Consider the following 208,311-nt stretch of genomic DNA (forward strand, 5'->3'; position numbering starts at 1 on the left):
ACTTGGTTCTCCTGGGTCTCCAGAGGCCCAGGGGAACTCCTGGAGAAGCTGAACACATTTGCTCTTGTCTGGAGGAGAGATGAAGCCATTTTGGCATTTAGTGGCAAGCACCACAAATGCAACTTCAAATCAACATAAAATTCTTATCATGGTTCACAGATGGATATTATTAGCAATGCTCTATTATATAGTTAAGAATAATTTTTTCTGATGGAGCTTAGCGTTGAAATCAGAGTGTTAACCTGAAGTGCAGCCAACTTAAAAAGGGTTCAGTCTTCTTAAAAGCATTACCAGTAATCCTAGGCCTTACTCTAAACAAGCCGATTTGACTTTCAGGCAATCCGTGATACTTGCTTAAGCAAGTCTATAGCAAACAATCACATGGCCGAAAAACACATGGGGCAAGGTCTGGGTCTTATAAACCAAATACCAACAGATGATGATGTTAGAATTTGGTGGATTGTGTGGATTTCCTAAGTTCTAGGCCCATCTCATAGAGGAAAAAGATAGGAGTTATGAAATGAATCATTCGAGATGTTCTGTGAGGTTTCACTGCTGTTCTAACATGGTGAAACCCCAGGAGGGATGGGGGCTCTCAGAAAAGATCCAGAAATTGAGAGGCGGGCCTTGGATGGACTCAAGAGAGACCTCAAGCCAAGCCCTGTGCCATCAGCACCCAGTGCTCTGCAGGGAAGTGGATATCAGTTCTGGATCCCTCAGATCCAGCCAGCTGAGCGCGGGAAAGGAATCCAGGTGAGGGGAGGGCTTCTTTCTGGCATTAGATGGTGTGGGCATGTAAGTGGGCAGGACAGTGTGACTCCTAGAACACATGATCTATCCCAAGTTGATCGTCTCAAAGTGGGATCCCAGAGCTGCCCAGATCAGAACCACAGTCTACATTCCACTCCAGACCTCACAAATCCAATTTCTGTGAGGTAATTCTAAGCACATTCAGTTTATAGAACCAGCAATCTGAAGCCATGATATTCTCTTACGTCTAGACTTCCATGTCAGTTCCTTGAAACGTGTAGCCTTTCTTAGCTGCCCTTGGATCTCGGTGGCAGTGGTCATCAGCAAAATTCCCCCAGGGGTGTCCTTCCAGCACAAAGAATGGAGATTCCAGGTTTTCCTTTTTGTTAAGGAAGCGGGTATTTTTAACAAGACAGCTATCAGGTAGGAGGGGCAATGTGCTAACCCAAACACAACAGAGAGGGAGAATCAATATGAAGAGCTTCAGACAGAAGGTATGGAAGTGACCTTTCCTAGAGGTCTTTAAAAGACAAGTTGCTATCTCCATCAGCACTCAGGAGGTTTTAGTGTCAGTCCCTGTGGCTCCAAGTCCCAAGATGCTCTGCGCCCTGTAAGAGAAATGGCCAGCTTGCTCATGCTCCTTTTCCAGCATGACTCACTCTGACCACATCTCACCCCAAACGATAAAGTGGCCAGGTCTCTCCACCACCAGATATGTCTTGGGTGGCTTAACTTAATATAGCCATTAGTGGTGAGTGGTCTCCTGTTTTCAGTCACCGCCACATTGGCCCGTTTTTACCTCCAGTTAATATCACATCAGTCCTTTATTCTGCACTACTTCTGTCTTTTTTTAAATCCCCACAAATTATCCTAATGTTAGTATTAACATCAGCTAGGCTCCGTGCAAAGGGCAGTTCAGCTTAACTGACCACATTGAAACTATGCCAGTGCCGCTGTGTCACTATCTATTCCATTAGCTTTGACATCACACTAAAGTAGGACACCATGTTCCAAACAGAAACTGAAACAGGGACGGAGGAGCTTTGCTGGTTAAGTGTGGAAAGAGGGTTAGAAGCCGGGCACTAGGGTTCTGAAACTTTTCAGTAAGATACAGACTAAAATGAACCTAGCAAACTCACAAGATTCAAAGTAGGGTATGAGCAGAACATTTTTTTTTTTTTCTTAAAAAGGGACACCATTCTTTAATGGATTCATCTTTTCTAATTCTTTGTCCTCATCTCCCTGGTACGATGTACAAAAATGACAAGCAACAATCCAATGATGTTTTCTGAAATGTTTTCAGTAAATGGCCTGAGCCAGAGTCTGAAGGTAACATCATAAACTTTTGTTTGGGAAATTAAAGTTAAAATCTGATGAAAAACAGAAAATCAGGTTTCAGATAGAGGCAACTGGCAAGGTGACAAGCTTGTCGAGGGCAGGGATCATCTTTCTTATTTTGGTATGCACATCCGTGGTATGGTGCTTCTGTCGGAGGCAGGAACACAACCCCAGTTCTGCTCTCAGGACAGACCAAGCACACCAAATGTACAAAGCACAGGGAAATTAGAGTAGAAAATGCTGTCTAAGCCTGCCAACATGCCAAGTCTTTATGAACTACCTGAAATGTGCTTCTCATACTGACATTTTCTACATCAAGCATCTGATTAAATATATTACTACCAGTATTTTCTTTTGTCTGGTCATCTGTTAATTTAATAGAGCAGATGTTACTTCAAACACAGGGGGAAAAAAGTTTGGAATTGGTCTGGGTCATTTCCAGAGCCCAGCTGGATGTTGCAGCCAGGCACACACCTGGCAGAGATGCTAGGGGAGCTTTGTTTGTACCAGCCTGACAGTCTGTTAGTCAAAGACCTCTGCTCACTGGGTCGAGACACAGCTTACCCTGGGCTCTAACATTCAATCCTTGTGTGACCCTGAATGGACAAGTCACTGCTTCCCAGGTCTACAACCTCAGCTGTAAAGAAACTTGAACTAAAGGGTATTCTCGGGTATCTATAAAGGGACGGGGAGGCAACACTAAATCAAAATTTGAAAACATGTGTGGAAGATGTTCTCTAATACCACCATATGATAATACTCCGGGGGTAACCTTAACCAACATTAATTAGGCAAATGAAAGAAATACAGAATATGAATACTGAAATGGGAAGGCAAAATAATCATTACTTGTAAATGATGTATATCTGGGAGATCCAAAAGAAGCAACTGAAAATTTTCATTTATCAAGAAAAGGCAAATCCATTAAAATGCCTATGTAAAAATATTAACATTTAGAAGCATATGTGATGGAAAAAAAAAAACCTCCTATCCACAATATAAACAAAGAATGTAATAATAAAAGGAAGATATCTGTAAGAACTTCATTTAAAAAAAAAAAAAGGCTTGAAAAAAGTCTCTAAGAGATGTAAGACTTTCTTATTTTGGTATGCACATCCGTGGTATGGTGCTTCTGTCGGAGGGACTATCTTTCCTTCGGATAAAAAGGCTCAGATTTATAAAGGCAGTCTCCCTAACTTAATCTATTAAACTCAATGATAAACAAAATCATCTTTCAACAAAACAGGACATCAAAATTCTTCTGGGAAAAAAAAACCACACACAAATAAAATAATTATATCCCCTCTGCCAAAGAAGGCAAATGAAGACATATTAGCACCACTAGCATTAATACTTAACATTTAGCAAGCATCTCACTGCTATGTGTCAGGGATTTTGAGTAAGTATCTTGATTCTCTCATTTGCTCATCACAGTCCAAGTTAAGTATTATCATCCCAATTTACAGAAACTAAAGCTTGGATAGAAAAGTAACTTGCCCAAGGCCACAGAGCTAGTAAATTATAGAGCCTTGACAATAATCCCCAGAGCTCCATCACTCAGCCAGATCAACAGAACAGAAAACAAAACAAAACAAAAAAACCCAAAACAAAAACAAAACCAAAACAGAAAAAGATCCACTTACACTATGGAAATCTGGTTTATGACTGAACTCAGTGGAAAAGAATTAAGGAAGTCTTTGGCTAGCTGGATCCTTACATGAAAATAAATTCCAAAAAGATAAAAAATGAAATAAATTCCAGGTAGATAAAAATTTTTATCTAAATTTTTATCTAAAGCCAAAGAAGAGGAAGAAGAGGGAAAAAACAAGGGAGAAGAGACATGGGAGAAGCCATAAAAGCATTAGAAGAAAACAATGGCAAAAGATTTATGATTTTGGGGTGGAGACAAGATACAAAACTGACTCCATTTTTAAAAATTATGATAAATTTGGCTACATAAAAATGTAAACTAATATAAAACTACTATATTCAAAGTCAAAAAATAAACTAAAGCTGTGACTTATGACAGAAAATTTCCTTAAACTTCCAAAGAATTTCTAACTAGTAAGAAAAAGACCACAAATCAAAAAAAAGAAATACAAATGTGTCAGTAAATATATGAAACTGTTGAGCACCTAGGTGGCTCAGTCAGTTGGGCATCTGTCTTGGGCTCGGGCCATGATCCCAGATCCCAGACCCGGCCCACATCAGGCTCCCAGTAGGGAGCCTGCTTCTTCTTCCCCTCCTCCGCTCTTGTACCAGCAGCTTACACTCACTCTAATAAATAAAATCTTTTTTTTAAAAAAAGTGTCAACCTCATTCGGAATAAAAGAACACTAATAAAAACCATGAAATGCTGTTTTTCATTAAGCACCTTGGCAAAAACTATGTGATTAGGTAAAATCTGATGTCAGTAATAGCGTAGGTAGATGGAAGACAAATTTAATGACTTCTATCAAAATTTTAAATACTCAGCCACCAAACCATAAATTCCAGGAATGAATTTGTTCTAGGAATATAGAATATAAGGATGTTCACTGAAGCATTATTTGGAATATCAATAAAATGAAAACCTAGAAGTCCATGACAAGGTCTGGTTAAATAAATGCTAAGCCCACTCAGAATTAAATCTATTTAAAGAAAAAACCAGGGCACCTGGATGGCTCAGTCATGAAGTGTTTGCCTTCGGCTGAGCCCCCCCATCCAGCTCCTGGCTCAGCAGGAAGCCTGCTTCTCCCTCTACCATTCCCCCTGCTTGTGTTCCTTCTCTTGTTGTCTCTCTCTCTCTGTCAAATAAATGATTTTTTAAAAAGTAAAGAAAAGAAGAAACAACCATCCCCATACGAAGAAGTCCAAGATATATTAAATGAAAAACACAAGATGCAGAAGAGAGTAGGAAAAAGCCCATTTGCATTTTTAATAAATGAAGAGAAAAAATACATATATGCACAGAAAAATTCTGGGAAGCTATTTAAAAAATCTAGTAAACAGTGACTGCCCTCTTAGGAGTCTAAATGGGAGGCAGGTAGAGATGGAGAAGGCACTGGAGTTTTTTGTTTTTTACTATCTGAATTTTTCTTTACTAACTGAATTCTTCCCTAGGCACATATAACTTTGACAACTCTTTTTTAAATGCACTCAACAAAAGATCATCTCCACTAAGACACACTGAACAATAAAGACACAAACTTCAAGGCAGGTTTTTTTTTTTTTTCAAACATTTACTGAACACAAACACCATTTTTTTTTCCTTTTACACAGCAATATTGTTAAGCTTCAAATTAGCTGGGCTATTAGGACTATCAATTGCCACGAAATTAAAAATGATTCTACATGTCAAACTCAAATAAAAAATGTCATGCAATATATAAATCACTAACAGACCTCTGGCGCAGTCAGCAAGTTTACTATGTTTATTAAAGTCACGTAAATGGTTTGACAAAAGTGCACAATAGAATGACATCACTGGTTTGTTATAAATCACAGGGAATTACTAGAATACAACAATGTTGTTTTTCTACACAGAGGATTACAGGATGGGGTGAATATTATAGAGGATAGGATCTTTTCAACACATTAGGGCCAGTCGGATTTTACTCCCCAACTATGTAACTCTGAAAAGACTGGTTAGCAAAGCTGAGGGGTTTTCCTCATCTTTTCTCCTCTACCAATTACTAATAAGCCACAACCAAAAAAGCCATGCACAAATTTTACAACACCTGATAAAAAAAGATACAAAACCTTGTTTACTTCATCACTTGGCAAAGCTTGCATCTTCACTCCTTCATTTTTCTGATTAGGCCACTGATCACATGACTCACCCCTAAATGAAAAGCTGTTAATAATTTAGCAATAGTCACCCCTGCACACACATCAAGATACGCTCCCCATAACCATCAAGTCGATGTCCCTTCCCTGCACATTAACACAAATGAACACACCACAAACCTAGGACTAGAGACCACATTTACTTTACAGTTTTAAAAATGAATACATCTATCATCACTATCAGTTTGTTTAGGTCAGATCCCCTATTTGGGAGAGGGGATGCTGTACATACAGCCCAGCCCATCTGAGAATTTGGGCAAATCTGCCAGAAATGTAGGAGAAAGCCCTGCGATGTGCCATACATAACCAGGAGCTTTCTACCTTCCAGGGAGGGTATCCAGAGCAGAGCTGTGCATTTTCAGAGTAGGAATAAACACGCAGCTTAACATCTTATGGACTAGTAACTTTTCTTAAGAGCAAAAGGCCGAGTTTTGTTTTCTTTAATCCATTTTAATGTTACAGCATAGTCAGTGAGGAAAACAGAATAGTCATCTGTACCTAGATATATCTGGCTAGCCTAAAAAGGAACATTTAAGATTTTTACAGAAAATCTACCATAAAAACAAGTCCTTTAATATACTCTTATCCATCTACTCACTAGTTCAATCACTGGTTGCTTCTAAACCCAGCAAACTGTAACCCGAGGTCCAACAACTCACGCCTCACCCCGCCCCATTCCAAAAAAGAAATGCTTCCGCGTGAATAATCCAAAATGGTCTTATCCATAAAGCAGCTGCCTCAAACTGCAGTGGAGACTGGTGACAGGGTGCTGTTGTTCCCTTGGGATTTGAATTTTTTAAAAACACTTGCCAAATGCACACTTCAAACAGTGCTATCATACCTAAGTTTCTCAATGATTATCAGTTATTAGTCAACTATAGTATAATGAAACAAAAACCTTCCCAGAAACAAGTCAGACCAAAGCTTGCTTTTTGGTTGGTTTGTTTTCAGTTCCCACAGCAAAGAACCTTAAGGTAGTTGGATTGTGGCCTGCTAGAGCCATGCACTAGGTAAACTGAAAAAAGCTATGTTGTGTCAGAGTTCTTACATCAAAGATTTCCCCCTTCTTGATCAATTGTGGGGATGGCTTTGTTGCCTATTCCTTGAGTTAAACAGTTACCTAAGTTCAAGAGTTCAATTTCACCAACTCCACTGAAGGTGTAAAACCCACCCAAGTCTCACATGGTTTGCCCAGGGCGTCATTCACCTGGGCCTCTAGCTCAGCCAAATTTGCAGGACATTTACTGAGCAAGACAAAGAAGTTTTGAATGAATTTGCAGTATCCTCAATGAGGACTTAAAATCCGAAGCATATTTCTACCAATAATAAACTGGAAATGACAAAAGTGGCTGGAAATGGAGCCTAGAGTTCTCAATGAGCAGAGATACAGATTATCTTTCTTACCGATTTATTTTCCTTAAAACACACACACGCACACAGACACAAAACAAAAAAACCCTTAAGCTTGGGAAGGATTTGGCTAAATAGATTTAAAATAATTCTACCAAAAGAAATAAAAAACAGGCATGTAGATCACTTGTTTCAAGAATGGTTTTATACAGATGTTTCACAATACATACTTGGACTTATTTTACAAGACAAACTTAGATCCTTAGCAATAGAGTGAACAATGTACTATTATACTATAGTAAAAAAATGTGTTACCATTAGCAGAGTTCATAGTTTATTCCACGGTCTTCAAATTCTTTCTCCAACTCTGTCAGCATTTCAATCAGCAGTTTTATTTTCTCCAGCATTCATCCCTTCTCAAAAACACTGTCATTAAATTTTGATGTCTGAATATGTACATATAATCATTATCCTCATTTTATAAATAAGCAATACCTAAAGTAGCGCTGGTCCTGGATAGCCAAAGGGATGAAATGGTTTCTAAAACATGCAACATTATCTGATATTTTAAGTTTTGGTGTTTAAAAATCATACACATTAATAATGGAACCAACTGAATACCAAGTATCAGAGCCACTCCTCAGGCTATCAAAGCAGGCCCTGAAGTCTGAAAAACACAAGGTCTGATCTAAGCTGTGGAAAAGGCAGGATTCACTCACCTTCAGGCCATGCATTTTCTCTTTCAGGCCATGAGAGTTGCCAAGAGCAAGGTACAGTATTTCCTTGATTCATACCAGAGGAGCAAGGCCTGTAATTTTCAAATTAGGGCTCAAATACCTCCCTTTAAACCATCCTAAAAACCCTCCTTGTAAAAACCTCAGGTTAGGAAAAGAAAAATACATTACCATGACAGAATTTACTATCAAAACATTCCCAGCTGAAGCAAGAAGAACATGAAGAGTAACTACAGTAGCTGGAAAAGTATCTTGCACTCCTGGGGGGACAAGTTTTTAAGCTTCCCACCTGCCATTTCCTCCCACCCTTCAAACTATTTCATTTCATGGGGTATCTATTTTATTTAAGGCCCTAGGTGCTACTTTTGGCTTGGTCATTATATTTCCTACTGATCCAACTGCGATCCTTCTCTTCTACTTCACAAAACAATATGCATACATAAAATGACCACTGAAATCATAAATGTTGGGGAGGGCTGTTTGTTTTTTTAGTTTATATCTGATGGTACTACACAATCATAATGCTTTTCATTAAAGAAAAAAAAGCTGCAGGTCTTCACTTACAGTACCATGCACTATGAGTAGCTAAGGCATTCATTTGGCACTAGAGAGAAAAATACAGATATAGCTAATTTTACTTTATCATTTTTAACATCAATAGGTGTGTACCCTTTACTTGAATTTCTGTGATGCTTAAAAGATAATCACAGAATACTTTCAGTCTGACAGTTAAAATGCTGCCATTTAAACAGAACAGAAAAAACACAGAGACCTCTGCATAGCCTATCAGAATCCGTGACATTTTGCGGTTGAAAAACTTGCAGCTCTCACAGAAACACCTTTCAAAAGAGCATTGCAAATTATTCTTATCATCAAAACCATTTAATTTCCTATACCACACTAGCGATTTTCCTACTAGTTATAAGGGACAAAGTAGAGAAAATGAAAAAAAAAAATCACAAATATCTTGGGTTCCTTTTCATCTGTCATAAACACCTTATGGGGGGGGGCACACAAACAATGCCCTCTGGAAAAGCAGTTTCCAAATTTTAAGAGACCACACAGGAGGAAAGGGAGAAAGGGACAAAAACCGAATGTGTAACTATATTATAACAATTTGTTTCATAAGAAAACATAGCATTCATAATTTTTACATGTCTGTGAGCTGAGTCAAATGCAGACTGCTGCAATTTAGAGAAATTACATTAAAACAGAGACTTCAAAGAATTTTAGAATTTAAGCCTAAAGGCAAGTAGTCCATCAGTATTCTCTGAAACATTGCTTTAAGATTATTACTTTGTATATACCACTCAGCATAATGCAACAGTTTCAATGGATTGAAATTTTAAATGTGTAACTATTATTAAATTAGCACATTTTCAGATTAAGCTGCAGCTATATTTTTTGAAATCCTCCTGATGTTATAATGTGTTGTATCACTCCACATAAATATTGGAAGAGCGAAGACTACCTACAGCAGTTTGGCATGTGCAGAACACCTATGTATCCCGTTACTCTTAATGGTCCTTTTCAGTTGTTTTTCTTCATGAGATCCTCAAAACTGCTGCAAGGATAACACGCTGACACAGGCTTAACAGAAATACTTTTGTAGGCAGTTTTTTAAAACATTATCAACTTCAAATCATAAATGTCCCTTGTAACATAAACAAAATATTTTATACTCATTCCTTAAAAAAAAAAATACAAATGTCGAATCATTATGTTGTATACCTGAAACTAAATATCTCAATTATACTTCAATAAGAAAAAGACACAAACGAAGAAAAAAGAAAAGTTAAGTGACCAATATTCAGATACCTTATAGTTACACCTAAACAATGTGGCTTTGTTTAAAGTGTATTTGAAATCAATAACCGTTATGAGGCAGAAAGACCAAATACAGAACTAAGGAAGGATGGAGAGGGAGGAAGGGTAGTGGAAAGAAAAGTAGAATTTATGAACACATAATTCTATTGTCTGTGATTAAAGTCCTTTACTTTTTAGCACCACATTAAACGATTTTACATATCCAGTCACTTAATGAAATCCAACAAACTCTTCAAGAGTTCTGGGGATCTGGTCTTGGTAGTTAATGTCATTAGCCCGAACTGCTCGGGCAGCCAGGCACTTGAGACTCATCTTCATTTGAGTTTTAAGTAGTATTTCAGATACCCCAGTGGTACTTTTGTCTAGCGGAGTCTTATTCTGTTTATTTGTCATGTCAGTGTGAGCGCCAGCTTCAACCAGGCTAATGATGATAGAGTGCAAGGTTAAAAAATCACTGATGGGCCTGTTGTACTGAACGATAATGTGGAGGGCACTGTTCCCCTCATTGTCTACAGCATTCACCTCAGCACCACAGTCCAGCAGCAGCTTTGTGACGAGTGCATTGGGAAAGCTGCAGACATCATTGGTGTGGAAATCATCAACCGGGGTATTCGAGTTGACGGCTAGATGCAACAAGGTGAAACCTTCCCGAGTTCTGGGATCAAGGTGAATCAGGTTGTAGATCTGCTTATTAATTTTGCACTGATCTTCTTCACTGCACTGTGTTTTGGTGGAGATGCATACTAAATACAGAAAAGTATAGAGATTACATTCATAATTGTCCATAGCATTGTGGACATCAGCATCTGGAATATTTTTTACTCTGTTCATACTCTGCTCTATTTCCAAAACACTGCATCTCAAAACACATTCTATGTCTGGGGCCTTCACAGTTTCATTCAAATGTATCATCTGTGAAAAAACTTGAGCAAATCGAAGAAGATCCTTGTGGGTATTCCTGTTCCCTTTCTGTCTCAGGTGCAGGGCATGCAGCCACAACTTGATACACTGTTCGAATTCCATGTTATCTGCATAAACAGCTCCCCTGTAAATGATGGGATGGGAAACATCAATATTGTCAGCACCTAAAATCCGTTCCCGAACTATAAGGCCTTCCATATGAAGAGCATCTCTGTCTTGCCGAATGGATTCCAGTTCCTGAGGATTTCTACATTCAGTTCTATTCCCGTAAGCGTGGATCGGTGGGAGAACCTCTTTCTCCAGAATGTTATCACCATCCTGAAACCTCTCCAGCATGGCTAAATATAAATAGTGGTACGTCTTCATGATGTCATAGTTCTCACGGTCATTTGCAAAGGAGGCACCCAAGAGTTCCAAAGCTTCAATCCGACTTCTTCGGTCACAATCAGCATGAGAGAGCAACAGTTCGACGACATCAGCTTTACAGCTTTCGGCAGCTACTTTTAAGGGTGTCATCCCGTGGCCGTTCACTACTATAGCAGCACGCCATTTTATCAGCTCCTTCACGATATCTATGTGCCCGGCTTCAGCTGCGAAGTGCAGCGCTGTGGCTCCACAATGTGCTTTAGCGTTGGGATCAGCACGCTGCTCTAAAAGGTACCTGACCACGTCCGTGTGTCCCTTATATGCTGCAATCATCAGGCAGGTGTTGTCGTACTTGTTGGCGATGCTGATGTTGGCATTATTTTCAACCAAGTATTTCACAATGTCCAGTCTGCCATCAAAGCACGCTGCCCGCAGCGGGGTCGAGTTAGTCACTGTGGTGTGGTTCACGTTGGCTCCATGGCTGACTAGAAGTTTAACAACTTCAAAATGTCCGGCTCCTGCTGCACACCAAAGATGGCTGACTAGAAGTTTAACAACTTCAAAATGTCCGGCTCCTGCTGCACACCAAAGAGCGGTGGCACCGTCAATGACATACCTATTCGTGAAAAGAGCAAAGGGTCAGAAAACACAGGCCACACACGTTCTAACGTAAGTGTAAAGAATGGATTCGTTTGCACTGACTGAAACCTCAATCTGTGGAACATGAATACAACATTAGTTTGGGTGAAAACAAAATCAGGTAACTTAAGTAAAGCACTCTACACTGTACTTCTTCTAGCAGAAGCTCAACAAACCTTAACTATTACTGTTACTGCTAAAATATATAATTCTAAAAAAAAAAAATCACAAACTTTCTACTAGCAAAAGTAAATACATTTCAGAAAACACAGAAGAAATGCAAGGAGGTTCATAACTTCTTTACCACCAAGTTCTTGCACTGGCTATTAAGGAAAAACCTGTTACTCCTTCCCAGTATCCCCCAGGTACCACAGTTTCTCTCAATAGGTCAGTAAGAAAGCTACCCAGTCCCTATAGTAACACTGTGTTAGAAACTGCTTTAGGGAAAAAAATATTTAAGCAGATAATTGCCCCTAAGATTATCTAAGCTAATCAAATATACTTCTACTATAGCAATGAGAATGCAAAAAAAATCCCTGTTCCATGTAATACAGAACAATCACATAAACATGGTGCTGAGCAAAAGAAGTCAACCGAACACAGTACATATTACATTACTACATTTATATACCTATCTGTGGTACTGAAATCAAAACACTGTTTATTTTAGGGGAGCAGATAGTGGGAGGAAGCACAAAGGGAACTTTAGTAAACAAATACATTCACTTTGTGAAACTTATAAATGCTTTCAATTAGTGCATTTTTCTCTATCCATTCTACTCCAATTTAAAGGTCTTAAAAATACGTGTGTGTGTGTGTGTGTGTGTGTGTGTGTGTGCATGTATTATGGGTATGTTCCTCAACTAAACCACTGGGGGAAATGCTAACAGCAAGAAACAATCAGCACTTTCCTAAAACTAGTGGGCCTCTTCCCTGACATTCCGCCCATATCTGCACTTTGTGGCTTCACAGTCACCACCTATTGTCTGATACATGCTAGGTTCTTATAATAGAATCAGACACTTGCTAGGAGGCCAATCTTTCCCATCTTTCTACCTTCCATTTTCCCCAAGCTCAATTTTTCAACTGTTTATCCTGTTACTGACCATCAGACCTAAAAAGTAGACTTTTGCCGCACATACTTAGATATACTGTACTTGAACCACTAAAATAAGTATATTTGCAAGTGTTAAGAGAAAAGGTCAAGCAAAAGCAGTATTTACTAGCACTATTAAGTATTTATACCAAAAACCGCACTGCTGAGCTTCTCACTATACAACCTAATGTTTTAACACAGGTCAAACTATATCGCCCATCAAGTGAAAGAGTATATCTAATCCCCTGGTAAAATATAAATATCATAGCTTAACCCCAACTAACAACATTCCCAAAACACCACTTGTCTGTTGTTTCTGCTGAAAACAAAAGACCCAGTTAATTCTTCAATTTCAAATAATGGCACCAAATGACCACAAAAGCCTGCTCACTAACAAGTACCTACGGAGGGAGTTACCTAGGGGAGAGGGTGCAGGACTAACTAGGAAGAGTCTTAAAGCTATCAGAAATGTCCTAAATCTTGATCTGGGTTGTGGCTACATGGGTGGATATTTAGGGAAATTTCTCATCAAACTGCACACTATGCACAGAAATTAGGGAAGTAGCATAGATCTTTATGAAAAGCAAAACCATGAGAGTTTCTAAAAAAAAAAAAAAAAAAAGTAGACTATCTTCATGACTTTGGAGTTAATGACTATTTCTTAAACGGAATGCAAAAAAAGCACTAATCATAGAAAAAAACATTTACTGGACTTCGTTAAAATTAAGAGCTTCAATTCATCAAGATATTAAGAAGGAAGTAAATATGCAATCCACTCACTGGGAGAAGACATTTACATTAAATGTATTTGACAAATCAGTAAGAAAAAAGCAAACAACCCAAATTAAAAAACGGGCAAAAAAGACTAATAAACAAATGTATTTCACAAAAGATATTCAAGTGCCATAAACATATGAAAAGATGTTCAAGATAACTTCCGGAAAGGGAAATGCAAGTTAAAATCACGAGTTACCAATACACAAGCACTAGAATAACTAAAATTAGTAAGACTGACATGACAATACTAAGTGCTGGCCAGGATGTGAAGCAACTCAAACTCACTGCTGGTAGGAATGTAATTTGTTTGAACCACTTTCGGGAAAACTGTTTAGCAGTAACTATTCAAGTTAAACATACAGCAACCCCATGACCCAGCAATTCCACTCTCCGGCATATACTGACAAGAAGTGAACGCAAACACCCACCAGTGAAGACGTACACATAAAAAAGCAGTTTTTTTCCCATAACAGTCAAACACTGGAAACAAATAAATACCTGTGTACAGGATAAGTAAGTTGCTGTATATTCATACAATGGAACGCCACAAAGCATAAAAAAAAAACTACTGATATATGCAACTGCACAGATGAATCTCACGTGTTAAGCAAAAAAAAAAGCCAGAAAGAGAAGAGCATATTGTATGATTCCCTTTATAGAAGTTCAAGTATAGGCAATCTATGGTGACAGAGTCAGAGTACTCTACTTCTGAGAAGGGAAAGGAGAGGAACTGATTGAGGAGAGTAAGAGAAACTCTGAGTGACAAAAACTTTCTGAATATTGATCTAGAAGGTGTTTACATAGCTAAACATATTAAAATTTTATCACATGGTACACTTAAAATGTATGCACCTTACTAGATGTTACACCTTAAATAAAAAGTTATAATTAAAAACAAAAATGAGACATAATTAAAGAATAACAGTTTAAAGGAACACAAATAGCTAATAAGTATCTTCAATGTCCCAAGCACTCATTGTATTAAGGGATCAATATGCAATATATCTCATTTAATCCTCATAATAACCTCCTCCCCAAAACCCTGAGATAGATACTATTATTATGCTCATTTTACAGATACATAACTAAAAGTTTACATGAGATTAAAACACAAAAGTACTCTAGTACATAGTACTCGATGTATTAAGGAAACATAATACATGTCATTGTTCAGTTTCAATATAAAAGGCCTTTTTTCCAAAATATAAAAAGCATTTTTTCAAACTAATTAACAGTAATCTATCAAAAATAGTTAATATGTAGTTACACTTACATGGTTAAATGTTTCTTTGCACTTAAAAAATATGAAATTATTATATACATGAACCCAAACTACGTAAAACTTGAAAATGTTACATTAAAACAGGAATTCACATATATTATTTTTAACTCTCACAATAACCATAAAAGATAAATATGATCCCCATTTTAAAGATGAAAAAAGAGCAAAAAGTGATTAAAATATTTTTCTCACCTCAAATGTCCCAGAATTAATGACGTAGGAGTAAAAATTAAATTATAAATATATATTTCACTTGGTTTTTGTAACAGTTTAATACTTTTTGTGGTGTAGCCTAATGGTTTCCATTTTTCCATAGAGTGATGTAACAGAAGCCTCAAGAAAATTTCAATTATCTATTTTTATTGAGGCAATTAAAATTTTTAAGTAGTTTAGGATAAAAATATTCACTGCAGAATATATTAGAAAAAGACTAGTCCTTCAGAAACATTAGCCTGAGCAAATTTTGAATTTTTACAGCTCAACAAAAACTTTAAACAGATTAAAGGGAATCATAAGCCTAAAATCTATGACAGTCCTTTGTCCATAGGCTTCAGCTAAAATAATGAGCACAGACTTCCTCAAAACAACATACCACATTTATAACAGAAAATAAAAATATGATAAATTAATGCAGTATGTACTTAGTCCCTAAGGGAGAAGTACTATAAAACAAAGTTCTTTCTAGACTCACTCCAAAATTGCAATCCAAACTCTCTATAATGTATTTCATTTCAAAAAATCAAGAAACCAGGGAGTGCCTGGGTGGCTCAGTCAGTTAAGAATCTGACTTTTTTTTTTTTTTTTTTATTAAAGAGATTTGAGATAGAGCAAGAGAGTGAGAGAACGAGCAGGGGAGGGGCTGGGCAGAGGGAGAGGGCTCTCCATTGAGCAGAGAGCCTGATGCAGGGCTCCATCTCAGGGTGGTGAAATTGAGCCCTGCATGTGGCTCCAGGCTCAGGGCAGGGTCTGCTTGTGATTCTCTGTCTCCCCATCTCCCTTTGCCCTTACCCCACACACGCAAGCACAAGCTCCTGCGCACTCTCTCTAAACAAGTAAAATCTTTAAACCAACCAACAAACAAAAAAATCAAGAAAGCAGGACATCTGTCTGGCTCAGTAGGTGGAGTGTGTGTATCTTGATCTCAGGGTTGTGAGTTCGAGTCCCACATTGGGGGGTAGAGACTACATTAAAAAATAATAAAATAAATAAAATAAAAATAAACTATAATCTGATATTCACCTTTTTAAACAAAATGTCCACATCATATGATGGAAACATTTTACAATAAAAGAACATTTCTGGCACCTGGGTGGCTCAGTGGGTTAAGCCCCTGCCTCGGGCTCAGGTCATGATCCCAGGGTCCTGGGATCGGGGCTCTCTGCTCAGCAGGGAGCTGCTTCCCCCGCGCTCTCTCTCTGCCTGCCTCTCTGCCTTACTTGTGATCTCTGTCAAATAAATAAATAAAATCTTTAAAAAAAAAAAAAAAAGATAACATTTCTGATCACAAAACTAAGCTGAAACTATTTCCTGGTCCAATTTAAAATAAAAATGTCTGATCAAGTATTTGAAATGGAAATAAAAATTCATTAAATGTAAATGATCAACACTTTTTTTAAACCAAAGTCCTTAAAATTGTTTATTAGACCAAACATAGTTTCTTTGAAATATATACTGCATAGCAATGAGTTTTAAATGAAACCAAATGATGATGTGGCCCTCAAGCCTATCCTCTACCTGAACATTAAAAGTATTAGTACTAGAGCCAACTTTAAGAGAGAACTCAACAAAAAGCCTCAGAACTCCCAGAGGTCCTGTTCTCCTTCCCATCCCTGTCAGCAAACTTCTTTTAGGACAAAGGTTCCCCAACAAACTCTGGTACAGAGCTGGCAGGCCCTAGGAACTCGGGCCAGCACTCTAGTCCTTGGTCACAGGACACCTCGCCTTCGTTCTGTTCCATTTCTTTAACATTCTTAAGTTTCCCATTCTCCAACTAAAGGTTCTTTCATTTCTACTCAAGTAATTTTTCTTGCCCACTCGTCTGTCAATAGTAGTCTTCACATATTAAGCCATAAGTAAAATGATCTCAAACATTACTTTTAAAAATATGAACAAGGGCTCAAATATCACCATGGGGCTTGACCTAGGTAGGCAGTCCCTTCCTTCCTGAGAATCTGTAACGAATCCACTTGAGTTTCTTTTCTTTTTTTTTTTTTTTAAAGATTTTATTTATTTGACAGAGAGAGATCACAAGGAGGCAGAGAGGCAGACAGAGAGAGGAGGAAGCAGGCTCCCTGCTGAGCAGAGAGCCCGACGCAGGCCTCGATCCCAGACCCTGAGATCATGACCAGAGCCGAAGGCAGCGGCCCAACCCACTGAGCCACCCAGGCGCCCTCCACTTGAGTTTCTTAAGATAGTATAGAAATTTTTAGGCAGAACATAGACTTTCACAAAATTTTAAATAAGCTATTTATTTTAATGTCTCTTTCTCTCTCACACACAAAACAGACTATATCAAACCTATATACAAGTAACTGTTGCTTAGGATGGAACTAAGAAGTGAAACCTTTTTTTAAATATTAGGCAAATAAAAGGATAAGAAACAATTTTGACATAAAAATTGTGAAGATGGTACACAAGTGACTAAAAACTAGGAAACACTAATCTACATCAGCACACACAGAGAACCTGTTAGTCCCCACCTGGTCATGGTTCTCAAGAGCGGATGGAATCTAAAGGGGGATTAAAAAAAAATTAAAATATATAAAATAAAAATAAAAAAAATAAAGGGGGATTTTGCTAAATAAGTCTCAAAAAGCCAGCTCCTAAGGGGTGAGTGGGCATATTGTTAACACCTCATTCAGACTATTTTCACAATGTCTGGAATGAGTGCAAAGTGAAATCATGACATTTGCCATCTAGTTCTGAAATGCCAAAATGACTGGAATAAACTGAAAAGTAATAGTGTGGTTTGAATGGGCATAAAGGTGGCCATGAACTTCAATTCTCGCTTGTTAACTAATTGGCAAACTCCTCAAAAAAGCAGAAACCTTACATTTTTTCTGTATCCTCCACAGAAGGTGTAATAGGGCTAGACCCATCACAGGCATTTAATAAATAAAATTCTCCATTACTCTTACACAGCAGCTAATAAATTCATAATTGTAATAATCCATAACAAAAAAAGATGCTCAGCCAAAATCGTGAATGACTGAACCTTTGCAATTGCAGTCTCCCCATGGAACTCCTGATATTTTATACAATGATCATCAAAATCTGGCTTACACCTCTCTCCAGCCACCCACAATCTCTTTCTTAATTTCCCCAGCTTGAATCCTTTCCTACAACCACACTCAAACACTTGTCACCCCAAGTTCACCATGCTGTTGCCCCTCTCCTTCACTTCCTTTAAGACCCAAACTCAAGCATGGGAAAGGGGGAGCCTTCCCTGTTTCCCCCAGGCAAGGCTGAGCACTTCCCATTCCCATATCCCTCACTAGTCCAACAGACTTCTAAAATTCTAAATGGCATGGCATCTGTAATTACTCACTTACATCTCTATTTCTCTTGTCTCCCCCGCTAAAACGTCTTCTCCACACTGGGAACAGTATGTTACTCACCTCTGCATACCCAATCCCTACCACACAGCCCAGCACAACAGCAGGAGTTCAGTAAGTGTTTGCCTCCTGAACCCTTTAATTTCACTGCCCAGTGCAGAACGCAGGCTGTATTTCTAATCATTTCCATTAATTTCAGGTTCTTTTAATTCCATCTCAAAAAACCTTTCTGTCTGATGGTAAAAAAGACAGTAATAAGCAAAACCTTTCCAATGCTTTAGGAAACTAATTTTTTTCCCCACCACTATCCTCCCCTCATCCAAAAAGGCCTCAGCAAGCTCCTTAGCAGCGATGTTTCTAGCAGCTGTTACTGAGACTCGTATCTCAGTGAATCCATGTGCCTATACAACTGGAATGCTGCTGAAATTCAGGGGTCATTCTGTCTCACTCCCTGTCTGGGTATAGGAAAGGCTGTGGAAATGCAGGGAGTTCCAGAACGGACACAAAAGCCAGTAAGGGAAAGCAAACATGAATCAGGTTGCCATCTTTAATCAAGAGGAAAAAGACCATCTCCTTGATATCTAGGGAGGTGGTACCAGAGATTAACCACCAACTTGGGCTATCATTTCATTAAAATGTAATGCTCTAAAATATTTTCCTTTCATCTAAAAATATCTTCCTCTCGTTGTTTTATTATTTAAACCTAAAAAAGAACCAAAATTCAACAATGCTCTATTAATTTTCAAGAAGTGCTTTTCCAATGAGGTTTATAACCAAGCAGTTTTCAATCACCAAAACTAAAGATACATATCTTTATGCTTGGACCCCATCTACCTCAAACAGAAGAAAATGCTAGAATAGCTTATGTACTGGCGTAAAAGTCAAGAAAAACAAATGCAATCGATGAAGTTTGTAAAGTGAAGAACACTTTATAATAATCCAGCACAGCAAAGAAGATGTCAAACCTGATAGTTTTTTTTAAACATTTTCATGCCTACACAATATATACAATTAAACCTAAAAGACAAATTTTAACTATGACAATATGAATTTTTGAACTTCCTACCTCAAATGACATAAACCATCAAGTTTCCTCACAATATCACAAGATAACATGTATTAACAATGCCATTACCTCCTATACCAGGCCCAGGGCCATTTTTGCAGCCAACCTATCAACCCCGAGCTATGTGCAAGTGTCAGAATCAGGTCTAGGGATGTCTGGCTGCCTGACAATCCCTCAAAGAGACTGGAGTTCTAGGGGCTTATTTTGACATTAAGGCCCCCGCAACCTGTCTGAAGGGACCACTCAGTTGGAGGAGTAAAAACTGGGTGACTAAATTACTCATCAAACAGAGGTCTTCGATGTTAATTGCTAACCGCGTTAATTTCTGATCTCGCTTACAACCCCAATACCGATAAAGGTGAAACCTGGGAAGGAGCACCTCCTTCGTAACACGGACTCTCCAGTGAAGAAGAATACCCATTAGGTATCTAGACATAGGGTGTGGCTATTTACCCACATAGGGAATAAGGGGTAGGGGCTGATGAGGATGGGCAGCAGACCACGGGACGAAGCAGTAGCACTGGAAGACGAAGCGGGCATTCATGCGGCAGGAGGATGCACAAAAGGGAAGAAGTGGTACCTCTATGGGGAGAGAGTGAAGGAGGGAAGGACCAGTGAGGTGGTGGATCCGCGCTCATGGGAGGGGGCTTGGGATGTACCTACCCGTCGAAGCGGACGGTGCCAGTCTGCTGAGTCTGCACCCGGTAATGTTCTAACAGCAAACGCACCACCTTGGCGTGCCCATTGCGGGCTGCGATGATGAGGGGCGTGGAGCGCTGCCCTCCCTGCTGGCTGACATAGCCCAGCAGATAGCGGATGTCGCTTTCAGACCGGTTGAGAAGCAAGGCGGCCAGGGTCAGCACCTTGCCCTCGCTGGCCGCCTTGTATACATAGCCAGCCAGGCCCTCCATGGCCGCCGCCAACTCCAACACCCGTTTGGTCGCCACCGCTGCTGCTGCCTTGCGCCCCCGGAGGCCGCGTTCGCCAGCGCTTCCAACCTGGGCCCTCACAGCCCATTCAACAGGGCGCCGTCGCCGCCGCCGCGCCCAGGCAGCAGCGCGGCCCGGGGAGGGCGGAGACGCAGAGGTGGCCGAATGCCGCAGGGGGCACGTCCGCGACCCGACCCGGGCAGGGAGGACAGCGGTCAGGGCCGCCCCCGAGGCCCCATGCGCCGGCCCTGGGCCGAGGCGATCTCCATGGCGGCCGCCGCCCGGGGCCTCAGGCCGGACCCCCTCCTTCCTGCGGGCTGCGACAGGCGCGTGCCCGAGCTACGGGTCGCCGGCGAGGTCCCAAGAGGACCGCACGCGCCCCGGATGGCGAATGCTGGGCGCGTCTCCCCCGTCCCCGGCGGCCCGGCCTAGGGCCCGAAACTGCCTCGGCCTCCGCCTCCGCCGTGCGTCCTCCCCCGCTGGAGGAAACACGCAGATCCTCGCCCACCAGAGCTCAGAAGCGCCAGACGCTAACGATGGCTTCGCAGCTCCACGCTTGGGGGCCTCCGGAGCGAGACGGAACGCTTCCGCGGCGGCAGCCTCCGAACTCTGGGCGGGCAGGAAGGCGCGCCTCCGCAGACTGGGCCGGGAGGGGGAGGGTGCGAGCGGGAGGAACGGTTAAGCCGGGTGTCTCCTCCAAAGCTGCCCGGCCGGCAAACGAGGGCATGGTGAAGAAAGGTTCTACTGCGCGAAGTTAGCCTACCCCCTTTTCGGGCCTGAATGTCCTCATTGCCCTTGACGCCTGGACCGTCCTCCTCGGCCCACATGGCCTGGGGGCTCCTTAGCTTGGGAGGGGGCCACAGTCGGGGACCTGAGGCGATACCACAGGTGGGCCGGGGATCTCGCCCCATTTTACCATAGACGGTGCGGGACTCCTCTGTGCCCTGCCTGGGGACCCAGGGAGGGGGGTTGCACGCACCCGACAGGGTCCATTTTAAGAAAAGGGCGGTGTCTCTGAGCCCCCAGGATGTAGGAGGACTTGGGGGCTGGCACCAGGCGCGGAGAAGGGATTGGAATTCGGGCCTATCCTCCCTGGAGAGGGGGGGATCAAGTGTGTGAGAAGGGGTGAGGGGAGCTTCTCCCGCCCTGGAAAGGGGCGCGGTGTCTGAAAGGAAGGCGAGGTCTGTGTTCAGACAGACCAGGACTCTGATCCCCAGCCTGACAGAACCTCCCTTTTCTCACAGACTTCTCAAGATGATTCAGGTTCGAAGAGCTCATTTATCTAACGAACACTAGAGATCTACTACGTGCCAGGCTCTGCTTGGCCCCAGAGATTGGGTGATAGACAAGACGGACACGACGCCTTCCCTTCCGGGGCTTGTGTTGTGAGGAAAACAGTAAACAAGTGAGCAAATGATAGACGAGCCCGGTTGAGTTCGTACCATTACCATTTGCTGTGAGGCCAATAGAGGGACGGTGGGTGGGTTCGCTAATTAGAGTGGGCAGGTAAGAAGAGCAAAGGGTATTCTGGGCAAGGGGGAGAGCCAGTACGAAAGCCCTAAGGAGGGCACAGTCTTGGCGGGCTCGGAAACCGAGATCAGTGTGGCTGCCGCAGAATGGGCCGTAGAAGGAAGGATGGGAGGCAAAGTCAGCAGGGCGCAGGTCACCCTCCCGCCCAGTAACCCTTGGTGAAGTGCTTAACTTCTACTCTTAAGTGTGATGGGGGCGTTTGAAGAGTTTTCGACAAGGAAGTGACAAGATAACAATTTACATTTTTAAAAATATCGCTCTGGCTGCTATGTGGAGAAGAGACTAGGAGGCAAGTGTAGAAGCAGGAAGGCTATTTAGGAAGAAAGGTCTTGGACTGGGATGGCAGAAGGCAGGGGTGATGAAGCTCCTGGGACAGTCACAAAATGTGCAAGCTCAATAGGGAAGTTTTCCTCTCTCCCACGTAACCCCAAAGGACAGTATCTACCACAAAGAAAGAACAAATATGCGTATTTGGCCCCAAGAGACCAGGCTGGGCTCAACAAGTTGACATAAATTATTTCATTTGACACCCACCCCACCCCACCCCACCCCACCCCCAACCCTAGTTGGTGAAGGCCTCCCCTTCGTTAACAGAGCTATTGGTGGGGTTTGGCCACTTCTCAAAAAAAACTGTCCTTTTATTGGGCAGCACGACTTCACCTCTTGGCAGATCCCTACACAAACATTGTTTTCCCCCCTGAAGATATTAAACAAAAACAATGTTGAAAATGGGGGCTGAAGATGAAGTTCTGTTGATGGAAAAGAGGGGAAGGCTGGTAAGTTTCATTCTGGGGCTCTCAGAATTGGCAAAATATCCAGTTCCTGACAGGCTTTTTGGCCTCTGGGGACTTCGCAGGGACACATTTAGATGTGTGACCAGGGCCTCCCTTCTAAATGGTTTCCTCCCCTAGCTCTGTAGAGCAACCAGGCTCCCCATCCCTTCTCACCTCTGTGCCCAGCCTGTTGTCCTGTGTCTTTTTTTTTTTTTTCCCCCACCTAACTTTTTGAAGAAGGTGATCCAGACACAGGCTCTTTCTTCCCTTCAGTTTGTTTTCTGAGGGAGACCTGATTCAGCCAGCTACTCATTGTTGAGTAAGAGACTTCCTTCTTCCTCCTCTCACTCTTGCAAGATAAACTAGGGTTCACGCTAACATTGACACCTCAATTTGGTGGTGTAAGTGGGTGGTTGCTGGGAGGGGTGACTGGACCAAGAGTCATTCATGTGAGAGAGGGGCTCGAAACTTGCACTGCGTGACCTCCTCCCCCAGATAAGAATATGCTTCTGCTCCAGCAGTCCGAGGTCAGGAGTCTTAGGCTGCTCTTTTCTTCTATATTTATCATAGTTGCCTACTATAGGGTTCTGGGCTCCCTTGGTTACTCAGTAGCCATTGGCCAACCAGACTTATCTGGTTGCCTCTATTTACCTGGGCTTGGAAGATGACATTTCTGTGGTCAGGTTGTGCAAATCTGGAGAGAGGATGTGTAAACAGGACATAGCTCCTTTCCCAAAGGCCAGAGCCCAGAAATAGCTCCTTGTGCTCCTGACCTATCCCCCACACCTGTGACAAGAGGCTACTGCGCAACTGAACAATAGGAAGATAGAAGTGCAACTAGTAATATCCCGATGGAGGTCAATTTGCTGGTGACAATAAACTGCAACCTTCCACCTGGACCAAAGACAGGACTGACCTCCAGCACTTCAACTCGTGGGGATTGGGAGGAGGCCTACGAACAGGATGAACTATACCTTCCTTCCATGGAACAGTCCTTTCCCCCAAGCCAGGCTGTCCTGGCCTGATAGCTCTGAGTCAGTGGAGTTTCTCAGATTTTGTATTAAGGATGATCCTTGGCACTGAATCCATCTGGGTTGGACTCCTTGCTCCATGGGCTAGCTGTGGCCTCAGACAAGTTTCTACGATGGAGCTAAGAAATACTTTCCTTTCAGGGCTGGCGTGATGGCAACATGCAAGTTCCTTCACCCAGCTTGGCCCTGCAAAGGAGTATGGGTAAGTACACATTTGCATTCATTTCACTTTTCCTAGTCCCCACCCAACAGTCATCCTCCAATCCTGCCATTAATCTGTTCAAGAAAAGACTTCTCATCCTCTGCATTTTCCCTGCAGGAGTGTGTCTGCTTGTGAGAATGGAAAGTAAATCCACAGTATGCAAAGGGGTGAGGAAGCTAATTAACAGAGGTTCAGAAATGCCAACAGAACTTCAGAAACCACCGCTGACCCTTCTGTATTAGCCCAGAGGACTGGTGGCCCATTGGCCTTTATCTCCTCGTCCTTCCACTCCTTACCTTTCCCTGAACAGCAGAGCCAATGATTCTCAGAAACAAAACCTAAGGTGGGAAAGGGGGGAGCCCGTCCGTGTTCATCTGTAATCCAGTTCATTCCCAGCGGATTTCGATTTACCAGGAGCAGATTGCAGTAATCGTATATGTCTGCTTTCCTTCTAACCCCAGTCCTCCCTGAATCAGGACACCAGTCAGGCTTCCTGGGACAATAATAACAAATAGCAATGGCTAGCTCTTATCCAGTGCTTCCTGTGTGCCATGCATCAGAGTAAACACTTGAAACAAATGAGCATGTCAGTTTTGCATGAGCCTCTGAAGACTCACTATTTTTGTTCCCATTCTTCAGATGAGGAAACTGAGATACAGATGTTGTGTAGCTTGGCAGTGACCTCCTAATCAGAATGTCATAGAATGGCAGGATTTGAACTCAGGCTGTCTCACCCCCATCCTTGGCCCTGCTACCAGCCTTCTGTGCCTTCATTTATCCCCCTCTGAGTGGTCCCACCACCAGCTTGCTCTCTGCAGGTCCCCAAGGCTCTCTCTGGTCCTGATCACCACTTCACCTGGACCAGCATGCCCATGGGCTAATCTGATCAGCCATCCTGAGCTAATGGGGGAGAACTAGAGGGAACCTTCTCCACCACCACCCCATAACGCTCCCCCACCCTTGGACATTTTTCATTCCTACTTAGCATGGGTCCAAGTCCGAAGCAAAGCCATCTCATCCTAGAGATAGTCCTTGGTCTTGCCCTGGGCTTTATACCACTTTGGGGTTTGGGGGAGTTTTTTTGTCTTTTTTTTTTTTTAAGATTTTATCTATTTATGAGAGAGAGAGAGAGAGAGGAGTGAGTGACAGAACATGAGCAGAGGGAGGCAGAGGGAGAAGCAGATTCCCCGCTAAGCAGGGCTCCATCCCAGGACCCCAGGATCATGACCTGAGCTGAAGGCAGACGCTTAACCGACTGAGCCACCACCCAGGCATCCTTTTATATGACTTTATAACTCTCTCGGGACTCTTCTTTCTAATAAGAAGCTGTGTCTATACAGCTCTTTGTAATCTACAAAGAACTTTCTGATCTACCTGATCCACCTCCTAGGCTCCTTAACCACCTTCCGTGATCAGGGCGGCCCAGAGCATAGTAGTTTAGTGGCTGAGCTCTGGAACTCACAGCCAGCATCCCAGCTCTGCCACTTGCTAGCTGTGGGAGGTGGGATGAGCTGCATATTAACTTCTCCATATCTGTTTCCTCATCTGCGAAATGGGCATAATAACAGGGCCTCTCCTGTCTGGCTGTTGTGAGGGTTGAAGGATATAAACACACTCACACAGGGCCTGGGAACCCAATAACTGTTGCCTATTGTTCTTTCAGTGGTTCTTCCTCCAAACTCTATGGGAATAAACAAAGCAAGTCGGTTCTTGTCCTCAGTAAAAAAATGAGTTGAAACCAGATAATCTCTCCGCTCCGATTCTACATGAATCACATTTATTTATGGACACATCCTAGCTCTTCTATACTGTAACAACTTTGCCAAGGCCCAGCCTTTCCTGGAGGGCCTTGTGTACCATGGGCTGTGCTTCAGGTCAATGTTAGCACATAACGACAGTCCCCGCCTCATCCAGGCATGGGGACACACGGATGAGAAGTTCCTGAATAGCATTTAGCGTCATGCCTGGCACTAAGTGAGCTGCTAATAAACCATAGTTATTGTTGTTGACTCATCTTACAGTGAGGCTTCCAAACGTGGTTGTTAAATGCAAACTCTAGAGCCACACTGCTTGGGTTCATCCTGGTACTGACCCTCTGAGGCCTTGGGCAAGTGAATCAACCCACCCAGCTGCAGTTTCCCCATATCTAAGATGGACATGATGATAACAGCAAGTGCCCAGTAAGGTGGCTGCGTAGATCAAATGAGTTAATAATAAGAAAGGCCCCTAGATCTGTGCCTGTTGTGTGCCTGGTGCATGTGAGTGCTTTTGTCATCATTTACAGATGTTGAGACCCAGGCTCTTAGACAGTGATGGTTCCAAGCAGCAGTGGAGTTGGGATCCAAATCTAACCAAGTCTGCCTAATTCCAGAGCCTCAATCCTAGTATTAGGATAGGTTGCTGCCCCCAGAGGACCTATATATATTTCCTTAACAGTGGAGATGTCAGGAGCACTAGACAGTGAATTGGCACCAGAAGCTCGGGGTAAGGGAGACCACAAGATGCTCTCAAATCCTCCCACAGAAAAAGCAGATTTTTCCTCACCTGCATCCAGCCAAATGGCTTCAGCATTCCTTTGGGGCCACAGCCCAGAAGCCTATAACCATGGCGCCACCCACACCTGCCCTCTAGCCTGGAATCTGCAGCAAAACCCTCATTATGCACTTTGATGTCACACTCAAAACTGAGCCCCGGCTCTTCAAGCCAGACAGGCCCCAGCCTTGGGGCTTTTTCCATTTCTGAGGCATGAATGAGCCCAGGAGACAAGACCAGACAGCCTCCTTCAGAGGAAGGAGGCCTGGATGGTGCATAGAGGAGAAAAACAAACAGGAGTGAGAGACAGGCAGCAGGGGGAGGGAAGCTGGAGGAATCAGAGGGAGCCAGCCTGCTGCAGAGCCGCACAAAACATAGCCCGCCCACTGACCAATTTTTCTTCCTTGCAGTCAAATTTATTGATTTAAACGTGAATCCAACTGTGCTTCTCGATTTCCAGAAAAACACTAATATCATTACACATTTATGTAGCACAATATGATTGTCAAAGCACTTCCACGCAAATAACCTTAATTTTGAGTTGCTTTTTAAAATAATTTGCTTCTCAAGAAGCCTGGGTGGCTCAGATGGTTAAGCGCCTGCCTTTGACTCAGATCATGATCTCCAAGTCCTGGGATCAAGCCCCACATGAAGCCCACATGGAGTCCCCAAAACAGGCTCCCAGCTCTGTGGGGAGTCTTCTTCCCCCTTCTCCCCAACTTGTGCACACATGCTCTCTCTCTCAGATGAAGAAATAAAATCTTAAAAAATAACAAAATAAACTAAAAAAATAAAATTATTTGCTTCTTTTATTACAAAGCATCATATACTTATTGAGAAATACAAGGTCAAATTTATTAACGTGAATTTAAAAATTTCTAATATATATATATGTATCATACCACTAGCAATAACATTTTCAGACAATTTCCAACTAGTTTTTTTTCTAAGCCTATATACATGCATATAATTGGAGGCACCTCACAGAGTTTTGCATTTTTTTCCACCAACAGAAAATCACCGACATTTCTTTTTTTAAGATTTTATTTATTTGACAGAGAGAAAAAGCACAAGAAGGGAGAGAGGCAGGCAGAGGGAGCCTGATGTGAGTCTCCATCCCAGGACCCCAGGATCATGACCCAAGTGGAACGCAGACATTACCCAATGGAGCCACCTAGGCACGCCAAATCATGGGCATCTTTTTTTTTTTTTTCTTTTTTAAGATTTTATTTATTTATTTGACAGACAGCGATCACAAGTAGGCAGAGAGAGAGAGAGAGAGAGGGAAGCAGGCTCCCTGCTGAGAGGAGAGCCCGATGCGGGGCTCGATCCCAGGACCCTGAGATCATGACCTATCATGGGCATCTTTTAATGTCACAAAATATTCTGCTCTGATGACTCATAATGACAGCATTTATCAGTATAGATGTGCCACAATTTCTTTTCTTTTCTTTTTTTTTTCTAATGTGCCACAATTTCTGCAATTACTGGACATTCAAGGTGTTTACAAAACTGCAACAATTATAAATAATACTGCCACGAACATCTTTTCCATTGCATTTTTGTCTGTACATCTGATTACATCTAGTAATAATTAATTTCTAGTAATGGATTTGCTTGCTCAAAGGATTTAAATGTTTTTGAGCACATAGAACCAAAGATAATCTCCAGAAACATATTTAGTTTACACTCCCACAGGCAACGTGTGAGAGTACATCTCTCAGTCTTGTTTTGAGCCAGTTAGACACTGAGTTAGGTGACAAGTTTCTCACATTACAGTTGAGGAAAACTGGATGAAATGTTTAAGTAACTAGTGGGGCCTTCATGTAGCTGAGACCCAAATTCTGGTCTCCTGGATTTGGCACCAGGGCCCTTCCCACTCTGCCTTCTTGACAAGGAGAGCTCTGAACAAGTTTTCCTGAGTAATGGAGTTATATAACAGTTTATTTTCTCATCAATAATGAAAATATTTTTTTTAAATCTTCCATTTCTTGGAGCGCCTGGGTGGCTCAGTGGGTTAAGCCTCTGCCTTCACCTCGGGCCATGATCTCAGGGCCCTGGGATGGAGCTCCACATCGGGCTCTCTGCTCGGCAGGGAGCCTGCTTCCTCCTCTCTCTGCCTGCTGCTCTGCCTACTTGTGATCTCTCTCTCTGTCAAATAAATAAATAAAATATTAAAAAAAAAAAAAGGAAAAAATAAAATAAAATCTTCCATTTCTTGACCTTATTTGTGCCCCGGACTCCTTTGGCAATCTGGTTAAGCCTACCAACCCCTTCTCCGAATAATGCATTTATATGCATATGTTAACTAAAATAACAAAGGAAACCAATGATCTTAAAATATAAAAGCGCAATGATGAAGGCACATGAGTGGCTCAGTCAGTTAAGCGTCTGCCTTTGGCTCAGGTCGTGATCCCAGAGTCTTGGGATCAGCCTCACATCATTCACTGGGCTTCCTGCTCAGTGGGAAGTCAGCTTCTCCTCCTCCCCTCTCCACTCCTGTGCATGCTCCTTCTCTCTCTCACTTGCAAAAGTAAATAAGTAAAATCTTAAAAAAAAAAAAGTGATGATATGATAAAGTATCTGCTCCTTTAAAAAGACATTAAGAGCAACGTCTAGTACTACATGTTGGAGAGGCAGTCCACATGGGTCCTGATTGTCCCTGTACACTTTTGCTGAGTGTGCCAGACTGCACGGCTTCTCCATTGCTTGAAACTGAGCAGCATCAGTAGCTAAACACATAGGCAACCAGACTAGCTTATATGCTGCTTGCCTACATTTGTTGCTTGCTCAGAAAGTACACCAGCCCTGAGCCCTAAATTCCTGTCTTCTAACAAAATCTGCTACCTGTGTCCTTGTGATCTGCCCCACCCCTCACCCACCATCCCTGTGGAAATAGAAATCAGGGAAACCGCACAAATACATTGATACTCTGGCTACCCCTTTTTGCTGTGAATAATAAAGTCTGTCATCTCGGACTCAGGAGTTCTGTGTCTTCTCTCATGATCCATGAAACTGGCAAGCTGACTTGTTAGCTTGCAGGTTGGGTAAAATCTCAAAGCCTTCACAGCTCTGACCTTGCATTAATTTTAAAATAGTGGTGAGCATAAATGATATTTTGAGATAGATATGATAGATCTAATATAGATTGAAAATACCTGTAATTTTTATTGGTGACCAGTGGTCATAATTTTTACGTGTGACATGGTTACAGTCACTGTGGTTTTGCTTATATTCCTAGTTGAAGGAATGTTCAATTTCAGTTATAAGTTTAGGAAAACAAATATCAGGTTTTTTTCTCATTTGAATTCACAGATCTTGTCCGCTCTCAACTCCCCAAAAGAACACCCGCAAAACCTGTTAATCAAGCAACATAATTCTATTAGATATTTACTGCAGCAAGGGAGAATAACACCTTGATAGAGATTGGTAGTGTCTCAGAAAGGAGATTTCAGGAAAGGACATATATAGGATTTGGGGGTCTGGGCTCAAGTGGTTTAAACTGGTTTTCCAAAGCAAGAAATTGATGGGGATTGGGCACAGTCTGGGAAAAGTAAGACAGTTTAGGATTCATAGACTCAGAGAAGCAAGGGTCCTGAAACAAGTCTTGATAAATAAACTTTGTCATAATGGTTAGTTCTTTGCCTCTGTGTGTGGTCAGTGGTCTTGATAGGAAAGCAGTCATCTGGGGGTATAGCTCAGGGGTAGAGCATTTGACTGCAGGAAAGCAGTCATCTGTCATGTCCAGATGAGCAAACTATTTTCCCAGATAAATTAATTTCTTGAGCTAGCAATTAATCTATTTATCTTCCTAGGCAAGAATTTTCTGGAACAGTTGTGTCATGTTGATATGGGTGGTGTCAGTTCTTACTCAACAAGACCAGCTTCTTAGCCCAAAATCCCCTTTCTCAAAAAAATGGAGGCCTGCCTACTTTTGCCTACTTTTGCCATCTATCCCTTCCATACTGTGAGTTTACCAGGGGTAAAGGCTAAATCTTCTCCTCCCAGATGTTGGGTTAGTTTGTTTTCTACATATTTATATTCAAAATGTATAATATATGCTATTTGTAATATTTGCCTTTGTTGATATTGCCTGCTTTAAAAAAAAACAAACCTTAATATTATGTCATAATTTCCCATCATATTACACAATCTTTTTTTTTTTAAAGATTTTATTTATTTATTTTGCAGAGAGAGAAATAGTGAGAGAGGGAGCACAAGCAGGGGGAGAGGGAGAGGGGAAACAGGCTCCTCACCAAGCAGGGAGCCCGACGTGGGGCTTGATCCTAGGACCCTGGGATCATGAAATGAGCCGAAGGCAGATGCTTAACAACTAAGCCATTCAGGCAACCCCATATTACACAATCTTTATAAAAACCATTCCATTGGATTTGTTATAGAATATTGGGTTGTCGAAAAAATATCCTTCACTAGATTCCAAGAAGTAGAATTACTAAGATAAAATGTAGAAAACTGTTTAGAAACTTGATCAACAGTTACCAATTGCTTTCTTAAGTAATTTTACCAATTTACATACCTTCTAGCCCAAAGTGAGGGCCCTGTTTTACCAAACTCTTCATAACACTGGATATTAATATTTTTATTTGCGAACTTGATAGTATAACTAATATCTCATTAGTATATGGATATATATTTGCTTGAGTCCTAAAAATGTTGGATTTTTTCACATGTTTGTTTCCTATTTTATTTACTTTTTGAAATTATGCATTGTTTTCCTTTCTTTTTGAAATTGGAACTCAGATGCCGAGAATTCATAAATAACACTCCTTGGTCCATAATTTATTGTTGTCACAGGTTGGTACAAAAGCTCTCTCAAAATTTTTCCTTTTTTCTTCCCTGATATATATATATATATATATATATATATATATATGCAAAAGAAACTATACAAAAGAGTAACTACTGTGTGAGTCCATTATGTGAAGTTCAAAAGAAAATAAAACTTATCTTTGATGATAGATCTTAGAAGAGAGGTTACCTTTTGTAGGGGTTATTTATTGTCTGGCAGAAGACAGGAAGTTTCTAGCATTTTACAAATGTTTTATTCTTGACTTGGATGATGATTACATGGAGACACTCATTTCTAAAATCGGTTGAGTTTAATGTTTATGTGCTTTACTGAAGTGTTTACCCGAAAAGCTGCAATAAAAGATCTTTTTTCATTCATGGGAAATATTTACTTGGTGAGGAGGTACTGAGTTACTTGCTTTTTCATATATATGTAATACTTGAATAATTTTTCTTTTTCTTTTTAAATTTTTTATTTATTTGACAGAGAGAGACATAGCGAAGAGAGGAAACATAAGCAGCGGGGACAAGAGGGAGAAGCAGGCTTCCCGCGGAGCTGGGAGCCTGATGCAGGGCTTGATCCCAGGACCCTGGGATCATGGCCTGAGCCGAAGGCAATCCCTTAACAACTGAGCCACCCAGGTGTCTCCAACTTTTTTTTAATACCCTCCTATTGGGGCACCTGGCTGGCTCAACTGGTAGAGCGTGTAACTCTTGATTTCCAGGTTGTGAGTTCCAGCTCCATGTTGGGCAGAGAAATTAGTTAAAAACAAAAACAAAAAACCTTCTATTGACCCTCCTAGCTATTCTTTTTCCTTTTTGCTCCTTTTTTTACATTAAAATTGCTACAAAGAGTTATTTGTACCTATTATTCCTAATTACTCTCTTTTCATTCTCTTTTCAAATAAACTCTTTTGTTTGGAAAAATTCCAGCATGAACAAAAGTACAGAGAATTGTAGGGTATGCATCACACAGATTCAGCAGTCATCAGCTCATAGACAGTCTTGGTTCATCCGCACTCCATCCCACACACACTCCCACTGTGTTATTCTGAAGCAAATCTCTGACGTCGTATCATTTTATCAATAATTATTTTAGTAGATCTTTAAAAGATAAGATTTTTTTAACCTATCCATGATGCCACAAAGCTACAAAAAATATCCTAATATCTAAAATGTTATGATAAAAGAGCATAATACCATAGTACCTTCAAATTGACAATGATTCCTTAATATAATTAAATATCAAATTGGGGTTCAAATTCCCAATCGTCTTACAAATAATAACACATATTTTTTGTTTGAATCAGAATATAAAGAGGCCCATATGTTACATTTGGCTGCTATGAACCTTAAATTTACTTTTTTTTAAGATTGTATTTATTTATTTGAGAGAAAGAGCACAAGCAGCAGGAGCAGAAGGCCAAGCGAGAGAGAGAAACAGACTCCCCACTGAGTAAGGAGCCCAAACACGAGACTTGATCCCAGGACTCTGGGATCATGACCTGAGTCCAAGACAGCCACCTAACTGACTGAGCCACCCAGGCACCCCACCTTGAATTTATTTTAATTTAAAGATTCCTCCTCCCTCCTCCTTTTTTTTTTTTCCCTTTTAATTTATTTATTGAAGAAACTAGGTCACTTGAGTTTCCTACAGTCTGGATTTTGCTGATCCTATCCCCTTGATATATTGCTCAATGTGTTCTTACCCTGATTTTTTCTGTAACTTAGTAGTTGGCAGTTAACCCTGGTGACTTGATCAGATTCAAGTTTGGATGTCAGGGAAGTATAGTTCAGAGACAGCGTAATGATCTCCTGTCGGGGGTCACAGGATATCTAGCTGTCTCTTTCTTACTTTGTCTCTCTTTTGTGATCATTGGTGATCACTGTCCACCGCTCTTTTCAGTGGTTCCATCATTCCTTCTCCACTTAACAACGAGAATATTTTTATAAAGAGAAAATTCCTCCCATCAACTATCTGGCTATCCTGATATACGATATAAAGTGTTGACGTAGCAAAGACAGGTCACGCTCGACTCCTGCCTTTTGTTTTCATTTGCTTGTTTTCAAACCAGTAAATTATTTCCCGAGCACCCTCCAGAAGTGAACTTTGAAAATTTGGGAGTATTTTGGTATCCTTCCAGACTCGTGGGTCTCAACATATTGTACATGTTTCCACTCATGCTTACTGACAGAAATTCTATTTCTAATCTACGGTATTGTCAAAGATCGTTGACTGAAAACATACGGCGTTAGGTTGTTATAAAATCGTTTAACCTCTATGGACAGCAGATTGGCAATCTTGAACAAATTATAAAGTGTACATTCCCTTTGACCCATTTACCTTTAAGAATGTATCCTACAGATACACTCACATGTGTGCAAAGTGGTTGTATACAAAGATAATAATTGCAATCTTGATTATTTTAGCCAAAAATTGGAAAGAGGTATTTGTAAACCCCTGTTCATAGCAGTGTTATTCAATAGCCAAAAGGGGGAAGTAACACAAATCTTCCTTGATGGGTGAATGGATAAAGAACATGGTATACACATACAGTGGAAAATTAGTCAGTCTTAACAAGGAAGGACATTCTGACCCATGCCACGACATGCATGATCCTTAAGAACATTATACTAACTGAATTAAACTATAGCAAAAAGAAAAATGTTACAGAGTTTCAATCAAGCTCATAGAAACAGAAAGCAGAATGGTGGTTGCCAGGACTAGTGGGAGAAAGAAATGGAAGAAGGTGAGAAGAAATGGAAGAAGGGCGAAAGAAATGGAAGGTTGGTGTTTCATGGGTATAGAGTTCCGGTTTTGCACGGTGAAAAATTCTGGAGACTGGTTGCACCTTGCTCATTTGGGCAGCATATACACTAAAATCTGAGACTGGTCACACAGCAATATGAATCTACTTAATGTGACTGAGCCGCACAGTTGAAATGGTGAAGGTGGTACATCTTATGTGGCATGTATTATATACCACAATTACAAATTAAAAATTTTTCAACCGTTTGAAAATGTCAGGAACAACTTGAGATTTTCATTATTAGCATGAATTTTTACCATTCTCTGTAATGTGTAATGCCAGTTTTAAATGCAGATATCACTAGTATTTAGCCACAGGCGGAATCATAGAAATTCCACAATTTTCGTGGTTTGGCCTGTCTCCAGGGAGTGCCTAGAGCTGCGGAGAAGAGACAAACACAAGAAAGATTGAGGATGGTTGGAAGGAGGAAGACCCGCCCATCTCTCCCCAAGCTCAAAGCCCGACCAGGGCACGCTTTCTTTTTCAGCTCAGACGGGCGTGTTGGTGGGTTGTGGCTCCTTCCAGCCGCTGACGCCGGTGCCGCGCCCTGGCCGAGTTGGGAGACAGTCCGGCCAGGTCTCTTACCTTCCCAAGGGCCCACTGCCCCCACCAGGCAGACAGGCAACTCCCAGCGCGACCGTCACCTCCGCGAGGCGCCACTCAACGCTCCGCCTCTGGATCTGAATAGGCGAGAGCAGCGCCAAGAACGATGACTACCGCAGCACCCGATCCTGACCATCCCCACGAGGTCCCCCAGGACCCTACCCCGGGCGGAAGGTGGAGACCTTAGCCATGAGGTTGGCTCCGGAGGCAGGGATCGCAAGCATCCTGAGTAGTAACATCCAGAGCAGTGCTGTCCAATGGAATTAATAATATGAATCACATATGTAAGCCATGCAGTATGTAATTTTAAAATTTCTAGTAATTTTTAAATTTCTAAGAAAGTGAAAAGAAACAGATGACATTAATTTTAATAGTATATTTTATTTAACTTAACGTATCTAAAATAGTATCATTTCAATAGGTAATTAATACAAATAATTATTAACATTTACTTTTTTTTTTTTCATACTAAGTCTTCAAAATCCAAGATGTGTTTAACACTTAGGGCACATCTCACTGCAAGCGCTCAGTGCCACATGCGGCTTAGTGGCTAATGTATTGGGCCAGCGAGGCAGGTTTAGAGAATGAAGAGAGAAGTGCGTGACTGGGGTCCTGTTGCCACTTGCTGTCCTAACACTGGCTGCTGAAACAAGTCTCTGCCAACCTCAGACAAGCACATCACATGAAAAAGCTATTGGGCATCATGATTTCTGTGAGTAATTTTGATGACTATTGTTTCGCTATTTTAACGATTGTTACCAAGATTTAAATATTCCTGTATATATGATTACCAGGTCATGCAGATGTTTATTTTTTTTTTTTAAGATTTTATTTATTTATTTTACAGAGAGAGATCACAAGTAGACAGAGAGGCAGGCAGAGAGAGCGAGGGAAGCAGGCTCCCTGCTGAGCAGAGACCCCCCCCCCCCATGCGGGACTCAATCTCAGGACCCCGAGATCATGACCTGAGCCGAAGGCAGCGAAGGCAGCGGCTTAACCCACTGAGCCACCCAGGCGCCCCCATGCAGATGTTTATTGAAGCATAGTTCTAATGCTAGTGCTGGAAAACAATAGACCCAGATACATAACCACAGAAGAGGACGTGTCAGTTGCCACGAGGGAGACCAAGTAATAAACCTCATGCCCCATGCTGTTCTTTTAGGAACCACCACCTTAAGAAACACAGAAAAACTGAGAAATAAAAATCAACATTCCATCAGATACACTTTTAAGTTTGCAAAATGGTTCCATAGCCAGGCCAAAAGAAAGGCAAAAAAAAACAAAAAACAAAAAACAAAGCCTGGCCCGCTGGCTTCGAAATCCTAGCCAGAGTAAGGCACATCCGAGCTGCCCCACTGCGCGTGTGAACACTCAGAATTCCCCCGCGGGCTCCTGGCCATTAGAACGCAGCCATTACGCAGCATCTCCCCTCTTACCAGCCTTTTCCTTTTAGGAATGACTTTACTGACGGACTAGCCTGTCATGTAGTGGTGAAGGAGGGTAACTACAGGCTGCTCTATAAAAAGCTTAATGCCTAGTGTCTGATACATCAAAAGAATAAATGCGCATAAAAAAAACTCCCGGAAACCCACCACTCAATTTAAGAACTACGAAATTACCTTTTGGTGCCTTCAACCGTGCGCCTTGTTTCTATCTTGTCCTGCCTCCTCACCAGAGGGAACAGTAGGTTGAATTTTATGGTGCCCTTTAAAAAAAAAAATTTTTTTTTTAATATGTAGCTTTATCATATGCGTAATCAACCTCAAACAAAATATTGTTTAGTTTACTTGCTGGAGCTTTACAATAAGTGTGGTATCATGATAGTGCCGTTTTCTACAACCTAGCTTTTTCAGGTTTATAAAACATTTATCTGGAAAATATTTGTTTTATTTTATATTTGAAAATATAAATGTTCTAATTATATTCGACCAGGTTATGTGTGTAGCGGTAGTACATTCACTAGCTGAGTGTGTAGGCTTTTTATTTATACATTCTTCTCTCAATGGACATTCGGTAGCCTCCAATTTTTTGCTATTTTGCTGTTGTAAACAGTCCTGCGACGAATATTCTTATGCATGCACAAGGATTTCTCCATAATCTATTCTAGTTCAGTTTTAAGAAATATTGCAAAGTGTCTTTCAGTTAAATCAATTCATGATTCTAATAATTTCAATGATCTGATTTGTAGATTCGTTTATTGTTTTCTATATACACAGTTACAGTAGCTGCAGCCGGTAACAGTATTGTTTCCTTCTTTCTCCTTCTGTCTGTGCTAAGCTTGCCCTATGGAGCAGACACCTTTATCTTGTTCTTCTCTTAAAGGAATAGCGACTTTCAATGATTCGCCGTTAAGAATGTTGACTACTGAAGGCTTTTTTAAAAAAGATAACCCTTTAATGTTAGGAAGTTTCATTTTTATTCCTGCTTTACTAAGGGCTTTTTTCATGATTGGATATTGACTTTTACTGAGTGCCTTTACTACTTCTGTTGAGATAATCATATAACTTCTCCTTTAACCCGCTTATGTGAAGAGTTAACGTTACTGGGTTTTATGTTGAATCATCCTAGTTTTTCTGGAATAAATCCAGCTTAGTCATGATAAATTGTCTTTATCATACACTGTTGGCCTTTTTGCTAATATTTTGTTTATAGCATTTCCATCTATGTTCATGAGGGATTCTGGTCTGTTACTTTCTCACAGAGTCTTGGCTCATTCTATTTCAAGGTTGTACTAATCTCATATGAGTTGGGGAGTATTGCTTCTTTTGATATTCTATATAAGAGTTGGTATAAAATTAGAATAGAGGTGTTTGGGTGGCTCAGTTGGTTCAGTGTTAAGTATCCGACTCTTGATTTTGACTCAGGTCATGGTCTCAAGGCTGTGGGATCCAGCCCTGCTCCCAGCTTCACGCTCAGCAGGAGGTCTGCTTGAGAGTTTTCCCTCCACTCTCCCCTACCCCGCATACACTCTAGCTCACTCTCTCTCCCTGAAATAAATAAATCTTAAAAATAAAGTAAAATAAAATAAAATTAATTTATCCTATGAAAACCTGCTAGGAATTGCCTAAAAACCAGTGAAGCTTAATTTTTTTTAAGCTACTGATTCAATTTCTGTAATACTATTGAAAACTCGGGCTTTTTTGTTATCACTTTGACAAACTATATTTTTCTAGAAACGTTTCCCTTTCTAATAAGTTTTTAAATTCACTGATGTAATGTTATCTGTGGTATGTTGACCCTATCTTTTTAATCCCTTCAGTATTTGCAGCTTTCTTCTCTTCTTTATCTCTATTATTCATGCATGCTATTACCCTCTTTCTTAATGACTCTTACCAGAGGGTATATTTTTATCTGGTGGCAGCTTGTTGGTCATCTCTATTGCACATTTGTTGCCCATGGCATTAGTTTATGCTCTCATCTTTACCTCTTCCTTATTCTCTGAGTTTCTGGTGGGGTTTTCTTCCCTTTTTTCTTCTTTCCTTTCCCTCCACTCTGCTTTCCTCTAGCTCACTAATTTTCAGTCTTTTTTTTTCCTAGTATAAGCATCTAAAGCTATAAATTTCCCTATAATTACCATTTTTGCTGCATCCACTAGTTTTGTTATGTAGAAATCTTATCACATCATGTAACAGTTTTATACAGTGTTCAGTTTTTATTATGAGTTCTTACTTGACTCATAAATTATTTAGAAGTGCACTTTCTAATTAATTTCCAAAACTTGGGGAGGGTGTCATTTTTCTTTCTGTTTCAGATTTCTAATTTAATTGCACAACTTAGATCTATGGTCATAGGTCATAAAAAGTGGTTTATGTAAACCATATTATTTGAAATGTATTGAAACTAGCTTTATGACCTTTTATATGGTCAATTTTTAGAAATGTTCATGTGTACTTGAAAATAATGTCTATTCCTTGATGAATGGATGGAGAATAATTTGTAAACATCCAGTAAATCAGGCTGGTTGGCTCTATTATTTAAAATCTTTCTTGAGGCACCTGGGTGGCTCAGTGGGTTAAAGCCTCTGCCTTCAGCTCAGGTCATGATCCCAGGGTTCTGAGATCGAGCCCCGCATTGGGTTCTCTGCTCAGCAGGGAGCCTGCTGCCCCCACTCCCTGCCTGCTTCCCTGCCTACTTGTGATCTCTCTTTCTGTCAAATAAATAAATAAGACCTTTTAAAAAAATAAAAAATAAATCTTTCTTAACCTACCAATAATTGAAAGCATTGTACTGATAAAATATACACCCCCTATATTGGATTAGTCTATTTTTTTCTATAGTTCTATAAATTTTTATTTTATATGTTTGAATGCTATTTCAGAAGGTACCTGCAACTTTAGAACTATGGTATCTTCTTGATGAATTAAGCCTTTTATCATGATAATGATAAGAGCCCTAATAATACTTTTTGCTTTGTAGTGTAGTTTGTCTCATATCTATATAATTACACCAGCTCTCTTTTAGTTAGCATGTCGCTGGTATATCTTTTTTCATCATTTTATTTTCATCCTTTCCGTATCCTTTTATTTTAGGTGTGTCTCAGGCTTTTGTCTATTTATTTATTTATTCATTTATTTTTCTTTTCATGAGCTCTATGCCCAATGTGGGGCTTGAAATAATTACCCTGAGATCAAGAGTTGCATGCTCCACTGACTGATCCAGACAGGTGCGCCAATCCAGATGCTTTTTAAAAGAAAATAATTTCAACTCTGAGCACTCCCATAAAGTCAGTGGAGTATTTTTGACGCTGCTGCTGGCAAGAGAAAAAAAAAAAACTGAGAAAGAAGTGATTCAAACTCGTGGCTGTTTCCCAGAGACCTTGGGGGATCTGACAAAGGCTTTAATTACCAAAAAAATATATCCTCAAATCATGTTGGGTACAGTTTCAGGTGGTTCAAAGACCCCTGATGCCCATTTGCCCACCCTAGCTAGCCATGGGGAGTAAGAATGTGACCAAAGAGAAATAAGGTCTCATTTAATATCTCAGCCCAACTTTTATAAAGAAGACAAAGCCACTGGGATTTTTTCCCCAATGCTTTTCTAAAGACAAATAAAATCATCTCTTATTAAATGTTCACTGTTCACCATTTTTAGCATATTAGCTTTAAATTATATCAAAGATCTAGTCAGGTTTTCCATGTTGCATAAAAAAAATGTGCAGGGTGATAGGCCCCTTTGTGTAATTAATGCCTACACTGTCTTTATGCTTATTTCGCAAAGACTGAGCATAGTTTCACTAATAAGTTATTATAAGAGTTTCTACTTGTAATAACTTTGCTTATATAAATGAGATTTTTGTCACTTCATTTATGCCAAAACCTTAACCAGGAACAAGCTCCCAACTCAAATAATTCCCTTATGGGGAAAACAGTTTTATGCGATGGTCAGCTTTTTAGGAATGCCCCAAGTGAAAAGCTGGATTGTCTTGTTTCATGCACATTAGTCTTGCCCCCACTCCCATCCCCTGGCTACCTTTCAGGGCCCCCAGGAAAGAAATGGCATAGCAGAAAGACCTGAGAGTCCACTCTGACTTCTGCCAGGAAGCCTCAGGCAGATTAATTTCCATCTCCAAATTTTCATTTAATCATCTGTCCAGGAACAATGACAATATCCACAGAGTGCTTGGGCAAGGACAGTAAGGTTGCAAGAAATATTGACTCCCTGCACACTATCCTGGTGTGGCTTAACAAATGTTTATTGACTGTAACTGAGAACTGGTTCTGGTTAATTGTCTAGCTAGGAAAAGGGATCTGGCTTTGTCTGCTGGGTCCATTTAGAATTATGTCTTGCCTATTGTTCAATGGGGGATCCTGTAGCCAAACAAATGAATAGTTAATTGAAAGCCAGGCAACTAGGGCTTTTTGCTTTGGGTGGAAACTTAATTCCCAGACAATCCGTACATTATGTATAAACTGCCTTGACCCGCTTCTGTGCTTGGCACTCAGGCCAGTGCCCAGCACAGCAAAATCATAGAAGGGTAGGGGGGACGAGGGTGAGGGTAGGGGTCAGTGACCCAGTTTAGAGCTTCCCTCTCACTATGTAGGGATGAAGAAACTCCCAGCCATCGGGGATGAACACAAACTTGATTCATCATGAGGATATGCGATGGTCACCTCTGCTACAGTCGGGAAGGTAATCTTGCTGATCTACTGCCAGGCAGAGTGCAGCTACTTCCAGAAACGCTGTGTGGTTTCTAATAAGGTGAAATATACACTCACTCTATGACCCAGCAATCCCATTTACCCAAGAGGTACTTATCTAAGAGAAATGAACATTTGTCCACACAAGGACTTGTAGGTGAATGTTCTAGCAGCTTTATCATAATAGCCCCAAACTGGAAACAGCTCAGATGTCCTTCAACTGGAGCATGAATTACAAATGGGTTCATCTAAGCAGAATTCTGCTCTGTAATAAAAAGAACTGGACTCTTGATATATACAACAACACGAATGCCTCTCAAAAGTGTCATACTGAGTGAAAGAATCCAGTTGGAAAAAGCTAGATGATTTGTATTTATATGGAATTTAAGAAAAAGCAAAACTACAGTGGTGTGAAGAAGTTCAGCAGTTGGGCTGGGGAAAGTGGGAGGGAGTGACTAAAAGGGGCACAGGGGAATTTTCTGAGGTGATATGATTATTCTGTAACATGACTGTGGTGGTGCTTACTTGAAAATAGACATTTCTCCTGTCTTATTGAATTGTGCTTAAAATTAAAGAATTTCATTGTGTATAAATCATACCTCAATGAAGCTGACTTTTTTTTTTTTAATTATGTAACTTGCAGCTGTCATGTTTGTCTCTCAGTAAAACCTAAGACTCACGAAGCTTACTGGAGTTTGATCTCAGACTCATTTTTCAAGCAGGTCAATGGGCCTCCAAAGAATTCCCTAGGACCTCGTTCTGACCCTGTGGCAGCAAAGGCTGCTGCAGGCTTCTAGAACCAAGCTTACATGGTGTTTTCTGCTTCAGAAGTCCACAGGTTTAAAGCCCAGAAAGGAATTTGGGTCATTCCTATGATGTGGAACCACCTGGTGTGGCTCAAGGGGACCCCAAAGTCCTTCAGATGACCCCTGGGGGATGGGGCTGAAGGAGAGAGATTGAATTCTCAAGCAGATTCCCCGCTAAGTGGGGAGCTCGATACGGGCCTTGATCTCACAACCCTGAGATGATGACTTGAGCTGAAATCAAGTCAGGCTTCACCGACTGAGCCATGGAGGCGCCGCTGATCTAGTCAGCGCTTCCTGCGGAGTAAGCATCACCTTCCCAGAGCTTCCCACCCAGAAGACATATTTCTTGCCACCAGGATGATGATCACGACTTGTCAATCTTCTACCGCCTTCGTGGAGCCTCCCAAGGACCTTGCAAGGCAGCTGTTCTCATTGTCCCCGTTTTGTAGGTGGAAGAAACCAAGACTCAGAGAGCTTGGGTCGCTGTTGCAGGATCACACAGCCCTGAATCAACCCAGAAGAGCCAGATCCTGCCCAAGTCTTGTCTCTTCAAAGCCCTCACTTTCGGCAGCAAGCTGTCCACCCGCTAAAGGGCTCTCCTACTTTTAAAGGATCAGGCCTCTGGAGATACTTTAAGAAGCTAAGTTTTTCTGAAGACTAACAGCTCTGGGTCTCTGCCACACTCCTATAGGTGGTTACATTTCAGAGTCCTACAACACAGAGTTCAGGATAATAATTCTTAAACCGCTTTTAGAAGCAGGTATTATTACTCATTGCTGGCTATGGCTGTGGGAAAGACTCCCTCAGGCCTGCATGGCCCATCCCATTGGTTCATGTGGGGGATTCTGAACTCCACGGGGCCCCAAAGGAAGGGCTACACCACTGACAGGCTGTGTGGTCTTGGCTAGGTGACTTGGCTTCTCTGTGCCTGAGTTTTCTCATCTGTCAATGAGAGAAAAATTATTCCTACCTCTTAGGGCAGTTGTGAGGATTAAATGAAATCCTATACATAAAGCCCTTGGGGTACATGGGTGGCTCAGGTCAGGGAGTCAGGGTCCTGAGATCCAGCCTGCTCAGCAGGGAATCTGCTTCTGCCCCTCCCCTCCCGCCTCCCTCTCCCACCTCCCACTCCTGCTCTCTCTCAAATTAATAAATAAATAAGATTTTGTTTATTTATTTGACAGAGATCACAAGTAGGCAGAGAGGCAGACAGAGAGAAAGGGAGAAGCAGGCCCCCTCCTGAGCAGAGAGCCTGATATGGGGCTCAATTCCCCGGACCCTGAGATCGTGACCTAGGCCGAAGGCAGAGGCTTAACCCACTGAGCCACCCAGGTGCCCCATAAATAAATAAATAAAATCACAAAAAATAAAAAATCTTCAAAAGTCTTGAGACCAGGACATAGCACACAGTAATTGTGCAATAAATGTTAGTTAGAACTGAAAGAAAAGAACCCTGAATTCCTTTCTGGGCTTTGAAACTATGGACTCCCGAAGCAGAAAACCCCACATAAGCTCTGGTTCTAGAAGCCTCCAACAGCCTTTCCCACCACAGGCTCAGAACAAGGTCCCTGGGAATTCTTTTGAGGCCCACTGACCTGACTGAAAAAAAAGAGTCTAAAATCAAACCAAAGTAAACTTCACTAGGGCTCATTTCAGCGCTAAGGATATGACACCAGGACTGTGGCAGGCGGCTGGGGCCCTCTTAGCTTCTTCCAGCTCTCAGCAACAGATGGGGGTGGGGGGCAAGGGGGCTGGCTGAACCCAATTCACCTGTAGGCTGCACTGGGGAAGGCAGGCTTCTGGACAAGCTTTGAGTTTATAGCCACACATAGATTGTTAAGGAGTTGGAAAAGAGCGCAGAATCTCCTGGCTTGGAGATTTTGTTCAAGGGTGCAAGCCCAAGGCAGTGAACTTTCCCCTTTTTCTTCCCCTACCCGTCAGGTCAGAGAGGGAGCAGCCCTGGTTAGGTACCACCTGGCCTAACTGGCCTCACTGGCCTCACTGGCCCGCCCAGGGTAAGCTCCTGCCTCAAGCCAGGCCAACCAGAATCCCTCCCTGATGATTTAGAATTGTGCCCAGAAGACTCTGGGCTCATTCTGCTCATCACCCTGGAAGAGAGGTGTACTTGGAAGCTGTTGGCTGAGGCCATTTGCTGTCATGCTCCCTAGGATGCAGGGAAGGCCAGGCTTCAGGGAGACAGAAAGATGGAACAGAAACAGAGTTGGAGGAACGTGACTTTCTGAGTGCTCCAAACCCAGGCGCTGGGTTTCATCTCTTCTCCAAGACCCAGCTGTATCCTTGTGCTTCGATTTCTTAAGATGTCCCTGTATCCCTATTCTATACAATCCCCCTTGGTCATTAACCTGTCCCCAGTTATTTCTAGCAGTCTCAGTCCCAAGAATCTTCATGAAGGCAACCTGAGGCAAGCGCCTCTTTCTGTCTCCTTCCCCTCGGTGTGACTTCTGGTCATCCTCCCAACTTCCTGGAGGGCAACTTCAGCCCAGACAAGGGTGCCCCCCGGGCAATACCAGTGGACAGGGGAGGCCAGTCTCCAGCTCCTTCTGTGGCCCCTCCCTCTCCCCCCAGGCCTGTCCCCTACTCTTCTCTGGAGCCTGTCCTTGTGCAGCCTTCCAAACACACCTCATCCCTGGTTCCTGCCTGCAGAGGTCCTCGACCGACCGGCTGTTTCGTGACTACTTTTCTTCCCTGTCCCAGTTCCTCTTTGTCTGCCCCTGTGGCTGTGTGTGTCATACCTCCCCGGCGGTGGCTAGTTTAATGGGGCTTTCAAAGTCTCCCCGGCAGCCAGTGTGGGCAGATGCTTGGGAAAAAGAAACACTTTCAGAAGTTCTTAAATGGACTTGAAAGAAGGAGTGCCGGCTTCAGAGTGAAGAGACCGGATTCTGGTCTGGCCTCACTTCTAACTTGCTGTGTGACTTGAAGTTTCAGTTGCTTCAGCTGCTGAGTGACAGAAATAGATGAGATCAAAGGCTTGCCAGGGAGCCCTAGTCGAGGTGCCTGGGTCATCACCTTGGAAACCATATCGAGGGAAAAGGGATGGCCCCATGGGGCCCCATTTCTCTTCACTCAGAGTGGCCCCACTTGTATCTGCTTTCTACTCTGAGCATCCTTGCCAGATGCTGCCTTAGCCCAGGTTCCCTAGAAGCAGAGCTCAAGGCAGAGTGTGCGTGCCGCCACTTGGTGAGGGAGTGCAGTGCCGGGGAAGCTACAGTGAGGAAGAGGGGTGAGACGGATGAGGACAGAGAGATTTGCTGAGGTGGCCACCATGAGCATCAATGATGCTAGATGCCCCCCCCCAAATGTCCATGCAATTTGAGAGGACATGAAGATAATGTTCTTAAGGAGCTCTGGTGGGACAGGAAAGAGAGGGACTGATAATCCCACGGGGCGGGGGTTTGGGGGGGCCGTGGTATTCATCATGTTCATTCGGGCAGGCCTGGCCCCTGCTGCTAGCCTGGGCTCCCCTCCATTCAGGACGCAGCTGCCAGCTCCAGATGGGAGGTAGATTTGTTAATATTTAAGGGATTGGAGGATTAAATGGGCCAGAGAAGCTTCCTCCACACAGCCTCATCCTCTAATGGCTGGAAGCCCAACCCTGGTGTTATTAATTTGATATTACATCATAGGCACTTCATGCCCCTTCCTTTGAAGCCCAGAAGGCTTGCAAAACCAGCAAAGAATAAGAGATTGGGGTCAGAGTCAGATGCCTCAATCCTTCTTCTCTGGCATATACATAGAGCAATCTGTAGAAGGAAGAGCAGACTGTCCCAAACCAAACCTGGGATCCAGTCTGAGCATTGTTGGCTGACCTTGGGGATGCTATTTCAGTCAGGATACTGGCTTTCTCTGCTGCAAAATAGGGACATCGGAGCAAATGAAAGAAAAAAAAGCTATAAAGCCAATGTGCCCTTTTGTGGGGCTGGGGTGTGCAGCCTGTGGGCTGCTGTGTACCATGGGGGGGGATGCCAATGGAAAATGACCCCAAGACAGGCCCCAGTCACAGCCAAGATAGGACATGGGCTCTGATCAAAATGAGAAGGAATAAAACTCTGTAAAAGTCTGCCAAAGGAAAGCACAGGCAAGAAAATGGAATGGAAATGGGCTCAAATCCATCATCTCGCTCAGGAAACATCAGGTTCAGGGTCAGACTATGGTAAAGAACAAACCCACTAGCGTGAGGCTCTGTGCCAAGAACTCCATCTCAATGACATCATGAAATCATCACAGCCCTAGTGCAGTAGATGCAACAGGCTTCTCCTTGTCACAGATGAGGAAACTGAAGCTGGGAGGGGTTGAGCAATTTACCCGAGTGTCACAGCTAGTTAGGACCAATATCAGGATTGAAACCCAGGCAGTCTGCTTCCTGATTGTTCTCGGGCTTTGCCCTTTATTCTTTCTTCTCCCCAGGACATGTTTCCCCAAGCAGCCTCTTAGGTAAATACAGATTACCATCTGTATTCCCAATTCACCCATTCACCAGTCAGTCTGCCCTGTTCCTAGGTCTGGCCTAAGCTTCAGATCCGTGGGCCCAACAGCCTTCCTGACCTACCTCAAGTATTCTTCCAAGGAAGAATTCTCATTTATCCTAAACTTGCTTTAATCTACTTCCCAGAGGACGCCTCTACCACCCACCCAGCTGTAGAACCTAGCCAGAGCCTGAACTTTTCTCTCCTCACCCCTGACACCCAAGGTACCACCATGTACCCTCCATACAACTGAGGTCATCAACTTTCTCCTTGCTGGCGTGGCTGCTAGCAGTGCAGGACCCTCACTAGAACAAATGCACGTCATGTGCCCCACCTGGGTCTCTGGTCCTGCCTCTTCTCATCTACCCCACACTAAAATGCAAATATGATGGTGCTACTTCCCTACCCCAGAACTCTTGAACTGCTTCCGGTTGTTCCCAGGACAGAGGCCCTTCTTCCCCAGGCCACCTCCGGTTGCCCTTCCTCCTGCACTCTGCTGCTCTGGCTGAAATTTTCTTTCCTCCAGACAACAGCTTCTCTCTAGATGCTAAGCCTCCTGCCTGGCTGCTCCCTCTGCCTGGAACACTTTGCTACACTCCCTGTGTTCCCTCCGCTGCTGCTCAGACTTCATTGTCAGTTCAGAAGTCCAAAGTCACAACTGGGATGTTGGTCTTCCAGAAGCCGGGTCTGATCCCACCCTCTCCAAGTCTATATTCTCACCTCAGTACTCTTCTCACCACACCCTTTACCAATGCCCCCTTCCCGCCACCAGTGTAGGCCTTACTAGAGCTGGGTTTGTCATTCCTGTCGGCATGGCACAGGTGAGCTGCTCACAGCAGGGAGTTAATACATGTTTGGAAGGGAGAGAGAGCAAGTGACTTTTCCAAAGCCACAAAGTCCCAGAGAGTGACAAATCCATAATTAGAATCTGCATCAATCCATTCCAGGCCACCCCAACTTGTTAAGAATTTGCTGCTCCTCTCTGCCCTACCCTCTAATCCCGCCCCTTATTTAATTCCTAGCGTCAAGTGCCATAGAGGTGTCATTTTATGAAGCGACATCTTCCATCTGAAAAAGGAAAGCGCGTAGAGGAGAGTGGGAGGACATAATTCCGCCCCCCCCCCCCGCCCCTGTCCCTGTCCTCAAGGACAAGGGAAATCCAGCCTTAGCATCTGGATCAAGTGAGTCTTAACCCAGGTCCCTATGCCGCCCCCCTAACTCCGCTCCACCAGTATCCCGGCCTCAGCCAGCCAAGGCCAAGATTCCCTCCCGGACGTCATCGGCGACCCCAGCAACGCCCAGCCCCCACAGGGCCACACTACAAGCGTCCCGCGCGCAGGGCAGTGCCCCGCTCCCCGCCGGGAACGCCACCACCAGGAAGTCCCTTGAACCCCTGGCGGGGCGCGCTCTGCCTCCCCCGTTCCATCAGTCCCTCCCCGCGTCCCTCCCCTTCCTCCCCGCCGGCGCCGGCCCCGCCCCCAGAGCCCCGCCCCCGTCCCGGCCCCGCCCCCGCCCCCGCCCGTGCTTCCCGGGCTGCGCGCTCCCTCGCACGTACGCCCCCGTTGGCTCCGGTCCGCCCCCTGCTCGGTGTCTGGGCTTGTTGCTGGCGCGGGGCTGGCAGAGTGCTTCCGCAAGTTGGGAAGCGGGCCGAGACCCCAGTCGCCGGCGGGGCAGCCATGGAGGCAGCGGCGCGGAGGCGGCAGCATCCGGGAGCGGCGGGTGGCGCGGCCGCGCAGCCTGGCGCCTCCTTCCTGCAGGCTAGGTGGGCGCGCGTCGGCGCGGGGAGCGAGGCCGCGGCCCCCACGTGACGCGGGGCGGGCGGCAGGGACCGGGTTGGAGAAGCCCCGGGTGGGCCGTGGACTGCCGCCGGAGTCCGATTTCTCTGCGCGGCACTCGCTGCGCCCTGGCGCCTGGGCCGCGTCTCCACAGCCCTTTCTCTTCCTGGGGACGCCCCGGGACCAGGCAGGCTCGGCAGCCCCCGCCTCCCGGGCCGGCGTGGGACAAGCCTCTGACGATACTAGTCTAGGGGTCCAAGAAATTCGGGGTGGGGGAGGCGTGCCCCAGGTTCCCGGCGCACACTGCCTGCAGCGCACTTGCACGCCCTGGGCGCCACCAAGCTCTTGGGGTCCCTCCAAGCGGAATCCGTGGGGAGGCTCGCTTCTTATCCCAAGAATGTGAGAATGGAGATTCGGGAGACAGTGAAGTGTGTGGAAGCTCTCTTCCTGAGAAAGAACGACGAAGGAAGGGCTTTTCGCACTCGTTCGGCTGTTCCCTTCTCTCACTAAGGGGAAGAAGTTACAGGTTTATGTAGTTGAGACCAGGAGGGGCAGAAGAAGCTCGGAAACCACCTTTTAGTCTTTCCCTCCATTCAGCCTTCATCCTGTTGTACAGGCCAGAAAGCATCTTCGGTGTGCCCCGTGCTGTGGAGGCATGAAAGGGTTGGGCGACGGGAAGCCAGAGGGGCCGAGAGGTCATCTTGGAATGCTTCGTGGAGGAGGTGGCACTTGAGCTTAGTCTCCGAGTATTCAGTAGAGGACTCCGAGGAAAGCCTCTTCCAGTGGGGGGAGGTGGTGGTGGAAAGTTTGGGGAGAGTCAAGTGGTCAGTGGTTCTGGAGCTTTCAGGTGTACAGCGGCCAGGGGAAGCGGACTAACTGGGAAGGGCCTTTCCTGGCAGCACTGCTGGGACTAGAGTGAAGGCCTAGACTGCAGGTTTTAAGGAAATTTAAGGAGACGCTCACTCTCAAGCACCCTGTGCCTACTTAAATGTTAAGCACTATGTGCCTCACTTGCCTCACTCTAGTTCCAGCCCTAAATGGTAGGTTAAAAATGCAGCCTTTTTCTGGTAAGCACAGGGAAGCCATGGAAGGTTTTTGAGCAGGAGTGTGCTCAGAGTCAATTTTAGGAAGTTGGTGGTGTGATTTGGTATAAGGGAGGAAGTCTGAGGACTTGGCTATGCCGATAGCTCTTTCTCCTGCTACTGAGGGTCATCTGGGTTCTGGATCCTCTTCAACTTGGGGGTCTTTGACTGCTCTGAACAGTGGTGGCCCATTTAGAACAACTTGTGGGTATCAGATACGATCCCACTTTATCTCATATGTGGGGCTTGCATATGCAGTATCTGACTCAGTCTTTTTCCTGTTTTGTATGTGGAAACATATACATATTTTGTATATGTGCAAAAACGTTTTGTGTTTGAGGCCCAGAGAGGTGACATCATTTGCTGGCAAGAGCCAGGGTCTAAACCCAGGGCTTCTGTTCTGTTCCACTTGGGCTGTTGAGAAGTAGTGTTCCTCTTTCCTCTTGTAGGAGCTCACTACCAGCCAGGGTGCTCCCTGGGGGTGGCACAAGGACTGACTCACTTCCAGGGTTTCCCCACCACCCTTGTAGCGTACCTGTAGGACCATTTTCAGTATCACTGTTGCTGAAGACAGTAGGTAGAATCAACCTGTCTGGTTCCTAAGATGCTTGGACTTCCTCTGCTGCATCCATGCTTTGCTTACATGCCTCTAATGACACAGTGTTCACTATCTTTCAAAGTAGCCCATTCCGATTTCTACCTGCTCTGTTGATAGTTTCTGTATTGCAATCAAAGTAATACATGCCTATTGTTAAATAGCACAGAGGGCTTAGAGTAAAAAGCAGTGGTTCTCCGTTCCACCTTTCCCTGGCACCAGAGACAACCACAGTAGCCTCTCTTAGCCGTTTCTACTAGAATTAAATTCATATTGTAAATAATATCAACAAATACTATGTAACACTTTCCATGAACCAGAGCCCACTCTAAAGTTTTGCATGTAATAATTCAACCACAACTCTTGAGATAGGATCTACTGTTACCACTCATTTTATAGATGAGAACATTGAGGCCCAAGAGAGGTTAAGGAACTTGCTCAAGATCTGATTGGTGGCAAAGCTAGGATATGAACCTAGGTGGTCTCTGAAGTCCATATCCTTTTTTTTTAAAAAATAACATATAGTGTATTATTTACCCCAGGGGTACAGGTCTGTGAATCGTCAGGCTTACATATTTCACAGCACTCCCCATAGCACATACCCTCCCCGATTTCCATCACCCAGCCAGCCCATCTGTCCCCCCAGCAACCCTCAGTTTGTTTCGTGAGATTAAGAGTCTCTTATGGTTTGTCTCCTTCCTGATCCCATCTTGTTTCATTTCTTCCTTCCCTACACCCCATATCCCCCCTGCACTGCCTCTCAAATTCCTCATATCAGAGAGATCATATGATAATTGTCTTTCTCTGATTGACTTATTTCACTCAGCATAATACCCTCTAGTTCCATCCAGGTCATTGCAAATGATAAGATTTTGTTTCTTTTGATGGCTCCATAGTATTCCATTGTATATATACACCACATCTTCTTTATCCATTCATCTGTTGATGGACATCTAGGCTCTTTCATAGTTTGGCTATTGTGGGCATTGCTGCTATAAACATTGGGGTGCACATGCCCCTTCGGATCCCTACATTTGTATCTTTGGGATAAATACCCAGTAGTACAATTGCTGGGTCATAGGGTAGCTCTATTTTCAACTTTTTGGGGAACCTCCATGCTGTTTTCCAGAGTGGCTGCACCAGCTTGCATTCCCACCAACAGTGTAGGAGGGTTCCCCTTTCTCCGCATCCTTGCCAGCATCTGTTGTTTCCTGACTTGTTAATTTTAGCCATTCTGACTGGTGTGAGGTGGTATCTCATTGTGGTTTTGATTTGTATTTCCCTGATACTGAGTGATGTGGAGCACTTTTTCATGTGTCTGTTGGACATCTGGATGTCTTTGCAGAAATGTCTGTTCATATCCTCTGCCCATTTTTGATTGGATTATTTGTTCTTTTGGTGTTGAGTTTGATAAGTTCTTTATAGATTTTGGATACTAGCCCTTTATCTGATATGTCATTTGCAGATATTTTATCCCATTCTGTTAGTTGTCTTTCAGTTTTGTTGACTATTTCCTTTGCTGTTTGTAAAAGCTATTCATTTTGATGAAGTCCCAGTACTTCATTTTTGCCTTTGCTTCCCTTGCCTTTGGCAAGGTTTCTAGGCAAAAGTTGCCGTGGCTGAGGTCGAAAAGGTTGCTGCCTGTGTTCTCCTCAAGGATTTTGATGGATTCCTGTCTCACATTGAGGTTTTCCATCCATTTTGAGTCTTTCTTGGTATGTGGTATAAGGAAATGGTCCAGTTTCAGTCTTCTGCATGTGGCTGTCCAATTTTCCTAACACCATTTGTTGAAGAGACTATCTTTTTCCCATTGGCGAAGTCCATATTCTTAAAAGCTATGCTTAACTGCCATTTCTTGATTTATTATTTTTAAAAAGATTTTTATTTATTTATTTATTTGAGAGAGAGAGAGAGAGAGTGTGCACACGCGCACAAGCAGAGGGAGCAGCAGTGAGGGGATGAGAAGCGGCCTCCCCACTGAGCAGGGAGCCTGATACAGGGCTTGATCCCAGGACTCCGTGATCATGACCTGAGCCAAAGGCAGACACTTAACCAACTGAGCCACTTAGGTGCCCCTTGATTTATTATTTGTAGCTTCTAAGATAATATTTGCTGATTTCCTGTTAGATTTGCCTCACTTCTACCTCCCTCATCTTCACAAGATGTTTCTTTTCATCTGTTCTCAGTTTTTAAACTATTCTTAGTTCTTCTGTTAACCTTTGTAGCCTTAGGGGACATGCATACACCATTATTTCCTTTCTTGGGAAGTATGGGTGCTATCTCTTGATTCCTTTTTCAGAGGAGAGTAATAGTCCCCTATCCTAACATTTGACTTTCCCTACCCTCTCGTCTAACGCATATACTCTTTAGTTCTACTCTCATGTTCTCAAGGTTAATGGTATTTACCTGCTGTTCTTAGGCATAGTTGTCTTCCATGTTTTGGGTGTGCATGGATTCTAAACTTTGAAAGTCTGTATACAGTGTTTTTGTTAGTCAAGCTATGTAAACGTTCCCTACAAAGCTGAGGAATGTTTAACAGTGCCATATGCTGTCTTATATTGTTTTTTGTTTTTCCTGGGGTTTCTAATTGCCTTATCTTTTCCCCTCTTACTATTTGCCTTCATTTTCTTGTTCAGGCTTTCCGTCGTGTCAGGTATTCTCCCATTCTTTATGTAGAACTGAAATTAATCCTTCTGTAGTTCCCATTTATGGGTCCCTACTTGACTCCACCATGACTGACTCCTTCCTTCTCTGCCAGACAATCCTGCAGATGCTGACTGCTTTGAATATTTCAGCTGTATGTTATGTATTCCCCACCTGTCATGGTATCAGGTCCCCCCATATGGTAGACTCGTAAAGCTGTGGAGGGGAGAGAAGGCCATCCTTGTCTTGGGTTACCTGCCATTCACTGGTGTTCTCAGCTGCAGTTTCTGATGACTGAGATCAAGTGCTGGCACAGGCTGGGGGCCCAGTATGTGAAGTCTGTGGTCAGGAACTTGGGACAGGCTTGAGGTTGCTCATTCCCAGGAAAAGGACTAGGGGAGAGGATGCCTTCACCCTCCCTAATCTGCTTCCGTGGTCACAGTCCCAACAGAAGAAAACCAGTCAGATGCTAACCAGTCTTGATTTCCAAGTCGAGTGCCGTGTATCTGCCCTTTTTCTTCCTGACTGCTAAGCCAGGCTGGACTACTGACAGGGATCCCTGTTAGCTGAGATGCCCCCTTGGGTAGAGGAGGAAACAGTTGCTGACCCCCTAGTATGTGCTACGTATCCACAGCTTCCAGAGACCCATATCTAAGTGCTTCCCCAGGCTTTCAAAATACTTCTCTCCTCTGTAGCAAACATCCTACTCCTTGTCCAGTTTGGAGGTTTCCAGAATAAAACACTGAGGGTTGTTATGCTTTTTCTCCTACCAAGTTCTTCAGGCCTGGAGGTTTTCACCATCTGCTTTTTTTTTTTTTTTTTTTTTAAGATTTTATTTATTTAATTGACAGATAGAGATCCCAAGTAGGCAGAGAGGTAGGCGGAGAGAGAGAGGATGGTTCTTTTCATCTATTCTCAGCAGGCTCCCTGCTGAGCAGAGTGCCCGATGCGGGGCTCTTCTGGGATCATGACCCGAGCCAAAGGCAGAGGCTTTAACCCACCGAGCAACCCAGGCGCCCTCACCATCTGCTTTTTGAGGCCTTGATTGACAGGGCAGGAAGGGCAGGTGGACCCTCTAAGACAGTCCCTCCGCTCAGACCCATCTCAGAGCAGTCCTGACAGTGAGTTTCTATCTGCCCATTCTGAAGCCCAGCTAGTCCCTTACTTCTCTTCCTCTCTGTTAATAAGCCCAGGCATTCACCTCCATGCAGCGCCTTCCTCCCTCCCACCCAGGCCTTCCAGCCCACTCTCCTGCTTTTCTGCTTTCTTAAATCCACCCATCCATGCTTTCAGGCTCTCTTCCTTCATGCAGGCCTTGCCTGCCACTGCAGGCCTTACTGACCCTCTCTGTCTTGATCTCTTCATATGGCACATAGTTTATTATAATACAGAAGAGGAAACACAGTTCTTGAGTTCATATAGGTTTGAATTTATTATGCTGTTCAAAACCCCTGGGTTGCAAGTGGCATAAAGCCAATGTGAACTATAGTGCCCTTAGCAAAAAGGAATGTATTAGCTCTTGTGGCCAACTCGTTACATGGGGCCTGCCCAGAAATCTCAGGGCTTTTCCTCTTCCTTTCCCCTGGTCTTCTCTGCAGGCTTCGTTCTTGTCTGACTGTCCTGTGAGGCTGGTACCTTGGCCACAGGCAGCCCTGAACTTGCATCCTAAGCATCCCAGAAAGAAAGGCACTCCTTCCACCAACTCTAGTTGGTAAAGACCTCCTGGGCTGACTTAGGTCGCCGGCACTCCCTGTGGCCAAGGAAACATCATCTCTTACTAGAAGCATGGAGTGGGAAATAGACTGACAAAAGGAGTAGTTGATTTAGAGCCTTACTGTGCGGGTGATTGAAGCACTTAACCCCTGTAAGCCTCAGTACCCTCGTCCGTCACACAAGGGGGGACCGACCTCCCGGTATTGCTGCGAGCGTTCGGTGAGATGATGCAGGTGAAGCACAGTACTCAGTTGGGCGTGGGTGGCACGGCACCAAGTAGAAGGGACAGGAAGGCTTAGTTGACCCAAGAAAGGCCCACCCCCACCCACCCCGTCTTGCCTGCCATCAGAGGATGATGAGAAACCCCCCCACCCCTCCCACACACCCCCTCCCCAGGGGCTTGCCCCTCTGCCTCTGGGCTGCTCTACCAGCCCCCTGTGGGCCATTCTTCAGTTGGCTGAAAAGGATTACAGAAGCAACAGTAGCCCTGAGAAGAGGAAGACCTTCAGTCGCTGCCTCTCAGCTAGTATCTGCCAGTAAAAAGAATGAGTAACTAGTAATTGAGATGGTTTAATTTTTCTTTTAATTTTTTCTTTTTTAAAAGATTTTCTTTATTTATTTGAGAGAGAGAGAGAGCACAAGCAGGGGGAGCAGCAGAGGGAGAGGGAGAAGCAGGCTCCCCACCAAGCAGGGAGCCCGATGTGGGACTCGATCCCAGGACCCTGGGAATGACCTGAGTCGGAGGCAGATGCTCAACTGAGTGAGCCACCCAGGTGCCCCTCTTTTTTTAATTAAAAGGTTTTATTTATTAATTTGACAGAGAGAGGGAACACAAGCAAGAGGAGCGGGAGAGGGAGAAGCAGGCTTCTCTCTGAGGGGGGAGCCTGATGTGGGGCTCAATCCCAGAACCCTGGGATCACAACCCAAGCCGAAGGCAGATGCCTAACACCTGAGCCACCCAGTCACGCCTTGAGATGGTTCTAAATCAGCCAGTAATCGCTAAGCATAAACCAGGAGCTGAGATGAGAACTCCGGGTAACATGGGCCACTCACACAGCTCCGTTCTTGGCACAGAGAGAACAATAAAACTTACACCTCAATCATCTTAGGAAGTAGCAGGCTGCTTGTCGCTGGAGGCATGCAAGATGTGTCAGGACATTGTAAAGAGGATTTGGACTGTGATGAGGAGGTGGGTGAGTTGAGAGAACCTTAAAAGTCACTCATCTTCTTGAGGGGCTGGGTAAAAGCAAAACTCCAGGCCCATGATGTCATGGCTAGACTGAGAGTTAGAGATGACGCACCCCTATAGTGGGGCTGGTGGGGCTTTGGGAAAAGCTTCATCAGGGAAGCCTTCCTGGAGGAGGTGGCATGTGCACCGGCCTTTGAACTTCAGCTCCTCTGCAAAAAGCAGTTGGCTAACTGCTTTGCAGGAGGGACAGGCATCCAAAGACGTGTTGTCAGATGGCATTCCACTTCTTGCCATGTGTCTTGCATTAACTTGTCCCCTGCTGCCTCGTTGCACTGTGGTTTAGTGAGAAGAGTAACACCAGCAGCCCCGTTCTTCCTTCCTCCTCGTTCAGGAACTGAGGGAAAGGACCCATTGATCCCAGTCTGTGGTCTATAAGGCTGGTCTCATTAGAGGGCTCTGACTGCTTCAGCTCAGGTCTCCTGCCCTTCTGGTGGCCCAGTCACTGTGGACATGATGATGGCAGAGATACCATGGAGCCTAATCATTTAGGCTTAAATATTTGGCTGTGTAAAATGGGGGTAATATTCCAACCTCCAAGGATTTCTGTGAGGATGACAAGAGTTAAACGAAACAATGCTTGCCGTGTGCCTGGACGATAGTAAGTGTGGGATACCGACTCACTGCTGTCATCCATCTCACGATTCCCATTCTTCACCCATACTGCAGCCTTTGACCCATTTCCTTTTCCGGTCATTCTGTAGGTGAGAATGCCCCATTCTGGTTGGGCAGTTTCCTGAATCACAGAGAAGCTAAGCTAACATCAGGGCAGCCAGAGTCCATTCCCAGGACACGTTCCCCTTGGCCTCGGAGCCAGTATTTCCAACAAAACTCTTCCTAGAAATTAATCCTCCTGCCCTCCAATCCCCATGGCTCATCTCAAGGGGAAGATTCTCATGGGAGGAGGGGAGAGCTAACCCCCATTGTCTGGTTCCTTCCTAGGCACAGTGCCGTCAAGGCTGACGAAGCTGCTGGCACAGCTCCCTTCCACCTTGACCTCTGGTTCTACTTCACCCTGCAGAACTGGATTCTGGACTTTGGCCGCCCCATTGCCATGGTGAGTGTGAAGCCATGGACAGAGCCCCTGTCAGCAGTGAGGACACAGTGTGACTTGAATTAGCTAAGTGACCTTAGACAAGTCACTTTCCCTATAGTAAACTGCAAGAATAGGCCTGGTTGCTTACATGTCCTTTAGCTCTGTGACTGTGTCAGCAAGCAGAGGTCCTGGGGGCCTGCATAGTCATACTGTGCCCTGACTCTCACAGGGGAACTGGTGGCTCTAAACAGGAATGCTGTGCGCTCCCCACCCCGATGCCTTACACCCGGGTTTAACCAAATCACCAAGTCATACCATGGGGTGTGAGAAAGAAAGCAGAGCATCCCCATGGCCTTGGTATAATATCGTTTTTCTGGAGGTAAAGAGTATAGGCTGATCTTGCATGTTATGTGTGACTCTGAGCCCCAGGGAAGTCTTAGTGCTATCTCATGCCACCATCCCCTTCCCTCCAGGATATTCCATGCATCAGTGGACAGTGGTGGCCTCCAGAGAGATTAATACTGGAAGAGCACCCAAGCCCCTGGCTTGTAATAAGGACATAGGTAGATAGATAAATAGGTAACAGAATGTGAATGCATTGAGTGAGACATCACCATGAACCAAGTTGTTAATTTGTGTGTACGTGTGTGGACAATAACCATATCCAGCATTGGAACGGACATCTTGCACCTGCTAGTGATAAGCATATTAGCAAAGCCCTTTTGGAAAGCAGTTTGTCAAGATGACACCTAGACACCTAGAACAGTGCCTAGCATAAGTGCTTCCTGGGTTTTTATTTTTATTATTTCTTTTAAGATTGATTTATTTTAGAGAGAGAGTGCACTGGTGTGCATGCATGAGTGGGGGAGGGGTAGAGGGAAAAAGAGAATCTTTTTTTCCTTTTTTTAAGTTAACATAGAGTGTATTATTTGTTTCGGGGGTACAGGTCTGTGATTAATCAGTCTTACACAATTCACAGCACTCCCCACAACACATACCCTCCCCCATGTCCATCAGCCAGCCACCCCATCCTTCCCCACTGCTCCCCACTCCCCAGCAACCCTCAGTGTGTTTCCTGAGATCAAGAGTCTCTTATGGTTTGTCTCCCTCCCCAGTCCCATCTTGTTTTTTTTTTCCCCTCCCTTCCCCTGTGATCCTCTGTCTTGTTTCTCAAATTCCTCATATCATCGAGATCCTGTGATAATGTCTTTCTCTGATTGACTTATTTCGCTCAGCATAATACCATCTAGTTCCATCTATGTTGTTGCAAATGGCAAGATTTCATTTCCTTTGGTGGCTACATAGGTGGCTCAGTGGGTTGGGCCGCTGCCTTCGGCTCAGGTCATGATCTCGGGGTCCTGGGATCGAGTCCCGCATCGGGCTCTCTGCTCGGCGGGGAGCCTGCTTCCCTCTCTCTCTCTCTCTGCCTGCCTCTCCATCTGCTTGTGATTTCTCTCTGTCAAATAAATAAATAAAATCTTTAAAAAAAAAAAAAAGTATTCCATATATATACACCACATCTTCTTTATCCATGCATCTGTTGATGAGCATCATAGTTTGGCTATTGTGGACATTGCTGCTATAAACATTCGGGTGCACATGCCCCTTCGGGTCATTACATTTGTATCTTTGGGGTAAATACCCAGTAGTGCGATTGCTGGGTCGTAGGGTAGTCTGTTTTCAACTTTTTGGGGAACCTCCATGCTGTTTTCCAGGTGGCTGCACCAGCTTGCATTTCCGCCAACAGTGTAGGAGGGTTCCCCTTTGGGAGAGAGAGAATCTTAAGTTGACTCCTTGCTGAGTATGGAGCCTGATGCAGAGACGATCTGAGGAGCCCGAGATCATGACCACAGCCGAAATCAAGAGTCAGACTCTCAACCACCTGAGCCACCCAGGCGCCCTCAATGCACTTTTATTGAAGGAACAACGATCATAATAATAATAATGGGAAAGTAGAAATAGTGGTTAAGGTACACTGAGTGTTCACTCTGTTCTAAGCTCTGTATGTGTTTAAACTTACTGAATCCTCAGCTCAGCCCTCTTCCTAATCTCAGTTTTATAGATGGGAAGACTCGGGATAGAGAGGGCAAGTCACTGGCTCGCTGGCTCAGGGTCACCCACGTAGCACGTGGAAGAGCCAGCATCAGCACATAGGTATCCAGCCCCAGAGTCGACCCCCTTCCTGTCATGGATATATCCAGAACCCTAAGATGTTCATCCCAACTGACCCAGTAAGACCCCTTCCAGGAATCTGCCCTGAAGGTGGAATCAGCAAGAAGACAATAGCCTCTGTGCTGCAGTGTTGCTTACCTCAGGCGGTAGGGACTGAGTAGAACAACTTTCCGTATCTGGTATAGAAAACGTTATCTGGCCATGATACAGGAATCCTAGGTGCCCTAGAGCACCTCTAAGCGCATTAGAGTAGCCAGCGACCCAGGTTGCTCTCGGAGAGGAGAGGTGTGGCAGTGGTGTGCATACCCCCTGAGTGCAGGTCAGTGACAGTCTCAACACCTTGTACACATGGGTCAGAGACTGGAAGGGGATTACGAAAAGCTCTTCTGGAGCGCCTGGTTGCTCAGTCCGTTAGGCAGCTGACTCTTGATTCTGGCTCAGGACAGGATCTCAGGGTCCTGGGATCGAGCCCCGCGTCAGGCTGTACACTCAGCTCAGAATCTGCTTGGGATTCTCTCCCTGCCCTGGCTCATTCTTGCATGCGCACGTGCTCTCTCTCTCTCTCTCAAATAAATATTTAGAAAAAATTTTTGAAAAAAGCCATTCTGGCTGCACTGTGGGTTTGGGGTGGATGCTGATTCTCCTTCCTGCAGACTCTGTAAGGCTTATGTGCTGTTTAAGTGTGGGAGAAAGAAAAAAAAAACAGAGCCAGGAGTCAGTGTACTTGGTTACCTTTGCGGGTGATTTTACGCAAGTCACTGTCTGCTGGCCTTTGTTTCTCTCATCTCTAAGGAGGCTGGTTGGCCTGGCTGCTCCCAGCCCCGTTCTGCCATGAAGTCCCACAGATTGGGGGCCAAAGGAGCTGCCCATCACACTGATGCTGTGGAGAGGGGAAAATGAGGCCTGGAGCGGGCTCATGGCTGTCCCCTGCTCTCGCTCCTTAGGACTCAGCCACGGCTGGCCATGGTGGTCTCCTGCAGGGCGAATCCCTTCCACAGCCTGCCCAGCAACATCAGTGGGCTTGTTAGGAGAGTATACATTTGAGGAGCTTTTGTCGAGCTTTTAGGCACGACATTCCCAAATCTGTAATAATGAAAACCGAACTCGTGCCAGTTATAAAAGTAGTATGTAGTGGTTGTAACAAGTCAGTAATGCCTGGGTGTATGCAGAAGTGTTAGAGTCTCCCTTTCCAGGCCCACCCCTGACAGTTTGGGGGCATAGGCACCCGCCCCTTTTCAGCTTCTGCAAACATATTATATATTCTTTTTCCTTTTCTAAAAGAAATGAGATCTTACTTTATGCCTTGCTCTACAACTTGCTAGCTTTACTTTAGAATACACGATGGCTGCCTTCCCTTGTCGGTAGCCATCCGGTGTTATTTCTGATAATGGCTGCTTCACCTGCTGTAGCAAAGATGCCCTGTGATGTATTGAGCTTGTCCTCATTAGTTGAAGAGTCGGCCTGTCCCTAGTATTTTGCTATCACAAAGAGTATTTCAGCCATTGTATGTATCTTTTTTTTTTTTTTAAGATTTTATTCATTTATTTGACAGACAGAGAAGGCAGAGAGGCAGGCAGAGAGAGAAGAGGAAGCAGGCTCCTTGCCGAGCAGAGAGCCCGATGCGGGGCTCGATCCCAGGACCCTGGGACCATGACCTGAGCTGAAGGCAGGGGCTTTAACCCACTGAGCCATCCAGGTGCCCCTGTATGTATCTTTTTAAAAGAAATTTAAGTAGAATTGACATAGAGTGTTATGTTAGTTTCAGGTGTGCAACATAGTGACCTGACAGTTCTGTACATCATGGCGTGCCACACTAAGTGTGGGCACTGTACTGCACCATTTCGGCACAACTGACGCTGTTTCTCATGCTATATTTTTCAGCCCCATGGCTTATGTATTTGATAACTGGAAGTTTGTGCCTCCTAGTTTCCTCCACCTGTTTTGCCCATCCCCCAACTTCCCCTCTGGCAATCACCAGTTTGTTCTCTGTATTTGTGATTCTGTTTCTGTGTTTGTTCATTGAAATTTGTGTTTTTTTAATACCACATATAAGTGAAATCACGTGGCATTTTTCTTTCTCTGACTTATTTCACTTAGCATAATACCCTCTAGGTCCATCAATATTGTTGCAAATGGGAAGATCCTTTTTATGGCTGAGTAATGTGTTGGCAAGGATGGGATGAAAAGGGAACCCTCATGTGTTGTTGGTAGGAATGCAAATTGGTGCAGCCACTGGGGAAAACGGTATGGAGTTTCCTAAAAAAGATTAAAAATAGAAATACCATACAATCCAGTAATTCCATTACTGGGCATTTACCCAAAGCAAATGAAAACCCCAATTCAAAAAGATATGTACCCCGCTATTTATAATAGCCCAATGATGGAAGCACCCTAAGTGTCCATCAATAAATGGATAGATAAAGAAGATGTGGTATATATATCCAACATATCTATCTTGATATAGGTGAAGATACAGAGATACACACCGAGTAAGAAAGAAAGAGAGGAACAGACCCTATGTCCTGGGAGTTTTATATTTGCAGGTTAGTTTTAACAAGCATGGCTTTTTTTTTTTTTTTAAGATTTTATTTATTTATTTGACAGAGATCACAATTAGGCAGAGAGGCAGGCAGAGAAAGAGGAAGGGAAGCAGGCTCCCCGCTGAGCAGAGAGCCCGGTGTAGGGCTCAATCATAGGACCCTGGGATCATGACCTGAGCAGAAGGCAGAAGCTTTAACCCATTGAGCCGCCCAGGCACCCAGCATGGCATTTCTGAGTTAAAAGAGATAAACATTTATTTTTTTTATTTTTTAAAGACTTTTTTTTTCATTATTTATTTGACAGAGATCACAAGTAGGCAGAGAGGCAGGCAGAGAGAGAGGAGGAAGCAGGTTTCCCACTGAGCAGAGAGCCCAATGTGGGGCTCAATCCCAGGACCCTAGGATCATGACCTGAGCTGAAGGCAGAGGCTTTAACCCACTGAGCCACCCAGGTGCCTCAAGAGATAAACATTTATAATTTGGATTGAAACTTGTAGTCATTGCCTGTGTTCTCAATGAACAGATGCTGGAAGTATAGTTTTGGGGGTCATAATATGTTTTGACTTTGCACGGGGGTTTTCACACTGACCCTGACATGGCCAGGACTCAGTGGGGCAGACCAGTAAGAGAGGGCTTCCCAGGCAGAGGAACTGCCCCTGGCCTGCCTCCTATCTCAGGGGAGGTAAGAAAGAAAGAACTGAAGCTGCTTTGTAGGACTCACTTACTTTCTCCTTGTTTCCTAATGTACGCTTTTGACCTGATTTGGAAGCAGTCTGCCTGCAGTCCATCTGCTCAGTGCATACAGCATGGGGCCTCGAGGTCAGGAGACCTTTTCATCATCATAGGACCTGAACTGTCAGACCCCTAAGGGCCCAAGGAGACCACCTAGGTCACATCTCTTATGTTGCAGATGGGGAAACCAAGGCCTATAGAAGAGAAGGACTTGCCAGACGTCACCATGAAGTCCCAAATCAGCCTCCAGCTCCCAGACCAGTACCAGGGACATTTATTTAGTACCCGTTTAGGGTGGAGGCCCAGAGTCAGGCCCTGGATTTGCACCTACTAGTATGCCTGGGGACAGGTCCATTTATCTTCTTTGGGACTCGGTTTCTCTGTCTGGGTACCCCAGAGCTGCCCAGAGGATCCCCATAGATCACAAAAAGAGTTAAGTGTGTGTGGAGGAGGTGGGGGCTGACTCCCTGAGCGCCTCGTGGGGCTCTGCCTGGGTGCACACCATTCCTCCCTTTGCTCCCCAGCTGGTGTTCCCTCTCGAATGGTTTCCACTCAACAAACCCAGCGTGGGGGACTACTTCCACATGGCCTACAACATTATCACGCCCTTCCTCCTGCTCAAGGTACAGTCCCCGGCTCCCTGCCCTCCCTTCCCACCCTCATTCCTTCCTCCTTCTCTGGCAGGAAGCTGGTGCCAAGCCCTGGGAGTCCTGGAAGCAGATATGGAAGCAGGCCTACCCTGCCCGAGCTTGGGGGATAAAGGCTGTGATCAAGGGACACACCAAAGGCCCGGCCAGGAGGGATGGAGAAGCCCTCCCCAAGGAGGGATATTTGATTTGGGCGTCAGCTTTGTGTGCCAGGGGATGATGTAGAAGAGGTGGTCAACCAAAAGGACCTGAAGACAGGATCATGCTTGAAACTACATTCGGGGAGGCTGAGGCAGAGGGAGTGAGTGGGTTGGTTGTCTGGGGGGAAGTCGGGAAGGCAGGTAGGGTCCAGGTGGAAGCAACAGAGGTGACCTCTACTCTGGCCTGGGGATCCAGGACTTGGAGATGACCCTGGGAGCACAGAGCTAGCCAGGGCTGCCAGCTTTGCAGGTCCAAATAAGGGCTCTTAAAACAACTGTCGCCACCTACCATCCCCATTATTTTGTTTCTAAAGAAATGTGTCTAATCACCAAAACTAAGACAGGTATAAAATTAGAATTCAGAGGAGTCTTAAGTTAAAGTTTCCTTTCCAAAGCATCCTCCCCACCCCACTTCCCTGACATTTTCTTGGTGTTTTACCATGGACCCGTGGCTCCAAAATGAGAGGGTCCTGCAGCGTTGATCAGCCCAGCCATCCAGAGGCCCAGCTGGGAGTGGGGAGAGGGCCAGGCCTGGGTGCCTGGGCTGAAGGCCTGGTTGTCACTGCCAGCACAGGGTCAGTGTGCGACCTTTGGCAGTCAGTTCGTCCCTCTGCAGCTGGGGATGCTCTCTGAGGAACGGGGGTGCTGGTTCCCAACTCATGCTGGCTTCACGGGGATCCTAGGAGACTGTGGAGGCTGGCTCAGCCTGCTGCAGGGACCCAGTTTGGAGTGACTCTTCAGCGGTGGCATCCATGGACCCCAGGCATGGGGGAGGGACCAGGGGCTGTCTCCTGTTGTGGTGAAGGCTGAGTCGCGCTCTCCGGTGCCCCTCTGACCCCAGCTCATGGAGCGGTCCCCTCGCACGCTGCCACGTGCCATGATCTACCTCAGCATCATCACCTTCGTCATGGGCGCCAGCATCCACCTGGTGGGCGACTCAGTGAACCACCGATTGCTCTTCAGCGGCTACCAGCACCACCTGTCCGTCCGGGAGAATCCCATCATCAGGAACCTCAAGCCAGAGACGCTGGTGAGCCGCCCTCCCCAACCCCGCATGTAAAGCCTTGTTGGCACAGTCTGTCCCGGAGGCCAGAGAGGTGGCCCCCAGCCGTCACTGGCGCCTGACCCACTAAGCGTTCTGCTAGGGGAGGGCACTGTACCCGCTGAGCTATGATGCCTCTGACAGTTCGGGAAGGGGCCCCGACTGGCTGCCCCCCGGGGGGCCCTGCAGTAGAGGGCAAGACTAGGGTGGGGAATGAGGACTGCTGGGGGAAGGGCCGGGCCCGGGCAAGGGTGGGCCGCGTGGGCCCCAGCACCCGCCCTGACGCACCTGCTGCTCTCAACTGCCATGCCCACCGCCCTCAGATCGACTCCTTCGAGCTGCTTTACTACTACGACGAGTACCTGGGCCACTCCATGTGGTGAGTGTCGGGGCCAGGAAGGCAGCGCCAGCCGGGCTGTCTCCCCAGGGGCCCCGGGTCCGGCCCCAGAGGACACTGCACGAGCCTCTGGGTGTGGGGTGCCAGGCCCTCCCCGTCCCAGCGCGACGGTGCCCGCGGCGGCCACTAGAGGGCAGCAAGCGGCTGTCCCTCCCAGGCCCTGCCGGAGCCTGCGGGGGGGGGGGGGGGGGGAGGGGAGGGGCGCGGCGCAGACTAGGTCCCGCCCCTCTCGCTGCCGTGGGGTGTGGGTGGGCACCGAGGGGGGACCCGCACTGGGTCAGGACGCGGTCTTTGGGAGTGGAGGTAGGGGTGAAGCCGAGGAGGACCAAGTGGACTGACGGGGGGAGGGGCTGTCTGCCCTGCTTCTGAAACTCCTGGGAGGGGTCCCCTTCATCCCAAAGGCAGTGGAAACCTCCCAGCTGTGCACAGCCGTGGGAGAGCCAGGGCCCCAGCCGCCGGCAGCTGTCTGTTCTGCCCCACATCTTACAGGAGGAGCTGGGACTAGTGAGAGGGTGTGGGGGAGCAGCCAGCAAGCTCTGCACCCCGTAGCCTCACCCCTGAGTGAGGTGGCTGGCTCCTGTCATACCAGGCCGACAGTCGTGTTTCCAGGATCCATTTATTCTTCATTTTTATTTATTTATTTATTTATTTTAAAAAAGATTATTTATTTATTTATTTGACAGAGAGAAATCACAAGTAGATGGAGAGGCAGGCAGAGAGAGAGAGAGGGAAGCAGGCTCCTTGCTGAGCAGAGAGCCCGATGTGGGACTCGATCCCAGGACCCTGAGATCATGACCTGAGCCAAAGGTAGCGGCTTAACCCACTGAGCCACCCAGGCGCCCCTATTTTTTATTTTTTAAAGATCTTATTTATTTGACAGACAGCAAGAGAGGGAACAGAACCAGGGGGAGTGGGAGAGGGAGAAGCAGGCTTCCCGCTGAGCAGAGAGCCCAATGCAGGGCTTGATCCCACCATCCTGGGATCATGACCTGAGTCAAAGGCAAATGCTCAACTGACTGAGCCCCCAGGCCGCCCTCCAGGATCCACTTTAAACAGGCAAAGTTGGTCCTCTTGGCAGTGAGTCCAGGGGCCCTGGACAGGCCTTTGCCCAGAGATGTTTGGGAAGGGAAGAGGGGGTGGGCTGGGAGCAAATGGGGGCTGTGGAAGGGGGACACAAGGTAGCTAAGAGAAGGGGGTGTGGGAGAGGCAGCCTTTGTGGAGAGGAGAGGCTGGTACTTTTGGGTAAGATGCTGTGTGTGGGGAAGGGGTGAGGCTCTGGGTTGCGTATGGGTGAGGGGGCTTCACAGAGCCCCTTGGAGGACCCCAGCAGGTATGGTTCTCTGTCTCTCTTTTTTTTTTTAAACCTGAGCCTGGAGGCTCTCCCTCCTCAGCCCTGCTGGGTGTACCTCTTCCGGGTGTGCAGAGTGCCACAATGAGACAGAGGCACCCCCTACACACACACCCACGTGGAGTGAGGTGGTTAGGGCCGTGTGGGAGGGTCCTCCCCACACCACGGCCTATGAGACCCTGATTTGCATATGCCAGGGAGCAAGCCTCATCTTCCTGCCTCCTTCCTGCACACCCGCCCCCAGGGCCCCCAGCACGGGGAAGTCTGGTGGGGTGAGTGCCCGGGCCTAAACCAGGCATTTGGTAAACGCTGATGCGGCCTGCATGGAATGGTGCAAGGACAGGTGGGGGTGAGGGCTGGGTGGAGGGGCACTGCGGCGGGTGGGCGGGCCTCTGAGGCCCCGGCCTCCCTGTTGCAGGTACGTCCCCTTCTTCCTCATCCTCTTCATGTACTTCAGTGGTTGTTTCACTCCCACCAAAGCCGAGAGTTCAATGCCAGGGGTGGCCCTGCTCCTGGTGGTGCCCAGTGGCCTGTACTATTGGTGAGTGGACCTTGGACCCGGGTGGGGGGCACTCAGGGAGCTGGGTGGTAAAAAAGTCCTCTTGACCACAGTCCCACTCTGGGCTCTGCTTCCACCTGGGTCTAGTGGAGATGGTGCAGTGCTTTGTGGTAGCCTCTCTGTCACCAGGAAGCCAGGCCTGAGTGCTCCTCTCCATTCTCATGCTCCTCTGCCCTACCTCCTGGAACCCCAGTGCCACTGTGGAGCCCAGTAGAGCCCACCTGTAATATCGAGCCCATCGAGTCCTGTGGGCCTGTTTCCTCCTTTGTGACATTGGGACAGCCCCTGCGTGTCTCCCTCTCAGCAGATGGTGAGGATCTAGGAGGAGGAAAAGAGGCTTCATAAACAATAAAGCACTATGAGGGTGACAAGGACAGATAAGGGGGAAGTTTCTTGCCTGGTTTCTTTTTTTTTTTTTATTTTTAAGATTTTATTTATTTGACAGAGATCACAAGTAGGCAGAGAGGCAGGCAGAGAGAGGAGGAAGCAGGCTCCCTGCTGAGCAGAGAGCCCAAATATTTGACAGACAGAGATCACAAGTGGGCAGAGAGGCAGGCAGAGAGAGAGAGAGAGGAGGAAGCAGGCTCCCCGCTGAGCAGAGAGCCCAGTATAGGGCTCGATCCCAAGACCCTGGGATCGTGACCCAAGCCTAAGGCAGAGGCTTAACCCACTGAGCCACCCAGGCATCCCTGGTTTCTTTGTGCCTTTCAGAGCTCTTCTCCCATTTCAGAGGACTTAGCCTCAGCCAGGCCCTATGTCTGTCACTTCTGCCGTGGGGACAGCCTTTCCCTGAGCATTGGGAAAGGACTGGACCCTTCTCTGATGGGAAGCTTGCCTTAGAATGAAAAGGGTCTTCTTTCCTAGGGCCAGTTTCCTAGATCTGCTCCTGGGTCTGTCCCCGGCTGGGCGGAGAGGGTCAACCAGGACCAATCTGTATGCCCCTGAGGACAGGATGAAAAAGAAGGAGTGGCAACCACAGCAAGCAGGAAAGTGTTTCGACGTGCGCAGCATGTTAGTGCTGAGACAACCACAGTAGGAACAGCAGCCATTGGTTGAACAATGTGCTTTTCCAAGTGAGAGGCGCACACAGCTCTTGTCAGCTCTTACGTCTCGAGAGACAGGGCCATTTATTCCCCCTTTCTAAGTAAGAACACAGAGGCTCCAGGATGTCGTGCAGATTCCCTGAGGTCCCACAGCCACTGAGTTGCAGAGCTGTCATTCCTTGAACGGAATGGGTCAGCGTCATGTTTCTCTCTAGAGGCAGGGGCATGGACCAAACAGCCTCTCTGAAGCCCTCCAACAGATGTGACTTGATTCCTGGCCATGTGCTAGGTACTGCCTTAGGAGCTACAGAGAACCCTGGGAGACCCGAGACTGTCCCAGCCATCAAGGAGACAGTAATGACAGCCTCCGTGAATTGCAGCTGCATTCCCAATCTCAAATGCCTGTAGGAAATAAGCCAGTAACAGAAAGGCATCAAGTGGGCATCCAGTAAGGCGATAGGGAATGGTGGAGACTGTGGCAAAGAGAACAATTCTCTTTCTAGAGGGGATAGCTGCTTTCTCCTCTAATCAGTTGTTGTCGAGCAGGAATAGAGGCCTGATGTGACCAAAGAAACCAGAAATCCACCTTTTCTGCTGTTATGTACATATTGGTAACAAACTCAACATATTTTAAAAATAGCTACTGTACAAGCCAAATCAGTATGGACTGTGGCTCCAAGTAGTATGCTTCCCTCCACCTCGCCTGAGATGAGCTGCTCTGCCTGACCAGGGGGCAGCCTGGAATGTGGGTACAGGGAGGGAGGCCGGGCAGAGAGAGTGCCAGCCTCACCGCCCCCACTGGCCTCTTCAGGTACCTGGTCACCGAGGGCCAGATCTTCATCCTCTTCATCTTCACCTTCTTCGCCATGCTGGCCCTTGTCCTGCACCAGAAGCGCAAGTGCCTCTTCCTGGACAGCAACGGCCTCTTCCTCTTCTATTCCTTTGCCCTCACCCTCCTGCTTGTGGCGCTGTGGGTCGCCTGGCTGTGGAATGACCCTGTACTCAGGAAGAAGTACCCGGGTGTCATCTATGTCCCTGAGCCCTGGGCCTTCTACACCCTCCATGTCAGCAGCCGACGCTGAGTCCCCGACAACAGCCACTCACCAGTGCTCTGCCTGGCGGGTGATGGGCCAGAGAGTGTGTCTGAGCAGGGAGTGTATGTGTGCGTGTGTACGTGTGTGCGCCTACGTGAGTATCCACCTTGGGTGTGCAGTTGTAACACAGGGATACGTGTTGTGCACATGGATGGGATGTGTGCTTGTGTGTGTGTGTGTGTGTGTAACTGGTAACTGAGAACATTGGTAACAGAACACGTGCACAAGGACAGAGTGTGTGTGTCTGTGCATGCACATGTGCACACACACATGTACAGAGTGCTTCATTGTGATATGCAATTATTTGGATCAAGTTTCTTTTTTGGTTTGGATCTTTTCAGTTTGAAGCCGTATGTCCAGGCCAAGGTCTGGGCCCTGCCTTCTCGTGCATCTGACTGGAGTGGGGCACTCTCACTTACTGCTCAGGGCTGGTGTCTTCCTGAGGAGGCTTCTGGTAGCCATGCTGGGTAGGCCTGGTGGGCGGGGCAGCAGCCATGAGGGGACTGGTCTTGTCTTCTGCCACCAGGCTCACCCCTCAGACCTACCCTGACCGTGGAGGCCAGATTACAAAGGTTAAGTTAACTTCCTGCATATTGTTGAACAAAGCACATCCCTCCTCTGGGCCTCCTTTGCACTGGCTGGGACCTAGGCCCAAAGTGTGTCTGTGGGCTGGTTGTTGGGGCAGCCTTGGGATGGACGGATCGTTCTCTCCTGTCACCACCCTCTGCTACTCTGGGAAGGGTATGTGCCCTGCAGATCCTCACCCCAACTCACGTCACATGGAGTGCTGCACCGCCCTGACCCTGGAGAGCCAGAGGCCAGCCCACTCCCCTGACCGCCGTTTCCCTCTGCCAGAAGCTGTCTCCCTGCTCCCCACCGGAACTGTGACACCCTGACCAGGAAATCTGAGCTGCAGCTGAATGCTGCATTCTCAAACACTTGCAGTGTGCCCTGAGCCCCATTATAGGGCCAGGGGGCCTTTGGAGGATGTTAGGAGGGGGATCTGGAGGCTCTCCCCCATAGACCTTGTCTCAGCCTGAATCTCATGCCTTCTGCTCACAGCCCTGCTTCCAGAAAAAGGAAGCTTCATTCCCAGTAGGGAATGAAGTGCCCACCTTCCCCCAGGTCTTGGGGCCAGATCTGCCCACACAGCTGCCCGCACCAGCCTCATTTTCCAGCCAGTGCTGGCTCGGTGAGCTTGTGGATCTCAGGGGGCCTCTTGCCTTGCCTTCCTCAGGCCCTGCCTCCTCTCCTGTGTTCTCAGGGAGCCCCTTGTCTTGGATGCTCCTTTCATGTTGGGGTCCCTTAGCAGCCCCCTTAGAGGTCCCCAGCCCCGGGTCCCACAGGCAGAGGTGTGAATAAAGACCAGTGTGGAGCCCAACCTGGCTGGTGGCTGCTGCTTGCTTTGTGTGTGAATTTGGGCAGCAGGAGGGAGTTCCCTGGGGCAGGGGAGCAAGTGGCTGGTGTGAGGCCTGTCAGTGGCTGAGAGCAGGCGCCACCACTGGCCATCCGTGCCACCCCGTGGGATGCTGGGGGTGGGGGACAAGAAGGGCTTCTCCCAGTCAGTTCCAGCTCTCTTCAGTGAAGTCTGGGGCATATGGGGAGTGGGGAGCCAGGAGAGAGCCTCTCCAGGCCTGCCTCTCAGAGATGGCCCCTCAGGCCTCCCAGCTGCACTGCCAGCCCATTCCAGAGGCTGAAACAGAGAAAGGTGCCCTTTGGGGGGAGGTGGGCAGTCAGGTTTGTTGGAGGTTGGCCCTGAGCCTTGGGCAAGTCACTTAATCCCTCGACATCTCAGACTCACCACCCAGCTCCTGGGACTTACCAGGGGCTCCTGTTAGCAGACAGCACAGGAAGGGCGATGCTGGACAGGAGACATTCGATGCTGGCATCGTCGGAGGCTGTGCCCCCATCAGCCCAGCAATCTCGCCGGATCCCTTCCTTGCCTCAAGGACACTCCTCCTTCCACCCGCGTCTCTGGCCGATTCTGCACAGCAAGACTTGCTGGGTGTCTTATGAGCAGGCACAGGCCTGGTCACGTGGGGCCTGAAGCTCTTATAACTTGTGGGGAGGGCAGTCCTTGATAAGAAAACAGGAAAAAAAAAAAAACGAATAAAAAATTAGGTATAGGGGCACCTGGGGGGGGTGCTCAGTTAAGTGTCTAACTCCTGATTCTGGCTTAGGTCACGAGCTCAGGGTCATGAAGCGGAGCCCTGCGTTGGGCTCTGCGCTTAGCTGAGAGTCTGCTTTGGGGTCTCCCTGCCCCTCCTCCCACCCCAGGGCATGCTTGCTCTTGGTCTCTCTGTCTCTCTCTGTCCGTCTCTCTCTAAAATAAATAAACTGTTAAAAAATTAAAAAATGGTATGAAAGTAAATGTTTAGAATGATTTCATGTCCCCCCTTGACCGGGATCTCTTTGGGCAGTTTGCCCAAAAGAGTTTGCTGGAAACATGTCCCTAGAAATACTTCTTAACTGCAACCTGGCTTCACTCCACCTCGCTGACTTTCTTCTGCCCAGGATGGCAGAAGAAAACACAAATTCTTGTCCCATTCTAGCGGCCGCATCAGAAGGTGGTGATGGGGCCCTTCAGGGGAACGAAGTCTCGGCCCCAGGTGGTATTGGAGGGGCTTTCTTTTTTTCACATTGAGTTGAAGGAAGCCCTTCTTGTCCCCCACCCCCAGCATCCCACGGGGTGGCACGGATGGCCAGTGGGCAGTGGTGGCACCTGCTCTCAGCCACTGACAATTGAAGTGTAGCAGACACAGGACACAGTGAAGTTCATAGCTCCATGGATTTTTTTGTAGGGACCCCTCGGGGAGCCAACCCACCCAAGCAGATGTTTTGGATCATGCACTGACCTCGATGCAAGAAAATACCTTGTCTCCCCCCTGAGCTCCAACCCAAACACAGGGTCATTCCGAGCGAGCACTCTGGCCTGGGCCCCCTTGGGGCCTCCCCAGAAGCCTCAGCTCTGCCCCCCTCCCCCCCACCCACCACTGCTGGCCTCCAAGGCCCCGCCTGACTTTGCCTCACTTCTCCCCACAAGGCTGCCAGCAGAAGCTCCCTCCTGTCCCACCTCCTGTGACCCCCAACAGAGAGGAGTCAAATCCCCCAGCTGAAATTCTCTGGGTCTAGAAACAGATGTGAAGAGGTGACTCAGGAGACACTATTTTGGAAAACAGAAAATCTTCCATGCGGAGGCAGTCAGAAAAGGAGGGAGGGAGAACAGACCAAGGGCAGGCCCCCCATCCACGTTGTACACATTAGCAAGAGGGCCCCCTTCCTGCAGGCACACGCAGCCACTCACCAGGTCCCAGGCATCCCCTGGGTGGGGGGCCCTTGTGCAGAGCACAGCCTGTTCAGCCCTCCGCGGCAATCCTGATAAGGCGGGGGGTGCCCTGGAGTTGGAGCCCCACAGACGGAGCCAGCAGCTGTGGAGGAGAGCCAGGGTGAGACCCAGCTGTGCCCAGTGCGCAGCCCCAGGGAACCACCCCACTTCCGGGGCAAGGACATGGGGACAGTCAGCAGTTTCTGCGGGGGAGAGGGGCGCCTGTGGGGAGCAGAAGAGGGAAATGAAGAAGAGGAGCCTTTCTGGCTGGGGAAAGTCACCTAAGAGGCCTCCCTGTGAGCCCGCGGGGTAGCTCAACTGTGGGGCCTGGAACCCCAGTGCACACACCCACCCCACCGCTACCGTCAGGGTGTCCAGAAGGAAGGACGGGGTGAACCGACTGTGTGCTGGCCCTTCGATTCTCTCAACAGCCCCGTGATGAGGCCGGGTGCAGAAACTGAGGCACAGCACAGTGAAATGATGTGCCAAGGTCACTCAGCAAATGGATCTGAGGGAAGGACTGGACTCCGGCCCAAGAGCACGGAGCCTGAGCCCCTTCTCCCGAGGACATCCCAAGGCCTTGGCAGTGGGGGCGCCCCCCATTGCTTGGCTGTGCCATCATGGGAGGGGTCCTCTCCGACCCAGAGGGTGCTGTCCGATGGGTCTTATGTAATCAGCCCCATCTTAGCCCCAGGTAAGAGACAGGAAAGACCCCCGAGGCACCCCCTTTCTGGGTATCACCAACCCCACCCCGTCCATGGAGAGCCCCCCAGGGAGGAACGGCGGCATGTGTGCATTTGCTAGAGAGCACCAGCTTCCCGAAGCAGGACAAGTGGTGGTGGGGCCCTTCTGCATCCCCACCGACTCACAGCAAAACCGCCGCCAGCGCCAGCCGGGGCATCCGAGGCGCAGGGGAAGCTGGAATCTGACCCGGGCAGGCACCCGGCCTGGTCTCCATGGCAGCCGCGGATTTATTACGGAGTCTCCACCCAGCTTGGCGGACTTTCGACTTGAAGCTGGGAGGAAGGGGACGGAGCAGGCAGTTGTGGGAGCCTCAAGCCCGCAAGCGACAGCCTGAGGCCCAGGATGGTGAGTGGGGGCCTGTGAGGTTGCGGAGCCTGGCTGCCCCCGGGGTTGAGGGTATGGGGGTGGGGGACGCTTTCACGGGCTCCTCTCCCTGACTGTTTTCCTCTCTCTGCTACAGGCCAAGTTCCTTTCCCAGGACCAAATTAATGGTAGGTTGGCGTTGCTCTTTGATTAGCAACACACAGCAAAATGTGGGTCTCATTAGGCAATTTGCTCTGCTCGTTTTTTCTGTGGGTGGGAAGGAGGGCAGCTGGTGGGAGAGCTGGGCCCACCCACAGGCAGGGGGCCGCCTGCTGCAGGGGAGGGGGTAGGGCTCAGAGGTGAAGTGTTGGTGTTAACAGTTGTCAGGGGGACTTACTGGTTGGGGAGACAGGAGAGGGCGCCCCCTAGAGGCTTCTCCAGGACCGATAGCTGGATTTGGGAGGAGGGATGGGAGATGGGAGGGTGCCCCGTTAACTGGCTGTGGCTGAGACCCCTGGTCTGCACTCTCAGGCAGGCACTTCTACTCTCTGGGTCTCAGTCTCCCCATCCGTGAAATAGGGGTGGGCTAAGGTGACCTCTGCGGTCCCCTGTGCCCTGACATCAAGCAGCATTTGGAGCACTTACTACCCAAGCCCCCAGCCCACCCGCCGCCCAGCCGGCCTCAGTGTAGCACAGCATGAAGTTGTGTTTCCAGAAGGCCAGGAGGGGAGAGTTGGGTTACACAGAACCCAGAGGCCTGCCAGAGCCCAGCAAGGGTCCTGCAGGTATTGGAGGTATGCCTAGCGCTTCTTGGGCAGGGATGCCAGAGTTCTGGGCCCCCAGAGCTTGGTCTAGAGTGGGTGGGGGGTAGGGAGTGCAGGGTCTGGGTGGGCACCTTGTCTTAGATGGCTCAACATTCCTCATCCCAAGAGAAGGCCAGAGCAGGGTCTGTAAAAACATAAGGCCCAGGGCAAGGGCCTCTCTTGCCCAAGTCTAAGGGCAGACTGAGTGGTGACTCAAGGCTGGAGTAGTCCGGCTGTCGGCCTCAGGAACCCCCCTCCACCAACCCATGCCTAGTTCTGAGGCTCACTGCCTTCCCCACCAGGATTTGTGAAACTCCCAGAAGGCAAGACTGGACGCTTCCCTTTGTATCCCTTTGTATCCGACAGTAAGAAAGCAGCCACTAACGTTTCTCGAATGAGAGATTGCGCAGGGGTAGCTCACCGGAGTGGTAAGGGCGGGAGTCTTGGAGGCAGCAGACTGGGTGTTCCATCATCTCTGAGCCTCGATTTCTCCTCTGTGAAGTAGGGAGAATGACACTGTGAGCAAGGGGCAGAGAGGATGTCAGTCGGGCACATGGTGTCACCCAGACTCACTCTAGCTAGCATGAGCTGGGTGACGAATATTTTGAGCTGCTTGTTAAAATCAGTCATTATTAAATAAAGTAGCATCAAACAGTGTTTCAGTCCCTGCGTCTATACAGTGAATGTTTTAAAATAACCCTATCATCAGTGCTGAAGATTTGAAAGAGGTTTCCGTTTAATGAATTTGGACAAGGGTGAGAAATACTGTGATGGTAACTCACCAGATTAAATGACCATACCTTCCCTGGGCAAAGAGTCGCACTCATTGGCAGGCAGCCTGGCTTGGCGAACCATGGTTGAATGGAAACTGTAGGCTGGCAAGGGACACGAGAGCTGGCAAAACTCACTTGTGACCATCAGCTGCCTGGAATGGAACTTATAAAGAACAGTGCACATTTCATGGTTACTTCTAAGTGGCGAGCTACACGTCCTCGATGTCTGTAAACGTCATAATAAACTCGTGTACATACGCCATCAGAGCTGGTTGTTACACCCGCACCAGCACACAACTGGTGCTCATCTGGGCCCTGGGGAGGCCCTCTCTTGCTCCAGGGTCTTTGCATTCCCAAAGGGAAGATCTGAGGGGGATTTTTAACCCATTTATTCTTTCCTTCACCAAATATGAGTCCTTTCTTTGTGCCAGCCCAGGTCTAGGCACTAAGATACGGCAGCAAACACGACAGACAAAATCCGTTCATTCACTCACACACGGAGAGGAGGGGGACAACAAAGGCAGTAACATATATGGGAGGTTACAGGGCCTGCCCTTCAGAAGAAAAGGCCAGAAAGGGGGAGCAGGGAGGGTGGAAGGGAGCTACAAGGAGAACGGCCTGCCCTGCTTTAGCTCGGGGGTCTCCATTCAGCTGTGGCCTTCTGGGTCTTTCAATGGTATATTTGTCAATGTGGGAAGATAGAACGTGTTTTATGTAACAGTTAGGAGATGGGACTCCATTTGCCCCTGACCCCGCTGCTGTCAGGGGCATGGTCCCAGTCACTCATCCATGTGGGAGAGGCAGTTGCCTGTCTGTGAAGTCTGGCCAATTCTAGGTCCCAAGGGTGTAATGGGCATCAGGCAGGGACAACAGTCACGGGCTGAGGACTCAGGGGGCACACTCAGAAGACACGGTGGGTGGTCATGAGAGGTCCCCAGGAAGGGCGCTGGGGGAGTTTTAAGCCCTACATGCAGGGTGGCTCCCTCAGGGTGCCCCCACATTAGTGGTGGCATCACCCCCGCTGGCATGGCGCCCTCTTGGAGGGAATCGGGTTTTGCAGGAACCAAAGGTGAGATCTTAGGCCAGGCTCTGGTGCTGCCTCCTCTAGACCACTTCAGTTCCTGTCCCCTGCTCATGTGTTCTGGCCCTCTCCAAGCCCAGGCTCTGGAAAGTTCTGAAAGGGTTAGGCTTTCCCCTTCAGCCTCTCCACAGGCACAAAGTTGGCTAATTGTCCCTAAACCCCATCAGGGAAGCTGCCTTTTATTAGCAGAGCCCCTGAAATCCTCAAGGAGAGGCCTTAATTGGGGAACATGAAAGGGCCTTAGGGCAGAAGCTGGCGACCTTCCTTCAGCCTTCCCCTACTCCTGTCTACCCTCTGGTGGCCTCTGCCTGGGAACCCAGGATCCAGAGCGGCCTGGGTGGAACTCTGCTTCAGAGGCCAGACTGCCTCCCCCCACCAACCTCCCTCCCCAGGCCCTCAGCTGCCACAGCCCTCAGTGGCCCCTTGGCACTACGGGAACACTAGAGGCACTGCACTGGGCATCACAGGGGCATGGCAGGATGAAATAAGGGCCCAGGGGAAGTGCTCGGTAGAGTGAGCCTGCCATTGGTTTTGTTATTATCAGCTGAGGAGCAGCTCAGAGAAACAGGGGAGCTGAATGCTGTGGGGCTCAGGGATTAGAGTCACCAGGGAAGCTTTTGACCAATTCTGCCCGCAGCCCCACCTCAGCCTGTCTGGGAATCTCGGAGGTGGGGGCCCAGGCATCCTCCTCAGCTCCTTGTGGCCTCACAGTGCCCCGAGGGCAGGGAGCTGGGCTCTGCTGGGTCTAGGGGAGCCTTAGCTCCTGGCAGCCACTGCATCTCCTCCCCAGGAGGAGGGGTCGGGAGAGCAGCCAGCCAGATTTAGTGCCACGGAGTCTTTAAGAATAGGACCAGGGCTGTCTGTGTCAGAGGACTGCCTGAGGGTTCAGCAGCCTGGAGGTGGGAGGCTGGAGCGTGGACACAGCAGTGCTCACAGATGTGATAATAACTCACCAGATAGGACAGCCATTCTCCACCAGGCCTTCCCAGAGGGGATTTCTACCCGCGGCATAATTTCCCTGGTTTCCCTTATACGCTGTCTTTGCAAAGGTACTCTAGAGTCTGCAGGCCCTGCTGTAAACTCCTGGTCTCCATGGGCTGGCCTGGAGGGTAGGATTGCTTTCCTTTGGTTTTAGTCAGTTATGGAAGGGGAGAAAAGAGGAAAGTAAAAAAACAAAACAAAACAAAAAAAAAAACAGAAGAAAGGGGGGTGGGAGAGGCAGGAAGGGAGAGAGACGGAGGAGGCAGAAGGGAAGTCAGGAGGGGGAGGGGATAGGGTTGCCAGATAAAATATAGGCCACCCAGTTAAATTTGGATTTCAGATAAACAACAAAAACTTTTTAGTATAAGTATATCCCATGCAAAACATGGGGCATACTTATACTAAAAATGTATTCCTTATTTATCTGAAATTCAGTTTAACTTGGCAGCCCTGTATTTTTATTTGCTGTGTCTGGAAACTCAAGAGGAGAGTCAGCAAGGGGAAGGGAAAGGAAGGGGAAGGAAAGGGATAGGAAGGGGAGGGGAGGGGAAGGGAGGGGAAGGGGAAGGGGAAGGCAAGGCATGGGTGTGGAGGGCAATTACATGCAGTTGACTCTTCCTTCTGGGCTGTGCACAGAGTACAAGGAATGCTTCTCCCTGTATGACAAGGAGCAGCGGGGGAAGATAAAAGCCACTGACCTCATGGTGGTGATGAGGTGCCTGGGAGCTAGCCCAACACCAAGGGAAGTGCAGCGGCACCTGCAGATCCACGGGATCGGTGAGTGGTTTGGGCCAGACGTGGCTGCTGGAGGGGCACACACCAGCTGGGCTGGGGGTGGGGGGCAAGTCCTGTAGCTGGCGTCTTGGCGTAGGGCCCAGCAGGTGGGTACAGATAGCGGGGGTATGAAGAGCTCAGACGTTTGAGGTACGGGTGGAAGTCGGAACTCACCAGCAGACGCTATAGAGACATGTGGCCAGGTATGCTGTGTATCACTCAGGCCCCACAGCAACCAGCGACATGCCTGTTTGTCACAGAAGACCACAGGATCTAGGCATTCCATTATCACAAACTTGCAGTAAAGACTGTGTTAATAGTGATCCTACGTGTTGGGACAATTTCCCTTCACTGAGTCTTTGTCCTATGCTTACCTCAAACAACTCTGTGAAGTACGCACCATCCTCCTGTTTTACAGGTAAGGACCAAGGTTCAGAGCCATTAGGTAATTTGCCCAAGTTCTTAACTAGTGGTGGAATCAGGGTTAGGACCCGATTCTTCTTTCAAAGACCGACCTCCTAAACACTGTGGAGAAAAAAGGTAGAAGAAAACCCACCCAAGATGCTACCATAATTATTCTCTCTGGTGATGGGATTAGGGATGATTTTCATTCCCTTTATTGTTTCTTGCATGTTTGATGATGGGAACACCTAGGACTTTTATAACCAGAAACAAGTTTTATTTTTTAAAAAAACAAAAATGAGAAATACCAGAGAGGTGTCAGAGGCCGGATAGATGTTTGCCCTGGTAGGTGGACACACAGGAAGGAAAACCTGGCCCAGAGGAAGGAGATGAACTGGAAAGTGCACTTGACCTGGAGCCCAGAGGTGACTTCTGGGTGCCTGGACCTCATTTTCTCACCCATCGGCTAGGGTTACTCGGAGGTCCCATCAGAGCGTACCTGCAGCAGCACTGGGAGGCCATGGGGGGTGGGAGGGCTTCTGAAGATCTGGAGCCGGCTGATGGGGTGCTCAGGGACTGAGATCCCCATTTCCAGCTCTGAATGGGGTGGTGGTTTCCTTTGGCTTCTGTGTCCTCCAAACAGGAAGTTGTGGTCAGGGGAAGTTCTGATTTCCTGCAGTTGTAGCTGGCCAGGGCCTGGGCTGAGGCCTGCAGGCATGCTTGGAGGAGGGGCCTGGGCTGGGGAGACCAGGGCAGAGGCTGCAGTGAGGGAGAAGGCCGAAGAGGGGGTGGGGCTGGGGCTTGAGGCTTCAGGTGGGGGTCCGTCCTTGTGGGTGTGCTGCAGTGGCCACTGAGGAAGGACGGATGCAGAGAGTACTTCCCTCCAGCTCAGGGCAGGAGGGGAGCCCCTAGATGGGAGCGGAGGAAGTGCGCCCCATCCTGGTCCTGCCACCACCCTGTGAGGTGACTCCATGCTCCGGGGCCTCTGTTGCCTTAGTGGGCAAAATGGGACAAGGGTCATCCCAGTCACTGAGGGCTCCTGAGAGGATTCATGAGGCAGATCAATAGTGGGGGGGCTCCATAGGAAGGGCTGCATCCTCCTCACGATAACTGTCACCAGCATGGCACTTTCTGAGTTGGGGGCCCTTGAGCCGGCCATAGACTTGGGCAGGAAGCCATTTAGCTTCTCCAAGAAGAGCCTCTTCCTCCCTGCTCAGTCTGCTGTGTTGGGGGGTTTCCCAGACAGAGATGGAGAACTGGATTTCTCCACTTTCCTGACCATCATGCACTCGCAAATAAAACAAGAGGATCCAAAGAAAGAAATTCTTTTGGCGATGTTGATGACCGACAAGGAGAAGAAAGGCTACATCATGGCGTCTGAGCTGCGGTCCAAACTCATGAAACTGGGGGAGAAGCTCACCCACAAGGAAGGTAAAGGCCTGAGTCCCTCTTCTGCAACAGTGAGGGAGGAGTAGGGGGCGGGGGAAGGGCAGCAAAGCCCCGTCAGCAGGACTGTGCAGACACCGCATGTGATGTTCGCCCAGACGGCTGTGACTGTGTCATGCTCAGTGAACTCGAGCCCAAGGGAAAGAGTAGGGGCCTGAGAGTGACGGGAGAAGGCTGCCAGGGTGAGGGAAGGCCTGGGGAGAGCATGCTAGGATCTACTTGGGCCTTCATTTAGTGCTCACAAGACCCCTGGAGGCACCAGTGCCCTTGTTATACTGACCAACAGGTGACAGGCTGGGGCGTGAATGCAAGTCTGTTCGACACACATACGGCCCCTCAGACTCTTTCCCCTCGCCAAAGCTGTCTTCTGAAGTGGTTGCTGATGCTGAGGGTTTCCAAACTGAGATGCTACTTTGCCCCCCTTCTCATGACTCAGCCGGTTTGAAGTGCTCTTCCAGAAGGAGCGTTTGCGGCGGCCTTTGCCTCGCATCTTCCAGCAGGCTGTGTGCTTTCCTGCCTTGGAGCAGGATGAGGGGCTGGGGTCTTCTGGGTACACCCTTTGGCCATTGTAGGGGGTGACCCCCATGCTGGGACGCCAGGCGGCATTCTTCCAGCCTTGCCCCTCCCCCCGTCACAGCAGCCGTCCGGGGGCCACCACCAGAGGCTGGCATTTCCAGTTAGGCTTCTGGGCCTGCCGGTGGCAGGGACGCGAGTGCTGGGCTGGGACACAGGCAGGTGGAGGGAAAGGCTTTGGGAATGGTGGACCTTTAGCCTTTGGTTAAATCACAACAAACCGGTGGCTTGAATTCGATTTGATGCCTGGCTCTCCCAGACCCTCAGAGGTGTTTCTTAACCTCTCTCAGCCTCCACGGTTTCCTGGTTGGGAAACGACAGTACAGTAGACAATCCCTCAGGTCCCTCCAGGAGCTAGCATTCTGTAAAGCAGTCCGCTTAGATTTTATCTGCAGTCACTAAGGCACAGCACAGAGCATTTAAAAATAGTGCTACAGACGGCACACTGAGCTCTCCCTGCTTTTTCCGGCTGGCAGCGACCGTGAGCTCATCTTTCACTGTGGCTGCGTTCATGGGAACGTGGGACACAAGGGCTCTCCTTTGCGCTCAGGCTCTTAGGAAACTGCTCGGCCTCTTGTGTTGCAGGTGGAGTGCTGGCGGGGGCGCGGCGGGGGCAGCAGAGGCCTTCATTCTCACAGTTAATGATCTCTGTCTGAAGCCGTGCCCTGGCCCCCCAGACTCACACCCATCTCTTGTTTGTTTAACCAGGGAAGAAACATTCCAAACTGGTAATGTGTTCCAGACAAGCAGGAAGACCCACATCCCTTCCTCTTGCTATGGGAGGGAGAAAAGATGATATGAGAAGTAGGAATCCTTTACCCTGGGTGACTAAAAGAACATCTTCAATTTTATTAAGCATCTTCCGAAGGCTGGAGGAGGCTGCCGGGAGGCCTCCATTCTAAGGCCTGGAACAGGCTGATTTCAGCCCCCTGGGCCTTTGTGGGATCTGAGTGAACCCAGAAGGCGTAGTCAGTGCTCAGCTGAGGAGTACAGCCCCTCTTGGGGACAGGAGGGGCCTGTATGCTTGAGCTGCAGCTGCCACTGGGGCTGTCCACTGGAAAGGGTTGACCCCAATGGCTGATGGGTAGAAGCTTCTCCATGAAACAGGATAAATTACAGTCTCCTCAACATTCTAAAAATACTGAGAACTACCATCAGCTTAGGCACTGAGCACAGTAATTACATTTTAGAGGAGGATGGATAGTTAAGCAGAGAATCACAGGAGATTTTCCAACTGCCCAGAATTATATGTCAGGGACGTCTAGCGCCAGAGAAGCTGACACAGGGCAGTGAAACAGTTTTTGCAAGGGGATGAGGATGGGCCCAAAGAGCCAAAAGCAGGTTGGCACCAAGAGGCCACTGTGGAGAAATGGAGGTTGAAATGGCCTTTCTTGCCAATATCTGGGACAAGCTAGTATTTTGTCCCAAGAATCCAGAACCAGAAGAAAAAAGTAAATGAAGTGATTTTTTTTTTTTGAGCAATGTCAGAGAACAATGACACTTTTGTACACTTTGAGCTTTAGACACAGTTGAATTTATCTTCTCTTCTACTACTGCCCCCCACCCCAAACACACACGTTTTAAAAAAGAGGTGATGGTGGCAGACACCACTTGTCACCAAGTCCCCACTTGGAGTGGGGCAGGAAGGGAAGGCAGGCAGGCTGGGGGCAGGCCAAAGCTAAGGGCAGGGTGGCCCAGGATGGGGCTGTTCTGCCGGGAGACTGAGGGAGTGGGTTATAGAAGGTAACATCCATACCAAATGTTTCTGGAAATACAGGCACAGGGGTCAGATATTTTCGTTAAAAAAGAAAAAAAAAAAAAAAAGACAAAGAAGCAAGCAAGCACCAGGTGGCTTCAGTGATGGACTCACCACTAGCACATTCCGACAATCTACCTGGGCTCCTCAGAAAGCCTGATTCACTCAAAACTGAATCCATGTCTTCAGGGATAGGGGTGAGTCGTCCTGTTCTGTTCACTGGTTAATTATTTCCTGGTCTTCAGGAACAGTCCATTGGACACCAGGAAAGACCTTTGGGGAGCTTCAACCCCCAATAACTAATTCGATGTGCTATAATGTAACACTATAGCCAAACTGAAAAATTAATGTGATTTATTGCAGTGGATGATCTTTTCAAGGAAGCAAATATCGAACCAAATGGCAAAGTGAAGTACGATGAATTTATCCACAAGATCACCATTCCTGTGTGGGACTACTGAATGAAGAGAATTGCAAGAGAGCCTCCCCCAGGCCTGAAAACTCAGACTGTGAAGTTTTTAAAAAGAAAAGGCTCTTTTACCCTTGGGGGGGCTGGTAAATGCTGCAGCAAGATGAGATGAGTTGACTGCAGCTGTGGCGGGGAGGAAACTCAGCAATGACACGAAATGGTTTCAGCCTAGCATTAGGAGTCTTTAATAAAAGACTTGTATTGATTTTTAACAAGTGCCATTAGTCCAGCATTTTACGGCATTGAGAGAGCCTTTGGTTTGCAGTTGGGCCTGGGTTCCAGTTCTGACTCTGCCATGTCCCAGCTGTGTGACTCTGGGTAAGTCATTTCACCCCTTAAAGCCTCAGTCGGATCCCTAAACTCAAGGTGGACTCTGACTTCTTACCTCATGAAGCCTACTGAGGGTGTCTGTTTTTGGTGCTGGAACCATCTTCCACATTTCCAAAGTAAAGCCAGTGCTGAGCAGAAAACTAGCATCAAGCAAAGAGCTAAAACAAACGAACGAACAAGTATGGTTAACATTTCTGGCAGCACCATGGGGCCACTTTACACATTCTTATTCCCAGCGTGACACACAGTGACATGGTTCAGGATATTCATTCATAAACACAGAGTACAGAGTGAATACGGTCACTTTACAAGAGGCATCAGCTAGACGGCAGGGAGGGCGATGGGACTTTGCAACCTACACCACAGGCCACCAGATGTGACCTGCTGCCTTCATCAGAGCCTTGTGGAGCTGGAGGAGCTCCCGTCTGTTTTGAGCTCTCCTGTTATCAAGAGAGGGTCACGGCACTAGGATGGTGGGCCAAAGTGATCAGAGATGTAAATAAAGGGATGGAACAGGCCATGGCCAGGATACAGCAAGGGCCCCACTGGGAAGTCTTCCAGCCCGAGCAGGGTTTTCAGTGAGGTTTGTAACCAGGAGGGGCCAGGCCGGCACTGCTTGTGTGCTCAGACATTTGTGGATCCTGTGGGTACTGTCAGCACAGCCCTAAAAAGGGCTGGAGTCCCACACCAGCACGTTGAGCAGGCAGAGGCCAGAGCTCTAAGTACAGAGGTCTTCATCCTTATATGTCCCAAAATTGGGCTCTCTAGGCTGCGGCTTTGTTTACTGGTGCCTTAGTGGCTCAAGAAAAAGAAAATGAAATGAAGAGGGAGGAGTGTCTTTTGGGAGGCTACACAAAACACAAATCTAAGGGCTAAGCACCAGGGAAACTGCAGGGGACAGATCGGCGCAGATCAGATAATCTGCCAATTATCTCACGATGCTGTAGCTTTCAGACCTAACCAGAGTCCTCAGAAAGGAGAGACTTTCATTTTCCCAGCAGTGTAACTGCCAGAGGGGGTGAGCAGGAATTCCTAGGAGCTACAGAAAGGTCCTGTAGGAGGCAGGCAGCAAGTGGCTCAGACATGAAGCAGGTGAGGTCATGACCGTCTGGCTGGGGGAGCCCAGGCTCACACGGTGCAAGGGCACATCCAGGTTTTGCGCTGTCTTGAGGCTTACACTCTTGTATGGCCTTTTTTCAAGAATACATGAATAGAAGTACTTAATCATTAGGGCTACTCCCAGGACTCTTCTAGAGGCCAAAGTGGGGGGTGGGGCACACACTGGTGCTTAAACTTCCATTTAGTCAAAGGCTCCTCCGACACCCCATCGAGAAACGCTGCATTTCACTTTCAGGGAAGGCTTAAGGGGCCTGCCCCCGCATCTCTTTCTGACTCATCATGGACATTAAGAAGCAAGTCCTGCACAGCTGAGCTAAACACCATGGACGTGACAGGGATACCCAGGAACTGGAGGGACAGGAAAAGGAAGTTCTGGGCCAGAATAAACAAGGGTACTTACCCTCAAGGCTTTTTAAAAATGTCTCTGTCACTGAATGGTCCCAGGATGGTTTTAAAGCAAGTTTTAGTAATCATCTGAGTTGCCAAATAGGAATCCAAAGCACAGTTTGCCCAAAGCACCTAAGTGGCGTGCAGCGGCCATCAGCACCTGAGGCTATCTCCCCTGACTCAGTGCTCCCAATTAAGGGTACGTGGTAGCTAGGATTCTAAGATCCTGCGACATGTCCTGATGTCAACCTCTACCCCTGGAAAGGCTTTTTACACTACAGTAAGCCCAGGATTCTTGTTCATTCCTGAAATTCCAGTTGGTTTACTTAGCACCTAGAGTTGTTTACAAAAAAGGCCACACTGCTCTTAGCACTCACACTGCAGATTACCAAACAGATTTAAAACTAAACAGATGCTATGGTTCAGTACAAAGCTTGCCATATTTCAGTAAGAAAGGGGAACGATGGCTGTATATGCATTACTTACCTCAAAGCATGTTGCGAGAGAATTAGTTAATTGCCATGCTTTGAAATCTCTGGATGAAAGGTGCTTTGGAAGCACAAAGCGTTATCATTTTTCTCACAGGGATTGTCCCTTGAATACCCACAGTATATTTTACAAAAGACAAATTAACTGAAGGCTTTTCTTTTATTACATCTAAAGAGCTCTACATAAACAGGTAACATTCAATAGGTAAACAATTTTTTTTTCCAATGCATGTAATAAATATTTTCACTTGGTACTTTTATACAAACTGACATTGGTCTACTATACATTTTTAAAAGCCATTTTACTGGTTTGGCATGCGGTATGGAAATTTCTAAGAGAGAAAGTTTTAAGGCAATGAATCACAGATTTAAGTTCATGGAATTTATGGTAACTTTTTTATCTGTTTATATACATTTCCCCTTTGTTAATTAAACAATTAACAGCAGCACACTCTGGGACCACCAGCTATTCTCCCTCCCTCTTTCTGAAATCTAAGCTTTGTGTTTTTTTTTTTTTAATTAAAAAACAATTCAACATGTATTGATAAAACAAAATCCTTACTAAAATAATTTTAAATGTGCTTTAAAGTCCTGAAGATCTTGAAGCGTCTTATGTATTTAACTTGGAATTGTTTAAAAATGTTCTTTCCACAATTAGCGCATTTAAAATCGGGATATATTTTCATTCAGTTTCAGACATTTGTCTCTACGGAAAATCTGCCAGGAAATCACATTTATCAGAAGATTAAGTGCAATCTTTCTTAAGTCAGTAATGATACAGAAATGTGGTAACATCTCAATTAACAGAAGAAAAATTTTAATGCTCAAAATAAATAGTCAACCAAGTGTGGTATGGTTAAGGTTCAGATTGTTTTAAAAAGATGTGTCCAATAATGCCCACAAAATAATTAAAAGCCACTTCAACCCTGCTAAGTCAAACAGCTATTTTATCAAAGATGTGTGCATGTATACACACACACACACACACCCCCACACAGAGAGTACTGTACAGAAACACAATTGTATGCACACCTATTATGAATGACCAAGGCAAGGGGATGGCGGCAACTTGCCAAAAGACTCTAAGAGTCGCTATTTGTCCGCAGACAGCATGTCAGTGTTGGCGTGGGTGGGGGAGTGAGGGCAGGCTAAGGAAAAAACAGATGAAATGACCATGCACTTCTTTTAACTTAGAAAAGTACAGTGCAGTGTGGGACTCTACCAGTAACTAGTACAGATCATGACAGTCTGATTGACCAGTATCGCCCACGAGACCAACAGACTGACAGCTACCACTCATCCAACGCTTGGGAAAGTCAACAACTTTCCAAAGAAACAAACTCCTTAGAGTGGAATGAACTAACATCAAAAGACAATCAAATAGTTCGTTTCTCTTGTGGAGACATGACCAAAGCCACCAGACAGACATTTCTTTCTCCCTATTACCTGTTCTTCCCTTAGGTCGGTATAATGCAGGGCACTGAGGGAAACTCACTAACCCCAAAACTGGGCTGAAGAAAGGAGAGGGATGGGTTTTCAACTGGATCATTCAGAGTTTGGAATTCAGCATCATACACAAAGTTATTGATCAGAATTTTGAGACCACTAACAACGACAGAAAAACAAACAAAAAAAGAGAATACAGAAAACTATTCATTTTAGGTAGCTGAATTAACAGAAATGTTTCCTATTACAGTGTGAAATAAGAAGCAACACCCCACAACTTGAGTGATTTCTAACCCAATCTGAATTTAGACACAAATTATGGTACCATTAAGTATTGCCTAAGTTAATATACTGATGCGAGTTCTTAAAGAGTTTACTCACCATAATAGCATATTCATTAAAAAACTTAACTAATTCCTGTTTTCACTGACAATGAGTCTTTTGTTTTTTATTGCAGATTGTTTAGTGACTATAACTCAGCCATGTATGTGTGGAATACACATGCGTAGGGGAAGACTATATAACTCACGTGTCACTCACACTTGTCTATAAATACATATATACACACACACATATACATATCAACACCAACTTGTTTTTCAAAATTCAAGTCAACAATTTAGTGGCAGAGAGATGCTGTAAAAACAGGTATTATTTTTAGATGCCACACAGTCATGTGAACCGTTAATTTTATCATACAACTGAAGATACAGCCATCTTGAATTCTACCTGGAAAAAGTAGGTCACTTTGTTACCACTGCAAGGTTGAAACACTTTTATACACAAAGGTGGTCCTTCAACAACTCTGAGAACCTGAACAGCTGTGATACAAAGATCCAGCCTGGGAAACTGGTTAATTGTTATGCCCCTTCCTTCTTTGTATCTTTTCTGTTAAACCAGCTAAACCTCTCCATCATCTAGAAGATACTTTCCACACCCTCAGGTGCTCCCTGAAGAACATCACACCTTTTCTAATGAGGATTTTGGGACACAGGTAGAACCACCTTCCTTCCCTCCAACCCACACTCATCTCCTGAAAAACAGTTCTCACTATATTTACATGTTCCATTATTAATACATAGATCAGATTGATCCATGAATTCTAAAGAAAGAAAGAAACGAAGAAAGTAACAAAGAACTGACTTCCTACGTCATGCTTTTCTTTAAAAGGTGAGAAAAAACAAAACAAACAAGATAGCTAGGCTAAGAAAAGAAGTACACTCAGATCCAGAGAGTAAAAATGACCAAGGATCAAGCCTATTTTGCATTTCAACTGTTTATCAGATAGTGGATTTCTAGACTGACATGCGTGGTACACTGTATTTTCCAAAGAGAATTTACTTTTAGGATAACTGACTGTCTTTCTTTTTCGCCGTGATGTAACCTTACCTCTGTCAGCTGCACAAGACACCCAACACAACTTTCTAAGCTATTTTTACTTCCTTCTTTGGCATGAAGATCTTACATGAAAACTTGTTACCCTGTGGCCAAAAGGCAGGTGTTCACAGACTTTGTTTAAATACATAATACTGGCAATCCAAATTTAGAAGAAAGAACTAGACTAAAGTGTATTATTCACAGGTCTGCCAAGCCTACTCCTTATCCAGACAGCTTTACTCCAAATCTCTAAAACATATTCTCAGGGGGTATCTAGCAAATAAGAGAGAATATGTGATGGAGAACATGCACTTGGGATATCAATAAAGATGCTCATATGTGAGTTCAAGACCTTCAAAGCACTTTGAAAGAAGCAGGCAACTGATTTATCAACTGAATGCAAACTTGGGAGGAGAAGGAACAGTAACAACAGAAAAATATACAAAGACACACACACTGAACACACCCCCACGAGCTAGGTCCTGAAAAAACACAGGGAATGCAGTGGGACAGATGAGATTTATAACTTAAGGCTGGATAAAATATGCACACACACAAACAGAATCCAAGTCTGTCCTTTTTAGAAAATGGAAATGAAAACTAGCCCCCCAGCTCCCTCCCCACAACGAAGAAAAGCCCACAATTTAAAACTTCATACATGCAATTCCTTTTCTGTTATTGCAAATAAAATAATGCCATTGAAGTAAAATAAAACCAAAACCATAGGACAAATGATGGAAAAAAATGTTTAGAATCCAGGAAAAAAATGAACTGAAGGTGGTTTGTGGGTACTGTTTTTTTTTCTTTTCTTTTTTTTTTTTTTTGGTTTTTTGTTTTTTACAAGTGTTTTATCAGACAGGCAGTCTTAGATTTATATACAAAAGTAAAACTGAAAATATAGTTTTGTTCTCTGTACATTTCTTTTAATTTTTTCCCTAAAAAAAGGAAAAAAACACGCTTGTGTACTTTTCTAAACAGAATAAGGTAAAACATAGCACAAAGTTCTCTTCTTTCTGCCAAGTTCATTTAATCTGGGGTGGGGGCGGGAGCAGCAGGGGCAAGGGAATCAGTCCAATGAAATAATGTCTGGTATGATGCCGAAGATGGATGCTGTGTCCGTGCTGCTCCTGTTTGCAACGGTGTGGCTATGGCTCTCCCGCAGGCTGTTGGAGGACACGAGGCTGCTGTTACTGCCACTACTGCTTCCATTGGTGGTTGGCAGAGAAGTACTGCCTCCTGCACTTAACTGATCGAGAAACATCTGCGAGGAGGTATACGGGAAAAACCGAGACGAGTGTAAGAGGTCTTGATCATCTGACACTGCTGCGGCGGCGGCAGCCAGGAGGGACGTGTTATAATGCTGGGGGGGTGGGGAACAGAAGACACAAAACCCATCAGTTCTAATTCATAAACCTTCTTCTTGGCAGAACAGAGTCCTAAATTTAAAAAGATCTTTTAAAAAATGTATTTGACAGAGAGAGAGTGAGAATACAAACAGGGGGAGTGGCAGGCAGAGGGCGAGAGAGAAGCAGGCTCCCCACGTGGGGTTTGATCCCAGGACCCTGAGAGATCATGACCTGAGCTGAAGTCAGACACTTAACCAACTAAGTCACCCATGCATCCCCAGAGTCCTAAATTTAATATATATAGCATATCTGCTAATGTCTGAAATACCTAATAAAACATTTCACAGAATGAGATGTCCTTAAGTAATAATCACATCCTTGAACTTGAGAGACATTTCTATATTTTAAACTGGGGCAGGGGTAATACCAAAATAAAACTGCTAGTTTTTTTTTGTTTGTTTTAATTTGTAATACAAACGGTTCTCAAAATTCTATTTCCAAAGAGGCATATGCTCAGAAGCAGCAGGAAAGAAGACAGTTGACCCTCTTTCTCTTATGGAGATGTTTGGCCAAGAATTTACCAGCTGATTTACTGCCCTGTTTCTTTATTAAAAAAATTATTGGGGAACCAACAAATAGACACTGTTCCTACTATACACTCAGACACAGTAGAAACAAGGGTATTTTTATTTAAATTCATAAAACCTTAACAATAATAAGTAGGGCTACTCTGAACTTGCCAAGAAATTTATCTTCTCTCTCAGCTACATATTATACTTATAAATATTCCAATGTACGATGAAAACAACAGCATTTTTCTCATATAACATACCTGATTGTCTCCTGATAAGAAAGGAAAGAAATCTAATCCTGTGAGGAAAAAAAATTATTTTAGTTTTGAAAAACAAAAGAAAATACCCTCCCTAATGCCCCTAATACTCCAGAAATAAACAAAAATCTTAAAATGCTAATTCTAAAGTCATTTAGAAGTTAAATAAGAAGAGTGGAGCTGAATGTTGTACATCTCTCTCATCTCTAGATTACCGAGGCTGAAGTCCAAGTTCTAGTCATGACGTGCCCGCCTTGTAACTCCATTTGTGCAATCTGGGCCACAGCTGCCCTGCTGGATCCAACACTGATCCCTTACACTGATGGAGCACATTTCACCAAACGTTCTCAACGACTCCTCTTAAGTAACATTTCAAACTACTCGAATTTACTCCTCGCAAGCACCTACGAGGTAGGTCATTATTTCTGGCTTCATTTTGTGGGTGCGACAAGTTTTACACAGAAAAATTTCAGCAACCTGGAGCACAGATTTTCTTTTTCTTTCTCAAATTTGCCCCCTCACCACTATCTTACCAGATTCTAACTCAGAGACCCTCCGGCAGCAGAAGGGAGGAAAACAAGCTTTGCGGGGTGGGGGTGGGGGTTCCTCGCTGCTGGAGTGGTGCAGCACAGAGGGCCAGATCGGATTCCTGGCTGCCCCTTCTTTAAATCCTACTCTTGTCCATATCACTCAATGCAAAATGTAATGAAGAACAAGAAAATCCATGTGAATAAAATGCTTTATTATGAGATCTCAACTTGGGGGAAAGGACAACAAGCAGATGTAGTGAAAAATATGACAACAACACAAATGCTATGGGGATCCATCCATCCACTATCTACACTGGAACAGATAACATGAGGACCTGCAAAACGGATAGCACTGTGGTTCCTGACAGTGAGATCTGGCAGTAACCTACGTGAGAAACAGGGCTGCACTTAGCCACATGATGTGGGTATCTACATTTATTAAGATGAAATAAAATGAAACACTCAGTTCTTCAATCACACTAGCCTATGTTTCAGATGCCCAATAACCATATGGGGCTAATGGTCACTATCAATTATAACATCTCCCTCCTCGAGGTAAGTGCTATTGGACAGAGCTCAAACAAGGTACTCCTAACAATCACTAAGAACCTACTGAACTAACTCAGCTTCTGGGAATCTTTGCACCGAATTCTTCTGTAGGAGGAGGGGCGGAGGACAACTCCCAGTTTACATTTTTTGTATTGAATTTTCCACAATGGGCACGTACAGCTTTTTAAAATAAAAATCTTCCTAGATATACAAATTATTAAATTACAAAGATATAAGAGAACTAATAATTTTGTGATAATGTAAATTATTATTACCAACTCAGAATACATTGTGCAATGAGTACACTGACATTTCAAACTACTTTTAAAAGGAAGAATCAGGTTCACTGGAATAAAAGTTAAAACTGTCAATGTCTCAATTCAGCACTATTTTAGAGATAACACAACAGAGTTACCCACATGCCTGTTGCATTATAACTGGATTCAGGGAGGGAACAATGAATAATTTTCATAAATATCAAAATTCAAAGCAATATACAGAAAGTCACCCCAAAACAACCTGCAGACTATTCTGAAGCTCACAAAACCTAAAGATCAATCATCACACAACTTTCACTACTGACAGTAAAGCACTAGCTACTGATAAAGGTACAAACAAGAAACTAGACCTCTATTTATTTAAGATTACAGTATGCACTTCCCCCAGTTCCCTAAGCCCAAGCCCATTTTATCAATCTTTCCATCCTTCTTTAGACTCACCCAGAGGAAGACTATGCAGATGAAAGGTATTCATAATGCTATGTGACAACAGAGAAGAACTGGTGACTCACCTTGTAGGTCATAAGGCATGGGTGTCATGTGGAAAGGATGCCTGTAGTCTTGGATGAGGGATGTATTAATGTAGCTTGTGTCTACAGCAGGGAGGCTTGGGGTGCGGGACACTGGAGATGCTTGATGTGGAAGACTTAATATGCTAGAAGGAGGAAAGGTTTGCATAATTTTCATGAGTTAGTTGAACTTCTAGGTTTAACAAGGGACTGCATCTCACAAAACGGAATCATATCTTTTGTGCTGAAAATAAAAAGACAACCAAAGCAATATATAATTTAGACTATCATAATGACTAGGAAGTAATCTGCATATACAGTAGCCGTTTGCAGGGGCTACAGGGGGAAATGGATGGGTGCAATGGTATGTCCGATATTCATAATCACATGCTGCTTTATCTACACTTTCGGAATGCACGGCTGAGCCCCTCCACTGAGAGATTAGTGGAAGATATCTATGGCAGCTGAGATCCTGAAACCTTTTATTTATTTTTTAAAGTTTTTTTTTTTTTTTTTTAATTTATTTGACGGGGAGACAGACATAAGCAGGGAGAGTTGGAGAGGGAGAAGCAGGCTTCCCCCGAGCAGAGAGCCTGACGCCGGGCTTGATCCCAGGACCCTGGGATCATGACTTGAGCTGAAGGCAGAGGCTTCACGACTGCACTACGCAGGTGCTCCGATTCTGAAATGTTTTAAAAATAAGCACTGAGTGATGTCTGGTAAAAAGTATACGGATGTCCTCGCAAAGAAAACACGTATAGACAAGCCTGGGGGACGGTAGCAATCTGAGCAGTGGATTTAACAGCTGGCCCCCAGACGTATAAGCTTTATGGAACAGAGATAAGGAACTATTTATCCTGGTATCCCTAATGCCCCCCACACTCATCAGCACACTGTTTGCATACAAGGCCGGCTGAATGAACGGAAGGCAGCAGACAAGAAGAGATACTGCAAAATGAACAGGTGGTGGAGAGGTTTTAAAGGGAGAACAGAACTGTGTGTGTAGGGGTTGGGGAATAACCAAAAAAACGGATTCTGCAAGAACAGCATGAAATGCTTCAGTAGCCGAGAAGTTAAATTATCTTTTTTTTTTTAAAGATTTATTTTTTTTTATTTTATTATTTTTTTTAAGATCTTATTTATTTATTTGACAGAGAGAGATCACAAGCAGGCAGAGAGGCAGGCAGAGAGAGAGAGAGAGGAGGAAGCAGGCTCCCTGCTGAGCAGAGAGCCCGATGCGGGCCTCGATCCCAGGACCCTGAGATCATGACCTGAGCCGAAGGCAGTGGCTTAACCCACTGAGCCACCCAGGCGCCCTAAAGATTTATTATTTATTCCAGAGAGAAAGAGAGTGTGTGTGAGCCAGTGAGCATGGGGGAGGGGTACAGGGCGAGAGAATCCCAAGCAGATTCCACGCTGAGTGTGGAGCCAGACAGGGGCTTGATCTCATGATCACAACATGATGACCTGTGTCAAAACCAAGAGTAAGATGCTTAACTGACTGAGCTACCCAGGCGTCCCTGAATCATCTTCATCTTCTTCTTCTTCTTTTTTTTTTTTTACAAAAAAATTAAGAAAAAAGAGAAAGAAATAAAAAAGAAAAGGAAGACTTGAAAATGATTTTGTAAAGAAAAAGAATTCTAACAGCTCTGAGTGTGAACATAAGGTTTATGTCCTATCCCAATCACAGAAGAGGCTAATAGGCATGTATGTTTTAGAAAATAAAGAGAAAAGAAAGGCTACTTTTTTGCTTGCAAAAACTTCATAAAAAGTACTTGGGTGTGTGACGCAATTTCAGTGGTGCAGTGCAAGATCAGAATATTTCAAAAGAGGCCAAGGCTGGATGTCTAGGAACAGAGTTCTAATTATGACCATCTACCATATTTTCATGAATGGAATATGAAGCATAAAATAGACTCTCATCTACCTCATAAAAATGTTTTGTCTAATGGAAACTTAATTAAACCTCTTACATCTATAAAAAGTACCACTTTCCATTAGCCGTCTCCTCTGACAATGCCTAAGGGATTACAAGAGAGAAGAAAGCAGATGAAATGCCAGCCTTTGAAAACATCTTGGTATACCAAACAGCAAAAAAACCCCACTTCTGGATGAATACTAAACACCTGGCAGCTAAAGACAACAAAATGTTTTACATTTACTAATGTTTGCCTCTAATTCCTGGCTAGCAATTTTCTTTTCAATTTTGTGGTAATATTCTGAAAATGCATTTCCACCTTTACACTGCACAATAACAAATACAATATTCTCGGGGTTTAGGTTTTTATTTATCAGCTAGTCATTACTGTAAAATGGCCACTAGTGTTGAATATGGCTGTAACCTTCTAAAAATGCCATAAACTTTCAGGGGTGTGTGTGTGTGTGTGTGTGTGTGTGTGTAAGATTTTAATTTATCTGACAGAGAGAGACACAGTGAGAGGGAATATAAGCAGGGGGAGTGGGAAAGGGACAAGCAGGCTGCCCGAGGAGCAGGGAGCCTGATGCAGGGCTCAATCCCAGGAACCTGGGATGATGATCTCAGCCAGAGGCAGAGGCTTAACGACCAAGCCACCCAGGCGCCCCAAGGCTGCTTGTTTTTATCTGAAAACAGAGAAAGGTCTGACATTTTTAAATATTGTATATGGGTTTACTTGTTCACTGGGAAGCTCAGGAAGTAGTTAATGCATCTAATATAATTTTCTAAATGTAATAAAACTATTTTTGGAAAAACAGCAAAGCAAATACCTGAAGAATTGAAACACTAAACACTCAAAAAAGTTTCTCTTAAGGAAAAATGTATAGGCAAGAGAGCAAAACTACCACACAGGTCACATACATGTATGACTACTAAAATACTCTAAGGAGTAGAACTAACTTACACACAAAAGCGCATTTAATCTACAAGGTATTTATACAACCAGATTTATGAAATATCTTTTCATGTCACCAAATTATGGTATTTATTCTTTTTTTAAGTTTTTTTTTAAAGATTTTATTTATTTATTTGACAGACAGAGTAGGCAGAGAGGCAGGCAGAGAGAGAGAGAGAGGGAAGCAGGCTCCCTGCTGAGCAGAGAGCCCGATGCAGGACTGGATCCCAGGACCCTGAGATCATGACTTGAGACGAAGGCAGCGGCTTAACCCACTGAGCCACCCAGGTGCCCCAAATTATGGTATTTAAAGAAATAATATAATATGTATTTGGTCACAGTATGCTTTGATATATAAAATATCTTGGAATCAAGAGTCTATCGATATCTAACTATACCAGCTTCTGGCCATTTGACTCTTCTTTTTTTCTCAATCAGATTTATAAAATAAGTCGGGGCAGTAACAAGGTCAAGCTTGTTGGGTAGCAGCCATCAGGGTACACTTTCATCAGAGGTAACTCTTCATGAAGTAAGACTTAAAGTAGAATTAGTGAATTCGTTTTTTTTTTTTTTTTCCTTTAGAATAGCGATACTGCTATTAATGTCTTTACTGCTGTCTGATGTGTGTGAAGCTCCTCTAGAGTGAAAATACCAACCTGTTTAACAGGTTTGATCGTATTATGAAGATTCCTGAAACAAAGTTTTTAATGAGTGAGGTACATTTATCACTATTATGTTCTTGCTGTTTCAACTTTACCTTTCAAGTAATTACAAATATTCTCATATAGAAGAACTTTTTTCATATCATATAGAAGATCTTTTATCAGTCTCAAACCTGAAAATTATTTCACTCCAAACATGGAAATGCCTGCTCTTGATCTGGTGTTAACTTTTCCTCTTGAACCTTGCAACTTTACATCAGGCCCTCTCCCACTTAACATTCCTTCTTCAGGCATACTGTTTGTTGGAAGGAGATTTTTTTTTAATAGCTCCTTTTCAGTTCCAACAGGCTACATCAATCTCCTGACACATAACACACCTCTTTCTAGATTCACCTTTAGTGTGCCACAACTGTGCCTCAGTAAAACATGAAGACTTTTTGTTGAGAATCCCCAATGTGTCTCATGCGGCTGAGTCTATTTAAGAGTACAGCTAGAGCTAGCTATGTGTTCCTCCACAAAATGTTAAACCTTTAAGGTTAGGACTGTACTTATTATTATTATTATCACCCATGTTAAGCACAGGGTGTTTTACCTAAAGTAGGTAACAGTGTTGGCTAAACTGAACTGAAGCATAACCAAGGTACACTATTACTGATATGAGACTAATGGCAAATATGGGACACGCGTTGGCAAAACAGAAGGCACTGTGCCCTGCAACTTCAGGCTCTGACTTCTTTCACTGCAAACCTCGCACACTCTGAGGCCAGCTTAAAGCACTCCTCTGGTCTTCCTCAGTTTTCTACTTGAAAGATTCAACTCAGAACTAATCTTATACATTTCCAGCCTGAGGAAATGTTTTAAATCCTACAAGCAGCATTAAGATCACCTAAGAACTGATCAGAGAGACAAGTTTTCTCAGTCTCTACTCCTGAATCAGACATGGGGGAATAGGGGAGCAATGTGTGTTTTAATGAGCTCTCTGGGCGATTCTGCTATACACTGAAGTTTGAGAACCACTGCACTAGAATACCTTTCGGTACGATAAATACTGTATCCAAGGGACTCCTTGAATGCACTATCCCAGTCCCTCAAGATTATCACACACCTGGGGAAAATACAACCTATTCTTTGACTACCAAGTTAAGTTTTACAATCATTGATAATCATTTTCTTTGGCAGATCTTTTAAATCGTACTTGCAAATTAACTTTCACAATGACTTTTCAAGGTCTCAGTACTTACCCTTTATTATTTAGTGGTGATGTGGGAGACAGGGAAGGACAGGTCCTCTTGGCAGATGGCTCCTCCTCCTCTTCATCAGATGAACTGTCTATGGTTAAGTCAATCACCTCTACTTTCTTATTTTTATTTGAGGACTGGTGGTGAGAAGCCACCTGATGCTCCAATGTGGAGCTCAAGCATCCTGTGTGGGAATGATCAAACACAAGGCCAAAAAAGACCTATGACACCTCTCTTTTTTTCCTCCGTGTGCCCTTATGGATTCGTTTATTAATTATAGTTTAGACTTAAAATATTGCTGGGGTCAGAGAGTAGTAGCTCTGGTCCCCTAAGTTTAAAGATACTATTTATTATTGGTTGTTAAAGGGGTTTTCTTGTTTCGTTTTGTTTTTTTGAAAGACAATTCTGAATTAGGGCAAACAGTCAAAACGTATGTCTATTTCAGAATAAAAGCAGCTTGAGGGTAAATACTATATATTACATATGTACCCGGGATACTTAAGAAATGTATCGTAACATTTTTTAAAAGTCATAGTTTCCTTCTGGCAAAAGTATACTAAAAACCAGAAAAATAACATAAACGAAGAAGAAATGTTCAATAATCTTTACCAAATCTCTTAAAAATTTAAAAGGATACCATTTCAAAAGCATGACCTTAGAAATGACTTACTAGATTATGTTGCTTTTAAATTTCAATATCCCAAAATTTTAAAAGCTGGCAATGTGAATTTAAAAGTTCTCTACTACTTCTGAATGTTTAATCAATAATTTCATAAGAGTTACTGAGTTACCCATAAACTGCTATGTTTTTCAGAAATATATACTTTTTTAAAAAAGCTTATTTTTTTTTTTTAGTAATCTCTGCACCCGATATGAGGCTCAAACTCATGACCCCAAGATCAAGTGTCACATGGTCTGCTGACTGAGCCAGCCAGGTGCCCCCAAAAATACATGTGTTTTAATACTGAAAAGCAGGGCTATACCACAGCAGGGAGACTGCCCCACCCTTCTGGAAAACCATCAACTCACCATCAACTCCATTGTAAGAGGCAGAGACTTCCTGTACTTCCTTTTTTGATCTCATAGGTGCCCAAGAGCCATCCTCCTTAAACTGTATCTCATCACAGTCTGTACAGTACTTTAGGATTTCCATAAACAAGCTACAAAAAATAGGTAGTCCTCTGAATATCATATTCTAAATGAAAACAGACTAGAAGTATTGCTGTTCAAAAAACATTCAGATCTCCTACATTTGGTAGAAGTATAAACAAGAAAGAAGAAAGGAGAACAGACAATTATTTGTTCTCAAAATTGAGGCCTATTTTAGAGAAATATTACTTAGATTACAGTACCTTATACAAGGTACCTTACAAAAGGTAAACGAGGTTTTCAAAGATTTTTAAGAATAGGGTAAATAGTCACAGAAAGAGGGAAGAGGCCAAGGAAATAAAATTCTACAGTGTGAAAATAAAATTCTGTGTGTGAATGGTACATGAACAGCAGTTATTTCTGAGTGGCGACATCATTTCTCCTTTATATTCTTGTGCATCATCCGAACTGTCCACAGTAAGCGTATCTTATTGAAACAATACATACAAAAATAGGTACTGAACGGTACATCTCCTTGAAAAATACCATGCCAATACTAAGAAATGAGATTTTGCAAAAAATGTGTGGAAATGTCAAATTCTGAAATGAAACCAACGGATAAAAAATATTAATACTGTACTATCACAATTCTAGAAAAACAAAAATCAGAAAATACACTATGAAGCCCTTTTATTTTCCTAAGTTTTCCCATTTTTCTTTAAATGTGTGTATAGATAACGTTTATGTTTGCGCTGGCTTTTAAAAATAAAGAACAAAAAAAATTTAAAAAGAACGATCCCAGTTTATGGAGGTAGGGATCTAAAGCTATGTAATAAAAAGCATTGGTAAAATATTACTTAACTTAGATTTATTAGTGATCACTGTCACTTCTGAACAATTAAACATAAAACATTTAAGTGACACATTTACTTTTTCCCCATGATTGGTCTGCCATCTTTCAAGCTCTAGGTGACACTGTATTGCTAAATGTATCCCCTTTCTAACGTACAACTTCAGACTCCTGAGTTTTCTCAAATCCTGTAGATAAGCTGCCTTAAGTGTTTTGCTGGCAACTACAGCAACTACCAAGAAGATCCTTCTTTCCACAATTTATCTTTGTTCAGTGGCAAAAAGGACACAGAAGGAGGCTCCAGGATAAGGGGTACATTTAGAGAAACACTCCAACAAGATGTTTAGAAGGACAGATAAAACACAGGAGTGTTAAAAAAAAAAAATCACCACAAAAAACCCTGGTTGTTGTGATGCTGGAGGCAGACAAGACAAAGACAAGTATTTCAGAGGAAAGAGAAAAACTAAGAAAGCTGCTATTCGGCACGCTGATCAGTTTTAGCAGCCCTTATGATGGGGGAACAGGTATAATGAACCACAACTGAACCACAAGAAACATCTGCAAAAACAGGTTAACTTCCACTAAGAAGCTCAATTTGGATGAGCTTAAGTTAGCTAGAGTTTCTCTCAGTGCTTTCACTCTTTCTCTGACATGGTCTGCATGACTAGGGGTAGATGGATTCATGTGAGGAACAGGTATAACCATACTCTGCTCAGAACCACTGGTACTTTAAATGGTAAAAGTCGGGAGACAAAGATGGTAAAGCATGCGCTCCCCAAACAGGAGGACATTGACTTAGAAAGGAAAAATGCTCACAGGATTACTTACTTTAAAAATAACTGATTTCTAGAATCAGGAAAATCCTAAAAATATATTACTCAGAAAACACTACCTACAGAATTTCCATCCTAAACCTGAAGAAGACAAATTCAAATAATAGACGGTCATGTCACAGTATAAGGAAACACAATAAATGGACATACCCATCAATGATAAGGTGCTCATACGGGGCCTTCTTATCACAGACAGGACAAACCCAGGTTGGTTTTTTCTCATTCATCTGAATATAGAGAGTTGCATCAAAACACTGCAGATGAGAACATGTCAGGGCCCGACATGGAATTGTCAGCCGCATTTTACCAAGCTTTAAAAGAGGGAGACAAAGTAAATATGAGACAACTGTTATTAAATTTAAGTTTTGATAAAAATCTCCTGAAACACAATGCATATGTATTCTGACTTAAAGCATACTATGGTTACTTTTCATCAATTTGGAAGAACGTTAAACACATTTTTCTATGAACCCTACCTGTTTAAAAAAAAAAAAAAAACCTACCTGTCAAAAAAAAAAGAGTATTTCTTTAGATATTAAACACAGTGACTATGGAAAGTCTACAGAAAGGGTTATTCCCTCCTCCCCCACCAAAGCTCACACACAGATCAGCTTTTGGGGGGAAAGAACCATGAACTCCTTAAAATAATGTGCAAAATTCTGCAAGTTTGTACATTTCCCCAGAGAGAGCACTCTCACCAAATTCTTTTTTTCCTAAGATTTTAAAAAATTGATTCACTTGAGAGTAAGGGGAGAGGGGCAAAGGGAGAAGGAGAAGCAGGCTCCTTGCTCAGCAGGGAGTTCGACGCAGGGCTCAATCCCAGGATCCCAGGAACTTGGCCTAAGCCAAAGGCAGATGCTTAACTGACTGAGCCTCCCAGGCGACCCAGTAAATTCTGAGTAGTCTCCAATCCAAAAAAGTTAAGAACCACTTTACTAGGCATTTGGGAAATGGAAAAAGAATGTCTTATTAAATACTGGGTGATACAGATATAAAGTTATCCAACCTGATCTCTGAATGGGGTAGTTCACATGTGAAAACGGCACGAAGGGCAAGCACTCCCCAGGATGCCAAATGGCAGCTCTGAGAAGGAAGTCAAGAGCGTGCACTCTGTACTTCCTCCCTCAGTAGGCACTAGCACAGATAATTTAACAAACATCCATAGACTCTACCATCTCCACCATGTTATGAGACTTTCTCTTCTTGCCTTGCAAATGTTGCTTAAGCTGAGGTTAAACAGAGTCTGTCCTATGAAAAATGAAACCAACTTCATCCTGTCCCTGAGCTGCTGGCTTGGGCCCAGGCACAGACACTGCCCTGAGAGTTGTCGCATCACAGCTCCTTCCCTGGAGGCCACTGCACAGAGCACACCTGGGTTACCACTGTGGGGCCCCCCGGAGGCAACAATGACCATACAGTAGAGAAGTTATCTATTTTCAATAACCACACTGTCTGCTAACTAGAATTTCCCACATACTTGCAAGCTTGAAAAGCATAAAGGCTTGAAAAGGATAGGAGTTAAATGAGGAAAGAAAGAGGAAAAGGATTTTGGCTTAGAAGAATTTCAGGGAAATGTGCAATTTCCTAGGAAGTCTACCAAGGAAATTAACTGTCATCTGTGGCCCTAAATTATTGTTCTGGTACCAATGATTTACTGTGCTGCTAGGAAAGGCACTTAACCTTTCTGGGCCTCTTTTTCTATCTCCAAAGTAACACTGTTTCCTCCTTACTTCAACAGGATGTAGTGATGAAGAACAAAACAGGCCCAGTCTGTGCTATAAGCTGATGAGAAGAGAGCAGTGCCAGCTCAGAGTATCAGAGGGATGGAAAGGAGAGATACAGAGCAATCGGACAGCTCCCTTCTCTGTGTGTGTGCCTAACTCCACCCTGTGCGTGATTATGCACTACTTATGTATGTGTCCCCTCCTAGGAGAAATACATCAGGCTCAATCCCTTATCCCTCGCACTTGGAAATGTATGTGCTATACAGCAGGAAGATGGTCATGTGTGTGGACTAAGGCTTTGGTTCTGCTTCACTGAGCAGCTCCACGAGGGACCACTCACGGAGCGTGTGGGGACTGCATAAAGTAGAAGGCAGGCCAGAATATGAATTCTGGAGTTTTCTACCTAGATTTGAATCCTGGCCCCACTACTTACTGTGGGAATCCTGAATCTCATTTAGTCTCCCTGAGTCTCAGCTTTGTAAAACGGGGATAAAAATACCATCTACATCATAAGATTGTGGGATTTAAATTATGTTATGTTGTACTATGTTATGTTAAATTATGTTATGCGGGAACACCTGGGTCGCTCAGTTTTTAAGTGTCTGTCTTTGGCTCAGGTCATGATCCTGGGGTCCTGGGAGCAAGACCCACATCGGGTTCTCTGCTTGGCAGGAAGACTGCTTCTCTCTCTCTCACTCCCCCTGCTTGTGTTCCCTCTCTCGCTGTCTCTCTGTCAATTAAATGAATGAAATTTTTATAAATAAATAAATAAATAAAGTTAGTTATATGTTATGCTATGCTAGAATTATGTGTCTGGCATTTAGTAAGTGCTCAATACATGTCACCCATTATAATTAAAGTATAGAAACATTATCTGCTTCAAATCACTTTGTAAGCTAATGGGAGACACACCCATATTTCAGCTCAGTTGTTCTTCCATTCTATCCACATGTAAGATTAAACAACTCTTTACTCCTCTACTCTTCTACTACTCAATTTTTATGATTTGATTTATACAAGCACTTGATGAAAATGCAAAAAAGAACAAACTAGTTCTTATAACATAAGAATCATGTATTTACTGTTAGCCAAGACATGTTACATTAGTCCAGAAACATTTTCCAAATGAAGATCTGCTTGGTGGTGCCAAATTAAATTTTTATATCTTAAAGCAGACCTTAACTGTGAAGTACAAATTGCTACTGAGCAGGTATTTTTCCTAATGCTTAAATACTAAGTAGAGAAACTGCAGACTGGAAAGTCCTAGACAAATACAGTAATTGTAGACAAAGCCTACGTATCGCAGAATTAGTAGACCACTTTGGATAGTTTATGAAGACCGTGCACACAAAGGTAAGACATAAAGTCGGTTTCAGAATCCAAGTCATAGGCCGCAGAACTTACACTCCGAAAAGCAGTTATTCTCTAAACAATCATCTCACAGACATTCCTCCCTCTAATCCTCCCTTGTCAGCTCATCTTTTTGGTGAGAGAGCTATTCTCAAGCCCTTATGATTAGCCACACTGACAAATTTACCCAGAGTCTTTAATGAACACTGCTACGTGAAGGATGCAGGAAAGGCATTTATAAATGGGTCAAGAAAGGAAAAGTTCACTTTCAAATGGACTGCTGATTAGCTGTCACAGAAATGCTTTGCTTCAAAGAATCACTAAGTGTTATGTAATAATCCTCCTCATAGTTCTTTTTTTTAGTATTTTATTTATTTGATAGAGAGAAATCACAAATAGGCAGAGAGGCAGGCAGAGAGAGAGAGGAGGAAGCAGGCTCCCTGCGGAGCAGAGAGACAGATGCGGGGCTCGATCCCAGGACCCTGGGATTATGACCTGAGCCGAAGGCAGAAGCTTTAACCCACTGAGCCACCCAGGCGCCCACACTTCTCATAGTTCTGATTTTAAAAACAATCTCTAAATCCTAAATACTTATCTACAAATGGAAACGGATTTCTCCAACATGGTATCAGGAGAAAAGCAGAGTTCTAAACAACATCTTCATCTTATAATCATTATCATGCCCCTCTTCCTTTTCAGGATATGTGGATATTTCCATCATTTGCAAATAAACACTCTGAAGTCAGCCCCTAAATAAGTCTTCCAATGCCACTAACCTTACTGTAACTTTTAACAGTACTATTTGGTAACTGAGCAAGCTGCAGGAGAAAATACCCTACCTAGATATGTTTATAGCTTATAACAAGAGGACCTTAAAAAGTCAATAATATTTATTTTTTCCTCATAAAAAGGAATGGTAATAACAAGAATAATTTCACTTCATTATAATCAATATTTCGTAAATTAATTTCCAAGGAATTTTTTTCTTCTATCAATTCCAAGTCATTTTTATTGAAATTCATAGGTCTGAGGAATAAATATCTCTCAAAGTAGGTTCTCAAACATTCTCCCAGCTGTATATATTTTTTAAAGATTTATTTGTTTTAAAAAAAAGATTTATTTATTTTAGAGAGAGAGAGAGAGTGAGAGTGAGTGCACAAGCGGGGGTGGGGAGAAGAGGAGGAATCCCAAGCAGATTCCCCACTGAGCATGAAGCCAGATGCAGGGAGGATGCAGGGACGTGGGGCTCGATCTCACAACCCTGAGATCATGACCTGAGCCGAAACCAAGAGCCAGACACTCAACCAACTGAGTCATCCAGGCGATCCTCTTCCAGCTGTATTTTTAATAAATCAGAACTAAAAAAATTCCCAGAAAGCAAAAACATTTCTAATTATTTTCACTGCCTTTAGCTAAATGGCACACAAACAACAGAAACTCATTTATTTTGAGCTGTGTGTATCAAAACAAGGGCAATTCAAATGCACAGTCAGACATCATATTTACATATTTCAGAGGGAACAAATCTCTTTTATTATTCTATAAATTTGATATATAGATGAGTTGTCATCACCAAGTTTTACTTTCTAGAATAAAAACATACCTAAAATATATTGCCTGATTCCAGAATAATTGTAAAGGGATTTTCCCTTTAGCCAAACAGAAAACTATAAAAGTATTATAATTATGGATTATATGTATTTAGAGTTGTTTTTTTCTGTGATCTGAATTTTAAAAGCAGATGGCTGTTACAACTAAAAAGGGAGGAAACAGGCAATATGGTAAGAAAATTAAAGATGGCCCACTTAATTAAGAGGTGTGAGAGGCAAAACATGATTAACATTTTCTGATAAAGATCACCTGAACTATGAAGTTCAAAACTAGTTCTAGAAGTAAAAACATCAAGATTTGTATTACAGTGCTTATCTATATGAATAAATGCTTCATCTAATGATACAAACATCACATATATTAGAACAACTGTAAATGCTTTTAAAAGGAGATTCAAGAAAAACAAGACTTCCTCCTGTGATTATGGAAAATGAAGCTTCTGTACTTTTCTAAACTTGTCAGTCTCTGAACTGGTATTGTATAATGCAATGGCATGGCAAGAAACCACATGGAGGAGGAAAATACATAAATAGGGGCTTGAGGGAAGGGGGTAGAAGAAGCAGGACTTTTTTTTTCTTTTTTAAATCTTTGTTTTCTTTCTATCTTCCACTTATTTGGTCTGTGAGCTGTTACCCTAAATGTTAAAAAAATGTCAGCTTCCTTTGCACCATAAGCTGTACAACATTTATCTGGTGGGGGCCTGGGTTATGTGTCTGCCTTTAGCTCAGGTCATCATCTCAGGGTCCTGGAACTGAGTCATGCATCAAGCTCCCTGCTCAGTGGGGAGCCTGCTTCTCCCTCTGCTTGTACACTCACAAAAACAAATAATAGTTCTTGAAAAAAAAACCAAAATCATTTATCTGGTTACTTAAGAACTTACTGTGTGACTCTGCGGCCTGTATATTTTTATTGTTGTAAAAAAACATGTAACATTAAATTTACCACCTTACCCATTTTTAAGCATGAAGTTCAGTAGTGTTAAGTATATTCATGTTATTGTGTAAGAGATTTCTCAAGCTTTTTCATCTTGTAACACTGAAACTCTGTACCGTAACACTAATTCCTCCTCCTCTCAGTTCTTGGTAACCACCTTTTATTTTCTGTTTCTACGATTCTGACTGCTTTAGACACTTCTTATGAGTAGAATTGTAGTGTTTATGTTTTTGTGACTGGCTGATTTGCTCATCAGAACGATTTAAAGGTTCATCCCGTGTTGTAGCGTATGACAGGGTTTTCTTTTTAAATGGCGCATAGTACTCCACTGTTAATGTATTTACCACATTTTCTTGTATCCTTTCATCACTCCATATACATCTGGGCTGTTTCTATCTCTTGGCTATTATGAATGTTGTAATGAAATGCCTGTGCAAATTTTCTCTTTGAGATCCTGCTTTGAATTCTTTTGGATATATACCCAACAGAGAAATTGCTGGATCATATGGTAAACCTATTTTTACTTTCTTAGAGAAACTTCCACACTGGTTTTCATAATGGCTGCAGCATTTTATATCCCCACCAACGGGGGAGCGGGATATAAAAGAAGGGTTCCAGTGTCTCTGCATCCTCACCAACACTTGGGATCTTCTGTTCTTTTGATAGTGGCCATCTTGACAGGTCTGAAGTGATAACCCATGCTGCTTTGATTTGCATTTCCTTAGTGAGTAGCAATGCAGAACATCCTTCCATGTTTTTTGGAAACTTGTAAATCTTCTTTGGAAAAACGTCTCCTTAAGTCCTCTGCCCATGTTTTAATCAGGTTGTTTATTACTGTTGCTGAGTTGAAGAAGTTTCTTATGTTGTAAATACCTTATCAGATATCTGATTTGCAACTATCATCTTCTAAACCATAGGTTGTCTTTTCACTCTCATTTATTTTATTTTTTTTGACATGCAGAAGCTTTTAAGTTTGGTCTAGTCCACTTGTCCGTTTTTGCTTTTGTGCGAATGCTTTTGGTGTTATGTCCAATAAATCATTGTGAAATTCAAAGAAGCTATCCCCCTACATTTTCTTTTAGGAGTTTAAAATTTTAAGGTTTTATGTTTTAGGTCTTTAATTCATTTTGAGTTCTCTTTTGCATGTGGTATAAAGTAAGGGCGCAAATTCCTTTTTTGCATGTGGATATCTAGTTTTTCTCAGCACCATTTGTTGAAGAGGCTGTTTTCCCCCTTGTGTAGTCCCAGCACACTTGTTGAAATGTAACTTGGCCCATAAATCCAAGAGTTTGTTTCCAGGTTCTCCATTCTGTTCCATTAGTCTATACTATCTTTTTTTTTTTTAAGATTTTATTTATTTGACAGAGAGAGAGATTGATCACAAGTAGGCAGAGAGGCAGGCAGAGAGAGAGGGGGAAGCAGACTCCCCGCTGAGTAGAGAGCCCTATGCGGGGCTTGATCCCAGGACTCTGGGATCATGACCTGAGCCAAAGGCAAAGGCTTAACCCACTGAGCCAGTCAGGCCCCCCTTACATTATCTATCTTTATGTCCATTATCACACCATCTTAATTACTGCTGCTGTGTAGTATGTTTTGAAATCTGGGAATGTGAGGGCTCAAACTTGGCTCTTTAAAATATTGCTTTTGGCTCTATGGGGTCCTTTGAGATTCCACAGTAATTTTAAGACTCTTTTCTCTATTTCTGCAAAATAAAAAAATGTCACTGGGATTTTGATAGGGATTGCACTGAATCTTTAAATTACTTTGGGTAGTATAGATATTTTAATAATATTGAGCCTCCCAATCCATGAACCTGAGATGTCGTTCCATTTATTTATGTCTTTAATTCTTTCAGCAATGTTTTACAGTTTTCAGTGTGCAAATCTTTTGTTTCCTTGGCTAAGGTTATTCCCAAGTATTTTATTCTTTTGATGCTATTGTAAATGGGACTGTTTTCTTAATTTCCTTTCTGGATTGTTCATTGTTAATGTTTAGAAACACAACTAAATTTGTATTTTGATTTTGTATCCTGCAACTCTATTTTGTTTTTTTGTGGAATCTGTAGGGTTTTCTACATAAAGGATCATGCCATCTACAAACAGAGATCATTGTACTTCCTTTCCAATTTGTATGTCTTATTTCTTTTTCTTGCATAATTGCTCTGGCCAGAATTTCTAGTATTATGTGGAATAGCAGGGGTGAGGGTGGGCACTCTTGTCTCCTTGAGTATCATGCTTGCTGTCGGCTTTTTCTATATGGCTTTTATTATGATGCTGAAGCTTGCTTCTACTCCTAGTGAGTTGAGTGTTTTCATGATCGAAGAGTACTGAACTTTGCAAAATGCTTTTCCTGCATCCACTAAGACAATCATGTGGGGTTTGTCCTTCGTTTTGTTAATGTGGTATTATTACATTGATTTTTTTAAAAAAAGATTTTATTTATTTGAGAGAGAGTATGTGTGTGTGTGAACAGTGGGGAGGGACACAGGGAGAGGGAGAAGTAGACTCCCCGGTGAGCAGGGAGCTTGCCATGGGGCTCAATCCCAGGACCTGGAGATCATGACCTGAGCCCAGAGCAGATGCTTAACCATTCAGCAGCCCCACACTAATTGACTTTTTGTATGCTGAACCATCTTTATATTCCAGCTACAAATCCCACTTGGTCATGATGTGTGATTTTTTTTAGTTGTTTGGTTTTGTCTGATTTGGGGATCAGGATGATGCTGGCTTCAGAGAATGAGTTTTAGAGTATTCCCTGCCCTTCAATTCGTTGGAAGAGTTTGAAAAGATTGGTGTTAAATATACTTTAACTTTTATGTTATCCAGTTTGTTGGCATGTAACTGTTTATAGTAGTCTCTTATAATCTTTTATATTTCTGTTTTATCAGTTCATCATTTGTAGTAGCTTCTCTTTCATTTCTAATTTTAGCTATTGGAGTCTCCCTTCTTTTTTCTTACTCTAGCTGAAGGTTTATCAATCTTATTATCTTTTTGAAAAACTAACTCTTGGTCTCATTGTTTTTTTTCCTATTCTTTTTATATTCTCTGTTTCATTTATCTCTGTGTTAATCTTTGTTATTTCCTTCCTTCTGCTGACTCTGGATTTAGTTTGTTTTTCTTTTTCTAGAATCTTGAGGTGTAACATTAGGTTGTTGATTTGAGATCTTTCTTTTTTAATGTTAAGTATTAACTGCTATAAACTTCCCTCTTCCTACTGCTTTTGCTGCATCCTGTAAGTTTTGTTGTATTGTTTTTGTTTGTTTGTTTGTTTTTTCATTTGTCTCCATTTTTAAATTCCTTGTGATAACTTCTTTGGTTGTTTAAGAGTCTGTTGTTTAATTTCCACCTATTTGTGGATTTTCCTGTTTTCCTTCTGCTGTTGACTTCTAGTTTCATCCCACTGTGGTCAAAGAAGATATTTTGTATGACTTAAACTTGTTAAGGCTTGTTTTGTGGTCTATAGTGAAAAATGTTCCATGTGCACTTGAGAAGAATGTGTAATCTGCTGTTGTACAGAGTATTTTATACACACACACACACGGTGAATTAGTTAGTCTATAGTGTTTAAGCCCTCTGCTTCTTTAGTGAATTTCTGTCTGGTTATTCTATTCATAACTGAAAGTGGGGTATCAAGTCTTCTACTATTACTGTGTTGCTTTCTATTTCTCCTTCAGTTCTGCCAATGATTGCATCATATATTTGGGAAAGAATTTTAATAACAACATTAAAAAGGCTAGAATCAAAATATTTTTAAGAAAAAGATTGGCTATTATAAGGAATAAAAAGATAGGAAGATATATACAAAATGATAGTATTGGGGGAATTTTATTCACTCTATTGTATTTCTATAATTTTATAAAAGCCTGATAAAAAATAGGGATTCCCTTAGCAGTATTATAAAACAAAAAGCTTTTTTTAAAGAGCTACATCAAATATAGTACTATAAAGTAATTTGTGAACTAAAGACTTTTTCATCTTGTGTTTGAGATTTTGTAAGTTATAAAAGACTAAGATGTAGGATAAATAAAATTTAGTTTCTGTTTAAATTTATTTAAGAATACAATCACTTCATCTTAGATTAGGAAGATTTCAATATTAAAGACTTTCAATATCAGGCCTGCCTGAATAATCCAGGCTAATCAGGAAACACCTGTGTCCTCTTATTCTTTATACTTTCTCCCCAATTTAGATATGATTAATTTGATTAATTATAGAACAAAAGGTAATTAAAGTGTCAAAGTAATTTACTCCTACCTTTTCACATATTTTTGTATGAAAGCCACATTCAGTTACCATTCCTATAACTGGTAGACTTGACACCATGCTGGTTAAGAAATAAATATTAACAACACGTTTTTTGGGAAAACTTTTCACTACAAGTTTAATCATTTGGTATGTTTTTGGACCTTATATTCATTTTGTACAAACAATTGATTTTGACCTCTTTTTCTGGTTTAAAAATATTTCTAGGTTATTTTTATCTGCATAACCAATTGAGTTATTCAGGTTAAATAGAACAGTTTTTAATTAGTGGATTCTTACAACGTAGTCATTGTTGGCAAAATGGTTAAACTGAATGTGTGGGTAAATCATGGCTAGATTTCTATTCAAAAGGATACTATTTTTAAAAATTCAATTTTAATAAATAGACCAAAATAATACCCATTCCTTATTTGAAGAATTTACACTTGAGTGTGAGAGATAATCATTGATCATAAGCAATATTTAAACACAGCTTACTAAGAGTAGGACATTTTTTACAGACTTAAAAATTTGGTTAGATTCCAAATCCTATGACCAATTAATAATAATGTCTTTTCAGCAACTATGACAAAGGTGGGCATATTCCAAAAGTAAACATCATTTGCAAATACTGGAAATACTTCATAAAAGGGGCAAAATATATGTTGAATCTTTTGGAAAGCAAGTATTAGTTAACACTTACTGGACATAGTAGAGAAACCCTTAGGCTGGTTGTAGCTATTTCACTGTCTGGATCCGCGGTCAATTTCTCTTTAACTGACATTCATTGAAGAGAAAACACACAAACAGAACATGTTTATTAAAGATACATCACTGATGCAACATGAAAAAGAACAAGGAACTTAAAATGAGTAACCATTTAAAAAAATGAACTCAAAAATAATCTGTTTAATTATTTCCAATTAACTAAATGTAAAGATAAAAATAATTACATGGTTTATAATTGCTATCATAAGCAAAAGAAAAACAACCATATATCTATAGACTGACTAAATTTCCTGTAAGTTTCCTATTTCTCATTCATGGAACAAAAACTGCATTGTAGTAACATAAAGGAAATTTCTACAGTAAGCTGACATATTCAACTAATAGCAGAAACTTTTCCTTTTATAACCCCTAAGAAACTGGATAACGTTTTTCTTTCTTTTAAACTATGACCAATATTTTTCATGCCAATATTATTTTTAAAGAAATCAATCAATAGGGACTATACAACTAACATTTATAAGTTTTTTCAAAGCTCAGATAATAAAATATATTATTACATTTTAAATATTAATACATTAGTTCTATTTTTCTATTCTATTTTTAAATTATGAAAATACATTAATCTTATTTTCAAATTATGAAAAGAAAAAAGTTCAATGCTTTTTCCCCATATAATTGAATTTTACATTTATTTATCCATAAACTAATTATGCTATCTTAGACAAGTCAATCCTCCTCTGACCTTAATTTTGCTTCTAGCAAAATAAGAACCCACATTAGATAATCTCTAAGCCTTTTTAGCTCAAACCTCCTCTGGTTCTTAAGAGTGGAGGCATTAGTAATGTTACTTTGTCAGTCTCATATAACAAGGACCTGTATCCTTTCTGGAATCCTGAGGCATATGTTACTTCTGAAAACCTCAAACACTGAAGTGAGACTGGAAATGCCTAAATGCAATACTCCAATCATTTTAGAAACTGTCCCACACTGCCTTTGATGTCTGTGTAAGGTGGGGCCCAAGCACAGTGGCTGTGTACGTGGTCAGTCAATCACAGAATTTCAGAGTGGTGGCAGAGAGAGTTAATATTATATATATTATATACAGAATTAAGAAAACGGGGAGCAGAAAAGTACTCAGATAAGGAAGAATGATTTCAGAGTAGATGTCCATTGTGCTGAGGATTAAGAGTCCCACCTTTATTAAACAAAGCTATCATTATAATCTGAATTTTTTTGAGGTCCACATTTTACTTATTTTTGAAGTTTTATCTATTGAAATAATTTCCCAATGTGGGGCTCAAACTCACAACCCTGAGATCAAGAGTTATATGCTCTTCTTGTGACTGAGCCAGCCAGGTGCCCCAAGATGTTCCACACTTTAGATATTCTGTCTCCATAAATTAGTGAATCTCAACCATGATATAATTCAGAACTACCTACAGTGACTTCTAACTTATATTGCCCACTGAACTGGAGTAGGGAAAAGGGACACCAATGGGTTGTTTTTTAAAAGCTCCAGAAGTGACTCTGATGCCCAAGTAAAAAGTCATTTTCATTTGGCCCAGAGATTCCAAATATTTGAAATCTCTAGAACTCACAGGCTGTTTCTTGCAGCTGAAAAGGCATAAAACCCCTGAGTTTAAGTTTGGAAAATATAGTTACCACATCCCTTATGCTATACAATATCATATGTAAATTATAGAAAGTACACCTGTCTCATTACGGACCCAATCTTCGTCAATCCTTTCTTATAAAGATACATTTAACAAATAGTATCTTTTAAAGGCAACAAATAATCGCCATACAATATAAACATTTAAACAGAACTGTAATGTGATTACTAAACATCTCCATGCCTTCATCACCCTAGACACAAAAATGGGAACAGTTTACATTTTATCTAGATAAACTTCCATCTAAATGAAGCAATACCACAAACCATAGTATCAATGCTTTGCAAAACAAAGTTCAGTGGTTAGTACTTCCCAGAGAAACTGAAACAGAAGAGGCAACAGGATCTAGAATCAGCCTAACTTAGAATCCAGTGTTAGCCAAGTCACAGGAGTAACAGTACCTGATAGGAATGTTCTAAGGATTATACATATAAAATGCTTTAAAATAACCCAATATTATATTCAATAAATATTAGCTACTGCTACTTAAAATGATTTGTACATTCATTTTCTCTCAGAGATGGCAACATTTTCGCAAATTATTTTAGAAACTTGCCACTTTCTATTAAAAAAAAAAAAAGCTTTGTCTTTTCCTTCTGCATTATAGGCTCAATCTTAGTCAATCCTATCATGTAAAGATACTTTTAAAGATCCTACTAGGATCTTGATTGGATTGAATTTAATCTATAGGTCAATTTGGAGAGAAATGACATCTCTCCAGTAACAATACTAAGTGTTCTGCTCTATTAACAAGATATATCTCCCCATTATTATTCAAGCTTTATTGTAATTCCTCTTAGCATTGTTCTGAAGTTCTCATCATATACATATTACACAAGTTTTGTGGGACATATCCCTAAGTCTTTCATATTTCTGGATATTACAGTAAATTCTTTGTTTTTTGAATTTTACTTTCTAGTTGTTCAGTGCTAACAGAAATACAACTGATATTTATAAATTAACTGTGTATTCTGCAACTTGCTAAATTCATGTACTAGCTCCAGTAGCCTTTTTTTAAAAAAAAGATTTTATTTATTTGTCAGCTATAGAGAGAGAGAGAGCACAAGCAAGGAGAACAGCACGCAGAGGGAGAAGCAGACTCCTGCTGAGCCAGGAGCCTGATGGGGGACTTAATCCCAGAACTCTCGGATCACAGCCTGAGCCACCAGGCATCTGCACTCTAGTAGCTTTTTAATATTCTTCATGTTTTTTGTACATAGACAATGAAATCATCTTTGAATAAAGACAGTAATTATTTATGCATTTCTAATCTGTATGCTTTTTTTCCCCTGCCTTATTGTGCTGGCTAAGATCTCAAGGGCGGGGAGGTCTGAGTGGCTCAGGGCATGGTCTCAGGGTCCTGGGATCTAGCCCTGGGCTCTCTGCTCAGCAGAGAGCCTGCTTCCCCCCTCTCTCTGCCTGCCTCTCTGCCTACTTGTGATCTCTCTCTCAAATAAGTAAATAAAATCTTTAATGTGTGTGTGTGTGTGTGTGTGTGTGTGTGTATCTATATAGATATATAGATATATAAAGATCTCAAGGGCAAGGCTGAAACAGTTCCCTTCTCTTCTACTTTGCTAAGAGTTTTATCACAATGGATACTGAAGTTTAACCAGATGTGTCTTCCACACCTATTGAGATGTTGAGATGATCATATGATTTGTTTTTCTTTCTTCTTCTTTTTTTTTTTTAGTTTGCTGAGGTGAATTATACTGATTAATTTTCAGTCATATTGTATGAACCTAATATTCTTGGAATAAACTCTATTTGGTTGCTATCAATTATCTCTTATTTTAACTGAAGTATAGTTGACATACTGTATCATCTTTTTATGTATCTGACTTAGAATTGTTGATTTAGTCAAAACAATTCTGAGAAACAAAGTTGGAAGAATCTACCTGACTTCAAGACTTACTATCAAGCTGTAGTAATCAAGACTGTTGCACTGCCCTAAGAATAGACATATAGGTAAATGGAAAATCACAGAAATAAGATTCTCTACATCTATGGTCAAATGATTTTTGAAAGGTAATTAAATGGCAAAAAAGGTAGTCTTTTCAGCAAATGTTGGAACAACTGGGTATGTATATGAGGAAAATGAATCTCTAACCTCACCTTGCATCATATACACAAATTAATGCAAAATAATTTGCATAATTAAAAAACAATTTGCATAACTAAATCTAAGAACGAAGAAAGCAACACCTCTAGGAAAATGTTTGTGACCCTGGTTAGGCAAAGACTTCCCAGTATACAAAAAGTACAAACTATAAAAAGACAGGGGGAAAAGATCTGGACAGACACTGCCTCAAAGCAGCTATAAAGATATCATTAGTCATTAGGAAAATGCAAATTAAAACTATAATGAGATATTACTAAACACTGACCAGAACAGCCAAGAATCAAAGCAGCCTGACAATACCAAGCACTACTGAGGATGAAGAAAAACTGGAAATCCCATACATCGTTGGTAAGAATGCACAAATGGCATATACATTTTTTAAGAAACTGCCAATCTGTTTTCCATACACATTTCATGTGACCCAGCCATCTGAGTCCTAAATCTTTACCCAAGAGAAATAAAAACATATGTCTACAAAACTGGAATATCCATACACAAAATGTAAATATTTTTGCAGCTTTGCTTGTGATGATGCAAAAGTGGAAACAACCTAACTGTCCACTAATTGATAAATGGATAAACAAATGATGGTACAGATAAACAGAAAACTACTCAGTACTAAAGAAGAACAAGCTACACGGACAAGCCTCAAAAGCATTTACTAAGTTAAAGGAGCCAAACATAAAACGCTACATGCTTCAGGACTTCAGACAGTTGACATTTTAGAAAAGACAAACTACAGAGACAGAAATCACATCAATGGTTACGGAACTGGGAATAAGGGGATGAGATGAATGGCCAGAGGCCACAGGGGAACTTTCTGGGATGAAGGATGTTCTGTATTTTGATTGTGGCAGTGGTTCAGGATTCCATGCATCTATAAAATTCATTAAACTATACAATTAAAAAGATGAATTTTTACTTTTGTAAACTAAACTTCAAGAAACATAACCCCCCCAAAAAGAAGATAAAGGGGGGAGAGTCACCATGTTAAATTTCATCACAAGAAAGTGAGGAAAAATAAAGTAAGCAAATCCTTATGATGTGTGGGCAAGGGAGTAAAAAATAAAGACAAATCATAATATTTACCCTGCAACATCAACCAATGTGTGGGAAGTCTTCCGGGAATTAGTTTTCCTGTGTCACTATGAGGGCAGTAGTAACAGTATTTTATTATATGACCTATAATAAAGTTATAGCAAGCCACATTTACTCTTAAAAAACCTCTGTTGTCATGACCTATGAGTTAGCCACTAGTCAGTCACACGTGGCTATATTAAAATTAAAATTAAATATAGTTTAAAATTCAGTTCCTCAGTTGTACTGGCCACATTTCAGAGCTCAAGAGCCACATGATGCTGGTAGCTACCACATGGGTCAGTGCAAAGGGATGATACTTCAATCATCACAGATCTATTTCTTGTGGTTTACTTTTTTTCCCTAATATTTCTAATAATTTCTATCATTCCTTAATATCAGATTATTTTATAGTCATCCTTTTAGAACTTTAAGGCTGTAAACACCTGAACACATTAAGGCCACTACTTCATTTTATAGGCAAGGAAACAGAGGCACAGATGCCAGATTTTTATTCTACATCTCTTTTAATCAGTCTACCTTAACAGAAATCTACCATGCACCAGAACTGTGCGCTAGGAATTACAAAGATAAATAAGAGTAAATTCCTGCCCAGAGGAACTCAGAGTCTAGTGGAGAGTAAAGACACTCAATGGGATCATCTGCAATGTGCTCTAATGCAAATGTATTCAGGGAGCTAGCTGAAAGTCAACTCCCCCACTTCAGGGGTGCTGAGATGCCTCCTGGAAAAAGTGAAACCCAAAGGATAACTGGAGTCAGGCAAAGAAGAGGGAAGTTCAGAGGCACAGACAGCAACACTAGCAGAGCAGTACGTAAAAGAATTTAGTTATTTATGGAATTTAAGTATAGGAAGAAGGGTAAATTCAGATGACCCTGCGAAGTAGTAAGCAGGTGCCGCTTCAGGAAAAGCTGCATCTGTCATGCTAACAAAGTTGGGTGTTTCTACTTCACCGATGTTAAGAAGCTATGGAATTGCAAGGAAATAGTAAGATTAGATCTGCATTAATCACTCAGGTTGCTACCAGGAGAGAGATATGAAGAGGGGACAAGAATGAAGAGGGATATATTATTTTAGAATAGGTTTTTTAAACAAAGGCAGAATATATGAGCACTTAAATGAGGGCAGCAATGGTAGAGAGAGAAGATGGATGAGAAATATTTAAGGTGGAAGTTTGATAGGATTCATTGAGTTTAGTTTTAAATAATTGAATCTGAGGAACCAGTGGAATGTTCCAGTTAAGGCAGTTAGCTACCTATACATATCTATATTTGAAGTTCAGGGGAAAGTCTGGGATGAAGGTGTTTGGGAGAGTTCATGCTAATTTAAACTGTAAGACTAGATGTGATCATCTCTAGGTAAAGTATGCAGAAAAGTGGACCAGGGATGACACCCCAAGGAAAACAGACATTTAAGATGCTTCCCTCAAGAGAATCCACTGAAGGCAGCTAATTGAGAAGAAATAGAGAAGAGACTTTCAAGGAGAAAGTGGTTGGTAGGAAATGAAGCAAAAATATCTAAGAGGAAAACTAGAAAGAAAGTTTAAATTTGGCAATCGGATTGTCAGTAGTGACATCAGTGGAAAGATTGGAGTTAAAAGAGCACAATGGGTTGCAGTGAGGAGGTAGATAGCAAGTGTAGACCGCTCTTTGAAGAAAGTAGGATGAGGACAACAGGAGGGGCACAGAGCTCTATCTAGAGTACAGAATAGCTTGTTTTTATATTTTTTAAAGGATGAAAAAGACCTGATGGGGAAGGCTAACAGAAAGAGTTCATAGAGGGACAGAGCAGGTAAATGAGCGAGGTCTTAAAACACTGCTTCTGAGCATCTCCACCTGGATGTCTCAGACATCTCAAATACTAGTGTGAACATACATTCTGATCTTTCCTCTGTATCTCAATCTTTTCCAAACTGTTTTCCGTTTCAGCAAATGGCACTATCATATAACTGCTCCTTGACTTCTCCTTTTCCTTCACTCCCCACGTGTAATCCGCCACCACTGCTGCCCTTCACCAGTTCTCAAGCCATCAACCTCTATGAGCATCACCATTATGTCTGTTCAAGACACCATCACCTCTTCCCTGGACAACAGATTCCTAACTGGACCCATTGTATCAGGCCAGCCTCTCTTCAATTCAGTTGGCAGAGCAACCTTCTTATTGCCCAAATCTGATCATGTCACTTTGCTTAAAAATCTTTTCAGGGTATTCTATTATCTATCTTTATGAACTGTATCTACCTGTATCTACCATCCACCTATGTGAACTCACCCCAAGGCTATCTCTCTGACCATCGTTCTCCTTTGTTCCCTCTTCTCTAGCTCCACTGGCCTGTCTCTTGGCATATTCCCCTCTCATCTTGGGGCTTAACTCCTCCTCACCCTTCTAATCTTGTCTTAAATTTCACAGCACCAGAGAGGACTATGTTCTTCTGTTGTTACCTCCAGAATTCCCTGTCTTTCTTCTTTAAGGCACATGTCACAACTGTAATTCATTAATGACTCATTCAATCACTTAATTCTGTCTTTCCCACAAGACTGCGAACTTCTAAGGGATGCAGAGATGGTGTGTGTCTTGTTTAATGCTATATTCTCCTGTGCCTGGAACACTGTAGACTCTTAATATAATTTCTTGAATGAGAAGAATGAATGAATAAAAGATTAACTCTGAGCAGAAAAAGGGACATTTCCTCCTGAGACTGAAGAGAGTAAGTAAGGATAGGTACAAGTGTAGATAAGGTGAAAAGCAGTTATGGTGGCACTAGGATTAAGGAAGAAATGGGCGTTTGAGAGAATTCCCATCTTGTAGCCCTAATTTTCTTGCAGGGGTAGCACCCTGAGAGAGGGGGAGTAGTGTTTGAGTAAACTATGGCCAGGGTTTAAAGTGACTGCTGCAGGAAAGAAGGAGAGGAGACAGGAACATGACCAAAAATTTGTGAAGGCTTGCCTTTGCGATAGAGGGGACAAACTCTACAAAAAGGCAGAAATCACAAGATAAAAATCGAAATCCAAAGAATCAGAGCAGATGTCTTTGTGACAAGTCTCAATATTACTGTTTATTCTTTCAGGAACATAATAGTACATGATTTGATGAATACAACTCTGCCAGCAAAATTTACTAATAAGATTAAGAAGGACTTACAGTAAATATACTTTTAGGCAAACTTATTTTTCAAAAATATCTGGAAAAACCTGTCAACGTTTTCTTCTGTCAAGTTGTTTTATACAATCTTTTAATTACACAATTAATTTACTCAGAAAGTTATTTCTTTATAGATAGTATAAAGGCATACAATCTGTTTTTTAATCAATTACAATGAATGTCTTACTAGTAGGATCCAAATTAATGTTTTATTGGTTCTCCAGGCCAATAAGTAAGATAAGATATAAACTGCCACAAAAATCCCACCCACTCTGCTACTACTCTTCACTTCCAACACTGTATCAGATATGAAATAAACAGTCTTTGAACTATGAAGTTTCTGCTGCTGAATAGTGACTAACAGTGGTTCCTTCCAGAAAATAAAATAATACTAGGCTCACCTTCCTACTCTCCCTCCAGATGGTGCTACAACTACAAATGAAGAAGAGTGAACAGCTTGAGGAAAAACGGTTTGCCTTACTACTACTATTATTATTATTAAATATAACATTCTCATCTGTCCTATTTCTTGGTATTAACTTTTTCTACACAAGCTCATATAATTCCGTAACTCTTTGATTAGATGAGATTCTATAGCTATATGGCAAATATAAAGATTCTCCAGAGAATGACCAGGGACGGACTTCAGCAAGTGTGGAAAAAAAATTCCTTCTCTTGCACTCTCCTTCAAAGCAGATGTCTGTCCCTTTTCTTCTTTGTCCCTGCCCACTGGTGCTTCCTCTCCCCTAGACCCCAAACCAGTGCTGTCATTCTAGGTCTCCAGTCTTCTGAGGAATGTCTACACAGACATTAGCCAAAAGTGTACTCCTCTTGACTCAGGATTATTTGCATTTTAAAAAGGGTTCTTTTAATGCAGAGAAGTCCTTCAATGACCTATTGAGGGTATACTACTAGTCAGAGGTGGTGGGATCTTTTACTCTGGCACAGAAATAGGTTAGCATAATAAGATAAAAGCTATGCCACAGAGGAAAGTGAGAGGAAAGCTGGCCTTACTACTTTAGTTCTTTTCATCAGAGTGTGCCTAACTACAAATCTGAGAGTTGGTTTCATTAATCAACTCACATCAAGAATCCTTAAAGAGGAGCTATCTAATCCTTGCCTGTAAAAGTTTTGTTTCCCTGTGTCCGGCCCCATCCATGAATCCATCCATAAAGAATCTATCTGTCACAAAGAAGAGAACAACAGAAGAACTTAGTTCTCCTCCTGAGAAAGGCTGCTAACCTCTGGCCTTCATCCCCAAGAACTGAAGCCAGAATGGTTAATCTGCAGACCTTTCTGCATCTCAAATTCTACGCAACACTATGAACCATCTAGTTATTCGTAACTATGAGCCCAGACTTTGAAGGAACTTTAGAAGTCATGTAGTAACAACCTCTTGTTACATATGAGGAACCTGAAACTCAGAAGACAGTGACTTGTCCAAGGCTTACATAACTGATGAATAGAAACTGCTTTGTTATTATTTTTACCATCCCACTATCTTTCTACTTTATTAATGCAGGGATACAGTCATCACATACTCATATACATTCTTCCTGGATAAACCTTAAATATAAAGTAATTTTCATGAAATACATGCCAAGGTTTCCTTCCTGTCTCCTAGAATTCCATAAACATTTATTTTGTGATGTTTTCATAAAATATTCTTCCATATTCGTTTCTTGGCTTACCAAAGTTACCTTTAAGGTCAGTAAAATAGAGACTATAGGTCATAACAAAGATATTAAAACCACCTCTAAGCTTTGATTTACTTTATTCAGAAAACAAGTTTTCAGTGTTTTGTATCCCCTATAACAAGGTCCAGTGAAATAAATTTCTTTCATTGAAAATATACTACTCTAACCTTTACCAAATAGTTCAGCTGCATAAATGAAATAAGTTTATTATACGTACTTAAAGCTCTAGAATGATCCGGATTCCTTATTCCCTTTGCTCGTAACCTCTGAAGAAGTACTGTTGAGGACAACTGTTTTACAAGATACACTGCCATGGAATAGTTCTGGAAAAAAAAAAAAAAAGATGCAGAAAAACAACATGTATAAGTAAATAGTACATCTATTTTAATCCCACAATGACAGGGAAAGAAAACTAACACTTGTTAAAACACCTACTGTGTGTGGCCAGGCACTACCAGGTGTTTTCATGAACAAGAATTTAGTCCTAACCAAAAAGCTGCTGAGGTGGTCATAAATCTACTTTTATGGACAAGGAAAGGGAAGTGTAGGGAAGTGTAGAGAAGTAAAAGAATTTTGCAACTTTCAAGCAATAAAGTCAGGTCTGTCATGCTTCTATATTACCTGACTACCTATGCTTGAAGCTAATCAATTTGAAGCACCTATATAAAAAAACACCGTTAAAACTAAAATATAAACCAAGGCCAGTAAGATGTCAAAAAATCACCATAAACCATATTTAGTGGGTAACAGATCTAAAATAGTAGCTATTTAAAAATTACAAATTAGATTGGCTTCCTAATCCATACATCAAATCTCTCTTTTTACTTCTAACTAGTTTCAAAAAGACCCTACATGGGCCATTATCACAAACACACACAAACAAAACGGGAATATTAAAGATTCTCAAAGAGAAGCTGCTGGTTTGGCAAATGAAGAGATGAATATCCATTACCAACAGAGGATTGGTAGAGGAGATGGTAGCAGGAGAAGGGAACAAAGAAAACATTAATAAAGCCGAAGTGGAGTGATGGGTACATGACTAGATAAGAGGAAGAAAAGAGGGCTGAGGCTTATTAAGGGTAGGAGAGAGATCGCAGTAAGAAGGGCCACTTTCTATCTGGTGTTGGGATCAAGAGGAAGATCAAGAGATTTGGAAAGAAGTAAAAGGAAAAAATACTTACTGCCACCTTTTAGATTACAGCTACATATAATTTCTGAAGCACTCTTAACATATACTATCTACTTAATTTAAACCTCGCAGAAGGCCTAGAGGAGACAGGATAAGTATTTTTCTAAGTAGTGGTTCATGAAAAGGAAGAACAAAAAGATACGTCATGTGCTCATGATAGATTGTGCATCTGCTTGGTGAGAGAGCTAGCACAAAACCCAAGAGGAAAGAACAGGGCTGTCAGAACAGTGGACTTCATGACCAAGGCTAGCAGAGTTCTCAACAGTTCTTGCTACAACACACCCTGTTGGCTTTGACCCTCCTCACCAAATTCCAGACTTTTCAAAAATACATTCTCCTCTTTTAACAACAAGAGAAAACATCCTACAGTATCCTCTGCAAGGCCAAATTTTCATTTAGAGTTCAGAAATCTATCCATGTTCATGTGTTACATATTTTCTGGAGAAAAAAATGAAGTGTCAGAAAAGCTAATTTACAAGGAACTGTAAAATTGCCTAAATTTTAAAGCATACAAGACACCAATCTAAAATAAAACTAAAAGGCTTCCTTTGGGGGAAAAAATTTATTCACCTTTATTATTTATTTGATTAATGTTTCAAATATGACAGAAACTGGAGAAATGCTAATTAACACTGTGAAATTATGTACTGACAGCTTGAATCTTCAATACTAGAAACTCCCCTCAGGCTTTTTATAATTTTTTAAGGAGAGATCAAGTAGAAACCACAACTACAAGTTCAGTGAAAAGGTATGTTCACTCTAGTTGAAACATGTAACCAAATTAAAAAAAGAAGTAGCAGCAGCAAAAAGAATGTCTGTCAGGTATTAACAAATACCACTTTACTGACAATATGGAATTCAATTTTATATCACCTGAAAGAGATTCAGCAGCAAAAAAACACCAACCTTCACAGTGGCATGCTATCTCTTCTAAGTAGGTAATATAATGTTTCTGCTAACCCTTCAAAGTACTGCTTAATTCCAACTACTCATAAATATTACATTATACTGATGTTTTTGTCAAATACCTTCTCAAAAGTCTTCAAAACTGTCTATCAAGTTCACAGGACATCTTCTCCATAGTAAGATATAATCTCTCAAGAAGTGTCCTTTACACTAGTATCTAAATAACTCTTCTATAAACAATGAAAGTTTAATAGATGCTAAATGCAATGATTACCCTGAGGTAGGATAATAAGTTACAATATAGTTCACTTATTTCCTTCAAGCACTATACTGGCTCTTCTTTTAAAACACACACACACATTATTTTTATATAACTTATTATTTTTATTATTATTTTAGATCTCAGTTTTAAAGATATAATTGACATATAACATTGTGTATGTTTATGGAGTATAACATATTCATTTGACAGACTTATATACTGTAACATGATTACCACCTTAGCTTTAGCTAAAACACTAACTCTTCTATTTCCTTTGCAGATATATTTTTAACATTTCTCAGTGGAACTAAAAATTTAAGTTAATCCCCAAAACAATAAGAAATCCTCCACAAACTTACAGAGTATCCTTACAAGTTGAATTAAAAGTAGTGACAAAAACAATCTAATAAATTATCTCCTGGGCTTTGGTAAAGAACAATTTTCTTTCAATGCTTTACTTCAAAAAGAAGGTCTCCAACTTGTAGATTGGGGTCTATACAAATATCTAACCTAGTAGATCACCTTCAAATCACTGAACATACTGTCTTCCTTCTGAGATTTGAAAGCTTTCCTCTCTCCTTTAATGCTATATGTCAGCACCACATTTCCATCCTCTGCCACAGTTTGAGACTTCTTCCATAGTTCATTGTAACCATCCTGGTAGGCTATATGTTTCACACACAGTAAAAAAAAAAACAATACAAAACTAAAAACATTTTTCAATACCCTCTTCAATAAGGGAGACAAAAAGGCAAACCCTAAGATACACTAGAAGTAAAACATGTAAAAAGATTTCAAAAACCTAATCATAACATATTAATTAGGCAAAGGAAAAAATATAATCTTGATAGATGTCAAAAAGGATTCTGATAAAATTCAAAATCCACATCTCACAAAGATATCCAGTAAAAGAGCAATAGAGGCATATACTGTTGATGTAATTAAATTCTGTCAAAAATTAATTACATCAATACTTGTACTAGTGGTATTCTCATTTTCGTAAGAAACAAGTTGGGTATGTCCACTAACACTCCCATTATTTAACATTGTTCTTTTTTTTTTTTTAAAGATTTTATTTATTTATTTGACAGAGAGAGATCACAAGTAGACAGGCAGGCAGAGAGAGAGAGGGAAGCAGGCTCCCTGCTGAGCAGAGAGCCCGATGTGGGGCTCAATCCCAGGACCCTGAGATCATGACCTGGGCCGAAGGCAGCGGCTTAACCCACTGAGCCACCCAGGCGCCCCTATTTAACATTGTTCTGAAGGTTCTAGCCAGCACAACAGGTTCTAGCCAGCACAACAGAACAAAAACAAATTATGACATAAGTACTAAGATTATCATTATTTGTAAAATGATTCATCTTTTCAAAATATAGTAGAAAATATAATAGAAAAAAGATTACTTAAAACAGCAATTATAACAATAATCAACACAGGAATTAATAAAAAACATGGAAGATTTATAAGGAAAAAAACTATTAAATGACAGAGGAACATAAAAGGAGCTCTGAATAAGTGGAGAAACATACAGCTCCTGGAATGGAAATATTAAATACTGTAAATAAATTAATCCTCCTTAATTTAATATACTAATTTAAAACAATTTTGTTCCAATTCCCAGAAAGATCTGGGGAGCAATGCAGGGAAATGCAGCTCCCTCTCTGTAATTACTCTTCTGCTCTCCTCAAGGCCTCCCTCACCCTCAGCTCACCTCACCCTCAGCTCACATTTTTTGTGAGTGTCTCTCAGGCATCTCAAACTCAAAGTCAAAACTGAACTCATGATTTTCTCCATCTAGTTTTCCAACACTCCTTCCTCCAAAACAAAGACAAAAAACACGCCTACACTCAATCCTTTTTTAGTGTTTCTTCTATCTCGATAATATTATCATTTACCTTCTCATTCCAGCCAGAAACCCAAGAATCATCCTTGACATCTCTGGGTTCTCTCGGCTCCTACTTGTGATTTCTCACTCACTCCTACCGACCCACGACTTCTCTCCAGCCCCACTGCCACTGCTCTAGGCTAATACTCACTCTCTTCCACTAATACTTTAGCAAAAGCTTTCCCCTAAGAGGTGACCATGCTGCATGATTTTGGCCTCCATTCAAACTGCTTACCACTCTGAAGAACGACGTTTTGTAAAAAGAAATATACTACTGTAAAATTCTCACTTAAAAAGAGATTATCTTTGGGGTGCCTGAGGGGCTCAGTCGGTTAAGCACCTGCCTCCAGCTCCAGTTATGATCCCAGGGTCCTGGGATCCAGCCCCACATCGGGCTCCCTGATCCTCGGGAGTCTGCTTCTCCCTCTCCCTCTGTCTCCCCGCTGGGTTGGGCACACACGTGTGGGCACATATGTGTGCTCTCTCCCTAGCATGAGCTTTCTCAAATAAATAAATAATCTTTTAAAAAGAGAGAGAGACTATCCTTAACATTAGCAGCAGTACCTCACAGGCCCCGCATGGCTTGGACCTTTCTTACTCTGCGACTTCTTTCTGTACACGGCTCTTCTCCACTCTCTGCTCTAAGCCCAGTGGCTCCCTCTCAGTTTCCTGAAAAGAACCAGGCTCACCCCTGCTACTGGGCTTTTGTGCAGGTTGTATCCTCTGAACCTTCCACTGAAACTGCTTCCTTCTATCCTCCTCTTAACTCTTGGCTCAGTCACTACTTCCTCAGGGAAGCCCTACCTGACCTCTCCCTAATTCAAAGTAGCTTTTAAAATATTCTAACTCATTGCACACCTATCCTTCACAGCCCTTCCAGTAAGTATGTTCACCTTTTTGTGTGTGACCACCTGGCCCCAGATCTCAGGCTCTGAAAGAATAAGGACTTTCTTTTCTTGCTATGGTACTGTCAGTTTTCAGTCCAGTACATGGCATACAGTAAGCATTCAATGAAATTCAAATGAATTAACGAACAGACATGAGCTCACATGATAAAACTGAAATAATCAAAAACACTCTGAAATTGTCCCAGAAAAAGAATGCAAGACTAAAAAACAATATAAAAAAAATTCAGAAATGCACACAGGATAAATAAAAATCAAATATATAGGAATGGGAACTTCTGAATCAGCATTTACTTAGTTATGGTATCAGACCAACTGGCTACTGAAAAACTGAAAGTAAATTTTCATTTCATACCACACAGAACTTGCGATGGATTATTTAAAGGCAAAATAAGAAAACCTCAAAAGTCTAGAAGAAAACATAAACAAATATTTATGTAAGCTTGGGAAGGGCAGACAGACTTAAAGTTGACTGGGACTGAGAAGGAAAGACTACCAAAAAAAAAAAAAAAAAAAAAAAAAAAGGTTAAAACTGGCTCTATAAAAATTTAAGTCCTCTAAATATTGAATAACTACATAAATAAAAGTAAAAAGCAAACAACTGGAAACAAATATTTGCAATCTGTCAAAGAGGTTAAATCATAATATAAAAAGAATTCATAAATAAGAATATAAAAAACAGCAACAGAGAAATAAATTATGGATATACTTCTAAAATGTAAATCACAACAGACAAAATACGTTCACAATCTCAGTAATAAAAGAAGCACTAATCAAAGCAACATGGTGCCTTTATTTACCTACCAAACTTGGTAAAGATTTTAAAGAAGATGAAAGTACTGAGAGGGTATGGGTCAACGGGCACACAAACACTGAAAGTCAGAGAATAAATGTGTACATTTCTTTAAATTCTGCATGCCCTTTGACTCAGGAATTTCACTTCTGGGAATTTAAGGAAATTATGATGTATGTCTGCAAAGCTATAGCTATTAGGATGGTCTTTGAAATAGCAATGAATCAATCAATCAATAAATCAACGAACTGCTCAACAACAGGGAACAGACTAAACTATGGCATATTCATACCAGAATATGACCCAGCCGTTAGAAATCATGCAGATGAACACGTAATACCATAAAAAGATGTTCATGATAAACTGCTGAGTGAAAGGATCAGGTTATAAAACAATGAATACCACATGATCCCATTTTTAAAAATGGGAACATGTTGAAAATTCATTGTGAGACAGAAATAAATCCTTTTGCAACTTGTTTTACAATATCATTTACATATAAGCTCAGGTAGCCATGGAGATTAACCCTTCCTTATGATACTAACATCTAGTAGAAATAAAATTTACTTACTCTTCCAATTTCTGCAGTCCAAGAAACAACAATGGTGTTTGGTACTGTTGTGGACAATCGGACAAGTGAGGTGATATTGATTGGTCGGCTGGGTCGCTTTGGTTCCACACCATTTTTTGTAGGTGGAAGATAACCCTAAGGATGAAATATCATTTATTTCCACTTATTATTTCCATAATCATTTCAACTTCCATTACTAAAACAAACAAAAAACCCCCACAAACTATATACTAGAATATGAATATTTTCATTAAAAATTAGAGAAGCCAACATTTACAGGATTATTTCTCTGAACACCCCTACAGTCTCATTATAGTAAGTCTGCGAATAATACTGGCAAACAAAAGTTACAAATCTCTTCAACTTAAGAATCAGGATGAATTCATAAAGAGCTTGGGCAAGTATATAAGGAACATTTTAAAGGTGACCAGTAACAGTCTGTACTCTCTGATTCTCTAAGACACAGCATTCTTCCCCTATTCTACCACAGGCTTCCGGATTCACATGAGTACCTCTGAGGTTTTTCTTATCTCTCAAAATCCAGTATAAAACTAGAACTACCACACTCAGCTCCAAGTCTTAGACTTTGTCTCCACAGCGAACGTTACAGCTGTTAATTATACATAGTTGTTACAAGTGTTTTACACAGTTCCATGAATATACGTTCAAAATGAAGATGTTTTCTTAATGAAAAACTATGACTGACAACAGCTGTCATTACTTATTTGATAACTATGTTGGCAATGCATTTAAAAAACAGCTTTCAGAACTTACCGGAAGGCTGCAAGGTTTTGTATTCACTTTCACACAAAGATTGGGTGGGAAGTGATCTTCTTGTGGACAACTGGTTTCTGATAAACAAAACCTAAACAATAAAGAACAAGTTTAACTTCCTTTATTAAGGATGACCTCAATATTTTTATTCAATAGCTAATCTAGAAGGTTGCTAATCAATCAATCAATAAAAGGTTGCTAATCTTAACAACAACACAAACTACTAGAGCTAGATATTCCACATGATGAATAAGCATATTTAAACAAATTGAAATAAATAATTCTGTCAACAGAGAGTTTCAATAATCATGGTTATCAACCTACAGTTGTCTTCGTAATATTGCCAATCATTTGCTTAAGCACGTTTTAGGGAGGAAAAAAAAGGCTCTGCGGTGGAATAAATTTAAGACATTCTGATTCAAAAAATTCAATTACCTTAATATAGAACATCCCAGAGCTAGGGTAACATGCACTGTAACTTTCTAAGAGGGAGATGTAATACACAGTAGCTCCCAAACTTATCTGCTTATAAAAGTCATTTTTTGGTTCTTAGCAGGATATACTGAAATGCTGTTAAGTTCATCCCCCAAACCAAATTCTATCCACTAAGCCAAGGTACTCCATTATTCCCTGAGAACTGAAGGTGTGGAAAAATAACATTATTTGTATTATATCCACATACATTTAAAATACTATTTTAGAAACTCATGAAACCATTTGTTTCTAAATTAAATGCATAATCTTTCAGGAAGACTATGGATGGGTACATAATTTATAAATTCTCACTTTGCTCATCCTTACATAGATAAAGAAATAAATCATTAATGTACTATTTAAGACATATTAATAACTTCCTCATTCCCAATATACAGCTAAGGCTCAACCCACTTTTTTAAGATCTTATTTATGAAAGAGGGAGAAAGAGAGAGATAAAAGAAGCAGGGGGAATGCCAGACAGAGGGAGAAGCAGGAACCTGTTCTCAGGACCCTGAGATCATGACCTGAGCTGAAGGCAGATGCTTAACCAACCTAAGCCATCCAGGTATCCTGGCTCATTCCACCTTTATAGAATATTCACAGCATCTTTATGTAAAGAAGAACCCTATCGGAATTCTGTGAAATATTCATTACACACAAACATCTTCTCTCAGCATCTATGGTGTAGGGTCTTGACCTGCCAGCTACAGAATCTGGGTATGAAAGGATCCACAAATTGGACAGTTTTCTATGTACATATATACATTCATCTGTATGGGGAAACAATCTGTAGCTTCCATCAGATTCTCAAAGGGTAAGGGACCCATAAAAGAGTTAAGAATTACTGATCTACAAAGGTTTTCTTGAAATATACACAGCAAACAGATGAAAATATAAAGATGTCAAAGCTCCCAGGATCATCTCTAACCCCAGCAAAATCTACCACAGGACAATCCTTTATACTGCAACAGTACAAGGATGCCACAGAGTTCTTTAATAAATTAGTTCAATGCAATGATAAATTTAAAACATGGACTCTGGCTGCCTGAAGCTACAGAAAAAGAATGATTTATAAGACAAGTTGACTCCTATTCATTTAAGTAAAAGGTGAAAATCTAAGCCACTTTAACAAACCAAAGGGAAAAGAGGAAGAATAACAAAGTTGCTGTAAAGGAGTTCATGGTGGTGGGAAAAGAAAACAGGTACATAAATGAGAACAGACTAGGAACCCAATAGAGAAAACACTGACCCTAATCCTGACCAAATTATTGTCATGCTTTAGATACAATTTATAATTGGGATAATAAGTATACATTCCCAACAATACACGGGGATTGTATACCTAGTTTAACAAGGATAAGGGGGTTAAGATGAAAAATAACCATTTTATCAAAACACAACCATCTAACAATTATGAAATATAATGGCTTTTTTTCATCAAGTTCTAGAGATGAATTTGAACTGAAAATGGCTAAACCATTTTTAACCACCAAGATTCAGAGGTCTCAGAACCTCTGAAATAGAGAGCTGATCTACAGCTTAAAAACATTCCTTTGGGATCTGAACCATACCTGTTGCTGCGTTACAGAATGCATGTATGTTAATATAAAATTTTGAGGACAAGAACTAGATCTTTTGTTCTAGACTACGGTTTTCAAACTCTATTTTAGTCTTGGAACTCTTTCTTCAAGTGAAAACTAACCCAGAAGTCAAACATGCAAAATAGATCAAACACCTCTCCACTGCTTTCTCACTGTTTTCATCACTCTATTTTTAAGACCCTACTACTCTGGTTGGGGGGAGTGGGTAGGGAATGAGGGTGGGTAGGGAATGGGAAGACCTGGCAAGACCCCTAAGGGTGGCTCCAAGCAACGGTTTGAAAAACAATGTTTCCAAACAATAATGTCACATATCAGTATGAACAAAATAAAACTGCGGATGCAGAAGTAAGCAAAATTACAAAAATATATTATTATGAAGGCATCATACTTTTTAATCCTTTAATTTATTCAGTCATTATCATGTTCCGCCCCTGACAGAGGATAACATACCTTTTATACAGGAACATCTTTGTCAGTGCCCTCTAAAATCAAGACTTCAGGGGTGCCTGGATGGCTCAGCTGGTTAAGAGTTTGCCTTCAGCTCAAGTCATGATCTCAGGGTCCTAGAATGGAGCCCTGCATCAGGCTCCCTGCTCAGCGGGAGTCTGCTTCTCCCACACCTCCTGTTTCTCCCACCTGCTCATGCTCTCTCTGTCTCTCTCAAATAAATAAAAAATCTTTAAAAATAAATAAAAAAATAAAAATTTTAAAGAATAGTAAGATCAAGACTTCAACCTCTCCACTGCTTTCTCACTGTTTTCATCACTCTATTTTTAAGATCAGAGTTTTTCACATCATTCCCTAAAGCAATGAGCAGGTGCTTTACTCTCCTTTCTGACCTCCTAATGTATTATAATTTGTACATACAACTTCAGATCCAATTACTGAGACTGTGGCTATCTGTTTGACTTATCCTTCCTACTTTAGGTTATGGAGGAAAACAATGGTCTTGTAACTTCCTCTTCTATCCCTACTGCAACAAGACTAGTGTGGAGCAGTTAGGTTCCTACAGGGATATAGTCCAAGAGTAAAAAGAGTAGCATAAAATGGTTTATATAAGACAGAGAGACACATTAACAAAAAAGAATTCTCAGATATCCTTAGAAAAAATGAGCTAAGGAAAGAAACTGAGTAAGGGGAAACGGTGAATCCATGCTGGAAAATTTTCCATTCGTCTTTGCAAAACTATCAAGAGATGCCTCATGAAATCTAGAAGAGTGTTTTTAAATTAATGATTTAAAATACAGGACAAAGCAAATTAGACTGTTTTTGGTTTTGTTAGTCTATGAGACACTGTACACTTAACATAAGTACTAGTTCCTCATTTACAGTAGTTTCTCATCAATACGGATAAGGCCTTTCTTTGTACTTTCATAAACAGAGTAGTTCTAAAGAGTTCACACCATCATATCATTTAAAGCTATCTCTAGCTGGAGTTTCCCAACCAACCAATGGCAACAAAAATGGAGGTTAGATATATGGTACATGACTTGCTACATTAAAATCTAAACTGGATAAAAATATGAGAAGGTCTTCCCTCACCCAAACATCTAAAGCTAGTACTTTCAATATACTTATTGAAAATTACATAATTTTTAAGATCTTTAAGGAATATTAACTTTTAAACACTGGATATATATACTGTAATTAATACCATACCTTAACTGGACCTGCACTGTGAAGTCACATTTGGTCCCAGAAATATCCCTAGAAAAGACAGGGTAAGAACCGTAATTATTTTTAAAATATGTACTTGACAGCTAATTCAAAGATACTGTTACTCCAGAAGTTCTTCAAATTATCAGAGATATAACTGTTCTTCAGATTAACACTGTAATAGCATTTTCAATACTAATTATTTGCATGGCACTAATACTCACCCAATACACTGTTTTTAAAAATCACTTATTATAGATATTATTGGTTTCAAAGGCCAAACTGCAAGATACACTTGAAGAAAACTTACATGGAACTACTGATCTGCTGCACTTGTTGTGGTGTCAATGCAAATGCAAAACAGGTTTCTCGAAAGCGCTGACTGTTGTCTGATGCTAAAGAAGAAAAGAATTATACTTTTAATTACCTTCAAATTCATCAATAGAGAACACAGCAGCCAGAAAAAAAAAGAAAAACAAGCCCAATTATTCACATGACTTTAATTAACTGGAATGTATTCTAGAGTTAGATAACAAGGCAATTAAAGCACTGAAAAGTAAGTAATGTGCCAGTTGTAATGTAACAGAAATAGGCACCAAAATGGCTAATTCCAAAAGCCATCAGGATTCAAATTCAGAAAATACTTAATCAAAGAAACACTAATTGAAAATTATCTAATCATATAAATGTGTGCATATAGAAGAGCACACATGCATAAAAACATGCTTGTATTAATTTTATCTAAAATAGAAAAATATAAACCCATTTAAAGACACGTGATTTCTGAGCTAAGTAACAAATATACACATCTGGAGATCTGCACAGGTGAGGTAACATTTGGTCTTTAAGGCAAAATATGAATTTTACCAGCTCCTGCCTAACTGTATCATGCAAGTGTTATACAGTAAATACCATAGCTAGTTTTCTCCTAAACTTAGATGATCTGACTTCAGAATTTGCCTGTGGTTACTACCTCAAAGAAGGGAAGAGCTACAAAAAGAGGGGAAGGAAGGGAATGAAGAGAAGAAGGGAGCGAGGGGAAGGGGAGCAGGGAGAGAGAACAGAACAAGAGAGCAGGCAAAAAGGGCAGGTCTGTGTAAGAGCAGGGATTCCTGCAGCATGCTGCTGTGAGCAAAAATAATTCCATTGGCTTATACCAGTTACATACATACTTAAAAAATCAGCATTAATGTTTCCTCAGTGCTTAGCACAAAGAAGCAATGAATGATTGCTGAATGAATTAAAGAATATGACAATTTAAAAATACCAAACTATTTAAACTATACTTTTCAGGGTAATTTTCTAGAACAAAAGGATCACTAAAAGTTACTATCAAGGAAATCCTGGCCTGTGGGCTACTTAAAGCCATGCAGAAAAAGTAGCTGAATTTGGCCATCTCTTGTTTAAATGGGATTTGAACTGACTTGTAAGCAACACTTCCCCTACAATTACCACCAAATTGCAGTATGTCATACTAAAAAATCTACAAAATGTATCAGGTTGAGAAAAAAAATGGAAAAGATCACTGCTGATCTACAATTTCATCTCAATATAGAAGCATCTTTTAAAGGCCAGATTTGCATTTCTGCTTTCTGTGAACTGGGAAGGCTTTTTTTTTTTTCTTTTTTTCCCAAGAAAGAGTTACGAACCAGAAAGTTATCTTAATTGTGAGGTACCAACCTGGCAAATGGCTGATAACCAAGGACTAGAAGAATGCAGAAAAGCAGTTTCCTCATTCAAACAATGCAAGTAACTCCTTTCCTTCTTAAAGGGTATCTCTCTATGAAGATTTTAATCCAGTAGGCTTGGTCTAATTTGGATTTCTGGCTCCACTCTAATGCAGTGCTAAAATAATTTCCCAAGTATAAAAATTCATATTTCTCTTTAGGCAAAATTTCAGATTCATTTTAGAATGTGTGAGTACAGTAAGTTTTAGACACACACATGCAGATTTAGATAAAAAAGACATGACTAAAATAAAGAGACAGTTGCTTGTGCCACACACAGAAATGAGGTTTATTACTTCGTAATAACCCCTACTTACATACTCTTTTAGACTGTAATGCTCATGAAGTTATTACAATTTATCTGGAAAGGCACCTTTCATCTATGTGGTTTTCAGGCTTAATTTGAATGAATGAATGCCAGTGACAAACTTTGTCTCAGTAACAGACTATCTTAAAAACTTTTCTAAGGGCAATTAAGCTATTGCTATTATTATCCCCTTCAGAAAAACTCAGGCCAAAAAGAATCACAGAATCCTCATACTGAAAAAGGAGTCCAGCGTATCATCCACAACAGTGACTTCTAATGTTAGGGGTATGCATCTCAGAAGGTATACAAGATAATGCACTGGGATATAAGAAAAAGGACCTACCTACCTGTAAATTTAAGTTTCAAAAGTTGAGATTGTACATGAAATCTCTGATCTAGTTTATAAAAATATCTAAAATTGTATGTAAAATCTTAACTTTTTAACCTTTTTTTCTTTATAACATATAGAATATTAGTATAATAGCTTAATAGATATCTCTCCCCCCCCCCCCCTCTCTCTCTCACACACACACACACACTTGCGCTAACTTATTTTACTGAGAGGTGCATTTGATCACGTAAGTTTGCAGATCACCAATCTAGAGTTCAACCTTCCTTTCAACCTTTCCTCAAACTTTGTCTGGACCCACTGAGAGGTGGGAGGAAAGTGGCCATTACCTTGTCAGGCAGAAGATGGCTGATATTAACAGTTAAATTATAAGAAAGCATGCAACCCTACAGAGAGTAGCAAAATTTAGTGGAAAGAGATGAGGTCACGTAACCTAGATTCCAAAATGGCTTTGCCATTTACTTGCCATCTGATCATAGGTACTGTGACTGTTTCCTCCTCCAATATTTATTTACACATAAGCACACACACACACACACACACACAACTTCATAGAGGTATTCTGAAGAATATAAATGAGGTAAGATATTTAAAACAACCAACAATTTCCTTTTCTATCTGCTTTCCTCCTCACGCCCTTATACTGAGTCAAAATACATAATGCAGTAATTTCTACCCATCAGTGTCATACACCACATCCAGGGACAGCCATTCTTCAAGTATTTTAGACAGCATTAATGAGCCCTTCTTTCTCACCCCTTCTCACTGTATTTCTGGGGACAGTGCAGAATTACTCACCATCCTAACCCTCAGACATACTTCAGGCTGTCACAACCTTAAACCAACAGCAAGAACTGGAAACACTCTGTCATAGTATATATGCTTATTCTAAATAAGATTATTCCAGTGCCACTGACATTAGCCTTGGACAGTGAAATGTGAATGGAAGTATACTACCTCTAGGCAGGCCTTCATGAGTTCTCCTTTAGTTTCACCACCTTTAGTTCCAGTCCACCCTGATTCTAGAGTGGAAAGAACATAAAGCACAGCCACAACCAATCTGTACCTAATAAATAACATAAGCCAGTGAACGTTCAGTGAATGTGAACCTTGTTTGCCACTGAGATTTATGGTTGTTTATAAACTGATATATTATTCCAGATATGATGGGACTTAAAGAATATTTTTATCAACAACTATACCACTGTTAATCTACTACTACTACTGTTAATCTATACAACTATGAAAAAAAAGGTATCTGCTCCTTTCTTAGACTTAGAAATTGATATTCAAAGTTATTAAATAACTGTCAAGGCCTCAGACTAGGTTAAGTAGAAGCAGAATTGGAACTCATATCTAAACATCTCTAAAGCCCATATTCTTCTCATAATACAGGTTCATTAGCTCCCCTAATCTGAGTGGTATACTTCTCTTCATGCAGTTTAGCATTATACTGGATCACAGAAAACAGGAAAAGAATGACCCATTATCCCTTTATCATAACTGTTTACCATTTAACATTATTTCTTTTTAGTCATTTTTATATCAAATTGTATGAACAATTTGAAAGTTCACTTTTAAAAACATCACCCTTATTACATTTTTCAATTATAATCTCTATTACCATATTTTAATTATGGGATTGTATTCGGTCTACGGGATATAATGAAAATCTTAATTACTCCCCTGATTAGCTATTTAGGTTGTTTCTAATTTTACATTATTTGAAACAACTCTGTGAACATCTTTGGGCTCATGTTTGTTTTTTGAAAGGGGGTAGTTATTACTTTCTTTGGATCAAATCCCAGATGTGGCATTTCTGGGTCAAAAAGTATGAAGACTTTTATGAATCTTGACACACTGCGGAAGTGATTTTCAAATGATTATAACATTATATATAATACCACCAGTAATTTATGCATCTACTAATTGCACCCTACTCTGGCCTGCATGGGAGTTGTGCTAATTTAATGGGTGGATCACGGTTAACTCCTTAGTAGTTTAATTTGTGTTAAAGAGTTTTTCCCTGTTTATTTTTGTTTGGTTTCCTATTTAGTTAATTGTCCAATCTTGTCCTGCACCCATTTTTATATTTGCATAGGGATTTCACATATAAGAACATTAACCTATGGAAATTTGCTACAAATATTTCCCCCAGTCTACTGTATTTTTTTCATTTGGCTACATTTTTGGACACGTTAAACTTTAATGTAATCTCATCTGTCAACCATGTCCTTTAAAAATTTTTTTTTTTTAAGATTTTATTTATTTATTTGACAGATAGAGATCACAAGTAGGCAGGGAAGCAGGCAGAGAGAGAGGAGGAAGCAGGCTCCCTGCTGAGCAGAGAGCCCGATGCGGGGCTCAATCCCAGGACCCTGGGATCATGATCTGAGCCGAAGGCAGAGGTTTTAACCCACTGAGCCACCCGGCACCCCTCCTTTACAAATTCTAATTGTTCCCTTCTTAGGTTCAATCAATATATAATTCAGGTTTTTGACTTGTTGTTTCTATGTAATTATTAATCATCTGGAACTTATTTTAGTATGTGATATTTTAAAAAATCTAAATTGCTGTTACTCCAAATTGCTTACCATTATACTAGCACCATATGTTAAATAATCCTTCCCTTCCCTATGGATGTGTGTTTCCTTTCTCATATATTAAATCCTTATATCCAACATATTCCATTTCTGGGCTATCTTCCCATTGGTCTTTCTTATCCTGGTGCTGGCACTCTAGTTCTTAACTGTTACAGATTCATTATGTTTTAATATCTTATAATTAGGTTTCTCTCCACCCATTCTTTTTTAAGAACTTTAACATCAACTTAAAATATTTATTCACCTATATAAACTTCTGAATAGTTTTGCTATGATTTTTAAAACCTAATGGTATTTTGAGTAGAATTATAATAAACCTTCAGATTATTTTGACAGCTGACCTCTTTATATCTTTATATCTTTAATCTTGCTATACTGGAGTAGTACCCTGTGTCCATTTACTCATATCCCTTTTTTTTTTTTTTTTAAGATTTTATTATTTGACAGAGAGAGACACAGCAAGAGAGGGAACACAAGCATGGGGAGTGGCAGAGGGAGAAGCAGGATTCCCACTGAGCAGGCAGCCTGATGCAGGGCTCAATCACAGGACCCTGGGATCATGACCTGAACCAAAGGCAGATGCTTAACAAGTGAGCCACCCAGGAGCCTCCATTTATTCATATCCTTAAGGTTTTGTCATTTTCATCACATAGTTACACAGTTCCCATTAAGATTATTCTTTTTTTAAAGATTTTATTTATTTATCTGACAGAGATCACAAGTCGGCAGACAGGCAGGCAGGCAGAGAAAGAGGGGGGGAAGCTGAGCAGAGAGCCAGATGCAGGGCTTGATCCCAGGACCCTGAGATCATGACCTGAGCTGAAGGCAGAGGCTTTAACCCACTGAGCCATCCAGGCACCCCCCCATTAAGATTATTCTTATGCCAAATACCAATAAATAAGGAGAATGCTCATATAATAAAACATTCTGCCACCAAAGAGAGAGAGAGAGAGAATCAGTAACACCAAAGGTGGTTTCGTTATAAAGATCAATAAAACTGATATGCCTCTAGCCAAATTAAAAAGAAAGAGAAGACAAAAATGACCAATATCAGGAGTAAAAGGCAACATCACTACTGATCCTACATATTAAAAACATACAAGGAACTATTACAAACACTTTTATAACAAAAATTCTGACAACTCAGAAAAACCAGACAAATTTCTTGAAAAACAGAAACAAACAGAGTGCACTCAAGAAGAAACAGATAACATGAATAGTCCTCTAACTAGTAAAGAAACTAAATTTGTGGTTAAATATTTTTCCTCAAAGAAAAGTCTAGGCCCATATGTCTTCTCAGGGAAATCTACCAAATATTGAAGAAAAAAGAAAAAAACAGTTCTACACAAATTGCTACAAAAAACTGAATAATTCTATCAAACATTTAAAAAAGAAGTAATGCAAGTTCTAAACAAAGTCTCCCCCCCAAAAAATTAAAAAGAAGAGAATATATTTCAATTCATTCTATGAGGTCAGTATTACTCCAGTACAAGACAAAGATATTATTAAAAAATTATCAACCATAACCTCATATAAGCATTAACACAAAAATTCTTAGTATAACTTTAGCAAATCAAATCTAACCATATATTAAAAAGTATAATACATTATAACAAAGTAAGATTTCTCCCAGGAATGCAGGAACCAATATCCAACATTCAAGTCACCAGATTAACTTTAAAAAAAAAAAAAAGCCATAATGTCATTTTAGTAGATGTAGAAAATGCCTCTGACAAAAATTCAACATCCATTCTGGATTAAAAAACAAACTCTTGGCAAAGCTGGCAGAGATATAAACTTCCTCAACCCAAGAAAGAATTCTTATGGGAAACTTATAGCCAACATTATACTTAAAAGTGAAAGACTAAATACTATTCCCAAAAAATCAGAAACAAGGTAATGATAACCACTCTCATCATTTCTATTCAACAATGTACCAGAGATTTTTGCCCAGGTAACAAGGCAAGAAAAAGGAAACCATCAAGACTGGAAAATAAGTGAAACTGCCCATCACAGACAGTATGATGACTTATGTAAAAAATCTATAAAAAGCTATTTAGAATAAGTGAATAAGTGAATTTAGTGGGTAAAGATGATATACAAAAATTTGTTGTATTGTATATACTAGGAGCAAATTGTATATACTAGTAGGAATTGACATTTTAAAAACATATTTACAATAGCATCCCCTCAGAATGAAATACTTAGGAATAAATATCACAGGAGGTATAAGACCTTTAAAAATGCCAAACACTACTCAGAGAAATTAAGAACTCAAATAAATGAAGAGATATACAGTGTTCATGGATCAAAAGGTATCAGTTGTTTCCAAACCCATCAGTAGATTCAATGTAATCCAATTAAAATCCTAGCTAGGTGTTTTGAGGAGGAGGGGACAGTAATTGACAAGGTGCTTCTAAAACTCACTTGGAAATGCAAAGGACCTAGAAACACCAAACCACTTCAAAAAAGAAGACAAAACTGAAGGGCTAACACTAGCTGATTTTAAGATATTACAGAAGTACAGTAATTAAGACAGTATGATAATGGTGTCAAGAGAGTATAAAAATAACCTATGCAGCAGAACAGTCTTAAAATATACCCACATATACATGAGAACTAATTTCTGACAAAGGTACAAAGGCAATTTAGTTGAAAATTAATACTCTTTTCGATGAATGATGCTGGAACAACTGGATGTCCATGTATGTGGAAGGAAAAATAAGAGCTTCAAATCACATAGTACACCATATGCAAACATTAATTTGAAATAGGTCATAAATAACATCACAGAGGAAGCTCCAAGATTAGTCCCTCCTCTAAAATAGCCACTGAGCTGGGGCAAAGTCTATCAGAATTAGTGATTTCAGAACTCTAAAACCTGATCAGACCACTTACAGCAACCATGGGAGTTTGACAGACAAGACTGCTAAAATTTGTTTAAAAAGCTATGTCAGTGATCCAGCAACTATCCACACCATTTCTGAGCCCCACTGTGGCTGTGGGAAATGTGGGCTGTGTTCCTAGAGAGGCTGGTAGGGCTAATATGGACAGTAAGAACCAGATCTTCCAAAAATCTGGGGTTGTACATTTTGGGCGGTCTGGCAGTTCCCTAAGGGAACAGAGCAGCAAGTTGCCCTTTGTTTCAAGACCTGCTCTAGCTTCGGCAGCTTCCCTGCCAGCATCTAGCAGAAGATTTAAAGAGATACACAAACTTTGGGTTTTTTACATCCAGACATCTAGAAAAATCTCTGTCAGATCAAAGGCTGACTGAAGACACAATGGAACAGACAATTCACAAACCATACACAACAAGGAATACAGACTTTGCAGGGGGTGGGGGGAACAGTATAGAAAAATCACTATACAAAACAGACAGCTGCATCCCTCGACAAGTAACAAAAGCAATCACTAAAGAGAGAGAGAATGTGATTTCCAGAGTTAGCGTACTAAGATACTCAAAACAACAGTTCTCCACAAAAATTTGCAAGGAAAGACACGGAGTAATTAAATACAACTGAGAGCCCAGAAACAAACACTCACATCGATGGTCAACTGATTTTTGACAAGCATGCTAAGAATATTAAATGGGGAAAGGAAAAGAAGAGTCTCTTCCACAGATGGTAGGAAAATTAGTTATCCACAGGCAAAATTATGCTGTTAGAGCTCTACCTTACAACATCATAGATAAAAATTAACTCCAAGTGGATCCAAGACTAAATTTAAGAGCTAAAAAGTAAACATTTTAGAAGGAAACAATATTCATGACCTTGGATTTTTTTTTTATGACCTTGGATTTTGCAATGGTTTCTTTAAATAGGATGTTAAAAGTACAGGCAAAAAAAAAAAAGATAAATTAGACTTCATTAAAATTAAAAATGTACATCAAAGGACATAAAAAGAGTGAAAGACAACACAAAGAATGGCAAAAAATATTAGCAAACAGACTGATAGAGTTTAATATCTCAAATATATGAAGAACTCCTACAACTCAACAAAAAGAAAACCCAATTTTTAAAATGGGCAAAGAATTTGAACAGCTACCTTTCTGAAGAATATATACAAAAGGCCAATAGGCACATGAAATGATGCTCAACATCTTTAGCCTGGGAAATGCAAATTAAAACCACAATGAGATATACACCTTGTACAATGTCTAAATTTTTTTTTAAAGATTTTATTTATTTATTAGACAGAGGGAGAGAGAGATCACAAGTACGCAAGAGAGGCAGGCAGAGAGAGAGGGGGAAGCAGGCTCCCTAATGAGCAGAGAGCCCGACTGATGCAGGGCTCAATCCCAGGACTCTAGGATCGTGACCTGAGCCAAAGGCAGAGGCTTTAATCCACTGAGCCACCCAGGCGCCCCTAATGTCTAAAATTTTAAAAACGACAACACCAAGTATTGACAGACAAAGAGTAACTGGGAAGCTTATACACTGCTGGTGGGAACACTTTCAAAAATAGCTTGGCAACTGTATAAAAAGTTGAACCTACATCTATCATAATACCCATTTATTCCATTCCTTAGCATTTTACCCAAGAAAAATATAAGCATATAAACACACAAAGGTTTGGGTCTCAATTTTCATAACAGGTCTGTTTTCAACAATCCAAAACTGGAAACAACCGAAATGTCTATTAACAGATGAATGACTAGTGTTATATATATATAATGAAGTACTACCCAGCAATAAAATGGAATAAACTACTGATACAACACGGGTAAGTCTTAGTTATAACTCTTAGTAAAAGAAGATCGAAACCTTTCCCTGAGTATATAAACCATGATTCCATTATATAAAATTTTAGGAAGTGCAAATTAATCTATAGATGTAACATTCATAATGTGACAGAAAGCTCAATTTAGGGGCTGGGTGAAAACAGAAAGGGTAACAAGGAGGGATTACTAATGGGATGGGGAAACTTTGGGGAGTGAGGGATATGTTCATTATTTTGATAATGGTGATTTCACAGGAAAAATGATTAAACTGTACATTTTAAATATGTGCAGCTTATGATATGCCAAGGATATTTCAATAAAGCTGTTTTTAAAAACCAGTGACTAAAGCAAAAGGCAGAAGAAAGGCAGAGGAGGAGGGGGATGAACAAGAAAACCTGAGGAACCACCAACATTAAAGGCTCAAACCAAGGAATAGCCAATGGCACCTGGGTGGTTCAGTTGGTTAAACACATCTGCCTTCAGTTGAGTCATGGTCCCAGGGTCCTAGGATGGAGCCCCACATCAGGCAAACTGCTCTGTAAGGAGTCTGCTTCTCCCTCTGCCTTTCCCCCCAACTTGTGCTCTCTCTCTCTCTAATACATAAATAAAATCTTAAAAAGAAAAGGAGAAATCGGGGTACCTGGGTGGCTCAGTGGATTAAGCCACTGCCTTCGGCTCAGGTCATGATCTCAGTGTCCTGGGCTCAAGCCCCGCATCAGGCTCTCTGCTCAGCAGGGAGCCTGCTTCCCCTTCTCTCTCTGCCTGACTCTCTGCCTACTTGTGATCTCTCTCTCTGTCAAATAAATAAATAAAATCTTAAAAAAAAAAAAAAGAAAGAAAGAAAGAAAAGGAGAAATGGCCAGAAATTCAGAAAGAAAAGCAGGGGGAAATGGTGTCCTTGATAAAAAGGGAAGAGAATTTCAAGGCAAATGTGGACAGTGTTAAATGCTCTGAGGTCAGGTAAGATGAGAGTTGAGAACTAGATTTAACAATCAGCAAGTCCTAGGTGATCTCCACTGGATGGGTTTCTGTGGAATGGGAGGAGCAAAAGCCAGAGTGCAATGGGTTCAGGTGTGAATGGTTTAAGTTACTGATTGTAACATTTAAATATGAGATCTTCAATTATTTTCATATCTGCAACAGGAAATTATATTAATGTCTCAGGGTTTTACATTACTTACTATACTGTTTTGAATCACTGGAACCAATCTTGAAGGTCTCCAAAGTTCTAAAATGTACAGTAATTTGAAACTTCTGAAATTCTGCTAAGACCAGAGTTTGACTGCTGGCTGTTTGGGAGATGAAGGACTAGTGTCTTTCAGGTAGTACCTCCGCCTCTCAACATGACCTGAATTGCTGTATACACTTGTAGTCACTGAACGTAAAACAGAAGTCACTCAGATTTTCACTTACTGTATGCTCCAATTTAGAGAAAAGATGAAATGTTCTAGTGGTATTCACAATTAAGGATACTTACAAAGGTTATGGGGAAATATCTCTTATGAATATTAAGGGCTTACCGTACTCATAGATTTTCAACAACCTTACCCTGGTAAGTTATAACTACTAACATTTCATCTGTAAGAAAGAAAAGCACTGCCCACAATAACCAGGAAAAACTATAAATTAAAAAAACACAAAATGTGCAGAGAAAAAGTTAGGTTTTTAAAATTTCACCTTTTTTTTTTTAACATACTGTCCCACAGAGAGATGAACTAGATTAAAAAGAGAAAGAGGAATCATGTTGCAATTTACATAACTCAAAACACTGGAAGGTAAATCCTTAGATACATAAAATAAACAAGGTTATTGAGATTCTGATGATAGAAACACTGAGCTAAACTAAGTGGCTGTACTTTCAACTGCTCTAAAAATATTCACTATTCCACCTCACCAGCAGAAAGAAAAGCTAAAAATAGTCATCTTTCTGTTACAGAATATTTCTTGCTGTCTCAGGGAAAGTGAAACTCAAGTTCCTATCTACAAATGTTAGCTTTAAAATTTTTAATGAGATCTCTAGTTTTTCAAACAAACAAACAAAAACCTAGACAACTATATAATTTTTTTAAAACAGAGCTGGAATGATGTATTTTCAGCAAGTGAGCTGCTAACTACCATTAAGACAGAAGGTTGCAGAAAACTTATTTCCTCCAATAAAGGCAGATACACCAAATCATCAAAAAACTTAAGAGTGTTTTTTTTTTTCTCCCAATTTATTTATTTTCAGAAAAACAGTATTCATTGTTTTTTCACCACACCCAGTGCTCCATGCAAGCTGTGCCCTCTATAATACCCACCACCTGGTACCCCAACCTCCCACCCCCCTGCCACTTCAAACCCCTCAGATTGTTTTTCAGAGTCCATAGTCTCTCATGGTTCACCTCCCCTTCCAATTTACCCAAATTCCCTACTCCTCTCTAACGCCCCTTGTCCTCCATGCTATTGGTTATGCTCCACAAATGAGTGAAACCATATGATAATAGACTCTCTCTGCTTGACTGATTTCACTCAGCATAATCTCTTCCAATCCCGTCCATGTTGCTACAAAAGTTGGATATTCGTCCTTTCTGATGGAGGCATAATACTCCATAGTGTATATGGACCACATCTTCCTTATCCATTCATCCGTTGAAGGGCATCTTGGTTCTTTCCATAGTTTGGCGACTGTGGCCATTGCTGCTATAAACATGGGGGTACAGATGGCCCTTCTTTTCACGACATCTGTATTTTTGGGGTAAATACCCAGGAGTGCAATTGCAGGGTCATAGGGAAGCTCTATTTTTAATTTCTTGAGGAATCTCCACACTGTTCTCCAAAGAGGCTGCACCAACTTGCATTCCCACCAACAGTGTAAGAGGGTTCCCCTTTCTCCACATCCTCTCCAACACATGTTGTTTCCTGTTTTGTTAATTTTGGCCATTCTAACTGGTGTAAGGTGATATCTCAATGTGGTTTTAATTTGAATCTCCCTGAGGGCTAATGATGATGAGCATTTTTTCATGTGTCTGATAGCCATTTGTATTTCTTGATTGGAGAAGTGTCTGTTCATATCTTCTGCCCATTTTTTGATGTGTTTGTCTGTTTCGTGTGGGTTGAGTTTGAGGAGTTCATTATAGATCCTGGATATCAACCTTTTGTCTGTACTGTCATTTGCAAATTCTCCCATTCCGTGGGTTGCCTCTTTGTTTTTTTGACTGTTTCCTTTGCTGTGCAGAAGCTTTTGATTTTGATGAAGTCCCAGAAGTTTATTTTCGCTTTTGTTTCCTTTGCCTTTGGAGACGTATCTTGAAAGAAGTTGCTGTGGCTGATATCGAAGAGATTACTGCCTATGTTCTCCTCTAAGATTCTGATAGATTCCTGTCTCACGTTGAGGTCTTTTATCCATTTTGAGTTGATCTTTGTGTACGGTGTAAGAGAATGGTCGAGTTTCATTCTTCTACATATAGCTGTCCAGTTTTCCCAGCACCATTTATTGAAGAGACTGTCTTTTTTCCACTGTATATTTTTTCCTGTTTTGTCGAAGATTAATTGACCATAGAGTTGAGGGTCCATATCAGGGCTCTCTACTCTGTTCCACTTAAGAGTGTTTTGACGAACTATGTTATCTTTAAAATGGGAGGTTTAAGTAAACAATTAGTTAATTACATGTGAATTTTTCAACTCACACAGAACGAAAATTACCAATACTAAGAAACAGGAACAACTGTAACATGCAATACTGTTAAGACTTCAGCTCCTTAAAACGCTCTGATTTCATTTTATCATACCCTAACTGCAAGTTCCTAATAAACTCATTTTCAGTATGCTTGCCTGTGCTTTTCATTATCTTTCTCCTCTGGCGTTTAACTCCTATTAGTCTTTTTTTTTTTTTTTAATAGTTTTTTTGGATAGTTTTGATAGTTTGCTGAGTTAGTAGCCGGTTTCCTTACAGACTTAATCAAATGAGCCTATAGACTCCTGGGCAACTTTAAAGCTAAAAGTATGGTAAATATTTTGTCTGGCCTATCTATTCTCTCACGGCTGGCAGGCCATCAGGCTATTTTAAATCCAGTGGGGTAAGAAACAGGACTGGGCCAAATCAAGCCAGCCAGCTATGAACCAAGTCTGATGATCAATGTTTAAATGCAAAAACAGAATGGGAAATAGACTATAATTAAGAAGTTAGTTCTCTCTTCTCTCTTTTGCAAAAACTTCTTTTCATTTTCTGACTGATCGAATGATTGATTGATTTTGGTTATTGGTAATACAATACAACCATTCCAAGTTAGGAAATATAATCCAAAAGTCTACAGCAGCTAAATACTATCATATATACTCTTCCAGGCATTTTCCTAGATATACGTGTGTGTGTGTGTGTGTGTGTGTGTGTGTGTATCCCTGAGTGTAAGATCAATGAATACACTTTTTACTTAAAAATGTGCAATAAAATCTTTCCACATCAATAACCATATCTTTGTCATCATTTTAAGGAGCTACATGATATTCTATTATGGAGATATGCCATAATACAACTAATCTCTTATTGCTGGACATTTATATCATTTTTAATTTTTTCATTCCACAATCAATCCCTCTCTGGGTGTGTGTGCATGTGTGTGTGTATCCTGTATGATCTTTGATGTGTGTGTATATCTGTATGATCTTTATTTCCTTAGGACATCCTCTTAGAAAAGGAATGGGTAGGTCAAAAGATAGACACATTCTTAAAGCTTTTGTATAAGGTGCCAAACTGCTTCAAGAAAAGTTTAGTAAGTGGTATATGAGAGCTCTAGATTTCCTTGGCAACATTGGGCTAAAACATCTTATTGTCTTAAAAACATCTTATTGTCTTAAATTTGCCTTTCATTGGCTACTCTCTAAGTTGACTGACTACTTTTCATACCCTTACTGGCTTTCTTTGTGTTGTGAATCACACTACTCCGCTGTGTGAGTCATCTTTTCATTTTTTTCTCTTGATGCTTCAAAACTGAGAAACGACCACGGCTTTTAGTGACATTACAGTCATTGATGACCTAGATAAGAGCAGTTTCTTTGGCATGGGGTAGGTGCAAACCTACTTGGAAACAGTTCATGAAAGAAAGGGAGAAAAGAAATAGGAGACAGTAAATTGAGACACCCCTGGCAAGGGATTCTGTGATGAAGGAAAAGAAAATGGGGGTATAGCTAGAAGGAAATTAGGAGAAAAGCCGTTTAAGATGGGAAAGTTAGCCTGAAGTTGTATGTTAATAGAAATAACTAGTAAAGAGGCAAAGAGTTGATGATGCATAAAGTGTTAAGGATTAGCCTGAGCCCAGAGACTTCATCCAGGGTCCCAGGAAAAAAAAAAATGGTAACATATGGGCAGAGAAGCAGGTAGGTGGGTATAAGGTACTTATGATGGGAGGAACTTATACTTCTGGTGGGTCCCATCTCCTCAGTGAAAGAGAAGTAAAAAGGAAATGTATCAGCAGAGAGTGGAAGAACAGTTGTTTGTGAAAGAACAAGAATGAAATGATCATCTAGCAGAGTGGAAAAGTAGGGACTAGGGTAACACTATATGATGGCTGAGTAGGACATCCACATACAAATGATTTTCAACAGCCTTTCACATATAAAGATACATACTATGGTCAGATACTGAAAACAGTTTCCCTTGGTTTACTTATTGTGCCATTTAATGTAAGAAAGTTTTAGGGTTGGTTTTTGTTTGGTTTTTGGTTTTTTTTGTGACTTCACCATGAAATAATGTTTTCTTTCCTTACGGAAAACTCTTTCCTTACACCAATATTATTTAAGTATTATTTATGTAATTTAATCCATTTATTTAAATGCAACCTATATTTCCCTCTGATGATGTTTTAATTTCATTTCTAAATCTTCAAGCTATTCTGACATTATTCTGGTAAGTTGTAAGGTAGGAACCTTACTTTTTAATGGCTAATTAGGAACTCCTGAACAATTTAATATCTAATTCATGCTACTAATTAGAAATTTCACTTTCATGTTATTTTTAAATAGTACTTCTACTTCATTAACTGCTTATTCAGGCACCAGCTCCACAGTTTCAATTACTGTGCCTCTGCCACATATAAAGACAGTATATTCCATATGTGGTATGGCATACAGCCCTTTGTCAGAATTCCTTAATTCTTATTTTTTCTTCTCTTATACTGGACATTTTTATTCAAGGTACCTACACCACATCCAACTTCCCCTTCTAGCTGGAATCTTCCCAGTTCACATATCCCACCAAAGCAGCAGCTCTAGGCTGTTTTCTGCCCTGAACATTAACGGGACCAGGGAGCATAATTTTTCTAGGGGTGCCCTACCCACTGACTTCTGGACAACTCACAAAATGACTGGGCTTGAAGGAATCCATCCATTACCAACATATTAACTAAAATCAATTCAACTAGCTTCTTCCATGATTTGGAGGGTGGAACATGCACGGTTTTTGAGAGTTCTTTGTAGCCAGAGGAAAACAAAACAGGTGCTTAGAAAGATACAGAGGTGCTATAGAAGGAAAGAAGGCACATAACAAGACAAAGAACATATGTAATCGTAACTTTCTGATTCTGATTTTAATTCCTATATACCCTTACATTAAACTTTTCTTAGATAACATGAGGTATTACTACCTTTCCCTTGAAATCAAAAAAGCCTGTAACGCAAAGGAATTTTAGAATCTTCTTCCCTTCACCTCCCTATTAAGTTGGATTTTTAACTATAACTATACTAAATTACTGAGACTAGCCATCATTCAAAGGACAGTGTCTTTCTACATATTAAGATCTTTAGGGGCGCCTGGGTGGCTCAGTGGGTTAAGCCGCTGCCTTCGGCTCAGGTCATGATCTCAGGGTCCTGGGATCGAGTCCCGCATCGGGCTCTCTGCTCAGCAGGGAGCCTGCTTCCCTCTCTCTCTCTGCCTGCCTCTCCATCTACTTGTGATTTCTCTCTGTCAAATAAATAAATAAAATCTTTAAAAAAAAAAAAAAAGATCTTTAGGAGTCTACAAACATTTTTTTCTTCAAATAAGTCCTATACAATTGAGGAGTATTCTTTTGTATTTTTTTATTGTTCCATGAACTTTTTCTTTAATTTTATAACTAGTTCTTAGTAAACATCAATATTTCTCATAGTGTGGTCCACAACAATACACTTTGAGATGTTCTAAAAGGTTCTGAAAAGAGCCCTGAAAAGGGGAAAATGCTCTATTGAGGGAAAGGATTCCACGTTCAAAGAATTTTGGGAAGTCATTGCATAAAACATTTTCTACTTAGAGATTCACAGAGCACACGATCCTATTTAAAGCCCTGAGAAATTCCACAGTAACAAAACTCACTTAAATTTAAGTTTCCAGGGCACCTGGGTGGCTCAGTGGGTTAAGCCACTGCCTTCGGCTCAGGTCATGATCTCAGGGTCCTGGGATCGAGTTCCACATCGGGCTCTCTGCTCAGCAGGGAGCCTGCTTCCTCCTCTTTCTCTCTCTGCCTGCCTCTCTGCCTACTTGTGATCTATCTCTGTCAAATAAATAAATAAAATCTTTAAAAAAAAATTTAAGTTTCCAAAGTTAAGAGGACATGGTCAAAGAATACCTCCTGACATCCCATGGAACCAATATCCAAGGATCACATTTTGTAGAACTGTGGTATATAAGTTAGTAGACATTTCCTGTACACTTATTCAGCACCTTCTATTCCCCTAATAGACATTTTTGTTTGTGGCTTTACTTCCAGTCTCAGAATGGAGCATATGACCAAAGTCTAGGCCAAAAAGTACATTACATTCCCCTGCCAGGGTTGACTGATCAAGGTCTGGACATGGCATTTAAAACAGTTCAGTCATAATGAACCTCAGGACTTTCCCCTGGGAATGCTAAGACAAAGACTTTTCCTCTTTTCAGGTAGATGGGAATCTGAAAGAACTGCTGGGAACCATGTAAGTGCCTAAAAAATGCGACCAACATCAAGGAAGCAGAGCCATGAAATGGAGAACATAAATCCAACTGTTAGACATTCATTCAACAAATATTTACTAAGCACCTAATATGTTTTAAGATACTATTCTAGGTGCCTGAAATAATCAATGAACAAGAGACCAAAACATTTGCCCTTACGGCACTTACATTCTAATGGGCAAAGAAAGATAAATAAATAATATGAAATAAAGTATATTAGAAGGTGATAAACGTTATGGAAATAATAAGGCAGGACAACGAGGATTGGAAGGAATGAGGTGCAATTTTAAATAAGGAGTCTGGTAAGTTTCATTAAAAATAGTAATACCTTTACTTGAGGGAGGTGAAGGAGATAGCCATATGAGTACCTGTAGGAACAGCCTTCCAGGTAAAGAAAACACCCATGCCAAGTCTCTAAGACAAGAGCATAATGTATTCAGCAACAGGAAGAAAGCCAGTGTAGTTAAGAGTGCAGTTAAGAGGGGCACCTGGGTGGCTCAGTGGGTTAAGTCTCTGCCTTCAGCTCAGGTCATGATCTCAGGGTTGGTCCTAAGATTGAGCCCTGCATTGGGCTCTCTGCTCAGCAGAGAGTCAGCTTCCCCTCTCTCTCTGCCTGCCTCTCTGCCTCCTTGTGATCTGTCAAATAAATAAATAAAAATCTTTTTTTAAAAAGATTTTATTTATTTATTTGACAGAGAGAGATCACAAGGAGGCAGAGAGGCAGGCAGAGAGAGGAAGGGAAGCAGGCCACCTGCTGAGCAGAGAGCCCGATGTGGGACTCGATTCCAGGACCCTGAGATCATGACCTGAGCCGAAGGCAGAGGCTTAACCCACTGAGCCACCCAGGTGCCCCTAAATAAATAAAAATCTTAAAAAAAAAAAAAAAAAGAGAGTCCAGTTAACAAAGAGAATACTAGCAGATGATATTAGACAAGTAACAGAGGGTTAGATCATAAGGATTTGGGATTTTACTGAGTCACACGGGAGTCCAAAGAGTTTTAAACAGCGAAGTAACATGATTAGTGTACATTTAAAAGTATGACTCTGGCTTCTAAGCTGAGAATATTGTAAAGGGGGCAACAGTAGAAGCCGGGATTAATGTAATCACCCAGAGGTGAGAGATGATATGGCTCAGTTTAGAGTAGCAGCAAAGGTAGCAAGAAATGGTAAAATTCTGGATGTATTTTAAAGGTAGAGCCAGCAAGACTTCCCAACTAATTAGACTAGGACATAAGAAAAGAGAAAAACCCAGGATGACTCTAAATATTTCAGTCTGAGCAACTAGAAGGATGAAGATTCCCTTAACCAAGACGACGACTCTGGGCAGTTATCTGTTTGGGACAAAAGAGAACAAAAACTCACTTCTGGACATACTAAGTTTGAGAAAGACATCTGAATGGTGATTTTGTATAGGCTGTTAGATGAGACTCTGGAATTCATGAAATAGGTCTTGGCTAAGGATATATATTTAGGGTCATCGATGTGTAATGACTATTTAGAGGCTTGCGACTAGATTAAATCATCAAAGAAGTGTAGGCAGAAAAGAGTCTGGGAGAAAGAGAGGAACAAGCAAAGAGGTATAAGAAGAGATGACACAGGAAAATCAAGAGAGGGGGTTGTATCCTGGAAACCAAGTGGCAAAGTGCCACAAGCAGCAGAACCTATGTCAAATGCTGTTAAAAGATCAAATAAGCAGGGTCTGAGAAGAGACCACACATTTTGACATCACAGATCTTCTTGATGAGGGAGGTTTCATGGAGGGACTGTAGCAAAAGGCTGACTGGAATGGACATACAGGTGAATGGAAGGTGAGGAACCGGAGACGTACTACGAAGACTTGCTCAGGAATTTTGCCATAATGAGGAGCAAAGCAATGGGGTGGAAGCTGGCAGAAAAAGTAGAATGTCAAGAAAAAGATCTTGGTGTTCACTGAGCTCAACATCAAGCCCCTTATTCTTTGGTTATATGAACTAAAGAATTAGCTTTTATATTAATGCCAGTTCTGGATAGTTTTTCTATCATTTGCAGTAAAAAGAACACTAAATTTTTTTTCACATTAACTATTAATTAGCTCTCATGTTGAACTCTTAATTAGTTCTAACAGTTCCTCGCTGTTGATTTTCTAGTTTTCTTGTATGTAAGTTCTTGTATAAAACTTACCTAGAAGTATCTGGCTGCACTATACAACTCTAGACTAGAAAGGGAAATTATTTTAAATAATGTTTCACTATTTACCTAGTATAGACTGAAACAAAATGACTACACTGAAGTTTTTTTTCTTAAATGTGTATTTTCTCCAGCTAAGTATAAGCATTAAGTACTTACTGTCAACTTTTTGTTTAGAAATGTTGGCCACTTTATCTTTCATCACACATTACTATTAATTGTATAAATGCATTTAGATATGGTTAACAGCCATTTTCAAATCTATTCCACACTATCCTTTCTTTCTTACATAAAATGTAAGAATAAAATATTAAAATCTGAATTAAGGAGCACCTGGGAGGCTCAGAGGGTTGAGCTTCTGGCTTCAGCTCGGGTGATGATCTCAGGGCCCTTGGACAGAGCCCTGCGTCCGGCTCTCTGCTCAGCAGGGAGCCTGCTTCTCCCTCTCTCTGCCTACTTGTGATTTCTGTCAAATAAATAAATAAAATCTAAAAAAAAAAATCTGAATTAAGTACCTAAATTCATAAACCTAGAAAAGGCTCCAAAGACTGCAATTATCTAGTGTAAACACTGGGCATTTAATAACATTTGCCTATAACTAATTTTATAGTTATAAAAGACAAACTAGAAATTTTAGGCATTTAGGTCAACACTGATTTGCACCGCTAAAATATACTGCTTAAGAGAATTCAATTTTACCAACTATGATGTTTACTTTCCCCGAGGAAGAAATGAATTTCCTTCTGATAAGGATTAAGACGTCTGACCCGTGAGATGGAAGGTGGCGGCAAGTGAGCCCAAACCTAAGTATACCTGCCCATGAACAGTGATTAGAGGAAAGACACTGTTAAGTTAATGAGAAATCTCTGACAAACACCTAAAGTACAAGCAAGCAAACATGTACAATAGCCCCTACTGTCCTGGACTCTCATCCCTAAAGTGGGGAGCCTACAGGTTCAAAAGTAGAAATATTATGAATACCAAGATTACTTTACTGGTGAGGACCTACAAGAATGCTCAAACCAATGTAATTTCTTAGATTTAGCTGCTTCTCAAATGCATCTTTCCCCTATGGTGCCAAATAATTATAAATAATGCCAGACATTCTGTTTGTCCACAGTTCCCAGGTGAGAAGAAAAGTGTGGTTACCTCCGTCAGTCTGTTCTCTGTACCTTCCCAAGGAAGAGTATCTTACCATGTTATGTTAGTCTTTTACAGATCCAGTAATGATTTTTCACACAACGTGCCCCTAAACATAAGCCAGCCTCATCTGTGTTTAACCATCAGTTTTAGCTTTGATGGGGAAGGAAGGGGAGTACCAACAGTTCAGTATCTCTAGTAGGTATAATCTCACTTCTTTCTCATCCTTTCTCCAACTCTAGGTGCAAAGGAATGTGCTCTCTTCTACACACATAATCACTTTTGCAAATGCATGTATTCACAAACTAGGGTAAATAAAAATCAACTGGAAAAGGAAATTATCACCTTTAATTGAATCTGTACCTAAACTGTAGTTTGCCATACAGTAAAAGTATGCTTTGCAATGACCTTAAGTTGAAGAACTGAATTAGACAGATAATACCAGTTTTTCAAAATAGTAAAATGTTTAATCATGTGAGGTGATTTCTTAGGTATCAAAAAAAAAACCCAAAAAACACAAAACACAAAACACCAGTGTCTATCCTCTAAGTTTAATCTATGTAAGGCAATGAGGGCTGTAACAAACTACCATCATTAAAAACTGTAAGTGGGGGCACCTGGGTGGCTCAGTGGGTTAAGCCTCTGCCTTCGGCTCAGGTCATGATCTCAGGGTCCTGGGATCTAGCCCCACATGGGGCTCTCTGCTCAGCGGGGAGCCTGCTTCCCCCCTCTCTCTGCCTGCCTCTCTGCCTACTTGTGATTTCTCTCTCTCTCTCTCTCTCTCTGTCTGTCAAATAAATAAATAAAATATTTAAAAAAAAAACTATAAGTCCATTTTTTTATAAAGTTAAAACACATTTCAGAGGTTAAGTTAAAAGCACAACAGGTAAAGCTAGAGGTGACACGCTACACTGGGAAGCAAAGGAAAAGGAAGCTGCAGATTTAGAAAGGCTAACAGAGACTATTCATGAGGTAGTAAAAGCTCCAGTATTTTTATTCTAGTCACACCAAATAAAGCATCATTCTTCTTCAAATATTCTTCTGTTTTAGCAAATCTAGATCTTATGGTGGGAAGGTGAGAATTAATATGAAAAAACCACCACATACATAAATATAAACTGTCTTAATACTGATTTCAAAAGTACTCCAAGATCTACACAAACATAAGCAAGTTACACACAAATATACAAATATAAATACATAGGGACTAATTTAGTTTATCCAAAAATAATCATTCTAGAATGGTTATCTATTCTCTAGAACAGAATTCTACAGAAACTTCAATTTTAAATAAAAATGTTAAGAAATAGTATCAAGGAAAAAAAAAAGAAATAGTATCAAGGCTATCTGTTGAACAATAATGTATTATTTATACTAAATAGGGAGTTAATAATCCACATAATAAGTGAATTTGAAAATCTGAATTTTCTAATCTGCTATATGGATACAATTACAATTTGACATGTTAAGTATTTTTTGAGCTCTACTGGTTGATCTTTAACTCAATTTTCAAGGTATTCATCAGGGGGTATTCTTGCCCCCTTCCCCAACTACTTTGAGGAGGAACAACTTCTTCTTAGCTTTGGATTCTACAGACTAGAGTCCTTTCAAAATTATCTGAAGTAAAGCACTAAAGATGAATGTATATTTCTCCATTAGACAGCAGTTCTTTCATAACCATAATTATTCAGTCTATTAAGATTTCTACTCTTATGCAATGAGGGAAAATGCTTCTTCTGTCAATGACTCCTAATGTAAGCTTTAACTGTTAACAGAAAATTTGAGGAATAAGCTATTAACACATTTCTAGTAAAACAAACCAATGAATAAATTAATGAAGGGGGAAAGAGAAGCAAGACATACTCATTTCACTGAAATTTTATTGATGTCAGTATGAAGATTTAGGTTTAAATTTTGGTTATTTTGGCATTTGTTTGGTATTTGGTAAATTTCAAACAGTAACTATTTACAAAACAGAAATAAAAGGGAGAATTCCCAAACCACTAGAAAATGAAAGGGAAACAAAGAAAGTACAGCTCATCTCACAGAGATCAGGAAAGAAAAATAAATGAAAAAAAGAAACGAAGATGGCAGAATCAAGACCAAATATAACAGTGGTAACAATGAAAATAAGTTACATTTTTAGATGGAGCTTTTATTTTTATTTATTTTTTTAAGATTTTATTTATTTATTTAACAGAGAGAGATCACAAGTAGGCAGAGAGGGAAGCAGGCTCCCTGCTGAGTAGAGAGCCCGATGATGCGGGACTCGATCCCAGGACCCTGAGTTCATGACCCGAGCCAAAGGCAGCGGCTCAACCCACTGAGCCACCCAGGCGTCCCTAGATGAAGCTTTTAAAAAGCCAGCCACAGTCTTGCTATTTATAAAATAGAAACCTGCCACCATCAGATACTACTTCACACCCAGTAGGTTGGCTATAATCAAAAAGACATAAAATAGCAAGGCTTGAGAAGGATGTGGAGAACTAGGAACCTTCACAGGTTATTGGTGAGAATGTAAAATGGTACCACTGCTTTGGAAATATCCGGCAGTATGTCATATGTTAAATACAGAATCACCATATGACCCAATAATCCCAATCCTAGGTATATGATGTAGAGAATTAAAAACATGCATCCACACAAAATCTTACACATGACTATTCACATTCACAACAGCAATATTCATAATTTCAGAAAGGCAGAAACAACCCGAATATCCCTCAATGATGAATGGATCAAAAACATGTGGTATATCCATAAAATAAAATGTTATTTTGCCATAAAAAGGGAATGAAGTACTGACACATGCCACAACATGAATGAACCTTGGAAACATTACGTTAGGTAATAAAAGTCAGTCAGAAATCATATATAGTATGACACCACTTATATGACATGTCTAGAGTAGGCAAATCCACAGAGACAGAAATTACACCATTAGTTCCAGAGGGTGGGGATAAGTGGGAATGGGGAATGGCTGATGATGGATAAGGGTCTCTTTTTGGAGTGATGAAAATGTTCTAAAATTGAGAGTGGTGATGGTAGCACAACTCTGTGACTTCACTAAAACCAATGAATTGTATACACTTTAAAATAGTTTATTTTATAGTATGTGAATTATATCTCAATAGAACTGTTACTTAAAAAACAAAAAGCACCCTAAAACAAAATACCAGAAAAGGTTAAAAGAACAAAGAATAAAGTTTCTATTAGGCAAATGCTAATAAAAAGAAAACTTTAAATAAGAATAATGACAAAAAACAAGGTAGACTTTGAGGGAAAAAAGTCCAAAAATAGAAAAAAAGTCAGTTGATCTTGAGGTTTTCCCCTTAAGATTGAACTCTAAGAAAGGATTTTCATTCTCAACAGTATTAACACAGTACTGGAATCCCAAACAGTGTTATTAGGCAAGGTAAATGAATGAAAGGCATATAGATGGTAAAAGAAGAAATAAAAGTTCATATCTGCAAATGACATAGTAGTCTATCTAGAAAATCCCCCAAAATTTACAAAAAACTTCCTAAAACTCAGAGTGACCTTCAGCAAGGTTACCAGATACAAAATCAACAAGAATAAAAACCAACTGTACTTCTATATACTGACAACGAAAATCAAAAATTTAAATACAATAACAACTATAATTACTCCGAAGAGTAAAATACTGAGATACAGCTCTAACAAACAAGTACAGGACTTGTATACAGAAAACTACAAAATGTTAATCAACAAAATCAAAGACCTAAAAAAAGGAAGAGACATACCACATTCACATATTGGAAGAATGAACAAAGAAAAACAATTATCCTTAAATTGACATTTAGGTTTAATGCGATTCCTATCAAATTCCCCGTAAGATATATTTTGTAGAGATAGATAACTCAAAAAATCTGTATCTAAAGGCATACAAACAAAAACTAAAATAGCTAAAAGAATATTTTTAAGATTTTATTTACTTATTTGACCGAGAGAGATCACAAGTAGGCAGGGAAGCAGGCAGAGAGAAAGAAGCAGGCTCCCCACAGAGCAGAGAGCCCAATGTGGGGCTCGATCCCAGGACCCTGGGATCATGAACTGAGCCGAAGGCAGGGGCTTTAACCCACTGAGCCACCTAGGCGCCCCACTAAAAGAATTTTTTTTTTTTTAATTTATTTGACAGAGAGAGATCACAAGTAGGCAGAGAGGCAGGCAGAGAGAGAGAGGAGGAAGCAGGCTCCCTGCTGAGCAGAGAGCCCGATGCGGAACTCAATCCCAGGACCCTGAGATCATGACCCGAGCCGAAGGCAGCGGCTTAACCCACTGAGCCACCCAGGCGCCCCCCACTAAAAGAATTTTTAAACAGAAGAACAAAGTTAGAGAAATCATTCTACCTGATTTTTATGACTTCGTTGAAAGCCACAGTAATTAAGATCACGTGGTACAGGTAGAAAACACACACACAGATCAGTGGAACAGAAAAGGGACCCAGAAACAGACTCATACAAGTGTGGACAACTAATTTCTGAAAAGGCACAAAAGCAATACATTGCAGAAAGGATATCATTTTCAGTAAACGGTACTGGACCAATTAACCAGCCATAAAAGAATCTCAACCTAAGCCTCACCTTATGTAAAAAGTAACAAATGAGTCACAAATTTAGCATTTAAAAAATATTTATTTATTGTAGAGGAAGAGAGAGAGTGCACATAGGGAGGGGCAAAGAGAGAGAGAGAAGGAGAGAGGCAGATTCCCCGGAGAGCAAGGGGTCCAAGGCAGGGCTTGATCCCAGGACCCATGAGATCACAACTTGAGGTCAAACCAAGAGTTGGATGCTTAACCAACTGAGCCACTCGGGCACCCCGCAAGTCACGAATTTAAATGTAAAACATAAAAATAAAATATAAAACTTTGGGCACCTGGGTGACTCAGTGGGTTGAAGCCTCTGCCTTCAGCTCAGGTCATGATCACAGGGTCCTGGGACTGAGCCCCACATTGGGCTCTCTGCTCAGCAGGGAGCCTGTTTTCTCTCCTCTCTCTGCCTGCTTCTCTGCCTACTTGTGATCTCTGTCTTGTCAAATAAATAAAATCTTTAAAAATATAAAACTTTTAGGGAAAAGCATAAAAGGGTATCTTTCAAATCTCGAGTTACACAAAGAGTATGCAAACTTGACACTAAAAGTACAATCTGTGAAAGAAAAAAAAATTTTAACTTTGCTCTTGCATAAGACCCTATTAAGATGATTAAAAAACCCAAACTACAAAGTAGAGTAACTGCAAACCACAAACTTAAGAGTATGTGAATTCTATCTAGAATACATAAAGAATTCAGAAAACTCATTGGTAAAAACACCCAAACACTTCAATTAGAAAACGGACAAAAGATTAAGAAGAGAAATTTCATGGAGGAGTATAATCAGATAGCAAATAAGCAAATAAAAATATGTTTAATATCATTAGTCATTAAGGCAATGAAAATTAAACCACAATGAGGTATCACTATACATCCATCAAAATGGCTAAAAGAGAAAATAATGAGAGCACCAAATGCTAACAAGGATGCAGAGAAACTGGATCATTTAGACATGGCTGGTAGTATAAAATGGAAAAATGATTGTGGAAAATAATTTTGCAGTTCCTTTTAAAACTAAAAACGAACTTACCATATAGCCCAGCAACTGAACTACTGGGCATTTATCTCAGAGAAATTAAAACTTATTTCCACACAGAAACTTGTATGAATGGTCACAGCAACATTATTCATGATAGCCAAACACTGAAAGCTCTTTAAATGTCCTTCAGTGGATAAAATGGTTAAACAAATGGTAGTATATCACAGCAATAAAAAAGAACTACTGGGGTGCCTGGATAGCTGCCCAGTCGTTTAAGCAGCCAACTCTTTTTTTTTTTTTTTTTTTTTAAGATTTTATTTGACAGAGAGAGAGAGATCACAAGTAGGCAGAGAGACAGGCAGAGAGAGATGGGGGAAGCAGGCTTCCCGCCGAGCAGAGAGCCCGATGCGGGGCTCGATCCCAGGACCCTGGGATCATGACCCGAGCTGAAGGCAGAGTCTTAACCCACTGAGCCACCCAAGTGCCCCAGCAGCCAACTCTTGATTTCAGCTCAGGTCACATGATCTCAGCTCAAATCACATGATCTTGGAGTGGTGGGATCAAGCTCTGCTTGGATTCTGCACTTAGGAGGGAGTCTGCTTGAGATTCTCCCTCTTCCTCTGTGTCTGCCACCCACTCCCCACACTCTAACATAAATAAATCCTAGAACACAACAAAAACAAACACAAAAACAAAAACAAAAAACCCCCAAAAAACCTACCAATGCACACCACAATTGGATGAACCTGAAATTATGCTGAATGAAAAAAGCCAATCTTCAAAGAATATATAAAGCATGAATCCTTTTATAAAACATCAGTAAAATATAAATTTGCAGACAGAGAAATGATTAGTGGCTGCCAGAAACAAGGGATTGGGAAGGGGGAGTGAAGCTATAAAATGGCAGCAAGGTATCTTGTGATGTCTTGATTGTGGTGATAGTTACACTACATGAAACTATACATGTAATAAAACTGCACAGACTTGCACGCTCCCAAGTGAGTGCATGAGTAACTAGGAAAAGTTGAATAAGCTCTGTGAATTTCAATTTCTTGGTTTTGATATTACACTATGATTGGGAATGATGCTAACAACAGGAGAAGCTGAGTACACAGGACATTCCTTCCTATATACTTCTTCACAATTTCCTATAAATTGATAATTATTTTAAAATCAAAAGTTCTAAAAAAAAAAAAGAAAAAGAAGAAGAAACATGAGTTACAGACTGGCAAAAATATCTACAAACCATATCTAAGGACTAATATCTAGAATACATAAAGCAACTCTCACCACCTAGCTATTTAAACACCTCAAATTAAAAAGTGACAACAACAAATATGCTGGTAAGGATGCAGAAAAACTGGACCTCAAATATTGCTAGTGGAAGTATAAAGTGGTACATTTTATCATTAAACTCTGGAAAACAGTTCGATATTTTTCTCAAAAAACCAAATACACACTTACACACATGATCCAGCAATCTCATTCCTGGGCATATAGCCAAGAAAGAGCAAACTTACGTCCACCTAAAACCTATTCATGAATGTTTATAATAACATTATTTGTGATAGACAGAAACTGGAAACAACTAAAATGCCTTTCAATAAGTGGAAAGGGCACAGTGATACATCCATACCATGAAATACTACTTGAACAACTAAGAAATGGATGGCAAATTTCCAACACCAGTCATAAATAAAGTCAAAAGGTATCATACTGGGAAAAAAATGGCTGCAATTTATAACACAAAGTGCCAAATTCCTTCTACATATCAGAGGAAAATTTCCAAGAATCCAATTTTCTTTTAAAGATTTTATTTATTTATTTGACAGAGAGAGATCACAGTAGGCAAAGAGGCAGGCAGAGAGAGGGGAAGGGAAGCAGGCCCCCTGCCGAGCAGAGAGCCCAATGCGGGACTCGATCCCAGGACCCTGAGATCACGACCCGAGCCGAAGGCAGCGGCTTTGACAGACAGAGATCACAAGTAGGCAGAGGCAGGCAGAGAGAGAGGGGGAAGCAGGCTCCCCGCAGAGCAGAGAGCCCGGTGCGGGCCTTAATCCCAGGACCCTGGGACCATGACCTGAGCGAGCCACCCAGGCGCCCCTCCAAGAATCCAATTTTTAAATGGAAAAAGTTCATGGACAATTCAAACAAAATACAATATACATATATATATTTTTTTAAACCTTCACTCTCACTCGTAAGAGAAATGAAAGGTGAAACTATAATGAATTGTAATTCATTAATAATAATAGCCACCTATTATTTTTAAATGATCAAAAAGTTTAAAAACACATGGTATTACTGAAGGCACAGGAGAATAGAAACATTCTGCATAGCCAATAGGATTATGAATTAGCACAAATCTTCTGTGAAGGGAAATTTGGCAACAACTATCAAAATTTTAAATACACATTCTACTTCTAGGAATTTATCTTATAAAAATATTTTATACATTTAGACATGTACACACTGATATATGTTACAAAACATTCCCTACAGTACTGCTTTTAAAAGCAAGAAACTACCTAAATGTTAATTGGTAGGAGAATATTTAATAAAGCATAGTCCAATTAATCACATGGTAAGTAGATGCTTAAAAAAAAAAAAAGGAAAGAAACAAAGAATGTGGCAAATGTTTGCATATGCAGAGAACTCTCTGGAAAGATAAAGAAGGAACTGAAAGCAACACCTGTGACTGAGATAAAGGTAGGAGAGGAACTTCTTTTCCATTATAAAGTCTTTAGTAACTTTTGGGTTTTGTATCAAGCAAATATATTATTGATTTGAAAGTTTTAAAACAAAGATATTAAAATAATTCCATATTAGTGGGAAAATATACAAACAAATCAGCAGTACAGAATAAGATCCAAAAAAAAAACACATTCAAAAAAAGTTTTGGAGAAAATAAGAGCTTTATCCCCCTGTAAATAAAAATAAAATCTAGAGCTGATTAAAACACACACGCGCGCACACACACACACGCACACACGCACACACACACACACACCAGAAATGGAAAATGCAAGGCACTTTTAATTTACTCATCTTGGAGATAGGATGGATCACCAAAAACATGACAAAATCCAAAGCCACTGCTTAACATATAAAAAGCAATCAATGTATTAGACTAAAGAACAAAAACCACAGGATCATCTCAATAAATGGAGAAAAAGCATTTAAATCCCAACACATTTTCATCATCTAAAAAAAAAATGCACCAAAAAAAACCATCTGCGAAAAAATCTATACCTAACAGACTCAATGGTGAAAGACTAGATACATTCCCTCTAAAGAGCTCTAAACTCTAAAGAGTTTTACAGTGGTTTGATCCATATGAAAAGGACAAAAATCAGCAAAAACAAAAGGGGGAGGGATAACAAACTGAGGAAAATTACCAAAAGAAATGAAGAGTGTTCTATGACTCCTTTTTATTTCTCTTCTATTCAAGTAATTTCAGAAGAACTTTAAAAAATTCATTTTCTCTATTGCAAAATATTAAAAATCATCAGAAAGATTTTGAGATTAACTACAAATACATCACATTTTAAGAGAATGAATGTTAGCAAAAAAATAAAATCTAGACAGCACCCAAAAAAAAGTCGAGTTTTCTTTAAAATATTTGAGTATTGAGTTATGAAAGGGCTATAATTTAACATTCTTTCTTTCTTTTTTAAATCTAGGGGCTAACATCAAGAGGTAATAAATTGGAATTCCTCATATGTGCTGTAAATTTCATACCGGTCCAAACTGATCTGATGAAATAAAAATCCATTTCTCTTACAGTGTGTACTGGTCAAGATTATCATGTAAAATTAAAATCTCAAACCCCCTTTCAATGTATGTAAGTGGAATACAGAAACACCTTCTGTAGTACTCCAAAAGTAAATTTCAAAAGAGTGATCCCATTTGTAGATCCAATGAAATTTTTTTTAAAAGATTTTATTTGTCAGAGAGAGAGCAAGAGAGCACACAAGCAGGGGGAGCGGCAGGCAGAGGGAGAAGCAGGCTCCCCACTGAGCAGAAGGCAGCTGCTTAACCAACTGAGCCACCCAGGAGTCCCCCAATGAATTCTACTAAAGAAAAAATTCAAGGAGGTTTTTTTTTTCTCCTAAATAAAACTGAGAGCAAAAGATGTTATAAAACTGATACCGTACTTTAAAGAACAATTTTAAAAATCTTTTTATTTTTAATGCCTTATGTTACATTACAGGAAGAACACTGGCTTTGGAAGCAAACTTGTATTCAAACCCTGCCCATCTCTTAAATTTTGTTTACCTTGTGCAGACCTCAGCTACCTCTTATGCAGTATTTAGATTATTGAGCTAAACTTCCAAAATTGCTTGGAAGCTTAAATGAGGTAACAAATACAAAGCTCCTAGCTTAATGCTTATCCAAGTAGGTGCCCAATAATTTTTATTTATGTACCCCATTTCTCTCGTTAATTCATACATTAAAGACTTCATGATAATCATTTTTAAAAAGACTTATTTATTTATTTTAGAGAGAGGGGGAAAGAGAATCCTCAAGTAGACTCCCTGCTGAACCTGACATGGGGCAGCTTCCAGGCCCCTGAGATCATGACCGGAGCCAAAAATCAAGAGTCTGCCACTTAAGTGACTGAGCCATCCAGGCACTTTGGGTAATCATTTTTAACTCGGTCTTAAAATATTCTACATAGTAGATAGATGACAAGTTAATTAATTATTTTCTATTATTGGACATTCGGGTTATTCCTAATTTTTGTATTAGTAATAATGTTACAGTAAATATTCTTGGGCTTTGGGTTCCCAAAGGTGGAATTAACAGATAGATCAAAAAGTATTTAAGATTTTATTTATTTATTTGAGAGACAGAGACCGAGATAGCGACAGAGAACACTAGCAAGCACAAGCTGGGAGGAGAGGGAGAAGAAGGCTGCCCACTGAGCAGGGAGCCTGATGTAAGGTTCAATCTCTGGAGGAGGCAGACACTTAACTGAGCCATTCAGGCGCTCCTCAAAAATTATTTTTAAGCTCTTGCTACATATTGCCAAACTGTAGTCTCAAAGAGCTGTATTGTAATTTATATTGCTACCAGCAGACATGTATTTTAACAAATCTTATCAATACAGGACAGAAATATACTTTTAAATCTAGTACTTCAGACAAGATTTAAAAGCTCACTGTCGACTTTTGAATTTTCTTTAAGAACTAGTAAAAGTATCTTTTGATGTTACCTACTTGTGGTCCCCCTTCACTAACTTACCTATTCATATATTTTGCCCTATAGAGTCTTAGCAGCCTCCCCCATACTGATTTGTGAGAGTTCTTTCCTTTAGTCTTATATGTGATTAAAGTATTTTCCATTTGGTATTTACTTTTATACTTGGGCTTTTAAAAAAAAAACCATGATGCATATATAGAGGTTTAACATTTTTATGTAATAAACTCAACCCTCACTTTGTGATTTCCTAAAATTGTATGTAAACATAAGTTGCTAACTTTACAGTCAAAATTTATGTGGGATAGGGACGCCTAGGTGGTTCAGTTGGGTAAGCAGCCAGCCGACTCTCGGTTTCAGCCCAGGTTGTGATCTTGCAAGTCACGAGACTGAGCCCTAAGTTGGGCTCTGTTCTCAGCGTGGAGTCTGCTTCAGATTCTCATTCTCCCTCCCTCTCCCTCGCTCCCTCTCAAATAAATAAAATCTTTTAAAAAAAATGAAGTTTATGTGGGGAGGTGGTGAAAAAAAGCATAAAATGTTATGAGTATGTTATACACAAGTGATTTTCCTTTCTGATCCATCTTATGTATTAAAATCATTAATTCTACAATTGAAATTTAAGAGCAGAAATAAAATATTCAAAAATATGGCTCTAAAATAAATAGTGAAGCAAAATTCTAGGAACTGCAAAGGACTTGTAGAAATAATTTAGCCTTTTTATTTTTACCTACCTTAAAGCTATTTAATTCTAACATGACATTCAACATCCAGCTTCTTCTGAACCACAAAATTCCCATATTTGGCACATCTAAAGCTTATTTACATTTTTGTTTAAACAAATTTAGCAGCAGTAGTGCCAATGAATTAGAACTAATCTCTGCTCAAAACTGAGTTGATCTGCAAGTTCTATCAGCAATAAAGTAGCATGGCTCAATAAAGGCAATGGCTTAAAATTAGTAACCAATCGCCCAGATATTGATCAACAAAATTCTTTAAAAAAAAAAAAAAGGAAAAAGGGGGCCCTTGGGTGTGGTTCAGAATCTGCCTTTGGCTCAGGTCATGATCTCTAGGTCTTGGGATCAAGCCCCAAATTGGGTTCCCAGCTCAGTGGGGAGTCTGCTTCTCCCCCTTTCTCTGCCTCCCCCCCGCTTGTGCTTTCTCTCTCTCAAATGAATAGAATCTTAAAAATATATGTAAATATATAAATTATATAATATATTTAATATAAATACATATAAATCATAATATTTATATCCATATATTTTAAAAAGAAAAAAATGGATTGACAAAATTGAGTTCTTCCTTTGATGAACCATCCTACCTGCCCCATGATTACCACACCCAAGTCCTCCAGCTAGCTGGTTTGCAACTCATATGGAACTGGATCTGTGCTGAGGAGACTGGGCCAAAGAAGTGTAGATCCCGCTGACAAAGTCTGAAATGCTGTATTCCAAACACCATATATACTATATGTTTGATCTTTAAATTCCATCCTAGTAAAACCTTTTATGTTGGATTCCTTTGTTAAACCATACTTACTTGCTTCTGAATCTAAATGGCTGGCTCATTAATGTCATAATTTAAGATTTTTAATTTCAAATTTACAATTACACAGAGGGGTTCTTTACAGATTCTGATTGTCAAGATTCCTTTCCAACTCATACGTCTTTCATTCTTAGTTCCCAAGAACCAGTAACACTTATTAACAAAGACACCCATTTATTAAAAACACAGATGCCTTCGTGCTTCTGGACCACTACAGAAACAATACAATCAAAATATTAAATAGAAAGACCGAATATATCTACAAAGGAATACAAATTTAGAAGGTAAATCTTAGATTTTGTTTTGAAAGTCAGAAGCCAGGGGCGCCTGGGTGGCTTAGTGGGTTAGGCCTCTGCCTTCGGCTCGGGTCATGATCCCAGGGTACTGGGATGGAGCCCTGCATCGGGCTCTCTGCTCAGCGGGGAGCCTGCTTCCTCCTCTCTCTCTGCCTGCCTCTCTGGCTACTTGTGATCTCTCTGTCCAATAAATAAATAAAAATCTTAAAAAAAAAAAAAAAAAGTCAGAAGCCAGGGCTGCCAAATTAGGAAGAAAAGTTTCTAGGGAAAAAACCCACCTACAGAAAAAATTAGTGCTCAGATTTTCCAAAATTCAAGTATAGAAGAGCACAGCTTGTACTGAATTGTTAGAAGGCAGATTTTCTAAAAGCACAGAAGAATGAATCACAAAACCTTTGAATGCCCTTTCCAATACTTATCAGAGCCTGCGTCCTTGAATTTGCATCACCTGATCTTCAGGCAGTGGCTATCAGGCATGTGGAGGAAGGCAAACTCAATTATAAAAAAATGAGAGGAGAAGGAAACTGTGAAATCTAATCCAATGCCAGAGGAGCCCTTGGCAGAAAACACTGGTAATCAACGTTATTAAGATATAGCAGAAACCTTACCCATGCTACACAAAACAAGATGGATCATTTTAACTATTTGGAAGTGCTAAAGCATCTGCTGCCTTTCTTCCTAAGGCAAAACCCAAATTTGTACACACATACACACACACCACACCACACCACACACACACACACATCTATATACATGAATTTAATATACATGAATTATATATTTCAAACCTTTTCTGTAAATTATTCATACATCTTCCCAAGCCTAAAATACTTGTAATTTTCTATATAGAAGTGTTCTGTTTTAAAAAGGAGAGCAATCAACCTAGCTTTCTAAAATATCGAGACTATAAACCCAACACACCTAGAATGCTGGTGTCTTCCTTATGAAGTATCTACATCAAGTAAGAACTAGCTGTAACAAAGCTCAGGAAAATGCAAATACAATTAACCCAGATGACAGATATTCATGATTTTTTTTTTTATATTCATGATTTTTAATGGGAAAGATTGTTTAACAAACATTAAAACGTAAACAGAAGCCACCTTCCAGGATTTAAAAAAAAGAAAGATAGGGTGTGCATGGCTGGCTCAGTTGGTAGAGTATGCGACTCTTGATCTCGGAGTTTTAAGTTCCAGCCCCATACAGGATGTAGAGATTCCTTAAAAATAAAATCTTAAAAAAGAAAAAAAAACAAACAAACATAAACAAGTGACTTGTTTTATCACAAATTGAAGAAATGATATCCATGTGATCAATTAAAATGTCTTAGTATTTCAGATACTTCAGTCTGTAGCATCCAAATGCTTTCCAAAAAATATTTCATTTTAAGAATTGAGGTGGACATAAAAAAATAAAGTCTTAAAAAGAAGCGGGGGGGGCTGGGTGGTTCAGTGGGTTAAGCCTCTGCCTTCAGCTCAGGTCATGATCCCAGGGTCCTAGGATCAAGACATGCATTGGGCTCCCTGCTCAGCGGCTCTCTGCTCTATCTCTGCCTGCCTCTCTGCCTACTTGTGATCTCTCTCTCTGTCAAATAAATAAATAAAATCTTAAAAAAAAAATTGAGGTGGACCAAGAGGAGACCATCTTCACAATTTCTAATATTTTATGACAATTTTTAGTTAAAAATCAAATTTAAGAAAAAATGCCTGTGAATTTACTTCATTTTATCCTTTCCTTTACAATCATTGTCCTCAAAAAGAAAACAATTAAACGATAGTGAGTTCTAAAGAAAAACTACAAACATAAAACTATACGATTAAAAACATCATTTACTTATTAGTTCCTTACTTCTCCTAAACTTCTTCCCCATCTACCCCTCCCAAAGAAGTGACAGGAAGATAAAAGAAGTTTCTTTTTCTTTTTTTCTTTTCTTTTCTTTTTTTTTTTAGAGAGAAAGCATGTGCAGCAAGGAGATAAACAATCTTAAGCAGGCTCCACGCCCAGCACAAAGCCCAATGTGGGGCTTGATCTCACAACCCTGAGATCATGACCTGACCCTAAATCAAGAGTTGGACACTTAACCAACTGAGCAACTCAGATACCCCAGAAGATGCTTTCTTTAAAAACAAACAACAACAAAAACACCTCAACCATAAAAATTATAATCTTCTTTATTCCTCCAAAGAAGAAACCAGTTAAATTATTCTCAAGCAAAAGAACAAATAAACTCCTAATTTCCTTATCTTTGGAGAGTTAACCCTCTTAACTGACTTGCTCTTAAATGAACTGATGTTCTCCATGGCCTCCATACATCCTGACTGGTGCTCTAGCAAGGTGACTGCTTGTACCAACAGAACACTCTCCAGTGCAAAAGCACTGGAGAGCCAGGGGTGTTTATTCTCAAATAAACTCTGTGTATGCCAGTTGCACCTGCAATTATGAAACTTAAATACTACAAAACTGATGAAATATAAGTGCAAAAAGAAAGAGCTGCTGTTTTCATGAAAACTAAGTTGAATGCTCTGCAAAGACCCAACAAAAGCTGCTCTTAAAAAATGCAATGAAATTGAGTGGAATAACTATAAAAGATTTTTTCCCCAGTTGTAACAGATTCTACACTCAAACTGCTACACAAGTCTTTAAATTCTCTCTGCTTTAAAAAAAAAAAAAAAAAAAAAACAACTAACTAAAGGCTTTGACCTACACCAAAAGACTGGCACGTAAATATACATTAATATGTTTTACATTAAAATAAAATGTTTAAGTTATTCTGTATAATTTTTATCAGTTGGTTCCAATTTGGATAAGAGGAAATGTTTTATCCTTCGGTGATCAATTAGAACACTGAATGAGAACATCAGAAATAATGCTCAACAATTATTATTCCTCATACCATTCTATGGGAAATCCAAAGACACATGATATGAACTTACTCAGATGTATAACCTAAGACCTTTAAAAACCAGAGAAGGGGGGTACCTGGCTAACTCACTCAACAGAGCATGTGACTCTTGATCTCAGGGTGGTGAGTTTGAGCCCCATGTTGGGTGTAGAGATTACTTACAAATAAAATCTTCTAAATAAAAATGAATGAAAAATAAAAACCTGAAGACAACCCTTTAGAAGGTATAATTTGGCTTGAATTTGATATAAATCAAATCTTAGAGATGACTCAACAAACTTCTACACAAGTACTCTAAATGAAGGCAAAGCTGTTTTCTGTTAGCCTTTGAAATACTTTAAATTATTGGGACGCCTGGGTGGCTCAGTTGGTTAAGCAGCTGCCTTCGGCTCAGGTCATGATCCCAGCGTCCTGGGATTGAGTCCCACATCGGGCTCCTTGCTCAGCAGGGAGCCTGCTTCTCCCTCGGCCTCTGCCTGCCATTCTGTCTGCCTGTGCTTGCTCTCTCCCCCCTCTCTCTCTGATAAATAAATAAAATCTTTAAAAAAAAAAACTTTAAATTATTAAAAATATTTAAAACCATTTTTTTAAAAAATGTACTTGCTCTTTGAAAAATTTACCTGAGTCAAGGAAAATAGAAATAACTAAATCACTAGCAAACATAAAACTGAGTATTAATGGATGTTTACCCATCTGAATCAAACTAAATATTCTTCCAATCGCTGTGAAAATATTTTGTTTTTGCCATTATGTTCTAACACAGGCCAATGTAAACAATATAAACAGTAATACTCTAAAAAAAATCCAAAACAATAATACTCTAAACAATTTTATTATTCTAAATAAAATAATATTAAAGAACTGAAGGAAAATATCTTGCCTCTGAATGAACATAAGATATTTTAATCCAAAATAACTTGTCCTCTTGACTTTCGTAATTATAAATTCGATAGCTGAGAAACACAGAGTGACACAGTGCACAAATAAGATACTTCAAAGTACACTTCTAACACATGGTGCTCAATATACTATGAAGATTGTAATTTACTGTGCCCCATTCTTTATTGATATGGGTCAATAATATATGCGGCTAAGAATCTCCTGGGTTAACTCAGTATTTGAGATTCTCCTTTTCATTAAAACAAAATCAGAAATAAACACAAACACATATACACACACAAAACAATGACTGACTAGAACACAACAGAAATATTTTTAAATTACTTTCTAAAGTTAAGTAGTGTCTATGGAGTCTATATTAAACATGCAATATATATCTTTGTAATTGGGGGAAAATGGGAGAATATATTAAATATCCAAGTCATTTATTGACCATAGAGATCAAAATGGGGGTGGAAACAAAGGGAAGGACAACTCTTTCCTCCCTACTCTATCATAAGCCACTTTTTATGATGGATAATGTGGTATGCCTTGGTTGTTATCTGAATGATAAAATGATTAAAATTCACTGAATCAGAGTGAAATAAAAGACTCTATCTACTGTATTTAAATAAACTGGAGAGCTAATAAATGTTTACTGAGCAACTACCATATAACAAATTCACAGATAGCTATTATGGGAATATACAGATAAACACAGCAGAACCTTTCCACTTTGAGAAACTGACAACAAAATGTTACAAGAACACGCAAGAAAGTGAACTCAATTCTGGGTAGGGGAAGGAACAGATAGATATAGGGGAAATCTTAGACTCATGGAAAAGGTTTTAAAAAGTATTTAAGTCTAAAAACAACAAACAGGATTTTAATTATAGGCAAAAATAATCAACCACCTTCACCTCACCATCCTTCTAGTTAACTACGGAAAATGAAAGGAACTCTCTTTAATATGTGGTTCCAAAATGAAGGACCTTAAAATTACTCACTGTTCAAGAAATAACAAAATGAGTTTAAGAGGGGCACCTGGGTGGCTCAGTAGGTTAAGCTGCTGCCTTCGGCTCAGGTCATGATCTCAAGGTCCTGGGATCAAGTCCTGCATCGGGCTCTTTGCTCAGCAGGGAGCCTGCTTCCCTCTCTCTCTCTCTCTCTCTGCCTGCCTCTCCATCTACTTGTGATCTCTCTCTGTCAAATAAATAAATAAAATCTTTAAAAAAAAAAAAGTTTAAGAATGGGTAACAATTACCTAATAAAACTGGGGATACCAAAACTATTGTGATTTTGGTTAGAAACATGAACCATACAGCAGAAAACCATTCAGTTACATAAGACCATCTTAAAATCCATTTAAATCTAATGGTTAAGGCCAAAGCGCGGGAGGGATGAAAAATTAAATTTACTTGTCACATTCTGGACGCAAGTGATAATGTAATGAACTAGCTGCCTATAGGTCAAAACTAATTCTTATGAGGTTATAATGATTTTAAATATATATATATATATATATATATATATGTTTAGGTTATATGTTTAGGTTATATATATGTTCAGGTTATAATGATTTTAAATATATATATGTGTTTAGAGACAAAGAGAACGCCAGAAGCCATTTAATTTTTCAGGAAATACCATTTTCCTACATTTAAAACAAATGATCTACCGGCAAAAGTAATCCTTTAGAAAACTGAATTCCATGATAAAGTAGTCACTTCATTATTTAATGAAGGAGAAGTAGTCTTTTAGTAACATTAAAGCATCTTATAGATTCTTTTATTTTGTTCTTTGCCAAACAGGGCTTTAAAAGATGTTCATCCCAAACTCTGAAAATTACTCAAAATCTTCTTTCAATAAATATATATATATATTTTTTTTAAGATTTTATTTATTTATTTGCCAGAGACAGAGGGAGAGAGAGAGAGCAAGCACAGGCAGACAAAGAGGCAAGCAGAGGCAGAGGGAGAAGCAGGCTCCCTGCCGAGCAAGGAGCCCGATGTGGGACTCAATCCCAGGACCCTGGGATCATGACCTGAGCCGAAGGCAGCTGCTTAACCAACTGAGCCACCCAGGCGTCCCTTCTTTCAATAAATCTTTTTCAGATTTACTGAACATTCCCACCCCTATATATTTAATGAATCAATAAACATCCACAAATTACTTTCCGGTAAGACTGTTTTATGCATAACTAAAATGATGACTTTTAATTCTATGACAAAAATGAGAAATTAGAAATCTATTTATAAAGCACCAAGCAATTCTATAACACCTATTCATTATGTGTACACAACAAACAATAGATTTATTCAATAAAAACTAGTATTCAGATCAAATTATACTTTAAATGTACAATTTTTATTATGTGTGGTAACTGTTCTATAAAGTCACCAAAACAATGACTTAGTGAATACTGAACCACTGCTCCTAAGGAATAACACAGGGCTAGGTTCCTGCAAGCCCTGATCACATTTTTATCAACTAATCTCTATGTAATCTTGTTTTAGATATGTTTCTGTTCAAGGACACCTTACTTAATATAGAATTCACTTATTACTTAATAATAATTTTATTTATTTAATAATACAATTCATTAACACTGACCTCAGAGCCAACAGCACTAATTCATGCCTGAACAAAACTGAATACATACGTTACTTTTTTCTCCATTGGGTGCATCAGAGCCTTTTCGCATTCAGAGCACTAGACAGAGCTTCAGCACTATGGTTAGGGGCTATTTAAAACTGAAATCACCAACAAAAAGCACAAAAATGCAAAAAACAAGGCATTAAATAGAGAACAAAAGAGGACATGTCCTTGCAGTATGAGAGCTGAAAACAAGAAAGCAAGAGTCACCTTATGGGAAAGTTCAAGTCAGAAGACTCAGATTTTTCACCATTCCACGCATGTCCATAAATAATCATGAAACTTTTGTAATGATTTTAGAATTACAAATAAATTTGAGATAGCAGACATTCACAAACACAAAATATGCAAATAACAAGAACTGACAGTACAAAGAAAGCCTAATTAAATAAATCTCATGAGAAATATTTTAGTACTTCAACCCAATTTTATAAATACAAGGGTTTACTTAATGGTCATCAAAGATGGGGAAAAAACTTTATAGCATTATTTTTGAATTATCACACAAAAACACCAGACTGAAGTAATTTATAAGTTTCCAGATAAAGAATAAAGATGGGAAAATGACTTACAATTTACTGCCTAGCAATGCCTCAGTGGCTCAGACAGTTAAGCGTCTGCCTTCAGCTCGGGTCATGACCCCAGAGTCCTGGGATCAAGCCCCGCATCCGGCTCCCTGCTCAGTGAGGGTCTGGTTGTCCCTTTCCCTCTATGTTCTTTCTCTTTCTCAAGTAAATAAAATCTTAAATAATAATAATAATAATAATAAAGAAATAAAATATAAAATGTAAATTATGATAGGAAAATTAAGCTAAAAAGGCATGAAAAGACCATCAGTGTAGACGATTAGAAATTAACACTTAAATATATTCAAGGAAAGTACCTCAGTGAAATAAAAATTGACTTAAAATTCTCTAAATTCTAATTTGTTTAAACTATTATCAAGTATAACTATAATCTGTGTCCAGTTTGCATTTCTACTCTTTATAACAAAATTTAGATACATATTTAAACATCATCTATTCACACTGGTACCTGAGATTTATATTAAAGAAAATGAAAACAGCAAGATACATTAATTAAAACCAGAAGAGAATTTGAGAACAGGGAATGAAATTTTTAAAAAGCCACCAACATCTTTTTTCCTTTTATATTTCAGATGATGTTCACTAGAGCACAGTTTTTGGCAGCAAAAAATAAGAAAAATTTGTCTTTTAATAGAGGAGTGATTTAATCATGGAATAGTATATAGTTTAATACGAAATGAGCTAGAAAATATGTGTGTGTGCATATATATGTATATACATCTCATATACTGTGTGCATGTGTGTATACACGGCCTTCAGTGAAAAAGGAGAAACAAGACAGACAAAGAGAGATGTCTATATTAGGGGGAAAAAAGGCAAGTCACAGAATAGGGTATAAAATAAGATTCCTTCTTGAAAAGCAAGAAATGTTAACTTGTTCATATATGCACACACATTAAATTACTAATGAGAAAGGGACTTCAACACTTTCATTTTTTATAATGAGCATGTGTAAGTTTTATAAGCATAGGTTCTTGACAAGTGTTAAGTTACCTTGTTATATACCTTGTTATAGCTATTTTAAAAATAATACAATGTGATATAAAATTCATATTGTTTGAAAATGATTCCTATAAACTTAACTTATTCAGGTAAATCCTGTTAAATTAAAAACAAACATTTCCACATTCAAAGAATTTCAGTATGTTCTCAAAATTTAACACTAACCAATCCTCCAAGCTGAAATATTTACTGATTTATAACAAGGGTTAGAAAACTTTTTCTGTAAAGGTCAGACAGTAAATATTTTAGGCTTTGCAGACAAACATGGTCTCTACTACATATTATTCTTTCTGTTCTTCTCTTCGGTTTTTTTTGCAACCCTTTGGGAATATAAACAGACAGAGAGACCGCGCGCGCACAAGTTAGCTTATTAGATCATAAAAAACAGACCACAGGCTGAATCTGCCTTGCTGGCCACAGTTCGTCAACCACTAATTTATGATAATAAACCAGCACCTTGACATCTGATATTTAAAATACATCTTGAGGGGCGCCTGGGTGGCTCAGCGGGTTAAAGCCTCTGCCTTCGGCTCAGGTCATGATCTCAGGGTCCTGGGATTGAGCCCCGCATCGGGCTCTCTGCTCAGCAGGGAGCCTGCTTCCTCCTCTCTCTCTGCCTGCCTCTCTGCCTACTTGTGATCTGTCTCTCAAATAAATAAATAAATAAAATCTTTTAAAAAAATAAAATAAAATAAAATACATCTTGACAAAGGTATCAGAAATCACAATAGTCAGTTTTATTCTACATTAAATAAAGCAAGGCAGTATTGGAGAAATTAAAATTACAGGTCAGTTAATACACTTAATTTCTATTAATATCCCAAATATTAATCAAATGATAAAAACACAGTATATAAATATTATATTTATATATTTAAAAATATATATATATATATATATAAATATATATATATATTTTTATATTTTATAAAATATATATATATATATTTAAAAATATATATATATTTAAAAATAATATTATTCAATATTATAAACCATGATCATGTGTGCACCTAAAAGCACACATATCCACTTGAAAAGTCAGCTGAAACTGAAATACTACACATCAAAGCTCAAATCTTTTATAATAATTAAAACCATTAACTCATTTAAATAATCAAAACTAGTCAGTCATTTGTTTTAGATGTCATCAACTCCTGAAAATTAAGTATTGAATTCAGAGGCTGGTAGTATTACTACATTCTACTTTTTTAATTTGTAAAGGTTACTGTAAAATATTAATCAACAATCTAAAATATTACACTTTAATAAAAGTTTATGTTCTTGGAAACTTTTTAATATTTACTGGGTCAACAACCATCACTGGAAACTTGACTCTACTTTTTTCTTTGCCTAAAAGACAGCTTATATTTGATTTTGTTTAAAACTGAAAGATCCTTATTGTAATCTGAATGCTACTTTCAAAGATTTGCACTACTATTCACCATGAATTATAAACTGGGTCAAACTGAGTATCTCCCCACCCCCACACCCAAGTAACCAAATAACCATTATAGAATAATCTTACCTAGACTGGTGGGTTTTATCAGTTCATCCAGTAAATCATAAAATGGTAATTTCTGAAGTTTTATATCCGGATGGACTGGGTGAAGAGCTGATGTAAGATGTGGGAGTTCCAGTTCATGTTTAGGTCCCAGAAGAGAAACAGGGAGTAACGGTGATGATGCAGGGTGACCATCATAAGTGAGTTGTGGAATGGTAGATGGAGACAAAGTTGCTGGCATAGGACTTGAATGAACATTGGGGATGGACAAGTCCGCAGGCGTCATGATTTTCTGGGGGAACCTCCGCCTATAGAGTTCTTTAATTTTCATTTGTACAGCAGGACTGCAGCCAGCCTTTAGCAAATGCAGGGCTTTTGTGAGAAGTTCGTGTTTGCGTCCGTGCTTGTTTCTCCCAGCGTAGCCCAACAGTACTTGGAGTTCAGAAACTCTAAGGCTCATAACCATTTGCTTAGAGACAAAACAAAATGTAAAATGTTAGTATTCCAAGAGTATAATTCACAATATTAAACAATACTTAATTCTAACCCTTTCCCCTCATGGTCTGCTTTAAAGGCCAGCTCAGTTACAATCAATTCTAGTTAGTTCCAGCTTAAAATAAGTAATCGAAAAAATTTTAATATTAATATTCATAAGTTCAGTGACTTCTACCCATGGTTATGAAAAATGTAAGATGAAGTATACACCAGTCATAACCATGTCTCACCTCACTGCCCTATTTCAATGCAACTGTCAGGTATTCATTCATCAAGAGCCTCCTGAGTCATCAAGAGAGAGCTGACTGCTATGCAGATGGCAAAACATAACGATGAGGCTTCAAGAACATTTGTTTTCTTGGGGTAAAAGTATATAAGTATATATGAAACACATAAATGCCTACCTCAAACGTCAGATGCAAGCAGGGTATAAATAACATACTACCAGGTATTACATTCTATGCTGACCCTGGAATTTGTAGGACTTAAAAACTATATATCCTTTTTGACCCCGTATTTACCAAGTATACTTGGTATTTTCATATGGGTGTCACTAAATCTTATTATCTCCACAAGCTATTATCCCCTTCCTTCTTTATACATGAAGAAACTATGTAGTTAAGAAAGGTCAAATAACTTACCTAAGGCCACATAACTACAAAGTCGCAGTCAGGATTCAAATCCAGATATGTAGGATTCTAAAGTCCACACTCTTCACTAAAGCTTTAGGAAAAGGACAGAGCTGGAAACATAATATTGACTCACTCCACTAGCAAGGCCATGCTAAAAAGTATACGAATTCAATCCACATGCCATAATGTGGAAGGTTGTAATTTTAAAAATCTGTTTAGGGGCGCCTGGGTGGCTCAGTGGGTTAAAGCCTCTGCCTTCGGCTCAGGTCATGATTCCAGGGTCCTGGGATGGAGCCCCGCATCGGGCTCTCTGCTCAGCGGGGAGCCTGCTTCCTCCTCCCCCTCTCTCTCTGCCTGCCTCTCTGCCTACTTGTGATCTCTATCTGTCAAGTAAAATAAATTAAAATTAAAAAAAAAAAAATCTGTTTAACTCTTTGTTCCCAAACTTGCTTGGTCACTTTCTCCTTTTTCTCCCATTACTAAGAGACTACCAACAAGAAATGCCCAACTATACCAACCCTCTCATCTTAAAGTGGAAGAAAATGGAATCCAGAGAGAAGAAATGGTTTACCCAAGATCATACAGTATTAACAGCAGAATCCTGACTTGACTGCCACCGACAGGGAGGTGCTAGGGTAGAAGACACATGTAAGCTTACCACTGGCTCTCTATTTCCCCCACTGTTTTATCCCCTCATCTCAGGCCTAATAGCAATACCCAAAAGATAAACTGCCTTTCCTAACTCACTGCCACTACCTGAGAGGCCACCCCACCCGAGCCAATCCTCCGGAAGCTATTTAAAGAGTGCAAACAAAGTAAATTTAAAAATCAAATAGTGAGAAAACAGTGTATAAAGAGCTCTGTATCAAATATAGCTGGCTATCAAACATGTATGTGCCCTTACCCTACTTCTCTGGCCTGAAAAATACTGTTTTCTCAATTTCTAGCTTTTGTCAGCCTTAGTCCAATTAGGCTTGACAATATTAATGACTCTTCTCTCACTACCTTTACTGGTCACTTTGCATACCTTTATTTAGCACTTGTCTTGCTTTTTTTTATAAATTTCTATTTGGACAAGTGAGTCCATGACCAGTTTGAGGTCCTCCAGGGCACATGCCAATGACACCATTATCATCTAACACTAGGGTGACAACAGTAGAAACACATCAAATGACTGGACAATGAATAAAGAAATGAATGAAAGAATGAAATAAACAAGTCACACCAGAATAAAGGGTGGGGTGGAATCTACAATGGTAAGTTATACATATAACTACAATACAAATGCAAATGAACTCCTAAACTCTTATGTTCACTAAAAGGCAAAGAAATACTATAGGCCTTACAAATAAAGCCTCCCCCAAATCCTATAAATGCTTCTCTTTTTTAGATATGATCAGAGATTAATTACTAACTATAATATCAGCAAGCTATCAATTTCTCCCTACTATCCAAAATGTCCTAAGAATACAAGAGTTTTAAAGATTTTTTTTATTACTTATTTTAAAAGGAACTGGGACTTCAACCAAGAAGTACTATAAGTAAGCTTCTGCATTTGGAGAAATAACAGAAATTATGCTTCAAAGATTATCAGTTAAAAGTAAGTTTAGGTTGGGACTGGTCAAATGCACTTCATTTTAAAGAGAACACAGTATAAATTTTAGAAAGAGAACAATGTCTTCCCACTTCAACTGCATTCTCCTAGGTCAAACACAAATAAACTTGAATTCAGTGATTATCACGGCTTTTCCCCAATGAGTTTTTGTCCTGACTCTACGGGTATAAGGATGCAGCACAGATGTATTATTTTATGTTATATGGAAGTACACACTGGCAATTCCCATAAAATAAAACCTCTTGTGTGACAGTCAAAAGAATAAAGTTGATAACATAAGCATAAGTTTTGTTTTTGTTTTTACAGGATTGTCAATTATCATTGACAATTATGCAGCAAGTATTGTCCTCATTCTACAGACAGGAAAACTGAGGCCTACGCAGGTTAAGAAATTTGTTGAATATTATACAACTGCTCCAAATATTATGCTGTTTACACTTCCAATTAGGAAAGAGAAAAACCTTTTAAAAGACTTATTGATTTAACATTCAATATCCGTTTCAAGCACCAAAATTTTGGCTTTAAAAAAATTGGTGGTTCAGGGACGCCTGGGTGGCTCAGTTGGTTAAGTGGCTGCCTTCAGCTCAGGTCATGATCCCAGCATCCTGGGATTGAGTCCCATATCGGGCTCCTTGGTCAGCAGGGAGCCTGCTTCTCCCTCTGCCTCTGCCTGCCTCTCTGCCTGCTTGTGATATCTCTCTCTCTCTGACAAATAAATAAATAAAATCTTTAAAAAAAAAAATGGGTGGTTCAGATAAGAATGCATCTGGATTCAAATTAACTACTGCACCTTAAAATCAGGTTTAGTGAAAGATGGAGTACTATCCACGGCTATAACTGGAGCAGCTGCTGCACACTCTCAAGGACTATAATAAGCATGCAGTATTTTTAAAAAATAAATAAAATGGGACAGGAAACACAAACATCTGAAGCATCACTCAACCGAAAAGTTTCAGAGAAGCATGGAGCAGTCAATTCACAATGCAAAGTGTTGACAACACAGAGGAAAACTAAACACTTATATATGAGATGTTAAAGAGCAATATATTTTAATCCATCATGTGTTTAAAAATCTCCATTTGTTAGCACCACAACAAAATGAATATTTATAACTAAGGATAACATCAACCACTGCTACTACTAGAAATCATTATCTCCTCAAATAGCATTCTGGCGACTATATCCCCAAATGATAGAGTTGTCAGAACCCCAGGAAATTCAGAATGCCTGAGAGATGTATATACACTGTATGGAAAGCATTCTGTGAGGGGCATCTTTTTAAAATTAATTTTTTTAATCAAGCAGACATGCACACAGTTTAAAAAGTCAAATAGTGTGACCAGAAAACAGAGATCCCCTGCCCCACCCCCACTATTCACATTCCTAGGGCAAACTCTTTAAAGTCTTTTTGGCTATTTTTTATGGCACTTTTCACTATATTCTATACAGCAGGTCTATGTGTTCCTAAAATTTTTCCTTCTAGGAAAAAAATGACTTATTGGGCTCTGTGATATCTCTTCCCCCATATCCCCTCACAATTTTTGTTTGAATCAGTTGTCGTTTACATTATTATTACAGCTGTAAATAATATCATGATTACTCTTCCATTCTGTAGAACTTTGGCTTTCCTTAGTTAATCACTGCACCATTTGTGCATTTGCTTTGTTTTCTAGGTAACTACTAATTCATCTGATAAAACTGATAAACTGTAACTGATAAAAGTGTAACTTTTAACATATTCAAATATATCAGGTAAAACTGTTTTCATTTCTTTCTTAAATACATGCCTTCTGGAGCCCTCTATCAGGTTCCAATTTGGACTGCTTGCTCTCTAGACCTGGTACACAACTATGGTCATAGAATTTCCCTTCAACATATCTTTGTAATTTCCCCATCCCTCTTTCCATATTGCATCCCATTTCACTGATCTCACTTTTTCCTTAGTTTTCTCTTTTTAGTATTTTCTCCATTAGCTTCCTAAGAAGGAACTGGAAGCTACATTTTTAATTCTTTAGGTAGTCCAAAAATATATCCATTTACCCATACTTAATAACTGAGTTTGGCTCAGTATTTGAATTCTAGACAGGAAAGCATGTTTTGTCAGAATTTTAACAGCCTTTCCTCACTGTCTTCTGGCTTCCAGTGTTGCTGTTAAGAAGCCTGGCATCATCCTGATCCCCAATCCTTCACAGTCGCCTGTGTATCCCCCTAAGGGAGCGTATATAGAAGTTTCTTGGGGCGCCTGCATGGTTCAGTCAGTGAATTGTCTGCCTTGGGCTGAGGTCATGATCTCAGGGTCCTGGGATCCAGCTCTGCAGCAGGCTCTGTGCTCTGCAGGGAGTCTGCTTCTCCTCCCTCTGCTCATGCTCCCGCACTCGCTCGCTCGCATTCTCTCTCTTATAAATAAATAAAAGCTTTAAAAAAAAAAAAAAAGCTTCTTCCTACTGCTTTGCAATTTTACAGTGTTGCATCTTAGGGCTGGGTTGGTTTTCTGTGGGGTTTTGTTTTTGCTTTAATTGTATGAACCTGGTAACTGCTGTCTTTTAAATTTAGAGATGCACATTTCTTGTGTGCCTATTATTCAGGTACTGGTCTTAGACCGATTGTCCAATTTTCCTTTACTCTATCTTTTCTCTTCTCTTGCATTTTACATCTCCTGCATTTCGCTGTTTCCTGAGAGATTTCCTCAACTTGATCTTCTAACGTTTCTACTAAAATTTTCATTCCCATAAGCTCTGTTCTGTTTGTTACATACCTTTTTTTCTTTTCTTTTCCCCCTACATCTTGCTTTTAGTTTTCATGAACGGAGTATCTTACTTCCTCTCTGATGATATATATAAATTGGGTATTTGGTGGTGTTATTGTCTTCCGCTGTCTGCAGCGTCTCTGCAACCTCTGGATTCTTTTTCACTACCTGCTTCGGTCTCTGCCTTTCCCACTTATGTTTTCTTCAAATGACAAGGGATTTCTGGCTGTACATTTACATTTAAAATATATTAAAAAATACTTTAAAAACATGATCAAATGATCTGTGTGAGTGAGCAGATTGGGGTACTTCATTCTAGGATGATCAGGCAGGAATTTGGCTATTTTGAGGATTCCTTTTTTCCTTTTTACTAATTACTTTTGAAAGAGGAATCCTCCAATGTTATGCTTTGGCAGTATGACCAGCTTCTAGTGTTCTCAGGATAATGGGGAGAGAGAAGAGGGAGGTCTTCACCATTCAGAAATTAGACATTTCAATTTAATCCCCCTTTCAGATATGTAAAATTTTACACACATGCACACACGTACACATGCGCACACACCTGTGTGTGCGTGTGTGTGTATGAAAACAACTATGCCAACCACAGGGGCAGGAACCACACTTTGAGAAAGATAAATACAGACAATAGTCAAGCAGTATCAACAAGTACTACAGACAAGAGTGCTTTCTGCAATTAAACAAAATGTGCCAGTATTACTGTTCTTTATTTATGACCTTACATTAAAGGTCATACCTAAATTGTGAATTAAGAATTAGGTCCTTCCTGCTGAGCAACATAATTACTTTCATTCACACATCCCACTGCAGTACTTTAGAGGATTAGTCATAATAAAGCAGACTCTATATTATGACTATCTGGTATCAATTTATAACCAACAGTAAACCAAAATGAATTCTGAACATAGACAAATTGGGCATTTAACAACGTCATAATATTTCATTTATACTTTTACTTTCTATCCATAACAGCAATCATCAAAAATTCTATAACTGCATACATTAAAGCCTGTACAACAAAAATATTTTATTATTTTTAAAGTCAGATGCTTCATCAATGAAATGACTTCTGCATCATTTCTAATATCTCCATTTGAAATAGTTAATAAGCAGCTGTTAGATTAGTAATTTGTCACTACTCAGTTCAACCAGAAAACCTAGTTAGTTTCTACAAAAGGAGCAAGTCAGGTTGGTTATCTCTATAATCTCATTAAACCCAATTTCTCATTTTTTAATTTATTTCACAATATAAGATAACTGAAAAGTGACCTTTAGAGCCTACTCCCCTAGTCGATCTTCTCTGTCTTTTCCTGGTCTCTATTTCATCATACCAGCTGCATTTAGTCATACATAATGACAAAATACGGAGATCCCACTCTCCTTTATGCAGAGTATAAACCTAGGACTGTTAAATTAGTGCACCATGGCTTCAATTTGTGACAGATGACTTAAACACCATAACCATTTACAACTACTACATTTCATGAAACATCTGGATGTGTCCTTCAAAAGGCTCCTTTCAGATGATAACTTGGATATTAAAAATAACAAACCTAACTCAGAACATTTTAAAATTTGGACAAAATACTTTTTCTAATAAAAAAGTTTAGAGTGTAAAATTCTAACACACTGCCAAACTTCTTATGCAGAGGTAGGAAAATATTACTTTTATTTGAGTAAAAGGCTGTTCTGCACACAGATGTTCAATAAATGCTTTCTGGATCAGTGCACAGCCCCTAAATGAGTATGAAGAGAAAGGGAATAGAGGGACATTGAACACATACAGAGAAGCTAGTCTTCAGAGACGGACATACATAATCATCATATTAATTTGATTCTCAAAAGTCACTGAACACCTACTATGTGCTAGGTACATATAAAACATAATATGGTACCAGTACACAAAGAATTTGGATTCCAGTACCAACTTGACCACTGAATTACTGAAACACAATCTTTCACAGGGTCTGCTTCCTCACATCAAAAAATGAGACATTAACTAGAGGTTCCCAAAGGCTCCTTAAAATTTCAAAGCTCTACAATGCTATAACTCTATTAAATGAAATCTTTCTTCTCATTCTTCTACCCTTCCATTGTTAAGGAAATACAAACAATCTGTAAAGTCAGTGAATCTAGGTTCCTAAGATTTTCAATCAAAATTTTAAGTGTCGGGGCACCTGGGTGGCTCAGTGGGTTAAAGCCTCTGCCTTCGGCTCAGGTCATGATCTTAGGGTCCTAGGATCAAGCTCCGAATCGGGCTCTCTGCTCAGCGGGGAGCCTGCTTGCCTTCCTCTCTCTCTCTGTCTGCCTCTCTGCCTACTTGTGATCTCTGTCAAATAAATAAAATCTTAAAAAAAAAAAAAAAAAAGTTTAAGTGTCATTTACCTGGGCTGACAGAATAAAAATAATGATAAATCCAATATAAGTTACATGTTTATAATATGCCAACCATATACCAATTATAGTAAACATGATTACACAAAAAGACACATGATTACCCAAAAGACACACCATTGTTATTCCCACTGCATGGATAAGAAAACCAATGCAAAACCTGAAGTCAAACACTAAGTGATGGAGACAGAGCTCGAATGTGACCTGACTCCAGAGCCTAAGCTCATAAACACTAACCAAGAGAAGTGTCTTATCACAACTCTCAGCCAGAGCAGAATATGTGTTACTCTAGGACGGGGGCCACTAAATGTCATGAGGAATTTAGACTACACAGAGTAAACAAGCGTATTTTGAGGCAGTGAAATGTGATAAAAATAGTGTTTAAGGCAATCCAAGTAGCTACCTGTAGGACAAATGAAACAAAAGATATTAAGAAATTTAAGATTTCTAGCAAAAACATATGGCAACAAGAATTATTTATCTACATATAGGGGAAGCAGGAAATGCAACGGTCAACGTAAAGGAGACAGAACCAAGAAATACTGCAAAGAAAACTGCTGATCACACGCAATATTCTAGCTACAGATGCCTCGTTTCACAATTAGTACCGTACGTGATCATGAGAACAACTACCATTCACTTTTCAAATAAAACTTAGCATTTAAATATAATAAGCAGGGCTTGATGAAATTTTAATTCTATTGAATTATGAAAGATTGCGGATTCTCTTCCAAACTCTCCCAACCAAAAACAAGCAAAACACTGCATGTGCAACTGGGAGACACCGTCTCATCTAATTTTAAGTTTCAGACAAGACAAGAAGCTATGAAAGAAACAGTATACTCTATCTGAGAGAAAGTTAAGACACTTAAAAGAAAGAAAAGTCAAGTATGAACAAAACAAAAAGTGAAGGGGAAAAACACATTCTATAACTAAACAGAAAGTCTTTAAATCATAGCCGTCTGAGTCCCAGAAAAGAGATTAGGTGAAGCCCTAGAGGGAAATTATCAAGGGAACAATTTCCGAGTAACAGGTGTAACCCACACAAGGTTACAGAGCTAGGAAGTAATGCAGTCCAATTCAAAAGTCAGATGCCAAAGTCCACACAACTCTCCAAAGTACTGACAATGATAGATACTATTAAATATAACTGAAAATGATGGTTTTGGAAATAGGAGATTCACAACATCAAATAAAACTTTGGAAATCTTCTTGTCCAACACTACATCTAATATATGAAGCTTTACTGTAACCTCCTTAATTGATAGTCTCCCAGCTTCTGCTGAAACTCTTCTAAGACTTCACAACCTACTCTTTTTTTTTTTTTTTAAGATTTTATTTATTGGGACGCCTGGGTGGCGCAGTTGGTTGGACGACTGCCTTCGGCTCAGGGCGTGATCCTGGAGTCCCGGGATCGAGTCCCACATCAGGCTCCCAGCTCCATGGGGAGTCTGCTTCGCTCTCTGACCTTCTCCTCGCTCATGCTCTCTCTCACACTCTCTCTCTCTCAAATAAATAAATAAAATCTTAAAAAAAAAAAAAAAAGATTTTTATTTATTTATTTATTTGACAGACAGAGATCACAAGCAGGCAGAGAGGCAGGCAGAGAGAGAGGAGGAAGCAGGTTCCCTGCTGAGCAGAGAGCCTGATGCGGGCCTCGATCCCAGGACCCTGGGACCATGACCTGAGCCGAAGGCAGAGGCTTTAACCCACTGAGCCACCCAGGCGCCCCTTCACAACCTAATCTTAAAGTGACCTATCTTACTGAAAAGCTCTATGAATCCAAACCCAAAGGTTCTAAAATTTTGTCTATTTTTGTCTGTTCTTTAAATGTGTTAAGACGCCTCTTTTCCTTCAACAGGCTTGTTTTCTAGACCCCTTCCCATCCTGATCACTGTTCTCTGGAGCATTTAACAGTCCACTGTACTCAGAGTGAGTGAAATAATCCAGATAGTGGCCTAATCTTGAATACTGCAGTATTACCACCTCTCTTATTATGAACACAGTCCAAATAAGGCATTCGCGATTTAGGGCTAATTGGTTTGTTTTACCTGTGCAGGGGGAAGGATGTGGTATGTGTTATGTTTTTGTTTCAGCAATGAGGGGGAGGTGCATCCACATCATACAGTTGTTCATACTAAGCTTGAAGTGAACTAAAACCTTTAACTGATTTTTTATGTGAACTGCTTTTAGGTTCAAATTCTTCATGCTTTATTACAAATTTTTTTAAAGATTTTATTTATTTATTTGGCAGACAGAGAGAGAGCTCAAGCAGGGGGAGCAGCAGGCTCCCTACCGAGCAGGGAGCCCGATGTGGGGCTTGATCCCAGGGGTGAAGGCAGATGCTTAACTGACTGAGCCACCCAGGTGCCCCTTACAAATTTTTTTTTTAAATTTAAAAGTAGAACTTTATATTAGGTTCTATTAAACTTCACTTTTTTTTTTCCAGTTCATCACTCCAGCCTTTCAAAACCCCTCTGGAGAAGTACACTCTCCACCCTCTACTGCAGCACATATATGGTATTATAAATTGCTTATTTTCTGATCTATGTCCTCCCCTAGATTTTAAGCTTTTCAAGGACAAGGACTTATCTCCATATCACCTATGCTAGGTATAGTACCTGACACTTGGTAACTGCCCAGGAGGTGATGACAAACTAACTCCCTTTGATTCTGTAATCTAACATATTCTTCCCAGGCCACCTACAAAATCAGAAATATTCATACAGGTCATCCTTAAAACTTGGGATATAACAGAGTCAAGACTACGGGAACTTGTTTGTGGCACATCGTGAGATGCCTCTTCAGAATACAATAAAGTTTAAGATTACACATAGCACTGCTCAACTACTTAGGATGCAGATGACTATTTTTCCCCAATATTCCCTAATCTTAATATACCCTATCTGGGATGCCCAAGAAAAATAATTAAAGCTATCAGCTATCGTATTTCAATCCCGATTTACAGACTTGCTTTTCGGAGAAAAATAAGCTTAGTTAAGATGTACACACATTTTCTAAAAGCCTTTTCGGGGGGGGGGGGCGTGTTCTGAGGGTTAAGCATCTTTCTTTGGCTCAGGTCATGATCCCAGGTCCTGGGATCTAGCCAACAAAGGCCTTCCTGCTCAGTGGGGAGTCTACTTTTCCCTCTCCCTCTGCACCTGCCCCCCCTTCTCTCTCTCTCAAATTAAAAAAAAAAAAAATCATTGGGGGTAAAAAAGAAAGCCTTGAGAATGGGATGCCTGGCTGGCTCAGTCAAAACAAGTGGCTCTTGATCTTGGGGTCATGAGTTCAAGCCATGGTGGGTGTAGAGATTACTTAAACAAATAGTTTTAGAAAAAGTAAAAAATAAAATAAAAGCCCTGGAGATGATTTCTCAAAAACTACGGAGAAATATTAAAAAGAAAAAATAGGCTGCAGGAAAAAATGTTGTTCAGGTCTTACAGTGACAATTTGCCTAAGGTTTGAGTGGAGAAGGGGGACAGAGAGAGAAGCTTACTTAAGCAGGTTCCATGCCCAGTGCCTGACATGGGGCTCAACCTCATGACCCTGAGATCATGAACAGAAGTGAAATCAAGAGTCAGACACTTAACCAACTGAGGCACCCCAAAATTTACTTATTTTGACAAAGTGAGTTGCCTAGACATCACCAATCAAAATCCCAAAATAAAACATAACTATGATGCAATCTGACTGGGCTTCATGTTAAAGAGCTTTAATTTAAACAAAAGGATACTCCAAATCAGCATTTTCCAAACTAGGTTCATAGTGTTAATGGGTATTCAGAGAAATAGAGTTCTATGGCAAAACAAGTTGAAGAAATTCAAGATTCTTTAATTCCCCACCATGCCCTCCTTTCTCAAGTCATATTTGAACACATTAAAAGTTCCAAGAAGTCCAACAGAAATGTTAATGCTGCATTTAACGTTTTGCAAATTTACTTAGCCACAAAACCTTCCTTACTACTGTTGTTTATCTATAAACATCTCATTTCTTAGCACTTCACAAAAGAAATTCAGAACAAATTACAGGATATTCAAGTTGTCTAGGAGTTCCATTTTATGCTTGTTGTTACAGAAGAATTATTAAAAGCTTCCCCTTTCCACTCTTAAAAGTTCCCCAGTATGGACGATAAATTATCTAGCCATAGAGTTAATACTCCAAAACTAAATATGAGTTATAAAACAAGTGCTACCTTTACCAAATGTTAAATTAACATGGCCATGTTACTGCATGCAGTTAAAATGTTACGTAGATGATGATTAATCTCAAACCATTTTCCCAAACTTCATGAAGAATTCTCCGCTAGCAATCTTACATGTATTTCCAAAATATTCTGGACTAATAAATTCTTGCTAACTGAACTCACAAACCAAACAGATTTAGACAGTGTAATTGCAAGATTTCAAAGAGTCCATTATATAAAATTGTAAGGAAAGATGCTATCTTAAAAACATTAAAGCAGTCTGTAAAAGATGTTTAAAGTTTTGAAAGATATATATTTTTTAAAGATTTTATTTATTTATTTGACAGAGGGAGAGAGATCACAAGTAGGCAGAGAGGCAGGCATAGAGAGAGGAGGAAGCAGGCTCCCCACTGAGCAGAGAGCCCGATGTGGGGCTCGATCCCAGGACCCTGGGATCATAACCTGAGCTGAAGGCAGAGGCTTAACCCACTGAGCCACCCAGGTGCCCCTTAAAAGATATTTTAAAAAATTTTTCCAGGTCTTAACTATGAGAATTCCTCTCTATTCCTGACCCTGTTTTCACTCAGACCAGTCTTTCTGGATGACCTCATCCATCTCATGACTTCAAAATGCCATCTCTAAGTTGTTAACTCCCAAATCCACTTCTTCAATGTCCCACACGTACTCAACATGTCCAAACCTAAAACATCAAATTTCTCAAACCTTCCATCCACCTCACCAGTTGTCCAAGCCAGAAACTTCCCCACCACCTTCTCCTTCACCTATGTGTTTTTACCAAGTCATACCAATCCTACCACCTTAAAATATCTAAGTCACTATTACCACTTTTCTTTTTGTTGCTTTTGCCTTTGGATTCTTTTATTGCTCAAAAAAGCTTTGTATTTTTTGTTTTTTAATCTGGCTTCCTGACTCTGCACTTGCATTTTCAACACTTTCACAACAATTTTCTGCTCCCCCATAAGGAAAGCGTGCTTGATTGTGTTGAGAACACACTGTACACACAGACACACCAAAGCCCCTGCTGACAGGTTTTTTTTTTTTTTTTTAAGATTTTATTTATTTGATGGGGGGAAAGGGCGCAGATCACAAGTAGGCAGAGGGAAAGGGAGAAGCAAGCCCCCTGCTCAGCAGAGAGCCCAATGCGGGGCTTGCATGACCTGAGCCAAAGGCAAATGCTTAACTGACTGAGCCACCCAGGCACCTTTGTTTTTGTTTTAGACAACCTTAAAAGGACTTTAGGTCTCACAGCATGAACTTCTCTAAGTCGACCTGGGCATACACTAATGCAAATTTCCGTGCTAGAAGGGTAAACAATTCTATGACCAGGGGTTCAGGACGGCCTAGTTTTGTTAGAGGCTATATTGTAGGACAGCCTGCAGTGGAATGTCAAACGCTGGACCACCTTTGGATGCCGTCCCCCCAAAGAACCCTATTTACCACTTTAACTCAAGACTACTGATATCTCTGTTCTACCAATCTCTGATATTATCCCCTCCAAGCAATTCTCCACACTAGTGATCTTTCTAAAATGTAAGTCTGATCATGTCATTCTCATGCTTAAACCCTGCAATGATCATCCACTGCACTCAACTGAGGCCAAACATCCTAGCATGGTCTAAAATATACTTCGCGATCCAGTCTCAGCCACTGCCACTAACCCCCTTAACCAGCTCCCCATCATCTGGTTCTTGTATATACATGCTCTTTTTTCAGCAAGTCATTCTTCTCCCTCTCTCATCCCAACCTTTTTCTAGCTAACTTCAACTCATTCGGGTATCAGATTAGATGTCATCACCTTTGGGATACTTTCTTCAGTCGACCCTTAACATTAGTAAATTTACCCTCCTACATGCTCCACAAATTAACCCAATACAGAGAGCCTTATGCTATATGTAGAGAAGTCCTGTTTACTGGTCTATTCTCTATCAAACTCTAAGCTGTCTATACAGACTGTGTCTTTCTTGTTGTCAATAAATAAAAGTGAATAATGATGGTCTGACATCTGTCTTAATTACATGAACCATACTGGTAGTGTGAACCTATTAGAAATATACACATTACCTCCCTAAAATAAAAACATTATATAATTCTGCCCAATGCCCAGTCAGTATATTACTGGTATCCAAACAATAGATTACTTAGTTTGGATGGCTAAGTTAAAGAATTTTGTTCTTAATCCTACACAGAACAAAAAGTTTGTGTGTGTGTGTGTGTGTGTATAATCAAAAAGTCAAAAAGTCAATGTAATTGAAGAGCAAGTGAACTGAAAAGGGAAATTAAAATAGGAGACCAATTTAGACATTGTTGATTAACACCAAAATGATACTATGAGAATGAAATAATAAGAGTGGTGGTTGAAAAGAAAAGAAAAACTAACATTAAGAAAGATGTGACAAGACTTGTATGTGGAGGGATTTTGTAGTTCAGAAGATTCAGGAAACAGAGAAGCCTTCCTTGAGTACCCAAACCAGGTCAGGTCTCCTTGTTAAATGTGCTTACTCTGTCCCTTTCCTTTATAGAACTTACTACAGTTTCAGAATCATAATTTCAATGGGAAAAGTTCTGATAACAATCTATCTCTAACTTTCCAGAATTTGCATTGCTGTCCTATGTGTATCTCCACATGAATCTACTGGGTGTTCCATAAAATACACCTCCATGTTTTTTTCTCCACATTACCTTTGTTCCTGTTATTCCCTCTGCTTGAAATTACCTTCCTATGATCAACTATCAACTATCCTTTAAGACCCAATCTGAAATAAGCTTAACCAGAAGTGACCTCTTCCCCTTATGAATACTTTGTTAACTATTCATATGGTTACTCCTTTATGTTGCTTTCCACTGTAGTTGTTCTAGACATTTCTCTCCTCCACATGAAAGAGGCAAACTTCTTGAGGTCAGGTATGGGGCAAAGGCAGAGGTAGGTGTGGAGAGGCTGAATAGACTGCAACTCTAAGCACAAAAAACAGCTGAAGAGAAAGCATCAGAAAACCAATGAAAATCCACTCCCTCTCCCAAAGGATTCTTATACTGGGTTCTACAAAGACCCCTAGAGATGTCTTCCCTTCTAATTCTCATACTACTTACTGGTCATATTATTTCTAGAAAATCACTGCCCAAAAGAAAGATAATATAAGCTCCAAATTCAAGCTACACATGTAATTTTTTTAAAGCCTTCATTTTTTTAAAGATTTTATTAATTTATTTGACAGACAGAGATCATAAGTAGGCAGAGAGACAGGCAGAGAGAGAGGGGGAAGCAGGCTCCCCGCCGAGCAGAGAGCCCGATGTGGGGGCTCGATCGCAGGACCGTGGGATCATGACCTGAGCTGAAGGCAGAGGCTTTAACCCGCTGAGCCAGCCAGGCGCCCCTACACATGTAATTTTAAATTTTCTACTAACTATACTTTTATTTTCTTTAAGTTTTTATTTATTATTTGAGAGAGATAGAAAGAAACAGCATGAGCAGAGAGAGGGAGGAGAAGCAGACTCCTTGCTGGGCAGCGAGCACGATGCAGCCGCTTAACTGAGCCACCCAGGCGCCATCTAACTGTACTTTTTAAAAGTAAAAGAAACAGGGGGGCGCCTGGGTGGCTCAGTGGGTTCAAGCCTCTGCTTTCGGCTCAGGTCATGGTCCTAGGGTCCTGGGATCGAGCCCCGCATTGGGCTCTCTGCTCAGCAGGGAGCCTGCTTCCTCCTCTCTCTCTCTGCCTGCCTCTCTGCCTGCTTGTGATCTCATCTATCAAATAAATAAATAAAATCTTTGAAAAAATAAAATAAAAAATAAAAAGTAAAAGAAACAGGTAAAATCAATAATATATTTTACCTAAGCCAATATATCCAAAATATTATCATTCCAACATGTAATCAATACAAAAATTATTAATGAGATATTTTCATCCCCTTCTCACACTACGTCCTCAAAATCCATTACATATTTGCACTTCCAGTATGCCTCAATTCGGACCAGTCACACATTTCAAACACCCAATAGCAACATATGACCACTGGCTACCAAACTGGATAGTGCAGCTCCAGAACAATATCCCTGTCATTCGCTGAAGGTTTTATCATCTGCCTCAGCTATTCACACTCCACCCCAATACCCTTGGCTGTATTTCTTAATTTTTTATCGTTACTCTCCACCCTCAGCCACTCACTCCCGTAGCCACACCGTGGACCTTTCTAAACCCACACTACTTCCAAAATCACTAATTCAAACACTGAATCTTCCAACTACCACCTCCTATTCTTGCTTACATACCTCCACTGCAATAATTCAACATCATAAATATCTACCACTATCCATCTGCCCCCTTATATCCAGCTTAGACACATTCCATGGTCCATCATTAAACTTGTCTCTGCAAAATTCTCTTCCCCATCTCTGCCTGGCACATTCAACTGATTCCAACTTTACAACATAGGCAGGCAGAAGAATGCATGCACACAGGCAAACAGATGTTATTATACATCTATAATCGTCGATTTCTTTTTTTTTTTAAGATTATTTATTTATTTATTTGACAGAGAGAGAGAGAGAGAGAGAGAGAGAGAGATCACAAGTAAGTATGCAGAGAGGCAGGCAGAGAGAGAGGGGGAAGCAGATTCCCTGCTGAGCAGAGAGCCCGACTCAGGGGCTCAATCCCAGGAGCCTGAGACCATGAGACCATGACCTGAGCCGAAGGCAGAGGCTTAACCCACTGAGCCACCCAGGCGTCCTATAATCGTCGATTTCAATGGACACAGGCATCCCACTAAATTTTCCAGTAAGCTAGTAATCAAACTTCCCATGATAATTACTTTAATCTATTCCTTGCTCCTCCCACATCTCTTCCCTCCAAAAACTACCTTTAATAAGCATACATAAAGCAAATGACTATTCAACTTTTTATATCAAAGCATTCAAAATTATTATCTGTTATTAAAAGAAAAAAAAAAAAGGTTCAGAGGTGCCTGGGTGGCTCAGTTGGTTGAGCCTCAGACTTTAGGTTTGGGCTCAGGCCATGATCTCAGGGTCCTGGGAGGGGGCCCACATCCTGCTCCATAGAGTTTGCTTCTCTCCCTCTACTGCTCCCCTACCCAATGCTTGTGCACTCACACACTCTCTCCCTCTCTTTCTCTCTCTTTAAAATAAATAAATAAACTTAAAAAAAAAAAAAAACCCTCCAAAATTTAAAAACACCATTTCTTGCTAACTACAAAAATATGTTCTTTATAAAAATTCATATATAGAAAGGTGCAGGAGAATCAGGTTTTTTTTTTTTTTTTGAATCAAGGTATTTTTTATGTACTTAACTGGAATACTAGAATATAAGTTTCACAAGGGCCAAGACCCAAATCTATTTCACTTCCAAATAACGACTGAGCATCTAACACAGTTATCTGACACGTAAACCAGCTCTCATTTTTACTGATGGAATGAGATCCTTGCTTTAACCAACTGAGATATGAAAGGCCAAATTTGAAAGAGGTTAAGGGAAGAAAAGGGGAGAGTGCTTATTTGTTTCCAAGGTTTAGCACAGAATATATATAGCCCAGTAAAGAAATAATTATACTTTACATGAAACTTTTTAAAAATGTATCAAACAAAATAATGAAAAAATATATTAAGTATAACACAAACTTTAATGGCTTATGCTTCTACAAAAAGCTAGACTTTTCTCACCACTTCAATTAAACTTCCTCATGGGTTACAGGATGAACACATATAAATCTAAGCACTTTTCAAAACTTAACCAAGTGTCAATCACTGTGGTAATTACTTAAGACCCTTTGTCTTCCCCAAAAATCAACAGACATAATTGCTAGATTCTATGGGCATATACATTTACCACAGTTATGCATGTTTTCAAAATGAGGTCTCTAAACTTTCCTCTCCACCTCCACCTATGGAGTCTTCCTCTTCAAAAAGCTGTACCAAATCTAGGAAATTTATAAGACTATGATATATAATTAGATGGTTTAATTAGAAGCAACAGCTTAAAAACAACCTTACAAGTAAATAATATACATAACTAATATTTCATCATCAGTTTTGACTTTAAAATACAAATTACGTAAAAGGAACTAGAAAGGAATAGGATGAGGGAGCACCAAAAAAAGCCTCAAAGTTTTGGAATACTCTATTAAGTTGGACGTTTTGTTCATCTTCTACAAGTTATACATTCCTCAAAGTTATACATATTATTTTGTATATACATTTTCTTTTTTTTTATTTTTTTTATTTTTTTTTTTTAAAGATTTTATTTATTTATTTGAGAGAGATAGACAGTGAGAGAGAGCATGAGCGAGGAGAAGGTCAGAGAGCGAAGCAGACTTCCCATGGAGCTGGGAGCCTGATGTGGGACTCGATCCCGGGACTCCAGGATCACGCCCTGAGCCGGAGGCAGTCGTCCAACCAACTGCGCCACCCAGGCGTCCCATGTATATACATTTTCTTAAAGCAACTAGCTTTCTCTCAGAAAAGAACACAATTTCTATTATCACTAAATATAAATCTTCATTCAATATTAGCAACTATTTAAGAATGGTTATCATATATTAATACAGTTCATATTATGAGCTTCACAGAGTTTACAATGTCCACCAACGACCATACACAAATACCTACCATATTCCCTCCCTAAAAAGAAACAAAATAACAGTGGAATAAGAAAAAAAGGAAAGTTAAGTCATAAGCACAAAGAGCAAAAGACAATAATCAACTGGTTTTTAAAAAAAAAAAAAAAAAAGGCAGGGGCGCCTAGCTGGCTCTGTCAGTCAAGCATCTGACTCATGATTTTAGCTCAGATCTTGATCTCAGGCTCATGAGTCCAGGTGCCATGCTGGGCTCTTAAAGAATAAATTAATTTAAAAAAAAAAAAAAAAGGAAAGGAAAGGCACAGGTGCAGTCCTCTAACAACAGAAAACAAAAAATGAAAGGGAGAATATTACTAAAGGATTAATACAAGACAATTTCCTAGAAGTGAAGGACATGTGTCTCCAGACTGTGCCATCAAGTACCTTAGCACAATGACTGAAAGATACCCATACGAAGGCATTTCATCAGGATGTCTAAGCACACCAGGAATAAAGATCCTCAAACCTCCAGATGGGTCACATGTAAAGGTTCAAGTATGAAATGGCACTCTGTACCATGTACAATGCAAAACTCATCTTTAGGGTTACAAAAGACAAGTATATACAAGAGAAAATGTCTGTTCTAACTGCTCAAATCCTACCATACTTCAAATTGTCTAGTTTCATTCAAGAGAAAAAAAACAGACCTTGAAGAAAATTTTCTGAAAACCTAAGATATCTCAAAACTCTAACAGGAAACTAACTTTCAGTAAGATCATTATCAAAGTTCAACCTTAAGGGGCACCTGGGTGGCTCAGTGGGTTAAAGCCTCTGTCTTCGGCTCAGGTCATGATCTCAGGGTCCTGGGATCCAACCCTGCATGGGGCTCTCTGCTCAGCAGGGAGCCTGCCTCCCCCTCTCTCTCTGTCTGCCTATTTGTGATCTCTGTCTGTCAAATAAATAAATAAAATCTTTTTTTAAAAAAAGTTCAACCTCAAAAAAAATTAAAATTAAAAAAAAAATAAAAGGACTTTAAGTAAAGCTAAGTCTTTACTTAACTTAAAGTCCTTTGCTCCTAACAGATTTTGGTTAATTAGGCTTGGCAAAATACTAACCTAAAAATGAAGGATCCTTTTAAAACCATGGGTCAGGCAGGAAGGGAAGTGGGCAGAGGGCAGGCATTTGGACAGGAGGGATACAAAAATCTCAAAAAAAAAAAAAAACTACAGTAAGTTTTTCAAGAGTTAAGTTACGATAATTCTTTTTCCTACCAATCTAATTAATTCTTATGTGAAAGTTGAGGGAAAACAATCTTAAATATAATAATCCAGAAATATAAATATTCAAAGGCAAGTAAAATGTACACATCAACCACGCATGGCTTTATTACTGGTTTTAACTAGATAATTATGATGCAAGAGAGTATGTACCTGTCTCTCCACCAGACTGAATTCCTTCCCAACAGAATTGTTCTAATTATCCCTGTATTTTGCTAACTAGCACAATACCAGACACACGGCATACACTCAAATATTAAGTGAATAAATACATGACTATATGAGAAGACCTAATTATATAGAAACTAAAATAAGTTCTCATCAACCCCAAGTTTTTAATGAGCCATGTTAAGATTATAAAAGGGGGGGGCACCTGGGTTGCTCAGTGGGTTAAAGCCTCTGCCTTCGGCTCAGGTCATGGTCTCAGGGTCCTGGGATCAAGCCCCACATCCGGCTCTCTGCTCAGTGGGGAGCCTGCTTCCTCCTCTCTCTCTGCCTCTCTGACTAGCAATCTCTGTCTATCAAATAAATAAATAAAATCTTTTAAAAAAATTATAAAAGGGAAAGCATTAATGGATGAAGCAATTTTTAAGTGAAAAAAATTATTTTTATATTCATAAGGCATTACTTCTTCAATCAAATAAACTAACCCCACAGCTAATTAATAAAAGCTTGAGTCTAACTATATTTGCACTTCACATCAATATCACTTTTCCCCTGATTAACTTTACCTGCAGAATTAGGTTCAATAGAAGACATACCCTTTGAATTCCAAGACCATTCACATCCTCAACACCACCACCCCACCACATAAACACAAACATCACCTCATTCCTTCAAATGGATTATGCTGTTAGCATGACAAGACATTTCAACATCAAAAACTGGGTCACTTTTACTAAAGCTACAGATAAAACTGGAAACTATATGCAAAACAAAATGTTCAGTTATCACTCCCCACACTCAATAGAATTGATTAGATCAGTTAAGATCAGCAGATTCCAGAAAATAATGCAGGACAGTTTATCTACAAGAAAATATGTTCTAGGGGCGCCGGGTGGCTCAGCTGGTTGGGCAGCTGTCTTCGGCTCAGGTCATGATCCTAGGGTCCCAGGATCAAGCCCCACATGAGGCTCCCTGCTCAGCGGAGAGCTTGCTTCTCCTTCTCCCTCTGCCTGCCACTCTACATACTTGTGCTCTCTCTCCCTCTAACAAATAATAAATAAAATCTTTAAAAAAAAAGAAAAAAGCAAAGAAAGTATGTTCTAAACAATTATTAGCCAACCCATAAGTAGCAAAGTTGAACCTACTCAACCAAACTATTCAAGAGTTATAGCACATTTTTATATGCAAATAATGCTGCAAATTACAAGTGAATCTTATCTAATATCCTTTCCATTGGGCATAGCAGGGTTGCCACGTGGAAATACTTTTTTTTTTTTTTTTAAAGTAGGCTCCACTCCCAATGTGGGGCTTGAACTCACAACCCTGAGATCAAGAGGCACAAGCTCCACCAACTGAGACAATCAGACACCCCAGAAAAAGTTTTTTTTTTAAAAGATTTTATTTATTTATTTGACAGACAGAGATCACAAGTAGGCAGAGAGGCAGGCAGAGAGAGAGGGGGAAGGAAGCTCCCCGCCGAGCAGAGAGCCCGACGTGGGACTTGATCCCAGGACCCTGAGATCATGACCTGAGCCGAAGGCAGCAGCTTAACCCACTAAACCACCCAGGCGCCCCCCAGAAAAATTTTTAACATATTTGCCACATACACCAAGAAGTAACTTTTTAAAGAGTCTGGAATTAAGGGTTATTAACTTTTACTGTTCCCCATTCTTATTAGTAATTGCACTATTCCTGGGATTACTATTTAAATTTAGAAGTGAAAAATAATGGCAACCCTAAAGGATTCAATTACACACGAAATACCATACTTAAAAGAAAACTTTCACCTTTAAGATGTTACTTCATATTGAAACCACAGATTAGAATAACTTTTGCACAAAAATCTTTGTTTTCTATTACCTTGACACCCTTGTGAAAGATGCTTGAGGAATACAGAAGATAAAAGCTTTTCAAATACAACTCTAAGGAAAGGTAAAAAGAAACTAGAAAAGCATTTAGAGTTTTATAATCTCTAGGTTCCACTTCAATCCCACAAGAGGGAAAAGAAGAAAACAAAAGAGGTCCAATGTAAACCAACCATCTTAGATATTTCGTAAGAACTAGTAAGATCTGATGAAAAGAGAAAATTATTGGCTAAAGTAGGTTAGGGGACATCTCTATGGATTTTTCATTTATTCAAGCTATTTCTATTCCCTACTACAGAAAAAAGCCAATCAAGGGTTGAGACATAACCTTGAGAAAATAAAAAGTTATACAATCCCCATAGCACTACTGATTTAAAGCATTTGAGAGTAGAGTCATGCAATGCAATGCATACCATTAGTATTTTTGCCACAGAGATGCAAACAAGATACAATAAATAGTTTCTGCTTGCAAACTGCCTTGTGAATGGGATCACTATTATCTATAAGCAAACTATTTTTTCCTTTAATTTTTTTTTAAATGCCATGGGTAAGAAGGTGAAAAGGATAGTCTGATTTTAAGCTATACCTGTACTGTAAATCTTATATAAACAGTGTTCAGGTTCTCAAAGTTCTTGTTCCCTGGACTCTTTTGCAGTCTAGAAAATGGAGAACCCAAAAAACTTTGTTGATTAAATCTATCGATATTGGGGCATCTGGGTGGCTGAGTCAGTTAAGCATACAACTCTTGATTTCTGCTCAGGGAGAGATCTTAGGGTCGTGAGATTGAGCCCTGTGTAGGGCTCCGTACGGCAGGGATGTCGACTTGAGATTCTCTCCCTCTCCCTCTACCCTTTTGCCCCCCTCCTCTCTCTCTCCTTTTTAAAAAATAAGTCTTAAAAAAAAAAAAAAAAACTACCCATATTTACTGTATTAGAAACTAAAACAGAATTTTTTAAAGATTTATCATCATTTAAAAATAAGTCATTAGGGGCGCCTGGGTGGCTCAGTGGGTTAAAGCCTCTGCCTTCAGCTCAGGTCATGATCCCAGGATCCTGGGATCAAGCCCCACATTGGGCTCTCTGCTCGGCAGGGAGCCTGCTTCCTCCTCTCTTTCTCTCTGCCTGCCTCTCTGCCTACTTGTGATCTCTGTCTGTCAAATGAATAAATAAAATCTTTAAAAATAAAAATAAAAATAAAAAATAAGTCATTATCTGTTAACATAAATCACATTATTAATTTTAAATATTACATTCCAAGACAAAAAATATATTATCAAGAAGATTGTCACTATTTCACATTTTTGCAAATCGCTTTAATGTCTGACTTAATAAAGACAGCCTGATTCTCATATCTGCTTTTGCATTTAATCTGCTCCATGAGGTTGTTTTGACTGAAGTACAGGAAGAAAATTCAGCCTCATGCAGGTATGTACTTGGAAAAAGACAGTATTTCAATAGGCTTTTCAGATAACTGTGGATATTCTCTGATCCTTCACCAAAACTCAACAAGCTGCAGTTTCTTAAAGGCTGTTGCAATATGGAATCTAAAACCATATCAAATAAACACTTCTTACTCTGATTTACTGAAATCCATTGGTCTATCTTCTATTTCCAATGCATCTTTTTACCCATGCATGATTTTCAATACCACGCATTTAGAAAGTATTGCTTCACTGAGTTATGCAGTTCTTCCAAATGTTGACACTTGCGCTATATCGCATTTATTAATACCACCAATAACCTTATCAAAAAGTATTGGGAGGGGGGTGCCTTGGTGGCTCAGTAGGTTAAAGCCTCTGCCTTCAGCTCAGGTCATGATCCCAGGGTCCTGGGATTGAGCCCCACATTGGGCTCTCTGCACAGCAGGGAGCCTGCTTCCCGCCTCTCCCCGCCCCACGCCATCCCCTGACTGCCTCTCTGCCTACTTGTGATCTCTGTCAAATAAATAAATAAATTGAAAAAAAAAAAAAAAGTATTGGTAAGGGACACCTCAATGGCTCAGTCAGCTAAGCGTCTGCCTTTGGCTTAAGTCATGATCCCAGACTCCTGGGATTGAATCCCACATCAGGTTCCTTGCTCAGCAGGGAGCCTGCTTCTCCCTCTGCCTGCCACTCCCCGTGCTTCTGTGCTCTCCCTCTCTCTCTCTGACAAATAAGTAAAATCTCTAAAAAATACAAATCAAAACAAAAATAAGTATTGGGAAACTGTCAAACTCAAAGTAGTAAATACAAGAATTCCAAAATTCCATTTTGCCTGAAAACTTAAATTTTATCATCAGCAACAAATATTGTCAGCTGTTTTTCTCATACAGAAAATGTCCTGAATATCCAAGTCTGTATAACCATACCTTGTCAGTCATTCTTTCAAGTAAAAATGGTATTCCATTAAAAAAGCAGCTAGTTCAGCCCATAACTCAAACAACTACACAAGATCTTTTCTTTGAGTTAATCGCTGGGTTTGGTACTCATTAAAAATACTTTTATAGGTACTTCCCATTACATCACATAAAATATATTTCCAAATGGACTCAAGGATTGAGACATAATCAAATTAATACTTTTTTTTTTTTGCTTAATTAAGGATACTAAGGATATCTGGTATTTACTTTTTAATTCTAAATGTATGGTGATATACTAAACGACTACAGTTTAGTGCCACTGCCTTAATTCATGTTAAGGCACGAGCAATTTCACCCACCACTGATTTTGCAAACACCAATATAATAAATAATGCCTTACTACTATTAATAGTTTTAGACTTGGACAACCCCCAGAAAGAACCTAGAGAACCACCAAAGGCCTGGAAAATGGACTTTGAGAATCACTGTAATAGCTGATGCACTACTTGCATGATTAAAAAAAGATAATTTGGGGCGCCTGGGTCACTCAGTGGGTTAAAGCCTCTGCCTTCAGCTCAGGTCATGATCCCAGGGTCCTGGGATCGAGCCCCACATCGGGCTCTCTGCTCAGCAGGGAGCCTGCTTCCTCCTATCTCTCTGCCTGCCTCTCTGCCTACTTGTGATTTCTGTCAAATAAATAAATAAAATCTTTAAAAAAAAAAAAAGATAATTTTGGGGGGCGCCTAGGTGGCTCAGTGGGTTAAAGCCTCTGCTTTCAGCTCAGGTCATGATCCCAGGGTCTGGGATCGAGCCCCACATCTGGCTCTCTGTTCGACAGGGAGCCTGCTTCCCTTCCTCTCTCTCTCTCTGCCTGCCTCTCTGCCTTCTTGTGATCTCTCTGTCTGTCAAATGAATAAATAAACTCTTTAAAAAAAAATTTTAAAGGTAATTTTTAATAGATATCCCATTATAACAAAAATATTTAAATACACACATATACACAGAGATATACCCAAACTACTGATAGCTTGATACCTCTGAGCTGGAACTCAAAAATTATGAATGACAGAATGTGACAGATACCCTCCTAAGTCAAAAACTACTTGCCAAATACCTACCATCAGCTAGGCACCTCTTCATTCCCCTTCTTAGGTAACTTACAGAACCCTAGAGACCAGAATGATGATTTTAATGTAAAAGAAAAATGTTTATCCTGAAATCTTTCGGATCTTTTTTTAAGATTAGACCTACATGACTGCAAGAAAAAGTCTTAAAATTCACCATAAAGCACAAGATAGCATGTTAAATTCTATTTTAAGCACTATGCCATGAAGCTAAAAACAGGCTTGCTCACATTCAGAAACCCAAATACAAAATGAACTGCTTTGGTTGCGCACTGCCAGAATCCCATAAAGAGCCTACATTCCATTTCTCCTCAAGCCAAACAACCTTTACCTGTTTTAGTTTTTATTTCTATTTTTCAGGGACACTTCAATGCTAATACCATAGCTGTTACATTAAATGTGGCAACTGTTTTTTAAAAAGCAAGAGTGTAACAAAACTATCAAAACAAGAACTTTTAGACATATACATTGATAAACTCAAGAGGTAAACCTCTGTAAATATACATACAAAATATGTACACTGTTAAAAAAGAATGAAATGATCTCATTTGGGGATATAACATGGAAAGATCTTCAATATATATTATTAAGTGAAAAACACAAGTCAAAAGATATTAGGTATAGTATGATCCCATTTGTTTTTAGAAAATATATTTATGTGCATGTACATCATTTAGTAATACTGAGTTCATTCTGTATGCCCAGTCATATCTGAATCTAGATATACACATACAATAAATTAAAAATATTATACAGGCACAGATAAATGCCCACCCAAAGAAAAATGAATAGGTCAGAGAGAGAAGACATTTCACATGTATGAAATGTCCAAAACAGTCAAATCTACGAGAACAAAAGCAGATTAGCAGCTGCCTCAGGGTGAAATGAATTGTGGGCAGTGGGAGTGATAGCTGAAAGGTACAGGATTTCTTTGGGGAGTCAGGAAAATATTCTAAAATTAATTGTGTAGATGGCTGCACAACTTTGTAAATGTATTAAAAACCAGCTAATTGTGTACCTTAAATAGATGAACTATATGGTATGTGAATTATATCTCAATAAAGCTTTTACGCTCCCCACCGCCCAAAAAACAACAGAGACCAAAGTGAACGCCTCTCAGGGAAGGGAGGGTTGAAGATGAAGGTCTTTAAAACTATACTCTACTTACTGTCACATCACTACAATCAGAAATGTAGTCACTTAAATTTATATAACTTAAAGAAAATAAAAGACAAACCTAAAAATCTTTCATAAATTATTCTAGATTTTTAAGTTTCTTTTTTAAAAAGACTATTTGTCAGAGAGAGAGAGAGAAGAAGGCATGAGTACACAGGCAGGGAGAGCAGCAGGCAGAGGGAGAAGCAGGATTCCCCAGGAAGCAGGGAGCCAGATGTCGAACTTGATCCCAGGACCCCGGGACCAGGAACCTCAGCTGAAGATAAATGCCTAACCGACTGAGCCACCAAGGTGTCCCATAAACAATTCTAGATTTAACATTATTTGAGTTTATCTACAAAGCAGCCATTAGGAAAAAAAAAAATGAAGATGTGAACATTTGCAATTTAGGCTGTCATACAACACGTGCATCAGCCCCCTTAACTAACAGAAACAAATTTTGAACATAATTTGTTCATTTCACAAATATACCTTAAGCACCTACTATGTCCACAGGGTAGGAATGGGGGGAAACGAAGTGATATACAAAGCAGTCAACAAAAAGAAGCAAACTAACAGTTCTGGCTTTAAGTTAAGGACTTTTGCCACAGAGTGAAGACAAAACACACAAAAAATGAACTGGGATCAGACTACAGAAAATCCTGAATACCTGAGAGCTAAGACTTTATCCTGTTATCGATGGAAAGCCATTGGAGTGACAGGATGAAAAGAAATGTTTTGGGAAAATCAGCCTGGCATCAAAGGGGGAAACTGAAAGCAAGAATAGCAGGAAAGGTAAGAAGGAGATGAAGTTTTAAAAAATAGGAACATCTGGGGCGCCTGGGTGGCTCAGTGGGTTAAGCCGCTGCCTTCGGCTCGGGTCATGATCTCAGGGTCCTGGGATCGAGTCCCACATCGGGCTCTCTGCTCAGCGGGGAGCCTGCTTCCTCCTCTCTTCTCTGCCTGCCTCTCTGCCTACTTGTGATCTCTGTCAAATAAATAAATTAAAAAAAAAAATTAAAAAAAAAAATAAATAAAAAAAAATAAAAAATAGGAACATCTGCAACAATCTCTGGAGAGTTACTGATATTTCAAAGTTACTAGTTAATGTTCAAAGGGTTTATATTTATTTTGTTTGATCTAATGTGAAACAGAAAAGGAAAAAAGGTAGTTTCTTCATTTTACTGAGTTTTAGAAATTCATTACAAAGAAGGAAGTTTTACCAGTTAATTCTGAAGGGAGGAGGAGTTGGGGGGGGGGCTACCATTTCATGTGATACCACTTAAACCAAAAGTAGGAATCAAAAAGTAATGGGAGTGCCACAGTTTTTAACATGGAAGGGGGAAGTATAGTTACAAACATTTTGTGGTAAGAGAAGCAAAAAGTGCATTGCAATTACAAAATTGATAATAAAATACAATTACATACTTAAAATTTATCACCTTTTTTAAAAAATCCTAATACTAAAACTTGTTACATAAATTCAAGTTTACATGAGGACTAAATCTGACATTAAATTTAGAGTTTGAGCACTTATATGCCCTTAATCTCATCAACTATTTTTTCTACAGTGCAGTACTTTCCAGATGTTGCACAAATATTAACTCAACTGGGTGCCTGGGTGGCTCAGTGGGTTAAGCCTCTGCCTTCAGCTCAGGTCATGGTCTCAAGGTGTTAGGATCAAGATCCGCATCAGGCTCTCTGCTCAGCAGGGAGCCTGCCCCCGACCCCCACCCCCGCCTGATGATTTCTCTATCAAATAAATAAATTAAAAATTCTAAAATATATATATTAACTCAACTGACATATCCATTTATTGACTTAACCCATAATGGTTCATATATGCATTTATTAGCTGATTTAACCCAATAAGGCTTCTTCCTAAAATAGAAAAATATTTTCATTGCCTCTATAACCTCTTTCCTGTAACAACCTCCTCAAAACAATGTTACCTACCAAACTAATACTTTGGCAGCACTTAGGGGTTTTTTTTTGTGGTTTTGTTTTAAAGATTCTATTTATTTACTGGACAGAGGGAGAGAGAGAGAGATCACAAGTAGGCAAGGGGCAGGCTCCCCGCCGAGCAAAGAGCCCAATGCAGGGCTTAATCCCAGGACCCTGAGGTCACGACCCCAGCTGAGCCAAAGGCAGAGGCTCAACAGCTCAACCCACTGAGCCACCCAAGCACCCCAACACTTAATTTTGAGAAAAAAATATGAATAAGGCAAATTCTCTTTTCTACTTTACCTATATTAATGGTCAGCACTGCTTTTCTTAAAATGTCAGTTAAAAACACATGGGCAGGCACCTAGGTGGCTCAGTGGGTTAAAGCCTCTGCTTTCGGCTCAGGTCATGATCCCAGAGTCCTGGGATCGAGCCCCGCATGGGGCTCTCTGCTCAGCAGGGAGCCTGCTTTCCTTCCTCTCTCTCTGCCTGCCTCTCTGCCTACTTGTGATCTCTGTCTGTCAAATAAATTTTTAAAATAAATAAATAAATTTTTAAAAAATTTTAAAAAAAGTGGGCATCTAAACAAAGCATATTAACTTTCAATATTTGATTTCTGTGTCAAACATACTTGAAATAAATTATAAATGCTGTTTCATACTCTATTTTATACTTTACCAAATGTTTACTTGTATTTTTATAGAATATACTCTGCCATCATTTAATAATCTTATCTGATAGGTTTATAGAAACAGAAACAAAGGTATAGACAATGAACAAATCAAGAACTACTTATTTCACTCACAAAACTTCATCTAATCAAAATAGCATTAACACTGCTCCCTAAAGCACAGAAAAAGTTCTGTCACATCAATATATTTTTGTTAGAATAAAACATTTGCAAATCTTTATATCAGGCTGTTTGTCAAGACATTGTTTAAAAAAGCAAAAAAGTAGAACTATCTAAGTGTCCAATGATAAGGGACTAGCTGAATAAAAATACAATGTTACCTTTCAAATGATCACACAGACCTATATTTACTTACCTGGAAAGATAGCCATGAAAACAGCAGATTACACATAAAGAAAAGCGCAATCTCTTTTTGTGATGAATATACATACACATATGTTCACAGAGAGAAAGTCTAAATGGATAGATCCCCTGATGTTAACCATGATATTTCTAAGTGCTGAGATTACAGGTGTTTATTTTTCTGCTTATTTTTCAGTATTCCCTGAAATTTTGGCAAAATGATATCTGCAAGAATTAACATCTATGATTCGAACTAACAAACTCCAAAATCTCCCTTGCAAAAAAAGCCCAAGGAATATCCAAAAATACCTTGGCATAGAGCAAAAGGGAAAGTATTAGCAACAACATAACTAGAATTCTTTGTGAGCAAGGCACCCTACGGGGCTCCAGGACATACATGGGACCTTTACAGCAGCCTCTATAGTACAGGGTTTGAAATCACAAGACTTAGGTAAGTTCAAGTCCCTGCCACTTTTACTTGTATGACCCTGGGCTAGTCACTTACTCTTTCTGGGCTCGCTTCACCAATAAAAGAGATAAGACCTGCCTTCCTACCTCAAAGAACTGTTGGAAAGATCAGATGAGATAATGGGATACATTATAAACGGCAACATCACGAAGTACAACATACTATAAAAAATACTATTCATTCTAACATGAAAAAAAGAAAAAGGTGCTTAATGTCAGAGCACAATACTTCAGAGAGCACTACAATCAATTCTATAAAGTAATGACCCAGGGGTTTTGTTTTGAAAGGCTTCATCATATTATCACAAACACCCAGTTTTGCAGAAACTCAAGATACTTCTTCCCAGTTCTCACTACAACCATGAGCCATTCTATTTTCTTATCCCTACTTACCACCAGGAAAGGGTACAAATTACACTGAACTCAAAAAGCCTCAGCAAGAACCCTGGAGCAGCATGTTGATATAGTTCACCAAGAGAAACCTGAGATTAATCAGCTATGGGCTCACCACTAAGCACTATTGCAACTCACAGCGGTTACAAGAGACTCTGAAGAGAAAGACAATACAACGACCCAGAAGAAAACTGTAGATGAAAAAGCAGTATTTAAAAACAACTGTATGAAATACTTAAAAACTAAAATGTTTTATAAATTGTTTTTAAATACTGTTCATAAAAATGGTGACTTAAAACAAAAAATAACAAAATGTGGCACCTGACACCAAACCAAATTAGGGAGAATCAAATCAAATTCATGAATAAACTGTCCAGTCTATTTCCTTCTAAAATCACACCACAAAGATCAAAATTAAATGGCTATTTCTTGAAAATAAAGAGGCAGAATATGACAACAAATTCCTGACATGCTTATAGATACTTTTAAAAGCACAGTGTCAAAAGTATGGCTTCTCTTCCCATTGAATTCCATTATGTTATTCCACTAAAATGATGAACTTCTTCCTCCCCACTGTTCCTCCCGTGAGTTAAAATGGCCATATAACTTGATTTGAGAGTTAATGCAAAAAAACTTGTAATAAAAAAAAAAGTCCTTTGGGGTGCCTAGGCGGCTCAGGTGGTTAAGCATCCAACTCCTAATTTCTGCTCAGCTCCTCTTAGGGTTTTGAGATCAGGCCCTTGAGCCACCCCACCCCACTCCTGGCTCAGCAGGAAGTCTGCTTGAGATTTTCTTCCTCTCCCTCTGCCTCTCCCTCAACTCTCCCTGAAGCATGCAGGCTCTCGCACACAAGCTCGCTCTCTCTCACTCTCTCTAAAATAAATAATCTTCCAAAAAAAAGGTACTTTAAGAGGAACTACATGAAGCTGTCAGATTATTAACTTCCAAGATCATCCGGCCATCACATCCTCCTGCTTTTTAAGTTCCTAAAGATAATAAAATGCTCACTCTTTACACTCTTACAGACGTCATTTATGGGTATTCCCCTAATGAAAAATTAAACCTTTCATAAACAAATGTGCACAGAGAATTCTTTTTGATATGTATGACTCACAATCTAATTTTTATTGGCAGTATCTTCAAGTGTTGCAGCTTGCACTATTCCTACAGGAGATAAGAGATCTATCCATTTTCCCCATCCGATCTTTGTAGATTATAGATTTGAAAGGACTCACTAAAATGGGCCATGAGGAAAATAATTATGAATACAATCTACAGCAAGATGATATGTGAGCTGTGAATCAGGATAACAAAAAAGTCACTATTTTCTCAAAGCCTTACAGCTGGCAATCCATTGTACTACTGTATTTTCACTTAAAGCTGAAATCTCTGGGTTTTTCTTAAATTTTATTGACTTCTCCTATCTTATTAAGAATAAATGCTATTTACTTCCAAAACAAAAAACCATCAGAAAATATGATTTCCAAAAGAAGTGTCTTCCAAAGCTTACTTCACAGAAATTTATATACACACATTCTCAAATAACTATGGTAGGCATTCCTAAGATCATCTACCCCCTTCCAAAAAAAAAAAAAAAAACCAGCAAATCTAACCACAATCAAGCACTAAAATTTTTAACACAGCTATCAACAGCTAAGCAATTTATCACAGCTTCTAAAAGTATTGGGCCACAATGCCAACCTGTAGGTCACAACAGTTATTATTATTTGAAAAAATTGTACTACAGAAACACAAGAGTAGTTTTTCCACTTAAAAAAACTCAAGTAGATTTTTGAGAAAGCAAAAAGGGAGATCATTTTTAGGAAAATAATGTTTCCCCCAAGTGTTTAGCACTTATCTGATACAGGCTCATTTTTGTAAAGAGAAACTTTACCTAACAAGACTCACACCAGGGATCTGATCTATCCCCAAAGGCACTTTCTTAAAATGAGAAAGAACAAAGGAGGAAATCTCCCAGCATGTGCTTTCCATACCAGTTTCTTTAGACAGCATCAAGAGTGACAATATACCCAGCACAAGCTTTTCAGCTTTACTCTGAGGCCCATGTATAACAGAACTGATTAGCTATCATTCAAAAGGATTCCAAACTAAATAAATATTAGAAGGCGGAGATCACAGCAACATTGTGACTACATCTTAAGAGTGAAACTATTGAAAACATCTAAAAGTTGCATACTTTATATTTCAAGAGTTAATGACCTCAAAATATTTAAATAGCTAAGGCTTTTTCATTTCAGTCAACAGTTTGAAACTGGAAAAAAACGAAACCAACCATTCGAAATCTGCACTCTGTTCAATTAATTTGTAATTAGAAGTAAATTTTAAAAGAACGACATTCAAAGCCAGCGCCTTAATATACAAATTTTGGAATGTTAATATTGCAAAATTATTGAGGAAACCGATCTTTCAGCGAAGCTTTCCACAGAAAAACTCCAGAAACAAACCCAGTGTGTGCCTGTTCTAGAAGCTGTCGTTTCAGTATAACGGAGAAATGTTTTAAAAATAATTTTTATTAAATAGAGACAGAGAACTCTCCCCAAAGATTTACAACTGTATATCCCAATCGCCGTTCTGACAGAGATGTCAGTTCTCTGGGTCAAGATATACCCAGCTGCTTGGTTCACACACAGGAAGCCACAGAGGGGAATATCGCGTTCAGAGCCTCGAAATAATACGCGTTAGTTAAAACTGCCTGCTACTAAACCAAAATTATTCAAGCGGAGCCCCATTTGTCACAATCCAATCATAAGGGTTCCACCCCCCTCCCCCAACAGCTTGTGTAGTGGTGTATCTGCTTCGGTAAAGAAGCCATCATCAGGTAAAGAAGATTGGGGTGGGAGAAAAAGCGAGGAAAAGGGGCACCCTTTCATCCAATTTCGCGAGGCGTGAGTAATTGGTACAGTTGAGAGGAACGGAGGAACGTTCTATTTATTGGGGGTTGAAGTAGGATGAGGGGAGAATTTCGTTCAAATCAACATGGCCAGCAAGATGTCCCTACAAACAAAAGGCAACGGGGGGATATAAACACGAACCATTCACCTCCATCAGCTATAGCATCGCCATCATGGTGTGTGCAGAGACCCCCAAAGGCTCCTCTCACCCTCCACACCAGGCAAAGGAAGAGAAGGAAAAGAAGGGAGAGGTAGCAGCTTCCCACCACTGCTTCCAAATACACACCCTTCGAGGGGGATTCTCCCCCCACTCCGGTTGCCCAGATCAGAGAGAAAGTAACGTCCCGCCCAGGCAGACTCCCCCGCTACCCCTCAGCCGAACCCCAACGTCGGCCAGGGGCTCACTAAACTTTACCGGAGCTTCTCCCCACATCTCCGCCCCACAGCCCCAGGATTGCGCTGCCCACAAGCGGGGCACCCCGGGCGCCTCCTGACAGGCGGGCAGCCGGGGAGAGCGGAGTCTGGGGCGGGGGCGGCAAGGAGCCACGGAGGGGCGGGGCGGCCGGAGCCAAGTTCCCGGGGGTCCGAGGAGAGCTCCTGACAGCAGCCCGGGACTGCAAAGGAGGAAGAGGAAGCGGCGGCGGGGAGCTTTCCCAATCCCCCCTACACGAACACCCTGCCCCAGCCCCCGTTCCCCATGGGGGGGGGGCGGGGAAGGCTGGTGGAAGGTGAAGAAGCCGAGCCCAGAGGGCAGCCTAGGCCCCTACCTCCAGACTACCGATCTCTTCCCCCGCCACCCCCGCCAGAGGCGCCCACAACAATAACACGCCGGGGACGACCCGTCAGCGCCCCCGAGGCACCCGGGGCCCGCGGCCCGCTGCTGCCGGGCCCCCTCAGCTAGGGCCAGGCGCACCACTCCTCCCTACAACTCCAGGCCCGGGTGGAGTCAGGCCCGAGCGGCCCCCCAGGGCCGGACCCATCCCCCCCAGCACCAGCGGCGCCGTCTCCGCGGCCGAATATTAGAAGTGAATTCGAGCTGCGCTTTACCTTTAGTTCCGCACTGTCCGCCATCTTGCGTCTGTCAGCGCAAGCGCACTGAACCTCGCCGGGGGCCGCCGCTAGACCCGCCCCTCTAGCCAGCCTGGCCCCGCCCTAGTCCGTCCCCTCTCGCTCCTCCACCTCCCCAACCCGCCCCCGGCCTCCGCCCCTCTCCCGGCGCTCGGAGCCCCGCCCCGGGCACGTACAACAGCGAGACCGGCACGTACTATTTAAATAATGGCGCCAAGCGGGGAGGTTTGACAGTTACTCCCCCCCTCGACCTCCCCGCCCCCATCCTCGCTGGGCTAGCGCCTCCAGGGAAAGGCCGGAGCGAGTGGGCTGCCGGCCTAAGCCCCGCCTCTCCGCGGCCTGCGGAACCCTTCTGCAAAGCTTCGATGCCTATGGTCACAGAAACTATAATGGCCCCCTCCCCCAATCAGTGAGTCCTTTTCCGCACCTGCTACCTGCGAGGCTGCGCGTGGACTAAAAATAACAATCCGTTACATTTGAGGATCACTTGATGGAGCGTTTCCGGATTTATTAGCTCAGATCCTCCTTATGACAGCGCTGTGAGGTGGGCAGAGAAGAGATTACAATTCCCGTGGTATGTGTATAGTCAGAAATGAAAGCTCAGAGAGGAAAAGTGACTTGCCCAAACACTTTACAGGGATGACCCAAGACAAAATTCGGAAAAGGTTCATTCATTAACTCTTTGTTCAACAAGTAATTATTTAGTGATTATATACCAGTCCTGTTTCTTTATGTGTACATCAGGAAATCAAAAAGTGCCTGCCCTCCCGTAGTTCTCTAACGGAGGAACAGACAAGTGAACCAATAAAGATACAGTTACAAATGGTGGTGAGTACCAGATGAGGGCAAAGGGTCCCGTGAGAGAAGAGCGGTTGGAAGGAGATGTACTTAATTCCTGGAGGGCTTTCTCCAATAAATTGACATAAGTAGATGTGATGAAAGAATTATTTCACACCTTTTCCTCTCTACTGAAAGCCTCCTATACCTCCTCCCCAACCCACACTTTTTGCTCTCAGTTTTGCTTCATTCGTCAGAGAAAAAGTGAAAAGATAACAGATATGAACTCCCTTATCTTCTTACCATCAAAACTATTCCTACAGACATAGTAACATTTGGGTTACTATGAATGAAGTGTCCCTGTGCCTATGAAGGCCAGTTCCTCTACCAGTGACCTGGATTCCTTTCCCTCCCACATTCCTAAGAACTTTACTCCTACAATCACCTCACCCTCCAGCATCATTACTTTTCCCCTATTAGAT

At 40.9% G+C, this 208,311-nt stretch overlaps 4 protein-coding genes and 2 long non-coding RNA genes across 10 annotated transcripts; 3 read left to right on the top strand and 3 right to left on the bottom strand.

Annotated features, from left to right (window-relative positions):
• Positions 1 to 9,978: 9,978 nt before the first annotated feature.
• FEM1B (fem-1 homolog B) lies at positions 9,979 to 21,084 on the bottom strand. Of its 2 annotated transcripts, none has more exons than XM_044232455.1 (3): positions 20,192 to 21,084; positions 11,701 to 11,730; positions 9,979 to 11,643 (listed from the first exon to the last, which is right to left on the bottom strand). In XM_044232455.1, exons 1-3 carry the CDS (start codon positions 20,437 to 20,439, stop codon positions 10,038 to 10,040), a joined length of 1,884 nt encoding a protein of 627 aa, XP_044088390.1. In that variant the 5' UTR covers positions 20,440 to 21,084; the 3' UTR covers positions 9,979 to 10,037. The 2 variants fall into 2 exon arrangements, with proteins under 2 accessions (XP_044088390.1, XP_044088389.1); XM_044232454.1 differs by having other exon boundaries at positions 9,979 to 11,623; positions 11,681 to 11,730.
• Positions 21,085 to 22,717: 1,633 nt separating this feature from the next.
• On the top strand, positions 22,718 to 24,506 carry LOC122893818. Its single transcript, XR_006381694.1, has 3 exons — positions 22,718 to 22,763; positions 23,933 to 23,993; positions 24,111 to 24,506. It is a non-coding gene; the product is annotated as an uncharacterized LOC122893818 (long non-coding RNA).
• A 10,470-nt stretch (positions 24,507 to 34,976) lies between these two features.
• On the bottom strand, positions 34,977 to 39,452 carry LOC122893127. The gene is made up of 3 exons (XR_006381580.1): positions 39,368 to 39,452; positions 36,367 to 36,452; positions 34,977 to 34,997 (listed from the first exon to the last, which is right to left on the bottom strand). It is a non-coding gene; the product is annotated as an uncharacterized LOC122893127 (long non-coding RNA).
• An 8,292-nt stretch (positions 39,453 to 47,744) lies between these two features.
• CLN6 (CLN6 transmembrane ER protein) lies at positions 47,745 to 69,419 on the top strand. Of its 4 annotated transcripts, none has more exons than XM_044229946.1 (7): positions 47,745 to 47,936; positions 56,171 to 56,285; positions 62,233 to 62,331; positions 63,397 to 63,585; positions 63,921 to 63,976; positions 65,761 to 65,883; positions 66,766 to 67,749. In XM_044229946.1, the coding sequence occupies exons 1-7, from the start codon at positions 47,851 to 47,853 to the stop codon at positions 66,935 to 66,937; spliced, it is 840 nt and encodes a 279-aa protein (XP_044085881.1). In that variant the 5' UTR covers positions 47,745 to 47,850; the 3' UTR covers positions 66,938 to 67,749. The 4 variants fall into 4 exon arrangements, with proteins under 4 accessions (XP_044085881.1, XP_044085882.1, XP_044085879.1 ...); XM_044229944.1 differs by lacking the exon at positions 66,766 to 67,749 and adding an exon at positions 67,756 to 69,419 and having other exon boundaries at positions 47,746 to 47,936; XM_044229945.1 differs by lacking the exons at positions 47,745 to 47,936; positions 66,766 to 67,749 and adding exons at positions 55,108 to 55,171; positions 67,756 to 69,419.
• A 2,926-nt stretch (positions 69,420 to 72,345) lies between these two features.
• Positions 72,346 to 81,684, top strand: CALML4 (calmodulin like 4). Its single transcript, XM_044231156.1, has 5 exons — positions 72,346 to 72,452; positions 72,568 to 72,598; positions 76,685 to 76,825; positions 78,467 to 78,655; positions 81,363 to 81,684. Exons 1-5 carry the CDS (start codon positions 72,450 to 72,452, stop codon positions 81,458 to 81,460), a joined length of 462 nt encoding a protein of 153 aa, XP_044087091.1. The 5' UTR covers positions 72,346 to 72,449; the 3' UTR covers positions 81,461 to 81,684.
• Positions 81,685 to 87,617: 5,933 nt separating this feature from the next.
• Positions 87,618 to 207,097, bottom strand: PIAS1 (protein inhibitor of activated STAT 1). Its single transcript, XM_044231254.1, has 14 exons — positions 207,032 to 207,097; positions 172,668 to 173,112; positions 129,845 to 129,929; positions 129,538 to 129,585; positions 125,801 to 125,891; positions 125,027 to 125,161; positions 118,733 to 118,838; positions 108,761 to 108,834; positions 98,349 to 98,509; positions 96,456 to 96,586; positions 95,430 to 95,610; positions 90,660 to 90,802; positions 88,794 to 88,831; positions 87,618 to 87,975 (listed from the first exon to the last, which is right to left on the bottom strand). Exons 1-14 carry the CDS (start codon positions 207,053 to 207,055, stop codon positions 87,682 to 87,684), a joined length of 1,956 nt encoding a protein of 651 aa, XP_044087189.1. The 5' UTR covers positions 207,056 to 207,097; the 3' UTR covers positions 87,618 to 87,681.
• Between the last annotated feature and the right edge of the window lie 1,214 nt (positions 207,098 to 208,311).

This window comes from Neovison vison, chromosome 13, assembly GCF_020171115.1.
Source record: "Neovison vison isolate M4711 chromosome 13, ASM_NN_V1, whole genome shotgun sequence".
In the NCBI taxonomy this organism is placed as follows: Eukaryota; Metazoa; Chordata; class Mammalia; order Carnivora; family Mustelidae; genus Neogale; species Neogale vison.

Bases quoted from the DNA above. Each gene is read 5' to 3' on its own strand.
- CLN6 (XM_044229944.1), top strand. From the start codon at position 47,851: ATGGAGGCAGCGGCGCGGAGGCGGCAGCATCCGGGAGCGGCGGGTGGC. The intron at 62,332-63,396 runs GTACAGTCCCCG...CTCTGACCCCAG, and splicing joins CGCCCTTCCTCCTGCTCAAG to CTCATGGAGCGGTCCCCTCG. The intron at 65,884-67,755 runs GTGAGTGGACCT...TGGCCTCTTCAG, and splicing joins CCCAGTGGCCTGTACTATTG to GTACCTGGTCACCGAGGGCC.
- FEM1B (XM_044232455.1), bottom strand. From the start codon at position 20,439: ATGGAGGGCCTGGCTGGCTATGTATACAAGGCGGCCAGCGAGGGCAAG. The intron at 11,731-20,191 runs GTAGGTACATCC...TTTCACGAATAG, and splicing joins GGCACCGTCCGCTTCGACGG to GTATGTCATTGACGGTGCCA. The intron at 11,644-11,700 runs GTGTGCAGCAGG...CAGCCATCTTTG, and splicing joins GACGGTGCCACCGCTCTTTG to GTGTGCAGCAGGAGCCGGAC.
- PIAS1 (XM_044231254.1), bottom strand. From the start codon at position 207,055: ATGGCGGACAGTGCGGAACTAAAG. The intron at 125,162-125,800 runs GTAAGTTCTGAA...TTTCATCCTTAG, and splicing joins CAAAACCTTGCAGCCTTCCG to GGTTATCTTCCACCTACAAA. The intron at 118,839-125,026 runs GTAAGTAAATTT...TTTTTTTTCCAG, and splicing joins GGACTGCAGAAATTGGAAGA to AACTATTCCATGGCAGTGTA.
- CALML4 (XM_044231156.1), top strand. The intron at 76,826-78,466 runs GTGAGTGGTTTG...GGGGTTTCCCAG, and splicing joins CCTGCAGATCCACGGGATCG to ACAGAGATGGAGAACTGGAT. The intron at 78,656-81,362 runs GTAAAGGCCTGA...GATTTATTGCAG, and splicing joins GAAGCTCACCCACAAGGAAG to TGGATGATCTTTTCAAGGAA.